This window comes from Hyla sarda, chromosome 4 (assembly GCF_029499605.1).
Source record: "Hyla sarda isolate aHylSar1 chromosome 4, aHylSar1.hap1, whole genome shotgun sequence".
NCBI classification, from domain to species: Eukaryota; Metazoa; Chordata; class Amphibia; order Anura; family Hylidae; genus Hyla; species Hyla sarda.
In genome coordinates this window covers 343,897,739-344,127,077 of record NC_079192.1, presented here as the reverse complement: position 1 = coordinate 344,127,077, position 229,339 = coordinate 343,897,739, and the positions used below count along the sequence as shown (strand labels likewise).

The following is a 229,339-nucleotide window of genomic DNA, read 5'->3' as shown; positions in this document are numbered from 1 at the left end:
GTCTATGTCCATAAACACATTAGGTAAACATTGGCTAAACCCGCTAATTTCAACAGGACTGGCTGACCTAATATGTATGAATGTGTTCTGTCTCCCCCGTGATGGTAATATTCATATATTATTATTTTTTAAATAGAACCCTTTTTAGGTATGTATAACCTATTGATTGAAGGACATCTGTAGTGCAATATAACTTACAGATCGCGGGGGAGGGGGGGCTGCATCCGAGTGCTGGGGCCACCCGGGATCTCCTGGATGGAGCCACGGCAGTATGCTGGAAAGGGGGCGTTCTGTCCCCGCATGACGCGGCAGACGAGACGCCCCCTCTATGTACCCCATAGAGATACATGGAGGGGGCGTGTCTGCTGCGGCTTTCTGCTGGGGATGAAACTGCACTTCCTGCAGACTGCCGCAGCCCCGTCCAGAAGATCCCGGGGGGCCCCAGCGATCGGCCATCCCGCGATCTATAACTTATCCCCTATCCTTTGGATAGGGGATAAGCTATATTGCACTGGAGTACTCCTTTAAAAGGGTATTCCTGAGAAAAAAAAATCTACTTCAAATTGGTGACAAAATGTTATACAGATTAAAAAAGTACTTCTATTTAAAACTCATAACCCGTTCAGTAGTATGCCATGGAGGAAGTCATGTAGTCTTTCCAGTCACACTGTTCTCCCTGATACCACCTTTGTCTGTTTCAGGAACTGTCAAGAGCTAGAGATATGCTGTTGGGATTTGCTTATGCTCTGGAAAAAAAAAGATAAAAATAGCCAGCACAACTAATACACAGGTGCACGCTGCTGTGGCAAATACAAAGTATGCAAAAAAGAAGGTTGCAGCAGCTCTCTTGGTCAAAAAATAGAGGCTCTTAGTGCACTTTTTGATCAAAACGTGTTCCCCATGAGGAATGAGAGTGTTAGGGTCCTATCCAAAGTGAGGACACCTCCGCATGGTGGGTGGGGGACACGTTTTAATCAAAAAGTGCGCTAAGAGCTAATTCACAGATTTTATGTGAATTTCTTTTTTTTTGTTCAACACTTTGTTTATTGAAAAAAGGCATATGATTATCATTCAAAACTGAGTAGACACACAGGTCCGCAGGAAAAAAGGAAAAGTTTTACAACACAAACACATACAGCGCAACAGGTGCCAAGTAATACAACATGCATAAGTATGTAGTTCGTAGTTCATAAATAAGTTCGTAGTAGCGCGCAAAGTCTCTCAGGTAATAACTGTAAAGTATAGAAATCGTAATAAGCATCAGGTAAGGGATTATACCACAGTGCTAAAGGGAGAAAACAAGAAACCATACATCATCATGGGAATACACATTTGTCTAATTTCCAGTGTCCGCCTCCCCTCCTCCCTGCAAGGTCTCCTTAAGTTCCGACCACACCAGGTACATAGCTACATTTGATCTAGTCATTTTCAGCCTATCGAGAACCATAATTTCCATGGTACAAGAATGTATTAGAAGGTTTTTGATCTCAGCCACAGAGGCTATATCCCTAGACTTCCAGTTTCTTGCTATTGATACCCTCGCAGTTGATAGGACATGGAAACTAATTAACAGGTTTGAGAACGATAGTGTTTCTGACTGGAGAGACAGGAGAGCTATCCCCGGGCCCCACGAGAAGGGTTCAGAAACCAGCGATTTGAAAAGGTCATGTATGTTGTCCCAAAACCTCCGTAACCCCGGACATGACCACCATATGTGTAATAAGGACCCCATTACTTCCCCACATCGCCAGCACAGAGGAGAGGAGTCTAGATACAGTTTCGCCAAGCGAGCGGGGACCATGTACCAGCGGTACAGCAATTTTCTCGCCGACTCTAGGTGGGTAACACTGGGAGATAACCTAGTCGGGAGAGTGAACAGCGATTCCCATTGTTCCTGGGTGATAGAGATGCCCAGGTCTCGCTCCCAAGCCACTTGATAGGACAGCTCCCCGTGACTTGACTTTGTTGATAATGCTACATAGGCTCTAGATACACCTCCGCTAGTAGAGGATTGTTTAAAGTAGTAAGTATTATATGGGGTAGAGATGGAGTTCGGGTTCCAATGGAGGCATCGTAACAGGTGTCTAATTTGCAAGAACTTGTAAAATTCTCTATTGGATAAGTGAAACTTAGCGGTAATTGTGCCAAACTCCGAGAGACCATTATTACCACTAACATCACCCAAGGTGTGTATTCCAGCTTCCATCCAAGAAGAGAGGTCAGTGTTGGGCAGGAGAAACTGGATGGTCGTGAGAGGTGTAGCGTTGTAGGGACCCGGGGAGACAATATCATTAACAGCATAGAGCCAAACTGTGGGGCTCGCTCAGTATAGTGGCAGTATATTGTGACCGAATGTCCCTTTGTAAGTATATGGACCACAGTTAAGACCTTAAGGATGAGACTTGTAAAATGTGACGTTCAATGTTAACCCAGTGAGCTGTGACCTCCATGTCCCACCACTGCTTAGTTTGTGCTAGGATAGCGGCTCTATAATAGTTCACTAAATCAGGACATCCCAATCCTCCGTATCTGACTGGTTTGTACAGGATTCTCGCGGAGACTCTCTCTCTGGTATGATTCCATATGAAGCCCATAACCAGGGACTGCAGACGGCAAAGAACAGAAAGAGGAAAGGGGACAGGAAGGTTCCTGAACAAGTATAAGATCTTTGGTAGTAAGAACATCTTAGCTACTGTGACACATCCTATCCAGGACATGGGTACTCTAGCGTATCTAGTTATTTCTGATTTAATAAGTTTAGTGAGATGTTGCACGTTAGCGGGCACCAGGTCAGTAACCGGTGTTGTCAGTATAATACCCAGGTATGTGATACCATCGTCGGACCACACAAATGGGTGATTTTATGTGAATTTCATGTGGAATTCACATGGATTCAGAACAAAATTCAACTTTTGCATTAAATGAAGGCACACTTTTTTTTACGTGCGTAGTGCATTCATGCAGAAATTCTGCACCAGTTCCACAAATGATTGAAAGATGCAGAATTCCAAATTAATGCAGCCACAGAATTCACGAACCTATGCGGTATTTCTGCCGTGTGAACATAGCCTAAGACTGGGTTCACACTGGGGAATCTCCGGCTAAACAAATCCGTCCAGAGATTCTGAGTGCGGGCATTGGCTAGGAGCACGCAGACATGAGGAGCGGATTCCACAAGAACACTGAAATTAGTCCAATGTTCTAGCGGAATTTTTACAGGGGAGTTTTACAGTCCACCCAGAAAAATCCACTGTGCAGCGGAATCCCATTGCTGCACCGATATGTTCGAGTGGAATTTCAAAACTGAATTCCATTTGGAAATTCCGTATTGTGAACCAGACCTAAGAGTTCATGTACACTGCAGAATTTCCTCATTGGATTTCCTCTACTTCTTCATGCAAAAACCATGGCACACAAGTACTCTGTGTGGAAATTTGAATATAAGCTCCATTAAATGTCAATGGAAGTGCCTGATGAGGATTATTTTATGCTTTAAGGATCGATATGCCCACTTGATGTCAATAGGGCTTTGATTCCAGGCAGAATTTTCACATGGAAATTCTGCTTTAAATTACTTCTAGTTACGGGTTCAATTATCATAAAATTGTTTCCATGGCTTTTGGGAACCTTCGTTCTTATACTGCATTTCCAACATAAATGAGCTAATGTCCGTATTCAAAGTACTGTGTAGTCCTGACAATACAGAATTGTCATGCCTGTATATTTGTATATTATCTAACAACAGAATGACCGTGGCATGCCTAAAACAGCAGGGGAGCACCAGGTCAGAGAACTTAAAGGAGTACTCCAGTGGAAAACCATTTTCTTTTTAAATCAACTGGTTCCAGAAAGTTAAACAGATTTGTAAATTACTTTTATTAAAAAAATATTAATCCTTCCAGTACTTATCAGCTGCTGTATGCTCCAGAGGAAGTTGAGTTTTTTTTTTTTTTTTTCAGTCTGACCACTGTGCGCTCTGCTGCCCCCACTGTTTGTGTCAGGAACTGTCCAGAGTAGGAACAAATCCATATAGCAAACCTCTCCTCCGGAAGTTCCTGACATGGACAGAGGTGTCAGCAGAGAGCACTGTGGTCCGACAGAAAAGGACAACTCGCCTTCCTCTGTAGTATACAGCAGCTGTTAATTACAGAAATAATTATGATTATTAGATAGACGTAATTTCCAAATTTGTTTAACTTTCTGGAATCAGTTGATTTGAAGAAGAAAAAAAAAAGTGTGCCACTGGAGTACCCCTTTAATGTCTGTAACCCAGTGTTTCCCAACCTGTGTGCCTCCAGCTTTTGAAGAAATACAACTTCAAGCATGCTTACACAGCCATAGGCATCTAAAAGGGTCAGAACATCTCTAAGCAGACTACTTCAGTCAAGAAAGGATCTATCATGGAGTATAATGCTTAAAATGAGTGAATTTCATAAAATAACTAAATTATAAGATAGGCTGTTGACCTGTTTGCATAAAAAAAAGAGAGAAAGCTAAAAAGATTATATACCGGAAACCGAGAGGTCTCCTGGGGCTGGGATTCATTCTGTATATGGAAAAGTGGAGATTTTTGGGCAAAAAGAAGCCGGATTGCCTGGTTTTTATTTTAAAGGGGTAATCCGGGATTGTTTTTATTTGACTATGCTAAAGGGGCAGTAAAGTTAGAGTAGTTTATAATATGGTGCCTGTACCTGTGTTTCATGGTGGTCTCGCAATTCTTCTGATTTTTAACAGCATAAAAAATGTGTTGTCTCTTTCCCAGGTTGCAGATATGACATCACTAGTCAGGTGAACTAGTCAGGTGATCAGAATTTAAGCCTGTCTTTGCTTAAATGGGTGGAGCGACCGCGGGGTGGGAGGAAGATCATTCTGTTTTTGCAACAGCTGGAGGCACCCTAGTCAAAAAACACAGGTCTATTGCATTGAAGGGATCACATGTGTGTTTCAATGGGTGGGGTGGCTGATGTGTGGGAGAAAAGTGACCTTACATTTACAAACAAGAAACTCCAACAGCCAATAGCCAGTTCACAAAAAGATATTTTCAGCTTTATGGTAATCTCACAACATAGCCATTTAGCCCCAAGACAAGCACAGATTCTTCCTAAGCATGTCCATTACTGTCTGCCAGGTATGTCCAAAAATCATCTTATAGTGGATAACCCCTTTAATGTCAGTAACACATCCACAGAAACATAGTGAAAAATTAATATTCTGGAGAAAGGAAATGATATTCTAATAAATTCTATTTTCATAAAAAGAAAGAAAGTGAGCCATAGTACTCTCAAAGTGCAGATTCCTGCTTTATTTGGCCATTATTAGATTTGTGAGAGCAGTAGCTAGGTCTAATTTTTTGTCTCCTCTAGGATTCCTCCATGGGACCCAAAACTATTTCTCAACACTGTAGTGTCTCCCTCCCCCTTTGAGCCTGTTGTTTCTATATTCATCAAAATCTTAAAACTAATAATTTTATTTTTTTGTTAGTAACAAGGAGTAGGGAGTAGTAGGCACTTTTAGTACTTTACAGTGTTGCAAGAAAGGATCTTTATAAAACTCGGTCACACCTTTTTCTGTAAGGCGGTCTTTACAGTTGACAGATCTCAACATATTGTACGTTCATCTTTATGTGCTAACCTTAGGTCAGAAAAGGAATATTTTATAGTTGTCAAACAATGGGGGAGATTTATTAAAACCTGTTCAGAAAATAAAATTGCTGAGTTGCCCGTAGCAACAGATCTGATTGCTTGTTTCATTTTTCAAAAAGACAATATCATCTGAATCTTTCTTCTTCTTCTGATCTGTGGGTGGAAAGCATTGCAGGCTTAGGGATAAATACTCTGTGTAGTCTCTCCTGGGCGCTTTCGTGTGTAATGGAAATAATTATTGCGTTCACCAGTAGTTTGACTTTCCACCTCTTGCATTCCCTCCCTTGTTTTTCTTTGGTGATTGGTTCACAGGATGTGCACTAAAAAAACGAATGTATTTCTTGTGTATGTATTTGTAACTAGCCACATTAAAGCAACCTCTTTAACTAATTAAGGACCACGGGCATATGGGCACGCCCTGACGTCCTGGTACTTGAGGACCAAGGGCATACCTCTTCACTTGTGGGAATTCCGGTCCCCGCCGCTTGCTGGGTGGGGACCGGACCGGGATTCCTACTGAAATGATTCAGCAGGCGCCCCGTGCAAAGCCCTGCTGGGCAAGAGTGATTGGTGCCGACTCTGACTGCACCAATCACGCTTTTTTTCCAGGTCACTGGTGACCCAATTGACCCGGAATCGCCCGAAATTCGCCGATCTGAACTGATCGTCGATTTGCGTCTCAGGACCCCCCGTCCTGAGACGCAAATCGACGATCAGTTCAGATCGGTGAATTTCGGGCGATTCCGGGTCAATTGGGTCACCAGTGACCTGGAAAAAAAGGGTGATTGGTGCAGTCAGAGTCGGCACCAATCACTCTTGCCCAGCAGGAGTGAGGTGGCACCAGTGCAACAGCTGGAGGTTTGCGCCCCCCCATGTGAATGTACAGAGGTACAGGGTACATTCAAACGGGCCAGGGTTTACAGCGAGTTTCTCGCTGCAAGTTTGAGATGCAGCAAATTTTCCGCTGAAGCTCAAACTCCTTGCGGAAAACTCGCTGTAAACCCCCGCCTGTGTGAATGTACCCTAAAAACACCACTGTATTATACCTATGTCTGTAAATGTTACACTGACAGGCATAATAGTCCAGATCAGACTCTACTTTAGGCAGATGCTGATTGGCTTCCATAGCCATGACAATGGCCACCATGGCAACCATCAGTGCTCCACTATCAGTTTACAGAGTGCCAATCCGGAACAGGGGGAGCTCCCTCTCTGTAACCCTATTAGATGCTGCTGTCACACTGATGGTAGCATCTATAGGGTTAAGCTAGGATAGTGCTGCAGCTGTCCTCCGATGGGGCCCCTCCTCTCCTGAAATCGCTTCACTGTCTGAAGCAAAGGAGGAGACCCCGCAAATGTCACTCCTATTGGTCTGTCAGTACTGAAGGACCAAAAAGAGTGATCGCCGGCTGAGGACAACTGCGATTGGTCCATGGTTAGCTTCAGAGAAGCTCTGCTGTGTAGCACAGCCGAGCTTACTAAACTGTCACAGTACCAAGTGGCACTGTGACAGTTTAAAATCATCAGATACATGTAAGTGGTGATGCGGCAAGTACTTAACTCCTTAAGGACTCAGCGTTTTTCAGTTTTAGCATTTTCGTTTTTTCCTCCTTACCTATTAAAAATCATAACCCTTTAAATTTTCCACCTAAAAAATCCATATTATGGCTTATCTTTTGCGCCACCAATTCGACTTTGCAGTGACATTAGTCATTTTACCCAAAAATCCACGGCGAAACGGGAAAAAAAAATCATTGTGCGTCAAAATTGAAGAAAACATGCCATTTTGTAGCTTCCGTTTCTACACAGTGCATTTTTTTATTTATACATTTAAAAAATGTCCTCTTCTGACCCCTATAATATTTTTCCGCGTACGGGGCGGTTTGAGGGCTCATTTTTTGCTCCGTGATCTGAAGTTTTTATCGGTACCATTTTTATTTTGATCTGACTTTTTGATCGCTTTTTATTCTGTTTTTAATGGTATAAAAAGTGACCAAAAATACGCAATTTTGGAATTTGGAATTTTTTTACGTGTATGCCATTGACCGTACGGTTTAATTAACTATATATTTTTATTGTTCGGACATTTACGCATGCGGTGATACCACATATGTTTATTTTTAAACAGGGGGCTATAACACTGCACACACTGATCTTTTTACACTTATCACTGGCATGTATTAACATGCCATTGATCAGTGTTATCGGCGCTTGACTGCTCCTGCCTGGATCTCAGGCACGGAGCAGTCATTCGCCGATGAGACACAGAGGAGGCAGGTAGGGATCCTCCAGGTGTCCTGTAACCTGTTCGGGACGACGCGATTTCATTTCGGCGGTCATGAACAGCCCGATTGAGCTGCCGGGATACTTTCAGTTTCACTTAAGACGCGGTGGTCAACTTTGATCGCACCGTCTGAAGGGTTAATACAAGGCATCACCGCGATCAGTGATGTCCTGTATTAGCCGCGGGTCTCGGCCTTTGATGGCCGCTGGGACCGACCTGATATGATGCGGGGTCACCGCACGGGTGACCCTGTGTCAAATTGCGGGAGCCGGCGTAGGACGTAAATATACGTCCTGCGTCGTTAAAGGGGTTCACCGGTGGAATTTTTTACATTTTTTTTAATCAACTGATGCCAGAAAGGTAAACAGATTTGTAAATTACTTCTATTAAAAAATCTTAATCCTTCCAGTACATATTAGCGGCTATATACTACAGAGGAAATTATTATTATTATTGAAAGGGGGTAAATACTTTTGTGCACTAGTGGCATTAGGGATGTCACAATGTGCAACTAAACTAGAAAGTCAAAATCATGTCACTAAGGCTAGTTGATCACTGAGAACTTTTTATACTCTACTGTTTGAAGGATAAAAATGTATACATTAAATAGAGGACTTACATTATTTCACACATCGCAATGTATGCTTTTTTTTTGCGGTATACAATAGTGTTGTTGACTACTTTTGTACACAGCTATTTTTTTTTCTCAATATAGCTTGAGGTATCTCAAAGCAAATGGCACTACATACAGTAGAAACTGCAAAACCATACAAAGGACATAAATCAGAAATTGTAAGGAATCTGCAGAATAATACAGTCATGTTTTCATAAAGAAAAAAAAAGTTCATTTTTTACAAAAGAATAAATGCAATGCAAAGCTTCTCTGGATAGCCATTTTAAGGCAAACATTTAGTAGGGCCCACACTGAGGAAAGGACAGAGAAAAACAACAAACAAAACAGAAAATGGGAGGGAGAAGAGAAGAGAAGAAAAGAGAGGGAGTGGATGGTAGATTATGTGAGCCAAGTAGCAAGATCAGGACCGTTTAAGAACTCTAGCTAGCCGGACCAGAAACCTGTCCACCATGCCCATATCACCAGACCATAAGTCCTCCATATGGGAGGGGTAATTTACCTCAGTTACCCATTACTTCACAGAAGGAGCAATGGAAGATCGCCCGTGCCTAGGAATGACAGCATAAACCGCAATGAAATTAACCCCTTAAGGATGCAGCCCATTTGGGCCTTAAGGACGCAGACAATTTTATTTTTACGTTTTCGTTTTTTCCTCCTCGCCTTCAAAAAATCATAACTCTTTTATATTTTCATCCACAGCCTAGTATGAGGGCTTGTTTTTTGTGCGACTAGTTGTCAGTTGTAATGCCATCACTCACTTTACCATAAAATGTATGGCGCAACCAATAAAATACTATTTGTGTGGTGAAATTAAAAAGAAAACCGCAATTTAGCTAATTTTGGAAGGTTCGTCTTCACGCCGTACAATTTACGGTAAAAATGACATGTTATTTATTCTTTGGGTCAATACGATTAAAATGATACCCATGATAACATACTTTTCTATTACTGTTGTGCTTAAAAAAAATCGCAAACTTTTTAACCAAATTAGTAGGTTTAAAATCCCCCTATTTTGACGACCTATAACTTTAAAATTTTTCCGTATAAGCGGTGGTATGAGGGCTCATTTTTTGCGCCGTGATCTGTACTTTTTATTGATACCATATTTGCTTATATAGAACTTTTAATCAATTTTTTATAAAAAAATTTTGGGAATAAATTAAAGCAGCTATTTTGGATTTTTTTTTTACGTTGACGCCTTTCAACGTACGGTATCATTAACATATTGTTTTAATAGTTCAGATATTTACGCACGCGGTGATACCAAATATGTATATAAAATATTTTTTTAACACTTTTTGGGGGTCAAATAGGGAAAATGGGACAATTTACGTTTTTATTGGGGGAGGGGGTTTTTCACATTATTTTACTTTATTTTTAACTTTTTTTTACTTTTATTTTTACACTTTAATAGTCCCCATAGGGGACTATTTATAGCAATCACTCGATTGCTAATACTGTTCAGTGCTTATGTATAGGACATAGCACTGATCAGTGTTATCGGTCATCTTCTGCTCTGGTCTGTGGGAAGGCAGATCAGAGCAGAAGACGTCGGGAAGGCAGCGGCCGAGGCGGGACATCGCTGCAGCCGGTGATAGGCTGAAATGCCATGTGTGGTACGGGGCTAAAGAAAGTAGGAAGTAAACAGCCTGGCCGACCGATCAGCTGTTTTGGAGCTCCGGGGCAACATATGGAGGTAAGTGAAAGTTTGTTTTGTCTTTTTTGCAGCCCGGGCAGGGCGGAATAGAAAAAGTCTGCGCTGGACATCTCCTTTAAACAGTAAAACAGAAACACAAAACATAGTTTAAATGTAGCCTAAAAGTTATAAGAGCCATATTACTTGGCCACATCTTTAACAGACTTTTCCCTATAATATCTAGTGTGGTTCAGCATAACTAGTCATATGACATTGGCTAGAAAAAAAATGAACAATATTAAGCTGTGCTCACACCACATTTTTGCAATACAGTTCCCGTATACGTTTTCAATTTGAAAACCGTACGGAACCGTATTGAAAACCGTATGCATTGACTCTCCATTGAAAACCGTATGCCAAAAGATGCATCCGATTGTGTCCGTTTTGCATCCTGTACAGTTTTCATTTTTTTTTGCCGTACCCAAAACCCTAGCCTACCACTGTTTTTGGTCCGGGTGAAAAACCGTATTGAAAAGGTATACATTTTTTTTTTTTTTTTTTAACATGGGAGTCAATGGGAACCTTACAGAACCGTATGTGTGTACAGCTCCATTCGGTTTTCACCATACGGTTTTTGAATTTTTTCAAACAAGTGTAACTTTATTCATAATGGAGTGAAAAGTTAAAAACATATACGTTTTTTTTCCTTATAAAACGGATGCAACCGGACATCAGTTTTCAAACCGTATACAGTTTTCAACCTTATATGGGTTAAAATTTGTACACCTGTTTTGATGCAGTTTAGTCAGGTTTTGAGGAAAATGTATTTATTTATTTTTTATCAAAAACCAGATACGGGAACTGTATTGCAAAAATGTGGTGTGAACCCAACCTAATCCCTGCTTAAATAAAAAGTAAGAGACACAATTGACAACAAAAACATAGCTAAAAAAAATCTCCCAAGTCACACCCCACAAGAATTCACACAGGATGACACACAGATGTTTTGTGGTAGAGAATTAATCAAAGATCAGTGGCTTAACTAGTCATATGGGCCCCAGGGATAATTTTGGACAAGCCAAAACTAGTCTCAGCAGATTGCTGGACAACTCTATCAGGCTTCTTACCTCTATACAAACTCTCTATTTATATCGGGGAGGTAAGTATAGCTTTATTTTTATGCCACCCTGAGCCATATATAATTTATTTTATGCTTGGACAACCCTTTTAATTACATAGGTCTCATTTAGTAGGTAGGTAAACAAATTATTGCAAACTTGTGTATCTGCCTCACGTATCATTAAAGGGGTACTGCGGTGGAAAACAATTTTTTTTTTTAAATCAGGTGCCAAAAAGTTAAACCTATTTGTAAATGTCTTCTATTTAAAAATCTTAATCTTTCCAGTACTTATCAGCTGTTGTATACTACAGAGGAAGTTGAGTAGTTATTTTATGTCTGACCAAAGTGCTCTCTGAGGACTACACCTCTGTAGGAACTGTCTAGAGCAGGAGAAAATCCCCATAGCAAATCTCTCCTGCTCTGGACAGTTTCTGAAATGGACAGAGGTGTCAGCAGATGGCACTGACAGAGAAGAACACCTCAACTTCTTCTGGAGCATACAGCAGCTCATAAGTACTGGAAAGATTAAGATTTTTAAATAGAAGTAATTTACAAATCTGTTTAACCTCTTCAGGGCGTACTTGTACACCCTGAATCCTGGGTCCTTAACCCCTTGCCGCATATGGACATTTATAAACATCCATAAGCGGCTCCCGTGGTATGACTGTGACTCATACCCGGTGGGTCCCGATCTATCTGATGTCCGGCATTAACTCAAAGTTGATCGCTGCGTCTAGAGTGAAAGCAAAAGCTTCCCAGCAGCTCAGACAGGCTGATCGGGACCGTTGCGGTAAAATCGCAAATCCCGATCATCTAGAACGCAACAAGAGGATACCTTACCTGCCTCCTGCGCGTCCGATCGGCCATAGATTGCTCCAGGCCTGAAATCCAGGCTTGAGCAATCAATCGCTGATAACACTGATCAATGCATTGCAATGCAATGACAGTGATCAGTGTATTGAATCAATGTACTGCATGTTATAGTGCCCTATGGGGGCTATAACATTGCAAAAAGAAAGTGAAAAAAAAGTTAAGATGATTTAACCCCTTTCCTGATAAAAGTCTGAATCGCCCCCCTTTTCCCATAAAAAAAAAACCTGTGTAAATAAAAAGAAATATAAACATATGTGGTATCGCCGCGTGCGAAAATGTCCGAACTATAAAATCATATGGTTAATTAAACCGCACAGTCAATGGCGTACGCGCAAAAAAATTCCAAAGTCCAAAATAGCGTATTTTTGGTTATTTTTTATACCATAAAAAATTTATAGAAAGCAATCAAAAAGTCAAATCAAAACAAATAAAAACTTGAGATCACGGCGTAAAAAATTAGCTCTCATGCCGCCCCATACATGGAAAAAAAACATAAATTTTCATGCATGAAGTTATGATTTTTTCCAGAAGTACGACAAAATCAAACCTACATAAGTAGGGTATCATTTTAATCATATGGAACTACAGAGTAAAGATAATGTGTCATTTTTACCGGAAAAATTGACTGTGTAGAAAGGGAAGCCCCCAAAAGTTACAAAATGGCGTTTTTTCTTCCATTTTCGAATCGGTGTCGCAAAAAAGAAGCCATCATATGGATTTTTAGGTGCAAAATTTAAAGGGTTATGATTTTTAAAAGGTAAGGAGGAAAAAACAAAAGTGCACAAATGAAGAATCGCCAAAGAGGGAAGGGGTTAAGGACCTGGGGCTTACAGGTACGTTCGTGGGAATTTCGGTCCCCGCTGCTAACTGGTCGGGGACCAGATCGGTATGCCTGCTGAAATCATTCAGCATGTATCCCGGCTCATCACCGGGGGAAGTTCGGTTTCCCCGTTCTGCCCACCCACAGTAGTACGGGGGAACCGACGCCGGAGATCATCGGTGGAGGGCGGCGATCCTACGACAGTGGTCTCTAAACTGTAGCCCTCCAGATGTTGCAAAACTACAACTCCTAGCATGCACAGAAAGCTGTTTGCTGTTTGGGCATGCTGGGATTTGCAGTTTTGCAACAGCTGGAGGGCTACAGTTTGGAGATCACTGTGCAGTGGTCTCTAAACTGTGGCCCTCTAGATCTTGCAAAACTACAACTCTCAGCATGTCCACACAGCAGTTTGCTGTCTGGGCATGCTGTGATTTGTAGTTTTGCAAAATTTGCAGGGCCAGTTTGGAGATCACTGTTCAGTGGTTTCTAAACTGTGGCCCTTCAGGTCTTGCAAAGCTACAACTCCCAGCATGCCCAAAGAGCAAACAGCTGTCTCGGCATGCTGGGAGTTGTAGTTGCGTACCTCCAGCTGTTGCATAACTACATCTCCCAGCATGCCCTTTGGCGACCAGTACATGCTGGGAGTTGTAGTTTTGCAACAGCTGGAGACACACTGGTTGGAAAATACTGAGTAACTGAAGGTTTTCCAACCAGTGTGCCTCCAGCTGTTGCAAAAGTACAACTCCCAGCATGCACAGTCTGTCAGTATATGCTGGGAGTTGTAGTTTTGCAACAGCTGGAGGTTTGCCCCCTTCCCCCATGTGAATGTGCAGGGTACATTCACACATGCGGGTTTACAGTGAGTTTCCTGCTTCAAGTTTGAGCTGCGGCAAATTTTCCGCCGCAGCGCAAACTCCTAGCGGGAAACTCAACGTAAACCCCCCACCAGTGCGAATGTACCCTAAAAACACTACACTAACAGAAAATAAAGGGTAAAACACCAAATATACATTGCCTTACACTGTCCCCCCCCCCCCCCGCCCCCAATAAAAATGAAAACGTATCGTACGGCAGGGTTTCCAAAACGGAGCCTCCAGCTGTTGCAAAACAACAACTCCCAGCATTTCCGGACAGCCACTGACTGTCCAGGCATGTTGGGAGTTTAGCAACAGCTGGAGGCACCATGTTTGGGGTATTATAATGTCCACCCCTATGCAACCCCTAATTTAGTCCTCAAATGCGCATGGCACTCTCTCTCTTCGGAGCCCTGTAGTATTTCAAGGAAACAGTTTAGGGCCACATATGGAGTATTTCCGCAATTGCACTACAAATTTAATTTTTTTCTCCTTTTACCCCTTATGAAAAGGAAGAGTTGGGGGCTGCACCAGCATGTTAGTGTAAAGCTATAAAAAATTTTGCACTAACATGCTGGTGTTGACCCATACTTTTTATTTTCACAGGAAGGTAAAAGGAAAAAAAAAAAAGACCCCCAAAATTTGTAACGCAATTTTTCCTGAGTACAGAAAAACCCCATATGTGGGCGTAAAATGCTCTGTGAGAGCGCACTATGTACATTTGAGGCCTAAATTGGTGATTTGCACAGAAGTGGCTGATTTTACAGCGGTTCTGACATAAATGCAAAAAAATAAATACCGATGTGTGACCCCATTTTGGAAACTACACCCATCACAGAACATAACAAGGGGTATAGTGAGCCTGAACACTCCACAGGTGTTTGACGAATTTTCGTTAAAGTTGGATGGGAAAATGAAAACAAAATATTTGTTTTGACTAAAATGCTGGTGTTACCCAAAATTTTTTATTTTCACAAGGGAAAATAGGAAAAAAGCCCCCCAAAATGTGTAACCCCATTTCTTCTTAGTAAGAAAATACCCCATATGTGGATGAAAAGTGCTCTGTGGGCGCACTACAATGCTCAGAAGAGAAGGAGTGCCCATTGGGCTTCTGGAGAGAAAAGTTGTCCGGAATTGAAGGCCACGTGTGTTTATAAAGCCCCCATAGTGCCAGAACAATGGGACCCCCCCCCCCAACATGTGACCCCTTTTTGGAAACTATACCCCTCACATCATGTAATAAGGGGTGCAGTGAGCATTTACGCCCCACAGGTGTCTGGCAGATTTTTGGAACAGTGGTCCGTGAAAATGAAAAATGTAATTTTTCATTTGCACAGCCAACTGTTCCACATGTTCCAAAGAGCTGTCAAACGCCAGTGGGGTGTAAATACTCACTGTACCCCTTATTAAATTCTGTGAGGGGTTTAGTTTCTAAAATGGTTGTCACATGTGGGGGGTGTTGCACTGTTCTGGCACCATGGGGGCTTTGTAAACGCACATGGCCCTGCCTCCCATTCCAAACAAATTCTTTCTCCAAAAGCTCAATGGCGTTCCTCCTCTTCCGAGCATTGTAGTGCGCTAGCAGAGCACTTTACATCCACATTTTCTCCTGTTACCGCTTAAAATTTGGGGAAAAGCCAGCATCTTAGTGAAAAAAATATTTTTCATTTACACATCTGACTTTAACAAAAAGTCGTCAAACACCTGTGGGGTGTTAAGGCTCACTGTACCCCTGGTTACATTCCTTGAGGGGTGTAGTTTTCAAAATAGTAGGTCATGTTGTTTTTTTTTTTTTTTGCTTGCTGTTCTGGCACCACTAAATGCTACATGCCCCACAAAAACCATTTCAGCAAAATTTGCTTTCCAAAAACCAAATGTGACTCCTTCTCTTCTGAGCATTGTAGTTCACCCGCAGAGCATTTTACATCCTAACATGGGGTATTTCCATATGCAAAAGAAATGGGGTTACAAATTTTGGGGGGCATTTTCTCCCATTACCTTTTGTAAAAAATTGTAAATTTGGGAAAATAGACTGCACTTAAGTGAAAAATAATTTTTTTCATTTACACATCCAACTTTAACGAAAAGTCGTCAGACACCTGTGGGGTGTTAAGGCTCATTGGACCCCTTGTTACGTGCCTTGAGGGGTGTAGTTTCCAAAATAGTATGCCATGTCGGCTTTTTCTTTTTGCTGTTCTGGCACCATAGGGGCTTCCTAAATGTGACATTCCCCCCAAAAAAACATTTCAGCAAAATTCACTCTACAAAATCCCATTGTTGCTCCTTCCGTTCTGAGCCCTCTCCTGCGCTTGCCGAACACTTCACATACACATATAAGGTATTTCCTTACTGTAGAAAAATTGGGTTACAAATTTTGGGGGGCTTTTTCTCCTATTACCCCTTGAAAAAATAAAAAAACTGGGTCTACAAGACTTTCTAAATGTCATTTTTTATAATGGGGTCAATTATGGGCTATTTCTAATATGAAGGCCCTTCAAATCCACTTGTATACTGAACTGGGCCCTGAAAAAATTCAGATTTTGAAAATATTGTGAAAAATTGGAAAATTGTTGCTGAACTTTGAAGCCCTCTGTTGTCTTCCAAAAGTAAAAACAATTCAACTTTTGGAAGTAGACACATTGTATACCGTATATACTCGAGTATAAGCCGAGTTTTTCAGCACGATTTTTCGTGCTGAAAACACCCCCCTCGGCTTATACTCGAGTGAACTCTCCACCCGCAGTGGTCTTCAACCTGCGGACCTCCAGAGGTTTCAAAACTACAACTCCCAGCAAGCCCGGGCAGCCATCGGCTGTCCGGGCTTGCTGGGAGTTGTAGTTTTGAAACCTCCGGAGGTCCGCAGGTTGAAGACCACTGCGACCTTCAACATCATCCAGCCCCCTCTCACCCCCTTTAGTTCTGTACAGTACTCGCCTCCGCTCGGCGCTGGTCCGGTGCTGCAGGGCTGTCCGGAGAGGAGGTCGTCCGGTGGGATAGTGGTTCCGGGCTGCTATCTTCACTGGGGGCGCCTCTTCTCCGCGCTGCGGGCCCGGAATAGAGGCGTTGCCGGGACGATGACGCACAAGTACGTTGGTAATGAACGTACCTCTGCGTCGTCGTCAAGGTAACGTGACTATTCTGGGGCCGGGCCCGAAGCGCTTAGAAGAGGCCTCCCCGGTGAAGATAGCAGCCCGGAACCACTATCCCACTGGACGACCTCCTCTCCGGACAGCCCTGCAGCACCGGACCAGCGCCGAGCGGAGGCGAGTACTGTACAGAACTAAAGGGGGTGAGAGGGGGCTGGATGATGTCGAAGGCCGCAGTGGTCTTCAACCTGCGGACCTCCGGAGGTTTCAAAACTACAACTCCCAGCAAGCCCGGACAGCCGATGGCTGCCCGGGCTTGCTGGGAGTTGTAGTTTTGAAACCTCTGGAGGTCCGCAGGTTGAAAACCACTGAGGGCGGATGATGATGAAGGGGGGTGTGGGATGATGACAAGGGGATGATGAAGGGGGGTGGGGATGATGACAAGGGGATGATGAAGGGGGGGGTGTGGGATGATGACAAGGGGATGATGACAGGTGATGATGATGAGGGTCTGGATGATGACAGGCGGTGATGAGGATGTTAATGACGGGGGTCTGGATGATGACAGGGGGATGATGTATTTCCCACCCTAGGCTTATACTCGAGTCAATAACTTTTCCTGGGATTTTGGGTTGAAATTAGGGGCCTCGGCTTATACTCGGGTCGGCTTATACTCGAGTATATACGGTATGTGAATCAATATATAATTTATTTGGAATGTCTATTTTCCTTACAAGAAGAAAGCTTCAAAGTCAGAAAAATGCATAATTTTTGAGGTAACAGAATAGGGACACCCACACAGATTACATTCCCAGAATGATGATTCAGAGCATAGGGTTTGGGGCGGGCATCATTTTTACTTTTGACTACACTCTGGGTCATCATTCTGGGAAAATAATTGGCATATCAGTAATAAAATTGCAATTTTTATTCCCCCCCCCCCAATAGTACACTTCCGTTCCTGGAAAATACATTTAGGGAACACCTGTCTGTTCCAAATCTCCACTTCCCCCCTATACAGTGGGGATCAAAAATTTGAGCACCCCAGGTAAAAATTTGTATTAATGTGCATAAAGAAGCCAAGGAAAGATGGAAAAAAAATCTCCAAAAGGCATCAAATTACAGATTAGAATATTCCTATAATATGTCAACAAAAGTTAGATTTTATTTCCATCATTTACACTTTCAAAATAACTGAAAACAAAAAAATGGCGTCTGCAAAAGTTTGGGCACCCTGCAGAATTTATAGCATGCACTGCCCCCTTTGCAAAGCTGAGACCTGCCAGTGTCATGGATTGTTCTCAATCATCATCTGGGAAGATCAGGTGATGTCAATCTCAAAGGTTTTAAATGCCCAGACTCATCTGACCTTGCCCCAACAATCAGCACCATGGGTTCTTCTAAGCAGTTGTCTAGAAATCTGAAACTGAAAATAGTTGATGCTCATAAAGCTGGAGAAGGCTATAAGAAGATAGAAAAACATTTTCAGATTTCAATATCCTCTGTTTGGAATGTAATTAAGAAATGGCAGTCATCAGGAACAGTGGAAGTTAAAGAAAGATCTGGAAGACTAAGAAAAATATCAGACAGAACAGCTTGCAGGATTGTGAGAAAAACTATTCAAAACCCACGTTTGACTGCACAATCCCTCGAGAAAGTTCTGGCAGACACTGGAGTTGTGGTACACTATTCCACTATAAAGAGATGCTTGTACAAATATTGTCTTCATGGAAGAGTCATCAGAAGAAAACCTCTTCTATGTCCTCACCACAAAAATCAGCGTTTTAACTTTGCAAATGAACATATAGACAAGCCTGATGCATTTTGGAAATAAGTTCTGTTGACCGATGAGGTTAAAATTTAACTTTTTGGCCGGAATGAGCAAAGGTACGTTTGGAGAAGAAGGAGAACAGAATTTAATGAAAAGAACCTCTGTCCAACTGTTAAGCATGGGGGGTGGATCAATCATGCTTTGGGATTGTATTGCAGCCAGTGGCACAGGGAACATCTCACGATGGAAAAATGGATTCAATAAAATTTCAGCAAATTTTGGATGCTAACTTGATGACATCAGTGAAAAAGCTGAAGTTAAAGAGAGGATGGCTTTTACAAATGGATAATGATCCTAAACACACCTTGAAATCCACGGGGGATTACACCAAGAGGCGTAAACTGAAGGCTTTGCCATGGTCTTCACAATCTCCTGACCTCAACATAATTGAAAATCTATGGATAGACCTTAAAGAGCAGTGCGTGACAGACAGACCAGAAATCTCAAAGAACTGGAAGACTTTTGTAAGGAAGAATGGGCAAAGATACCTCAAACAAGAATTGAAAGACTCTTGGCTGGCTACAAAAAGCGTTTACAAGCCGTGATACTTGCCCAAGGGGGCAGTACAAGATATTAACTCTGCAGATTGCCCAAACTTTTGCAGATGCCATTTTTTTGATTTCTGTTATTTTGAAAGTGTAAATGATGGAAATAAAATCTAACTTTTGTTGACATATTAGAAGAATGTCTAATCTGTAATTTGATGCCTTTTGGAGATTTTTCAATCTTTCCTTGGCTTCTTTATGCACATTAATACAAATTTTCACCTGGGGTGCCCAAACTTTTGATCCCCACTGTACACATTCCTGTTTGTAATAGGCTCACATGTGGGTGTTCCTTTCTTGTATTTTCCTCTGAATGTATGTAACTGTTAGGTCCGTAACAAACATCGGCCACAAATGCAAAGAGTTCTCCCTCATGAGCACTGTCGTATTTCCAGGCGACAATTATTATTATTATTTTTTTTATATAACTGTTTATTTTCATTTTTTCTAAGAAATAGAACATCAATATAAGAGATATACAAAAGTGTTTGAGATATAAAGTACATATCCGTCACTATTAACAACTCAATGACTTATTAAACATATCACATAGATATTCTATTATGGAGACATTAATGATTGTCAACTCAAAGATGTCTGTAACAGATTCTAACTATCACAGGTAATTAGACCCTAGACAGTTGAAGATTATAATATAGTAACTGGATTTTCGTGAAAGAAAAAGTTATATCTAAACAAAATGAGACGTATCACATCAAAATAACATCTGATTTTCCCTTATAATGATGGGTATATACGAAATCAAGTGATACTTCAAGCAAACTTATAATCATTGATGTAAAGTAAGTAGGACTAGACATGTAGAAAAGAAGAGAATAATAAGAAAGGAAAAAAAGAGTAAGTAGGGAAGGGGAAATTTAAAGAAAAGAAGTCTGCAAGGTTCCGGAGTGGGGGAGGTTGCGTTTTTTGCCATCAATGTGCTAATAGGCACTTAGCAGCCGTTAGTATATGCAGAGTCAATTTTAACTGATGTTTGGAGAGACCTTCCGGGAGTACGTTTAAAAGATAGACACTGGGCTCCAGAGGCATTCGCAGGTGTGTAACCCTACGAAGAATACGACTGACTTCCAGCCAGTAATGCCTTATTTGGGAGCAATCCCAAAAAATATGTGGTTAAGTCCCTGTGGAATTCTTGCAGCGCCAACAGGTATCAGGAACCATAGGTAAAATTTGGGCAAGATGTCCGGGGTATGGTACCAATAAAGCAATATTTTATATTGATTTTCCCTCAAAGAGATGCAGGAGGAGGATTTTTTGTAAATATAACTCCCATTTTGACATGTAGGAATGTAAGCTTACTGATATATCCAACAGTGTGGATAGTATATTATATATGGTAGAAATAAGCCCTTTCGATGAGGTAGTTCCCCTACATAACCTCTCAAACAAAGATGGAGGAAACGTAGAGGGGATTTGAGAAGGAAAAAATGTTCCACTATCTGTCTGTACAGAGGGCCAGAAGATTCAGGGAGCTCATATTTGGCTTTAAGATCTTAGAGCGACAATAAGGTATGTCTTAATGGATCGATTAAAGTATGTAGATAAAACAATCCCACATCTTTCCAAGGAGAAATTATAATAGCAACACTACTGAGTCACATGTTAGTTGTTCCCAGAAAGATGAAGCAGAGCATAGGTTGAAAATTGCAATTTTCAAAAGCTACCTTTCATCAATTCCTGGAAAATAAATTTAGGAAACACCCTTGCGTTCAAACTGTCCTCTTTAGCTCTATACCTGTTCCTTAGGGTGGGTACTTTCTGTAATGGTGTCACATGTGGGTGTTTCATTTTTGTATTTTCCTCTTAACGTATGTAACCGTCAGCTACTGATGTGCCATAGGCCTCAAATGCAAAAAGACCTCTATGACTTCTGAGCCTTGTTGTGCTGCTGCCCAGCATGTTACCCCATATGTGGATGTATTTCCATAGTCAGGGGGGAAAAGCCCTCCAAAATATGTAACCCAATTTCTCCCATTATCCCTTGTAAAAAAGGTTTACAATTGGGTAACCCCAGCATTTTAGTGTAAAAAAAAAAATTCAAATTTTTCAATTTATGGCCCACTTAAAAAAAAAAAAAAAAAAAAAAAAACTGACTTGTAAGTACTCACGGTACCCCTTGTTACCTTCCTTGAGGTGTGTAATTTCAAAATTGTGGTCACTTGCCAGGGTTTTTTATTTGGATTTTATGTCAGAACCTCAACCATTGCAGTGCAAATCACCACTTTAGGCCTCAAATCTCATCGGTGCTGTCTCACTCCTAAGCCCTGTTTTGCACCCACATAGTGCTTTACCGCAATATATGGGGTATTTCCTTATTTTGTGGAGCTTTTTTTCTCTTCCTACTTGTGAAACTAAAAAAAATTTGGTTAATACCAGCAATTCAGTGTTAAAAATCTATTCTTTAACTTTTACGGCCCACTGTTCAAAAAACATGTGAGGTGTAAGTAGTCACTATAACCCTTGTTACGTTCCTTGAGGGGTGTAGTTTCTAATATGGTGTCACATGTGGGGGGTTTCTGCTGTTCCTGCACAATGGGGGGTTTGTAAACTCACATGGCCCCTGACTTCAATTCCAACAAACTTTTCACTCCAAAGGCCGAATGATGCTTCTTCTATTCTTAGCATTGCAGTGCGCCCGCAGAGCCTTTTACATCCACATATGGGGTATTTTCTTTCTCAGGCAAAATTGCACTACAAATTTTGGGGGCCTTTTCCCGTATTACCCCATGTGAAAATGAAACATTTGGGGTAACACTCAATATAGTGCGAAAAATCGCATTTTTCACTTTTACGGACCACTGTTGAAAAAACCTCTGAGGTCTAAGTACTCACTGTAACCCTTGTTACGTTCCTAGAGGGGTGTAGTTTCAAAAATGGTGTCACATGTGGGGGGTTTCTGCTGTTCTGGCACCATGGGAGGTTTGTAAATGCACATGGCCCAGACTTCAATTTCAGCAAAAATCTCTCTCTCCAAAAGTCCAATGGCGCTCCTTCTGTTCTGAGACCTGCAGTGCGCCAGCAGAGCACTTAGCGTCCACATATGGGGCGTTTTCCTAATTTGGAGAAATTGGGTTTCAAATTTTGGGGTCCATTTTCTCCTATTACACCATGTATATGAAATTTGGAGCAACACCATAATTTTAGTGTTAAAAATAAATTTTTTCATTTTTTTCGTCCAAATTCAACACAAACCCCTCAAACACCTCTGGGGTGTTAAGGCTCACTGTACCCCTTGTTACGTTCCTTGATGGGTGTAGTTTCCAAAATTGTGTGCCATGTGTAGGTTTTTTTTGCTGTTCTGACACCCTGGGGACTTGCTAAATTCAACATGCTCCCCAAAAACCATTTCAGCAAAATTATCTTTCAAAAAGTTTTGTTCCCTCCCTTCTGAGCATTGTAGTGCGCCAGCGTCCAAATGGGGTATTTCCATACTCAGAAGAAATGGGGTTTTAAATTTTGGGGGGCATTTTCTCCTATTACCCCTTGTGAAAAAGAAAAAATTGGGGTAACACCATCATTTTAGTGTTAAAAAACAAATTTTCCATTTTCACTTCCAACTTCAACGCAAAGTTGTCAAATACCTGTGAGGTGTTAAGGCTCACTATTCCCCTTGTTACATTCCTTTGGCGGCGTAGTTTCAAAAAAATAGTGTGCCATGTTGTGTTTTTTTTTTTTTTTTTATTTGCTGGGGGCTTCCTAAATGCCACATGGCCCCCAAAAACCATGACAGCAAAATTTGTTTAAAAAAAATCACAGATGCTCTTTTCCTCTTGAGCCATGTTGTGAGCCCGCAGAGCAGTTTATGTCAACATATGAGGTATTTCCATACCTTTTGGGCTACAAATTTTGGGGACTTTTTCTCCTTATACCACTTTTAACCTGTTAAGGACCCAGGGCGTACCTGTACACCGAGTCAGCTTCCCATCTATAACACGGGACCCGTGGCTAATAGCGCGCGCGGCATTGATCGCGGTACCGCACGTTATTAACCCTTTAGACGCGTCTAAAATGAAAGTGAAACCATGCCGGTTAGCTCGGGGAGCTGTTCGGGATAGCCGCGGCGAAATCGCGGCATCTCGAACAGCTTACAAGACAGCTGGAGGGTCCCTACCTGCCTCCTCGCTGTCCGATCGCCGAATGACTGCTCAGTGCCTGAGATCCAGGCATGAGCAGTCAAGCGGCTGAATCATCGATCACTGGTTTCTTATGAGAAACCAGTGATCAATGTAAAAGATCAGTGTGTGCAGTGTAATAGCCCCCTATGGGAGCTATAACACTGCAAAAAAAGTGGAAAAAAAGTGAATAAAGATCATTTAACCCCTCCCCTAATAAAAGTTAGAATCACCCCCCCTTTTCCCATAAAAAAAAAAACAGTGGAAATAAAAATATACATATGTGGTATCGCCGCGTGCGGAAATGTCCGAATTATAAAAATATATTGTTAATTAAACCGCACGGTCAATGGCGTACGTGCAAAAAAATTCCAAAGTCCAAAATAGTGTATTTTTGGTCACTTTTTTTATATCATGAAAAAATGAATAAAAACCGATCAATAAGTCCTATCAATGCAAAAATGGTACCGCTAAAAACTTCAGATCACGGCTCAAAAAATTAGCCCTCATACCGCCCCATACACAGAAAAATAAAAAAAGTTATTGGGGTCAGAAGATGACAATTTTAAACGTATACATTTTCCTGCATGTAGTTTAGATTTTTTCCAGAAATACGACAAAATCAAACCTACATAAGTAGGGTATCATTTTAATCGTATGGACCTACAGAATAAAGGGAAGGTGTCATTTTTACCGAAAAATGTACTGTGTAGAAACGGAAGCCCCCAAAAGTTACAAAATGGCGTTTGTTTTTTGTTTTTTTTCAATTTTGTCTCACATTGATTTTTTTTTCCATTTTGCCGTAGATTTTTAGGTAAAATGACTGACGTCATTACAAAGTAGAATTAGTGGCACAAAAAATATGCCATCATATGGATTTTTAGGTGAAAATTTAAAGAGTTATGATTTTTTAAAGGTAAGGAGGAAAAAACGAAAATGCAAAAACGGAAAAACCCTGGGTCCTTAAGGGGTTAAAAATGAAAAAAGAAAATGGGGCTACAAGAACATGTTAGTGTAAAAAAATGCAGATTTTGATTTTTCTCCTCCACTTTGCTGCTATTATTGTGAAACACCTAAAGGGTTAACAAACTTTCTGAATGTAATTTTGAATACTTTGAGGGGTTCAGCCCTCTAATGTCTTCAAAAAGTAAAAACGTCAAATTCATGCTGCCAACATAAAGTAGACATATTGGCCCAGATTTATCAAAGTTTGTAGAGCTTATTTTCCCATATATTTGGCACAACTTTGGCGCAACTCCGCTTATTTGCGACATCTTGCTCACGTAGACATTTTTTCACTTTTCACTTTCCAGTGCACCCTGATTTATCAACTGTGACTGTTGCAGATCTAGGCGCATCTGATTAAAAAGCTCCAAGAATCTACACCAGCTTGAACCTTGCTTATGTTTCTGATTTTCTGACTACTTGATCACGGATCACACTGATTTACATCCCCACCTTGTCTCCCATCCGCCCGCACCGCACATCTCCCATCTGTCTGCTACCTGTTACAAGACTACAACTCTTACAGTGAGGACATGCTGGGAGTTGTAGTCTTGCACATTTCCCGGCCCTGCTGCGGGAGTCTCTGGCGACTGTGCTACGGCACAGCAGAGTTTTCTGTCATTTCAAATTTCTCGCCAGGTCACGGGACCTGGCGGGAAATATGAAATTACAGTTATTTTCTGATCACCTCCGGCCAGGGAGCAGAGCACATTACCGCCCGCTTTCGTGGCTTGCACGACTACAACTACAGCCCCCCGTACTGCATTGCTGCTCCCCACCACCCCGGCCAGAGACCGCTGCTGCCCCATTGCCTCCTCCATCCCCGGTTTTATAATTACCTGTTCCTGGGGTCCGCGCTACTTCTGGCTTCTGCGACGTCCAGCGATATTGCTGTGTGCTGCGCAATGACGAATGACGTCCTCAACGCGATGTCACAGTCAGTGCACAGTGACAGCTCAGGACGCCGCTAGAGCCAGAAGTAAAGCGGACCCGGGAACAGGTAATTATAAAACCAGGGATGGGGGAGGCAATGGGGCAGCGGCGGTGGTTGGACTAGGGAGGACCCCAGGACAGGCAGGGGGAGAGTAGCGGGCAGCGGTGGAAGTTTCTGGCCCCGTAAAAGCCACTGCAGTTCATTGATTTAAAGCGCCTGCTTTAAATAATTGTTCTGCAGCGGCCTCTGTGGGGACGGGGGGGAAAAGCCGATAACTTATACCGGAATATCGGTATAAGTTATCGGCTATCGGCCTGAAAGGCCACAGATTATCGGTATCGGCCCTAAAAAAAATCGAAATCGGTCAATCCCTACTTGAAGCGTTCTCACACTGCCACTCAGCCTATCGCCGGCCGAGTCGTGACTTCGCTGCGGCCGGTCATTGGCTGAGTGCAGTATGACTCGCCGACCCCCGGCAACCAGGAATGGGATCGCAGCGGAGACCGGAGACAGTTACCGGGGGCGGGGGAGCGAAGAAAGGTATGTATCTATTTATTTTTTTACTGCCGGCAGTATGGGGGACAATTTTTGTATTCTGGAGTTCTCCTTTAACACCCCACAGATGTTTGACGACTTTTCGTTAAATCGGATGTGTAAATGTAAAAAAAAAAAAAAATTTCACAAATTCTTTTTTTCCCCCAAATTTACTATTTTTACAAGAGGTTATCAGAGAAAATACCTCCCAAAATTTGTAACCCCATTTCTTCTGAGTATGTAAATACCCCATGTGTGGATGTAAAGTGTGTGTGCAAACTACAATGCTCAGAAGAAAAGGAGCTTATGGAGAAAGAATTAGTTTGGAATGGAAGTCAGGGGCCATGTGTGTGTACAAAGACCCCATGCTACCAGAACAGTGCCCCCCCCCCCCAACATGTGACCCCATTTTGGAACTACACCCCTCACAGAGTGTAATAAGGGGTGCAGTGAGCATTTACACCCCACTGGTGTTTGACAGACTTTTGGAACAGTGGGCTGTGCAAATGAAAAATTATATGGCCTTCAATTCCAGACAAATTCTCTCTCCAAAAGCCCAATGGTGCTCCTTCTCTTCTGAGCCCTGTAGTTCGCCCGCAGAGCACTTTACATCCAAATATGGGGTATTTATATACTCAGAAGAAATGGTGTTACAAATTTTGGGGGACTTTTTTCCTATTACCCCTTGTGAAAATGAAAAATTTGGGATAACACCAGCATTTTAGTGAAAAAATAAAATGTTTTCATTTTCAATGAAAATTCTTCAAACACCTGTGGGTAGTTAAGGCTCACTATACTTCTTTTTTTTTTCGTTCCTTAACCCCTTAAGGACCAGGCCATTTTACACCTTAAGGACCGGAGTGTTTTTTGCAATTCTGACCACTGTCACTTTAAACATTAATAACTCTGGAATGCTTTTAGTTATCATTCTGATTCCGAGATTGTTTTTTCGTGACATATTCTACTTTAACTTAGTGGTAAAATTTTATGGTAACTTGCATCCTTTCTTGGTGAAAAATCCCAAAATTTGATGAAAAAAATAAAAATTTTGCATTTTTCTAACTTTGAAGCTCTCTGCTTGTAAGGAAAATGGATATTCAAAATATATTTTTTTGGGGTTCACATATACAATATGTCTACTTTATGTTTGCATCATAAAAATCGCTATTTTTCAGGGACCAGTTCAGGTTTGAAGTGGATTTGAAGGGTCTTCATATTAGAAATACCCCATAAAAGACCCCATTATAAAAACTACACCCCCCAAAGTATTCAAAATGACATTCAGTAAGTGTATTAACCCTTTAGGTGTTTCACAGGAATAGCAGCAAAGTGAAGGAGAAAATTCAAAATCTTCATTTTTTACACTCTCATGTTCTTGTAGACCCAATTTTTGATTTTTTGCAAGGGGTAAAAAGGAGAAAATTTTTACTTGTATTTGAAACCCAATTTCTCTCGAGTAAGCACATACCTCATATGTCTATGTTAATTTTTCAGCGGGCGCAGTAGAGGGCTCAGAAGGGAAGGAGCGACAAATGGTTTTTGGGGGGCATGCCGCATTTAGGAAGCCCCTATGGTGCCAGGACAGCAAAAAAAAAAACACATGGCATACCATTTTGGAAACTAGACCCCTCAGGGAAAGTAACAAGGGGTAAAGTGAACCTTAATACCCTACAGGTGTTTCACGACTTTTGCATATGTAAAAAAATATATATTTTTACCTAAAATGCTTGTTTTCCCAAAAATTTTAAATTTTTAAAAAGGGTAATAGCAGAAAATACCCCCCAAAATTTGTTAGGCAATTTCTCCCGAGTACGGCGATACCCCATATGTGACCCTAAACTGTTGCCTTGAAATATGACAGGGCTCCGAAGTGAGAAAGCGCCATGCGCATTTGAGGCCTAAATTAGGGATTGCATAGGGGTGGACATAGGGGTATTCTACGCCAGTGATTCCCAAACAGGGTGCCTCCAGCTGTTGTAAAACTCCCAGCATGCCTAGACAGTCAACGGCTATCTGGCAATACTGGGAGTAGTTGTTTTGCAACAGCTGGAGGCTCCGTTTTGGAAACAGTGGCGTACCAGACGTTTTTCATTTTTATTGGGGAGGGGGGCTGTGTAGGGGTATGTGTATATGTAGTGTTTTTTACTTTTTATTTTATTGTGTGTTAGTGTAGTGTTTTTAGGGTACAGTCGCACGGGCGGGGGTTCACAGTAGTTTCTCGCTGGCAGTTTGAGCTGCGGCAGAAATTTTGCCGCACCTCAAACTTGCAGCCGGATACTTACTGTAATCCTCCGCCCATGTGAGTGTACCCTGTACATTCACATTGGGGGGGGGGGGGGGGGGGTGGACATCCAGCTGTTGCAAAACTACAACTCCCAGCATGTACGGTCTATCAGTGCATGCTGGGAGTTGTAGTTTTGCAACAGCTGGAGGCACACTGGTTGTGAAACACCGAGTTTGGTAACAAACTCAGTGTTTTGCAACCAGTGTGCCTTCAGCTGTTGCAAAAGCTACAACCCCCAGCATGTACGGACAGCGGAAGGGCATGCTGGGTCTTGTAGTTATGCAACAGCTGGAGGCATACTACTTTGGCTGGGGATGCTGGGGATTGTAGTTATGCAACAGCTGGAGACACACTGGTTTGCTACTTAACTCAGTGTGCCTTCAGCTGTTGCAAAACTACAACTCTCAGCAGTCACCGACAGCCAACGGGCATGCTGGGAGTTGTAGTTATGCAACCACCAGATGCACCACTACAACTCCCAGCATGCACTTTAGCTGATTGTGCAAGCTGGGAGTTGTAGTTACACAACAGCTGAAGGTACACTTTTCCATAGAAAGAATGTGCCTCCAGCTGTTGCAAAACTACAAGTCCCAGCATGCCCATAAGGGAATGCTGGGAGTTGTGGTGGTCTGCCTCCTGCTGTTGCATAACTACAGCTCCCAGCATGCCCTTTTTGCATGCTGGGAGCTGTTGCTAAGCAACAGCAGGAGGCTGTCACTCACCTCCAACGATCCAGCCGCACAGGTCAGTCCCTCGTCGTCTCCGCCGCTGCTCCTGGGGCCCCGGGGATCGGGGTCCCCAGCACCCGGGGTGCACGTCCCGCACCCGCTCACGTCCTCCGGAAGAGGGGCGGAGCGGGTTGCGGGAGTGACACCTGCAGCAGGCGCCCTGATTGGTCGGCCGGTAATCCGGCCGACGAATCAGGGCGATCGTGAGGTGGCACCAGTGCCACCTCACCCCTGCTGGCTCTGGCTGTTCGGGGCCGTCTCTGACGGCCCCGATCAGCCAGTAATTCCGGGTCACCGGGTCACTGGAGACCCGATTGACCCGAAATCCGCCGCTGATTGCTGGACTGAATTGTCCAGCGATCTGCGGCCATCGCCGACATGGGGGGTCATCATGACCCCCCTGGGCGATATGCCCCGATGCCTGCTGAACGATTTCAGCAGGCATCGGGCACCGGCTCCGCTCCAGATGGTTGCGGGGGGCCGGTAAAACACATGACGTTCTCATACGTCATGTGTCCTTAAGGACTCGGAAATGGAGACGTATGAGAACGTCATGTGTCCTTAAGGGGTTAAGGGGTGTTTTTTTTTTGTGTGTTTATGTCAGAACCGCTGTAACAATCAGCCACCCGTGTGCAAATCACTTCAAATGTACATGGCGCTCTCACTCCTGAGCCTTGTTGTGCGCCCGCAGAGCATTTTACGTCCACATATGGGGTATTTCCCTACTCAGGAGAAATTGCGTTACAAATTTTGGGGGTCTTTTTTTCCTTATACCTTTTTGTGAAAGTAAAAAGTATGGGGCAACACCTACAAGTTAGTGTAAAAAATGTAATTTTTTTTACAATAACATGCTGGAATAGGCCCCAACTTTACCTTTTCATAAGGGGTAAAAGGAGAAAAAAATGTGTTAGCCAATTTCTCCCGAGTACGGAAATACCCCATATGTGGCCCTAAACAGTTTCCTTGAAATATAACAGAGCTCCGAAGTGAGAGAGCTGCCTAAATTAGGGATTTGCATAGGGGTGGACATTGGGAGTCACTGGCGTAGAATACCCCTAACAGGGTGCCTCCAGCTGTTGCAAAACTACAGCTCCCACCATTTGGCTGTCCGTGCATCCTGGGGGTTGTAGTTATGCAACAGCTGGAGGCACACTCATTGCAAAACACTGAGAGTTTGTTACTTAACTCAGTGTTTCCCAACCTGTGTGCCTCCAGCTGTTGCAAAACTACAACTCCCAGCATCTATGGTCTTTCAGTGCATGCTGGGAGTTATTATTTTGCAACAGCTGGAGGCACACGGGTTGGGAAACATTGAGTTAGGAAACAGACAATGTTTCCCAACTAGTGTGCCTACAGTTGTTTCAAAACTACAACTCCCAGCATGTACAGACAGGGCATGCTGGGAGTTGTAGTTTTGCAACAACTGGAGGAGAACAATTTGAAAACCTCTGTGTCGTGGTGTCCAAACTGTAGCCCTCCAGATGTTGCAAAACTACAACTCCCCGCTTGCCTGGACAGCCAAAGGCTGTCTGGGCATGCTGGGAGTTGTAGTTTTGAAACTCCTAGAAGCAGCAGTAAAGATCAATTTACAGCGATCTTCTCTGATGCCAACGCCGACTCTTACACTTGTGCCTGCCGCCGTTCGCCGGTCCCCACTGCCGCGCTGGACCCAGGTATGTGCCGCGATCCTCTTCCCCCGCTCTGCCCGACTTCTAGGGGTGGGCAGAGCAGGTGAAATTAACTTTAACCCCCCCAGTCAGCTGAGACACTATGATTGGTCCACAGGGACCAATCACAGTGATCATTGACCAGGACCATCCACAGATGGTCCTGGGGGGGCTTGCAGAAGTTGTCTCCCGCTGGTAACAGCGGGACTTCAGCCAGTTAACCCGTGCAATGCTGCGCATCGCCGGGTTAACTGAATGACTTATATAAACGTCATGATGCGTGAACTACCAGCATAACATGACGTTTCTATAAGTCATTCTGCAGGAAGGGGTTAAAGTAGAATATGACATGAAAAAACAATCTTGAAATCAGAATGAAAGGTGAAAGCATCCCAGAGTTAATATATAAAGTGACAGTGGTCAGATTTGCAAAAAAGGGCTGCGTCCTTAAGGGTTAACTTTCTGGCACCAGTTTATAAAAAAAAAAAAAAAAATGTTTTCCACTGTAGTACCCCTTTAACTCTAAGTATGCCCTGCGGTGGCTCCCCTGCTATGATGCGGGCTCACTAGCTGATCCCGTGTTATAGCTGGGTGGTCCAGGCGGCTATCGCTGGCTGGGACCCGTGTCTAATGCCGGACATCACTGATCGCAGTGATGCCTGGCATTAACCCATTAGTCCAAAATTTTTAAAAAGCATTCCTGGCAGCTCAGTGGAGCTGATTGGGACCACTGTGGTGAAACCCCGGTGTCCTGATCAGCTGAGAGGATGGCGGGAGGGCCCTTACCTGCCTCCTCGCCATCCAATCTGTCCCTCGATGCTCCAGGCAGCCTCAACAACCTGGAGTAATCAAGCACAGATAACACTGATCAATGTTATTCTATGACATAGCATTGAACAGTGTATGCAATCAAAGGATTGCATGTAATAGTCCTCTATGGGGACTGAAAAAAAGGTGTAAAAAAATTAAGAATAATAATAAATGTGAATTAACCCCTTCCATAAAAAAAAGTTTGAATCGCCCCCCATTTCCCATAAAAAAAAATGTAAACAAAAATAAACATATGTGGTATCAAATGTCCAAACTATAAAAATATAATTCCAAATAATCAAGAAGAAAGTACAGGCAACTCACCACGTTGTAGTAACTTCGTGTTTATTACTGGGACATGCAGGTAAAGCGGCTCCACGCCACACCGGGATGCCGAACACTAGTGCGTTAACCGATGACAGCTGTTTCTTTCCTTTCAGGAACTTCAACAGATCGTCTCCATTCACCTGTGCACGTGACCATATATCTCCTCCCTTACCTGTGACGTTGTGCCGAGGTGAGCGGAGCTTCAATCTTACAAATAGATTTACCAATATTAGATTTATAGAAAAATTACTTATAAACCATAACATAATTGTGTATAAGTGAAAATAGCATTACTGCTGTGGTAAAAAACTGTTTAAAACCAGGCTAGTAAAAACAGAACCATTTGTAACCAAACCGATGTTCAGAGAAAGACTCCCATATCTATTCTATCATTTAACCCCCTCATGTCTTGAGCTCCCGTCCTCAATATCCAACGGGCTTCTATTTCTCTTAATTTTTTCACATTATCTTGATCTGGTTTTATTTTGACTTTTTCTATGCCTAAGAATTTTATATTTTTGATGTTTCCTGCATGTTCAGAGACCACGTGTTCTATCAGTCGCGGTGAACCTTTTTTTGTCACTATAGAGTGCATGTGTTCTCTGAATCTGATATTCATGGGTCTGATTGTACTGCCTATGTAAAATCTCATACATTCACATATGATTGCATATATTACATTTTTGGATCTGCAGCACATAAAATCTGTTATTTCTCTGGTAATGCCACCTATGTTAATACTGTTGCCAGTTATAAAATGGTGGCACCAGTTGCAATTTCCACATTTTTTATTTCCTCTGATTATTGATTTATTTAACCAGTTTTCTTCTGTTGTTCTTTTTTCAGTTATTTTACTTTTTACTAATTCGTCTTTTAAATTTTTTGTTCGCTTAAACGCTATCATGGGTTTTTCTATTTTTATTTTTCCAAGAATCTGGTCTCTTTCTATTAAATGCCAGTTTGTGTGTATAGATCTTTTAATTACTTCATGCATGGGACTATATTTGAATGTAAATGTAAACCTCTCTTTCTTTATGTCCTCATCTTTTATTTTAGTGTGTTTTCTGTGTCTCCTATTTTTTAATAGTGTGCTCCTGTCAATTTTTTTTAACTCTTTCTAGTGTGTTTTTAACATTTGAGGTGGATATCCCCTATCTTCTAACCGTTGTATCAATTCATCGGCCTGAGTATTAAACGCCTCTTCTGTGCTATTTATTCGTCTCAATCTGAGTAGTTGTCCATATGGTATTGCTTCTTTTGTGTGGGAGGGATGGTAGCTTTTATAATGTAGTAGGGTATTGCTTGCGGTTTGTTTTCTGTACCCTATTGTAGCGAGTGTGTTGTTTTGTTTTTTTATAAGAACGTCCAGAAATTCTAGTTCTGTATTACTATATTTGGAGGTAAAAGCCATATTCATTTGGTTAGAATTAAGATATTCAATGAAACTCTCAAAGTCTTTAGGAGAACCTTTCCAGAGCATGAACACGTCGTCTACAAAACGTGAATAGTGTCCTATATGCTCTAGGAAGGGATTTTCAACTGTAAAGACATATTTTTCTTCAAAAACCGCAAGGTACAGGTTAGCTAGTGTGCACGAGACCGGGGTCCCCATTGCGGTCCCACCCCTTTGGGCGTACCATTGTTCCCCAAATTGGAAGACATTATTTTTCAGAATAAACTCTATTGATTCACAGACGAAATTTACAAAATCTTCAGATTTTCCTGTCCGTATTAGGATTTCTCTAATGCAGTCGACGGCTAACCCCTGTGGTATTCGAGTGTATAAGCTTTCCACGTCTATTGACGTTAAAAGGTAGCCTTCCACACTGGGGATGCCGTCGAGTGCACCTAGGAAATCATCCGTATCTTTCACCAAAGATGGTACGTCAGCCAGTAATGGCCGTAACAACCAATCGGTATATGCAGAGAGGGATTCTGTCAATGAACCTACCTCGGAGACTATTGGTCTCCCTGGAGGGGAGTCCATAGTCTTATGTATTTTCGGTACAATGTACCATGTTGCATTTTTGGGGTTCAGTGGAAATAGCTTCTCTGCCATTTTATTTGACAGGATTCCTCTCTCTACCTGTTTTCTTAGTAAAGTTTGTAGCTGTGATTTAAGTTTTTTCATGGGGCTAGCTTTTAATTTCTCATATGTCCTCGTGTCATCCAATTGGCGATGCGCTTCCTTTAAGTAATCTGCTGTATTCATGATTACAGTGTTTCCACCCTTATCTGCCCTTTTTATCGTTATTTTATCCTTTTGTTTTTTTAACCACGTTAATGCTTTTTGTTCTCCTATTGTTAGATTAACAGTATCTTTAGGATATATTTGTGCTTTCAAATCGTCGAGTACTTTTTGTTGGAATAGCTCCAGGTTTCCTCCCGGTTGTAAGGGAGGAGAGAACGTGGAGCTATTCCCTCCTCTAAAATTCTTTACTTCGACCTCTGTGGGTGTGTTATCTGGTTCCCCGGTGTTCTCCCCTAGCAACGCTGTTAAAGCAAACAGACACTCCCTTTCGCTACCTACTGAATCTCTAAGAATGTTGAAACCTAGGGGTCCTACTGTTACTGGGATCTCTCCTTCTTTTTGACTACCTTCCTTTTCTCCATTTGTTTTATTAGCAAAAAATCTTTTTAAATTTAATTTTCTTATGGCTCTAAAAAGATCTATTTCAAAATCTTCCATGTTAAAGTCTTCAACTAAGCAGAAATTCAGTCCTCTTGAGAGGAGTTTTATAGTGTCCTCTTTAAGTATCAGACTGGACAAGTTAACTACTGCTGGTGTATTTTTATTTATCGGAACAAAGTCCTTTTGTGTTAATCTTCTTTCTTCATTTACTCTGTCCATTGTTACTGCTGATGTAACTTCTCCTTTGTTTTCTTTTTTTTCCTCTCTATTTATGACTGCCAAGTTACTCTCTTCCGTTTCGTTAGTTTTTTGGGATTTCTTTCCTCCTCCTCTTCCTCTTCTGATTTTTTTCTTACTTTCTTGTTTTTTTCCTTCTCGTTTTTTGACAGCTCGTTACTATTGTTCACACTATCTTCTGATGAACTGGTGTCTCCATCTGTTGTCCAAAAGTCTGAGGTTTTTTTATTTTTATTTTTTTCTTGGTTTTTATTTGTCAAATAAAATGGCAGAGAAGCTATTTCCACTGAACCCCAAAAATGCAACATGGTACATTGTACCGAAAATACATAAGACTATGGACTCCCCTCCAGGGAGACCAATAGTCTCCGGGGTAGGTTCATTGACAGAATCCCTCTCTGCATATACCGATTGGTTGTTACGGCCATTACTGGCTGACGTACCATCTTTGGTGAAAGATACGGATGATTTCCTAGGTGCACTCGACGGCATCCCCAGTGTGGAAGGCTACCTTTTAACGTCAATAGACGTGGAAAGCTTATACACTCGAATACCACAGGGGTTAGCCGTCGACTGCATTAGAGAAATCCTAATACAGACAGGAAAATCTGAAGATTTTGTAAATTTCGTCTGTGAATCAATAGAGTTTATTCTGAAAAATAATGTCTTCCAATTTGGGGAACAATGGTACGCCCAAAGGGGTGGGACCGCAATGGGGACCCCGGTCTCGTGCACACTAGCTAACCTGTACCTTGCGGTTTTTGAAGAAAAATATGTCTTTACAGTTGAAAATCCCTTCCTAGAGCATATAGGACACTATTCACGTTTTGTAGACGACGTGTTCATGCTCTGGAAAGGTTCTCCTAAAGACTTTGAGAGTTTCATTGAATATCTTAATTCTAACCAAATGAATATGGCTTTTACCTCCAAATATAGTAATACAGAACTAGAATTTCTGGACGTTCTTATAAAAAAACAAAACAACACACTCGCTACAATAGGGTACAGAAAACAAACCGCAAGCAATACCCTACTACATTATAAAAGCTACCATCCCTCCCACACAAAAGAAGCAATACCATATGGACAACTACTCAGATTGAGACGAATAAATAGCACAGAAGAGGCGTTTAATACTCAGGCCGATGAATTGATACAACGGTTAGAAGATAGGGGATATCCACCTCAAATGTTAAAAAACACACTAGAAAGAGTTAAAAAAATTGACAGGAGCACACTATTAAAAAATAGGAGACACAGAAAACACACTAAAATAAAAGATGAGGACATAAAGAAAGAGAGGTTTACATTTACATTCAAATATAGTCCCATGCATGAAGTAATTAAAAGATCTATACACACAAACTGGCATTTAATAGAAAGAGACCAGATTCTTGGAAAAATAAAAATAGAAAAACCCATGATAGCGTTTAAGCGAACAAAAAATTTAAAAGACGAATTAGTAAAAAGTAAAATAACTGAAAAAAGAACAACAGAAGAAAACTGGTTAAATAAATCAATAATCAGAGGAAATAAAAAATGTGGAAATTGCAACTGGTGCCACCATTTTATAACTGGCAACAGTATTAACATAGGTGGCATTACCAGAGAAATAACAGATTTTATGTGCTGCAGATCCAAAAATGTAATATATGCAATCATATGTGAATGTATGAGATTTTACATAGGCAGTACAATCAGACCCATGAATATCAGATTCAGAGAACACATGCACTCTATAGTGACAAAAAAAGGTTCACCGCGACTGATAGAACACGTGGTCTCTGAACATGCAGGAAACATCAAAAATATAAAATTCTTAGGCATAGAAAAAGTCAAAATAAAACCAGATCAAGATAATGTGAAAAAATTAAGAGAAATAGAAGCCCGTTGGATATTGAGGACGGGAGCTCAAGACATGAGGGGGTTAAATGATAGAATAGATATGGGAGTCTTTCTCTGAACATCGGTTTGGTTACAAATGGTTCTGTTTTTACTAGCCTGGTTTTAAACAGTTTTTTACCACAGCAGTAATGCTATTTTCACTTATACACAATTATGTTATGGTTTATAAGTAATTTTTCTATAAATCTAATATTGGTAAATCTATTTGTAAGATTGAAGCTCCGCTCACCTCGGCACGACGTCACAGGTAAGGGAGGAGATATATGGTCACGTGCACAGGTGAATGGAGACGATCTGTTGAAGTTCCTGAAAGGAAAGAAACAGCTGTCATCGGTTAACGCACTAGTGTTCGGCATCCCGGTGTGGCGTGGAGCCGCTTTACCTGCATGTCCCAGTAATAAACACGAAGTTACTACAACGTGGTGAGTTGCCTGTACTTTCTTCTTGATTATTTGGATTTGCATTCATCCTATCACTATCGCAGTACATGAGCACCACCGCATGAAGATACGCTGCTAGAGTACGCACACAGACTGTTTAAGGGAGAATATATAGAGGGAGAGCAGTGCCAGCACTTCAATCTCTGTTGTGAAGTCTTATAAAAATATAATGTTCATTAAACTGCACGGTCAATGGCGTATACGTAAAACAAAAATTCCCAAATTGCGTATTTTTGGGCATTTTGTATACCCTAAAAAAATTTATAAAAAGTGTTTAAGTCCTTACCAATGCAGGACGTATATGTACGTCCTGCGCGGACTCCTGCAATATAACGCGGGGTCACGCAGTCATATCGGGTCGGTCCAGGCAGCCATCAATGGCCTGCACCCGCGGCTAATACCGGACATCCCCGATCTGAAGTGAAACTGAAACCTTCCCGGCAGCTCAGCGGTGCTGTTAGGGACCGCCGCGGTGAAATCCCGGCATCCCGAACAGCTTGCAGGACGAGCTTGTGAGGAGGATCCCTACCTACCTCCTGCGCGTCCGATTGCCGAATGACTGCCCCCGTGCCTGAGATCCAGGCAGGAGCAGTCGAGCAGTGATAACACTGATCAATGCCATGCTATTGCATGGCAGTTGTAAGAAATCAGTGTGTGCAATGTTATAGTCCCCTATGGGGCTATAACATTGCAAAAAAAAAAAAGTGAAAATAAAGTGTTAATAAATGTGATTCAACCCCTTCCCTAATAAAAGTCTAAATCACCCCCCTTTTCCCATAAAAAAAAATGTAAATATAAATAAATATAAACATGTGGTATCGCCGCATGTGTAAATGTCGGAGCTATAAAAATATATTGTTAATTAAACCGCACAGTAAATGGCGTACACGTAAAAAAAAATTCCAAAGTCCAAAAATAGCGTATTTTTGGTCACTTTTTATACTATAAAATAATGAATAAAAAGTGATCAAAAAGTCTGATCAAAACAAAAATGGTACCAATAAAAACTTTAGATCATGGTGCAAAAAAATTAGCCCTCATACATCCCCGTATAGAGAAAAAAAAAGTTATAGGGGGTCAGAAGGTTAGATTTTTAAATGTATTCATTCAACGTGCATGTAGTAATGATTTTTTCCAGAAGCACGACAAATTCAAACCTATTTAAGTAGGGTATCATTTTAATCGTAAGGACCTACAGAATAAAGAGAAGGTGTCATTTTTACCGAAAAATGCACTGCATAGAAACGAAAGCCTCAAAAATTTCAAAATTTTGTTTCACCGTAAATTTTTGGGTAAAATTACTGATGTCATTACAAAGTAGAATTGGTGGCGCAAAAAAGAAGCCTTCATATGGATTTTTAGGTGGAAAATTGAAAGGGTTATGATTTTTAAAAGGTAAGGAGGAAAAAACGAAAATGCAAAAACTGAAAAATGCTGAGTCCTTAAGGGTTAAAAAAAGTCCCATCAAAACAAAAATGGTACCAATAAAAACTACAGACTACGGTGCAAAAGATGAGCCTCATATAATCCAATACGCAGAAAAATAAACGTTTATAGGAGTCAGAAGATGACAATTTTAGGCATACAAATTTTGGTGCATGTAGTTATAATTTTAAGTAATAAAATAAACTCTACATAAATTAGGTATCCTTGTGACCGTATGGCCCTACAGAATAAATATAAGATGTCATTTTTACCAAAAAGTGCACTGCATAGCAGTGGTGTGGAAATTTAATAATAAACTACTTGTCCACGGGACTAAAACGGAGCAAAATTTACTTGTCCCTCTTGTCGATCCACTTGTCCGGGCCAATTTTTGCTTTTACAATCTAATTTTTTCCTCCTTGCCCTATAATAGCCATAACTAACTACTATAATGATACCTTCTAATTTTTCCATAACACATAATACGAAACAAAAAAAAATATTGGTGAAGTGAAATTGAAATAGTAAAAAGATAATTTAGCTAATTTGGTGGTTTTCTTTTCTACGCCATTTACCTTGTGGTTGAGATAACATGTTATTTTGATACTTTAGGTCGGCCTGATTACAGCCATACCAGATTTGTATAGTTTACCAGGCTTTATGAGGGCTAATTCTTGTTACATAATCTGTTTTTTGTATCAGTACCATTTTGGTATTAAACTGACTTTTTAATCGGTTTTAACGTTTTTCTGGGATATTATAATAATTGCAATTCTGTGGTTTGGTATTTTTTTTACATTTACGTCATTTACTGTATGGGATACATAATGTTATATTTTAATAGTTCGTACAATTACGCACAAAGCGATACCAAATATGTTTATTACATTTATTATATTTATATTAAAGGAGTACTCTGATTTAAAAAATGTATACCCCCCAAATGTTCCCCTTGGCTGTACCTCTCTGAGCATGTACTTATTTATGAAATCGGTCCAGCCATTCTTCTGCAGCAGGGCCACGTATTTTCTGCCACTTCCTGGTTATGGTGGTGTGGAGGATGACGTAAAAATCGTCATCTCCCATGCTGCCTTGCTACAATTTCCTGTCCCTCCGTGCCTCCCTCCTCCTCAACCGCTCCCCTCTCTCTTACCTAATCATTTTAATAAAAACGCCCATACTCCTAAACACACCCCTTTCATCTTTGTCTCCCTCCCCCTCCACTCCCCTGCACCAATGAAAGGGAGCTCCGCCGCTGCACTCGGCTCCCAGCGTAGATATAGCAATGCGCGCGCACGCATGCGCTCTGAATTGAGGATACGCTAAAAAAAGTTACTAAGTCGTTTGTAGAATATCACGGTTAGTTATGCCAGCGTAACTATCAGGGATATCATTGGCCTACAATTATCACATGTCCGGTCCCGGCGAGATTGTATGTGCACACGCGCGGCTGGATCGCGCTGATAGGCGTGGGTATCCTACAGCTATCCCATGTCCGGTCCCAAGGAGATGGTATGTGCGCACGCTCAGCCGGATCACGCTGATTGGCGGAGGATAATCTGACGCGTTTGCACAGCCCAGCCAATGACGGCTGTGCAAACGAAGACTATATGAATAGGCAAAGGATGGGAGTGACTGGATCGCGGCGAGGGGGGCAGGCTTAGAGAGGAGAAGACTAAGAACGGTGACGTTTCGTTACCAAGATGGCCGGGGAACGAAATTCATAATTCTGGCAGACAGGCTGAACTTCCGGATATCGGAAAAGTCAAGGATGCGTGCAAGTGAGACTATTGAGGTAATTGACTTTATTATATAACTTCGTGCTAGTTGCGCAATGCCATAAAATAACTTTGCTCCAGAGTACTCCTTTAAGGGGATGATTTAAACTTTTAATATGAAAGGGGTCAATGTGTGTCTTTTAAACTTTTATTAAAAATGTTTCTTACACTTTAATAGTCCCTTAGGGGACCTTTAGGAGGAATTACTAGGATTCCTCATACAGATCAATAGTTCTATTGAACTCCATTGATCTGTGTGCTCTGCGATCCATTGATAGAGCCTAGTCCAGCCAATGACAGAGCCACGGACACCAGGGAACAGAGGTAAGGCCTCCGGCTACCTCTATAGTGGATCGCCCCCGCCCCCCGATAGCGCTGCATCAACCCCACTAGCCCACAAGGGACCATTCACATATCCCTTTAGGCGCCGCTTCGACAGCGGTGATCTAAAGGGTTAATAGCCAGCTGCGGCGATCGTCGCATGCTGGCTATTAGCGGCGGCCCCCAGCTACTGAAAACAGCCAGGGGGCTGCAGAGTATGGAGTGGGCACGAGTCCGGAGCCAGTTCCATACACCCCTCTGAGCGCCGCCATGCTTGTCTGTGACTTTTAGGTCCAGCGCTGCCGTCACCACTGCTTTCTAGTGAATAGCTAGGCTGTATTCTATGTGACGTCACCACGGCTCTCTAGTGAATAGCTAGGCTATATTCTATATGATGTCACCACTGCTCTCTAGTGAATAGCTAGGCTATATTCTATGTGATGTCACCACTGTTCTCTAGTGAATACCTAGGCTATATTCTATGTGATGTCACCACTGTTCTCTAGTGAATAGCTAGGCTATATTCTCTGATGTCACCACTGCTCTCTAGTGAATAAATAGGCTATATTCTCTGTGATGACACCACTGCTCTCTACTGAATAGCTAGGCTATATTCTCTGTGACGTCACCACGGCTCTCTAGTGAATAGCTAGGCTATATTCTATATGATGTCACCACTGCTCTCTAGTGAATAGCTAGGCTATATTCTATGTGATGTCACCACTGTTCTCTAGTGAATAGCTAGGCTATATTCTCTGATGTCACCACTGCTCTCTAGTGAATAAATAGGCTATATTCTCTGTGATGACACCACTGCTCTCTACTGAATAGCTAGGCTATATTCTCTGTGATGACACCACTGCTCTCTAGTGAATAGCTAGGCTATATTCTATGTGATGTCTCCACTGCTCTCTAGTGAATAGCTAGGCTATATTCTCTGATGTCTCCACTGCTCTCTAGTGAATAGCTAGGCTATATTCTATATGATGTCCCCACTGCTCTCTAGTGAATAGCTAGGCTATATTCTATGTGATGTCACCACTGCTCTCTAGTGAATAGCTAGGCTATATTCTCTGATGTTACCACTGCTTTCTAGTGAATAACTAGGCTATATTCTCTGTGATGACACCACTGCCCTCTACTGAATAGCTAGGCTATATTCTATGTGACGTCACCACTGCTCTCTAGTGAATAGCTAGACTATATTCTCTTTGATGACACCACTGCTCTCTAGTCAATAGCTAGGCTATATTCTATGTGACGTCACCACTGCTTTCTAGTGAATAGCTAGGCTATATTTTATGTGACGTCCCCACTTCTCTCTAGCGAATAGCTAGGCTATATTCTATGTGACGTCCCCACTTCTCTCTAGCGAATAGCTAGGCTATATTCTATGTGATGTCACCACTGCTCTCTACTGAATAGCTAGGCTATATTCTATGTGATGACACCACTGCTCTCTACTGAATAGCTAGGCTATATTCTCTGTGATGACACCACTGCTCTCTACTGAATAGCTAGGCTATATTCTCTGTGATGACACCACTGCTCTCTAGTGAATAGCTAGGCTATATTCTATATGATGTCCCCACTGCTCTCTAGTGAATAGCTAGGCTATATTCTATGTGATGTTACCACTGCTCTCTAGTGAATAGCTAGGCTATATTCTATGTGATGTCTCCACTGCTCTCTAGTGAATAAATAGGCTATATTCTATGTGATGTCTCCACTGCTCTCTAGTGAATAGCTAGGCTATATTCTCTGATGTCACCACTGCTCTCTAGTGAATAGCTAGGCTATATTCTCTGTGATGACACCACTGCTCTCTACTGAATAGCTAGGCTATATTCTATGTGATGTCACCACTGCTCTCTAGTGAATAGCTAGGCTATGTTCTCTGATGTCACCACTGCTCTCTACTGAATAGCTAGGCTATTTTATATGTGACGTCACCACTGCTCTCTAGTGAATAGCTAGGCTATATTCTATGTGACGTCACCACTGCTCTCTAGTGAATAGCTAGGCTATATTCTCTGTGACGTCTCAACTGCTCTGTAGTGAATAGCTAGGCTATATTCTATGTGATTTCACCACTGCTCTCTACTGAATAGCTAGGCTATATTCTATGTGATGTCACCACTGCTTTCTAGTGAATAGCTAGGCTATATTCTTTGTGATGTCACCACTGCTCTCCAGTGAATAGCTAGGCCATATTCTATATGACGTCACCACTGCTCTCTAGTGAATAGCTAGGCTATATTCTATGTGATGTCACCACTGCTCTCCAGTGAATAGCTAGGCCATATTCTATATGACGTCACCACTGCTCTCTAGTGAATAGCTAGGCTATATTCTATATGACGTCACCACTGCTCTCTAGTGAATAGCTAGGCTATATTCTCTGTGATGTCACCACTGCTCTCTAGTGAATAGCTAGGCTATATTCTATGTGATGTCACCACTGCTCTCTAGTGAATAGCTAGGTTATATTCTATGTGACGTCACCACTGCTCTCTAGTGAATAGCTAGGCTATATTCTCTGTGATGTCTCCACTGCTCTCTAGTGAATAGGCAACATTCTTAGTATGTCACTGCTGTTGTACATAGGGGTGCCGGATCCGGCGGGGGGGGGGGGGGGGAGGGGCAAACCGGGCGCTCCCGTACCCGGGCCGGATCAGCCCGTGACTCCATTTACTTTAATGACCCGACCGGAGTCTAACAATGACTCCGGTCGGCTCAGTTTTGACCCGTATGCGGTTTCCTGACCGGACCTTTTTAGGTTTTAGGTCCGGTCCAAAACCACATATGGGTCAAAACTGAGCCGACCGGAGCCACCGTTAGACTCCGGTCGGGTCATTAAAGTAAATGGAGTCACGGGCTGATCCGGCCGGGGTACGGGAGCGCCCATTTTGCCCCTCCCCCCGCCGGATCCGGCACCCGTATGTACAAAACATGGTGTGAATGCACCCGAAGACTACATTCTCATGTACTGTAAGAAATGGATGCTCTTTACACAGGTGTACATTATTTCAGGAGGAATAATCGCTGAGTCCGCACCTGCTAAGCATTGCTTAAGTGCTCAGTCCACAGGTAATGAAAAACTTCATAGAAAGAATGTAAAGATGACGGCACTCACCATACAGTAGAAAAGTCTTTATTCTAGGTGCATGTAAGACATCCACAGGCAGAGACAGTAAGGACAGAGGTGTTCAGATGGTACAGACTATTTCACATGACATATGCGCTTCCTCTAGCCGAGACACAGCAACCATTCACGCAAACGTACAGTATATGCAGGAGAAGCCGGAAGTGTTGTCATTGCAAAACGTCCATATGAAACATATTGTGTTACAAAGTGTCAAAACATATCAAAAAACATATACTTAACCATGTTATAAAGAAACATCAGCACAATCAATTTGCAATAAAATACAAAGACTGGTTCACAAAAAGGAGCTAAACTCATTATGATCATCGAGCCCCTAAGGCTACGGTAGCATCCAGTCTAGCTATCCACATAGCTTTTCTCTGTAAGAGCAAAGTGCTGCGATCCGCTCCGTGGGGAGGGAGTTTAACCCTCTCCAGGCTGACAAATCTTAGTTCTGTACAATTTCCTCCATGTGGGCTATGATTCGGAGCGCACCGCTGCCCGTTCTCACTGATCTGAGATGTTCACGGATACGGATATGCAGCTGCCTGATAGTTTTCCCAATATAGAAGAAACCACGTGGACAAATGAGAGCATAGACAGGAGGAGGTTACAATCACATAGTAAACCAGCTAATAACTTGCCGCACAGACTTACTTGTTCATTTGTCCTTGTGGCTTCTTTATACGGTATTAGGAAAACTATCGGGCAGCTGCATGTCCGTGAACACCTCAGATCAGTGAGAACAGGCAGTGGTGCGCCCCGATTCATAGCCCACATGAAGGAATCATATGGAGGAAATTGTTCAAAACTAAGATTTTTCCGGCCTGAAGAGGGTTAATCTCGCTCCCCACGATCACAGCACTTAGCTCTTACAGAGAGGATAGCTAGACTTGATGCTTCCAGAGCCTTAGGGCTCAATGATAGCAACGAGTTTAGCTCCTTTTTGTGAACCAGTCTTTGTATTTTATTGCAAATTGATTGTGCTGATGTTTTTTATAATATGTGGTTAAGTATATATGTATATATATATATTTTTTTTATATGTTTTGACACTTTGTATCACAATATGTTTCATATGGACGTTTTGCAATGACAACAACACTTCTTGCTTCTCCCGCATATACTGTACGTTTGAGTGGATGGACGCCGTGTCTCGGCTAGAGGAAGCGCACGTGTCGTGTGAAACAGTCAGTCCCGTCTGAACACCTCTGTCCTTACTGTCTCTGCCTGTGGACGTCTTACATGCACAGTCACTAGAATAAAAACTTTGCTCCTGTATGGTGAGTGCTGTCATCTTTACATTCTTTCTATGAAGACTGTATTCTCAGTAATGTCATCACTGCTCTCTAGTGATTGGCTAGGCTGGATTCTCATTGATGTCACTGATCTCTTGTGAATGTATAGGCTGCACTCTGTGATCTCACCTCTGATCTCTAGTCAATGGATAGGCTGCATTCTTAGTAATGTCAGCACTGTTCTCTAGTAAATAAGAGGGGTACTGCAGTTTAAGACAACTTATCCCCTATCGGCTGGGACCCCAGCGATCTCCTGCACGGCTCTGGCTCACTCATGCTCTCTCCATGCATCTCCATGGGAGCATTCGTGTATCTCAGGCTCACCCATGGAGATACATAGAGGGGGCGTGTCGACCACAGCTTTGTGGGGGGATCGCTCTGAGCGCGAAGAGAGCTGGGTGCAGGCAGGTGAATGCAGGGTCCTCGTGGTCCTGTGGATAGGAGATAAGTTGTCTTACACTGCAGTACTCCTTTAATATGTTACTTTCTCAAAACTGTGTCCCTGTAGTGTAATGTGACCCTCTGCACTGGACACAGTTTTCTGCTTTAGAGTATGTTCGCACTACGGATTTGTAGCTGAATATTCGCTTGCGGAATTCAGTGAGCGGAGATTCAGCCTGGCAGCCAGCAGCGGTGGTAGGACCACGTGGCACTGCGCCGTCACCATTGATGGCTATGCAGTGCTCGCGGACTTCCGCGCAAAGATGTTCTTTCTTTGTGTGGAACAATTCCACCGCTGAAATTCCGCAGTGTGAACGGGTCTTGCGGAAGACCCATTCACACAGATGCTAACGTTCACTGTGCAAAATTTCACTCGCAGGATTCCGCACACAGAATTCCGCAGTGTGAACGGGTCTCGCACACGGAATTCCGCAGTGTGAACATACCCTTACAGCCCACTTGCTGCAGGCAATGGATTTTATGTACCACCATTCTGCAACATGGCACATAGGATGCCTTATGTAGTCAACAGCTTTTATAGTGGTGGCAGCTGAAAAGCAAAAGGTGTTGTTGAGGGGGTTCCGACTGGCTGCTTGGCATCACTCAGGCAAAGTGGCATAAGGAAGACCTCTGTGCATAAAGTTGGAGGGTGCCAGCAGTGCAGTTCTACAAATATAGGAAGAACAGCGCCATTGCCCAGAAGGACTTAACTGATGTTATTCACGCGTGCTGAATGTCTGCCCAGTGCCCACGTCCTGTGTGTGACTGGGGTCTTAGTCAAGAAGGGAGTGGCTAGTCATATTTAAGGCAACAGCCGCTGCCAGGCATTACTCCAGTGCCAGTGAGGCGCCGCGCTCGGTGGACATGCGGGCTGTACGGTGCGGGGCGCCGCTCATGACTTAGCGCTGCCGGACCCCTTCTCCCTGGAGCGACCATGAAGTTTGTGAAGTTGGCGCTCGTCATTGCGCTACAAGGTAACGCTGCGCTCCCGTGAAGTTTAGCGCTTCATGTCGCGTCCTGTCACTGTGCTCTATTCTCAGCTAACTGGGCTATAAATGGCGCTTTCGTACCTCATTGTGAAATGCAACTCGGGGTTATTTATATCCCGGCCAGCGCCGCGCTCCTCTTCCCAGTCTGTGAGGTAAATGCTGCACATTCTCTTCCAGGCTTGATAGCTGTCACTTGCTCACACGGAGCGGCCATTGATCACAATGAAGTTCTCCACAAGCCGACCAATGAGCTGGCCGAGCAGGCTGAGCGAGCCGGGGGTAAAGAGAAGCCGCTGGTCGCAGGCGGAAATCACATCATAGCGTCCTCCAGAGGTAGGTGAGGGGGGGTGCGTGCCAGCTGAGGGGTGCACGGTTCAACCAGACATATTTGGGGGTCACTATGTTTCTAAACATCAACAGGTGTAGAAAACAGAAGTGGAGACAGTTGAGGACCCCTGGCAGGGCTATGTTTGCCATTAAATACCATAGACCAGTGTTTCCCAACCAGGGTGCCTCCAGCTGTTGCAAAACTACAACTCCCAGCATGCCTGGACAGCCGAAGGCTGTCCAGGCATGCTGTGAGTTGTAGTTTTGCAACAGCTGGAGGCACCCTGGTTGAGAAACAGTGCCCTAGACCTATGCCGGCAGTGTTGAGAGTGCCAGCACTTAACCCCTTGAGGACCAGGTCAGTATTATTTTTGTTTTTGTTTTTTTTTTCCTCCTCGCCTTCTAAAATCCATAACTTGTATTTATTTCCATCCACAGACTAGTATGAGGGCTTGTTTTTTGTGCGACCAATTGTCCCTTGTAATGACATCACTCATTTTATCATAAAATGTACGGCGAACCCTAAAAAAATTATAATTTGTGCTCGTGTCATGCAGAGGACGTAAAAGTACATCCTGGTGTATTAGGTACCACCGCATCAGGATGCACATATACGTCCATTGTTCTTAAGGGGTTAAGTGGGCATAAAAAAATAAACCTTTGTGTGAATCCACTTAGGTCAGAACAGCATAATTTATATCAGCATATTTGCAGCAGCTTAGTATGTTGTGTATTTGTGATTGATTTTCGTTCTGTGGTGAATCTGCCACAAAACTGCATGTAATGTACATTTTTTGGCTGCATATTTTTGATCGATCTGCATGAAAAAATTTAGACACACATGAAATTCCCTTAAAGGGGTACTCCGGCCCTCCTGAGATATCTTATTGACAACTTATAAGATGTCTGATCACGGGGGTCCTGCCGTTGGGGACCCCCCCTGCAATCTTATGCAGACATCAACCTGTGGCAGCTGCACAGGGCGATGTTCGCTCCGTGTCTAAAGGGTTACAACTACAGGGCTGGAGATTCGTGACGTCACAACTCTGCCCCCTTGTGACATCACGCCCCACCCCCTCAATGCAAGTCTATGGGGGAGGGTGTGTGACGGCTGGAGTACCCCTTTAATGCAGGGATGGCTAACCTGAAGCCCTCCAGCTGTTTTCAAAACTATAAACTGGGCATGCTGGTAGTTGTAGTTTTGCAACAGCTGAAGAGCAGCAAATTGGACACCACAGCCCTAATGGGATATGTTCATTCCGAATGCCTAGGGCAGCACCAGAAGTAAATACAGCCCTGGTACAAACAAACAGCTTAGGGCCTATTCCACAGCACACCTCCGACTTCCACACCTGCCAGACAGTAAGGGTACATTCCCACACAGCGTATTTGCTGCTGCGTATTTTATTTTCTCTGTTGAAATCAATGGGTAGGAAAATACGCAGCAAAATACGCCATGTGGGAACGTACCCTAATAGCCATGCTTAGGAAGGATCTGCGCTTTTCTTCGGGCTAAATGGTTGTGAGATTACCATAAGGCTGCTTTCACACTATAAAATACCTCCGTTGTAAACGCCCATTATAAAAACCCTGGAAATTGCCCGTTAAACGGCCGTTATAGTCTATGGTATTTTTCCAATAGCCGTTTTAACCCGTTATCGCCTGTTATTAATAACGGCCGTTATTTTGTGATGGGCGATAGTAACGGGAGAAATAGTTCATGCACTATTTCTTCCGTTCATTCGCCCGTCACAAAATAACTCCATTATTAATAACGGGCAATAACCAGTTAAAACGGCTGTTGGGAAATTCCCATAGACTATAATGGGATTAACGGCTGATTTCCAGGGTTTTTATAACGGGCGTTTATAACGGAGGTATTTTTATAGTGTGAAAGCAGCCTAATGCTGAGGATATCTTTTTCTGAATTGGCTATTTCCTGTTGGAGTTTGTAAGTGTGAGGTCACTTTTCTCCCTCCCACACATCAGCTACTCCATCCATTAAAACACGCCTGGAAGATGCAATAGACCAGTGTTTTCTAACCAGGGTGCCTCCAGCTCTTGCAAAACTACAATTCCTCGAAGAATGTTCTCTCTCCCACTAAGCGGACGCTCCAACAATTGAAGCAAAGACACTTCTGAACACCTGATTAGTGATGTAATGTCTTGGGCTGAACTACAACCTGGGAAAACCTGAGACATCAGTCATTTTGTATGCTGTTAAAAATAAACATTGGGGCAAAAACCACAGAAGAATTGTGAGACCACTAGGAAACACAGGAACAGACACTATATAATGCCTTACACCAAAAATTGTGAATTTTACCCATATAAAAACTACAGCTCATGGCCTGAAAATATGCCCTTATACGTCCCGTTTTTGCGCCCCAGAATAGGGCAGTTTTCAACATGCCTATTTTGTAAAAAAAAAAAAAAATGTGACTGTTTTAAAAGTACAATAATAGACAAGCAAGTAAATATGGTCATTGTTTTAACCCCTAGAGGACGCAGTGTGTATTGGTACCTGTACGTCCCGAGTCCCGTTGCCTGCTATGAAGAAAGTGCAGGAGCTTTGCTCACATAGACCACGGGTTTTGGCTGCTATCAGCAGCTAGGGACTCGCTGGTAATGTCGGACCTCAGTGATCGCGCTGATGATCACCATTTACCCCTGAGATGCAATTTTGATCACGGCAATTTTGATCACTCTCTTCTCCTCCAGACCCTGTGGGCTCCGCTATCCCTCCAGAATGGGTCTTCCCTCTCTGTCTATCTCTGACTTAGCTCAAGTTTCCCGTTCTGTGGTGACTGCCTTAGAGGGGTCCTCCTTTAGCCGACCCTCTAGAGAAACCCGTTCTCCTTCTCCCTACACTAAACGCTCTCACAAGCGTACCAAGGGTATTTCCTCCGACACATCTCAGGAATCTACTAGCAGACATAGGCGTAGAAGTTTCCTTTCACCGTTCCTGGCCTGCACCTAAGGTTTTCAGCTCTCATGCTGAATTTGATACCTTGCTGGAGTCTGCCTGGAAGCTTCCTGACAAGAAGTTTCAAGAAACCAAGAAGGTTCAAGCGCAGTTTCCCTTCGCCAAGGACCTTATTGCTTGGTGGACCACTCCTCCTACAGTGGACCCTCCGGTCTCCCGCCTGTCAAAAGCAACTCCTCTGCCATTGACGGACGCAGCGTCCTTCAAAGATCCGGCGGACAAGAAGGTGGAGACTCTCGAAAATTTGCCTTGCTTCCTGCTTCTGCTTGGTGTCAAAAGCCCTTTCAGTCTGGGCTTCCCAACTCCGCCAGGGTATTCTTTCTGGTTCTCCCGCCGAGGAAGTATCTGATTTAGCTCTCCAACTATCCAGGGCTGGAGACTTTCTGTACTGCTGCTATGCAATCAGCCCGTTGTGCGGCCTTTGCCACAGGCAACTTGGTGGCCCTTCGTCGTTCTATGTGGCTTAAGGCCTGAAACACGGATGCCGCTTCTAAAGCTTCCTTTTACTGGTTTTCGTCTGTTTGGTAAACGCCTGGATGAGATTATCTTAGAGGCGACGGGTGGTAAAAGTTCCTTGTTACCCCAAAATAAAGCTTGCAGCACTACCTCTCGTCGAAAGTCTACCTCTTTTTGGTCCTTTTTTGCGTTTGGTTCCAGTGGGATGTCCAGACCGGTGCCCTCGCGGGACAAGAAGGCTCCCTCCTTCCAAACTCGTTCCTCCTGGAAATCAAATAACCGTTCCGGTTGTTTCTCGGCCAAAGCGGACAACTGTAAGCCTTCCTCTGCCTGCAGGGACACCCCCCACCCGTGTTTTTTTTCTTGGGTGGGAGGTCGTCTGCTTCTCTTCCGGGACACTTGGTCTGCACACGTGCAGGACTCCTGGGTCAGGGACGTGGTGTCTAACGGATACTGGATTGAATTTGCCTCCCTTCCAAGGGACCGCTTTTTTCATTCCAGGGCTCCCTGGTCCCTCTCTCTGGGGAGGGCCTTTCTGGGCAAACTCCAGTCCCTCCTCATTCAGGGAGTTATTGTCCTGGTTCCTCCATAAAAACATTTAAATTTTTTTTTTTTTTATTCCAACCTCCAAGAAAGGGGGATCCGTGTGCTCGATCCTAGATCTGAAGCACCTCAACCAATATCTTCTCCTCGCCATTTCCGCATGGAGTCTCTTTGTTCGGTCGTGGCGTCCATGGATCAAGGAGAGTTTCTTTCCTCAGTGGACATTTGGGATGCCTACCTCCATATTCCAATTTTTCCAGGACATCAGCGGTATCTCCACTTTGCAGTTCCGGAAGGCCATTTTCAGTTTGTGGCCCTTCCTTTCAGTCTGGCCACTGCTCTAAGGGTCTTCACCAAGGTTCTGGCGCCTGTGATTGCTCTCTTACGGTTGAGAGGTGTCTCAGTGATTCCGTACCCGGACACACTCCTGATCAAGGCCCCAACCAGAACCCAGAATCGGGAGAGCCTCCGTCTCACCCTTCAAACCTTGTCTCGTTTCGGTTGGATGGTCAATCAGGACAAGTCCAATCTAACTCCCACTCAGTCTCTAATTTTTCTGGGACGCCCGGATTCTGCTTCCGCCGGACAAACGGCTGGTCCTCTTGTCAGGTGTCCAGATGCTTCTGAACCCTGCTCCATTGTCCATTCGATTTTGCATGAAGGTACTGGGTCGGATGGTGGCGGCCATGGAGGCAGTTACACTTGCTCAGTTTCATTACCGTCCTCTCCAACTTGCTCTTCTATCCCGGTGGGACAGATCTCCATTGTCCCTCGATCGCAGGATCATTCTGCCTCGGAGGTGTCACCAATCCCTTCTGTGGTGGCTTCATTCCCCTCTAATTTTACAGGGGCACTCTTTTCTGCCCCTCTGTTGGCAAGTTGTCACGACGGATGCCAGTCTTTCGGGTTGGGGAGATATCTTCAGGGACCAGACAGTCCAAGGCCTTTGGTCGCGCTCCGGTTCCCTACTCTGTACCGGAGAGCTCGCTGCCCCGGCCCCCGTCTGTTTTGTCCCAGCGCTTCCTGGTCAGACATGCTGACCGAGAGCGCAGGGATTCCTCCAGCAGGGATGCGGTCAGCGTGGCGGCTGATTCCCCCCCCCCCCCCGCACATGCGCCGCATCCCGTGTCCCCATACCTGCAGCCCCGTCCTCCTGCGCTGCTTCTGTTTCCCGGCGCGCGGCACCCCTCCTTAGGGGGCGCGCGCCGACTTCATGTAATTTAAAGGGCCAGCACACCATTGATTGGTGCCTGGCCCATACGGCCCCTATAAATGTCTCCTGCCCCTTCCTGCCCTCGCCGGATCTTTAGTGCCTTGTGCCGAGTGAAAGCGTTTCCAGTGTTCTGTGTTGCCCTTGCCTGTTGCTGACCGTTGCCCATGACTACCGCTAGTGAACCCATACTGCCTGCCTTGACCTGTTGCCTGACTATCGCCTGTGAACCTGTTCCGCCTGCCCAGACCTCTGCTACGTCTGACTTCGCTTCTGCCTGCTCCTCCTGTACAGCGCCATTCTCGGGTACCAGAGGGGTCGAGTCGCTTTCGGGTGGAACGACCTGGGGGCTACCTGCCGCAGCAAGACCATCCCGCTTTGCGGCGGGCCCTGGTGAAGACCAGTAGTCCCTTAGATTCCATTCCCCTGGTACGGTCCGCGTCATCGCCCCTCTGGTTCAGTGGATCCACCTCCTGTCACCTGACTGGTATGTTACAACATATTAGAACTGAGGGCAATCTATCTTTGTCTCTACCATTGGGAGATCCTTCTTCGGGACTGTCCTGTTCGTGTCCAGCCGAACAACTCCACTGCTGTGGCGTATATCAATTGCCAGGGCGGCACTCGCCGCTCGATGGCGATGGCCGAGGTGTCCAAGATTCTTCTCTGGGCAGAACTAAGAGTGCCGGCCATCTCAGCAATACACATTCTGGGAGTAAACAATTGGGAAGCGGACTTTCTCAGCCGATCCTCCGCTGACCCAGGCAAGTGGTCTCTTCATCCGGAGGTGTTTGCAGAGATCTGCAACCTCTGGGGCTTTCAAGATGTGGATGCCCTGGTGATTCATTGGTTGGACTTTTCCCTACCTCCTCTTTTCCCTCCTCTTCCCCTCCCTCCCAGGATCCTACAGAAACTCTAAGCAGAGGGCCTTCCCGCCATTTCTGTGGCTCCGGACTGGCCCAGGAGGGCGTGGTCCGACTTCTGGACGACGTTCCGCTGCACCTTCCTCTACTCCCGGACCTTCTCTCTCAAGGTCCCCTTTGCCACCTCAATTTACTGTCGCTGCATTTGACGGCGTGGTGATTGAGACGGTTTTGAGGGTTCGAGGTTTCTCTCCCCAGGTTATTCGCACTATGCTCAGGGCGCGCAAGCCCTCCTCTGCAAAAATTTACTACCGTACTTGGCGGTCTTATTTTCGTTGGTGTGAATCTCACTCCTTTTCTCCTGTTACGTTCTCTCTCCCTCAACTCCTTTCTTTATTGCAGTCAGGGCTGGAACAACAGTAAGCTCTCAGTTCCATTAAGGGTCAGGTTTCGGCCCTTTCCATTCTTTTTCAGCGTCCTCTAGCATCCGCTCCCCATATCCGGAGTGGCCCACGCGGTCCCTCCTTACAGGTCCCCTACACCACCTTGGGACTTGAACTTATTTCTTTGTGCTCTTCAGGGTACTCCCTTCGAACCCCTTAGGGACATTCCTCTTCGCCTCCTTTCCTGGAAGGTGGCGTTCCTGGTAACTCCTTTTTTGTTCTTACGGAAGGTCGCCGTAAGGGACAACCTGCTTCTAAGGCCACCATTTCTCGGTGTATCCGATCTGCTATTTCAGGGTTTCGGCTTGGTCGTCTTTGTACACCTTCACAAAGTTCTACCAGGTTCAAACTTTTGTATCTGCTGATGCTAGTCTGGGACGCAAAGTGTTGCAGGCTTCTGTGGTCCAGCCTTCCGCCTTACTGTTTTTACTTTGCCCACCCTTTACTTTGGTACGTCCCATGGTCTGTGTCCCCCAATGGAGCCGATAGAGAAAAGGAGATTTTTGGACTCACCGTAAAATCTCTTTCTCGAAGGATCCATTGGGGGACACAGAACCCGCCCTTATTTTCTCTGGCGTTCCTGGTTCAGTTACCTGTCTGAGGATATGTTCAGTTAATTTTTATTCTGTGGTTTCCTCGGAGGCTTAATGGTTTTTTTCTGACCTGTCTGTCCTCTCCTACTGCTCTGGGACTAAAACTACCCTCATATGGGTAGGTGGAAAAGTAACAGAGCTATGGCTCTTAAAAGGAGAGGAGGAAAAAACCCTGAATTTGCTAAATGTGATATTTCCCTCCTGAAAATTATATTTATATATATATATATATATATATATATATATATATATTTATTTTTTATTTTTATTCTTTTTATTTTTTTGCTTCGCTTCACCGTACACTTTATGGTAAAATAAAAGATGTCTTTGCAAAATAAAATGCCTCATGTGTCCTCATAGGGCAAAAAACAAGCCCTCATTTGTGTCTGTAGATGAAAAAATAAGATTTTTGTCTGTTATAAGAAGACAAGGAAAAAATTAAAAAGCAAAAATGAAAATTGGCCCATTTTGGCCTTAATGACACAGCCAATTAAAATTTTTTCTTTTCCTCCCCATCTTTTAAAAGCTTGTTTTATGCGGGGCCAATTTGTTTTTTTTTTCACATTGACACCTTTCATTGTAAACTAAAGAGCTAATTTAAACTAACATGTTATCTTTTTTCTGTGGGTTATTGTAATTAACTCTTTAACCTCTTGGGGACGCAGAGCATAGTATACGCCCTGCATCCCCGATCCCTAAGGACTCAGGGCGTACCTGTACGTCCTGAGTATTTCCGGTCCCCACCTCTTGCCGGGCGGGGACCAGACCGGGATATCTGCTGAAATCATTCAACAGGCATCCTGTGACAACAGGGGGGGGGGTCTCAGGACGGCGATTTGTGGCAATTCCGGGTCAATCTGGTCCCCGGTGACCCGGAAAAAAGGATGATAGGTGCCGCCTGAGACAGCGCCTATCACCCTTTAGCAGCAGGAGGGAGGTGGCACTGGTGCCACATCACAGTCGTCCTGATTCGTCGGCCGTTACCGGCCAACGAATCAGGTCTCCTGCTCTGGGGTTGTCCGGTAATGGCACCCGCTCCACCCCTATTCAGGAGGGCAAGAGCAGGTGCTGGGAGTCGTTACCTGGCGTGGGGCCTCCGATCCCAGGCATCAGCGGTGGGATTGGGGCCCCAGGAGCCGAGACAGCCGCGACGGCAGGAGGATCCTCGGAGTGCAGCAGCAGGAAGTAGGGCTGGCCTGCTGCTGTTGCTTAGCAACAACCCCCGGCATGCACAAAAGGGCATGCTGGGAGTTGTTGTTAAGCAACATCAGAAGGCACAACTCCCAGGATGCCCTTTGGCTGTCCGTGCATGCTGGAGGTTGTAGTTATGCAACAGCTGGAGGCACATTTTTTCCAGCTGTTGCATAACTACAACCCCCAGCATGCACGGGCAGCCAAATGGCATGCTGGGAGTTGTAGTTTGCAACAGCTGGAGGGTTGCGATGCAGCAAATCTTATGCTACAGCTCAAACTCCCAACGGGAAACTTGCTGTGAACCCGCCCGTGTGAATGTACCCTAAAAACACTACACTACACAAAATAAAATAAAAAGTAAAACACTACATGTACACATGCCCATACACATTTATCCCCCCCCCCCCATAAAAGTGAGAAACATATGGTACGGCACTGTTTCTAAAACGGAGCCTCCAGCTGTTGTAAAATAACAACTCCTAGGGTTGCCGGACAGCCATTGACTGTCCAGGCATGCTGGGAGTTTTGCAACAGCTAGAGGCACCCTGTTTGGGAAACACTGCCATAGGGTAATTTTGGTATTGGAGGCAAGTGTAATTCTTGGGCGTACGCAAATCCCTAATTTAGGCCTCAAATTCGCATGGCGGTCTCTCACTTTTAAGCCCTGTCGTATTTCAAGTACACAGTTTAGGGCCACAAATGGGGTATTTCCGTACTCGGGAGAAATTGCCTAACAAATCTTGGGGGGCTTTTTCTCCTTTTACCCCTTATGAAAAGGTAAAGTTGGGGTCTACTCCAGCATGTTAGTGTAAAAATTGTTTACACTAACATGCTGGTGTTGCCACAAGCTTTTCATTTTCACAAGAGGTAAAAGGGGGGGAAAAGGCCCCCAAAATTTGTAACTCAAACGAAATACTCATTATGTGGGCTTAAAATGCTCTGTGGGCACACTACAAGGCTCAGGAGTGAGAGCGCAGTATGTACAGTTGAGGCTTAAATTGGTGGTTTGCACAGGGGTGGCTGATTTTACAGCGGTTCTGATAAAAAACACAAAAAAATAAATGCGCACATGTGACCCCATAATGGAAACTACACCACTCACAGAATGGAACAAGGGGTATAATGAGCCTTAACACCCCAGAGGTGTTTGACGAATTTTCATTAAAGTTGGATGGGAAAAAAATGTTTCACTAAAATGCTGGTGTTACCTTTTAATTTTTCCTTTTCACAAGGGAAAATAGGAAAAAGCCCCCCAAAATGCATAACCCCATTTCTTCTGAGTAAGAACATACCCCATATGTGGATGTCAAGTGCTCTGCGGGCGCACTACAATGCTCAGAAGAGAAGGAGCTCCATTGGGCTTTTGGAGAGAAAATTTGGCCAGAATTGAAGGCCACGTGTGTTTACAAAGGCCCTATGGTGCCAGGACAATGGACCACCCCCAAAATGTGTAAAAAGAAAAATATTTTTCATTTGCACAGCCCACTGTTCCAAAGATCTGTCAAACACCAGTAAATGCTCACTGCACCCCTTATTAAATTATGTGATGGGTGTAGTTTCCAAAATGGGGTCACATGTGGGGGGGACCACTGTTCTGGCACCACGGGGGGCTTTGTAAACGCACATGGCCCCCAAATTCCATTCCAAACAAATTCTCTCTCCAAAAGATCAATGTGACTCCTCCTCTTCCGAGCATTGTAGTTCGCCCGCAGAGCACTTGATATCCACACATGGGGTATTTCCACACTCAGAAGAAATTGTTACAAATTTTGGGGGGCATTTTCGCCTATTACCGCTTGTAAAAATGTAAAATTTGGGGGAAAAACAGCATTTTAGTGAAATAAAAAAATATATATATAATTTACACATCTGACTTTAACGAAAAGTCGTCAAACACCTGTGGGGTCTTAAGGCTCACTATACCCCTTATTACGTTCCTTGAGGAATGTAGTTTCCAAAACAGTGTGCCATGTGGTGTGTTTTTTTGTTTTTGTTTTTTTCACTCCAATTTCCTTATAAGCAGAAAGTGGAGGAACATCAAACAATATCTTGGTGGAGGAACATTTCAAATCCTACTTTTATGTCAACGTGGCTCAAGGGTGTCTGCAGTGAATCCCATACATATCCAGGGTTCACTGCTTACACCGGGTGAGACCTTACCATTTTTATAATATAATAATAATTTTTTCCTTTCGCTTCCTATTCCTTTTCCCTTCCCTATCCCTTTTCCCCTCTCCTCCTTTCCCTTCTAAGTGTTTTTGCCCAGATAACAGCGCTCCCTAATTTTTTATTATTTTACTATCTTCATTTATGGGACCCCTTAGTATCATACTGCTTGTGGTCCAATGAATGTCCTCAAAGCCCTGCAACAGCTTTAGGTGCCATGATCAGCATTGATTTCTGCATCAAAAGGGTTAGTGATGGACATCAGTGTAATCGCTGATAGCAGCCGGTGCCCGCCATGTTTGAAGTGAGCGCAGCTCCTTTGCTTGCTTCATTTGCAATACATAAATATACGTCATGGTGCTCTAAATACCAAAGCACCATGACTTACATTTATATCCCATGTTCTCTAGGGGTTAAAAATCTTTGTATGAATATTTGTATATTCATGATCTAGGCCTGGGGAATCTACTGACAGTAAGCTAGGGGATGCATAAAGTATCCCTACTGACACTAAAACGAAGTAATCACTGAAAAATAGCGCACACCACTATGAAATATATGCATATGTACAGAAAATTTATTAGGATACATATGTAAATAGCATATCAAACGACATGTACTCAGGGACATTTAAAAACAGTTAAAACCGCTCAAACAGAGCATAGCACAACCCTGGAGAAGGGCCATGAACCCCCTCCCACAGGTAAGTGACCCTGTCCAAAATAAGCAAACTGTAATGGAATTACCACAGAATATAGAAAATAACAATGTCTCACAATCACCTAACTTTCACCACAATAGTCGAATATAAAAAAATAGAAGGAATGCTAAATGATACTTAGCCAAGAGACAAGGATGGACATCCAGTAAGCAAGGACGAGGTCACGCCAGAGCCCACGCATTCCGTCGCAATGCGACTTCTTCAGGGGTGTTGTGCTAAAGTTGTCCCCACATTCAGTATGTATATACATACTAATTTAAGTAATACCAGGCAAGTGAGCTCCCTCCACGCCTCCTGGTCTCAAACAGCGTGCATCATACAATTTGGTGTCGTGTCAAAAGGTCCCGATCACGTGTCACCTGTATAAAGATATCGCGAGATGACTCCATAAGCAGCGCATGCGTGCCGTAATAGTAAAGTTTGCAGTGGTAACAGATGAAAGAAGTTGGCGCATGCACGTATTTGCCGTGTGGGACTGAAGTCCCGCTCACGTGATGCATACTCGGTTCATCTCGCGAGAGGTTCACCATCAAGGACGCAAAAGTGCATCCTCCTGTTACCAATGGGAGGGCATCTGGACTCCCAGAAGAAGGACATTTGGTTCGAAACGGTCGTAGGGGTGGATGTCTCCTGGACACGCTGCTTACTTATTTTTGTTTTTGGTATGACTGTAGCTTGTATTACATGCACTTATGCACCTCATGTGAATATCTTCATTATTTACCATTTCTGTCTGTATTATTGGTATAGCTTTATTGCTTTCTTCATGCTTTTCACTTCTTTTTATTACCTTGTGCTATTTGTATGTATACATTGCTCCAGTGACTAGCATAATAGCATATGGCACTAGCCACTTTGCATATACCTTTTAATATTTAAGGTATTTTCAGCACAAGCTTGCACTTTACCCAGTGATGTCCTATTTATCAGTCGCCATTCCTCTTTTGTTATATGTGAATTTTTAATAATAAAGTGAATTTTGATTATATGGTCTGCTACAGCTTTTTTCTGTTAGCTTGCTGGGCTAGCAGTATATACCAGGCCCATTACGTATACCCTGGGAGTACATAGGGGCAAATTTACAGTAGTCCCCCTCCCTACAGCTAGGGTGTTTTTGTCTGTGTTTTGTTTATTCCCTATATAGGGGATAGACAGTTAAAGCTGTCAAACAATACCCCCAATATTAGGAAATTTAACCATAACCCCTTCCATAGTTACCACCTATAATGGCAAATAATATTAAATAGTCATCTGTTAGCGTGGTATTTGAGTGAGCTCAACCTGCCAGGCCAACTCAACCCACAAAAAGATATACTTAACATAATTTATTAATTTGTTCATAAATAAATAACAAATAGTATAATATAGTGCATTTTCTGTTCCAACTTCTTTGTGCTCCTAATAGCTGATAAAGTGGTGGTTCAACATCCTCCATGTGGGAAGGTGACATCCTTCAATAGCATTCCTCAATATCCGGTGAGCATTCAGGTCCATAATGAGTTTTATGGTTCAAAAAGACCCTTGAAAAAGTCCTCAATGATAAAATCCAACCTGAGCCCAGGTCCTCCAATGAGGATTCTGTGTGGCATTATCAAGTCTACTCTTGTTAAGCTCCCTTTGCCTGTTCCGATTTTGTGATGCACTCTTCTTGGTCCGTCTTGAACTTGTCCGTCATGACATCTATCGTGGCCAAGAACTTCCTACTGGTATTTCCTATGATAGCTATGGTATCTCCTATGAGGGCTCTGGCGTGACCCCGTCCTTGCTTACTGGATGTCAATCTTTGTCTCTTGCCTAAGTATCATTTAGTATAGCTTCTATTTTTGTATATTTATTTGACTATTGTGGTGCAAGTTAGGTGATTGTGAGACATTGTTATTTTCTATATTCTGTGGTAATTCCATTACAGTTTGCTTATTTTGGACAGGGTCACTTACCTGTGGGACAGGGTCACTTACCCTGAGTACATGTTTTTTGATATGCTATTTACATATGTGTCCTAATAAAGTTTCTGTACTTATGCATATATTTCATAGTGGTGTGTGCTTTTTTTCAGTGATTACTTTGTTTTAGTTCTTTTTTTTTTTTTTTCCACTGTAGCAGCAATATATATATATATATATATATATATATATATATATGTAGTTGAGCCCCCCCCCCCCCCTTATCAATCTGTTGCATAAAGTATCCCTGGCTTATTGTCCCTGCTGTAGGTGCCATGGAAACTATGCAAAGCATGTGGAAACCTGCTTCCCCTGGCAAACTGTGTAACCTACTCAGAGAGCTTCACTCTCTCTGGGGAAACTCGCATTAGCTAGCTTTTCACTGTGGCTCAACCAGGAACTGACCAGGAGATCCAGGCACGGTAGGGGTTTTCCTCAAAGTTCTCCTGGTGCCACAATTGCACGACAGTTAATGGGAATAACATCACCCTCTGCAGCTCCCAAACTTTAACCACTTAAGGACCAAGGACGTACCGGTATGTCCTGAGTCCTTTCCCTTTCTATAATGCGGGGCCACGACAGGGCCTCTAACAACGGCCGGGACCCGTGGCTAATATCGCGCGGCAATGATCGCGGTGCCGCGTACTATTAAACCTTTAGACGCGGCGTTCAAAGTTGAACGCCACATCAAAAGTTAAAGCAAATCACTGCTGGTTAGCTCAGGGGGCTGTTCGGGATGTCCGCGGCAAAATCGCGGCATCCCGAACAGCTCTGGGACACGAGGAGGGTCTCCTACCTTGCCTCCTGGTGTCCGATCGCCGAATGACTGCTCAGTGCCTGAGATCCGGGCATGAGCAGTCAAGCGGCAGAATCATTGATCAATGGTTTCCTATAAGAAACCATTGATCAATGTAAAAGCTCAGTGTGTGCAGTGATATAGCCCCCTGTGCGAGCTATAACATTGCAAAAAAAAAAAAGTGAATAAAGATCATTTAACCCCTCCCCTAATAAAAGTTTGAATCACCCCCCTTTTCCCATTTAAAAAAAACCAGTGTAAATAAAAATAAACATGGTATCGCAGGGTGCGGAAATGTCCGAATTATAAAGATATATCGTTTAATTAAACCGCACAATCAATGGCGTACGCGCAAAAAATTCCAGAGTCCAAAATAGTGTATTTTTGGTCACTTTTTACGTCATGAAAAAATGAATAAAAAGTGATCAACAAGTCCGATCAATACAAAAAGGGTACCGCTAAAATCTTCAGATCACGGCGCAAAAAAATTAGCCCTCATACTGCCCCATATGCGGAAAAATAAAAAAAGTTATAGGGGTCAGAAAATGACAATTTTAACCCCTTAAGGACTCCGTTTTTGCACTTTTGTTTTTTCCTCCTTACCTTTTAAAAATCATAACCCTTTCAATTTTCCACCTAAAAATCCATATTATGGCTTATTTTTTTCGTCGCCAATTCTACTTTGCAGTGACATTAGTCATTTTACCCAAAAATGCACGGCGAAACGGAAAAAAAAATCATTGTGCTACAAAATCGAAGAAAAAATGCCATTTTGTAACTTTTGGGGGCTTCCGTTTCTACGCAGTGCATATTTCGGTAAAAATTACACCTTATCATTATTCTGTAGGTCCATACGGTTAAAATTATACCCTACTTATATATATAGGTTTGATTTTGTCGCACTTCTGGAAAAAATCATAACTACATGCAGGAAAATTTATACGTTTAAAAATGTCATATTCTGACCCATATAACTTTTTTATTTTCCACGTACAGGGCGGTATGAGGACTAATTTTTTGCGCCGTGATCTGAAGTTTTTATCGGTATGATTTTTGTTTTGATCAGACTTTTTGATCACTTTTTATTCATTTTTTAATGGTATAAAAAGTGACCAAAAATGCACTTTTTTTACTTTGGAAGTTTTTTTGCGCGTACGCCATTGACCGTACAGTTTAATTAATGATATATTTTTATAGTTCTGACATTTACGCACGCAGCGATACCACATATGTTTGTTTTTATTTTTTTTTACACTTTTATTTTTTTTATGGGAAAAGGGGGGTGATTCAAACTTTTATTAAGGAAGGGGTTAAATGACCTTTATTAACACTTTAAAAAATTTTTTTTTTTAGTGTTATAGGTCCCATAGGGACCTATAACACTGCACACACTGATCTTTTACACAGATCACAGGCGTGTATTAACACGCCTGTGATCAGTGTTATCGGCGCTTGACTGCTCCTGCCTGGATCTCAGGCACGGAGCAGTCATTCGCCGATCGGACACCGAGGAGGCAGGTAAGGGCCCTCCCGGTGTCCTGTCAGATGTTCGGGACGCCGCGATTTCACCGCGGCGGTCCCGAACAGCCCGACTGAGCAGCCGGGTCACTTTCGCTTTAGAAGCGTCGGTCAGCTTTGACCGCCACTTCTAAAGGGTTAATACCGCACATCGCCGCGATCGGCGATGTGTGGTATTAGCCGCGGGTCCCGGCCGTTGATGAGCGCCGGGACCAACGCGATATGATGCGGGATCGCGGCGCGATCCCGCTTCATATCGCGGGAGCCGGCGCAGGACGTAAATATACGTCCTGCGTCGTTAAGGGGTTAAACGTATACATTTTCCTGCATGTAGTTATGATTTTTTTTCAGAAGTACAATAAAATCAAACCTATATAAGTAGGGTATCATTTTAATCGTACAGAATAAAGAGATTGTGTCATTTTTACCGAAAAATGTATGGTGTAGAAACAGAAGCCCCCAAAAGTGACAAAATGGCGTTTTTTTTTTTTTTTCAATTTTGTCTCACAATGAGTTTTTTTTTCCGTTTCGCCATAGATTTTTGTGTAAAATGACTGATGTCAATTTTTTAAAGTTATGATTTTTTAAAGGTAAGGAGGAAAAAATTAAAGTGCAAAAAACGGAAAAACCCCTGGTCCTTAACCTGTTGGGGACGAAGGGCGTATGCATACGCCCCTGGGAATTTCGGTCCCCGCTGCGTGCCGGGCGGGGACTGGACCGGGGTGACTGCTGATATTGATCAGCAGGCACCCCGCGCAAATGCCCAGGGGGGTCGTCGATTGGCACAAATCTCAAGTGAGTTCACACATGCGATTTGCGGCTATTCCAAGTCATACGAGTCTATGATGACCCGGAAAATAGGGGGTATCACGGTTGTCCAAGACACCTACGATCCCCATGAAGGGATAGGAGTGAGGTGGCAGGGGTGCCACCCCTCCTATCCCTGCTATTGGGTGTCTAGAAGCGATGTCCAATAGCATATCGGGGGCGGGAGGGTTAACTTTCGTTTTCCCCGTTCTGCCCACCCACAATGGGCGGGGCAGAACGGGGAAACCTAAGGGGACCGGCGACGAAGTCCACTTACCCTGCGGGTGAGGCTGCGGGCGACGATCGGTGTCGGAGATCACTGGGCGGCATGTCGTGCGGCTGGGTCCCTGGATCCGAGTTGCCTAGCAACATCTAGAGGGCTACAGTTCTAGACCACTATGCAGTGGTCTCTACACTGTTGCCCTCCAGATGTTGCAAAACTACAACTCCCAGCATGCCCATACAAGCTGTCATGCTGGGATTTGTAGTTTTGCTACAAATGGAGGGCTACAGTTTGGATATCACTGTGCAGTGAACTGTGGCCCTCTAGATCTTGCAAAACTACAACTCCCAGCATGCCCACATAGCAGTTTCCTGTCTGGGCATGCTGGGATTTGTAGTTTTGCAACATCTGGAGGTCCACAGTTTGGAGATTACTGTGCAGTGGTCTCTAAACTGTAGCCCTCCAGATGTTGCAAAACTGCAAGTCCCAGCATGCCCAAACAGCTGTCTCAGCATGCTGGAAGTTGTAGTTGCTTACCTCCAGCTGTTGCATAACTACATCTCCCAGCATGCACTTCGGCGATCAGTACATGCTGGGAGTTGTATTTTTGCATTAGCTGGAGGGACACTGGTTGGAAAATACTGAGTTAGGTAACAAAACCTAACTGAAGGTTTTCCAACCAGTGTGCCTCCAGCTGTTGCAAAAGTACAACTCCCAGCATGCACGGTCTGTCAGTGCATGCTGGGAGTTGTAGTTTTGAAACAGCTGGAACTTGTAGCGGTAAGCGCACTGTAAACTTCCGCCAGTGCAACTGTACCCTAAAAACACTACACTACACTAACACATAATTAAGGGTAAAACACTACATATACACCCCTTACACTGTCCCCCCCCCCCCACCAATAAAAATGAAAAACGTATTGTACAGCAATGTTTGCAAAACAACAACTCCCAGCATTTCCGGACAGCCACTGACTGTCCAGGCATGCTGGGAGCTTAGCAACAGCTGGAGACACCCTGTTTGGGAATCACTGGTGTAGAATACACCTATGTCCACCCCTATGCAATCCCTAATTTAGTTCTCAAATGCGCATGGCACTCTCTCACTTCGGAGTCCTGTCGGATTTCAAGGAAACAGTTTAGGGCCACATATGGGGTATTTCCGTACTCGGGAGAAAATGCACTACAAATTTTGGGGGTCTTTTTCTCCTTTTACCTCTTATGAAAAGGAAAAGTTGGGGTTTACACCAGCCTGTTAGTGTAAAAACATTTTTTTTTACACTAACATGCTGGTGTTCACAAGAGGTAAAAGGAAAAAAAGACCCCCAAAATTTGTAACACAATTTCTCCTGAATACGGAAATACTCCATATGTGGGCGTAAAATGCTCTGCAGGCGCATAACAAGGTTCAGGAGTGAGAGCACCATGTACATTTGGGGCCTAAATTGGTGATTTGCACAGGGGTGGCTGATTTTACAGCGGTTCTGACATAAACAAAAAACAAAAAAAATAAATACCCACATGTGACCCCATTTTGGAAACTACACCCCTCCACGGAATGTAACAAGGGGTATAGTGAACTTTAACACCGCACAGGTGTTTGATGAATTTTCATTAAAGTTGAATGGGAAAATTAAAAAAAATTTCACTAAAATGCTGGTGTTACCCTAAATTTTTCATTTTCACAAGGGGAAAATAGTAAAAAAGCCCCACAAAATTTGTAACCCCATTTCTTCTGAGTATATAAATACCCCATATGTGGATGTAAAGTACTCTGAGGGCGCACTACAATGCTCAGAAGAGAAGGAGCGCCATTGGGCTTTTGGAGAGAAAATTTGTCCGGAATTGAAGGCCACGTGTGTTTACAAAGCCTCCATAGTGCCAGAACAATGGACCCCCCTTCCTCACATATGACCCCATTTTGGAAACTACACCCCTCATGGAATGTAATAAGGGGTACAGTGAGCATTTATGCCCCACAGGTGTCTGACATATTTTTGGAACAGTGGTCCGTGAAAATGAAAAATTTAATTTTTCGTTTGCACAGCCCACTGTTCCAAAGATCTGTCAAACGCCAGTAGGGTGTAAATGCTCACTGTACCACTTATTACATTCCGGGAGGTGTGTAGTTTCCAAAATGGGGTCACATGTGTGGGGGGGGGGTCCACTATTCTGGCACCACGGGGGCTTTGTAAATGCACATGAACCCTGACTTCCATTCCAAACTAATTCTCTCTCTAAAAGCTCAATGGCGCTCCTTCTCTTCTGAGCATTGTAGTGTGCTCGCAGTGCACTTGACATCCACACGTGGGGTATTTCCATACTCAGGAGAAAATGCCCCCAAAATTTGTAACCCCATTTCTTCTATTACCCTAAAAAAAAGTAAAATTTGAGGGAAAACCAGCATTTTAGTAAAAAAAAAATGTTTTTTTTCATTTACACATCCAACTTTAACAAAAAGTCGTCAAACACTTGTGGGGTGTTAAGGCTTATTGTACTCCTTGTTACGTTCCTTGAGGGGTGTAGTCTAAAATAGTATGCCATGTTTTTTGTTTTTTTTTGTGTCCTGGCACCATAGGGGCTTCCTAAATGTGACATGCCCCCCAAAAACCATTTCAGAAAAACTCACTCTCCAAAATCCCATTGTTGCTCCTTTCCTTCTGAGCCCTCTACTGCACCCGCCTAACACTTGACCATACACATATGAGGTATTTCCTTACTCGAGAGAAATTGGGTTACACATTTTGAGAGTTTTTTTTCTCCTTTTACCCCTTGTAAAAATTCAAAAACTGGGTCTACAAGAACATGGCAGTGTAAAAAAATGAAGATTTTGAATTTTCTCCTTCACCTTGCTGCTATTCCTGTGAAACACCTAAATGGTTAACACACTTACTGTCATTTTGAATACTTTGAGGGGTGCAGTTTTTATAATGGGGTCATTTATGGGGTATTTCTAATATGAAGACCCTTCAAATCCACTTCAAACCTGAACTGGTCCCTGGAAAATTCCGATTTTGGAAATTTTGTGAAAAATTGGAAAATTGCTGCTGAATTTTGAAGCCTTCTGATGTCTTCCAAAAGTAAAAAAAAACATGGCAACTTTATGATGAAAACATAAAGTAGACATATTGTATATGTGAATCAATATATCATTTATTTGGAATGTCTATTTTCCTTATAAGCAGAGAGCTTCAAAGTTATAAAAAATGTGAAATTCTCCAATTTTTCATCAAATTTTAGAATTTTTCACCAAGAAATGATGCAAGTATCGACGAAAATTTACCACTACCATACAGTAGAATATGTCATGAAAAAACAATCTCTGAATCAAATATATAAGTAAAAGCATCCCAGAGTTATTAATGCTTAAAGTGACAGTGCTCAGATTTGCAAAACAATGCTCCCATCCTTAGGGTCATAATGGGCTCCGTCCCCAAGGGGTTAAGGGGTTAAAAATAGAAAACTGTTGACCACCAATAGTTTCCTGTTATACCACATCATATAGGGCAGGGGTGCTTAACTATTTTTAGTAGGGGTCCACTTATCCAGATCTGCCATTTGATAAAGGGCTCACCTGAATGCTAATTGTGCAGGCAGGGGTAAGATGCCTCCTCTAGCCAGTTCCCTGAAAAGGCTGGGGGTCTGGTTGATTGGCAGCCAAGGTCCAGAGATAAACCCTGGTCTGCCAGTTGAGTACCGCTGATATAGGGTCTGGACTTAGATACCAGCTCCTTTTCTTGCCTTGTAAGTGCACTGGAGGACCCTGCAAAGTATCAAATCGTGATCCTGGTCATCAAATCTGGATTCTAATTATCTCTTACACCTTTTATATTATTTATGGTCTGTGTGCATATTCCACAAATATATGTGCACTGTCTGCTAATTGCCACTGTAGGGCACCAGAGCTCTATGTATTCTTTGATTGGTCATTGCTACTTTATAACTGGGAGTCCTAAATGAACGTTTAGATTCCCTATTGTAGCATCTCTGTCTATATAGACAGAGGTGTGGTTGATTGCTCTTGTTCTAGTTTTTCTGTAAGCCCTCCAGACTTATCTCTATAGTGCACTCCATTCCAGGTTTTATTTGTAACTGTTTTTACTGTGATGATGTCATTTAACACGTGACCATGTATTTTTCTATTTAAACCTGCTTTTTTGCAATGTTAGCATGCCATGACTAAGGGTCCTGTCTGACCCGAAACGCGTTGGTTTTATGTGCTGACCATTTGTCCTAATAAAGTATCCTGTTTTGCATCCTACCTCGCTGGACATTTCCTGCTTTTTGCTCCAAGTCTTAGGCCGGTGGCACTGCCGGCCAGTCCGTGCGGGGTGTGAGAGACGCAGCAGAGGTGAGCCGTCCCATCATTCTCTATCCCTGTTGTTCCACGTGTGAAGACGCGCACCCTCGGCGATACAGGACATAACGCTATGGACACTAATATGGAAACAGCAGCACAGTTTACAGGTACGGATGGGGTGCAAGAAGGAAGCTTAACACAACCACTGCTCGATATGAATCGCAAAGAAAAAGCCAGGTTGGTGTTTCATAATGTTTCCACTGCCAATACCCCAGTACCTGCACCGGAATTAACTGCACTTATGAGACGTCTGGAGAACGCTCAGATCAAAGAGCTTCACACCTGGTGGGACTTACCAGTGAAATGATTCCCAGAGGACTATCTTACCAGTGAAATGATTCCCAGAGGACTGCGTCTCAAAAAACGACCGGTTAAAGTTTACTCCCCTCGGTTTGAGGAAAAATGGGATAAAGCGTTGTCAGAATGTTCCAACAAGCTAATATCCTACATTATCGAAGAGGAAGAAATGGAGCTATCCTCTTTGAATAAGGAAATTAAAGAAATTGAAATGGAACTAAAAACCTTTGAACAGCAATCGGATTATGCGGTTCTCAAAACTAAAATTATGCAACATATCAACGCCATGGAAAATACCATAATGGAAAATAAAAAAGGTAAATTCCAGAGAGATTCTATGGATTATAAAAGTGATATGGTGTATACATGGGCGACACGAAACCGCACACCCTCTGGAGCTACTCTTAAAACAGATAAAAAATCCTATAATAAGAGCTACAATAAGAAACGCAGACCGGTTAACAGGAGAGTGTCCTTTTCGGAGGGTGAGAACATGGCCCAAGAACATTGACAGGGCTCACTGCAATCAGAGTATCCAGCTGTGTCAAGAGTTAACTCAGACAACCCACGGTACCCAAATGACGGAGGAGACGAACAGGGAGAAAGCACAGAAGAAAAATGCTACAATCTGAGATCATAACTTCTGACCAAGTAAGTTCATCAGTTGTAAATCTTTCCAGCTACATCATCTCTCCTGCTCAAACATCTCTACTTAGCCGTGGCCTCGGGTTTGTGCCCACCTGTGACTTAAACCTTTTTTCTACTATCTTGGATATCAACAAGTGGGCTCGTGATTTAACAGTCAAGAGACATTTTTCTCTTTGTGAGATCTCAGAATGGGACATTGCTAATGGGGATATTTCGTGTAACACTGGGGATTTAAAATGTACGGATTTTCTAGATCAATATAATTCATTACTGTTGCATTCATTGAGTGTGGATTCTGGTAATTGTGTTAGTTGCATTCCCTCCTTCCGAACATCTAATAGCAGGTTTTATCCACTTACATCTCGCACACCAGCTTTAGATAGATATCAGGAACTTGTAGAGAGGGATTTGGTTCAATTACACTCCTCACTTAAACTACAACATTCTCACAGTAACCTGAGCTCAGCAGAACAAACCGCCCTAAAAGAAATCATGAACAACAAGGATTTAATAGTTAAAAATGCTGATAAAGGGGGTGCGGTGGTTCTGCTGAACTCAGGACTATATTTGAAATTAAACATGGATCTCCTCAGTGACATGTCCACGTACAGAAGACTATCAGGTAATCCCACGAAGCCATGTCAGATTGCTCAGAAAAAATTATTAGAGGAAGGTCTGACTATGGGGGTGATTAACACACATGTAAAGGAATATCTGTACGTGGGGACCCCAGTCACGCCAGTCTTCCATTCCCTCCCCAAGCTACACAAGGTTTTTTTTCCCTCCGCCCCTCCGCCCTATTGTGGCTGGCATAGGGTCGCTTGGGGAGAGACTGGCTTGACTCATATTTACAACCCCTAACACGAGTCACCCCCACATTCTTAAGAGATATCAAACACATTCTAGAAGTAGTTGACCAAGTTGCATGGTCTGAACAATATTCATGGGCTACCTGTGATGTTACCGCGTTATATCCCTCCATCCCAAGACAACAGGGTCTATTGGCGTTATCCCATCATCTTTATACACATAGCAGTTACTCCTCTGATCTGAAGGAGTTTATTATTTTGGTCACAGATTTTCTATTATCCAATAATTTTTTTATTTTTAATGGAGAATATTTCCTTCAGGGGAGCTCCGATGGGGGCGAAATTTTCACCCTCGTTCGCCAATATCTATATGACATATTGGGAGGAACATTACATCTTTAACATAAGTAATCCGTTTTTTTCATCCATTAAGTATTTGGGACGCTATATAGATGACCTTGTCTTGGTGTGGAGGGATAGTGAAACCAGATTTCAAGAATTTATGCTATACATAAATGATAACGATCTAAATCTGCGGTTTACATCACAATTTTCTGCAACTTCTATCCCATTCTTGGACATCATGCTTTGCGCTCCTCAGGATCAGTCAGAGAATAAAATGATTGTTAAACCGTATAGAAAGGAGTCTGCAGGCAATACCATCCTGCAGGCAACTTCATGCCATCCCCGACACGTAACCCGCAACATACCCTATGGGGAATGGGTACGTTTAAGAAGAAATTGCCTGCAGGATGAAGTTTTTGAACAAGAGTCTGTTCTGCTTCATAACAGACTTAGAGCTAGAGGCTATGACGATACCACCCTCAAAAATGCATATGAAAAAGCTAAAGAATTGAACCGGGTGGATCTTATAGCCTCTGGTTCTAAGAAAAGCAGTAAAAGGAATGCACAAACTAAAAACAAACTGCCTGTGTGTGTCACTAGTTACAGTAAACAATTTCGAACTATCAGTAATATTTTACAAAAATACCTACCCATCCTAGAAAATGACAATGCTTTATTTAATTATGATAAGTCTAGGATTAGGGTGGTATCTAGGAGGGGCCCCTTCTTAGGTTCCAAGTTGTCTCCCAGTCTTTTTCTTACTTCAGACAAGGGTCCGAGTACCTCTACCTGGCTTACATATCCAGGTACGTGGAAATGTGGCAACACTCAGTGTATCACATGCTCACACATAGCGGTTTCTGACTCCTTCATTTCTTTTTCTACTGGACAACAATTTTCAAACAAAACATATGCTAACTGTAACACTACTTCTGTAGTATATTTAGCGTCATGCTGTAGCTGCCAATGCCAGTATGTGGGCTGTATGTCTAATGCCCTCAAGGTCAGAATACGGCGGTATATAGCTGATGCTAAAAATAATCAATTCAATATATCACCTTTTATCTAAACATTTCAGAGATAAGCATGATGGGGATGTGTCTTCATTGAAAGTAAATGTGATTGAAAAGGTTAAGATCAATGTCAGAGGATGAGATCTTAGGAGGAGACTGCTAAATAGGGAGTCTTATTGGATTTTCATGCTGAATACTAGAGAACCGTCTGGGATGAATCTCAGACATGATCTGATTCTTACATACTGAACGTTTAGATTCCCTATAGTAGCATCTCTGTCTGAATAGACGCAGGTGTGGTTGATTGCTCTTGTTCTAGTTTTTCTGTAAGCCCTCCAGACTTATCTCTATAGTGCACTCCATTCCAGGTTTTATTTGTAACTGTTTTTACTGTGATGATGTCATTTAACACGTGACCATGTATTTTTCTATTTAAACCTGCTTTTTTGTAATGTTAGTATGCCATGACTAAGGGTCCTGTCTGACCCGAAACGCGTTGGTTTTATGTGCTGACCATTTGTCCTAATAAAGTATCCTGTTTTGCATCCTACCTTGCTGGACATTTCCTGCTTTTTGCTCCAAGTCTTAGGCCGGTGGCACTGCCGGCCAGTCCATGCGGGGTGTGAGAGACGCAGTGGAGGTGAGCCGTCCCATCTACTCTATCCCTAAATGCACATTATTGGTTTCCACCTAACTACAACTTATTAGTGCCCATGTCATTACTGTTGAGTGCTTATGTGTCTACCTGAAGTATGACAACCTATCCCCGTGATTCAATCGCTATCAATGTTAAAGGGGTTATATTTGGATAATAGAGCTGATTTTTTTTATTTATTTTTATTCAAAACCAGCACTACACCTGTCCTCAAGTTGTAGTACTGCAGCTCAGTTTCATCGCAGCTTCATTCCATTAAAGGGGTGCTCCGGTGGAAAACATATATAAACAGATTTGAAAATTACTTCTATTCGTAAAATCTTTACCCTTCCAGTACTCTTTAGCAGCTGTATGCTACAGCGGAAATTCTTTTCTTTTTGAATTTCTTTTTTATCTTGTCCACAGTGCTCTCTGCTGACACCTGATGCCCATATCAGGAACTGTCCAGAGCAACATAGGTTTGCAATGGGGATTTTCTCTTGCTCTGGACAATTCCTGATACGGGCATCAGGTGTCAGCAGAGAGCACTATGGACAAAAAAGAAATAAATAAAACATATAAAAAATTTCCTCTGTAGCATACAGCTGCTTAAAATTACTGGAAGGGTAAAGATTTATTAATAGAAGTCATTTACAAATCTATTTATCTCTCTGGAACCAGTTGATTTAACAAAAAATGTTTTCCACTTGAGTACCCCTTTAAAGTAAATGAAGCGAACATAGCTCTATGCAGCTGTTACAGGTGGGTGTCTGCAGGAGAAATTGTGGGGTACCTGCGGGGGACCCCCGCGATCATACATCTTATCCCCTATCCTTTGGATAGGGAATAAGATGTCTTAGGGCCATAGTACCCCTTTAACCTCTTAAGGACCCAGGACGTACCGGGACGTCCCCGCACCCTGGGCTTTAAGGACCCAGGACGTCCTGGCGTTTTCCGGTCCCTGCCGCTCGCTGGGCAGAGATCGGAAGCGGATGCCTGCTGAAATGCTTCAGCAGGCATCCAGGGCAAACGCCAAGGGGGGCCATGTAGGCCCCCCCATGTCGGCGATCGCCGCAAATCGCGAGGGAAATCGCCCTTGTGATCTGCGGCGATACCGGGCTGATCAGGTCTCTGGGACCCGACCGCCCGATAATTTTGCATGATCCCAGTTGTCACAGACAGCCAGGACCATGCTAAAGTATAGGAGCGAGGTGGCAAGCCTGCCACCTCCTCCTATCCCGTGCAATCCGTCGGTTAGCTAACCGACCAATCGCAGGGTGGGGGGCGGTTACTTCCTCCAGCCCTGCCCGGCCCCTTGAAGTCTGGAGAGGACGGGAGGAAGACCGGAGGACGCGACGGGGGACGGGGAAGTGCTGGGGATCGGCCCCGGTACTTACCTCGTCCCTGAAGACCCGGATCCCGGCAATGAAGACGGCGGCGACAGGTGAGTTCCTTTTCAGCCGCGGTCGGGCCCTTTACAGCAATGCACGTCGCCGTAAAGCGACTTGCATTGCTGTATTGGGACCCTGTATACTACAATTCCCAGCATGCATGCCCAGACAGCCCTTGGCATCTGGGCATGCTGGGAGTTGCAGTTTTGCAACTTCTGGAGGTCCACAGTTTTGGGACCACTTTGCCCTTCCAGATGTTGCAAAACTACACATCCTCAGCATGCCCTTACTGTCCAGGCATGCTGGGAGTTGTAGTGCTGTAACATCTGGCCCTTCAGATGTTGCAGAACTACAACTCCCAGCATGCCTGGACAGTTTTGGCATACTGGGAGTTGTATTTTTGCAACATCTGGAAGGGCACAGATTGGAAACCACTGTATAAGTGGTCTTCAAACTGTAGTCCTCCAGATGTTGCAAAACTACAACTCCAAGCATGCTGGGAGTTGTAGTTCGGCAACATCTGGCTCTAAAGATGTTGCCGAACTACTACTTCCAGCATGCCTGAGAATGTTTGGGAGTTGTGGTTTTGCAACAACTGGAGGCACACTGGTTGGGAAACATTGTCTGTTTCCTAACTCAGTGTTTCCCAACCCGTGTGCCTCCAGCTGTTGCAAAACTATAACTACCAGCATGCACTGATAGACTGTGCATGCTGGGAGTTGTAGTTTTGCAACAGCTGGAGGTTTCCCCCCCCCCCCCTGTGAATGTACAGGGTACATTCACATGGGCAGGGGGCTTACAGTGAGTATCAGGCAGCAAGTTTGCAATGCAGCAAATTTTGCGCGGCAGCGGGAAACTCGCTGTAATCCCCCGCCCGTGTGACTGTACCCTAAAAACACTACACTACCACAAAATAAAATAAAAAGTTAAAAACACTACATATACACATACCCCTACACAGCCCCCCTCCCCAATAAAAATGAAAAATGTCTGGTACGCCACTCTTTCCAAAATGGATCCTCCAGCTGTTGCAAAACAACAACTCCCAGTATTGCCAGACAGCCGTTGACTGTCCAGGCATGCTGGGAGTTTTGCAACAGCTGGAGGCACCCTGTTTGGGAATCACTGGCGTAGAATACCCCTATGTCCACCCCTATGCAAATCCCTAATTCAGGCCTCAAATGCGCATGGCGCTCTCACTTCGGAGCCCTGTTGTATTTCAAGGCAACAGTTTAGGGCCATGTGGTATCGCCGTACTCGGGAGAAATTGCCTAACAAATTTTGGGGGGCTTTTTCTCCTTTCACCCCTTATGAAAAGGTGAAGTTGGGGTCTACACCAGCATGTTAGTGTAAAAAAATAGTGTAAAAAATTTAACATGCTGGTGTTGCCCTATACTTTTCATTTTGACAACAGGTAAAAGGGGAAAAAGCCCCCCAAAATTTGAAATGCAATTTCTCCCGACTACGGAGATACCCCATATGTGGGCGCAAAGTGCTCTGGCGGTGCACAAGGCCCAGAAGGGAGAGTGCACCATATACATTTGAGGTGATTTGCACAGGGGTGGCTGATTGTTACAGCGGTTTTGACAAAAGGAAAAAAAACCACATGTGACCCCATTTCGGAAACTACACCCCTCACGGAATGTAATGAGGGGTGCAGTGAGAATTTACACCCCACTGGTGTCTGACAGATCTTTGGAACAGTGGGCTGCGCAAATTAAAAATGTTGTACAGCCAACTGTTCCAAAGATCTGACAGACACCACTGGGGGGTAAATACTCACTTTATTCCTTGTTACGTTCCTCAAGGGGTCTAGTTTCCAAAATGGTATGCCATGTGTTTTTTTTTTGCTTTCCTGGCACCATAGGGGCTTCCTAAATGCGACATGCCCCCGAGCAAAATTTGCTCTCAAAAAGCCAAATATGACTCCTTCTCTTCTGAGCATTGTAGTTCGCCCGTAGTGCGCTTCAGGTCAACTTATGGGGTACCTCCATACTCAGAAGAGATGGGGTTACAAATTTTGGCGGGAAGTTTCTGCTATTAACCCTTGCAAAAATGTGAAATTTGGGGGGGGAAACACATTTTAGTGAAATTTTTCTTTTACGTATGCAAAAGTCGTGAAACCCCTGTGGGGTATTAAGGCTCACTTTATTTCTTGTTACGTTCCTCAAGGAGTCTAGTTTCCAAAATGGTATGCCATGTGTTTTTTTTTTTTGCTTTCCTGGCACCATAGGGGCTTCCTAAAAGCGACATGCCCCCGAGCAGAATTTGCTCTCAAAAAGCCAAATATGACTACTTCTCTTCTGAGCATTGTTGTTTGCCCGTAGTACACTTCAGGTCAACTTATGGGGTACCTTCATACTCAGAAGAGATGGAGTTACAAATTTTGGGGCGTATTTTCTGCTATTAACCCTTGCAAAAATGTGAAATTTGGGGGGAAACACATTTTAGTGAAATTTTATTTTTATTTTTTTACATATGCAGAAGTCGTGAAACACCTATGGGGTATTAAGGCTCACTTTATGTCTTGTTACGTACCTCAAGGGGTCTAGTTTCCAAAATGGTTTGCCATGTGTTTTTTTTTTTTTTGCTGTTCTGGCACCATAGGGGCTTCCTAAATGCAACATGCCCCCCAAAAACCATTTCAGAAAAACGTTCTCTCCAAAATCCCCTTGTCGCTCCTTCGCTTCTGAGCCCTCTACTGCGCCCACCGAACACTTTACATAGACATATGAGGTATGTGCTTACTCGAGAGAAATTGGGCTACAAATATAAGTATACATTTTCTCCTTTTACCCCTTGTAAAAATTCAAAAATTGGGTCTACAAAAACATGCGAGTGTAAAAAATGGAGATTGTGAATTTTCTCCTTCACTTTGCTGCTATTCCTGTGAAACACCTAAAGGGTTAAAATGCTGACTGAATGTCATTTTGAATACTTTGGGGGGTGCAGTTTTTATAATGGGGTCATTTGTGGGGTATTTCTAATATGAAGACCCTTCAAATCCACTTCAAATCTGAACTGGTCCCTGAAAAATTGTGAGTTTGGAAATTTTGTGAAAAATTGGAAAATTGCTGCTGAACTTTGAAGCCCTCTGATGTCTTCCAAAAGTAAAAACACTTAAATGTTATGATGCAAACATAAAGTGGACATATTGTGTATGTGAATTAAAAAAAAAAAATATTTGGAGAGAGCTTCACAGTTAGAAAAATGCAAAATGTAGAAAATTTTCATACAATTTTGGGATTTTTCACCAAGAAAGGATGCAAGATACCACAAAATTTTACCACTATGTTAAAGTAGAATGTGTCACGAAAAAACAGTCTCGAAATCAGAATGATAACTAAAAGTATTCCAGAGTTATTAATGTTTAAAGTGACAGTGGTCAGATGTGCAAAAAATGGCCGGGTCCTAAGGTGTAAAATGGCTGGGTCCTTAAGAGATTAATTAAAGAAAAGTGCATGATCCAGCAGAAGAGTGACAAGTAAAAATATGTCCTGTATTGTAAACTTTTAGGCTAGGTTCACATGATGAATTTAGTTTAGAAATTCTGCTTCATAATTTCGGTGCAGCAGAGTCCCATTGCTGGAAATGGGATTCCACTGCACAATGGAATTAAGAAAATTAAGAATGACCTGCGGGTCTAGTCTGGCCTTAGGGAGTTGTCCCAGCTCCTTACTTCCAGCTCCAGGAGAAACATAATGCAGCCAAAACTGGCAAGTTATGCAATTTGTGTAACTCCTATTGACTTTAATGGGAGTTGTACAAATGTCATAGCCCCACAAGCCACATTGTTTACATAACTCCGGTAGTTATGTAAACAGTAGCCTAGTGGGGCTAAGCCATTTGCAAACAGTTCGGAGGAGCTGGTAAAGCCAGAAGTAAGGGAACAACCCCTTTAAAGAAGAACACGGTTTATAAAAACGTATCTCCTATTTTAAGGATAGGGAAGAAGTATCAGATCTCAGGATGTCCAACTGCTGGTATCTCTGCAATCTCCCACACTGTGCCCCTGCTCTCTGCATTAAGAGTACGAAGCTGCGGCTAACACGCCCCCTCCATGCAGCTCTATGGCAGAGCCGGAGATTGCCAAGTGCTGCACTCCGGCTCTCCCATAGAGCTGCATGAAAGGCAATGCCCCATAGGTCAACATGCCTTATTCCGGAGGAAAGCTGAGGTGCCGTTCGGGGGGATGCCAGCGGTTGAGGAGCAAACCTCTCCTGCTCTGGACAGTTCCTGACATGGACAGAGGTGGCAGCAGAGAGCACTGTGGTCAGACTGGAAAAAACTACACAACTCCCTCTGGAGGGATTAAGATTTTAAATAGAATTAATTTACATATCTGTGTAACTTTCTGGAACCATTTGATTTCAAAAGATTTTTCCACCGGAGTACCCCTTTAAGAACCTAGGCCCTTTTTTTAAATCTGACTTGTCTCACTTTATGTTGTGATAACGTCAGGATGCTTTACCTTATCCAAGTGATTCTGAGGTGTTTCACAGAAAATAAAGCAAACTGAAAGTAGAATTCAATTGAATATTTCTTCCCCTTAGTTCTGATGTTTTTAAAATATCTCATATGTCCTAGATTTCTACATGACTCACACATGTAGGCCTCAGACATGATAAAGCTTATAGTGGTATTTGGGTCTTCCTTTTATTCAGGATATTTTGTAGGCATCATATTATGCTCTGTTACATGTGTGCAGAGGCCTTGGGGTCCCAAAATATTTTTGCAAGACATATTGATGATGGTTTTTGTACCATTTTGGAGTACATGTGAATTTCTATAAAAAAATTTTATAAGGTGGTACAAATAGAAAAAAATGTTCTGCAATTGTTCTGTATTTATTTTCTTACTTCTACTTTTATTTATTGTTTATCACATTTATATCACAAAAATTATTCTTTTGTTAAACATTCAGACCCCGACCAATCAAAACTTTTGACAGGTCTCTGAGACATGTCAAAAGTTTTTCCAAGCGACAGTGCTTTAAGGATTTGGCCAGTTTTTTATACATTTTTTTTATCTGCATTACCAAATCTGTCCCATATGAATAGGGCCAACAACCGCTATATGCTTAAAGTTCGGACTGGGATCATATTTTAAATCTTAAAAGGCTTACGCATGACAAGATGTTGGCACTAAATATACTCCTGCATGGAATGGTCTTAGGACAGTTTGGATCCAGACTGGATGGGATTAATCCTGTTCTGGAGAGAACAGGAAAGTCTTTACCAAAGTATTAATTTTGGTAACTGATGTGATCTTTACTTTAAAAGGCAATGTACCACTACATTTTCCAAATTAAAGCCAGATGCTGATATATTTTTCTCATCTATTTTTATTTTCAGATTGCAGAAGTTTATTTAGTTTAAATCTGTTCATGATTATAGGGGCAGCCATCTTGTCTGAGCTGCTTTCAACTGCATTTAGAGGTATGCTTTACCACAGCCACATAAATCATAGGAACATGTAGTCACTCTGGCGCCCACACATTTTCAAGGCATGCTCTTACCTGTGTTGAAACCATTGTGCAAGATGGGGAAGAGTTGATGGTGTTCATCACTTGTTATCAATGGTAGATCCCGTGTGTATATATAGGTATCAACTTTCATTGTAATGCTGCTTGTCAGTCTGTTATTATGGGTTTGTTCCCATCTCAGATATTTAGGGCATATCTACAGGATATGTAACAAATGTTTGGTAGTTGTGGGTCCCAGAGCTAGGACCTAACTCTATTTGTAGAGTAGGGTCCCCTATCTCCATCTGGTCAGGTTGTGGCAGCTGGAAGTGGCCCGGATTGAAAAAACTGTAAAAAAAACAAAACAAAAAAAAAAAATATTGAAAAATAAGGGGTACTCCACCCCTTGATATCTTTTCTCCTATCCAAAGGATAGAGGATAAAATGTTTAATCGCGGGGCTCTGGCTGCTGGATCCCCCCCCCCCCCCCCCCCCGATCTCCGTGCAGTGATCCTGCGTAATGAACATTATGTTCAGAACGATGGGTTTTGGCAGCTGTGAGAGAGGGGTTTGATGCATAGTTCTTGTCATTGCAGTCTTAAAGGAGTACTCCAGAATAGAAAAATTGTACTCCATACTGCCAGCAGTAAAAAAATTAGAGGTACATACATTCCTTCGCTCCCCCGGTGCCTCCGGTAACCCGGTTCGGTCTCCGTTGCGATCCTCTTCCTGGTTGCCGGTGGTCGGCGATTCATACTGCGCTCAGCCAATCACCGGCTGCAGCGAAGTCCCGACTCGGCCGGCGATAGGCTGAGCGGCAGTGTGAAGTTTTCCTCCCCGTCACCTGCTGCCGGGCCGAAAATTTACAATTGCTATGGAGATTAGAGCTGAAGTCATCAATCCCATCCATCTTCCAAACCATCCCTTAAGTCATTTGTTGAATGGGTCACTTATTCCTGGCCAGCTCATTTGATAATACAGTCATTCCTTCAAATGTTCTGGTCACGATTCTTCCTGGGGCTGTATTGTTGGGAATAAAGGTACACATACTGCCAAACGTCCTGCAGACCCCTCCTCTTTCTGATAGTACCATATCTAGGGCCATCCTATTTTGCCAGGCCATTGAATAGGTGGGGGCCAATTATACTGCTAAGCCTTTGACTGCATCCCTTGTATAATTTGCAAACCTCTGTTAGTTATAGTAGATGTAATTTATCCAGTCAACATTTTTGCTTACTGTACTCCACCAAAAGAACAGAGACTCAAACCCTTCTCAAACTCCACGTGGAACCCCTATCTCACCATTGTACACCTGAGAATCTAAAGACCCTTTAGGAGAGGTGTCCCTTCGGCTTCGTGGGTGGCCTCCTTTCCAGGGTGACTCTGATAGGATATGGAGGGGCATAGCCAGTTGAAACACAGCACAATCCCCTCGGGCATTGGCTGGGATCCTAGCTCTTAGCCGTTTATCTCTGCAGAACCACCAGACGTCTGCCATTTGGGTATCATGCTAAACCCATCCACCATCTTTCCCTATTTTGTTAATCATCTCCATACAGTAGTCATCGGGCAATGATCCCAGGTTTGTACCGCTCTCATTCCCTGGGAGTGCAAAGAGAGTAAAATTGCCAGGAAATGCCGTGAGCACTGGGGGATATTTGAGATCTCTGGACCTGAGAGGAAACAATAAACTCAATGTATGACAGGTTGTGTTAGTATCAGGTTTGTATGCTTTTTGGAACCGTTTCATCATACAATTTAAACCTTCTGGATCTGTGCTATTGTTTAAAGGAACGGGTGCTGTAGCTAATTGGGGTCTGGTACCCGCAATGTTTTGGCTTTATAGATTAGCTATTCTAGTCACTCATTTTTATCTTGATACCCTGTCTCTAGGGCTATGGCATACTCTATGGTGAGGTTGGTGAACCTTATAGTTTTATTTTAATATTTCAACTGTGGTCTAAGGCACTTCACTTTTCTAGGATATCACTTTTAGGTACTTCCTTTCCTCTAGGTCTGACTTCTAAGAAAAACCCTCTTATAGGATCTTTTCCTGATACTTCTATTCTCCTATAGGGCAATGTCTCTGATCTGTCTTTTAGGCATCCTTTAGAGTGATTTATAATAGGTTACATTTCCTAATCTCAGTACATTGGGATTTACTGGCTCATACTACAGATAACCTTTGTTATGGCCCAGTTAACCCTTGCATGTCATGTCCCTAACTGGGTTGCTGTCGTCCACAAGGCTTGTTGCCATAGGTTACATTCTTTCCCAAATAGAGCATAACATATATACACATACAATGTACACATACATTACTACTTTCTTATCGCTTTTGCCTGTCTTAAATCCCCACACTCACTCAACTGGCACAGGTCTAATAGTATTGTACTGCTGGTTTCCTTCGGGAATGTCAAATTGAGAGGTCTACCTACAGTCACCCAGTCTGTTAGTTGTGTTTGATCATGGTGTCTATGACCAACTACTACAAAGAACGGCCTGTAGCACATTTGTAGAGATATACTCAACAGAAACAACAATTTAACCCAAAGGGGTTAACTAAATCTCTATAATTCAAATGTGCTCTAATAAAACTTAACTTTTATTGGGTTCAAATAATAGGTGAGGAAACTGATTAAAATCACAACCCCATTGTGTGTCTACTTCCAGACATTGATCTCTATCCATATGTGACCTGCTGTGCACCACAGGTGCATATATATTGTTTTGGTATATACCACTATGCTTTAGTGTTTGTGGCATAGACACACACTAGAGTTGCTGATTAAAATATGGTGCTGTCACACCCCGACATGTTTCGCCACTAGATGTGGCTTTATCAAGGAGACTACTGACAGCATTGAGTGTCAGTCTCCAAATGGCTCCTTTTATGTGTGCAGGGATGGTCTTAACCCTCCTGCTCCCAATCCAATTCGCAGTCTAATTAGCCAATAGTAAAATACTGTTTTCAGCTCTCAGTCCCAATCAGATCAGTCGTTTGGTAACAACATTGACCTCTATCCAATCATTCGTCATGTTTATTGGTGATGTCACACGCCATTATGCGCACTTACCTACAAGAAGATCAACCATTTATACTTGAAACTCTCCAATCCGCGCTCTCACCTGACTCACGGTCAGTCCGCGCACGCGTGTGAACTTCGGCAGTAGCTCCGTATGTGCTTGTCAACGCCCCCACGTGGGGGACGTAAACAAACCCTGCCCCTGCACATTCAGGCAATCGCAACCCTGTTCTTCCCGGCCGCGGTGTATTGCACTCGTCAGGCTTCTATTCTGCGCATGCGTATGCGTTCCACATGCGTTCGACTTGTCACTGTATGTACATTCTCGCTTATCTGGCTCTAAAAATGCATTCAAACTCTTTAGGTCTGCACACAGACCGCATTATATGTAACCATATGTGGTAAGTATATGCCTGATTAGCGATGTTCCTATTTTAAATTAGTAATTTAAGCATAAATGTAGGGCAGAGGGACCTTAAATCAATAAATAAAAATAAAATATAGAGAACCCAGGTATATTTAATGTTACCAAAACTCAAATTGAATTTAAATGTGTCAATACATGCTACCATTTGTGCCTTACATCTCCATAAAGGGAATTTAAAAAACTATAAATCATGTGTATGTGACCATTCCTAAGGGAAATATATAAATCATATATAGTGCCATACAGAATTAGAAATAACGTGTAAAGACAGATAGATAAATCATACATAATTAATTGAAAATTAGGTCTTGTGTGGTGTTAAGATACAATATAAAGTGTAAAATATAATACCCGTTCCACTGTATTTATCCATAATCCCGCACTTTTGCATTGATTATCTCCCCTATTCCACACCAACATTACATAGATCTATATTTGTATTTCCGTAAAAGTACGCTCTCTCGCCCGTAGAATAGATACTACAGAATTACACCAAATTACGGGCCAGATATAGGGAATTCTGTATATTAATGAATCTACAGTGTTTTATATAGCTCATATCAAATCATAAATATACAAATTATGCGTCTATCCAGTTGTGAAAACACACAAATTATGTGTCCTACCAAACCGTGAAAGGTATATAAATGATTCTTCTCTCACTGCAATCAGTCCTATCTACATATATGCATTAGTAAACCCTACCAGCGCAAATAAAACGCAGACCTGCATCTGTGTACAAATGTCTACTTCCTGTAGCAAATATGGATATAGAGTTCCACTCGTTTATAGGTAGGTATTTCCATTCTCTACCAGATGGATATCCACCTACGGGTAAGTGTTGTATCATAGGCTCATACTGATCCTTATGGGGCACACAATATTCTCGAGCCTGAGACTGACCTCAATCTCCTCTACCTCTTTATTCCGTGTTCAATCCTCATTAACATGATCAAGTTACCGGTATAGGATGGTTTTAATGCGACCTTTCAAATAAATGCTGTATAGTTAAATCCTTCATTTAATCCTCTCGGGCTTAGCGTTCCCAGCCGGAATATCCATTTAGATTCCTCTTTAAGAAGGATATTATCTAGGTTGCCACCTCTTGGACCAAGTTTAATCTGTCTTAATCCCCAGAATTTCAAATTGTTCACGTCATTACCATGTACCTCTCTAATGTGTCGGGCTATAGGTGTATCAGCACCTGTTCTAATTCCGCTGAGATGTTTAGATATCCGCCGTCTAAACTCTTGTAGCGTTTTCCCCACATAGAGTTTAGGGCATGTACATATGTAAACAATTCCAGAGCTTTTACAATTGACAAAGTCAAAAAGTTTATAGACTCTGCCATCGCCGGGATTAGTGAACTCCTTCCGCCTAGGTACATAAGTACAGAATGTGCATTGTCCACATGGACATGTCACTACAATGGGATTCTTTAACCACGTTGATTCCTTAGTGCCTTCAAAGTGGCTATGGACCACCAGATCTTTCAAGTTGGACCCCCTACGGTAAGTTATATTTGGATGTCTATATATTACTTCCTTGAGATCTTCATCTGCATTTAGTATGGGCCAATATCTATGTAGAACATTCATTACTTGGTCCGTTTTATCATCGAATGTCCCGATGCAACGAATAACCTTTTTGGGTTCGTTATCATCCCTAGATCCTCCTACTTTCCTACATAGGAGGTCCGTCCTAGGTGTCTGTCTAACTCTGTTAAGAGCTCTCTTAAGGTGTTTCTTTGGGTATCCCCTATCCTGGAACCTCTTAGTAAGTTTAGAGGCCTCTGTTTCAAATGTTTCGACCTGAGAGCAATTGCGTTTTGCCCTCAGGAACTGGCCGATGGGTATCCCTCGTTTTAGGGGGCGGTGGGGTGCCAACTATCCCACAAAAAGAAAACTGTTAACCACTGTGTCTTTCCGATACATAGATGTTTGAATGCAGCCATCAATATCGATCTTAATAGTAAGATCCAAGAAATTAATAGAATTTGATCCGAATTCGGAGGTGAAAAGCATTCCAATCTGATTGTGATTTAAAACCTTAACAAAATCGTGAAATAATTCCCTGCCACCATCCCACAAAATCAAAATGTCGTCGATGAAACGACCCCAGAACAGAATGTGCTCAGTGAATCTGAAATTGTCCTCCGTGAATACAATAGTGTCCTCCCACCACCCAAGAAATAAATTAGCATAAGTGGGTGCGCAAACTGTGCCCATGGCCGATCCTTTGATCTGGTGATATTTGCCATTAAAGATAAAATAATTGTGGGTGATCATGGTGTCTATAACCCCTTAAGGACTGAGCCCTTTTTCACATTAAGGACGCAGCCCTTTTTTGCAATTCTGACCACGATCATTTTATGTATTAATAACTCTGGGATGCTTTTACCGATTATTCTGATTCCGAGATTGTTTTTTCGTGGCATATTCTACTTTAACACAGTGGTAAATTTTCGTCATTACTTGCATCCTTTCTTGGTGAAAAATCCCCAAATTTCATGAAAATGTTGAAAATGTTGCATTTTTCTAACTTTGAAACTCTCAAAATCTTCATTTTTTACACTCGCATGTTCTTGTAGACCCAGTTTTTGAAATTTTACAAGGGGTAAAAGGAGAAAAAGCCCCCCCCCCCCCCCCAATTTTTAACCCGATTTCTCTCGAGTAGGGAAATACCTCATGTGTATGTCAAGTGTTCAGCGGGCGCAGTAGAGGGCTCAGAAGGTAAGGAGCGACAATGGGATTTTGGAGAGTAAGTTTTTCTGAAATGGTTTTTAGGGGGCATGTCACATTTAGGAAGCCCATATGGTGCCAGAACAGCAAAAAAAAAACCTCCAACATGGCATACTATTTTGGAAACTACACCCCCCAAGGAACTTAACAAGGGGTCCAGTGAGCCTTAACACCCCACAGGTGTCTGACGACTTTTCGCTAAAGTCGGATGTGTAAAAGAAAATTTTCTCTTTACTAAAATGCTGGTTTTCCCCCAAATTTAACATTTTTTGCAAGGGGTTAAAGGAGAAAATGCCATCCAAAATTTGTAACCCCCATCTCTTCTGAGTATGGAAATACCCCATGTGTGGATCAAGTGCTCTGCTGGCGCACTACAGTGCTCAGAAGAGAAGAAGTCACATTTGGCTTTTGGAAAGCAAATTTTGCTGAAATGGTTTTTGGGGGGCATGTCGCATTTAGGAAGCCCCTATGGTGCCAGAACAGCAAAAAAAAAAACGCATGGCATGCTATTTTGGAAACTACACCCCTCAAGGAACGTAACAAGGGGTGCAATGAGCCTTAACACCCCACAGGTGTTTGACAAATTTCAGCTAAATTTGGACAGGAAAATTAAAAATTAGATTTTTTTCACTGAAATACTGATGTTACCCGTAATTTTTCATTTTCACAAGGGGTAATACGAGAAAAAGCCTCCCAAAATGTGTAACCCCATTTCTTCTGAGTATGGAAATACCCCATATGTGGATGTAAAGTGCTCTGCGGGCAAACTACATTGCTCAGAAGAGAAAGAGTGCCATTGAGCATTTGGTGAGAGAATTTGGTTGGAATAGAAGTCGGGGGCCATGTGCGTTTACAAACTGACTGACGATTTGCTGTGATCGCCGACATGGGGGGGTCCCGTGACCCCCCTGAAGATATGCCGGGATGGCTGCTGATAGATATCAGCAGTCATCCCGTTCCGATCACCGTGTCCGGAGACTCGGTGATCCAGGAAAGCTGTGCCGTAAATGTACGGCGCTGTGCTCTAAGAACTTCTTAGCAGTGCCGTACATTTACGGTGCTTGTCCTTAAGGAGTTAATAAAGGTTTGAGAATGTCCCTCCTAGGATTCCTGGACTTCCCTCCAGACCCATGATAAGTATTATTCCTATCATTCTATCCAGCTGAAGAGCTCCAAGGGGTAGGATATTGGAGGCTTCACCGGTTTGCGCCTTATGCAGAATCTCCCTTTGTAGCCGGACTTATTGGAGGCTTCTCTCCCTGCTCTGCCTGCAGAACCTTTTTACAGTGAGACTGATGGATCTAGCTATTCCTCTCAGCTGTCCTTATTGCTGCAGGGGTGGTTAGTAGGACTTGGTAGGGTCCCTTCTACTTAGGTGAATGTCAGTGTTTCTTCTTGATCACTCTTGAGGACCCAGTCTACAATTTAAACGTTTTCTTTTTCTATGGGCCCTTCTGGAATGTAGCAGACTTGGTTAATTTGTTTCTGCTCCAACAGCCTGGACATATATTCTGTTAAGGTTTTCTCTGCCTCCTCTATGTGTCTCATTTGGTAACAAAGGTATGCTATATGGTCTACCATACATCATCTCAAAAGGACTTAATCCATCTTTAGTAGGTGTAATATGCATACTCGGAACAGCTCATGGTAATCAGTACATCCAACTTTTCCCTATCTCTTCCATAGCTTCTCTCAGTTTGCTTTTCAGTATACCATTATGTCTTTCTACAAGCCCTGCTGACAGGTGTGGTGTGCACAGTGATTTATTACTTTTAATAGGTGTTTTATAGTTTGGTTTACAAAATGTCGACAGTTATCACTATAGATGTTTTCTGGAATCCCAAATTGTGGAATGATGTCTTTTAGTAAAGCTTTAGATACTGTTAGGGCATCAGCACTTCCTGTGGGAAATGCTTCTACCTATTTGGTCAATGCATCAGTTATCACAATTATGAAGTTCAATAAAATCTATACAGATGTGCTGGAATGGGCATTTTGGGGTTGGAAATTTGCCTCTCATTGGTCTAATGCCTCCTTGTGGATTGTGTCTTGCACATATCAGACATCAGCAACAAAAGTTTTTAGTAGTTTGAGAAGTCGTATGCCAGGCATACAGTTCTATTAGTGCCCCATACCTCCCCCCTCTTGAAACATGGGTCACCCCATGTATCAATACTGCTGCATAATTGAAAGAGGGACTTGGGCTAGATTGGTTTGGTGTCAGGTGATCGGCCGATGCCATTAATTATACTGCATCCTTTGTTCTTTGTTTGTCTAAAATCCCTCACCCCCTCCTTCCTCTAGAAGCTAGGGAGATTCTGCATTCAAGGATGTGTTTTCTAAGAATAACATAAGGGGTATAGGCAGGGAGGGGGACAGTGGTGTGCTGATTTTGGAATTCCTTAAAGCACCAACGATGCTACATGTCAGTGAATGGATTCTACAGGGTGACTGCGTAACAAACAAAATAAGATACATTACTGGAAATCTCGGGGACAGAATTTTAATGGGACAACAATGTTTTAAAAGCACTTTTAGACTGACAAAAACAGTACAAAAAAAAAAAAAAAAACTATGGCGCTCTCACACAGAACTTCTGAGAAAAAGACTGGGAAGTGGGGGTGGGAGCCCCCCTCTGCAGCATAAGGCATATCATACACCAGGTTGAGCACTCTTGCAGCTCTGTCATGGAGTAAAATTATGCAAATATATTCACATAAAATTCAATTAATACCACGTGGATTTTCTTTATCTTTTTGCTAGTTTGAAATGATTCATTATGACACTTTTTATTTATACTAATAGTTTTGAAAAGGAAAGTTTTCACTTCTATTATTATTACGCTATTCATTGGTTCCAGGTGACCCCTGTAGTCCTCCCTGACACCTTCAGTACATTCTTGAACAAAGTATTAACACTTTTTTACAGTTCCAACAAACTTTTTGGTCTCTACTACATTCTTCTTAACCCTTCCTGATCTACATTCTTGTACCATAATATCACTTACATAAACACTCTGGGGGAGATTTATCAAAACCTGTGCAGAGGAAAACTTGCCCAGTTGCCCATAGCAACCAATCAGATCGCTTCTTTCATTTTTCACAGGCCTTCATAAAAATGAAAGAAGCAAGCTGATTGGTTGCCATGGGAAACTGGGCAAGTTTTCTTCTGCACAGGTTTTGATAAATCTCCCCCTCTATCCTTTTCTAATCCTACCTTCCTCTGCGCCTTTTGTGACATACTGTTTCTCATCCTCTTAAACATACAGTCACCTGTACATTTTTCTTAGCCTTTTAGCTTATAACTGTATTGTGATCCATTTTTTGCATTTACAAATACATTGGGGCCCAATTTATTATTTATTTAGTTTTACACTTTTTTAAAGTCTTTTTTTTGTCTAAAAGTCTGGGGATAACCCGTAGGCCCTTGGCCACTGTTTCTATCACAGTGTGGTTCATACATCATCCGATAATTCGGACTCAGAGTCACTACAGATTGGGGGTGGTGGAACACCCTCTCTCAGGTAGGATGTTTCTGCCTCCCTTAGTGTGGTGTTGACTGGTGCCACAGAAGTAGAAGTTACTGGGTTTTGTTCAGTGGGAGGGTCTACTCTGGCAGGATGGACTCGGGAAACAGTGGGAGTAACTATGGCCTGCCGGGTTTGGGGAGGCCGCATCTCCACATAGGGTGGGGCTGACTATTGGAGTGGATGTTCAACAAAAACAATGTTTCCATCTCCATTATCCACTAGGGACATTTTTTTTTTCTCTTGTTAGATCTGACTTGGTTGTGGTTCTTTCCCTGCACCAGTCAGTGCCCCATACCCAAGTTTCTTTTGTTCTGTTAGTCTCAATTCCTTAATCCTACCACATTAAGCGTGCCATAATTTTACAGTCTATTATTAAACCCAAATTACTTCTCCCACTTATTACAGTAGTTAACATTTTTTGGATCTTTGCTATGCAGAAATTTCCTATCTCCGCCTAAAGGAGCAGGTGGAATGCAGCAGCAACACAGACAAGTGTAGGCAGATCCCTATACAACCTATTCTCCATCTTTAACAACCCGTGGATTTCTCAGTGATCTATAAAACATCAGAGGAACAGTTTTAGGATTACAGAGACCGAAATGATAGATAAACAGGATCATGAGCAATGCCCAAACAAGTGGCAGAAACAGAAAATAATTAAACCCTCCACCAGCAATAGCAGTGTTAGTCATAGATTAAGTAAAATTGGTATCAAAACCAGACATGAGAGTAAAAGGAAATCAGCCTTGCAATCACTCCTGATCACTCAGCTGTTCCAACGTTTACACCAGGCAACACTCCTCTGGTGTTCAGTATACCTTTTTGCGAATCTTTTATCTGTCCTGGACAGCAGGTAGTATTTATTTATATTGGGCTACACCCCAAGAAAGCCTCTTCGGCCCCTTGTCACCTGGATTGTACACAATTGACAACAGTGCCTGTCTTCGACTACTAAAACCTTAGATTTAATACAAGCGTTTCAGTATTGGTACTCTGTTAGGGGTCAGGTCTGTGCCCGCTCACACTCCCTGCCCTCTTCAGCCTACAGCCCCTTATGACTGCAGCGTCTTTAATAATATTTTAACACAAGAAAGGAGTTTGAAACAATATCAACTACAAATAGGAAAGACAAAGGGCAGTGAAAGATAAGAATTTCCTTTACCTTATCTGACATCGGGAGGACTGGATCTCACTGGTTCGGAACCGGATGCTGGGCAGGGAGGTCTGACTCCAACTGACCTCTTTTTCACGGTATGGGGATTTTCTATATGCTCATCCGGAGGATTTTTGGAGTGGAGAGACTTCGCTGGTTACTCAATACATTTTACAGTCGGCATCGTCCGTCCCTGAACCCAATGGATCGGTTAAGGTATCGTATGATCTTCAATGTCAGGAAAACTCTTCACCAGAGATCAGTCAACTCCTGATATCGTCAAGGCAATAGGTTTATTACATACATCAATGTATGGGTGATCCTTACTTGGAGAAAGTCAAGTAAAGAATCCCCCGAGCTAAGGCATTCAGCAACTTTTATTGAAGTAAGCAGTTACATCATAACTGATAAGTTGGTAATGCTGTCAGCTCATTGGTCAAGAACTTTATTGTCTGCTCGGCAAACCAGTACATTGCGCGCGTGGTACCTTAGTTGGGAGGTACCACTTTACCACATGCAATCCTTAGCACAAGGACGCCACCACTCCCCGCTGCACCCACCACCAATCACAGCTACTACAGCCACTTCTATCACGGCTGGACGCACGTCCGTGCCATCCTGCAGCAAGATCAGATCGCAACAAGCAGTACTCTATGGAGCTGCAGACTAACATTTCAGGCCGGACGCATGTCCGTGCCAGTCTGCAAGCATAAGGAAGAATGGGGTCTTTAAATCGCCATACTGCTACCCAGATCGCATATCTCCTCTGAAAGCTGCCGGAACCTCGCTCTATTTGCCGGCTGTTGGGTGGTGAGTGGTACAGGGCACCAACTGTGTCATATGTTTAACCCCTTAAGGACAACGGGTTTTTCCATTTTTGCACTTTCGTTTTTTCCTCATCACCTTCTAAAAATCATAATGTTTTCAAATTTGCACCTACAGACTCATATGAGGGCTTATTTTGTGCACCACCATTTGTACGTTGTAATGATATCATTTCACCACACCGATTCTACGCACTGCACTTTTCAGTAAAAATGACACCATATATTTATTCTGTAGGTCCATACGGTTACAATGATACCAAATTTATATAGGTTTTTCTTTATTTCACTATTTAAAAATTATATTATAATTATAACTGCATGCACCAAAATTAGTAGGTTTAAAATTGTCCTCTTCTGACCCCTATAACTTAATTTTTTCCGTATATGGGGTGGTATGAGGGATCATTTTTTGCGCTATGATCTGAAGTTTTCATCGGTACCATTTTTGTTTTGATTGGACTTTTTGATCGTTTTTTTATAATAAAAAAAAATTTTTTGTATACAAAATGACCAAAAATAAGCAATTTTGGAATTTGGTATTTTTTTTTACTATACACCATTGACCGTGCAGTTTAATTAACATCATATATTTATAGTTCGGACATTTACGCATGTGGCGATACCACATATGTTTATTTTTATTATGTTTTAAAAAAGATTTATATGGGAAAAGGCGGGTGATTTGAACTTTTAATAAGGAAGGGGTTAATGTATTTTTTTTTTTATTAGTCCCGCTTAGGGGACTTTTAGGAGGAATCATTAGATTCCTCGTACAGATCAATGTGGTTCATAGAACCACATTGATCTGTGTGATCTGCGCTCCATTGATAAAGCCTGGTCCTGCCAGGCTTTATCAATGGGAGAGCCGCAGCAGCAGAGGTAAGCCCCCCTGCGATCGTGCTGCTGGGGGGCGATCCACCCCACTGGACCACCAGGGAGTGTTCACAGTTTCCTTTAGACGCAGCTGTCAACTTTGACAGCGGCGATCCAAAGGGTTAATAGCTGCCCGCATGTCGGCAATTGAGGCTGGCCTCCAGCTACAAGAATCGGCTGGGGGCCGATATGATGCGGGCTCGGTTGAAGTTGGGAGCCCTCGTCATACAACGGTTAACTGCACATGGACGAGTATACACGTCCATGGTTGTTAATCAGTTAACCTATGTGATTCCATCATAGACTGTATACAGTGAGTGACCATACATTTTTATGAAGGCGGTCTTTCATTGGACTTATTACAGATTTTTATCATCTTTTTACTCTTATCATTTATTGCTAATTCATATGTATGTATCTCGTCTGTGGCAAGGACCCTTCTATAGACGTGACTTTCAATTAATAGTTTTAATAAAATATTTTAAGTAAAACTAGCCATATCAGTTATTTATTTTTATTTTAGAGGGCTGTATCCAGTCGTGTAAACTCTGTTTTTTGGCACGAAGGGTATCATGCAACACAGCGACCTCAGTATACATTGTATTTTATAGTGTGAGCCACCCACAACCCTTTGTATTATTTACCAAAAGGAAATATCCATTTGATGATGACAGTCATAGGTTCTTAGGATTGGCCACCTAAAAAATAAATGTGGCGATTGCAAGGAACCCTGGCTTGAGACTCTTGTACTTTGCAGGTACTTTGTTGGCAAGGTCAAGGTTACTTTGGATAGACCTGGTGACCACAGCTGTGGTCATGGGACATTAGTTTAAAAAAATAAGCTTTGCATTATCTTGGACTGAAACAACTAATCGACAATGAAGATAGTTGTCAACTATTTTAATAATTTATTAATCGATTGGTCGATTAGTTGGTCTGCCAATTTATGAAGTTCACATACACTTATCGATTATGACTATGCATATATGCAACTGTGGTCCTCGGCATCTTGTTAAGTGAAGTGAGGGCTAAACACACATGAACTTCTGCTTCCTGCCATTCCTTTTTGCAGCTATTGTGAATTGTCAGGCTCTGTGCTAAAGATCAGACTAGCAAGAGTTGCAGAGAGTAGGTGCAGGAAGTGGAAGATTGGGTGCTGGTCCCTCTTCACTAAGTAGGCTGCTGGGGGTAAGTAGGATGGACAACCAGGGAATGTGCTGCCCCTCCTATCTGGCCACAGGTAAGAAACAGGGAGGGGGTATAGTCCTTACAAAGAAAAGAAAAAAAGAAATTTATATTTAAAAGAATTATTATACGGATTTAAATATAATAAAAAGCTTCTCCTCTCAGCTCCACGAAACTTAGCATCTAGCCAACCACACAAACTTTTTTTTAACATTTAATGCATTTGTCACGATGCCGGCTGGCAGGTAGTGGATCCCCTGTGCCAGAGAGGGATGGCGAGGACCGCGCTAGTGGACCGGTTCTAAGCCACTACAGGTTTTCACCAGAGCCCGCCGCAAAGCGGGATGGTCTTGCTGCGGCGGTAGTGACCAGGTCGTATCCACTAGCAACGGCTTACCTCTCTGGCTGCTGAAGATGCTGAAGATAGGCGCGGTACAATGGAGTAGGCAGAAGCAAGGTCGGACGTAGCAGAAGGTCGGGGGCAGGCGGCAAGGATCGTAGTCAGGGGCAACGGCAGGAGGTCAGGAACACGGACTAGGAACAGACAAGGGAATGCTTTCACTAGGCACAAGTGCAACAAGATCCGGCAAGGGAGTGCAGGGGAAGTGAGGTAATATAGGGAAGTGCACAGGTGATTACCAATTAAGCTAATTGGGAAGATTGGGCCAGGCACCATCATTGGTGCACTGGCCCTTTAAATCGCAGAGACCCGGCGCGCGCGCGCCCTAGGGAGCGGGGCCGCGCGCGCCGGGACAGGACCGAGGGAGAGCGAGTCAGGTACGGGGACCGGGGCGCGCATCGCGAGCGGGCGCTACCCGCATCGCGAATCGCACCCCGGCTGAAGGCGGGACCGCAGCGCACCCGGTCAGTGGATCTGACCGGGGCGCTGCAACAACGAAGATGAGGCGAGCGCTCCGGGGAGGAACGGGGACCCGGAGCGCTCGGCGTAACAGTACCCCCCCCCTTGGGTCTCCCCCTCTTCTTGGGGCCAAAGAACCTGAGAAAAAAAAACTCAATTTTTCCGTGAAGAGGTCCGATGCAAATTAGGAGGGGTTCAGTGTGGAAACGTACGAGACAGTCCAATCTTTTATTGTAAAAACAATAGATGTAGAGGGGTCTGGCGAGACTGGTCACAGGAACGTAGAACCTGTTGATGAGAGAGGCCAAAAAAAATTTTCCTGCAGATCCGGAATCCAAGAAGAGCATAGTAGAGAAGGAGAAGGTAGAGGCAGATATCCGCACAGGCACAGTAAGGCGTGGAGAAGCAGAGTTGACATCAAGAACTGTGTCACCTTCGTGCGGAGTCAGCGTGCGTCTTTCCAGGCGGGGAGGACGGATAGGACAATCCTTCAGGAAGTGTTCGGTACCGGCATAGTACAGGCAAAGATTCTCCATGCGGCGTCGTGTCCTCTCTTGAGGTGTCAAGCAAGACCGGTCAACATGCATAGCCTCCGCGGCGGGAAGCACAGGAACAGATTGCAGAGGACCAGAGGAGAGAGGAGCCGGAGAGAAAAAACGCTTCGTGCGAACAAAGTCCATATCCAGGCGGAGCTCCAGACGCCATCCGGAAGAACGCATGTCAATGCGAGTGGCTAGATGAATGAGTTCATGTAGGTCAGCAGGAGTCTCTCGTGCGGCCAGAACATCTTTAATGTTGCTGGATAGGCCTTTTTTAAAGGTCGCGCAGAGAGTCTCACTATTCCAGGACAACTCGTAAGCAAGAGCACGGAACTGAATGGCGTACTCGCCAACGGAAGAAACACCCTGGGCCAGGTTCAGCAGGGCAATCTCGGCTGAAGAAGCTCGGGCAGGTTCCTCAAAGACACTTCGAATTTCCGAGAAGAAGGAGTGTACAGAGGCAGTGACGGGGTCATTGCGGTCCCAGAGCGGTGCGGCCCATGACAGGGCTTTTCCAGACAGAAGGCAGAACACGAAAGCCACCTTAGACCTTTCAGTAGGAAACTGGTCCGACATCATCTCCAAGTGCTGGGAACATTGCGAAAGAAAGCCACGGCAATACTTAGAGTCCCCATTAAATTTGTCCGGCAAGGACAGGCAGAGGCTAGGAGTGGCCACTCGCTGCGGAGGAGGTGCAGGAGCTGGCGGAGGAGATGATTGCTGAAGAAGTTGGTGCAAAATGGTGGACACTTCCGACAGCTGGTGGGTTAGATGGGCGATCTGTCGGGCGATATCAGAGACAACTGGCAGGGGAACCTCAGCGGGATCCATGGCCGGATCTACTGTCACGATGCCGGCTGGCAGGTAGTGGATCCCCTGTGCCAGAGAGGGATGGCGAGGACCGCGCTAGTGGACCGGTTCTAAGCCACTACAGGTTTTCACCAGAGCCCGCCGCAAAGCGGGATGGTCTTGCTGCGGCGGTAGTGACCAGGTCGTATCCACTAGCAACGGCTTACCTCTCTGGCTGCTGAAGATGCTGAAGATAGGCGCGGTACAATGGAGTAGGCAGAAGCAAGGTCGGACGTAGCAGAAGGTCGGGGGCAGGCGGCAAGGATCGTAGTCAGGGGCAACGGCAGGAGGTCAGGAACACGGACTAGGAACAGACAAGGGAATGCTTTCACTAGGCACAAGTGCAACAAGATCCGGCAAGGGAGTGCAGGGGAAGTGAGGTAATATAGGGAAGTGCACAGGTGATTACCAATTAAGCTAATTGGGAAGATTGGGCCAGGCACCATCATTGGTGCACTGGCCCTTTAAATCGCAGAGACCCGGCGCGCGCGCGCCCTAGGGAGCGGGGCCGCGCGCGCCGGGACAGGACCGAGGGAGAGCGAGTCAGGTACGGGGACCGGGGCGCGCATCGCGAGCGGGCGCTACCCGCATCGCGAATCGCACCCCGGCTGAAGGCGGGACCGCAGCGCACCCGGTCAGTGGATCTGACCGGGGCGCTGCAACAACGAAGATGAGGCGAGCGCTCCGGGGAGGAACGGGGACCCGGAGCGCTCGGCGTAACAGCATTGCTTACCTAAAACACACAGAAGACCTTCAGTCCCATCCCTTCCCTTCATTATTTATCCCTCCCTAATTGAACTCACAAATGATCTTCTCCATTATGGTTATTTTGATCTGATTAATCAAAACAATCCCAGGCCAACTAATCTGTTATGAAAATAATCGTTAGTCACAGCCCTAGCTTTCTCCCTGAGGGAGAATTCTTGTTTGGGTCGATCCTCTCAGACCTTCCAGAGGAAGCAGACAACAAAAAGAGAGGGTTCCTAATACCCCAGGGTGCTAGATAGGACAGGCCCTTATCATTTTTAGGGGAGAAGAGGCAGCTAGAACACAGGCAGTGGCAGGAGACCAGTCAGGCAGGTAGAAGTTTTCTTGTAAGAGCAGCGGACTTTGTTTAATTAGCCCCAGTCCACATCCAGAAAAAATGTATTGTCCAGAGTAGGTGGCAGGCTAAAAGAAACCTTTTCCAGAGTGACAAAATCCCTTCAGTCCAGCGGGCCAATCATCCCTGGAGGAGATTCTCTTGTTTTTTCAGAGGCGCAGAATACTGTATGTGTGAATAGACCCTAAATCTTCTGACCAAAGATTGGTTAATTGGGAATAATCCTCTCCTTTCTGCCCAACACAACAGAAATTGTTTTTAGGTATCATATTAGATTCTATGTTGCAAAAATCTTTCCTCAGCAAAAGATGGACAAGATTAGATTCCTGGTAAAAGTGGTTTCTCATTTTCCTATTTAAGGATTAGAAACGGTATGTCCGTTCCTGGACTTTTCACTTCAGCCATACCTGCAGTACCTTGAGCTCAGTTACATTCTAGGAAATTGCAAATGGAATTTTTAGGAGCTTTGGATGGTTCTCAATCAGACTTTAGACAGGAAGATCAATCCCCAGATCCCTCTGTTCACGCACACTAAACCAGATATACTGGGTCATAGTGCAGGTGAACAACTTTAAAAATTGTGTTTACTTACTTCAATCGGTGAAGTACTTGCCATTTAAGCATTGGTATTGCGCTGCTGTGCACAATGAAGGCGGGCTCGCTGAGCTTCCCTGCCCGGCCTGCCCCATGATATGCAATTTTCTTCACTCTTAAAGGAAAACTGTCAGCACAATCGACCACACTAAACCTTATACACTGGCTTATAGTGTGGGTGAACAGTCCAACGAGGGGTCACTTACATAAAGGGGTATTTCCGACCCTAAGACTTCTTATCCCCTTATCCCGCCGCTGGGGACCCCCGCAATCTTTCATGCAGCACCCAGTTATCATCAGCCTCTGGAGCAAACCTCACAGTCACACCCCCTCCCATAGGCTTGCATTGTGACATCACATGGGGGTGGAGCCGTGACGTCACGATACTCCAGCCCCGAGATTGTGATTCAGTAGACCCGGAGAGACCCTGCAGCGGGATGCTGCATGAAAGATTGCGGGGGTCCCCAACAGCAGGACCCCCTCGATCAGGCATCATATCCCCTATCCTTTGGATAGGGGATAAGATGTCTTAGGGCCGGAGTACCCCTTTAATTATGTCAAGTAGGTCCTGAGATATGTCCCCCAGAGGATCCACTGCTGAATTCAGTGAAGGTTTAGTGTAGGTGAACAGGCTGACAGTTTTCCTTCGAGGAGAGGGAGGGGGTAGATGAGTGTTCTGCTCTCTGAGCACAGCACAGGCGCCAAGCTGCAGAGGAGCCATTACCTTGGGCACGTAAGTTAATACCTCGACTTCATTATACACAATTTTTCTGACTAAAACACAATGGCCCTTATTTACAATTGTTTTGTCGGGTCGTGCGCTAGATTCTGGCGTATTGCGCCAGAAATTCTGTCTGCGCCAGAATTTGCGCCAGAATTTGTGCCAGAATTGAAAAAAAACAGGCTAACTCTCCATTTTACTGAGAGAACCCGAAAAAGGAGTATGGTCATCGGGGAAAGTGGGTGTGGCCGCCGAAAAGAGGCCATTTTCACAAAAAAACATATTTACTTACGTTTCCACAGAAAATACTGATTATGGTACCTGAAGCATTAGATGGATGTTTTAAGACTTATCAGACCACCCACACAGCGAGTTCTGCTCACTTGTTTCAGGGCCACTCCGGTAATTATTCTGGCAGATTATTCAAGTAGATCGCCAATATCACTGATCGGTGCTATGCCAATGCATAGCACTGAACAGTATTATCAGTAAATAGATTGCTACAAATAGTCCCCTTGGAGGACTGTAATGTAAATGTTAAGTGAAAAAAAGTTTTAATAAATCTGAATAAACCCTCTTCCCCAATAAATAATGAATTCACCCCCGTTTTACAAAGAAATAAAATTAATAAAGCATATTTGGAATGGTCACGTTTAAAAAAGGTCCATATGAAAAAACATATAATGTCAATGATCCCGTACAGTGAATGGCGTTAAGATTTAAAAAAAAAAATCAAAGTCTAAAATTGCAGATTTTTTTGGTCACATCACATCTTAGAAAAAAGGAATAAAAAGTGATGAAAAAGTCACATATATGCAACAGTGATCCTGATAAATATTCCAGTTCACAGCACATAAAATGAACTCTGTATATGTAAAATTAATAAAGTTAAAAGGGGATCAGAATGGAGAAATTTTAATTAAAATTTATTTTATTAAAAAAAACTTTCTTAAAATCAGTACAATAGTTGAAACACATGTAAACATTGGGATCATCTTAATAGTATTGATCCACAAAATGAAGTGAACATATCAGTTTTACCATAAAGTGCACTGCGTAAAAAACCAAAAGCTTCCAAAAGTTGGTTTTCTTTTTAATTTCCCACCACAAATAATGTTTGTAAAGAAGTGAGAAAACCACCGGTGTTTTTTTCACTTCTTTACAAACAAGATTTCTGATTGATTGGGAGGTTACTCATCTCGATAAATCCGGACAGCTGCACCATTATCAAGTATTAAATATCGAGACTGAAAAGGCTTATAAGGTTGCTGTGTGCCAAACATCTGCAGCAAAAACACAGGATAGGGGATAAGTGTTTGATTGCGGGGGTCCAAATGCTGGGACACCCAGTGATCTCCCTCGGGGCCATGTCTTTTCCACGGCTCTCCCGTGTAGGAGGCGTGACGTCACGGCCGACATGCCTCCTCCATGTAGTTCTATGGGAGAGTCGGGGGAGGCAGCGTTCATGCCTCCCCGCCTCTCCCATAGAACTGTATGGGGAGGGGCGTACCGTCGACCTACGCGCATTAGCCTCCATCATAGAGCGGCAGTGCGGGGCCCCATTTGGGAGATCACGGGGGGGGGTCCCAGCGGTCAGACCCCACGCAATCAAACACTTATCCCTTATCCTGTGAATAGTTTTTTACTGCAAATGTCCTTTGATCTATTGCTCAGCCTGCTTTTTTCAAGTTTAAGACATACTGTCCAATGGGAAGCTCTGCTTTTTATTTTCTCTACTTTATAGTATAACCACCACAAATAATCATTTTTTTTGTAAGCGCCATATATTTTATGGTAAAATTAAAGGTGTCACTACAAAGTACAATTGGTAATGCAAAAAAAAAAAAAAAAAGCCCTCATGTGACCCTGTGGATGGAAAAATAAGAGTTATTCAAATAAGAGTTATTCAAAAAAACGAGGAGGAAAATATGAAAACGGAAAAATAAAAATTGTCCTCTAGGCTAAAATAGACTGTGTCCTTTAGAGGAGTAGTCCTATAAAAAAATAAATAAAAAATAATCCCCTATATACAGGGGATAAGTTTAAGATTGTGGGGTGTCAGATGTGGGGGACAAACAATGACACCCCTGACTTGTTTTTGTTTTTTATACTGGATAATTCCTTTTAACCCCTTTAAGGACCACAGGTTCGCACTTTCGTATTTTTCACCTCACCTTCTAAAAATCATAACTCTTTAAATTTTCCACCTACAGACCCATATGGGGGCTTGTTTTATATGCCACCAATTGTACTTTGTAGTGACATCAATAATTTCACCACAACATCTACGATGAAACAAAAAAAAAATGTGGGGCAAAATAAAAATAAAAAAAAGGCGATTTTGTAACTTTTGGGTCTTCTGATTCTACGTAGTACATTTTTCGGTAAAAATGACACCTGATATTTATTCTGTAGGTCCATACAATTAAAATTATACCCTACTTATATAGGTTTGATTTTGTCGGACTTCTGGAAAAAATCATAACTACATGCAGGAAAATTAATACGTTTAAAATTGTCATCTTCTGACCCCTATAACTTTTTTTATTTTTCCGTGTATGGGGCGGTATGAGGGCTCATTTTTTGCGCCGTGATCTGAAGTTTTTAACGGTACCATTTTTGCATTGATAGGACTTATTATTCATTTTTAAATGATATAAAAAGTGACCAAAAATGCACTATTTTGGACTTTGGAATTTTTTTGCGCGCACGCCATTGACCGAGCGGTTTAATTAATGATATATTTTTATAATTCGGACATTTCCGCACGCGGTGATACCATATATGTTTATTTTTATTTACACTGTGTTTTTTTTTTTATTGGAAAAGGGGGGTGATTCAAACTTTTAATAGGGGAGGAGTTAAATGATCTTTATTCACTTTTTTTTTTCACTTTTTTTTTTGCAGTGTTATAGGTCCCATAGGGACCTATAACACTGCACACACTGATCTTCTATGTTGATCACTGGTTTCTCATAAGAAACCAGTGATCAACGATTCTGCCGCATGACTGCTCATGCCTGGATCTCAGGCACTGAGCAGTCATTCGGCGATCGGACAGCGAGGAGGCAGGAAGGAGCCCTCCCGCTGTCCTGTCAGCTGTTCGGGATGCCGCGATTAGCCGCGGCGATCCCGAACAGCCCGACTGAGCTAGCCGGGAACTTTCACTTTTAGCGCGCGGCTAAAGGGTTAATAGCGCGCGGCGCCGCCGCGATCGGCGCTGCGCGCTATTAGAGGCGGGTCCCGGCTTCACTATGACGCCAGGCCCGCCGTGATATGACGCGGGGTTACTGTGTAACCCCGCATTATATCAGAAGAGCAGGACCAAGGACGTACCGGTACGTCCTTGGTCCTTAAGGGGTTAAAAAAAACATAAAAACAGGCCAAGATTTTACCATAATCTTTTCTAGCTCCATTAAAGTCAGGAGGTTTGGGGGTAACCAGATCTGTTGCAGCATCATGACTTCTGTTATAAATGGGAACTGAGACACTTAGGTACAGTAAACAGAGCCAAAGAAGTAAATTTATGTGATAAATTTGCTTGGTATAAGTTGCACCGAAAGGTTTTGTTCACATCTGCCTTGGTGTTTCCATTCCTCCGTCATATATACCATCACAGTTGAGGCAGCATGTAGTGCTGTCTTCTTCTGGTAAAATGATGGAGGCCATTTTAAGTCTATCAAAACCTGTGTAGAGGAAAAGTTGCTGAGTTGCCCATGGCAACCAATCAGATCACTTCTTTCATTTTTCACAGGCCTCTTTAAAAATGAAAGCAGCGATCTGATTGGTTGCTATTGGCAACTGCACCACTCTTCCTCTACACTGGTTTTGATAAATCTCTCCCTATGTGATTCTGACCATTCTTTGGATCCCATGCTCTGTCAAGTTCCTATGACAGAACAAAAGAACTGGAATCTCGCAGGTGAATGAAGCCTAACAGTGGAGGACTTCTATACAATTAATGCTTCAAAAACTCGAACGTGATGTAGGGATAGGTGTTCTCAGATTATAGTAAATTAAAGGGTACCTCTCATCAAATAAACATTTGATATATTTTAGATTAATGAATGTTGAATAACTTTCCAATAGCATGTTAATGAAAAATATGCTTCTTTCTATTGTATTTTTCCAGATCAGTCCTGTCAGCAAGCATTTCTGGCTCATGCTGGAGTCCTCAACACCCAGAGCTGCCAGCCTGCTTTGTTCACAGCCAAACAGGCTGTGAACAAAGCAGGCTGGCAGCTCTGAGTGTTCTCCTTTGTGAACAAAGCAGACTGGCAGCTCGTAGTGTTTAGGACTCCAGCATGAGTCTGAAATGCTTGCTGCCAGGACTGGTAGGGAAAATGGACCGGTTGACCACAGTTTTAGGTCCGGTTGTAAAAGCGCATACGGCGCAAAAATGAGCCGACCGGACCGAACGTTTCACTCCGGCCGGCTCATTGAAATGAATGACATACGGGAGCGCATACGGTAACATACGGGAGCGCGAGCTTTTAGCTCCCCCCTGCCGTATGCGCTCCCGTATGGGACAAAACGTAGTGTGGACCCAGCCTTATTCTGCATACATTAATCTATAATATATCAAAAGTTTTTTTGATGAGAGGTACCCTTTAAAGAAATCAATGTTGTAGATGTCTACGTTTTTTCAATAAATATGCGCAGTTTCTTTTAATTAATATTCAGAGAATTTACACTCTTTGTCCTAGTGTTAAATTTGCTATACAGAGACAAAGAGTGTACTGATAGTTTTCTGTGTGGGAAGAAAACCCACTTGCAAATTTCCTGCCATAACTATATGAATATTGTACACATCACATTCTTTCCTATGCAGTGCATTTGCCCTTTGTTAAAGTACTTACATTTATTTGAAGATAAATGTATTGTATTGTGCAAGATAAAGTAGATCTGTAAAACAATATTTGTAATATCAGTATACAGAATTACACTGAAAGTCTGAGACTTGCAGCAAGTCCATATACTGCTTGGTTTGGTTTCCTGTGGTGCACATGCAGCCTAGTGCTTCTGCTTCAATATGGTAGAGATCAGTGGGGTCTCAGCCCCCTGACTCCTACCAATCAAAACTTATGACAGAAGTTTAAAGGAATTGTCCAGAAAAAGAACACAGGGCTGATTTCTGCCAAAATCCCCACCAACCCTGTCCTCAGGTTGTGTGTAATGTGGCAGCTTAGTTTCATTGAAGTGAGTGGAAACAATTCGTAATACCACATACAACCAGAAGACAGTGGTGATGCTGTTTTTGGAAGAAATTAGCTCTGGTTTTCTATTTCTGGACAACCCCTTTAAGAAATAATAGTTAGAGAATCAGTGTGAGAAATGTTTTCTCGTATGCCCCATTGCTAATGTACATCAGGTAAGTTTTAATAGCATTAATCTTCTTACCAATGGCTTTATTCTTAAATTATCCTCTTTCAGTGGATTTGATTATACCACATGACCCACATTTTGGTTCTGACAATAATGCAGCATCTGGGCCGAAAGTCAGTTTAGCTATGTATTTACTTGAGACTCACATTGAATTTCAGAGCTAATATTTAAGGAAAAATGTCATTAATTCAAAAATGAATGGCACATCTATCAATTTGATGTACATTAACAACAGAGTAGAACATTGCAATTTAAGTGGTTCTTTGCTTATTTAAAAAGACTTTGATTGTAGTTTTAATTGTTCTGTGTTAAGTTGTCCTATATTAATCGTTCTGCCTTCTTATGAATTGGCATGGGGGAAAAAAGTTTTGTATTTTGATATACTAGTTCTGTGTGTGGTACTTGATACTATGGACAGCCATGCCTGGTACTGCAACTTACCCTATTCCCCCTAAACCAGACACAGGCATTTGTATGGATGAGCAACATTAAGGGAGGAGACACAACATTTGACTTGCTAACTGCTGACCTTCACTGTTCAAATATTGAATAAGTCATTGACAAAAGAAAACCATGTCTGCTCTCCCCTCCCACGATGAATCTCCATAGTCTGAGATGTCCAGGTGCTTTAGTGCGTTAAGCCATCAGTGTCACAAAGAATTCTCTCAAAGGGAATCTGGCACCAGGTTTATGCTGCCCTATCCGAGATAATTTGAAGCAGATTCCTGCAGAATTTTCATGTGGATGCCTCATATTCTGCCTGGAATAAAGGACATTTATTTATTTATTTTTAAGCTAAAATACTGTAAAATTACCGGGTTACCAACAAACCCCATGCAAGTCAATGGGGGTCGTCGGGTCCCGGCAGTAGCGGTTTGCATCCGACCCATTTCAGGGTCCGATCAGCTCCAAAAAAAAGAGCCGATCAGACCCTTAACCCCTTAAGGACTCAGGGTTTTTGCGTTTTTGCACTTTCGTTTTTTCCTCCTTACCTTTTAAAAATCATAACCCTTTCAATTTTCCACCTAAAAATCCATATTATGGCTTATTTTTTGCGTCGCCAATTCTACTTTGCAGTGACATTAGTCATTTTACCCAAAAATGCACGGCGAAACGGGAAAAAAATCATTGTGCGACAAAATCGAAGAAAAAATGCCATTTTGTAACTTTTGGGGGCTTCCGTTTCTACGCAGTTCATATTTCGGTAAAAATTACCCCTAATCATTATTCTGTAGGTCCATACGGTTAAAATGATACCCATTGACCGTGCGGTTTAATTAATGATATATTTTTATAGTTCGGACATTTACGCACGCGGCGATACCACATGTTTATTTATTTATTTTTTTACACTGTTTTATTTTTTTATGGGAAAAGGGGGGTGATTCAAACTTTTATTAGGGAAGGGGTTAAATGACCTTTATTAACACTTTTTTTAAACATTTTTTTTGCAGTGTTATAGGTCCCATAGGGACCTATAACACTGCACACACTGATCTCCTATGCTGATCACTGGTGTGTATTAACACGCTTGTGATCAGCATTATCGGCGCTTGACTGCTCCTGCCTGGATCTCAGGCACGGAGCAGTCATTCGTCGATCGGACACCGAGGAGGCAGGTAAGGGCCCTCCCGGTGTCCGATCAGCTGTTCGGGACGCCGCGATTTCACCGCGGCGGTCCCAAACAGCCCGACTGAGCAGCCGGGATACTTTCAGTTTCACTTTAGAAGCGGCGGTCAGCTTTGACCGCCGCTTCTATAGGGTTAGTACCGCACATCGCCGCGATCGGCGATGAGTGGTATTAGCCGTGGGTCCCGGCCGTTGATGAGCGCCGGGACCGATGAGTGGTATTAGCCGTGGGTCCCGGCCGTTGATGAGCGCCGGGACCGAAGCGATATGATGCAGGATCGCGGCGCGATCCCGCTTCATATCGCGGGAGCCGGCGCAGGACGTAAATATACGTCCTGCGTCGTTAAGGGGTTAAAGAGGTGCTCCGGTGGAAAACTTTATTTTTTTTTTTTTAAATCAACTGGTGCCAGAAAGTTAAACAGATTTGTAAATTACTTCTATTAAAAAATATCAATCCTTCCAGTACTTATTAGCTGGTGAATACTAAAGAGGAAATAATTTTCTTTTTGGAACACAGAGCTCTCTGCTGATATCTCTGTCCATTTTAAGAACTGTCCGTGTTGCTCTGGACAGTTCCTAAAATGGACAGAGATGTCAGCAGAGAGCACTGTGCTCGTAATGTTGGCAGAGAGCTCTGTGTTCAAAAAAGAAAAGAATTTCCTCTGTAGTATTCAGCAGCTAATAAATACTGGAAGGATTAAAGGGGTACTCTGGCCCTGAGACATCTTATCCCACTGTTGGGGACCCCCGCAATTTTGTATTCGCCACCCACCTGTTTGAGCTGCATGCCGTGGTGCCAGCTCACAAACAGCAGGGTGACGACCACAGGGCCGGAGTATCGTGACGTCACGACGCCGCTCCCGTGTGAGGTCACATAGACCTGCATAGCGGGGGGGGGGTGACGTCACACGGGGGCGGAGTCGTGACATCACGATACTCCGGCCCCGTGGTCGCCACCTGGCTGTTTGTGGGCTGGCATTGCGGCGTGCAGTTCAAACAGGTGGGTGGCGAATACAAGATTGCGGGGGGTCCCCTTTGGATAGGGGATAAGATGTCTCAGGGCCGGAGTACCCCTGCAAGATTTTTTAATAGAAGTGATTTACAAATCTGTTTAACTTTCTGGCACCAGTTGATTTAAAATAAATAAATACGTTTTCCACCGGAGTACCATTTTAACGGGTTGGATGCAAACGGCCGTGTGAAATTAGCCTTATTTATTTATTATTTTTTTTATTGAAAGATTTAATAATAAACATAAAGTAGAAAAAACATAAAATAAATAAAAAATGCCATGTCATCAATAAAAACATCCAAAATGAGACTTCACTTTACATAGCACAATATACTATATACACACATTTGATCTACAAAGTGAAAATTAATAGGTATAATTTACACACGAACCATAAACTAAGCATATATAAAGAATAAAAAAATATATATAATGAGAACAGAGTCCCCAGGGAAGTTATATAAAAAGAAAATATTATATGAGCAGAAATGTAAACCCTATTTCAAAAGATTAGGGTGTATGCCACATCTGAAGAGGAAGGTATAAATGTTGAAGAGTGAGAAGCATGAATACTATGTTCCCAGGGGCACCAGGGTGGTGTAGGTGTTTTGTATCCTAGAAATTGCTTCTTCCAATTGTGTTATGGTTGATGATTTTGAGTGGTGAGTTAGAGCCAGTTCGATGAGGATGTATATTGGTATCGGGCCTTTTTGGTCACCAGAAAATGTTTGAAAAATATCCTTATGGAGACAGATATTAAGCATGGAATGTGAAGACAAAAAATTTGCAATCTGCAAATGTTTATAGAAATCACAATAATGTGGGAACAATTTCTCCCTAATAGTCTGAAATGAATATATATGAGCCCCTTTGAAATGCATATGAGCCCCCATTTTGTTTCCATAAATGTAATTAGGGCTGCAGCTAACGATTATTTTAAAAGTATTCTAGCATGTGATGTGACCAAACTACAGCAATTTTTCCCCCTTTTTTTTTTTTTAAAGTTTTTTTTTAAGTTTACGCCGGTTGCTGTACAGGGTCATTATTAATGATCCAGTACAGAAACCAAGCGTAAATTTGATACTGCTTCATGGGTAACTGTCTGAACTATTAAAATAAAATGTTAATGATTTACTAACATGTAATTTTAATAGTACAGACAATAAGCCATGCGGCAGTATCAGATATTGTATAGCAATAGGAAAAGGTGAAGCTAATTTTTATTGGGGGCGGTTTATTTACATTTAATTTGTTTTTACTTTACACTTTTTCTATAGCACTCCTATACACATGGGGGTATTTGCAGACTGCAGAGCATTTCACCCGACCCATGTCTGTAGTACAGATGCAATGCTCTGCACCCCCCCCCCCATGTGTATAGCAGTGTATATGTACTACATACACACTGTTTTCACCCATGTGGGTATGTGCACAGCATTGCACCCTTGTGTCTCTAATACAGACACAAGGGTGGAATGCTCTGCACAAACCCCACGGGTAAAGCGGTGTGCACTTCTTACCGATATACACATAGGGGTTTATGCAAAGCGCTGCATCCTTGTGTCTGTAGTACAGACACAAGGATGCAATGCTCCGCACATACCCCCTTGTGTATAGCAGTGTATATGTACTACATAGACACTGTTTTACCCATGTGGGTATGTGCAGAGCATTGCACCCTTGTGTCTCTAATACAGACACAAGGGTGGAATGCTCTGCACAAACCCCACGGGTAAAGCGGTGTGCACTTCTTACCGATATACACATAGGGGTATATGCAGAGCGTTGCACTCTTGTGTCTGTAGTACAGATATTAGGATGCAATGCTCTGTACATACTACCATGTGTATAGCAGTGTGCATGTAGTACACACTTACACTACTCAGGGGTGTGGAAATTTTATAAAAAACTACTTGTCCACGGGACTAAAATGGAGCAAAATCTACTTGTCCATCATGACGATCCACTTGTCCGGGCCAATTTTCGCTTTTACGCACTAATTTTTTCCTCCTCGCCCTATAATAGCCACAACTACCTGCTATAATGATACCTTTTAATTTTTCAATAATATTCTCTGAACCCAAAAATATATATATATATTTGGGGAAGTGAAATTGAAATAGTAAAAGATAATTTAGCAGATTTGGTGGTTTTCTTTTCTGCGCCATTTATCTTGTGGTCAGATAACATGTTAGTTTTATACTTTAGGCGCCTGATTACAGTAATACCAGATTTGTATCGTTTACGCCATGTTTTACTAATTCTGGACTTTTTCAAATTTTTTTAATTGCCATTTTTTAACCCCTGTAGCTTTATTTTTTTCCGCATACCAGGCTGTATGAGGGCTCATTTTTTGCGCCATAATCAGTTTTTTGTATCGGTACCATCTTGCTATTGATCTGACTTTTTAATCGCTTTTTAACTTTTTTTTCTGAGATATTATAAAAATTGCAAATCTGTGGTTTGGTATTTTTTTTACATTTACCGTACGGGATACATAATGTTATATTTTAATAGGTCGTACAATTACACACGCAGCGATACCAAATATGTTTATTTTTATTATGTTTACATGTTTTTATATAGGAAAAGGGGGTGATTTGAACTTTTAACATGGAAGGGGTTAATGCAGCGGTCTTCAAACTGTGGCCCTCCAGATGTTGCAAAACTACAACTCCCAGCATGCCCGGACAGCCAACGGCTGTCCTGGCATGCTGGGAATTGTAGTTTTGTAACATCTGGAGGGGCACAGTTTGAAGACCACTAGGTTAATGTGTGTCTTTCAAACTTTTATTAAAACTTTTTTATTTTATTTTATTTATTTATTTTTTTACACTTTATTAGACTTATAGGAGGAATCATTAGATTCCTCAGACAGATGAATAGATTCTATTGAACTCTATTAATCTGTGAGCTCTGTGATCCATTGATAGAGCCTGGTCCAGCCAGGATCTATCAATGACAGAGCGGGACTAGAGGAAGCAGAGGTAAGTCCTCCGGCTACCTCCATAGTGGATCGCCCCCCTGCGATCGCGCTGCGGGGGGGCGATCCACCCCACTAGCCCACCAGGGAGCGTTCACATCTCCCTTTAGACGCCGCTGTCAGCTTTGACAGCGGCGATCTAAAGGGTTAATAGCCAGCCGCGGCGATCGCCGCATGCTGGCTATTAGCGGCGGTGAACAGCCGGGGGCTGCAGAGTATGGAGCGGGCAGGAGTCCAGAGCCCGCTCCATACATACTGCAGAGCGCCGCAAGCATCTCCCCGTGCAGACGAGCGTCCGCTCCTCCCCTCAGCTCTCCGAAGCTACAGCTGGGGGGAGTGAAGGCAGAGGACGCAGGTCTGCACGGGGAGCAAGAAGCCACGCCCCCTCATCTCTCCCCGCCCCCCGCACATCTGCAGAGCAGGGGAGAGAAGACAAATACAGTACTGTACACAGCTTCTCATCTCCCCTGCTCTGCTTCGGAGGACACAGGCGGCAGAGTATGGAGCGGGCAGGAGTCGGCAGCCCGCTCCATACAGACTGCAGATCCGCCGCACTTGTCAGGTCCGGCCCTGCTTGCCCGAAGCCGGACTAAGGGCCGGACAAATTCACCTGCCCGGCGCCCAAAACTGCTAGTCCCGGGCTCGGGCGATAGAAATTCCACATCCCTGCTACTATACACATGGGGGTATGTGCAGAGCACTGCATCCTAGTGTCTGTATATGACACTAGGTTGCAATGCTCTGCAGATACCCCCCCGTGTGTAGCAGCCCCTCCAGTAGACGGCAGCCCCCACCCTTGTAGACAGCACTCACATGCGGTTGTCCTCTGCCCCATTCTCCCGTCCTCATCATGTCGTCCTATGGAGGAGCATGTGACATATACGTCGGGTACAGAGATGAGCAGCAGAGAATAGACATGTCCCAGTGCTGCGCTAATTGCACTAGAAGTAGAGCAGCAGCAGGGACATGTCAGGCAGCGGCGGTGAATGAATGAAGCCTACATGCGGGACATGTCGGCTTCATTCATTCATTCACTGCCGCCGCGGTCAACGACTTGGGCTTTTATTCGATAATGGGATTCGTCGACAATGAATTCCGTTATCGAATTTAATCGATTGTATCGATTTAATCGTTGCAGCCCTAAATGTAATGAGATTAAAAGAATAGCTATTACTAGTGCATCTATGGCAATATTAAAAATGTTTTCATACTATGTGACACAGAAGTTGCGATTGCTTAAAGGACATGTCCGGTGCTCACTTTTCTTATTGTATCCGTTCCGGGCTGCAAAAAAAAAAAAAAGAAAATAAGCTTTCTCTTGCCTGCCTACGCTCCCCCGGTGCTCCGGTACAGGTGTTCGGTCCCCGGGCTGTATTCTTCTTACTTCCTGTTAGCCCGACACGTCACACGGAGCTCGTCACACGGAGCTTCAGCCTATCACTGGCCGAGGCGGGACATCGCTGCGGCCGGTGATAGGTTGAAGCTCCGTGTGACATGCCGGGCTAACAGGAAGTAAGAAGAATACAGCCTGGGGACCGAACGCCTGTACCGGAGCGCCGGGGGAGCCTAGGCAGGTAAGAGAAAATTTTTTTCTTTTATTTTTCAGCCTGGAACGGATAAAATAAGAAAAGTGAGCACCGGTCATCTCCTTTATTAGACCAGTGAGGGACTGTTACTTACAGTAGCTGGGACCTCACCATTAATGCCGATCCGGCCTCAACAATTAACAATGCTCATAGCTTAGTGATGATTACATCGTGGAGGTCAGATGAGTTAAAATGGTGGCAGAGGGTCCCCTTAATTGTTTCTAGCTGCTGGATCGTCACTGCAGTGATGTCTTGTCCTCTTCTTCTGTGATTTCCCTCCAAAAGTTCAACTGTAGAGCCTGTAACTAACAAAGAAGTTGGCCCAGTTCTCTATTACCCACACACCTCCTTCCTACACCAGTTCTTTCGTCACTTGTTTACCTCCTTAATCTTCCGCGGCCTCTCTGGTGTGGTGCTGGTAATATTTAGGAAAATATTACCTTGGAGATCTTTTCCTTTAGCTTGCTCCCTAAGTCACTAAAATCATTTTTAAGGACACTCCACCCATCTCTTACTTTGTCATTCGTACCAATGTGCACCGTGAATACTGGGTCATTACCAGCCCCTCCCAGTAAGAATTTCCATGCAGAATACTGAGGAAAAAATCAGCTTGGAAATTCTGCTCCATGAAGTTTTGTGGTGAATGGAATTTCCACTGTCCACTTGGCTCTGGTATTGCAGCTAAGGCCTCACTCACATTGCCATCGGACTTTGCTATTCTGAGTTCCGGCGGCAATACGGCTAGATGGACGGCAGTTTAGCGGAGAGAAAAAAAATAGTGCAAGCTCTATTTCTTTTCTCCTCAAAAATCCTGTAAAATTACCGGGTCACCGATGGACCCCATGCAAGTAAATGGGGGGCCATCAGGACCAGACAGTAGCCATTTGCATCCAACCCCTTTCAGGGTCCGATCAGCTCAGGGGAAGAAAAAAAAAGAGCCGATCGCACCCTTAACTGGTCATCTGCAAACGGCCATGTGAACCTAGCCTAAGCTTTAATTTAAGTAAATGGAACGGAGGTTCAGTACTACTCACAATTTATCGATAGGAGTGGTGGTGTTTTTTTTTTTTTAGAGCAGTTTTTCTAATAATGGACATATGTCCCTGTTAGCAGACCCAAGGGTCTCTTGTGGCCCTGTCCTCATGCATATACTATCACCTGTCTGGCTTCTCCATCCAGTCTGGGACACTTGCTTCCTAAGCAATTTACATGACTGCAAGTATTACGGGATTGTGGCAATATTAGTTGGGAAGTAATAGTGATATTGTTTTCATTGCTGATATAATTGTTTATTATTTGGATACACAGTTACTATTTATTTTGTGTTGTCTTGATTGTTCATTGTATTTTATGTCATGCATATTTAGTGAATGGAGTGCAATATCAGCTAGTTTACATTGGACGGGTGCCAGGTTCTAGGTGAGGGGGTTCATGGCCCCTTACTAGGGTTGTGCTCAGAGCCTATTTTTAATCGATTTTACTGTTTTTCCCTTCCTAGCACTACAGCTGTAGTTTTTTTTTTGTAGGGGATTGTGTGTACTTAATAAAGAATTGTCTTAATTGCACCATATAGACTGGTGTGCTGATGTTTTTTCAGTGTTACACTTTTTCTTCTTTGTTTTTCAATGCTGTGCTATCGCACAACATTGTTCAGTGTCTGCAATTACAAGATTGCAAGTAATAGGGCTGGGCGGTATGACCAAATATATGTGTCACAGTATTTTTGTAACTTATGGTGGTTCATTGGTATATAACGGTATTTCCCCCCCCCCCCCCCCAAAAAAAAAAATTATCAGCCCAGCGCTGCGCTGTCCCCATCGGGGTAAATACTCACATATCACCCGCAAGTGCTGCCCTCCTTGTCCTCCTGTTTGTTGCGGCCACTGGTGCTGACACTCTATACTGTACGCTGTATCCCTATGCCCGGGCTGCAAAAGGTAAACAAAATACACTTTAACGCACGTTCCTACATCAGCCTTACGCTCTTCCTGGGGACGGGAACATTGGAGAGGTGTCAGCCTATCACCGGCCGCACCGATGTTCCGCCTCGGCCGGTGATAGGCTGAGCCCACTGTCATGTAAGAAGCCAGCCTGCTTCTTACATGACAGTGCGCTGAACCTATCACCGGCCGAGGCGGAACATCGCTGCGGCCGGTGATAGACTGACGGCTGTCCAACATTCCCGTCCCCAGGAAGCAGGTGAGGCCGGTACCGGACCAACGGGAGGTGAGTTAAAATTTATTTTATCTTTTGCAGCCCGGGCATAGGGATACAGCGTACAGTAAAGAGTGTCAGCGCCGGCGGCCACAACAAACAGGAGGACGAAGAGTGCAGTGCTTGCGGGTGATATGTGAGTATTTACCCTGATGGGGACAGCGCAGCGCTGGGCTGATAATTCATTCCCGAGGGGGAGGGGCCAAACCGGTATTGCGGTATGGGGAAAAATTCATATCGTGCAGGACAAAAATTTCGGTATTCGGTATGAACCGGTATACCGCCCAGCCCTAGCAAGTAGTAGTCCCCATGACAGTTTTTTTTCCTAACAGTGTCTCCAGCTGTTTCAAAACTAGAACTCCCAGCATGCCCAGACAGCCTTTGGTTGTCTGGGCATGTTGGGAGTTGTAGTATTGCAACAACTGGAGACACACTGTTTGGAAAAAAACTGCCCTATGGGAACTAAAAAAATTGTAAAAAGAAAAGAGGTAATACGTATGAATACTCTCATAAAAGTTTCAATTAACCCATTTTTACATAAAATAATGTAAACAAAAATAAACATAGACATAAATGGCGTTGCCAAGTGCGTAAGTGTCCAAACTATTAAAATATAACATTATTGAAACAGCACGGTCAATGGCGTAAACGTAAAAATAAAAACATATATACCATGATTGCAACTTTTTGGTCACTTCATATACCAGAAAAGTTTATATAAAGTGATCAAAAACAACCAATTAAAAAAATGGTCTCAAGAAAAACTACAGATCACTGCACAAAAAATAAGCCCTCATACGGCCTCGTATACGGGAAAATGATAATTTAAGCACACTAGTTTTTGGGTTTTTTTTAAACAAAAAGACGCTCTCCTGAGGCCCTTCTTGAAGGGCCGGTAGCCCCTAATATTTCCTCCTCTGAAAGGGGTGAAAGTTTCCCTAGTTTTACTGGGGCTCCGCCTGGGGACCCTCCGAAGCCACAGCGGAGAATGTCTGCACGGGGGCGCACTGGGGGATCCCCTGGGGTCCTGCCCCAGCCGGGCCCCTCTCCTGCTGTTGAGTCCCCTGGTTGCCTTGGTGTGCCCGCGGTTCTCGCTGTGTGGTATAGTAGCCCTTGACTGTTCCAGGGTACCCTCTCCATGGACTTCAGTCAATTACTCTCTCATTTCCCCTCTAGAGAAGATTTTAGAGCCCTCATTACAGAGGTTAAAGAGGCTTGCAGAGCGGAGATCTCGGCGATGCGTCAGGACCTCCAGCATATCTCCACCAGGGTTGATGACTTGGAAGGGGCCCACGATTCTACCAGGTCTTATATTGCCGAGTTACAGGGGACCCTTTCTGCCCAAACCGACTTCCTCACTGACCTACACTCTCTCATGTTGAGGACTTGGACAATAGGGGCAGACGAAACCACATCCGTGTGCGTGGCCTCCTGGAGGCGACTCAGGCAGAGGACTTACATGTTATGTGTACTCAAGTAGAAAACAGACATGGTGCACATCTACAATCTTGCACAATCATCCAATTGCTTCTCAGCATAATTTCCAAAACTAACAGGTTGTTAGTGTATACGTTTTGATCAAAAAGTACAAAGCCCACTCGCCACGTCAAGGCCACCTATTTAGAGTGGGTCCCTAACGTCCCTAGCATAAAATGGCGCAGCACTGGGCGGCGACCACCACCGCCGCGACACCAGCACGCACAGGGGGAACGACCCACCGGCAGAGCAGCCCCAACGCCACTCAAACCAGTCCATGGGTCGCACCTCCCCGCAGGCACGGTGCCACGGCAGCAACGGACGCTGCACAGCACCACACCAGTGCGAACAAGATGTTATAGCACACTTACCATGCTCTCCCAGTCAAACTGGGAGGCTGCCAAGAAAGAGAAGGCCCATGTGTAGCTAACTACTACTTATATGGGGTTGGGCTGAGGGGGTGGGGAAGAGTGCAGACAACATGTTAAAAAAAAAAAAAAAAAAGAGGGGATAGAAAATAGGGATCGACCGATTATCGGTATGGCCGATATTATCGGCCGATAATCACGATTTTGGGCATTATCGGTATCGGCAATTACCTTGCCAAAAAGCCGATAATGCCCCGACCCACCGCACCGCGTCGCACCCCCCACCATGATGCTGGGCGGTATACCGGTATGGATTTTTGCCCATACCGCTATACCGTTTGGGCCCCTCCCCCACCCTCCGAGTCAATACAAAAATTAAACTTACCCGTAATGGGGGTGGTCATCCATCCTTCCTGTAGTGTCCAGCGCCATTCCGGGTGGAGGGTGAACCGGTCCGGACTGTCCTTCTTCTCCGGCGGTCATCTTCTCCACTCGGGGCAGGCTCTGGCCTGGTTCACTGCATAGACGCCGCTACGCCGTGACGTCAGGTGCTTCGCTGCGCACGGGCTTCACTGCGCAGCGGCGTCTATGCAGCGTACTAGGCCGGAGCCTGCCCGGAGTGGAGAAGATGACCGCCGGAGAAGGACAGCCCGGACCGGTTCACTCTTCACCCGGAACGCCCCCGGACACTACAGGAAGGAAGGATGGATGGCCCAGACCACCCTGACAGGTAGGGGGAGAGAAGCGGGTGGCCCCACAAAAGCCACTGCAGATCATTGATTTAAAGCGCCTGCTTTAAATCAATTATCTGCAGCGGTGTCGCAGGGGGTTAAATAGCCGATAACTTATACCGGAATATCGGTATAAGTTATCGGCTATCGGCCCTAACCTGCACCGATTATCGGTATCGGCCCTAAAAAAACGATATCGGTCGATCCCTAATAGAAAACACAATGTGTACTCAAGTAGAAAACAGACATGGTGCACATCTACAATCTTGCACAAAAACGAACAGGTTGTTAGTATATACGTTTTGATCAAAAAGTACAAAGCCCACCCGCCACGTCAAGGCCACCTATTTAGAGTGGGTCCCTAACGTCCCTAGCATAAAATGGCGCAGCACTGGGCGGCGACCACTACCGCAGCAACACCAGCGCCCACAGGGGGAACAACCCACCGGCAGAGCGGCCCCAACGCCACTCAAACCAGTCCAGACTTACATGTTACATTGGAGGCGATTTTCAACCTGATACTGGGTGAGCCCCCGTCCCACAAAATCAAGCTGGATCGTACTCACCGTGCCCTCCGCTCTCGCCCCTCCAATGGCCCTCCCCAGGATGTAATTTGCTGTGTTGCGGACTTTCAGTTAAAGGAGCGCATTATGACAAAGTCCTGCTCCCTCAGGACCTTTGACTTTGATGGAGCCCCCATACAGCTATACCAAGACCTCTCCTGGATTACTCTTCGCAAGAGAAGGACACTGTGGCCCCACCTGTCGTGTCTGAGATCTGCCCAAATTCCCTACCGATGGTCTTTTCCGTTTGCCCTGAAGGCCAGATGGGATGGACGCTCTGCTGTCTTGAGATCCTTTGCTGACTTGCCAGAATTCTGCGCTGCCCTTGACCTCCCTACTTCTTCTCATCTTATTGATTGGAGCATGATTCCTCCTCCTCTGGCTCTTCCTCCGGTGTGGCAGCCTGTGCTGGGAAAACGTCATAGAGCTGGTCGTGCTGCCTCCGCAACTGGTTCCCCTAGAGCTGATCCTGAACCGCCTTGAATCCACCTCTGCAGACCCCTACCTGGGACTTGATGCTGGTTTTCGGGACGTTGGTGTTCCTACTCCTCTCCATTGTTTTTACTCATGTGTTTTTTGCATTCCAGTATATTTGTTTTCATGAGATGCATGTTGAGGGCTGACTCACATTTATTATTTCTATGGACTCTGGGTGGGACTCTGACCCTCATGGGCGGTCTCCTTTTCGTGCGTTCTTCCACTTTCCCCTATAAGGCCATGGTAAATGGTGAGCTACTCTTGCTGCCTGCTGTTCTATTATGTTCTAGAATCACTTTGGTCTCTTCACTGGCCAGTATACCAGTGGTTCATTTATGCTTCCCCTTGTTGTGTTCCCCTTCCCATTTGTTCCCATCCGTCTTCTCTTTTTGTCTTCTTTTGTTCCTTTTCTTGCTTCTTTTCCCTCAAGATGTGGTCTTCCTTTCTGCCTTTTCTTCTCTTAGGTTGGCCAGTATAACTTCGTAGACACTCCTCTCTGTTGGGTCTCCCCGGGAGGCCCCCACGCTACTGAGTGAGTACTTTACACAGCACACGACTTCCTCTTTGCTGTACCCTCGTGGCTAAGTGTGTCTCCTTGAATGTGAAGGGCCTTTATCCCTCGACTAAGCGGCGTTTACTACAGCGGGAGCTTGTGGCCCTTAAAGCTGACATAGTGTGCCTTCAGGAGACGCACTTTGACAAGACAGGTTCTTTTCCACTTTTTACAACATCTCTACCCACAGGCCTATCTAGCCTCGACTGATAGGAAGGTCGCGGGAGTGGCGATTCTGGTTTCCAGATCGTGTCCCCTGCAGGTCTCCTCCTCTTATGCTGACCCTTCAGGCAGGTTTCTCATATTGCAGGGCTTCATGGGGGACAAACAGTTGTTCCTATGTAATGTGTACACTCCTAATACTTCCCAGATCCCCTTCCTTTGTCAGGTTTAAATATGCCCCCTCGGCATGGCTTTTGGGTGGGGATTTTAATTATATATTTTTTCCCCTAGTATACATCGTCATTCGCTTTCGGGGTCTTTGCCGCCCACTGCGCAACTGCGCTTATCTACGCACTTTCGCCACCTGATCCGCTCAGCTGCACTTTTTGACTTATGGCGCATTGACCACCCCACAGACCGCGCCTTTACTTTTTATTCCCACCCCCACAAGCTTCACACCCGCATCGACTTTTTTCGGAAACCTCCCTATGGTGCGCATGCTCTCCTCTGCTTCTTTAGAACCTATCTCCTGGTCTGATCATAGTCCTGTCCTTGTCACTTTCTCCCCATTCTTCTCTTTTCTCCACCGATGTCACTGGCGTCTTAATGATTCTTTGCTTAAATCCCCTCCTTCCTGGGACTCGATCCTTCGGAGCATCACCGACTACTTTACCACCAATGATAAATCTGTCTCCTCTCAAGCCATGTTGTGCGAGGTCCATAAGGCTGTGATAAGAGGCCATTGCATAGCACTGGGTTCTAAGCTGAAACGTGATACTTTGGCTCGTTCCCGGGAACTTAGGGCCCTTATTTCTGACCTTGAGGCTCGTCTCCTCTTTGCTCCTTCTCTCCCTGTCCTCAGGCGTCTGGTGGCTGCAAGGTCTCACTTGAGTGACTTGGCTCTTTACAAAGTGGAGTGTCAAATGCTCTATGCCAAACAGCGCTTTTGTGAGAAAGGTAACTAGGCACACACGATGCTGGCTCTGCGCCTCTGGGACAGGGTGGTATCCCAGACCCCCTCTGCTCTGAAGGACCCTGCGGGGACTCTTCTCTACCACCCAGACTCTATTTCTTGCCTTTTTCAGGATTACTATAGTATGTTATACTCCCTTCCCTCTCAACTCCCCTCGGATCCTGGAGAGCGGGCAGCAGCTCTTGACTCCTTCCTCTCTAGGTGTAGCCTTTCGGCAGTCGACCGGGAGAAACTGAATGCTCCCGTTACTCTGGAGGAACTCTCAGACATCCTTAAGACCCTTCCTGTGGGTCCCGATGGCTTCACTTACCTATACTATAAAACTTTCTCTTCTGTTCTTCTTCCCAAGCTAGTGCTCTTGTTCAATTCCTTCCTGGGAGGGGAGACTGTCCTGCATTCTTTTTACATTCCTTAATTACGTTGGTCCCGAAACCTGGGAAGGATCCCCATGATTGCTCCAGTTACAGGCCTATAGCCCTCCTAAACTCAGATCTGAAGCTGTTTTCTAAAGTGCTGGTGTCCCGCCTGTGTACTTTTCTGCCTACCCTTATACATAAGGATCAAGTAGGTTTTGTCCCGGGCCGCCAGGGGGGTGATAATACGAGGAGGGTTGTTGACTTGATAGGCGTAGTCAATCGGGATCCAGTCAAGCTTTGCTGTTAAGCCTAGATGCTGAAAAGGCTTTCGATAGGCTGGGATGGCCGTTTGTTTGCCACCCTTCAGAAATTTGGGATCTCTGGTAGCTTTCTTACAGCCCTGCGGGGCCTCTACTCTCTCTGAACAGCTTCTCTTAAACTTCCCTATGGATCTTCTTTGACTTTCCCCCTCTATGATGGCACTATGCAGGGTTGTCCCTTGTCCCCCCTGATTATGTATTGAACCGCTTGCACCTTTGATCCGGGGGGACCCGGATGTCTCTGGGGTGTCTCTTCATGGTAGGGACTTCAAGATCTGCCTTTTTGCAGATGATGTCTTGCTCACTCTCACTAAGCTCCTGCTGTCTCTACCCTCCCTCTATAAACTCCTGCATGCCTATGGTCTGGTCTCCGGCTATAAGGTCAACCTCTCCAAGTCAGAGGCTATGCCCCTTAACCTTCCTCCCTCTGTGGTCTCCCTCCTGAGAGCTGACTACTCTTTTCGCTGGTCTCTCTCTGCTATCCCTTACTTGGGTGTCTCTCTTTCCCCTTCCTACTCATCCTTGTACTCGGATAACTTTGTCTCCCTTCTACGAGAGCTGCGTACCTTAATGGAGATATGGCGCTCCCAATATATTTCCTTTTTTGGGTGCATTGCGGCGGTCAAAATGACCATTCTTCCCAAACTGTTATACTTTTTTGAAACTCTGCCGGTGCGGGTCCCCCTGGCCGTATTGCGCTCTTTTCAATCGGCTATTTTCCGGTTTATATGGGATGCTAAGCGACATAGTCGTTATGTCGGTTATGCTGGCGTGTCGGGGTCAGGGGGGCTTTGGGGTCCCGGATGTAACAAAGTACTATTGGGCAGCCCATTTACGACACTTGGCAGCCTGGTCAACGTATCATGCCTACAGTAAGTGGATGGAACTGGAGAAATTGTGGCTAGCGCCGCACCACCCTAACTCCCTCTTATGGACCTGTCCTCTTCCTCACCCCCCTTGCCCTCTTCTTGGTCCTATGTCCCTTTCCCGCTATGTGTGGACTTATTGCTCTAGACGCTTTGGGCTTCTATCCTCCTCCTCCCCTCTACGGTCATTTCTTTATCATCCGGACTTCCCCCCCGGCAGTGACTTCAACTATGGTTAGGGAGTGGGGCTCCCGTAATCTTTTCTGTTGGGCTGATATGATGGATCCTCTAACTTGATCCCTTCTGCCTTTTGACCTCCCGCTGGAACCTTCCTTCCTCTGAACTGGCCCCTATACGCAGCTTCGTCATTATCTGTCTTCAACTCAGGGATCTCTGACTGTATCTCTGCCCACGGGCTTCGAGAGGCCATGTAGGAGCGGGCCGCAGACGAGGGGACTCCTTTTCAGTATCTATTGCCTTTTAATTTCCCCTCTGGATGGTGCTGCCCCGGCCCACCGTTACGTGGAGCGCTGGGAGTCGGCTCTCAGTACTACTATTACTATTCCTCAATGGGGGGTGATCTGGGAAAGGGCCTCTAGGGCTTCCATTTGTACGGCCTATACAGAAACTCAATTTAACCCCTTAAGGACGCAGCCCTTTTTCACCTTAAGGACTGAGCCCTTTTTCGCAATTCTGACCACCGTCGCTTTACGCATTAATAACTCTAAAACGCTTTTACCGAATATTCTGATTCTGAGATAGTTTTTTCGTGACATATTCTACTTTATTTTGGTGGTAAATTTTCATCATTACTTACATCCTTTTTTGGTGAAAAATCCCAAAATGTCATGAAATTTTTGAAAATTTAGCATTTTTCTAACTTTGAAGCTCTCTGCTTGTAAGGAAAATGGATATTCCAAATACATTTTATTTTTATTCACAAATACAATATGTCCACTTTATGTTGGCATCATAAAATGGACATATTTTTACTTTTTGAAAAATTAGAGGGCTTCAAAGTAGAGCAACAATTTTAAAAAATGTCATGAAAATTGCAAAATCTGAAGGGACAGATGTTGCAGAACTACAACTCCCAGCATGCCTGGGCAGTCTAGGCATGCTGAGAGTTGTAGTTTGGCAACATCTGGAGGGCTACCATTTGGGCACCACTGTAACAGTAGTCTCCAAACTGTGACCCTCCAGATGTTGCAAAACTACAACTTCCAGCATGCCCAGACAGCCTTTGGCAGCAGGCATCCCGGTCTGGTCCCCAACCGGCTAGTGTCGGGGACCGGAATTCCCACGAGAGTATGCATACGCCCGGCGTCCTGAAGAGGTTGAGATGGTGATGGGATGGCATCACACTCCGGTCCTTCTGAATAGACTAAATCCGGATATTCCACCCCAGTGCTGGAGGTTTGGGGTGGGCTTGGGCGACACCTTTCATATATTCTGGTCCTGTCTGCTCATAACGCAATTTTGGGTTAGGATTCAGAGTCTGGTTCAGGTGGTCCTGGGGGTGACTGTTCCGTTGGACTCCTTGATTTTCCTTTTACATTTATCTACTAATACTTTGGCTAAAAAAAAGTTTAAACTGTTCTTGAATATTGTCTTTGGCTGCAAAGATGTTGATTGCAAAGCATTGGAAGCATACCTTACCCCCATCCAAGAAAGATTTGTTAGCTAAGATTCAAGAGATTCGCTCTCTTGAATCACTCACAGCCTGCTTAAACAATACTATTCAGCTGTTTCTTTCTGTATGGGACCCGTGGGATAGATTCACGGACAGGCAACCTCCTTAACCTCTAGGCTCTCTCCTGGGTTTTTCGGCTATTCTTTTTCTCTATATCTCTCTTTATTGTTTCTTCTTCCTTCGTGTTTTGTAGTTTGTCCCCCTCCCTTCCTGTGGTCTGTTGGTGTTGTACTCCCCATTCCTTCTGTTCTTTCCCCTTCCCCCTCCCCTAGTTTTTTCTTGTTGTCCGTTGACAGTACAGTATTGGAATAGCTGGAATTGGTGCTTATATAGCTTTACCCGTGTTTTCTGTAAACACTTTGTTCCACCTTGGTGCATGTCTTTCATAATATGTTTTCTGCTGTTGTCTTGCGCTATGGGGACCTGTTCCCCCCAGACTTTGTCATTGTATGTTCTTATTTTGAAAAATTAATAAAAATTACAGTTTAAAAAAAAAAAGAAAACTGCAATTTTGCTAATTTTGGAAAGTTTTCTTTTCATGCTGTACACTTTACGGTAAAATAGAAATGTTTTCTTTATTCTGTGAGTCAATACGATTAAAATGACACCCATGATTACATACTTTTCTATTATTGTACCACTTTAAAAAAATCACAAACTTTTTAACCAAATTAGGGCTCATTTTTTGCGCCATGATCTGTACTTTTTTTTTTATACCACATTTGCATATATGAAACTTTTTTAATACATTTATCAATTTTTTTTTAAAATAAAATGTTATTAAAAAAAAGCAGCAATTTTGGATGCCGGTTACCGTACGGAATAATTAACATAATATTTTATTAGTTTGGATATTTGCGCATACGGCAATACCAAATATGTTTATTTAAAAAAAAAAGTTTTTACACTTTTTCGGGGTAAAATGGGGAAAAAGGAACAATTTACATTTTTCACTTTTTTCTTTTTTCTTTTTTTTTTACACTTTAATAGTACCCATAGGGGACTATTTATAGCAATCATTTGATTGCTAATACTGTTCAGTGCTATGCATAGGGCATAGCACTTATCAGTGTTATCGGCTATCTTCTGCTCTGGTCTGCTCGATCTCAGACCAGAGCAGAAGACGCCGGGAGATTGACGGAGGCAGGTGATGGGACCTCTGCCCGCCATTACAGATAATTGGATCGATCCGATCATGCATTTTTCTGACCGCACTCCCGCAGATGCAGTGATCTGTATTGATCACAGCATCTGAGGGGTTTATGGCAGACATGCGCGCAATCGCGGATGTCGTCCATTACCGGTGGGTCCCTGGCTGCTATCAGCAGCCGGGAACTGCCGCGCATGACCCAAGCTTCACTCCGATGCTCGCGGTCATGTACCGGATGTAAATGTACGTTCTGGTGCGTTAAGTACCACCGCACCAGGACGTACATTACATCCTGCATCATTATGGGGATAAAGGAATTCACTTACTCCCATTGCTCCCTCCCACATGGCTGCGCTGCACTATAGAGCCACGCAAGAGTACTGGAGAGTGTGCAGACATTACTATACCAGGCATGTAAAATGCAGAGGAGGAATTAAGCTTGTTTCTCCCCATTTCGTACCCTATCTATTTTATCTTCAGACAATGAACATGAAATGGTGTGGGGGGGGGGGGGGGCTATATAAAATAAGGGGATTGGACTTGAAATGGGGGAATTTCACCATTTGGTTATTCTATCGCAATCGCATATCGATATCACAATATTTACCTCCATAATTGCCATCGCACCTTTTTCCCAAATCGTGCAGCCCTAATATGTGCTGTTTAGAGATTTTTCTCTTTTATAAAATAATATATAAAATATTTACAGATAGGATAGAATATATTATAGTGACAATGCCATTTAAAAAAGAAAAAAAAAACTTACCTGTCACATAGACTTGCTAAAAGTTTTGATTGGCCTGGGGCCTCTGTGCAGAGTCCGTCACTGATTATTAGAATGATCCAGCTCACAGCAGCCCTGCTTCACTAGACATCCTAATGTTAAGTCTATTGGGTCATTCTGTGAAGCAGAATGGAAATCCTTGTGAGGCTTCATTCACATCACGATTTTGCCATACTGTTATGAACCAGTTTTTATTTTGCATAATAAAGAAATAAATAAATAAATAATAAAGAAGCCTTAAAAACTTCTGCTATAAAATTTTATTGCATGCAGTTTTAAACCTTATGCGTTTGGAATTGAGATGTCCGGTTGCATCAGTTTTTGCAAAAAAAAATATATTCGTTCGTATACGGTTTTTAAACACTACACAAAACCGTAGAAAATTGCAGTTTTGTGTACGGTTAAAAAATGCACATGACCATAAACGTACACAACTGGCTGCTACTTGTTGCATATGTTTTTGCATGGGAGGTCTATGTATACATATTTTTATATGGTTGTATACGGTTTTCCTGTACAAAATCGTATACGGGAACCATATAGCAAAATTGTGATGTGAATGCACCCTGAGCCACTACTGAGTGCTCAACACTGAAATCCCACTGATCAAAACTTTTGGCATGTCTGTACAGAAGTGTGGAAATTTAAAAGAAAAAAAATACTTGTCCAGGGGACTTAAAATGGTCTGAGTCCTTCAAGGGTTACACGGGAACAAAATACACTTGTCCTTCATGACAGTCCATGACACAAAATAATTTCAACTAAAATAGTATCTAAAGAGAGAGAGAACGAACTGCAACAGGAAATACCTCAGTTCACAAAAAGCTAGCCACAGTATTATGGTAATCTCACAACATAGCCATTTACCCCAAGACAAGCGCAGATCCTTCCTAAGCATGGCTATTACCGTCTGGCAGGTATGTACTAAAATCACCTTATGGTGGATAACCCCTTTTAAATGATATAAAAGAAAAGTATGCAGTGGTCCTGATTTATCAAAACATGTGAGAGAAAACCTGCAAAGATTTTGCCAAGAGAAACCAATCACAGCTTAGCTTTCACTTTACCAGGGATTGGTAATGGAGGCGGCTTGCTGTGCCTCCCGTTCCTTCTAAATATGACGCTAGCAGGCTCTCACATTCTAGCGATGTGAGAGTGAATTATTTTGCATATTCATTACAGGGTACAGGAAGAGATGGGATTATTGAGCAAAGGGAAGCACACCAAGCCGCCTCCCCGCCAATAGAACTAGAAAACTGAAGACTATACCAATAATTCAAGTAAGTAACCCCTCATTTTAATGCTGTTCACTCGGACTCTAACCCAGTATATTGGGTTTAGTGCAGTTAAACAGCATATCAGTTTCTTTTAACCCCTTAAGGACACAGGGCACTTCATACTCTGTATGCGCGTTTCATACTTGGTGTGTCCCACAGCTAATACCGGACATAGTGCTGGGCGGTATACCGTTTTTTTTTTCTCCCACGTTATGGATTTTTACCCATACCGCTATACCGGTTGGGCCCCTCCCCCCTCCTCTGGGTGAATTGTAGATCCCAGCGCGGCGCCCTCACTTGTCCCGGTGTACTTCTCTGGCCCGATTCCGAGAGCGGAATCGGGCCACAGAAGCTAATCCATTTACTGTGTCCCCCGTTGCGCCTGTCAGCCAGTGTCCCCACAGCTAGTGGGCAGATGGATCCCGCTAGCGGTGGGGACACTGGCTGACAGGTGCGCACAAGAATGCCTCCCGCGAGTGCTACCATCACCGCTAGCGGGGTCCCTGTGCCCACTAGCGGTGTCAAATGTGCCCCCCCCCCCCCGCGAGCGCGATCGCTACCATCACCGCTAGTGGGGTCCCTTGATACCGCGATAATAAAAAAAAAAAATACTGTGATATTAATTTTAGTCCATACCGCCGAGCACTAACCGGACATCACCAATTTTCTGGATTGAAAGTAACTTTTTTTTGCAATCATTCATCAATCTCATGTACAATAAATAATACATTCAGTATGATAGCACAATATACAGCACATGTTCCCTATCATACTACATACTACACTAACACTTCATATCTGCATTTTTAAAAACAGTATCTACTAGGGATTGACCGATTATCGGTATGGCCGATATTATCGGCCGATAATCACAATTTTTGGGCATTATCGGTATCGGCAATTATCTTGCCGATAAGCCGATAATGCCCACCACACCGCCACCCCCCCCCTCCCCCGCCGGACCCGCCGCACCGCGTCGCACCCCCCACCGTGATGCTGGGCGGTACACCGGTATGGATTTTTGCCCATACCGCTATACCAGTCGGGCCCCTCCCCCACCCTCCGAGTCAATAAAAAAATTAAACTTACCCGTAATGGGGGTGGTCCGAGCCATCCATCGTTCCTGTAGTGTCCGGGGGCATTCCGGGTGAAGAGTGAACCGGTCCGGGCTGTCCTTCTTCTCCGGCGGTCATCTTCTCCACTCCGGGCAGGCTCCGGCCTAGTACGCTGCATAGACGCCGTGACGTCAGGTGCGTCGCTGTGCACGGGCGTCACTGCGCAGCGGCGTCTATGCAGCGTACTAGTTTGGAGCCTGCCCGGAGTGGAGAAGATGACCGCCGGAGAAGAAGGACAGCCCAGACCGGTTCACCCTCCACCCGGAACGCCCCCGGACACTACAGGAACGATGGATGGAAGGCCCGGACCACCCTGACAGGTAGGGGGAGAGAAGCGGGTGGTGGCGGCGGTCTATGGCCCCGCAAAAGCCACTGCAGATCATTGATTCAAAGCGGGCGCTTTAAATCAATAATCTGCAGCGGTGTCGCAGGGGGTTAAATAGCCGATAATTTATACCGGAATATCGGTATATTTTATCGGCTATCAGCCCTAACCTGCACCGATTATCGGTATCGGCCCTGAAAAACCGATATCGGTCGATCCCTAGTATCTACAATATCAAACAGCAAAGCATAGGGAATCGCGATAGGGAAAGGGGGGAGCTTTACATTTTCCATAGACCTTCAATGTAAAACAAAATATATATTTATTTATTTATTACTTTTTAAAGAACCAAAAGAGTGGTAGTCTGATGTTTTTTTGCATCCTTTAATAAAATATACTGATGTGAAGCTAAAAAACATGTATGTTTGAGGCACTAAATACTAAATGGTATCTACTGATATACTGTACTGCATTTTTTGCACAGGCATAACCTGTTCTGTTCTCAGACTGGTCACTAACTTCATCTGTGTCTCACCTTTTGTGGGATATTACTGGCTCATCATTTGCTTCACTGTTGAAGTCTCTTGTGTCTAATTAAGAAAAAAAAATGTGCGCTATCAGTGGACGAATGACAGCAGGCTTCTAGCAATTAAGAGGCGGCTTACATATTTAAAAGGCTTTTTTTATCCCATATGAAAGAATCCCTATAGAGGCATTTAATTATGTCAACATATTTGCTTGTTTTGAATAGATTGTCCTTATACTTTGCCCTCTTAGGCTATCTTCACACGGCATATCTTCACACGGCATCTGTCCAGACATTCCATTCAGGCTGGTGCTGAATCATCAGTCATCGCCATCTTGCATTTCCAAACAGATGCCCCCAAAAGAATTGACATGTCAATTATTTTTGCGCAGGCCAGAATTTAAATTTCTGTGCCAAATGTTTCCTGTGCAGCAGAATTCCATTGAAAACAATAGGACTCTGCTGCAATGGAATTTCCAAGCGTAATTTCTCCGCACGATTTCCCTCAGAAATTCTGCTGTGTGGACTATGCCTTAAAGGAAAAACGTGAATACTGTATTGATGTGTTATGACCAAGTTATACATGAACTGTAACCTCATTCAGTGCACAACAGAGAATCTCTCTAGGTATAATTAGGTATGCTCTAACAACTGAAAATAGAAAATGATATTCAGTCAGACATGGCCAGTGTCCAAAGTCTGGTGCATGAACTCTGCTTGGACTGACTGGTAGCTTGCACAGAATGCAGATGTAGGCTATCATCACACAGTTTTAAGGGTTGTACTAAGAAGTGTCACCTTTTTAGGGGTTTTCTCTTGCATTTGAACTGTCTCTTAGCCTTTTTTTATTTTTATTAGGCTGCAGCCCAAATTAAATGGGAACTTCTGTTCTAGACGTCTTATAAAATGTCTAATCGCAGGAGGTCTGACTGCTGGGACCACCGTATTTTCCAGCCTGGCTACCAAATGTTCTGAACATTTATTTTAGAACGCCAGCTGTGTTAGGCTATGAAGTGGCTGTGATCAACACGCCACCTCCATTCATGTCTATTGGAGACATGGAGATACAACGCCCGTGTATCTCCAGATCTCCTATAGAGATATATGGAGGGGGCATGTTGACCTCAGCTTCGAGCAGTTGTCGACAATAATCTGGGAACGGAGTGAAGATTGCTCCGTTCATGCGGATTACCGGGGTGCCTGGCAGGAGATCGTGAGGGATCCCAGGGGCCGGACCCCTAGCGATCAGACACTTATCCCCTCCTGTGGATAGGGGATAAGATGTCTAGTACCAAAGCTCTTCTTAAAACCACCTTGGAACATAAATGACCAGAGACAAGTTCCTTGCACTTAATTTTACAGCCGATACAGCTGTAACATTAAATTACATATGGACTGATATGCTCTTCCATTGCTATCAATTCAGTGTGGGGGGGTTAAGGCATAAAACAGACATCTAAGCTTTAGAATAGGCTCACATGTAGTGTTTTGGTCAGTATTTTTAGCCAAAACCATGAGCGAGCCCAAACACAGAAAAAAAGGTGCATTTTTCTCTCTGTTGGTTTCACTCATGGTTTTGTTTTAAAATACTTACCAAATGAGTAAATGTGTAAATCCATCTTTAAAAAGTTGCCCAAAACACGTGTACTTGCATGTTTCTGTATTGTGAGTTAAAATTCCGTTTAGGCTACCTTTCCACTCAACTTTACTACTGGTGTTTTTTTAGACCTGAAAAAATGGCAAAAAAACTGCCACTGCTTTTTGCATGTGTGTGAAAATGCTATTGTTTGACCTTGTGGCAGTTTTTTACTACCTTCAGGGCACCACTCCGTAGGTTGGATGAAGGGCCCCAAGGCCACAGAGTGTAACTAGAGTCATGTCCATAAATGTTGGCGCCTCTGAAATTTTTCAAGAAAATGAAGTATTTCTCCCAGAAATGGGTTGCAGTAACACGTTTTGATATACACATGTTTATTCCCTTTGTGTGTATTGAAACTAAACCAAAAAGGGAGGAAAAAAAACAAATTAGACATAATGTCACACCAAATTTAAAAAATGGGCTGGACAAAATTATTGGCACCCTTTCAAAATTGTTGAAAAATAAGATGGTTTCAAGCATGTGATGCTCCTTTAAACTCACCTTGGGCAAGTAACAGGTGTGGGCGCTATAAAAATCACACCTTAAAGCAGATAAAAAGGAGAGAAGTTCACTTAGTCTTTGCATTGTGTTTGTCTGTGTGCCACACTAAGCATGGGCAACAGAAAGAGGAGAAGAGAACTGTCTGAGGACTTGAGAACCAAAATTGGGGGAAAATATCAACAATCTCAAGGTTACAAGTAATATCCAGAGATCTAGATTTGCCTTTGTCTACAGTGCACAACATTATCAAGAAGTTGGCAACCCATGGCACTGTAGCTAATCTCCCTGGCACCTTAGACTTCTCTCCCTGGTACGGTCCATGTCATCAGCCACACAGGTCCAGCGGATACACTACCACCGGTGTTCCTGCCTACTGAAACGTGAGTGTTACAGTAAGATCCGGCCATGGATCCTGCTGAGGTACCCCTGCCTGAAGTTGCGGATCTCCCCTCCGTTGTGGTGCGACAGTCTCAGCAGTTGGCCCGACAAGCGCAGCAGTTCACCCAATTGTCTACAATGATACAGAAACTTCTAGCTATGCAGCAGCAGCAGCAACCTACTCCAGCGTCACCACCTGTTCCAGCTGTGTCTTCTACATTTACCTCTACCCTCCAAGTATGACTGAGATCCAAAGCTGTGTAGAGGTTTCATTACACAATACTCCATGCATCTGGAGCTCATGTTTGATCAATTTCCTACGGTACGAGCTAAGGTGGCCTTTGTGGTCAATCTGCTATCCGGAAAATCCTTGGCCTGCGCTACTCCTCTTTGGGACCATGGGGATCTGGTTATCTCCTACTTAAAGGAGAACTCCAGACCATAAAAATTGTCCCCCATAGTGCCGGCAGTAAAAAAAAAAATAAAGATGTACATACCTTCCTCCGGTAACCGGCTCCGGTCTCCACTGCAATCCACTTCCTAGTTGCCGGTGGTCGGATGAATCAGCCAATCACCAGCCGCAGCGCAGTCCGACTCAGCCGGTGATAGGCTGAGCGGCAGTGTGACGTTTTCGGCCGCAGGTGCCGGTGTAGTGAAGAATTTTGTGTCCTGAAGCGTTTTCACACTGCTGCTCAGCCTATCGTCGGCCGAGGCCCCGGGGAAGCGGAGGAAGGAATGTACATCTTTTTTTCTTTACTGCCGGCAGTATGGGGGGCAATTTTTATGGTCTGGAGTTCTCCTTTAACGGCGTTTCTGGCCGAATTTTGCAGTGTTTTTGAGGAACCCACACATGCTTCTTCTGCCGAGGCAGCACTCTGGCCTCCGAGTTGGCATGGAACGATGAGGCCATGTGTGCCACTTTCAAAAAAGGATTGTCTTTTTTTAATATTTATTTTATATATATTTATAAATATGAATAAAAGACTCCCTCGCTGCCCGTGATCCTCAGTCTTCCTTGTGTTGCCGAAAGGCAGGGAGAGCTACATTTGGAGAGGGAATTTGCTCATACCTGGCGATTTCCTGGCTTTGCTCCTGTGTTCCAACGTCCATCTCTACAATCTCCTGTGCCTCCTGCTGAAGGGGCTATGCAAGTGGATCGATCTCGCTTGACACCGCTTGAGAGATCTCAACATCGCAGTGAGAATTTGTGCCTGTATTGTGCTAGCCCGGAGCACTTCCTCAGGGACTATACTGTTCACCCACAACGTCCGGGAAACGCTCAGGGTACTTGGGAGAGGCGTCTCTAGGTGTGAATACTTCCTCTCCTCGCTTAACCATTACTGTATAAGTCTTTGCTTCTACCAAGTCTTCCTTCTGCGCTACAGCTATTTCTGGATCGCAGGTGACTTTATTGATGCTCCTTTGATCCACAAATATCATCTTCCTGTTACTCGGCTTGCCAACCTTTGTTCATCTCCTAAGTTAATGGACAAAATCTGGACTGTATGGTGCACTTCCATACCAAATCTCTCCTCATGCAAGTGGGAGTGTTGCATAAAGAAGATTGAATTCCATGTGCTGCCACACTGTACTTCTGAGCTTCTTCTTCAACTTCCCTAGCTTCAACTTCATTCTCCACATCTGGATTGGAGAACAGGAGAAATTATTTGCTGGGGGCAATTCTGTCAAAATCATTATCTCCAACCAGTTCAGCCTAAAAGTTGTTTCTTGTCCTCCTCCTTTACTTGGCCTTCAGCTACCTTACCAAGCTTTTTCTGATGTTTTCTGCAAGAAGCAGGCTGAATCTCTGCCTCTACATCGTCCTTACGACTGCCCTGTAGATCTTCTGCCTGGTACCACTCCTCGTGGAAGGATTTACCCTTTATTGGTTCCGGAGACCAAAGCCATGGCCGAGTATATCCAGGAGAATCTCCAAAAAGGGTTTATCCGCAAGTCCTCTTCTCCTGCCGGAGCAGGATTCTTCTTTGTAGGAAAGAAGGATGGCTCACTCCGTCCATGCATTGACTACAGGGGGCTTAACAAAATCACGGTCAAGAATCGTTACCCACTACCTCTGATCTCTGAACTTTTTGACTGTCTCTGTGGTGCCAAGTTCTTCTCCAAGTTGGACTTAAGAGGAGCATATAACCTAATTCATATTCGCAAGGGAGATGAATGGAAAACAGCCTTTAATACTCATGATGGACATTTTGAGTATCTCGTAATGCCTTTTGGTCTCTGCAATGCTCCAGACGTTTTTCAAGAGTATGTCAATATCTTCCGTGATCTACTCTACACTTGTGTAGTCGTATACCTAGATGACATTCTAATAGTCTCTTCCAACTTAGAGGAGCATCGAACTCACGTTCGTCTGGTTCGTCTGGAGAAATGCTTTTTCGATAAATCTAGTCTTCCGTTTCTTGGTTACATTGTCTCTCATCAAGGCCTGCAGATGGATCCAGATAAAGTGTCTGCAGTATTGGATTGGCCTCGTCCTTCTGGCCTACGTGCTTTACAACGCTTTCTGGGATTCGCTAACTATTATCGTCAATTTATCCCACATTTTCTTCCATGTACCCCGAAGTCTTGGCCTCATGAGGCCGAATTGGCCTTCTCCCATTTAAAGTCTGCATTTGCCTCGGCTCCCGTGCTTACAAGACCTTATCCGGAGAAGCCCTTTGCTTTGGAAGTTGATGCCTCATCAGTTGGTGCCGGTGCCGTTCTTACTCAGAAAAACACCAAGGGTAAGACTGTTACTTGTGGGTTCTTCTCCAAGACCTTCTCTCCTGCTGAGAGGAGTTACTCCATTGGAGATTGTGAACTTCTCGCTATCAAGCTTGCTTTGGAGGAATGGTGACATTTATTGGAAGGATCTTCTCATCCGGTCAGCATCTACTCCGACCATAAGAAGCTTCTATACCTTCAGTCTGCTATGCGTTTGAACTCCTGCCAGGCCAGCTGGTCACTGTTGTTTTCTAGGTTAAACTTCTTCATTCACTTCCGTCCAGCAGACAAAAACATCAGGGCAGATGCTCTCTCCAGGTCCTCTGATGTCATAGGTTTGGATTCTACGCCTAGGCATATTATTCCACCTGACCATTTGATTCCTGCCGCTCCTTCTGTATTCAGAAAGTTCGTCCGGGAAAAACCTTTTTGCCCGCCAGACTGAGATGCAAGGTACTGAGATGGGGTCATTCTTCCTTGACTGAAGGTCATCCTGGAATACGTAAGACTCTACTTTTAATCTAGAAACTGTATGGGTGGGGGGCTCCACATAGTATTAAGACAAGTTGGGGTGCACACAGTGGGCAAAGCAACAACTGTACAAAGAAAGAAAAGAGGCCAAAACTGCAATAGAGATGCACACCCAAATAAATGAATAAATGTCTGAAATCCTGAAATGATGCCAACAAGTAAATTTTATTAAACGGCTATCACATACAAATAGACGATAAAATCACATAAAAAAATGCCCAAAACCGGGACACCATTACACACACTGGGGAGGGGGGGGGGGCAGAGGTACATGCATGCGGATAAGGATGTGTAAAAGTCCATGTTCCACCAGACCCATATCTACTTTTAATCTGTCGGCACCACTGGTGACCCCATCTTGAACGTGATGTTTCTGATTTTGTCCGTTCCTGTGATACTTGTGCCCGTGACAACTCCTCGGCAGAGACCTGCAGGACTCTTACAGCCTTTACCTATTCCAGAGACTCCCTGGTCCCATATCGTTATGGATTTTTATCACCGATCTGCCACCATCTCGTAATAATACTGTCATTTGGGTCGTTGTAGATCGATTTTCCAAGATGGCTCACTTTATTCCCCTACCTAGTCTTCCTTCTGCCCCACAGCTGGCAAAGTACTTCTTGCTGCACATCTTTCGCCAATTCGACAATTGGGTTGACCTTCTCCCCTTGACTGAATTCTCATATAATCATAAGGATTCCGAGTCCACAAGGTCATCTCCCTTCTTTGTTGTCTATAGACTCCATCTCCATTCTCCTCTTCCACTCCCAGTTTCCACTGGTGTGCCTGCTGTTGATGAGCTGGTCCGTTACTTCTCCACCATCTGGCAACAAACCCAACAGTCCTTATCTCAGGCTTCCTCACGCATGAAGGCGCAGGCTGACAAGAGTAGAAGACTTCCTCAGTCCTTCTCTCCTGGTGATATGGTGTGGCTTTCTTCCAAATACATTTTCTTCAAGATCCCCTGTTACAAGCTTGGTCCTCGCTACTCCTTCCAGGTTCTGCAAAAAATTAATCCTGTCTCATACAAACTCAGTCTGTCTGCTATGTTACGTATTCCCAATTCCTTCCACGTCTCTCTCCTCAAGCCTCTTGTCATAAACCGGTTTTCTCAAAAGAATCTTGTCCCCATGCCTGTCTCCGGCTCTTCTGATGTCTACAAGGTTAAAGAGATTCTTGCCACAAAAACCGTGAGAGGTAAACAATTTTCTCTGGTGGACTGGGAGGGTTACGGTCCCGAGGAGAGATCTTGGGAGCCAGAGGAGAATATCCTGGACCGTAACCTTCTCAGGAAGTTTCTCAACTGTAAAAGAAGGAGGAGACCAAAGGGGGGGAGTTACTGTTATATGTGCTCTGGACGCACGCCGGCCGTGACCACATGGCCCCGTTGTCCACTGCTGCTGGCGGGGCTGGGATTCACATCGCGGGACGCACCCGCATGCGATTCCCAGCCTGTCACTCACCCTACTGTTCCTTCCGCCCCCTCCTCGGTCTCTATGCTCCGGCGCGCGTGTCCCCGTCCCCTAGGGTGCGTGCCGGAGCTCTGAGATTTAACCCCTTAAGGATGGTGGGCGCCCCCGTTTTAAAGTCCTTAAGGACTGAGGGCGTATGGTTACGCTGGGGATGGCAGCAAATCGCCGGTCAATTCAGACCGGCGATCTGCGGCAATTCCAGGTCTCCGGTGACCCGTAAAATAAGGGGGATCGGGGGTGTCCAAAGCACCCACGATCCCCCTGAAGGAATAGAAGTGAGGTGGCAGGGGTGCAACCTCTCCTATCCCTGCTATTGGGACCAACCAATAGCAGATCGGGGTCTGGGGGTTAAAGTTCGGTTCCCCCGCTCTGCCCACCGACTGTTGTTTGGGCAGAATGGGGGAACTGTCCGGTCACCAGCGCCGGAGGTCACTTACCAGTGGCGGCGGCCAGCGATGGCGTGCGGCTGTCTGCCTGGTGCAGACTACGGAAGCCAGTGAGTTACCTAGCAACATCTGAAGGGCTACACTTTGGAGACCACTATACAGTGGTTTCTAAACTGTAGCCCTCCAGATGTTGCAAAACTACAACTCTCAGCATGCCCAGACAGCTGTTTGCAATTTGTAGTTTTGCAAGATTTAGGGGGGTACAGTTTAGAGATCACTGTGTGGTGGTTTCTAAACCGTGGCCCTCTAAATCTTCCAAAACTACAACTACCAGCATGCACGAACAGCAAACGGCTGTCTCGCCATGCTGGGAGTTGTAGTTGCATACCTCCAGCTGTTGTATAACTACATCTCCCAGCATGCCCTTCAGCTGGGAGTTGTAGTTTTGCAACAGCTGGAGGCAGATTGGTTGGAAAATACTGAGTTAGGTAACAGCCTAACTGAAGGTTTTCAAACCAGTGTGCCTCCAGCTGTTGTAAAAGTACAACTCTCAGCATGCACGGTCTGTCAGTGCATGCTGGGAGTTGTAGTTTTGAAACAGCTGAAGGTTTGCCCCCCCCCCCCCCCCCCCCCCATGTGAATGTGCAGGGTACATTCACACAGGCAGGTTTACAGTGAGTTTCCTGCTTCAGATAAAAAAAACACTACACTAACACATAATAAAGGGTAAAACCCTACATATACAACCCCTTACACTGTCGTCGTCCCCTGTTTGGGAATCTCTGGCGTAGCATACCCCTATGCAATCCCTAATTTTGTCCTCAAATGCGCATGGCGCTCTCTCACTTCGGAGCCCTGTCGTATTTCAAGGAAACAGTTTAGGGCCACATATGGGGTATTTCCGTACTCGGGAGAAATTGCTTTACAAATTTTTGGCCTTTTACCCCTTATGAAAAGAAAAAGTTGAGGTCTGCACCAGCCTGTTGGTGTAAAAAAATAAAAATTTTGACACTAACATGCTGGTGTTGCAGTGAAAGAAAAAAAAGACCCCCAAAATGTGTAATGCAATTTCTTCTGAGTACGGAAATACCCCATATGTGGCCCTAAACTGTGACACATGTGACCCCATTTTGCAAATTACATATCTCATGGATCGTGACAAGGGGTATATAGTGAGCCTTAACACCCCACAGGTGTTTGATGAATTTTTGGATGGGAAAATGAGAAAAAAACTTTTTTTTAACTAAAATGCTGGTGTTACCCAAAATTTTTCATTTTCACAAGGGAAAATAGGAAAAAAAGCCCCCCAAAATTCATAACCCCATTCCTTCTGAGTAAGTACATACCCCAAATGTGGATGTAAAGTGCTCTGTGGGTGAACTACAATGCTCAGAAGAGAAGGAGCGCCATTGAGCTTTTGGAGAGAGAATTTGGCTGAAATTGAAGGCCATGTGCATTTACAAAGCCCCCATGCTGCCTGAACAATGGACCCCCACCACCACATGTGACCCCATTTTGCAAACTGCACCCCTCACGTAATGTAATTTTTCATTTGCACAGCCCACTGTTCCAAAGATCTGTCAAAATGCCAGTGGAGTGTAAATGCTCACTGCACCCCTTATTAAATTCTGTGAGGGATGTAGTTTCCAAAATGGGGTCACGTGTGGGGGGGTCCACTGTTCTGGCACCACAGGGGGCTTCGTAAATGACTTCTATTCCAACCAAATTCTCTCTCCAAAAGCTCAATGGCGCTCCTTCCCTTCTGAGCATTGTAGTGCGCCAGCAGAGCCATTGACGTCCACACATGGGCTGTTTCCATACTCAGAAGAAATGGGGTTACACATTTTGGGGGGCATTTTCTTCTATTACCCCTTGTAAAAATGTAAAATTTTGGGGAAAAACTGCATTTTAGTGGAAAAAAATGTTTTCATTTACACATCCGATTTTAACGAAAATTCGTCAAACACCTGTGGGGTGTTAAGGCTCACTGTACCCCTTGTTATGTTCCTTGAGGGGTGTAGTTTCCAAAATAGTATGCCATGTGGGTTCTTTTTTTTTTGTTGTTGTTGTTTTTTGCTGTTCTGGCACCATAGGAGCTTCCTAAATATGACATGCCCCCCAAAAACCATTTCAACAAAATTTGCTTTCCAAAAGCCAAATGTGACTCATTCTTTTCTGAGCATTGTAGTGCACCCGCAGTGCACTTGACATCCACAAATGGGCTATTTCCATACGCAGAAGAAATGGGGTTACAAATTTTGGGGGGCATGACACTTCACATACACATATGAGATATTTCCTTACTCGGGAGAAATTGGGTCACACATTTTAGGAAGATTTCTCTCCTTTTACCCGTTGTAAAAATTCAAAAACTGGGTCTACAAGAACATGCGAGTTTAAAGAGTACTGAAGATTTTGAATTTTCTCCTTCACTTTGCTGCTATTCCTGTGAAACACCTAAAGGGTTAACACACTTACTGAATTTCATTTTGAATACTTTGAGGGGTGCCGTTTTGATAATGGGGTAATTTATGGGGTATTTCCAATATGAAGGCCCTTCAAATCCACTTCAAAACTGAACTGGTCCCTGAAAAATTACGATTTTGAAAATTTTGAGAAAAATTGGAAAATTGCTGCTGAACTTTGAAGCCATCTGATGTCTTCCAAAAGTAAAAACATGTCAACTTTATGATGGAAACATAAAGTAGACATATTGTATATGTGAATCAATATATAATTTATTTGGAATGTCCTTTTTCCTTTATAAGCAGAGAATTTCAAATTTTGAAAAAATGCTAAACTTTCACATTTTTCACCAGGAAATTATGCAAGTGTCGACGAAAATTTACCACTAACATACAGTAAAATGTCATGAAAAAAAAACAATCTCTGAATCAGAATGAAAAGTAAAAGCATCCCAGAGTTATTAATGCTTAAAGTGACAGTGGTCAGATGTGCACAAAATGCCCAGGTCCTTAAGGTGAAAATGATCTGGGTCCTTAGGGGTTAAAGACAGCATGAAGGGAACAAGTAGGACGGCAGAAAGGTGTTCCAGAGCCACGTACAGGAGATAAAAAGGTCACAGTAGAATAACAGATGCCAGATTAATGTCCTATGCTGATGTCCAAAATGGGCTATGTCCTTAAACCCCTTAATTAATTGTAAAAGTTGACCGGTTGCCCATAGCAACCAGATAGCTTATTTTATTTTTTTAAAAGCTTCTTTTATTTTTCAGAGGCATATCTGATTGGTTGCTATGGGCAACTGTGACAGGGAAAGTGGCAGTTCACTTGCTCTGTGAAAGATGAACCCCTGATTTTATGAAAAGTACTGCTGTGTTTTAGGGTACGTTCCCACATGGCGTATTTTGCTGCGTATTTGCTGCGTATTTGGTGCTGCGTATTTTCCTACCCATTGACTTCAACAGAGAAAATAAAATACGCAGCAGCAAATACGCAGCAAATACGCCATGTGGGAATGTACCCTTAAACTGTATTTAATTTGTTGCTGCTCATCAGATAATAGAAATCTAACATGTCCAATCCTCAATTCCCTAATCAACTGTTATGAAAATACAATCTTCAGGACCCCATGGGAGGTTGTCGACATGAATAAAGCAACTTTAAACCCATTCCTGTATGTCACGGGGTCGGGTGAGGAAGTATGGCGCAGGTTTAGAACCCGCAATCAAAGTTGATTGTGGCATCTGAAATGTAAAGAAATTGATCCTGGAAGCTCAGTGGAGCTGATTGGGACCATCGCGGGAAATGCAGGGGCCCCGTTTGGGAGATCACAGGGGGTCCCAGCGGTCGTACCCCCAGCAATGAGAAACGTATCCCCTATCCTATAGATGATAGGGGGTAAGCTATGTTCGCTGCAGATGTCCTTTAAAGGAAAACTGTCAGCCTGTTCACCCACACTAAACCCAATATACTGAGTTATAGAGTGGGTGAACAGGAGTCCAATGAGTGGTCAGTTTCTTAAATTAGTCCAGTAGGTCCTGAGGTATGTTTTCCAGAAGATCCTCTGCTGGATCGCACAGAATGTCGTGTGTGCAGCTCATCAGGTCATACTGTGCTGCAGTACAAATGTATTGCAGCATAGTATAACCTGTAAAAAGTGAAAAACTTTAATAAAAGGTTATTCAATGAAAGTATGAAGTGTAAAAAAAATTTAATAAATGCCCCTTTCCCGAAAAAAACAAAACAAAAATCATCAAAGTTTGTTACCACTGCAATCATACTCCTCTGTAAATCAAGTACCGTCTATAAAGTTATTGGCCCAGATTTATCAAACTGTGAGAGAAAAAGTGGTTTTCCCACAAAAACCAATCACAGCTCAGCTTTCACTTTACCAGAGCTCGTTAGCTGAGCTGTGATTGGTTACTGTGGGAAAATCACTCTATTTTTTTCTCCCACACAGTTTGATAATTTTTTTTCTGTTTTATTTTATAGTAAACTCACAAAATTGCACAATTTATATGGCAATATGATATGGTAAAATTAAGGATTCCAGTGAAAAGTACAACTTTTCCTGCAAAAATATAACTTGGGACTTAGAAGATAAGGACTAAGCTGCATACCTAAATTCGGGGGGGGGGGGGGGGGGGTCAGGAAGGGGTTCATGCATGCTGCCAACTGTTGATAATTTACTCTGTACCTTGATAATTTTATTTTTCATTTAGCTGCATATTCTTCAAACCCTAAAGATGTGCAAGGGGAAGTTCACAATAGAAGAAAGAAAGGCAAAGGACGAAAAAGGGATCCATGTCAAAGAAAATACAAGGACTATTGTATTCATGGAACATGCCGTATTCTTAAAGTAACAAAGGAGCCCTATTGTGTGTATGTAGTGACTTTAAGCTAATATAAACATCAAAACTAAATTTTTATAGTGCTTTTGAGTGTTTCTTCTTTAATATACTGTAGATTATTGCATGTGGAATGGAAGCTAAAATAGGTTTTATTGCTGCTTTTTAGGAGTGTTTTTATGCTTGCCTTGCTTATATAGAGTATTTTTAGAGGTTTTTGTTGGTGTTTTAGGCTAGGTTTTCACTAGTTTTTTCTTCTTCTTTTTTTTCCATCAGCAAAAACGCAGAAAAAACATGCCAGAAAAAACTACCACAACTTTTTCCTGCATTTTTGGTAGAATTCTATGATTTTTGCTAATGTGTGTTTTTTTCCCACTGCTTCCAGGGTACCACTCCATCGGTTGGATGCAGGGTGCCCGACCCACAGAATGTACTTACCTCCCCTAGCCATATAGTATTCAGCCAGCTTATAGATTATGCAAAACTCAGAACAGAGCCATACTTACCATCCTGTAGCACTGCCTCTAATAATGTCATCACTAGGTGAATAGCTACACAGACCAGGCTAGAGCCGAACCCAGGGTGGGGTAAGTTGACATCTGGCTACTGTATCCAGTATAAACAGCTATCTATATACCCCACAAAGAGTTGATTAGTGCTGCTCATCCAGCAAGGTTTTACAGTAATGCAGTGACATATACGCATTGCTGTTTTACTTCATATTATTGCTGAGCATATATCTACTGCTCAGCTGTGCTCGGGGCTGTATAGCCATGGACACAGCTCAGTCCCGATTTTCTACAGAAACCATATTCAGCGCTGTGCCATATACTGTATTGCTGGGTTGGGCTGAAGTGATGCTATGCATCACTACTTCCCTTTGATGCTGAAACTATGATGTTTTTGTTTTAAAAAAAAAAAAAGTTAAAATCCAGTCTCGGCATGCTGTGATTTGGCAAAACTGCAGAGGTCAGGGGAAGAAAGAAAATGTGAAACCCACTAAAGCAAAGTGGGTTTGTGATTTTGTGTTTCCCTGTTAACTTCTGGCCACATCGCTTTTTTTCTGTGGAAAAATGTTGCTGGGTAGTTTAGGTGTATTTTTATTTTTTTGGGCCATATTGGCTTTCAATTTTTAAATGTAAAAGGACCCAGTAAAAGTACCCCTAAATGGTAAACAATACATGTTTGTACAGTACATACCAAAAAAAAAAAAAAAGTTAAACAGAGTGATTATATAAGTACTTCAAAGTACACAACGTGAAGCAGGCAAACATAAAACATAGTAACATAGTTCATGAGGTTGAAAAAAGACCAGAGTCCATGAAGTTCAAACTATATCCCTACTGAGTCCCTACTGAGTTGATCCAGAGGAAGGCAAAAAACCCTCATACTAGAGGTAAAAATTTCTTCCCGACTCCAAATATGGCAGTCAGAATAAATCCCTGGATCAACGTTCTGTCCCTTTAAATCTAGTATACATAACCAGCAATGTTATTATTCTCCAAAAATGCATCCAGACCCGTTTTGAACTCTTTTACAGAGTTCACCATGACCACCTCCTCAGGCAGAGAATTCCACAGTCTCACTGCTCTTACAGTAAAGAACCCCCGTCTGTGCTGGTGTAGAAACCTTCTTTCCTCTAAACGTAGAGGATGCCCCCTTGTTACAGTAGATACAGTCCTGGGTATAAATAGATCATGTGAGAGATCCCTGATATATTTATACATAGTTATTAGGTCACCCCTAAGCCTTCTTTTTTTTAAACTAAATAACCCTAATTCTGATAATCTTTCTGGGTACTGTAGTCCTCCCATTCCCCGTATTACTCTGGTTGCCCGTCTTTGAACCCTCTCCAGCTCCACTATATCTTTCTTGTACACTGGTGCCCAGTACTGTACACAGTATTCCATGTGTGGTCTGACTAGTGATTTGTACAGCGGTAGAATTATTTCCTTGTCGTGGGCATCTATGCCCCTATTGATGCACCCCATGATTTTATTAGCCTTGGCAGCAGCTGCCCGACACTGGTCACTACATCTAAATTTACTGTTAACTAAGACTCCTAAGCCCTTTTCTATGTCAGTTGTCCCAAGTGTTCTCCCATTTAATACATACCCCCAGCCCGGATTTTTCCTCCCCATGTGCATTACCTTACATTTATCAGTGTTGAACCTCATTTGCCACTTCCCAGCCCAAACTTCTAACCTTTCCAGATCCAGTTGTAACAGTGCACTGTCCTCTATAGTGTTTACCGCTTTACAGAGTTTAGTATCATCTTCAAAGATTGTTACTTTACTATTCATCCCCTCTACAAGGTCATTAATAAATATATTAAACAGAACAGGACCCAAGACGGACCCCTGTGGTACCTCACTAGTAACAGTCACCCAATCAGAATAAGTACCATTAATAACCACCCTCTGTTTCCTATCACTGAGCCAGTTACTTACCCACTTACACACATTGTCCCCCAGCCCGATCCTTCTCAAAACATTGGGTCAAAGACAACTTAACTGTGAGGGAAGGGAGTTTGTGGCTAGAACCATCCCTATACCCTTTCAATTAATGTCGGCTCTTTGTGAACATTGTTCTGTAAAAGTGTACACAATTTCTTCAGGGTATCAAATGGTCTTCCTGCTGTTCTTTCCTCTTATTAGTGTGTTTGAGGCAGTACTATGCACCATGCACAGCTTATCCCAGAACAATTCATCAGGAAATCTTGATTGCTCATGTTTAGTTTTGGATAAAATTCCAATAAAGATTCATGGCCAGTGCAATGTGTGCAGATTATAGTTAATGCTATGTTTAGTGTAGACAAAGCAAGAAGAAAGCACTAGGACCGTCACTTCTGAATCTGTATGTATGGGATCTAGGTGTGCAGATGTATAGCTGGTAGTTGCATGTAGAGTGGCGGTGGTGCTCTGGCTGGGCACAGCAAAATACAGCAGAAATGTATAGAACAAAAGATAGTCGGCAACTCACCGCTGCTTCTCGAGTCTTCTTTATTGGTAGAAAATACTCACATAACAAGCAAGATGGGGAGGGACACAGTGGGGGGGGGGGGTATACTAGAGTATACTCTAGTATACCCCCCCCCCCCCACCGGGTCCCTCCCCATCTTGTATGTTTAGTGTCTCCAGTGCTTTTATGTTTTTGGTTCCTTGTGTTTCGAAGATGTTGAAGTTTTGATAAATTTTTTAATTGAATGTCTCTGTTTCAGGTTTTGTAATGCTAGTGTTTCTCCATATCCTAGTGCCTTCTTATTGTTTTTGCTAGGAACAGATTATCTAGGGCTGTCAAAGGAACATAGCACAGACAGCAAGGTTTAGTGTCTCTGTTAGGAAATAATAACTCACTCATCCCTTGTGAGTCCCAGGGCAATCAATGAATCATACCAACACCCTTTGGAAGGCGCATCCCCCTCGAGGACTAAAACCCTGTACTAGGGTCTCACTAAAAACAACCTTTATTATTATACATTAAAATATAAATGTGTACAGATGATAATGAAAAAAATGAAAATGTTAAATTATCAGAGAACTCTTCTTATTAGCTGGCTATTTTACATGTATCACTGGCCAATTTGACACACTCCCAGTCAAGTATTACGGCGTCACTATTTATTGCAGCCTCCAATATCCTTATGTATTAACGTACACTTTGGATGTCTCTCACACCTCTATATAGTGTTCTCTAGTAGCACTACAATATAATATGTAGGAGCACCATCAGGGATGTAAGCACTATAACGGATGTCATGTATTCTTTATATTTTATTTTACTTGCTCACACTTGCATACGGTGGGCATTAATAATGGGTCTCTCACACCCAATAAACTTTAATTGGGGGTCTCACACACCCTCCAATATACCCATAGGTGAGGCTCTTGCACACACTATTATGCTCCTCTAATGTTGAGTCCTACTGGGAGGTTCAATGCTACTCAGTTCATTAATAGATTGTTAGTATTACAAGCTGCTGCCAAGATTCCCTGTCTAAAATATCCACAGCCTCCCCAAAGTTTCGCCAGAGTACTGGCATTGTCAAGAGAAGTAGGCTAATGGCGAAAATTTCCCACGCTTCCTTATTTATAGACTTTTGTCCCTTCGCTTGAGTCATGAGATTTTGGCTCTCTGTTATAAAATCTCATTAAACATTTTTCAAATAGAGGGTATCCCAAAAAGTGGATGAGGAAAGCCTTTAATAGGGCTCAACATAGTGAACGGGACACTTTATTAGCAGATAGGGCTAGGAAACAAGAAGACTCAAAAATTATTAGATCCATCGGAACATACGATGCATATATCTCGCAAGTAATGAGAATTCTGAGATCACATTGGAACATTCTAAGGTCAGATTCTGACCTGAAGGAAGTACTAGATGAGAATCCCAATATCACATATAGGAGAGGAGCTAATTTGAGAGATCTATTGGTACACAGCTATTATGAACTAATGAAGGAAGGAGCAGTGACATGGTTTCCCACACCCTGGGAGGGGTCATACCCATGTGGGCACAACGCTGTATGTAAGGTGATGCCCACATTTTTTGAAAATCCTCAGGATAAACGTAAATATGCAATCAGGCAGTTTATCAACTGTAGCAGCCGCAATGTTATCTACATAGTGCAGTGCTCTTGTCCGAAATTATATGTGGGGAAAATGACTCAACAACTACGGAGAAGGATCGGGAAACATCTAAGCACAATACGAACAAGAGCAGATATGCCATTGGCCAGACATATCAATACTGTACATAGGAACAACATGGATGCTATAAAATTCTGGGGATTTTGTCAGTTAAATTTAGGCCAGAGGAAAGAGATATTGATAAGTCCCTACTAAAGGAAGAGGCAAAACTGATATTTAGACTGAATAGTAGATACCCAATGGGTTTGGATGAGACAGAAGATGAATTCTAAATAAGTAAAAGATAAAAGCCATAAATAATGGAAATGGAACAACTGCAAGACACACTATCCTGATAGTAAATTTCCGTAATATACTTACCCGAGAGATGAGGAATGGAGGATGTTGCTTGAGTCTGGTGGTCTGATGGGGTGGACTTTTGAAGATCTTTATGAGAAAAATAGGGAGATTGTTTAGATTAATGGCAAGAGACAACCGGACGACAGGATTATGACCATACTATTACTATTAGTATAATATGAATACATATTATATGAATACCTCACTATGAATATAAGAGATGGAACACCACATTGGGACATATTCCTATTGAATTGGATGGTCCAATAATAAGAAGTAACAAGTAACATATGATGACAACAAGTCAGTTTAATTCTAGATGAGGTGTAATAATCTACTGGTCCTCCCAGTTGAGGAATCCCCTGATGTCCAAGGGGGAGATTTATCAAAACCTGTGCAGAGGAAAAGTTGTCCAGTTGCCCATAGCAACCAATCAGATCGCTTCTTTCATTTTTCACAGGCCTTCATGAAAATGAAAGAAGCAAGCTGATTGGTTGCTATGGGCAACTGGGCAAGTTTCTCTCTGCACAGGTTTTGATAAATCTCCCCTCAAGTCTATTCATATATATTTAGGGCTAGGTTCAGACTACGGAATCTCCGGGCAGAAAATTTCCACCCGAGATTCCGAGTGCGGCCAGCGCTGACTGAATCAGTCGGCGCTAGGACCGCGCGGACACTGCAGTCTCCAATAGACTGCAATGTGTTCCGCGCGGATTTCCGCCTGAAGAAAGAGCAAATTTCCAAGCAGATTTTCCGTTCACAAATTCCACTTCACAAATTCCGAAGTCTGAATTTGTGAACGGAAGCCCATTCACTACACTATACATTTTAGCAAGCAGAATTTCCGCCTGCAATTTCAAAGAGGAATTGCAGGCGGAAATTCCGTAGTCTGAACCTAGCCTAAAGCTCATAGGGCATGAGATATACTTTATGCAATCTATTCAGGTTACTTATGTAATTTAACAATGAACAGAATAATATATGATTGATAGATAGGGCTGATACAAGAAGGATCCCCAGGTAGACATTTGATGATTTGTGTTATGAGACCTTGTCAAGACCCCAGCACATAATGGGCAACATACCATAATGTGAGAGACTGGAATATCGTCAATCTCAAAGCAATATGAAGAATGAATCGGTCACACATCATATAATATACTATACTAAGAAGAAACTTGTTTGAGGAAAATAATACCTTAGTAATAGCAAGGCTTACCTCATAATGTATAAATAGATTTATGGTCCGCAATACAACATAATATGATATATGTACAAATCTATCAATGACTGGGAATTCCGGGCATGCGCAGATTGAGGCGACTAGGAAGAAAAAGTTTAAGTGACAACTAGAGATGAGCGAACTTACAGTAAATTCGATTCGTCACGAACTTCTCGGCTCGGCAGTTGATCACTTTTCCTGCATAAATTAGTTCAGCTTTCCGGTGCTCAGGTGGGCTGGAAAAGGTGGATACAGTCCTAGGAGACTCTTTCCTAGGAATGTATCCACCTTTTCCAGCCCACCGGAGCAGCTGAAGGCTGAACTAATTTACGCAGGAAAAGTCATCAACTGCCGAGCCGAGAAGTTTGTGATGAATCGAATTTACTGTAAGTTCGCTCATCTCTAGTGACAACGCAAGAATGCACAAAGACAGGGATGCCAGCACCCTGTCACATGGTGCGGACGCACAGTCAGGTGACCGGATTATCACATGATCATAATAATAGAAAACGTGACGAATGATATGGCGTTCTATGATTGGTGTAAACTACGGGAAGTGACGCAAGCGAAGGAACGGAAGTGGTGTCACAAAAAAAGTATATAAATAAAGAAACGTGGGAAATTTTGCCATTAGCCTACTGCCCTTTACAAAGCCAGTACTCTGGCAAAACGTTGGGGAGGCTGTGGATATTTTAGACAGGGAATCTCGGCAGCAGCTTGTAATACTAACAATGTATTAATGAACTGAGCAGAAATCGAACCTCCCAGTAGAACTCAACACTAAGGGAGCATAATAGTGTGAGCAAGATCCATTATTAATGCTCACAATATGCGAGTGTGAGCAAGTAAAATAAAATATAAGGAATACATGACATCTGTTATAGTTCTTGCATCCCTGATGGTGCTCCTACATATTATATTGTAGTGCTACTAGAGAACACTATATAGAGGTGTAAAAGACACCCAAAGTGTACATTAATACATAAGGATATTAGGGACGCTGTAATACTTGACTGGAAGTGTGTCAAATTGGCCAGTAATACATGTAAAATAGCCAGCTCATAAGAAGAGTTCTCTGATCATTTTAAAACTGTTTTTTCGTTATCAATATCTTTGCACATTTTATATTTTTATGTATAATAATAAATTGTTTTTAGTGAGACCCTAGTACAGGGTTTTAGTACCCCGGGGGGGGGGGGGGGGGGGGGGCGCACTAACTGTCCACTGCCTCCCGTTCGGGCCACCCTCCTCTTTCTTCTTGATGAGCAAGTCTGAGGTCAGACACGGACATTGGACAAGTCAGTCAATGTCCTCTACACCAAACATTGCAACTATGCTTTCGTGGACCTTGCTTTGTGCACTGGAAGCATAATTGTCCAAAATGTCTTTGTATGCTGAAGCATTAAAATGCCTAAGCCAGTCCCTAAAAAACACTCAATAGCATCATCCCTCTTCCACAATGCAGTCAGGAAGGTAATGTCTTTCTGGCATTCAGCAATACCCAGTCTTGTCTATTAAATACAAAGTGTTATGTGTCACATCACAAAACACATTTTCACTGCTCCAGCATGCATTACACTACTTGATAAATGGCATTGTGTTTGGGGATTTAAGGCTTGCATGCAGCCATGCCATAAGGCTTCCAGCACACAGTTTTTTGCTCATTTTAATGCCAGATGAGGTTTGGCACTCTGAAAGTCACCAATGTTCTGCTGACTCAAAAACTGCAGGCACTATGGGGGGAGATGTATCAAAAAATGTTTAGTGGAAAAGTGGAGCAATAGGCTATAGCCATTGATTAGATTGGTTGCAATGGGCAACTGCTCCACTCTTCCTTTGAACTGGTTTTGATAGATCTCCCTGTATGTGTCTCAACACTTTTAAATGTTTCTATATTTCAACCACTCATAGTTCATTGTGAAAGATTTGGAGGAAAGCTATTTCTGGAACTGACTTCCAGCGGTGGCATCCTATTACAGTACCACACTGTTCAGTAAGCTCCACACTTGTCCAAGAGTAGTGAATGGTATTGCAACTGATTTTCATTGAAGTGAATGGGACTGGACTGCAACACACAACCTGTGGACAGTGGTGGCACTGTTTTTAGAAGAAAAAAAATCCATGTTTTTCTAATCCGGTGCATTCTATTGTACTGATGAAGTCTTATCACCAATAGAGTATAAGCTACTGCATTATTCGACCATTTTGAGTCTTTTTATACTAGAAATTGCTGCTGCTTTTCTTAGCCTAAGGTGGGAGGGGTCATCTAAATATATTACTGTGATGAGACAGCAAAACATATTCCAAAAGCCTGATTTTGTTTATTACTCCATCTCCCTCATTGCTTCTCCTCTCTTCCCCTTCACTCTCCTTTGACTTCTTTGAGCAGCTTGTAAACTGATCCCTCATTGATAAGCCCTGACGAGAAACTTTAGCAGTGAATTATCGGTAGTGGTGGAGGCAGGGACGTAACTATAGGGGGTGCATCTGCCCCATTACTGACCATTATTATAATTGGCACAAGGGGGCCTGTTGCAGATTTTGCATCCAGGCCCAAAAGCTACAAGTTTAGCCTCTGGGAGAAGGAGAAGTAACTAATTAGCGGAGATGGAAGCATGTTTCTCTTATAAGATATAATATACATTTTCTTACATCTGCTTGCACTATTGATTTATACAAAGTTTGTTGAAAGTCTGTTGCCCATTTTAATGGAATTTGTAAGTCTATCTGCATGCTTTGAGCTTCAGATATGTGCTGACAGCTAATGGGCCAATAAAATGAATCCTACATGTTCTGCAGCTAATGACGTTTTGTTCTGATAATACCACTTTTAAAAGTAAGGTACAAATTACTAACAAAATATAATTTATCTGTAGGCTGTAGTGCCGCCATATTCAGTATAAGTTAAATAGTTTTTGATTTCATATTTAAGAAATCATAATCTAATATCAGTGACTTATATTTTTTAGGTGCCAAGCAGGATATCATGGAGAAAGATGCCATGCACTTACTCTTCCTTTGGGGAATCCACTAAGTACATATGATCACACAACAGTGTTGGCCGTTGTTGCAGTTGTGCTCTCATCTTTTTGTTTAATTGTTATATCATCATTGTTAATATTAAGGTATGTCTAACACAAACCTTCTAACTAGACATTAGGCCTATATTCACATGTATATTGGCTGTGCTGTATATTCATAATGTAAAAAAAAAAAAAAAAAAGTGTGTCCCTCGATTAAACTAATCTCCATTCTTGCCCTGAGGCTTAGGCTATGTATACATATCGGAATTTCTGAGCAGAATTCCGGATTGGAATTCTGAACTGAGATTCCGCAACTGCAGTGTCCCATTGTATTCAATGGGATTCTGCTGTGCTGTGCACAAAACAGAATTTCTGTGCAAGATGTTTCTGGCACGGAAATTCAAATTCCGCTGTCCGCAGAAAGAATGAACATGTCCATTCCTTTTGCACACTCTGCACAGAATGCATTGCCATCTATGAGATGTGCATTCCCGTGCGGTCCTAGCGCAGGCATGTAATGCCGGCGCCCACAGTCTGCAGAATGTCCGCACAGAGATTTTTCGTGCTGACATTCCAACCTATGAACATAGCCTTACTATACCAATATGAAAAGCTGCTTGTTTCATTGAGCAGACTGTTTCTGTTTAAATATTAAAGGGGTACTCCGGCCCTAAGATATCTTATCCCCTATCCAAAGGATAGGGGACAAGATGCCTGATCGCGGGGGTCCCGCTGCTGGGGACCCTCGCGATCTTTCATGCAGCACCCTGCTATCATCAGCCTCCGAAGGGAACATCGCTCTGGCTCTGTTAAATTATGATCACGTGGCCAGAGTATCAGGACATCACGGCTCCGCCCCGTGTGACATCACGCTCCGCCCCCTCAATGCAAGCCTATGGGAGGGGGCAAAAGTACATAAATGGTACAAAAAATGTCCTTAATTTAAATAGTCATAAGGAGTAATTGGAAACTGGTTAATCACTTTATAAAAGTGACTCCCACTAGAGACAGCAGTATAAAAGTACCCTGCATGAATGGAGCAGAGGTCACAAAGGCGTTTTACCAATATACCACTGTTCTCTTGCTCCTTAAATGGCGCTTTAGTACACCTGCATAACCACTGCTCTGTTCACTTGACCATTGCTTTGTTCACTGCCAATAGCACTGAAGTTAAAAGCCGCGTACCAGCACGTGACTATAGCAAAGAGTCCCACAGACAGTGAATAGGGCAGTGGTTATGCAAGTGTACTACCACAGGGGTGGGTATTTGTATGGTGTGTGTATGTATGATGATGATGAGGGGGCGGCGGGTGTATGTATGATATGTGTATACATGATGTGTGTGTTATGTATGATGTGTGCATGTATGTATGCTGTGTGTTTGTAGGATGTGTGTATGATGTGTGTATGTACAGTATGTAATGCATGTGTGTATATGTTGTGTGTAAGCTAGATGTATGTATGATTGTATGATGTGTGCATGTATGTATTAGGTGTGTATGTATGATGTGTGTGTGTGTCTGTATGATAGATGTGTGTAAGCTCCCTAGTACAGGTGACCTGTCTAACCCAGGAAGAAGTACAGTGCCGCCTACGAAAAATCTAAATGGACAAATCACCATGTCCAGATGGCATTCACCCCCATGTTCTAAAGGAATTAAATAATGTAATAGACAGACCCCTATTTTTAATGTTCAGGGACTCTATAGTAACAGGGACTGTTCCCCAGGACTGGCACATGGCAAATGTGGTGCCAATATTTAAAAAGGGGACAAACGGTGACCCAGGGAATTATAGACCTGTTAGTTTAACCTCTGTTGTATGTAAATTGTTTGAGGGTTTTCTAAGAGATGCTATTTTGGAATATCTTGATAAAAATAAATGTATGACTCCATATCAGCATGGCTTTATGTGGGATCGGTCCTGTCAAACTAACTTGATCAGCTTTTATGAGCAGGTGAGCTCCAGACTGGACAAGGGGGAATCACTGGATGCTGCATATCTGGATTTTTCCAAAGCATTTGATAACGTGCAACATAAACGGTTGGTGCATAAAATGAGGGGGATGGGGCAGGGGGAGACTGTGTGTAAGTGGGTAAGTAACTGGCTCAGTGATAGGAAACAAAGGGGGGTTATTAATGTTACTTATTCTGATTGGGTGACTGTTACTAGTGGGGTACCACAGGGGTCAGTCTTGGGTCCTGTCCTATTTAATATATTCATTAATGACCTTGTAGAGGGGTTGAATAGTAAAGTAGCAATCTTTGCAGATGTTACTAAACTCTGTAATGCGGTAAACACTATAGAGGACAGTGCACTGTTACAAATGGATCTGGATAGGTTGGAGGTTTGTTCTGGAAAGTAGCAGATGAGGTTCAACACTGATAAATGTAAGGTAGTGCACATGGAGAGTAAAAATCAGGGCTGGGATTATGTATTAAATGGGAGCACACTTGGGACAAATGACGTGGAAAAGGACTTGGGAGTCTTAGTTAATAGTAAATTTAGCTGTAGTGACCAGTGTCGAGCAGCTGCTGCCAAGGCAAATAAAATCATAGGGTGCATCAATAGGCGCATAGATGCCCACGACAAGGAAATAATTCTACCGCTGTACAAATCACTAGTCAGACCACACATAGAATACTGTGTATAGTCCTGGACACCAGTGTACAAGAAAGATATAGTGGAGCTGGAGAGGATTCAAAGTTGGGCAACCAGGGTAATACGGGGAATGGGAGGACTACAGTACCCAGAAAGATTATCAGAATTAGGGTTATTTAGTTTAGAAAAAAGAAGGCTTAGGGGAAACCTAATAACTATGTATAAATATATCAGGGGACAGTACAGAGATCTTTCCCCATGATCTATTTATACCCAGGACTGTATCCCAGGACTGTATCTATAAGAAGGGGGCATACTCTACATTTAGAGGAAAGAAGGTTTCTACACCAGCACTTTACTGTAAGAGCAGTGAAACTGTGAAATTCTCTCCCGGAGGAGGTGGTCATGGTGAACTCTGTAAAAGAATTTAAAAGGGGTCTGGATGCATTTTGGGAGAATAATATCGCTGGTTATGTATATTAGATTTATAGGGACAGAAAGTTGATCCAGGGATTTATTCTGACTGCCATATTGGAGTCAGGAAGGAATTTTTACCTCTAGTGTGAGGGTTTTTTGCCTTCCTCTGTATCAACTCAGTAGGGACTCATCAGGGTTATAGGTTGAACTTGATGGCTTCTACTACTATATATGGGGGGCTGCAACTATATATTGGGGAATTCAACTTATTAAAGGGGGCTACCATCTGCAATGGGATCTATCTACAGGGAGTAACCCATACTTATAGGAGGCTGCTACAGCTTACAGGGAGTACAGTGAGGATCAAAAGTTTGGGCACCCCAGGTAAAAATTTGTATTAATGTGCATAAAGAAGCCAAGGAAAGATGGAAAAATCTCTAAAAGGCATCACATTACAGATTAGACATTCGTATGACAAAAGTTAGATTGTGTTTAGATCATTTACACTTTAGAAATAACAGAAAACAAAAAAATGGCGTCTGCAAAAGTTTGGACACCCTGCAGAATTGATAGCATGCACTGCCCCCTTTGCAAAGCTGAGACCTGCCAGTGTCATGGATTGTTCTCAATCATCATCTGGGAAGACCAGGTGATGTCAATCTCAAAGGTTTTAAATGCCCAGACTCATCTGACCTTGCCCCAACAATCAGCACCATGGGTTCTTCTAAGCAGTTGTCTAGAAACCTGAAACTGAAAATAGTTGATGCTCACAAAGCTGGAGAAGGCTATAAGAAGATGGCAAAACGTTTTCAGATGTCAGTATCCTCTGTTCGGAATGTAATTAAGAAATGGCAGTCATCAGGAACAGTGGAAGTTAAAGCAAGATCTGGAAGACCAAGAAAAAAATCAGACAGAACAGCTTGCAGGATTGTGAGAAAACCAATTCAAAACCCACGTTTGACTGCACAATCCCTCCAGAAAGATTTTACAGACACTGGAGTTGTGGTACACTATTCCACTATAAAGAGATACTTGGACAAATATGCTCTTCATGGAAGAGTCATCAGAAGAAAACCTCTTCTACGTCCTCACCACAAAAATCAGCGTTTGAACTTTGCAAATGAACATATAGACAAGCCTAATGCATTCTGGAAACAAGTTCTGTGGACCGATGAGATTAAAATTGAACTTTTTGGCCGAAATGAGCAAAGGTACATTTGGAGAAGAAGGGGAACAGAATTTAATGAAAAGAACCTCTGTCCAACTGTTAAGCATGGGGGTGGATCAAGCATGCTTTGGGATTGTATTGCAGCCAGTGGCACAGGGAACATTTCACGAGTAGAAGGAAAAATGGATTCAATAAAATTTCAGCAAATTTTGGATGCTAACTTGATGCCCTCTGAAAAAGCTGAAGTTAAAGAGAGGATGGCTTTTACAAATTGATAATGATCCTAAACACACCTCGAAATCCACAGGGGATTAGATCAAGAGGCGTAAACTGAAGGTTTTGCCATGGCCTTCACAATCTCCTGACCTCAACATAATTGAAAATCTATGAATAGACCTTAAAGGAGTAGTCCGGCGCAAACTTTTCCCATTTTATCCCATCCGGGTTGCAAAATAAAAGAAAACAAACTTTCTTTTACCTGCCAACGAGCCCCCGGAGCTCCGGTACACTCCGGTACAGGTGTTCAGTCCCCGTGCTGTATTCTTCTTACTTCCTGTTAGCCCGGCACGTCACACGGAGCTTCAGCCTATCACCGGCCGCAGCCATGTCCCGCCTCGGCTGGTGATAGGCTGAAGCACCGTGTGACGTGCCGGGCTAACAGGAAGTAAGAAGAATACAGCCCGGGGACCGGACACCTGTACCGGAGCTCCGGGGGCTCGTTGGCAGGTAAGAGAAAGTTTGTTTTCTTTTATTTTGCAGCCCGGACGGGATAAAATGAGAAAAATGCGCTCCGGACTACTCCTTTAAAAGAGCAGTGCGTGACAGACAGCCCAGAAATCTCAAAGAACTGGAAGACTTTTGTAAGGAAGAATGGGCAAAGATACCTCAAACAAAAAGTGAAAGACTATTGGCTGGCTACAAAAAGCGTTTACAAGCTGTGATACTTGCCAAAGGGGCAGTACAAGATATTAACTCTTCAGAGTGCCCAAACTTTTGCAGATGCCATTTTTTTGTTTTCTGTTATTTTGAAAGTGTAAATGATGGAAATAAAATCTAACTTTTCTTGACGTATTATAAGAATGTCTAATCTGTAATTTGATGCCTTTTGGAGATTTTTCCATCTTTCCTTGGCTTCTCTATGCACATTAATACAAATTTTTACCTGGGGTGCCCAAACTTTTGATCCCCACTGTAAATGCCAACAGGTATCTACGTAGGGACCTACCTACAGGCATTTACCTACTCAGGGGACCTTGGTAATGGGGGAAACAATGTGAAGGAATCTACTTTATAGAGGTACCTACCTACTCTATTATTATTACTGTATGGAGCGCTATAGGTGCTTAAAGAGTACAGATCCTAAAATGTTTGGCTGGCAGGTTCTGTGGAGATGAACTATGGATGGAAGAATCGGCATGAAGGTCTGGGCCGGATGAAGAAGAAATAGGAAAAGTGAACGACTCAGATCACAGACGACGTCACCTGGTGTAACTGTATATGTAATCACTTATATGGTCTGTAGAGCCAAGGTCACTACTATATGGTCACTGTAGGGGAGGATATTAGTCTGTGTACAGTGGTTTTATTCTGTATCAGTATGGTAATATTATCCTAACATTATATGGTGGTAGTGGTCATATTGTGGCAGTAATATTTGTCCCTTTGTATAGTGGTATTATTGGCGATAACTGTCTGTGTATAGATTCTGGCCTGTGTACAGTGGTTATAATCAGTATCTGTATGTTAGTACAGTGACCCCCCCGACCTACGATGGCCCCGACATACTATAATTTCAACATGCAATTGCCTCTCAGAGGCCATCGTATGTTGAAGGCAGCATCAACATACAATGCTTTTGTATGTCGGGGCCATCGCATAAACGGCTATCTGGCAGCGCTGACTGCTTCAGCTGCTGCTGGATAGCCCTTTACGGTGCCCCGTGTGCTCCAGTGATGGTCTCCTACTACAGATGAGCGAACTTACAGTAAATTTGATTCGTCACGAACTTCTCGGCTCGGCAGTTGATGACTTATCCTGCATAAATTAGTTCAGCTTTCAAGTGCTCCCGTGGGCTGGAAAAGGTTCATACAGTCCTAGGAGACTCTTTCCTAGGACTGTATCCACCTTTTCCAGCCCACGGGAGCACTTGAAAGCTGACCTAATTTAGGCAGGATAAGTCATCAACTGCCGAGCCGAGAAGTTCGTGATGAATCGAATTTACTGTATGTTCGCTCATCTCTATCTCCTACCTGTCCTCGCGGCTCCGGAGCGTCATCTTCGGGATCCCCTCCATTGCCGGCGCTCCCCATTGTCGTCATCCCGTCGCTGCGCACGCCATCCCGTCATCCAATAGGAGCGTCGTGCGTGGTGACGTGATGACGGCAACGTACCCGGGCAGCAGAGACGTTCCAGAGCGGCGGGGACGCGGCGACAGCGATGGAGGGCGACATTTAGGGCAGCGGTGGCGGTCCGGAGCGGCGGGGACAGGTGAGTACAACTTCCTATTCTTTACATTGCACGGATCCCTCAAGATACGATGGTTTCAACAAACGATGGTTCATTTGGAACGGATTATCATCGTATGTTAAGGGGCCACTGTACTATCTTGTCACTATATTGTGGTAATGATAGTGGTTATGGTGTGGTGAAATTATTTGTCCCTTGTATAGTGGGGATAATGGTCTCTATATAGTGCTTTTTATTCAGTATCAGTCTGGTAATATTATCCCATCATTATATGATAAAAGGGTAAACCAGGGAAGTTGTATCCGCTGCTGGCAGGTTGGTCAGGATCAGCAAAAGATCAGGAACCAAGATTAGTAAAGGATGTACTTTATCATGTTCACACAACGCGTTTCTGGGGGTAAACTCTTTCATCAGGCGTGATACAATTGAAATGGAAGACAGTGGTTATATACATACAGACAAGGACAAATTAACATCAGGACCGTAAGTGATGTATCGGAACAGGTGAAAAAGCATCATATTACTAGATTGTAAAGTGCAAAAAAGTGTGTGTTAAAAGAAATAGTGTGTATATTAATATTTAGTGTGCAAATGACAAAAAGATAAAAAGGAAAAAATTGTAAAAGATAAATTAAAAAGCCATATAAAACCAGTATATCATGGAAATTCAAGTGTCGGTTCTTTCAATACATTCATTGAGGCCCTCCGGCCAGAGTGTGTTAAAATGGAAAATCCAGAACTACTCTCTGTTTCTGATTTGGTGTATCGGTGTCAGTTGATTCTATAACAGAGATCGTAATGCAGTCAGTGTTGCCAGTGTGCTTTCATGCAATATGTCGGGAAACATTGTGCTGCATGAAATTGGTATTAATGTTATGCCATTGTTTATTCATTCTCATCCGCAAGGATTGTATGGTCCTACCTATATACTGGATGCCACACAAGATAAAAGGCAGATCACATAAGAGGAGCAGTTATAGTGCTCTTTGCAGTTATTGTTTCACCATTAGAATGGATATAGTAGAAATGCCGTCCGCAGGTATCCGTTTACAACATAGGCATCTGTGTGTGCCACAACGGAAAATTCCATTCTGGAAAGTTTTAGAGACGATAGTAGTGGGTGTCTCTCTCGCAGTTTACTCAGCCTGCTAGGTGCTAGATGGTTGCGGAGAGTTTCAGCTTTTCTGTATGTAATTGCTGGTTTTGCTGGTAGTATTTTTTTTAGGATAGGATCCTATAAAAGTGTGGGCCAATGTTTCTTAAGAATTATGCATATTTTGTTAGGTGCATTGTTAAAAGTGGTTATAAAATTATATATTTTCTTGTAAAAAAAATTTCTTGTTAAATCTTCTTATTTTTTCCAAGAAAATATAATTTTATAACCACTTTTAACTAGGGATCGACCGATATCGTTTTTTTAGGACTTATACCGATAATCGGTGCAGGTTAGGGCCGATAGTCGATAACTTATACCGATATTTCGGTATAAGTTATCGGCTATTTAACCCCCTGCGACACCGCTGCAGATCATTGATTTAAAGCGGGCTTTTTAAATCAATGATCTGCAGTGGCTTTTGCGGGGCCATAGGCCGCCGCCGCCACCACCCGCTTCTCTCCCCTACCTGCCAGGGTGCTCCGGGCCATCCATCCATCGTTCCTGTAGTGTCCGGGGGCGTTCCGGGTGGAGGGTGGTCCGGTCCGGGCTGTCCTTCTTCTCCGGCGGGCCTCTTCTCCACTCCGGGCAGGCTCCGGCCTAGTACGCTGCATAGACGTCGCTGCGCAGTGACGCCCGTGCGCAGCAATGCACCTGACGTCACGGCGTAGCGGCGTCTATGCAGCATACTAGGCCGGAGCCTGCCCGGAGTGGAGAAGAGGCCTGCCGGAGAAGAAGGACAGCCCGGACCGGACCACCCTCCACCCGGAACGCCCCCGGACACTACATGAAGGAAGGATGGCCTGGACCACCCCCATTACGGGTAAGTTTAATTTTTTTATTCACTCGGAGGGTGGGGGAGGGGCCCGACCGGTATAGCGGTATGGGAAAAAATCCATACCGCTATACCGCCTAGCATCACGGTTGGGGGTGCGACGCGGTGCAGTGGGTCGGAGGTGCGGTGCGGCGGGTCGAGGGGGTGGCGGTGGCGGTGCGGGGGGGCGGGGCATTATCGGCTTATCGGCAAGATAATTGCCGATACCGATAATGCCCAAAATCGTGATTATCGGCCGATAATATCGGCCATACCGATAATCGGTCGATCCCTACTTTTAACAATGCACCTAACAAAATATGCAGAATTTTTAAGAAACATTGGCCCACACTTTTATCTGATCCTATCCTAAAAAAAATACCACCAGCAAAACCAGCAATTACATACAGAAAAGCTAAAACTCTCCGCAACCCGTGCGCAGCGACGCACCTGACGTCACGGCGTAGCGGCGTCTATGCAGCATACTAGGCCGGAGCCTGCCCGGAGTGGAGAAGAGGCCTGCCGGAGAAGAAGGACAGCCCGGACCGGACCACCCTCCACCCGGAACGCCCCCGGACACTACATGAAGGAAGGATGGCCTGGACCACCCCCATTACGGGTAAGTTAAATTTTTTTATTCACTCGGAGGGTGGGGGAGGGGCCCGACCGGTATAGCGGTATGGGAAAAAATCCATACCGCTATACCGCCTAGCATCACGGTTGGGAGTGCGACGCGGTGCAGTGGGTCGGAGGTGCGGTGCGGCGGGTCGAGGGGGTGGCGGTCGCGGTGCGGTGGGGGCGGTGCGGGGGGGCGGGGCATTATCGGCTTATCGGCAAGATAATTGCCGATACCGATAATGCCCAAAATCGTGATTATCGGCCGATAATATCGGCCATACCGATAATCGGTCGATCCCTACTTTTAACAATGCACCTAACAAAATATGCGGAATTTTTAAGAAACATTGGCCCACACTTTTATCTGATCCTATCCTAAAAAAAATACCACCAGCAAAACCAGCAATTACATACAGAAAAGCTAAAACTCTCCGCAACCATCTAGCACCTAGCAGGCTGAATAAACTGAGAGGCATTTCTAATATATCGTCTTATTGCACTGGGGAAACAATAACTGCAAAGAGCACTATAACTGCTCCTCTTATGTGATCTACCTTATATGTTGTAAATGTGGCATCCAGTATATAGGTAGGACCATACAATCCTTGCGGATGAGAATGAATAACATTAAAGGGGTTATCCAGGAAAAAAACTTTTTTTTTTTATATATCAACTGGCTCCAGAAAGTTAAACAGATTTGTAAATTACTTCTATAAAAAAATCTTAATCCTTTCAGTACTTATGAGCTTCTGAAGTTAAGATTGTTCGAGGTTTGCTATGGGGATTGGCCTCTAAGCTGAGCGATTCCCGAGACAGGTGTCATCAGAGAGCACTTAGACAGAAAAGAACAACCTTAACTTCAGAAGCTCATAAGTACTGAAAGGATTAAGATTTTTTAATAGAAGTAATTTACAAATCTGTTTAACATTCTGGAGCCAGTTGATATATAAAAAAAAGTTTTTTCCTGGATAACCCCTTTAATACCAATTTCATGCAGAACAGTGTTTCCCAACATATTGCATTAAATCATACTGGCGACACTGACTGCATTACGATCTCTGTTATAGAATCAACTGACACCGATACACCAAATCAGAAACAGAGAGTAGTTCTGGATTTTCCGTTTTAACACACTCGCCGGAGGGCCTCAATGAATGTATTGAAAGAACCGACACTTGAATTTCCATGATATACTGGTTTTATATGGATTTTTTATTTATCTTTTACAATTTTTTTCCTTTTTATCATTTGCACACTAAATATTAATATTAATAGACACACAGCTTTTAACATATACTTTTTTGCACTTTACAATCTGTATGAGTAATATGATTCTTTTTTACCTGTTCCGTTCCATCACTTCCAGTCCTGTTTGTCCTTGTCTGTATGTATATAACCGTTGTATCTAGGGCTGCAGCTAACGATTAGTTGTCGATTATTTCATCGATTAACCCCTTAAGGACATAGGGCGTATCCATACGCCCCCGTTTCCAAGTCCTTAAGGACCGAGGGCGTATGGATACGCCCTGAGCATTTCCGGCCCCCGCCGCTAGCCAGAGGGGAGCCGGGCCGGATGCCTGCTGAAATTGTTCAGCAGGCATCCCGGCATATCGCCCAGGGGGGTCATTATGCCCCCCCATGTCAGCGATTGCCGCAGATCGTTGGACAATTCAGTCCAGCGATCTGCGGCGGATTCCGGGTCATCGGGTCTCCAGTGACCCGATGACCCGGAATTACTGGCTGATCGGGGCCGTCAGAGACGGCCCCGAACAGCCAGAGCCAGCAGGGGTGAGGTGGCACTGGTGCCACCTCACGATCGCCCTGATTCGTCGGCCGGTTTCCCGGCCGACCAATCAGGGCGCCTGCTGCGGGTGTCACTCCCGCAACCCGCTCCGCCCCTCTTCCGGAGGTCGTGAGCGGGTGCGGGCAGAAGACCCCGGGTGCTGGGGACCCCGATCCCCGGCATCCCTGTTGGTATCGGGGCCCCAGGAGCGACGGCGGCGGCGAGGGACTGACCTGTGCGACGGCATCATGGAGCAGCAGCAGGAGGTGAGTGACAGTCTCCTGCTGTTGCTTAGCAACAGCTCCCAGCATGCAAAAAGGGCATGCTGGGAGCTGTAGTTATGCAACAGCAGGAGGCAGACCACCACAACTCCCAGCATGCCCTTATGGGCATGCTGGGACTTGTAGTTTTGCAACAGCTGGAGGCACATTTTTCTATGGAAAAGTGTACCTTCAGCTGTTGTATAACTACAACTCCCAGCTTGCACAATCAGCTAAAGTGCATGCTGGGAGTTGTAGTGGTGCATCTGGTGGTTGCATAACTACAACTCCCAGCATGCCCGTTGGCTGTCGGTGACTGCTGACAGTTGTAGTTTTGCAACAGCTGAAGGCACACTGAGTTAAGTATGTGTCTCCAGCTGTTGCATAAATACAATCCCCAGCATCCCCAGCCAATGTAGTATGCCTCCGGCTGTTGCATAACTACAAGACCCAGCATTCCCTTCCGCTGTGCGTACATGCTGGGGGTTGTAGCTTTTGCAACAGCTGAAGGCACACTGGTTGCAAAACACTGAGTTTGTTACCAAACTCGGTGTTTCACAACCTGTGTGTCTCCAGCTGTTGCAAAACTACAACTCCCAGCATGCACTGATAGACCGTACATGCTGGGAGTTGTAGTTTTGCAACAGCTGGATGTACGTACAGGGTACACTCACATGGGCGGAGGATTACAGTAAGTATCCAGCTGCAAGTTTGAGCTGCGGCAAATTTTCTGCTGCAGCTCAAGCTGCCAGCGAGAAACTACTATGAACCCCCGCCCGTGCGACTGTACCCTAAAAACACTACACTACACTAACACAAAATAAAATAAAAAGTAAAAAACACTACATATACACATACCCCTACACAGCCCCCCTCCCCTCCCCAATAAAAATGAAAAACGTCTGGTACGCCACTGTTTCCAGAACGGAGCCTCCAGCTGTTGCAAAACAACTACTCCCAGTATTGCCAGATAGCCACTGACTGTCTAGGCATGCTGGGAGTTTTACAACAGCTGGAGGCCCCCTGTTTGGGAATCACTGGCATAGAATACCCCTATGTCCACCCCTATGCAAGTCCCTAATTTAGGCCTCAAATGCGCATGGCGCTCTCACTTTGGAGCCCTGTCGTATTTCAAGGCAACAGTTTAGGGCCACATATGGGGTATCGCCATACTTGGGAGAAATTGGGCTTCAATTTTTGGGGGGTGTTTTCTGCTATTACCCTTTTTAAAAATGTAAAATTTTTGGGAAAACAAGCATTTTAGGTAAAAAAAAATAATTTTTTTTTACATATACAAAAGTCATGAAACACCTGTGGGGTATAAAGGTTCACTTAACCCCTTGTTACGTTCCCCGAGGGGTCTAGTTTCCAAAATGGTATGCCATGTGTTTTTTTTTTTTTGCTGTCCTGGCACCATAGGGGCTTCCTAAATGCGGCATGCCCCCAGACCAAAATTTGCTTTCAAAAAGCCAAATGTGACTCCTTCTCTTCCGAGACCTGTAGTGCGCCAGCAGAGCACTTTTCACCCCCATATGGGGTGTTTTCTGAATCGGGAGAAATTGGGTTTCAAATTTTGGGAGGTATTTTCTGCTATTACCCTTTTTAAAAATGTAAAATTTTTGGGAAACCAAGCATTTTAGGTAAAAAAAATTTTTTTTTTTTTTACATATGCAAAAGTCGTGAAACACCGGTATTAAGGTTCACTTTACCCCTTGTTACGTTCCCTGAGGGGTCTAGTTTCCAAAATGGTATGCCATGTGTTTTTTTTTTTTTTGCTGTCCTGGCACCATAGGGGCTTCCTAAAGGTGACATGCCCCCCAAAAACCATTTGTCACTCCTTCCCTTCTGAGCCCTCTACTGCGCCCACTGAACAATTAACATAGACATATGAGGTATATGCTTACTCGAGAGAAATTGGGTTTCAAATACAAGTAAAAATTTTCTCCTTTTTACCCCTTGCAAAAATTCAAAAATTGGGTCTACAAGAACATGCGAGTGTAAAAAATGAAGATTTTGAATTTTCTCCTTCACTTTGCTGCTATTCCTGTGAAACACCTAAAGGGTTAATACACTTACTGAATGTCATTTTGAATACTTTGGGGGGGTGTAGTTTTTATAATGGGGTCTTTTATGGGGTATTTCTAAGATGAAGACCCTTCAAATCCACTTCAAAACTGAACTGGCCCCTGAAAAATAGTGAGTTTGAAAATTTTGTGAAAAATTTCAAAATTGCTGCTGAACTTTGAAGCCCTCTGGTGTCTTCCAAAAGTAAAAACTCATAAATTTTATGATGCAAACATAAAGTAGACATATTGTATATGTGAACCCCCAAAAAAATTATTTTGAATATCCATTTTCCTTACAAGCAGAGAGCTTCAAAGTTAGAAAAATGCAAAATTTTCATTTTTTTCGTCAAATTTGGGGATTTTTCACCAAGAAAGGATGCAAGTTACCATACAATTTTACCACTAAGTTAAAGTAGAATATGTCACGAAAAAATAATCTCGGAATCACAACGATAACTAAAAGCATTCCAGAGTTATTAATGTTTAAAGTGACAGTGGTCAGATGTTCAAAAAATGCTCTGGTCCTTAAGGTGAAAAAGGGCTTGGTCCTTAAGGGGTTAATCAGAAAAACGTCAAAATTCCAAAAAAAGGGTTTCAGCTGATTCTAGTTGAAAAATGATGTACAATGGCCATATTAAAAGTTTCTAGCATGTGATGTGACCAAACAGCAGCAATTCTGGAGTCTTTTTTTTTTTTTTTAACATTTATGCCGGTTGCTGTTCAAGATCATTATTAATGATCCTGACCAGAAACAAGTGTAAATTTGATATTGCCGCATGGGTAACTATCTGAACTATTAAAACAAAATGTTAATGATTTACTAACATTTAATTTTAATAGTTCAGACAGTTAGCCATGCGGCAGTATCAAATTTGTAAAAAAAAAATTTCCTTTTTTTTTTGTATAGTAATAGGAAAAGGGGGAGCTAATTTTTATTGGGGGAGCTGTTTATATAAAAAAAAATTATTTTTACTTTTTTTTTTTATATAGCACTTCTATACACATAGTGGTATGTGAAGACTGCAGAACATTGCACCTGACCCATGTCTGTAGTACAGACTTTGTAGTACTACAAACACTAGGATGCAATGCTCTACACATACTACCATGTGTATAGCCATGTATATGTACTACATACACACTGCTTTACCCATGGGGGTATGTGCTGAGCATTACACCCTTGTGTCTGTACTACAATGCTCTGCACATACCCCCATGGGTAAAGCGGTGTGCACTGCACACACTTTATTAAGTAGGTCCATTATATAACCCCCCCTGACGCCCCCTGTGCCATTATATTCCCCCCCCCCCCCCCCCGCCGATGCTCCCTGTGCCCTTATACCCCCTCTAATGACTCCTGTGTCATTATATCCCCCCCTTCCCCTCTGATGCCTGTGTCATTATACCCCTCCTCTGATGCCCCCTGTCATGATATTTCAGCCCAACCCACACCCCTCTCTTGTACCACATTATTACCAAATCTCCCCTCCTCTCTGATCCCCTACTACCTGTACTCCACCCCCCATGTGTGCTCCGGTAGGCTCAGGGGCTCAGCGATCATTGTTGGTACTGGACCGCATCCTCTTTCAGGACGGAGGTGTGCACGATGAGTAACGTCATCGCACGCGCCAATGCCGGGACGCTGTCGTCCTGCGCGGCTCGCTATAGGCTGCAGCGCACAGCTGCACCCTATAGGAGTTTAGTTACAGGGCAATAAATTCTCCAATCCCCTTCTGGGAGGGAACCCTCCCTTCCGGGGAACAATACCCTACCTGTAACCCAATTAAAATTTAACTTTTATTCTTATTCTTTAAAAAATGTCTGTGACAACGTGAAACTTATATATGATTAAAACTGTCAGGAAATACAGAGTGCCTTCTAGTATAAGCCCACTAGGTGGTGCTGCAACACTGGTGTAGGAGTTATCCTATTTCTCACTGTGCATGGTCAGTATCTCCACTCTACCATTGCACAGTAAACTCCACACTTTTTACACGTACTGTATTCCTGTCTAAAAACTTAATGGATTGAAGAAGTTTGTTTTCAAACGAAACGTTAGGGCAGAGAGCTGCCTAATATGGCGTTCAGCGTGCGGCACTGCCTTTTATAACCCTGTATCGGCGCATCATTTCCAATGCGCCAGCGAAGGGTTGGGATCCAATCAGGACGTGGTTGGCATTCCGTGTGTTCCGGCCACCATTCTCGAGCATGCCCAGTAGTACCGTGGTCCCGGGTATCTACTTTTCACCACTGCGCACGCGCCTCCTCTCGCGCGTGCGCAGTACTTTCTGTTCTGTTCTCTGTGGAACGCGAGCTCCGTCTAATGACACGCAAGTTCTATCTATAGTCTGTGCGCGCATGCGTCCCTAGTTGATCCCTTCTATCAGTAGGTATATTCTATCCTTCTTTATTTTTGCCTTCTATGACTGTTCCTTGTGTTCTTATTCTCTCTGTTTATAGGTACTAGTTGGTCTGAGTTTTTTAGGGTCTTTTTTTCTTTTTCTTTTCTTTTAATTATAAGGTTATTTTATACCATTTGGCCATTCTCCTGGATATTGTTACAGTGATTTTATAGATTTATTATATCTCATTTAGTCATTTGTTACAATGATTTTATAAGTTTATTGTGTCTCATCTAGTCACTCTTTTGGATGTTGTTAGATTAATTTAAATTTTTATAAGTTTATTATATTATATCTCATATGGCCATTCTCTTAGTTAATGTTATATAAATTTTTATCTTATTGATTGTGAATCTATACTGTACTTTATTAAATAACATTATTTATATCCTATTGATTGTCAGACCACGATGTCATTCTCTCAGTCGACACTCCAGATCCATAGGTCCGTGGCCTCTCTTCAAGTAATCATTATTTTGTTATTTGGTTTTATATTTAAATTTTAATTTTTCTTCAAGCTCCCCAGGATCGGTTTTTGATGTTATTGATTTTTTCTCCAGGTTTCCCAGTATCTGGGTATCTGGGTTCTCCTACATCCCTCATATTTTCTCATCCAAATACTGATTTAGGCATATTCAACAAGAGGTCACGTCTCCGCAGTCAGGATTTGTCGTCCCCCCATATATATCAATTCATGGTCATGACCTATTTTTTCTCACATTATTATTCTCTCAGACCATACTAGTATACGTTCATCTCCAGATGTTATCCTCTTCTTCTTCCAGTCATATCGGCTATAATAAAACGGCAGTTGCCAGCACGTAGAAAAGTTTTCACAGATTCACAGTAATCTCTATATTATTTCTCACAATGTTTATATGTATACACAGGCGCCTTCCTTTTTATTCAAAGAAGGGTGTGAAGGAAAAGCCTTCATTCAGTGCTCCAGGATTTTTACTGTTGAGGCGATAAATCCATTTTGTCTCCTCTTTGAGCAATATTTGATTTATATCTCCTTTTCTTGGGCCAATCTCATATTTCTCTAGGCCCCAGAATTTTATCTCGTCCAGCCTGTTGCCATGTTTTGTTCTCATGTGCCTCGCTATAGGGGTATCTATCCCTGTTTTAATTGTGCTAATGTGCTTGCTGATGCGTTTTCTTAGATCCTGTATAGTTTTTCCCACATATAGTTTGGGGCATGTGCACCTTGCTACATAGATCACATTTCGGCTACTACAATTTATAAACTTCCTAACATCCTATTTCCTTCCATCTTGTGGGTTAATAAGGTTACAGGGCAAAACCGGTTTCCCCTTTAAATGTGAATTCCTCAGGCTTTTGGCCCTGCTTGCCCGAAGCAGGGCTAAATGCCTAAGGAACTTACCTGCCCGGCACCCAGAACTGCATGTCCCGGCCGTCGGGCGATACAATTTCCACAGTGACTCAATGAGGCTGCTGTGGGATTTTCGGGACTCGCGCCTGACCGCACCAGCCTCCTGGCTGTGGAAACGACTCGGGTGATTATTCGATAATGGGATTCGTCGACAACGAATCCCGTTATTGAATTTAATCATTGCAGCTCTACTTGTATCCCATTTCAATTGTATCACGCCTGATGAAAGGGTTTACCCCCAGAAACGCGTTGTGTGAACATTATATAGTACATCCATTACTATTCTTGGTTCCCGATCTTTTGCTGAACCTGACCAACCTGCCAGCGCAGACCTACAACTTCCCTGTTTCACCTTCTTCTTCTACCTATGATGATTATATGGTGGTAATAGTAGTGGTCATAGTGTGGTGGTATTATCTGTCCCTTGTATAGTGGTGTAATTGGGGATAGGGGTCTGTGTACAGTGGTGTTAATGGTGAAATTGGTCTAACATCTTATCCCCTATCCTTTGGATAAGGGATAATATGTGTGCAGTGGAGTACCCCTATAAAAAGGCAGGGATTTTTCATTTTGTACTTTGTGATGACTTCACTTGGTTTAGCACAAATTGTTAAAAATAACATTTTGTAGGGTCAAATAAAATAAAAAATGCCACTTTTAGGGGCTTATGTTTCTACACAAAAAATAAACATAGACCCCAGAGGCTTAAAGGACACACTGTCTTAACCCCTTAAGGACTCAGGGTTTTTCCGTTTTTGCACTTTCGTTTTTTCCTCCTTACCTTTTAAAAATCATAACCCTTTCAATATTCCACCTAAAAATCCATATTATGGCTTATTTTTTGCGTCGCCAATTCTACTTTGCAGTGACATTAGTCATTTTACCCAAAAATGCACGGCGAAACGAAAAAAAAAATCATTGTGCGACAAAATCGAAGAAAAAATGCCATTTTGTAACTTTTGGGGGCTTACGTTTCTACACAGTGCATATTTTGGTAAAAATTACGCCTTATCATTATTCTGTAGGTCCATATGGTTAAAATGATACCCTACTTATATAGGTTTGATTTTGTCGCACTTCTGGAAAAAATCATAACCACATGCAGGAAAATTTATACGTTTAAAAATGTCATCTTCTGACCCCTATAACTTTTTTATTTTTCCACATACAGGTCGGTATGAGGACTCATTTTTTGCGCCGTCATCTAAAGTTTTTATCGGTATGATTTTTGTTTTGATCAGACTTTTTGATCACTTTTTATTCATTTTTTAATGGTATAAAAAATGACCAAAATACGCTTTTTTGGACTTTGGAATTTTTTTGCGCGCACGCCATTGATCGTGCGGTTTAATTAATTATATATTTTTATAGTTCGGACATTTACGCACGCGGCGATACCACATATGTTTATTTTTATTTTTTTTTTACACTGTTTTATTTTTTTTATGGGAAAAGGGGGGTGATTCAAACTTTTATTAGGGAAGGGGTTAAACAACCTTTATTAACACTTTTTTGTAACATTTTTTTTGCAGTGTTATAGGTCCCATAGGGACCTATAACACTGCACACACTGATCTCTCATGCTGATCACTGGCGTGTATTAACACGCCTGTGATCAGTGTTATCGGCGCTTGACTGCTCCTGCCTGGATCTCAGGCACGGAGCAGTCATTTGCCGATCGGACACCGAGGAGGCAGGTAAGGGCCCTCCCGGTGTCCGGTCAGCTGTTCGGGACGCCGTGATTTCACCTCGGCGGTCCCGAACAGCCCGACTGAGCAGCCGGGTCACTTTCAGTTTTGCTTTAGAAGCGGCGGTCAGCTTTGACCGCCGCTTCTAAAGGGTTAATACCACACATCACCGCGATCGGCGATGTGTGGTATTAGCCGCGGGTCCCGGCCGTTGATGAGCACCGGGACCGACGCGATATGATGCGGGATCGTGGCGCGATCCCGCTTCATATCGCGGGAGCCGGCGCAGGACGTAAATATACGTCCTGCGTCGTTAAGGGGTTAAAGGGTTACTCCGGAGGAAAACTATTTTATTTATTTTTTTCATATCAACTGGCTCCAGAAAGTAAAACAGATTTGAAAATTACTCCTATTAAAAAATCCTAATCCTTCCAGTACTTATCATCTGCTGTATACTACAGAGGAAGTTGTGTAGTTATTTTCTGTCTGACCCAGTGCTCTCTGCTGACACCTCTGTTCATGTCAGAAACTGTTCATAACAGGATAGGTTTGCTATAGGGATTTGCTCCTACTCTGGACAGTTCCTGACATGGACAGAGGTGTCAGCAGAGAGCACTGTGGTCAGACTGGAAAGACCTGCACAACTTCCTCTGGAGCATAAAGCAGCTAATAAGTACTGGATTAAGAAAAAAAAAAGTTTTCCACTGGAGTACACCTTTAACCCCTTAGGAATCAGTCCTTTTTCACCTTAGAAAGCAAAAAAAGAAACTCCAAAATTGGCGCTGTTCCAATGAGGGCAATGTTCAGTTCTTATTCAAGTTAAACCATATTTATTAATCAAGAACAGTTTTACAGGCACATCAGAGGCAAGACGCATTTCGGGTCACTGCGTACCCTTTCTCAATTGCAGATGTAACATGTTATAACAATAGCGGTCATTTTATACCTGAAAAAAACCGCCAAATGAGGGGGGCGGGACTATCCCCTTTCTGTGCGAGTAAGTTTAAAATATCATAAAACTGCAGTACATAGAAAGCGAAGTTCAAATACACAATTTAAAAACACAAAAAGGGTTAAAAGTAATGAAAATATATTAAACATCTGCCATAAGAGTATTATTGCCCTTTTGACCCGGATGTGAAAGGTTCATTAACCTAAGCTCCGTAATCAGAATGCAACAAATTACCAAACTTAACAAAATACACAGTTTTTCTTATGCACAACATAATAAACATATATTCGCAATCTAAAGAATCTATTTCTTTTAAAGAAACAGTAAGTTCAATATAGATGAACAATATAGTGAAAGTATCACCTGACTCAGTTTTATGAATGAACACACCATGTAAATAAACAGAGTAGCGTATCTGAGGTGCCCAGCGTCATCTACACACTGAGATACCACAACTTTATGAATGAATGAACGGCTGCACTTGTATTCGACAGGTAAGTTGTGGGCAGAAATGTTAATGGATTACATTATTATAAATACTGTTTGGGGGTTTTTATATATAACTAAAAGTGTTTAAAAATAACAATAATTATGAAAGTAACTGATAATTTCCCTCAAAAAGAGAACAACCAGCGGTAACAGATTAGTTTTGAATCCAGGTTATTCATAGCCTGTATAAATAAATTTATTATGACTAAAATCTATTGATACTCATAAATAGTATTTCAATGGATATTCTCAATAGATTCGTTCAGACCAAGCGGAACTAAAGTTTTTAGACGGAATATCCAATAATTCTCACGATTCTTAAGGGAATTAAAACGCTGGTTGGTTCCCTTTGGAATATGTTCAATAGCGAATAATTTAAAACCAGTAAAATCGCACTTATGAAATTGTAAGGCGTGCCTAGATACGCTATGCAGGATGTACCCATTGTTAACATTATTGCGATGTTTGTTGATCCGACATCTAAAGGATTGAATCGTGCGGCCGATAAACTGAAGTCCACACTTGCACTCTAGTAGATAAATAACATTCTGTGCCACAATTCATGTGGGATTTTATTTGAAAACACTCCCCTGTAACCATCGACTTAAACTCCTTGGTGCCATGAACCATATTAGAGCAGCATTTACAGGCTTTGGAGTTACATCTATAAATACCAAAAATAGTCGGCAAAATGCTGTTTTTACTGCATTGTTTGGCAATTTGTTTTAATTTACTAGGAGCTAATATGTTAGGAGTTTAAGTCGATGGTTACAGGGGAGTGTTTTCAAATAAAATCCCACATGAATTGTGGCACAGAATATGTTATTTATCTACTAGAGTGCAAGTGTGGACTTCAGTATATCGGCCGCACGATTAAATTTTTAGATGTCGGATCAACAAACATCGCAATAATGTTAACAATGGGTACATCCTGCATAGCGTATCTAGGCACGCCTTACAATTTCATAAGTGTGATTTTACTGGTTTTAAATTATTCCCTATTGAACATATTCCAAAGGGAACCAACCAGCGTTTTAATTCCCTTAAGAATCGTGAGAATTATTGGATATTCCGTCTAAAAACTTTAGTTCCGCTTGGTCTGAACGAATCTATTGAGAATATCCATTGAAATACTATTTATGAGTATCAATAGATTTTAGTCATAATAAATTTATTTATACAGGCTATGAATAACCTGGATTCAAAACGAATCTGTTACCGCTGGTTGTTCTCTTTTTGAGGGAAATTATCAGTTACCCATAATTGTTACTTTCATAATTATTGTTATTTTTAAAAACTTTTAGTTATATATAAAAACAAACAAACAGTATTTATAATAATGTAATCCATTAACATTTCTGCCCACAACTTACCTGTCGAATACAAGTGCAGCCGTTCATTCATTCATAAAGTTGTGGTACCTCAGTGTGTAGATGACGTTGGGCACCTCAGATACGCTACTCTGTTTATTTACATGGTGTGTTCATTCATAAAACTGAGTCAGGTGATACTTTCACTATATTGTTCATCTATATTGAACTTACTGTTTCTTTAAAAGAAATAGATTCTTTAGTTTGCGAATATATGTTTATTATGTTGTGCATAAGAAAAACTGTGTATTTTGTTAAGTTTGGTAATTTGTTGCATTCTGATTACGGAGCTTAGGTTAATGAACCTTTCACATCCGGGTCAAAAGTGCAATAATACTCTTATGGCAGATGTCTAATATATTTTCATTACTTTTAACCCTTTTTGTGTTTTTAAATTGTGTATTTGAACTTTGCTTTCTATGTACAGCATCTTTATGATATTTTAAACTTACTCGCACAGAAAGGGGATAGTCCCGCCCCCCTCGTTTGGCGGTCTTTTTTCAGGTATAAAATGACCGCTATTGTTATAACATGTTACATCTGCAATTGAGAAAGGGTACGCAGTGACCCGAAACGCGTCTTGCCTCTGATGTGCCTGTAAAACTGTCTTTGATTAATAAATATGGTTTTACTTGAATAAGAACTGAACATTGCCCTCATTGGAACAGCGCCAATTTTGGAGTTTCTTTTTTTGCTTTCTGAATTTGCCTAGCTCTGGATCCGTTTCCTGGTATCCAGCATTCACTCCTTCGGCCTGCAGTTCCTTGGTACCCCGTGAATTGGGGCGATATGCATTAAATCAAGAGGTGCCACAGGTGAGAGTCCACTTACTAGACTGTCACCCTCCCTCTATATCCGCAGGATTACACGAGGCGCTGTACTCTCGTTTTTCTTCATTTTTCACCTTAGGGACTCAGCCCTTTTTTGCAATTCTGACCACTGTCCCTTTATGCATTAATAACTCTGGGATGTTTTTACGGATTATTCTGATTCCGGGATAGTTTTTTCGTGACATATTCTACTTTAACGTAGTGGTAAATTTTTGTCGTTACTTGCATCCTTTCTTGGTGAAAAATCCCAAAATTTTCATGAAAATTTAAAAATCGGAATTTTTCAGGGACCAGTTAAGTTTGAAGTGGATTCTAGGGGCCTTTCTGTGAAAAATACCCCATAAATGACTCCATTATAGAAACTACACCCCTCAAAGCATTCAAAAGAATTCAGAAAGTTTGTTAACCCTTTAGGTGTTTCACAAGAATAGCAGCAAAGTGGAGGAGAAAAATCTAAATCTGCATTTTTTACACTAACATGTTGTTGTAGCCCCATTTTTTTTTCATTTTTAAAAGTGGTATTAGTTGAAAAAAATAAAAATTTGTAGCCCAATTTCTCTCGAGTATGGAAATACCTCATATGTTGACATGAAGTGCTCTGCGGGCTCACAACATGACTCAAGAGGGAAAGAGCAACTGTGGGATTTTTTAAAACAAATTTTGATGTAATCGTTTTTGAGGACCATGTTGCATTTAGGAAGGCCCCATGGTGCCAGAACAGCAAAAAAAAAAAACACATGGCATACTATTTTGGAAAGTACACCCCTCAAGGAATGTAACAAGGGGTATAGTGAGCCTTAACACCTCACAGGTGTTTGACGACTTTGCGTTGAAGTTAGACGTGAAAATGGAAAATTAGATTTTTATCACTAAAATGATGGTGTTACCCCAAATTTTTCATTTTCACAAGGGGTAATAGGAGAAAATGGACCCTAAGATTTGAAGCCCAATTTCTCCCGATTAAGAAAACACCCCATATGTGGATGTTAAGTGCTCTGCTGGTGCACTACAATGCTCAGAAGAGAAGGGGCAAAATTTGACTTTTGGAAAGAGAATTTTGCTGAAATGGTTTTTGGGACGTATGTTGCATTTAGAAAGTCCCCAGGGTGCCAGAACAGCAAACCCCCTCCCCCCACACACACATGGCATACTATTTCGGAAACTAGATCCCTCAAGGAACGCAACAAGGGGTATAGTGAGCGTTAACACCTCACAGGTGTTTGACGACTTTGCTTTGAAGTTAGACGTGAAAATGGAAAATTTTATTTAATACTAAATTGATGGTGTTACCCCAAATTTTTCTTTTTCACAAGGGGTAATTGGAGAAAATGGACCACAAAATTTGAAGCCCAATTTCTCCCGATTAAGAAAATACCCCATATGTGGATGTTTAGTGCTCTGCTGGTGCACTACAGGTCTCAGAACAGAAGGAGCGCCATTGGTCTTTTAAAGAGAGAATTTTGCTGAAATTGAAGTCAGGTTTTTTGAACAGTGGGCTGTAAAAGTGAAAAATTTGATTTTTAACACTAAATTGCTGGCATTAACCAAATTTTTTTTAGTTTCACAAGTAGTAAGAGAAAAAAAGCGCCACAATTTGTAGCCCAATTTCTCCAGAATAAGGATATACCCCATGTATGGGCAGTAAAGCACTATGCGGGTGCAAAACAAGGCTTAGGAGTGAGACAGCACTGATGAGATTTGAGGCTTAAAGTGGTGCTTTGCACTGCAATGGTTGAGGTTCTGATGTAAAATAAAAATAAAAATCCCCAGCAAGTGACCACAACTACACCCCTCAAGAAAGGTAACAAGGGGTACAGTGATTACTTATACCTCACAGGTTTTTTGAACAGTGGGCCGTAAATTTAAAAATTTGATTTTTTTACACTAAAATGCTTAGATTACCCAATTTTTAACATTTTGACAAGGGGTAATTGCAGAAATTGGGTTACAAATTTTGGAGGGCTTTTTCTCCTGACTATGGAAACACATCCACATATGCAGATATGGGGTAACTTGTTGGGGGGTGCACAACAAGGCTCAGAAGTCATAGAGGTCTGTTTGCATTTGTAGCCTATGGCATATCAGTAGCTGATGGTTACATACATTCAGAGGAAAATACAAAAATGAAACGTGACCCTATTACAGAGAGTACCCACCCTGAGGAATGGGTATAAGGCTAAAGAGGACATTTTGAACGCACAGGTGTTTCCTAAATTTATTTTCCAGGAATGGATGAAGGGTAGCTTTTGAAAATTGCAATTTTCAACCTATGCTCTGCTTCATCTTTCTGGGAACAACTAACATGACTCCAAATTGTCGCCTGGAAATATGACAGAGCTCGTGACCGAGAACTCTTTGCATTTGAGGCCGATGTTTGTTACGGACCTAACAGTACATACATTCAGAGGAAAATACATGAAAGGAACACCCACATGCCAGCTTATTACAAACAGTACACCCCCTAGTGAAGGTGTATAGGGGTGAAGTGGAGATTTGGAACAGACTGGTGTTCCCTACATTTATTTTCCAGCAGTAGATGAAATGTACTATGGGGGGGGGGGGGGGCAATTTTAATACTGATATGCCAATTCCCAGAATGATGACCCAGAGTATAGCCGAAAGTAAAAAATGATGCCCGCCCCAAACCCTATGCTCTGAACCCTCATCATTCTGGGAATGTGATGTGTGTGGCTGTCCCTAACCTATTACCTCAAATGCGCACCCCGCTCAGGTGGGGAGAGAGTGGTGCGCATTTGAGGCAACTGCAAACCCACAATGCTGTTGACTCTGTGTCCCAAGGGGGGGGGGAGATATCAGGAGTATTGGGAAAGAGGTCCGGATGATCGGGGCAAGTGTCGCACTGAGTGGTGGTGTCCTTACGAATCCCCCTTTTGCGACACACACTGCATTTTTTTCTGGGATCGTCCCTTCTTTCCAGTGTGGGGGACCTCACCTGGAAAGTGTTGGCCGGGGACGATCCGGGGCCCACAGTTCCAGAGGTGCTCTGACCCGCTCTTTGGCGGTCACCAAAGATGAGGGTCTTTAGAACGTCCTCTTGAAACTGCAGGTATGTCCCTGTGTTGCCAGCGTACTGGGACAGTACAAAAGAGTTGCACATGGCAACCTGTACCATGTAGACCGCAACTTTTTTGTACCATACCTTTGTTTTCCGCATTATATGGCTCGAGGACTTGATCAGAAAGATCAACTCCCCCCATATACCAATTGTAGTCCAGAATACAATCGGGCTTGAGGTACCTCGCACAGGGACCGTTCCCATGAATTGTGGTGAGCATAAGGACATCCCTCTTGTCCTTATACCTGACCAGCAACAGGTTTTCATGGAAAAAGGCACGGGACTCACCCTGGGGGATAGGAGTCTGCAGGGGATAGGAAGGAAGGCCTCTTTGATTCTTCCGGACTGTCCCACAAGTGAGCGTGGATCTGGCAACGAGGGATGTGAAGAGAGGGATACTAGTATAAAAGTTATCCACGTAAAGATGGTAATCTTTATCTAGCAATGGGTGCAAAAGGCCCCAAACGATTTTCCCGCTAACACCCAGAGTGGGGGGGACATTCTGAGGGTTCAATACAGGAATTTCATCCCTCATACACCATAAACTTGCAAGTGTACCCTGAGGTACTCTCGCAAAGTTTATACATCTTCACGCCATACTGTGCTCGCTTGGCAGGGATGTATTGCCGGAAGCTGAGTCTCCCCTTAAAGCTGATGAGAGACTCATCAATATTGACCTCCCTTCCAGGGACATAGGCCTCCCAAAATTTGGCCCCGAAGTGATTGATGACCGGCCTGATTTTATACAGGCGGTCATACTCGGGATCAGTTCAGGGGGGACATACAGCATTATCAGCATAATGCAAACATTTCCGAATGGCCTCGAACCTTGGACGTGTCATGGCCATATTGTAGAGCGGGGTCTGGTAAAGGACATCCCCACTCCAATATTGCCGGACACTGGGTTTCTTGACCAGGCCCATATGTAGCACGAGGCCCCAAAATGTCCTAATTTCGGCTGCATCGACTCGGAACCAGCCACCAGGCCTAGCCAAGAATGAGACCGGGTTTGCGGCGATGAACTGTTGGGCGTACAGGTTCGTCTGCTCAACCATCAGATTGACAAAGTCGTCACTGAAAAAAAAACTGAAATAGTCCATTTCAGTGAACCCGACAATGTCAATCTTGATTCCTGAGTCGCCAACAAACTCAGAAATCACGGGCTTGTGGTCCAGACAAGTTCTCCGGTACGGGGCACCAGTGAACTTGGCTGGGGGCTTGACTAGTATGAGCGCCAGGGGGACTCATACTAGCATGGGGCACAGGGTCAGGAGCAGAGAAGGTTTGTGGACCCGGTGGCTAATCATCAGAACTAGATGATGAGGAGGACAAGGAAATAAGGAAGGTGGGGTCTTCCTCATCCTCCGAGACGCTTTCAGTGTATAGCATATGCCTCCTCTGCTGAAAACGCCCTGTGGGCCATTTCCCTATTCTAATGGGGGGGGTGAAGTGTAAATATGTGGGGGGGGGAACTTAATTTGTGTATGTGCTGTGTGTGGTGTGGTGCGTTAATACCTTCCTAACCCGCCCTAACCTAACTAACTAAATCCGCCCTAACAGAAAAGGGGGGGGGGGGGGGAATAAACTTTTTTTTAAATAAAATAAAAAAAAGGACTTCTAGGGCAAAAAAAGCCCTGTGCCCAAAAAAAAGCATGTACCTAATCAGTGGTGTGCGCACTGATTAGCACATGGTGGCGGCAGGGAGCGCAGAAGTTAGTGGGGGGTCTGGCCACTCAGCCCAGAATCGTGGCTGGTGGCACGTACACAGACCCCCACACAAAATACCCAAAAAAAAAAATAATAAAACGCTTAACCCTGAAAAAATGCACCCGCCTGAACCCAAAAAAAACAGCTGATCAGTGATAAATCACTGACAGCGGTGGGGCAGGCCGCACACAGAGGTACGGTCCGTCCACACAGCAAAGACCTGCTACTGGTGGCACGAACCAACTATAGGTGCAAAAAATAAAAGAGCCGCTATGACCCGAAAAAGTGCTTGCACCACAAAAAAAAAATCAGTACGACAGGACCGATCAGCGGCGGGTGGGCTTTAGCTAACGGTGGCGGACCGCTCTTTTACAGCTAAGAGGTTCCGGCCACACATTAAGCAAAAAAATAAAAAAGGTCTGCGCCCCAATAAAATGCTGGCGGCAGACCGCAGCGACCCAGTAGGGCCGGGGTCACGCAGCTAAAGGTGCTACGGACCCGCGGACACCTACGGATAGTACGCTGCAAAAACAAAATATTTATCTTTTTTTTTTAACTCCTAACCAGGGCTCTGGAGTCGGTAGATAAATGTTCCGACTCCACAGTTTTTTTGTACCTCCGACTCAGACTCCCCGACTTTGACTCCTCTGTATTAATATGTGAATGTATTTATAAACACTTACAGTTGAATCCAAGAAGCTGTTCCACCAAGTTCTTCTAAGCTCTTCTAGCAGAGAGAGGTAGTTGGGCAGAAGCTGCTGCCTTCTCCTTTTTGTGTGCTGATCTGCTGCTGAAGATAGGGCAGTGGGAGGATCCAGGAAGGGGCATTTATTATAAAACATGATTTCCCAAGTAGAATCCCATAGTCATGTTTAAAGTTTAAGTTAACAATCAGAGTTTACAAGTTTTTATAGCCTTAGCTGAATGGCAGCAGTTTTTCCAATGGTTTACAGCTTCAGTCTTGAACTATTGACCCTCCATTCCCATCACTTATACAAGTGTCTCTAGTCCTGCAAAAAACATGTTTACTTAAAGGGGTACTTGGCCCCTAGATTTCTTATCCCCTATAGACTTGAATTGAGGGGGCGGGGCGTGACGTCACACGGGGGCAGAGTCGTGACGTCACGATCCTCTTTCCCTGTGGTCAGGAGGAATTAGCCTGAGAGCCTCCAGCGCTTCCGGAAGCTGTTACAGGTGGGTGCTGCTTGCTATATTGCGGGGGTCCCCAGCGGCGGGACCCCGGCGATCTGACATCTTAGAAGAATTCTAGGGGTGGAGTACCCCTTTAATCCCTTATCAGTGAGAGGCTAGGTTACCCATGGGTACCCTGTAACAGCAGAACACAACACTATGGAAAGTATAAGTATTGCTGCTCCTAATTGCGCATTGCGTGCCATATAGTGAAGCACATGAAAAGCATGCTTCTTCACGGTCACTTAACGTGTTCGTTTTGCAGTTACGTGAGTCACTGCATGCATTGGTCTTTATTCTTACAGTAGAGAAGTCATTAATTATAACTTTTTGTGAATTGGTACATTTAAACTTGCTTTTTTTATTCCAATCTAATTTTAGTAGGAGTCAGAGTCGGTGCATTGTTTGCCGACTCCAGGTACCCAAAATTTCATCCGACTCCACAGCACTGCTCCTAACTGTCCCTACCTAATCTAAAAGCTTACCCTTACTGCTTTCAGTGCCAAGGGGCCAAAGAAAGGGGGCAAGGGGATACTCTTTTACACTTTTTGCACTGTGAGGGGGGAGATGGCGGCACGGGGCTCCGTCCTGCAGACCAGCTCTGAGGAAAATGGTGGGGAGAGCAGAGCAGCGTGCTCCTGATCCCACCTCCGCATACTGCAGTGACTGGTGCAGTCACTAAGGCCACCCAATCACTGCTGTACTGGGGGATGGCAACAGTGCCGCCTCCCAGTACTGTACGGATGATGATTGGTGGTGTCTGTTACACCAGCTATCATCATCCTTATCCGGGTGCTGGGGTCACATGTGACCCAGAAGCGCCGCAGACCGCCGGTGTACTGCGGCAATCGCCGATATGAGGGGATCTCAGGATTCCCTCTGGCGATGAGAGGGGATGCCTGCTGAATGATTTCAGCAGGCATCCCGGTCCGGTCCCCGAGCGGCGGGAACCGGAATTGACGAAAATCACTGGTCTGAATTGACCAGCGATTTCCAGCGATCGCCGACATGGGGGGGTCTCAGGACCCCCCCTGGGCGCTATTCCAGGATGCCTGCTGAATGATTTCAGCAGGCATTCCGGTCCAGGCCTCGACCGGCTAGCGGCGGGGACCGGAATTCCCACGGGCGTACCCATACGCCCTGGGTCCTGAAGAGGTTGAGGTGCCTACACAGGCTGTAGAGAACCCCCCTACCACCACACACACATCCTGCCTCCCACAGTCTTGATAGATCCCTGTCTCCTAGGGCTGGGCGGTATACCATTTCATCCCGAATACCGAAATTTTTGGGCTGCGCGATATGAATTTTTCCCATGCCGCAATACCGGGCTGGCCCCTCCCCCTTGGGAATGAATTATCAGCCCAGCGCAGCGTTGTCCCCACAACGGGGAACTAATCATACATGACCTGCGAGTGCTGTTCTGCTCCCCCCCCCCCCCCCCCAAATTAATTATCAGCCCAGTGGGGTACTACTCACATGTCACCCTTAAACACTGCCCTTCTCCTCTTTGTTGGGGGCCCCCGGCGCTGGAACTCACTGTACGCCAGTGGTCTCCAACCTGCGGACCTCCAGATGTTGCAAAACTACAACTCCCAGCATGCCCGGACAGCCGTTGGCTGTCCGTTCATGCTGGGAGTTGTAGTTTTGCAACAGCTGGAGGTCCGCAGGTTGGAGACCACTGCTGTATGCTGCATCCCTATGCCCGGGCTGCAAAAGATAAAGAAAATAAACTTTAACTTACCTACGTCGGCCTTACACTGGGGATGGGAACGTCGGACAGCCGTCAGCCTATCACCAGCTGGAGCGATATCCCGCCCCGGCCAGTGACAGGCTGAGCCTATTATATACCGTTAAATACAGTGGAAATACCGTTATATACCGTGGAACCGCCATAAGTTACAAAAATACCGTGATACACATATTTGGTCATACCGCCCAGCTCTACTGTTTCCTGAATTCACTGCTCCCTGAAGGAACCTGTGCTGCAGAGCCTAAAGCACCATTTTGTCATGCAACATTGACTGGTTCTGCCCGATGTATGTATTTTTCATTTGCACAGCCCACTGTCCCAAAGATCTGTCAAATGCCAGTGAGGTGTAAATGCTCACTTCACCCCTTGTTACATTCCATAAAGGGTGTAGTTTCCAAAATGGGGTCACATGTGGGGGGCGTCCACTGTTCTGATAGCGCAAGCTTTGTAAACGCACATGGCCCCTCGACTTCCATTCCAACCAAATTCTCTCTCCAAAAGCCCAATGGCGCTCCTTCTCTTCTGAGCCCTGTAGTGCGCCCGCAGAGCAATTTACATCCACATATGGGGTATTTCCATACTTAGTAGGAAAAGCCACCTTAAATTTCTAACACCATTTCTTCTATTACCCCTTGTGAAAATGAAAAATATGGGGTAACGCAAGCATTTTTGTGAAAAAAATCTAATCTAATCTTTTTTTTTTTTTTTTTTTTTTTTTTTTTTTTTTGCTGCTCTGGCACCATGGGGGGCTTCCTAAATGTGACATGCCCCAAAAAACCATTTCACCAAAATCCCATTGTCGCTCCTTTCATTTACTTGAAAACTGAACTGGTCCCTAAAAAATTCTAATTTAGAATTTTTTGTGAAAAATTTTAAAATTGTTGCTAAACTTTGAAGCCCAATGTCTTTAAAAAGTAAAAACATGTAAACTTTACGATGCAAACATAAAGTAGACATATTGTATATGTGTATCAATATATAATTTATATGGCATGTCCATTTTTCTTACAAACAGAGTGTTTCAAAGTTAGAAAATGCATATTTTCATATTTTTCATGAAAATTTAGAATTTTTCACCAAGAAATTATGCAAGTATCGACAAAAATGTACCACTAACATAAAATAGAATATATCATGAAAAAACTGTCTCAGAATCAAATTAATAAGTTAAAGCATCCAGAGTTATTAATGCTTAAGTGACAGTGGTCAGATTTGCAAAAAATGCTCTGGTCCTTAATGTCAAAATGGGCTTGGTCCATTGAGTGGTCCACTCAAGAGTGAACTACGTATAAGCAGAACCCTCCAAATGCTACAAAATATAGGGTTTTTTATTTAATTCTTCCCCCAAACCCCCCATTTGGGTATGTGGATAGAACAATAAAAGAGTTATGTCTCTTTAAAGGAGATGATGGAAAACAAAAATGCAAAAATGAAACCTAGCTGTGTCCTTAACGAGTTAAAGGGGTACTCCGGTGGAACCCTTTTTTTATTTTTTATTTTTCTAATCAACTGGTGCCAAAATGTTACAGATTTGTTTCCGTAATTACTTCTATTAAAAAATATTAATCCTTCCAATACTTATCAGCTGCTGTATGCTCCACAGGAAGTGCTTTTCTTTTTGAATTTCTTTTCTGTCTGATCACGGTGCTCTCTGCTGACATCTCTGTCCATGTCAGGAACTGTCCAGAGCAGGAGAGGTTTGCTATGGAGATTTGCTTCTTCTCAGGACAGTTCCTGACATGAACAGAGGTGTCAGCAGAGAGCATTGTGGTCAAACAGAAAAGAAATTCAAAAAGAAAAGAACTTCCTCTTCAGCAGCTGATAAGTAGTGGAAGGATTAAAAAAAAAATTTTTCATTGGTAAATAAACAAACATAAATAATACAGAAACATACCAGTCAGATTGCAGCAAAACAATGGTGATATGGTCAAATACAACAAATACACTGAGGACAAGCGGGGCCCTTTACACTGAGGACAAGCGGGGCCCTTTACACTGAGGACAAGCGGGGCCCTTTACACTGAGGACAAGCTGGGTTCTGTACCTGAGGACAAGCAGGGCCTTGTACAAGAGAGAGAGCAGGGTGGCGGGCGGACTGATCAGTGGCACAGTGACTCAGACATGGTGCTACTGCTCTTAAACGTGAGGTCACGTGACCTCACGTCTAAGCGCAGCAGCGCCACGCCGGAGTTCAAAGCGCCTCTCCCAGGCAGCCACTGCGGTTCTCTTACAGGGCTGCCGTGGCTGTGTGGGAGATGCAAAACAGCAGCCAGCAGCACCGTTCTCGCGGGCAAGCATTATCGGCAAGGTTAGATGCCGATACCGATAACGTACAAAATCGTGAATATTGGCCGATAATATCAGCCACTCCGATAATCGGTCGATCCCTAGAAGTAATTTACAAATCTGTTTAACTTTCTGGCATCAGTTGATTTTAACCCCTTAAGGACTCAGGGTTTTTCCGTTTTTGCACTTTCGTTTTTTCCTCCTTACCTTTTAAAAATCATAACCCTTTCAATTTTCCACCTAAAAATCCATATTATGGCTTTTTTTTTTTGCGTCACCAATTCTACTTTGCAGTGACATCAGTCATTTTACCAAAAAATTCACGACGAAACGGAAAAAAAAATCATTGTGCGACAAAATCGAAGAAAAAAACGCCATTTTGTAACTTATGGGGGCTTCCGTTTCTAGGCAGTGCATATTTCGGTAAAAATGGCACCTTATCATTATTCTGTAGGTCCATACGGTTAAAATGATACCCTACTTATATAGGTTTGATTTTGTCGTACTTCTGGAACAAAATCATAACTACATGCAGGAAAATGTATACGTTTAAAAATGTCCTCTTCTGACCCCTATAACTTTTTTATTTTTTGCGCTGTGATCTGAAGTTTTGATCTGACTTTTTGATCACTTTTTATTCATTTTTTAATGGTATAAAAAGTGACCAAAATACGCTTTTTTGGACTTTGGAATTTTTTTGCGCGTACGCCATTGACCGTGCAGTTTAATTAATGATATATTTTTATAGTTCGGACATTTACGCACGCGGCGATACCACATATGTTTATTTTTATTTACACGGTTTTATTTTTTTTATGGGAAAAGGGGGGTGATTCAAACTTTTATTAGGGAAGGGGTTAAATGACCTTTATTAACCCTTTTTTTAAACTTTTTTTTAGCAGTGTTATAGGTCCCATAGGGACCTATAACACTGCTCACACTGATCTCCTATGCTGAGCACTGGTGTGTATTAACACACCTGTGATCAGCGTTATTGGCGCTTCACTGCTCCTGCCTGGATCTCAGGCACGGAGCAGTCATTCGCCGATCGGACACCGAGGAGGCAGGTAGGGGCCTCCCGGTGTCCTGCAAGCTGTTCGGGACGCTGCGGCGAACAGCCCGACTGACTAGCCGGGATACTTTCACTTTCGCTTTAGAAGCGGCGGTCAGCTTTGACCGCCGCTTCTAAAGGGTTAATACTGCACATCGCCGCAATCGGCGATGTGTGGTATTAGCCCCGGGTCCCGGCCGTTGATGAGCGCCGGGACCAACGCGATGTGATGCGGGGTCGCAGCGCGACCCCGCTTCATATAGCGGGAGCCGGCGCAGGACGTAAATATATGTCCCGCGTCGTTAAAGGGTTAAATGTGTTTTCCAGCAGAGAACCCTTAACCTCTAAAGGACACAGCCCATTTTGGCCTTAAGGACCAGGCCAACTTTATTTTTGCGTTTTTGTTTTTTCTCCTTGCCTTCTAAAATCCATAACTCTTTTATATTTCCATTCACAGACCCATATGAGGGCTTGTTTTTTGTGCAACCATTTGTACTTTGTAATGACACCTCTCATTTTACCATAAAATATACGGCAAACCCAAAAAAATTTATATTTGTGTGAGGAAATTTAAATGAAAACCACAACTTAGCAAATTGTGAAGGGTTTAGTTTTCACGCTGTACAATTTACTGTAAAAATGACATTTTTTTTATTCTGTGAGTCAATACGATTAAAATGATACCCATGATTATATACTTTTTTATTAATGTACTGCTTTAAAAAACAAAAAAATCAAAACATTTTTTTTTACAAAATCAGTGTGGTTAACCTCTTCAGGACGCTGGGCGTATGCATACGCCCTGCATCCTGAGTCCTTAAGGACGTGGGGCGTATGCATACGCCCGTGGGAATTCCGGTCCCCGCTGCTAGCCGGTTGGGGATCAGACCGGGATGCCTGCTGAAATCATTCAGCAGGCATCCCGGCACATCGCTGAGGGGGGTCCAAGTCGGCGATCGCAGAAAATCGCATGTCAATTCAGACATGCGATTTTCTGCTATTTCGGGCTGATCGAGTCTCTGGTGACCCGATCACCCGGAAAATAGGGATGATCGGAGCTGTCAGTGAGAGCCCCGATCATCCTGAGGGATAGGAGCGAGGTCGCAGTGCTGCGATCTCCTCCTATCCCCTGCCATTGGTCAGAACTGATTCTAACCAATGGCAGCGCAGAACAGTGGGTTGCGATGGCGACCCCCCATTCTGCCCACCCCTGGATGTCGGGCAGAACGGGGGGAGAAGATGGAGACCGGTACCTTACCTGAATATGGCGTGGGGACCGAAGATCGTCGTGGAGACTGCAGAGATCCCGGCTCAGGTAGGGAAACGACGGTGGGGGGGGGGGGGGGGGAATGAAAGTGAAAGAAAAGCGATCTTTACTGTGGCGACCACTAGCGGAAGGCTGTCTGGGCATTCTGGGAGTTGCAGTTTTGAAACATCGGGAGGGTCACAGTTTGGAGACCACTGTTACAGTGGTGCCCAAACGGTAGCCCTTCATATGTTGCCAAACTACAACTCTCAGCATGCCTAGACTGCCCAGGCATGCTGGTAGTTGTAGTTCTGTAACATCTGTCCCTTAAGATTTTGCAATTTTCATGACATTTTTGATAATTGCTGCTCTACTTTGAAGCCCTCTAACTTTTTCAAAAAGTAAAAATATGTCCATTTTATGATGCCAACATAAAGTGGACATATTGTATTTGTGAATAAAAAAAAAAAATTTGGGAATATCCATTTTCCTTACAAGCAGCTTCAAAGTTAGAAAAATGCAAAATTTTCATGAAATTTGGGGATTTTTCACCAAAAAAGGATGAAAGTAACGACGAAAATTTACCACCAAAATAAAGTAGAATATGTCACGAAAAAACAATCTCAGAATCAGAATATTCGGTAAAAGCGTTTTAGAGTTATTAATGGGTAACGCGACGGTGGTCAGAATTGCAAAAAAGGGCTCAGTCCTTTAGGTGAAAAAGGGCTGCGTCCTTAAGGGGTTAAAATAGACTATTTTGACCACCTATAACTTTTTCACTTTCCGTATACGGGGATGTGTGAGGGCTCATTTTTTGCGCCATGACCCGTAGTTTTTTTAGTACCACTTTTGTGTATATGTGACTATTTGATCACTTTTTTTTTTTTTTTTGTGAATGTGACTTTGGCAGCAATTTTGGACTTTTTTTTTTAGATTTACGCCGTTCAACATACATTATATTTTGATAGTTCGGGCATTTATGCACACAGCGATACCAAATATGTTCGATAATTTTTTTACACTTTTTTTTTGTAAAATGGGGAAACGGGTGATTAAAATTTTTATTGGGAGAGGGGATTTTTCAAAAAAAAAATTTTTTTACTTATTTTTTTAACTCATACGGGACTATTTATAGCAATCATTATATTGCTAATACTGTTCAGTGCTATGCATAGGCATATCACTGATCAGGATTATCGATTATCTTCTGCTCTGGTCTGCTGGAAGGCAGATCAGAGGAAAAGACCCCGGGAGAGCAGCGGAGGCAGGTGAGGGGACCTCCGGCCGCCATCTTAGCTGATCTGATCCCTGCGGGCGATCAGATTAGCCATTTCAGTAGCCGTACTGCCGCAGATGCCATAATCTGTATTGAACACGGCATCTTAGGGGTTAATGGTAGACATCAGAGCGATCGCAGCTGGGACCTGCCACAGTATTCGCGGTCACATACAGGATGTAACTGTACGTCCTGATGCGCTAAGTCCTATCAGGATGTACATTTACGTCCGTTGTCGTTAAGGACCAAGCCCATTCTCGTTTTTGCACTTTAGTTTTTTCCTCCTTCCCTTCTAAAAATTAGGACACTTTTTTTAATTTTGCATTTACTGACCCATATAGGGCTTGTTTTTTGCATCACTTTGTAATTACATCTGCTTTGTAATGACACCACTGCTGAAAAAAGACATTATTGGGGGCTTCCATTTCTGCGAATTGCACTTTTGGTAAAAATGAGACCTTATCTTTATTCTGTAGGTCCATACGATTACAAGGATACCCAATTTATGTAGGTTTTACTATTTTACTATTTTATTTAAAAATGATAACTACATGCACCAAAATTAGTATCTTTAACATTTTCACTTTCTATAACTTCTTTAGTTTTCCACATACAGAGCTATATGCGCAGTGATCTGTAGTTTTTATCAGTACCATTTTTATTTTCATGGAACTCTGATCACTTTTTATTATCTTTTTATGGTATAGGAAGTGACCAGAATTTAGCGATTTGGGACTTTGGTATTTTTTTTACAAATACGTCGACCGTACAGTTTAGCTAACCTTATATTTTAATAGTTCGGACATTTAAGCACGCGGTTGTACACATATGATTATTTTTATTTCATTATTTTATTTTAAAATGGGAAGGGGGATTAAAATTTTTATTAGGAAGGGGTTAATTCACTTTTATTAACTTTTTTTTTATTTTTAGCTCCCATAGTGGGCTATACCATGCAATCTTTCGATTGCATAGACTGTTAAATGCTGAGCATTTCACCGCAATGGTCCCGATCAGCTCCACTGAGCTGCCGGGATCGTTAACTCTGCATTTTAGACACCGGCATTAACCGTGGGTCCTGGCTGCTGATGGCAGTCGGGACCCATTGGGTTTGAAGCATGCTCTGCTCGTGAGCACTCTTCAAACACTTAACGGGAGCAGGGCAGACAGGTACGCTCTTTTACCTTAAGCACCAAAGACCAAGGGCATACCAGTACACCCTTGGTCCTTTAGGTGTTAAGGCGTAGCTCTTGCTGGGCCACTCAAGGACATTCACAGAGTTTTCTCTAAGCCAACTGAAAGCTAAGGGCTTTTATTTATTGTCCGTAAATGGATCCCATTGATGTCAGTGGGATTGAGTTACAATCCTTTATCAGTTTGCATCCATTTGGTTTCTATTCCGTGTTTTTTTCTTTTCTTTTTTTTTTTTTACAGGAAAAAAGACTGCATGCTGTATGGTTTTCCTCATCAAAAAAAAAAAAAAAAAGGAAGAGAGGCGGATATAATAAATTTTAATGGGAAACGGATGAGCCTTTAATGTCATCCGTTTGCATCCTTTTTTTCCAATCCGTATTTGATCCGTTTTAAATACTGAGCATGCTTAGAAAAGGTGTTAACAACCAGGAAGTAGCCAGACAAAAATAAAAACGGAGAATAAAGGATACAAACAGATGTAAAACTGATGCAAAAGGATGCCACTTAAATGGCATCCCTTTGCATTAGTTTGCATCCTTTTGTTAGCTTGGTCCGTTTAGCAGCAATGCTGGGAGAATAGTGGGACGGAAGAGAAAGGCCATGTGAACCTAGCCTAAGCTGTGACTGTTTGCTATGAGCAAACTGGACTGCTTTTGTCTCAGATAGACATATAAAAAATATTAATAACTGTTAATTGTGGTTTTAAAGATAAGTGATGTTTCCCCCCCCCCCCCCCCATAATCCCCTTATAATATACTGTATATACAAGCTACTCTGTTGCATTTTCTACATTGTATTGTTTGAGTAAAAAAATTTTTTTTTTTTTCAAGGTATCACAGGACGGGAGCTTATAATGTGGACAATGAAAAAAAAATTAAATTTGCAAGCCCTACATGAGGACATTTCTGGTTACTTAAGGCTGACAAGTTATAAATAACTGATGGACATGAATGTTTGGCTCATGTAATGAAAAAATGTTGTACTGGTAAAATTTCGAACATGATTATCCTTATAAAATAGTGTTGTGTTGACCTTAAACCAGTGAGAGGAGGGGTGTTTTAAAAGTAAAGTTTACATTCTTATTAAAACATAGGTAACACTGTTGTTCTGCTTTTTTTTTTTTACTTCTCCTCCACTCTGGGGCATCAATAGGATGATACATAATAGTAGCAGAAAGGTGTATTGGATAAAACCGTAATATTTGTATCCACATGTTTTGTCTGCCTTCAGAGATTATCGACTTGGCTTCTTTTGCCAAAATGCCCAAGGTGCTATTATTATAAGCTAACTGCATTACATCCTTCAGTTTTGAATTTGTGTTTTTCATTTTATCATACACAATGTCATGGCTGTCTAACTGGTAACTTTTTTTTTCAAATACATCTTCCCAAGCGCAGTGTGTTTATGGCCTTTAAATGAAGAACCTTAATTCAGTTTTCCATAGAAGCTGTCCTAGGAACATGTTTATATTTAAAATGGGGTTTTATTCATGCGGTAGTAGGGTGGCTATTGCCCGCTATCCGTATAATATAAGATTAGATTTAAGTAGTTAATCTGTTTTCCCTTGACAGCAGCACAATAATGGGGTAACATATCCCCTGTGTAATTCTCATTAAAATTCCAAGGTCCTGGAAGCAAAGAAAAAACACCCTAAGGTATATAAGGGTTCCTCCCCCGAGGGAACAGTGAGTAAATGATAAAGTAACAATCATAGAAACCATACACAACAAAATTCAAATAAGGGCGGTAATGTTGTGCTGCTTTCAAGACTAAGGGAAAACAGATTAACTACTTAAATCTAATCTTCCCTAGTGTCTTGCCAGCAGCACAATAATGGGATTTAAGTAGCAGTATCCCTGGGTGGGCTGATTACATTAACAGAATCTAAGACAGATTTAACAAACTGTGTTTTGTCTGATAATAATAAGTCAATTTTATAATGCTTGAAGAAAGTGTTTGGAGTAGTCCATGATGCACTCTGGCAGATGTGTTCCAGAGGCAGCCCAAGAGGCCGCCGTTGCTCTAGTTCTTGGGTGTTAAACATGCGGCCCGTGGGCTGAATGCGGCTCACAATGAATATATTTGCGGCCCGGACATCCCTGTGTTCCCGAAAGATGTTTTAGGGACACAGGGATGCCCCCGTCAACTCTCAGCGGCCCTGCATTAAGTTTAAAAACACAGGGGCCGCCGGGAGATGGCGCACGTGGGGGAACTGTACTGGGCACCTAATGTGGGGGAACTGTACTGGGCACTTAATGTGGGGGCCTCTTATTGACATTCGCTCACGTCACGCTCCCAGAATTCAAGGGCCGGCGTTACTACATCCTTTTTTGGATGCGCACCACATAAACTTAAACCTTGTTTTTTTCGGCCCATGTTAGCCTTTGAGTTTGACATGCTTGCTCTAGTTGAATGAGCTTTAGTGAAACTTGGAGGCTCTAGATCTTGGATGGAGTAAGATATCTTGATACAGTCGGAGATCCATCTAGAAATACTCGCCTTAGAGGAAGTCCTTCCTTATTTATTACCCTGGAATAGTACAAATAAATTATTTTCTTAACGAAATGATTTTGTTCTGTTGACATATATTTGTAGACATCAAACATCATCCAGTGTGGTATAGTCAAATTGAGATATCTCCTGAGAGGAAGGAAAATAACGTGGTAAACATACTACTTGATTAGTATTGGTAATGGATGGACACTTGGGAAGAAAAGAAGGAAGAAATCTTAAGAGAACTCTATCCAAGCGAAAAAGAAAGCTAGCGTTCCTCAGCTGAAAAAGCTTGGAACTCTCCTACTCTTTTGGCAGATATTATAGCCAAAAGAAAAATAGTCTTAAGGGTAACGTGTTTTAAGGATACCGCCTCTAGAGGTTCAAAAGGCTGCAGACTTAGTTGTTTTAGTACAATTAAAAGATCCCAAGAAGCTATAGGCTGAACTATTTTCGGCCTAAGCCTACCTAGAGCTTTAACAAAGTCCTTGACTTCCTGATGTTGTAATCATTTTACCTGGAGGAAGGCTGAAAGAGCAGCTACCTGTACTTGGATAGTACTAGGAGATAGGCCCTTATAGAACCCATCCTGTAAGAAGTCAAGAATTTGGGGTCTGGATGGGTTTGAAGGGTTTAGATTGTACTTTGTGCACCAGGTACAAAATACTTTCTTAATTCTTAGGTTAGGTTTTGTTTGTAGAAACACTCCTGGAGTGTGCCAGCGTATCTAGGACTCTGTCTGAAAATCTCACTGTTCAGAGGGGGATGAACCCTTATATACCTTAGGGTGTTTTTTCTTTAATTCTCATAAAAATTCCAAGGTCCTGCAAGCACACAGGGGGATACATTAACCCATTATTGTGCTGCTGGCAAGACGCTAGGGAATGTTACATTGACTACCTATAGAAAAAGGTTAAAGGAAATCTGAAAGCAGCCCCCCCCCCACACACACACACACACTAACCTGAATATACAGGGCAATAGTTCAGTTGATGCCGATTCAAACACAGTTTACCTGTGCAGCCGCTCTGTTGTAATCCATTGAAAAAGAAAATATGCAAATCAGCCTTTCTGCACAATGGAGGGGTTTAGGGATGTCCTGATACCATTTTTTTTAAGACCGAGTACAAGTACCGATACTTTAATTCTAGTACTCGGCGATACCAAGTACGAGTGCTTATATTTTAAAGGGAATCTGACACCAGGGTGAAGCAGTTTCTGGCGTTGTTTACCGTATATGTGGGTTCCTTGTTTTGTACAATGGAGGCGGCTGCTGTAGTATGAGCCAAGATTTCTCTCTTCTCCATTGGATAGAACAGGGAATTTGCTTTGGCGGTGAGCAGCAGTAGAAACCAGGTCACCTGCATCTACATATATATTCAAGTTAGTGCAGCTGACTCTGCTGTAAGATTGCCTCAAATAGTAGGTAGTATCCCCTTGTAGGTAGTATAGATAGTTGCAGACATTAGAAGCAGCCCCCCCCTGTAGACCGCAACCCTCCCTTGTAGACAGCACCCCTCTCTTGTCCCCCATGTAGACAGCGTCTCCCACCCAGCGTCCCCCTTGTAGACAACAGAACCTCCCTTGTAGACAGTGCTCCCTCTTGTCCCCCTTACAGACAGCAGTCCCCCCTTGTAGACAGCAGCCCCCCCCCCCTTGTATACAGCACTCCCTCTTGTCCCCCTTGTAGACAGCAGCCCCCCCCCCTTGTAGACAGCAGCCGTCCCCCTTGTAGACAGCAGGTCCCCGCTTGTTGATAGCAGTCCCTCTTGTAGACAGCTCACCTGCGACTGTCCTCTGTCAGGTGCTGCTGCTCCGCTGTCCCTTTCTCCCGATCGCATCATTGCGTCCTATGGAGGAGCATGTGACATACACGTCACTCTGCTTCCTCCGTAGCGTTACGCTGGGGGAAGGGGAGTGACGTGTGTCACCTGCTCCTCCATGGAACGCCATGATGCGGTCGGGAGAACTGGACACCGGAGCCGGGCCGCATAGCAGCAGGTATCGGACATGGTATTGGGGACATTAAAAGAGTCCCCGATACCATGCAAATGCTGAGTATCGGCCCCGATACCGATACTAGTATCGGTATCGGGACATCCCTAGAGGGGTTCTTTATGCTGTACTAGCAGTTTTTATGCCCGCTGCTCTGGTCGGTAATGCTCTTCTTCTGTATTCATCCCCTCTTCATCAGTAGGTCCATGAATGGGCAGAATTATCGACCGGGGTGGGTGGGGGAAGCATTGCTAGTGCAGTATAAAGAAAGCCTTTATTGTGTTTGCACATTTTCATTTCTAACAACCAAATGGCTGGACAGATTTTTATAAGGTAAACTGAGGGAAATGTATTAAAACCTTTGTAGAGGAAGAGTGGTGCTGTTTCCCTTAGCAGCCAAATTACTTCTTTCTTTTATAAAAGCCTAAAAATGAACCAAGTATTTTAATTGGTTGCCATGGGCAACTGCACCACTCATCCTGTACACAGGATTTAATAAATCTCTCCCACTGTGTTTGAATCACCATCACCTGCACTATTAACCTGTATATTCTGGTTATTGCGGGTAATGCTGCTGTCAGATTTCCTTTATATTAGGGTGCATAAACAAGGGTTGTGCCACATGTGAATATGACATTGGTATGATGGCAGACTAGGTATTATGCCAAGATTTAATAATGAAAGCTGCCATTAAAAATAGGGATAAATTAGTAGACTGTCTAGTCTTCTTTCATTGTCAAGTTTGTTTCTACTAACTATTGCAAAGATGATGGGCCTCATTTACTAAGACCGGAGAGGTTTTTTTTTTTGGAGTGTTTTTGCTTTTCCTCCATTTTTCTCACCTTATTTACTATTGTGTCGCAAGTGTCGGGTATTTTCTGTCTCACGGAATATTGTTTCGTCGCACAAACTAGGCGGGTAAAACCCCGGTTACAAAAAAAAAATGCAGACTTTGAGACCCTATTGAGAAGAGAGGACGTTTGTAGAAAATGACTATGTTCAAAGCTATAACAATCAAAATATCAAATCACAAATTAATTTTAAAGTTTACAAAAATAGCACATGTAAAGAAAGGCTGACTAAAGGGCACAAAATCAACCACCAGCTTGTTCTAGCCTGAGAGATGCAAATAACATCTCTAATGGCTGTTGTTGTGAACATCATTGAACATCCGTTTTTTATGAACTTTCCGACTGCTGCTGGTAGTCGGATTATCATTTTAACAATCTCACACTTTTTCCGTGTGTTTCACATTATACTCCGAGAGTTTTTTCTAATTTACTTGGGAACACGCCCCATTTTAGTTGAAAACACGCCCATTTGGTGTGTTTTACTAAACACTTGGAGAGTTTTCAAAAAGATGTTTTTTTTTGGTCGAAAACATTGTCGCATACATCGTGCGACAGAATATTAGGCGCTAAACCCGACAAAAACACTCGGGTTCACATTAGTAAATCAGGGCCAATGTGCCAAGATTTTGGTGCTTTTTTTGACACATGGAATCACATTGTAGACAACCCCCATACACCCCCCCCCCCACCCTATTGGACAAAATAAATGTTACTGTTCTTTTTGGTGCACTATGCATGATAAATGTTTCTGAAATAGGCCATACTTTTAGACCATTTGCCTCATTCATGGCACAACAGCCATCGTAAATGTGGGCCAATGTATGTGTGAAACCACAATATCTTAGCCTTTCTATAATGGGTTGTCTGATTGAAGAGGGCTAGTGACATATGGGTATTGAAAGGTATAACAGGAAGTGACCTAATTAAGAAAACAAGCAAAGAAAAGGTGAAGACGAAACCTAGTATAAATATAAAGAGAGTTGAAAAAAGATACTGAGGCATAGTTTAGCAACTGTTTAAAAGAATAGCTTTCATTTCTTTTTTTTGTGTGAGTTCTGCACTGAGATCAGTTGCTTTTTCTTTTCTGGAATGCTCACACGGAGCGCATCCGCAGCATATTTCACGCAGCGCATGAGCTGACAGCAGTCACAAGTGCGAGCACCCTGCTGTGGCCGGGTAGCTCTGTGTGCCTGGTCAAAGAGGCGGATTTTCCACTGTACTTCTGTTATGAGCAGGCATTGTGTCTACACCGGGAAATCTGCTGAGCCACAGAAGGAAGCTCACTCTTGTGACTGACGACTGCGCATCCGCTGTATGCAGCGGATGCACTCCGCGTGACCCTACCTGTTTTGAGAAATCTGCATAGTAGCTGTGTTGATGTTATTTTAGATGTGGAGATATTCCAGATGGCAAAATATATGGTTCAATAAAAAAAGGACAATTTAAAGTCTTAAAAACTGGGCAACTCCCGTGAAGGTCCCCAGTGATGAGCTGGCCAGCTATTTTTGCAGTTGGAAACAACTTTCACTTTTATCATTTCCTGTTGCATAAAGGGGTAGTTGAATTGTTTTTCATTGTTTTTTCTTACATGCACAGCATGGGGTAAACCATATATAAAAAACATGTACTTTCGTACTTCCGCCATCACTACTGTACTCTCAGAACTGTTCTCATTGCACAGCAAACATGCACTGCCCACTTAGCAAGTCAACAGCTGCAGCAGGAAGGGAGGAAGGCAAGTATATATTCCCCCCCCCCCCCCCCCCCCCCAGGCTGAGCAAATTAAAAAAATTTAATACATCTTGGAATATCACTTTAAATGGTGTAAAACATACTCTGCAGTCATATACACATTGTCATTCACATTAGTCTCTGTCCACAATAGGGCTCGCAATCTGATTTATTTCTAACACACAAGGGCCACTTATACCAGTTTATAATGAAATATATATCAGAATATTTCTAGAGTGTGGGAGAGAACACAGTACCAAGAGGAAACCCTGGCAAAATTTCAAAAAATATACTGATGCTTTTCTTAGTCACTGAAAACAAACCATCCATGCTACACAAAAATAAGCCAGGTATGTGGAGAATGTATTGTGGAGAATAAAACATATACTGTGTATTGGATTATTTTTCTATAACATCCATAAACTATAATATACAAAGGGGTTAACCTTTAAAGATTTTTACACTTTGACCCCTATACAGTCATTTTCCCTTGGGTGCAGGGGACCACTAGGTCACTATTTTTAGGAGTGATCCCATTACAAGTGACAACTGGCAAAGGCCATACACACTGGTGTGAATCAACAGGGGTTAAAGCAAGAAAAGAGTCTGGGTACAGGCTGAGGTCAAGGCTGACAGTTTGTACACAGTCATCTGGCAGTAGTCCCAGCTGTAGCAAGTGCATGGCAGCAAAGGAGAGCATAGATCGTACAGTCAAGGTAACCTGGCAGCTATGCCCACCTGTATGAGTAGTATACCTGCAGGAGCAGACCTCCAGTGTGACCTATGTATATTTAAAGTATTGGCTTTCATTTTACCAGAGCAATTTAAGAAGTTAAAGCTAAGCTGTGCTTGGTTGTTATCGGCAAGTAAGAGTTTTTTGTTTTAGTAACTCTTGGCCAATGTTTGTTTAAAATCCAAACATGGTGGCTTTGTGAAACATACCTCAAACAAATCCCAATATATTTTTTTTATTATGGCATGTGTTTTTACTGATCAGATAATCAGATAGAGGGAAAAATTCTAAAATGATTAAGAAAAACACAGTCCTTTTTGTAGCTACACATTAAGTGACAATCTATTCCCACATGAGCTCTCTACAAAGGGCTAACATGGGCATGGACTCTCAAGTCATCAGGAGGTGAAAGTGAAGATTTATGCATACTCAACAGATGGGCGGGCATATGAGAACATGGATTAAGAAGATCGGGAAAGCTTGGAAAGTTGGCTTCTGCCTCCATAATGCAAAGCACTAGATTAGTTTACTAGCAACAGAGGCTATAACTGCAACTGCCGAAGCTATTTATGTAAGTAATTTTTCTGAGGTCCATCTGCACTATAACCCTGTATATTTGGTATAGTGCAGGTGAGCTGTAAGTTTCTGTTTAGGGATGTGGAGCGGTCTTGTGTACCTAACAGCTGTAAGCTGATTTTAATGGCTCAGCTGACGGCCGATGTCAATAGCTGGCATGGAGCGATCTCCAGTGCCAGCCATATACCACTGTCAAAACTGACCGCAGCATTTAAACAATTAAACGTGTTCGATTGGCTCCCCTGGACACTTTAAGTAGGCCTTCTTGGCTGCCATCAGGTTTCTGCTATTACTGTGGCAGGCTGTACTAACAAAATGCGTATCAGTTAATTCAACGCAGTGGATAAGCATTGCATTATATCGTATAAGCAACAGAATTATTGTTTGTAAATCTCTGTGTTGGGATTAAATCCCTGTGTTGGGATTAAAAAGTGTAAGAAAAAAGTAAATTTAAAATTAAAAAAACATAAGTATATAAAAACATTCCTAATAAAAATTCAAATCACTCCCTTTCCTATTTTTCACATAAAAAAGTAAACATAATAAACTATTACCCCACGTAAAAATGTGGTTAGTAAAAACCGCACAATGAACAGTATAAACAGGAAAAATACCAAATGTCAGAATTAGGGGGAAGTGGTTGGTGTTTGGTCACATCAAATAAAAAAATCTAAGATTTGAAACTACACAAATAGGTGTTTGTGCTTATTGCAACTTGTCTTTTGTTTATCCTATTTCTTTTGGCTGATAAAAACCACAGATGGCAGCATAAAAAATTAGCCCTCCACACACAACTTCTTGGAGAGAAAAGTGAAAAAGTTATAGGGGTCAAAATAGGGCACTTTAAAGGGATACTCCGGAGGAAAACTTTTTTTTAAATCAACTGGTGCCAGGAAGTTAAAACAGATGTGTTCAGTACTTTTATAAAAAAAAATCTTAATCCTTCCAGTACTTATTAGCGTCTGTACTAGAGAGGAAATTCTTTTCTGTCGCGAATACAGTGCTCTCTGCTGACACCTCTGTCCAGAGCAGTATAGGTTTGCTATGGAGATTTTCTCCTGCTCTGGATAGTTGCTGAAATGGACAGAGGTGTCAGCAGAGAGCACTGTGGACAGACAGAAAAGAAATCCAAAAAGAAAAGAATTTCCTCTGTAGTATACAGATGCTAATAAGTACTGGAAGGATTAAGATTCTTTAATAGAAGTAATTTACAAATCTGTTTAACTTTCTGGCATCAGTTGATGTAAGAAAAAAAAATTTAATCGGAGTAGCCCTTTAAAACACCATACTATCCTGAGAAATACAGATAACATCAATTTTACAGCATACTAATTCTTTGGTTTGCCCTGTTGCCCTTGGTAAAGACCACCTTAGCATCCATTAAGATGATCAAGCATGCTCAGTTCAACTGCATATTTCTTTTTAGTCTCTATATTGTATCTAATTATGGGGGATTGTGGAAATGTATGTGTGTATGGTAGCAGCAGGGTCACATTTCAGAGTGTAACCAGAAAGTGATCAGATCAGAGGAGGAGAAGAACAATAATCTAGGTAATTTTTACTAAAGAAAAAAAAAACATCAGATTTGTACTTCTTTACATATACAATATGTATGTTGTACACATTTTACCAATTTTGCTTTATGGGAAAAATCCTTTTAGGTCGGCTTCACAGAGTAAATCAGAAATAGTCAACCTATTTATTTTTGTCCGTAATCATCTAATAAAAGGCTTCTCTAAAATAACAACATAAGTCACAAATTTTTCTACTGTTTAAGTGCAGCCTAAAGGGTTTGAGATGTTAAATGAAGCCAGAATATTTAGCTAAACACAATTGTTTGGTTCATGCCATTGTCATATTTGGGATGTGTGTACATTTGCTAAAAAGTAAAAAAAAAGCTGTGTGAACATCCTTTAATTGTGATTACATAATTTCTCCCGGGGGTTTAGGAAAGGTAACTTAAACCTGTAACATTGTACGTGTCCAGGTTAAACTGGAACTATGAGCATTTTGAAGTTTGTATGACTGCAGTTAGTCTGAGCACCATATTTGCAATATACTCTTTAAATGAAAATAGAAGAAAAATGTCTTCACTAGCTAGATTATTGATTACATATCAGATGTCTATGGAGAAATAATGTTATTGCACAAAGAATTATTGAGTACTATAGCATAAGCTTCAAGTTGTCTCTGTGAAAGGGGTTTTACCCAATCTTCTGCACAAAGAAGTGTCTGTCAATAAAAAGCTTGAAAAGGGGACAACATGTAGGGGGGACCCTGCTGAACGATATTGGCTTTTTTGTTCTTTTTTTTTAATGACTAAAGAAGTAGAACAAGAGTAAATCCTAAATGATCAGTCATAATATATAAAACTGTAAGGCAACATAGACAACTTATCAAATACATTAAAAAAATAAATACCACATGCAGTGTTGCTTATATTGTAATTGTAATACTTTAAGGCTCCCTGAAGAAGATACCAATGCAGTCTCATAAGGCAAAATGATTTACAATTAAACCTTTCACTAGCTTTCTGTGGTTCCGAGCCTTCTAGGTTTACTGACCTACAGCCAAAGCCTTCCTCTTTTATGTATGCCTGGCTTTAGTTTGAAAACTGAATTGACACTTCACTAAAATTTTATGTGCGAGTCACACCTAACTCTTGTTTTTCATATAAACTCTGCACTTATTTTGTAGCTTCAACTGATTGTAAAATTCATTATATCACCTAATTTATTAATAGATAGATAGATAGATCTAAATATGTTCTGTTCTATATTTCAGTCATGCATGCTTATTAACGTGCTGTGGGCCTTGTTCATCTAATGTAATAAATTTTTATGTATTGTATTCATTTTGTAAAGGAATATTTTAGTTACCAGAAATAAAGAATCGTAACTTAAAATGAATTTTTTTTTATATAATTTGATATCCTTTTTTAAGATTCTTAGTATTTCTTCTAATATTTTGTTTCCTTTCAAAACATAGGAATTGGCCTGGAAAAGTTTCTTGGTTCATTAAAAAAAAGAGAGTTGTGATAATTGTATATGATCATCACATGACAACAATAAGTATATTAAAATATGGTACAATGTATGATACTACAATTGTCTCTTAATTTATAATAATTTGTCTCTGGATGACCACTTTAAATTTTTGTAAGGGTGGGTTCACACTACGTTTTCTCCCATACGGGAGCGCATATGGCAGGGGGGAGCTAAAACTCGCGCTCCCGTATGCCTTCGTATGCGCTCCCGTGTGTCATTCATTTCAATGAGCCGGTCGGAGTGAAACGTTCGGTCCGGTCGGCTCATTTTTGCACCGTATGCGCTTTTCCCCCGGACCTAAAACTGTGGTCAACCACGGTTTGAGGTCCGGTCGTAAAAGCGCATATGGCGCAAAAATTAGCCGACCGGACCGAAAGTTTCACTCCGGCCGGCTCATTGAAATGAATGACACACGGGAGCGCATACGAAGGCATACGGGAGCGCGAGGTTTTAGCTCCCCCCTGCCGTATGCGCTCCCGTATGGGAGAAAACGTAGTGTGAACCCAGCCTAACTTGGAACCAGAAAACTATGAAACAAAGGTAAGGGACTGTTGCCAGTTTTTGAAATACCTTTAAATTCCAGTGGAGTGGGGTACTCCACTGGCCAGCGTTCGGAACTTAATGTTCCAAATGCTGTTTTTGTGCTGCGGGGTCGGACACGCCAACCCCCCCCCCCCCCCCCCCCGCAGCAGTCACGCCCCCTCCCATTGACTTACATATAGGTGCGTGGCAATGATGTAATGAAGGGCATGGCTGACCGCCGCAGCGGAGTACCCAGTGGCCAGTGGAGTACCCCTTTAACATCTGCACTAAAATCCTTCTGGCACATATACCAAATGTTTTAATAGTCATATTAACCCAACATGTCTAAAATGAATGTTATTATTCTATTACAAAAAAAAAACTATGCAAGAAAGGCTAGCAGACTCTGCACATACAACAATGACTAATCTGTTCCATACAGACAAATATAGTAAAATGTGTGAGGTAGTATGTTTTTTGCATTATATTTATTTATTTTATTTATTTATTTTTTATTTAAACAATGAGAACATACTGGTGTTGTGTGCCTTGCTGTAGCTATACTGTGGCACATATTATAGCCTTCTGTCAGAGGCATTAATTGGAAAATCCTGTGAACATTATACCTGAAACTCTCAAAAAGATACAAAATGAAGAAAAAATAAGCAAGTACAACTAAAATATATGCATTAACAGTCCTTACAAGATTTGAAATGAGCTGCTGGAATCTAGTCAGTCAGTTTGGCAGTGCAGGGAGAACAGTATTAGACATGTAGGACTGTACAGTATTGCCTTGAAGTGCTACAAAACAGCCAATCCGTGCATGCATTTGGCACTTCTTGTCCTTTATTGCAGATTGGCTGGATCTTTCCATCAAACCACTGTTCTTTTCGGCACTGTAAGTTGACTGGTTCTAAGTTGTAATGGCCCAGGAAAGGCCATTGAAAGCTGAGAAAGATTGTAATCTGTGGCTTTTGTACCTTAAAGGACTACTGAACAATGAATATGCTTTATTTGCTGAATCAAAAATACCCTTCCATTGCTGTGTATAGCTTATTTAATAAATTTCTTTTGTGGTTAATTGTGTTTTGTTTTTTCTCAGTTTTTATTTCATATTTTCAGCTTATTATAAGTAGAATGGTTACAAATAAAGTGCACACAATCCCAAATTTTCAGTTTCGTGTATATTAGATATGGCTTTTTTTATTTATGACTAACAGAAAATTAATTTCATTGATGACTTTTAAATGCTTTGTAAAATTTGATGACCAGTATGAAGCAATAATTTCATTAAATATGCTACAAGCAGATTCTAAAATATATACAGGAGCGCTTCCAACTGTCATGTGTAAGGGGCATTATTTAACCTCTTCAGGACACCGGGCGTATGCATACGCCCTGCATCCTGAGTCCTTAAAGGGGTACTCCACTGGAAAACATTTTCTTTTAAATCAACTGGTGGCAGAAAGTTAAATAGATTTGTAAATTACTTCTATTTAAAAATCTTAATCCTTACAGTACTTATCAGCTGCTATATGCTCCACAGGAAGTTCTTTTCTTTTTGTATTTCCTTTCTGCCTGACCACAGTGCTCTCTGCTGACATCTCTGCTCTCTGTCTATTTTGGGAACTGTCCAGACTAGGAGCTAATCCCCATAGCAAACCTATCCTGCTGTGGACAGTTCCTAAAAATGGACAGAGGTGTCAGCAGAGAGAACTGTGGTCAGACAGAAAGATTTTTTAATAGAGGTCATTTACAAATCTTTTCAACTTTCTGGCACCAGTTGATTTAAAAGAAAATGTTTCCCAGTGGAGTACCCCTTTATGCACGTGGGGCGTATGCATACGCCCGTGGGAATTCCGTTCCCAGTCGCTAGCCGGTTGGGGACCGGGATGCCTGCTGAAATCATTCAGCAGGCATCCCGGCACCTCATCGAGGGGGGTTCTGAGACCCCCCCATGTTGGCAATCGCAGAAAATCGCATGTCAATTCAGACATGTGATTTTCTGCTATTCCGGGCTGATTGGGTCTCTGGTGACCCAATCACCTTGAAAATAGGGATGATCGGAGCTGTCAGTGACAGCCCTGATCATCCTGAGGGATAGGAGCGAGGTCGCAGTGCTGCGATCTCCTATCCCCTGCCATTGGTCAGTACTGATTCTGACCAATGGCAGCGCAGGACAGTGGGTTGCCATGGCCGTTCTGCCCACCCCTGGATGTCGGGCAGAACGGGGGAGAAGATGGAGACTGGTACCTTACCTGAAGATGGCGTGGGGACCGAAGATCATCGTGGAGACTGCAAAGATCCTGGCACAGGTAGGGAAACGACGGGGGGGGGGGGGGGGGGGATGAAAGTGAAAGTAAGCAATCTTTACTGTGGCAACCACTAGGAAGGCAGAACTGCAACACCCAGCTGTCTGGGCATGCTGGGAGTTGTAGTTTTGCAACATCTGGAGGGTCACAGTTTGGAGAACACTGTTACAGTGGTGCCCAAACAGTAGCCCTCCAGATGTTGCCAAACTAAAACTCTCAGCATGCCTAGACTGCCCAGGCATCCTGGGAGTTGTAGTTCTGTAACATCTATCCCTTCAGATTTAGCAATTTTCATGACATTTTTGAAAATTGCTGCTCTACTTTGAAGCCCTATAATTTTTTCAAAAAGTAAAAATATGTCCAATTTATGATGCCAACATAAAGTGGACATATTGTATTTGTGAATAAAAATAAAACATTTTTGGAATATCCATTTTCCTTACAAGCAGAGAGCTTCAAAGTTAGAAAAATGCTAAATTTTCAAAAATTTGGGGATTTTTCACCAAAAAAGAATGCAAGTAACAACGAAAATTTACCACCAAAATAAAGTAGAATATGTCACGAAAAAACTATCTCAGAATCAGAATATTCGGTAAAAGCGTTTTAGAGTTATTAATGCGTAAAGCGACGGTGGTCAGAATTGCGAAAAAGGGCTCAGTCCTTAAGGTGAAAAAGGGCTTAAGGGGTTAAAGCTATGAATAGTCCCAGGCATCCTATTCCCTTTCAAAAAGAGTCAAATATCTACTCTTAGATACAGCGGGTGAAATAAAGATTGAACATGTCTCCATTTATTTCACTCAATATATTTCCAAAGGGGATATTGACATAATTTTCGCTAGATGTTGGTAACAACCCGAATCATCCATACATACAAAGACATCAAAACCCGTTGGCTGTCCTGGCATGCTGAGATTTGTAGTTTTGCAACAACTGGAGGTCCGCAGGTTGGAGACCACTGGCGTACAGTGAGTTTCAGCGCCAGCGTCCCCCCAACAAAGAGGAGGAGGGCAGTGCTTGAACGTGACATCTGTGAGTAGTGCCCTGCTGGGCTGATCATCAATTGGGGGGGGGAACGCTGAACACTGCGCGCGGGTCACATGATTGAGGGGGGGGGTGAAAATACAGTTATATACCGTGGAACCGCCGTAAGTTAAAAAAAATACAGTGATACACATATTTGGCCCAGCCCTAATACAGGTGGCTGCCAACTGTTATACACACCATGGGGTAGATATTTCAAAACTTGTCCATAGGAAAAGTTGCTGAGTTGAAAAGGCCTCTGAAAAATGAAAGAAGTGATCTGAATGATTGCTATGGGCAACTCAGCAATTTTTCCTCTAGACAGGTTTTGATAAATGTCCCCACGTTTGGAAGAGAAATGGCACTGCACATCACCATGAGGGACACTTATCAATGTTTGCTTATGTATTCTTTTTTTTTTGTAATTTTTTCCTTACTTTTTTTTTGCTTATATGTGACTTATTTATCAACTGGTTTCAGCCTGTTGATAATTTTCTTTCACGTAAGCAATTTTTCCTTTTTTACTTTGGTAGTAGCTTTTTCTGCTCCATGTTTGAGCTGTAGTAAATTTAGTAAATTTTTAACCCTGCTGCTTTTTGCGCAGTTGTGACTGTCGCAGGTAATAAATACCTGACTACCCGTAGTCCATTTTAAAATTATTACTACGTAGGTAATTTTTGGAAAACTTGCTTTTCTCGCTTTCCAGTCAAAATGTCGCACGAAAAATCACGTAGTCGCAGTTGCGACAATTTTGCAACAATTATAGTAAAGAAAACCTGACTAAACCCGCTGATAAATGTCCATACATATCAACAGTAAAGTTTGGAGGTGGGAACATCATGGTGTGGGAAACACGTACTCCTCTCCAAATGTACTCTGCCTACTATGCAGGGAAATACACAGCTCTGTATCACTAGACTTAAATGTCTATAGAACAACATGGTGGCTCAGTGGTTAGCACAATTGCCTTGCGGTTCTGGGTTTGAATCTCTCTATTGTCGCGCTTCGGCCGCACGCACCAGCAGCGAGCACATTGTCCCCGGCTGCCGGCAGGGCTGGGATTTGTATCGCGGGACGCTCCCGCATGCTAATCCCAGCCTGTCACTCCCCACGCTCTGCTGCCACCTCCTCCACTGTGTCTCAGCTCAGCGCGTGTCCCCGTCTCCTAGGACGCACATACTGGAGCTCGGAAATTTAAAGGGCCAGTACGCCCATAATTAGTTGTACACCTGACACTACTCTATAAAATCCCTGCACCTCTCACACTTCTATGCTGAATCTCCAGTGCCCCTAGCCTTAGATTAAGCGCTCCCTATAGCCTGTTTGCCTTACTTGTGTATCCAGACCTTCACGCTATGTTATTTGACTTCGCCCCTTTGCCGCCTGCCTTGACCTTCTGCTACATTTGACTGTACTACTGCCTTATCCTTCGGTACCTTGCCTTGCCCAGCTACCTGTGTGGTTGAGCCGTGTCGGGGGGTAGCGACCTGGGTGTCACCTGCCGCAGCAAGCCCATCCTGCCTTGCGGTGGACTCTGGTGAAGACCTGCGGCACCTTAGACTCTGCTCACCGATACAGTCCGAGTCATCAGCCACACAGGTTAGAGGATCCACATCCAGCTCCGTAACATCAATTTTGCCTGTTAAACATATTAGCAAAATATAGGATGCTGTTAATCTTAAAGGGGTTCTCCCTTGTTTATACTGTTTTTTGTTATTATGTTTGTGTGTTATGTGTGTATAAGTATGTGTTTTTTTATGTGTGTTGTGATTATGTATATATGTATTTTCTTACCTTTTGTGAAGATCCGGAAGCTGGCCCCTTTTTCTTCCAGTGGCTTGCTGTGTACCTCGGCCTCCGCCATGTTGTGTTCAGTAAGTGGGATGTCGGGGGGGGGGTGTTCTTGCTTCCGTCCTTCCTATCTTCTGACGTCCGAGGCAAATCTTTTCTTCCTGTTTCTTCTGTGGCTCAGCGACGAATCTGCGGCCTCTTCCGGCGCATGCGCAGGTAGTTTGTTAGTTCTTTTTTACCAATAATTTTTTTTTTGTCTAATTGACAAACTGTCTGCGCATGCACGAGTACGCAAGTGCTACGCTAACAGCATAGCGTACGTTAGGTCTACGCTAATAGCGTAGCTTCGCGCAAGCACAGACAGTTTGTCAATTAGACAAAAAAAACTTTATTGGTAAAAAAAAAATACCTGCGCATGCGCCGGAAGAGGCCGCAGATTAGTCGCTGAGCCACGGAAGAAACAGGAAGAAAATATTCGCCTCGGACGTCAGAAGATAGGAAGGACAGAAGCACGAACACACCCCCCGACATCCCACTTACCGAACACAACATGGCGGAGGCCGAGGTACACAGCAAGCCACTGGAAGAAAAAGGGGCCAGCTTCCGGATCTTCACAAAAGGTAAGAAAATACATATATACATAATCACAACACACATAAAAAAACACATACACACATAACACAAACATAATAACAAAAAAACAGTATAAACAAGGGAGAACCCCTTTAATGTTAAGCACTATGGGGGAGATTCATCAAAACCAGTGTAGAGGAAGAGTGGTGCAGTTGCCCATAGCAACCAATCAGATTGCTTCTTTCTTTTTTAAGAAGGCCTTTGAAAAATGAAAGAAGCAATCTGATTGGTTGCTATGGGCAACCTTTACTCTGCACAGGTATTGATGAATATCCATTTATTGCCTTACAGTCAGGGTAGGCCTTTGGGGTGTGCGAGCTGTGCGGCCGCAGAGGGAGCCATAGCAACAGGGGCGCCGGGCGGCCAACACAGCTCGCAGTGTAACAGGTCAGTGTGAGGTGAGATTTTCAAACCCATGCAATAGTCGGACTGCGAGGAGCGAGGGCAGAGACCGAGGTTGCACGTCTGTAAGCCACACCCCCTTACCTCCTGGAGGATGGAGGACGCAGCTCTGCATTAGATTAGAAGACAGAGCAGGGGGAGAGAGTGGATGTACACAGCTCCCTCCCCTGCCCTGACGTACACAGCTCCCTCCTCTGTACACAGAGCAGGGGGAGGGGAGAGAGGATGTACGTGCACAGCTCCTCACCTCCCTAATGACTTCTATGTGTGAAGGAGGACATACTGCACTGCATGGGCTGGGGATAAGGGGGGGGGGGGGGACATTGCAGCATTAAAGCTGGGGATGATGCTGGGAGACATATTACACGGGCTGGGAATGTATAGACTGCAGGGAAATAAATATCATACTGGGGATGATTTCTATGTGTGAGGGGGGGACTCCTGAATGACACATGCTGGGAGTTGTAGTCCCTGTTATGTGTGTGTGTATGCCAGTGTTTCCCAACCAGGGAATGCTAGTAGCAGTAGTTTTGCAACATCTGTAGGCACCCTGGTTGGGAAACACTGGTGTATGAACTACAACTCCCAGTGTTTGTTGTTACAAAGATTTTTTTCCTCTTTGTGTACCACAAGGTTAGCACGCACAGGGCGCCTGAACACCTAAGGCAGGCCCTGTTTACAGTGTTGAAGTTGTGGGTACAAATCTCTCGATTTTATATATTAGGGAAAGATAGGGCTCTTTATTACTACAAGTAACTGTTGGCAGCGTGGTGGCTCAGTAGTTAACCCTATTGCCTTTCAGTGCTGGGGTTCTGGGTTGAAAACGTTTTGTTTTATATGTTAAGGAAACATAAGAGTCTATGGACACTATGCTGCTAATATGCGGGGTGCAAACATACCACATTTACCACATAGCAAGCTGTTAGCTAGAAATCAATTGGCAAATATGAAATGCCAAACCCACTTGGTGTTTCTTGGTATTTTATGGGGCAAAAAATAAAAAATTGCAGCATGCTTAGACTATGGTGTTTTTTCTTGAAAAATGCAATGTGAGTTGAGCATTGGTGTTTTTGTTCTGGTGTTTTATCCACCAATTCTTTAATAGAAATCCTTGAGTCACATAATGAATGAATCACATGACTTGTATTGATAAAAATGCTGAAGAAAAACTGCCAAGACTAAAAACCCACAAATAGGTTGTGTTGAAACATAGCCTTAGCTGATGTTTACACTGGCAGATATCGTAGCGAGTTTCCCACAGCTCAAGCAGATTTTCTGCAGTAGAATTTTCACAGTGGAAATTCGTTGCACACCCTATTGGAATCAATGGCCCAGACTTATCAAACTATGTGAAAGTAAAAGTGGAGAGATTTTCCTACAGCAACCAATCACAGCTCAGTTTTCACATTAGCTGAGCTGTGATTGGTTGCTGTGGGAAAATCTCTCTACTTTTAAAGGGGTTCTCCACCATAAGGTGATTTTAGTACGTACCTGGCAGGCAGTAATGGACATGCTTAGGAAGGATTTGCGCTTGTCTTGGGGCTAAATGGTTATGTTGTGAGATTACCATAATACTGTGGCTAGCTTTTTGTGAACTGGTATTTCCTGTTTGAGCTTTCTTCTTTGCCAACAAATCCAATAATTCCATTTTCCACCCTCCCACACATCAGCCACCTTACCCATTTGAAACATAAATGAGCTGCATCCATTCAAAAGACCTGTGGTTTTCGATCAGGGTGTCTACTGCTGTTGCATTAGTTGCAGATTGATCTCTCTCCCACCCAGCAGTCGATCCACCTATTGAAGCAGACAGGCTCCCTGTCATCAGCTGACTAGTGAGTCAAGTCTCGGCCGCATTGCAACCTGGGAAAAATCTGAGACAACAGTCATTTTGTATGCTGTTAAAAATAAATATTGAGGTGAAAATCACATAAGAATTGGGAGAAAACTGTCACACACAGGTACAGACACTATATTATGAACTACACTAACTTTACAGCCCCTGTAGCATAGTCAAATAAAAGAAATTCCTGGAATACCCCTTTAATTTCACATAGTTTGATAAATCTGGGTCAATGTATTCTGCTGTGGCTCAAACTCATAGCAGGAATCTGCAAACTCACTACTAAATCCAGCCATGTAAACATACCCTAAGGCTAAGTTTCCACTGCAGTTTTTGAGCCAAAGTCAGAAGTGGATCTATAAGGAAGGAGAAGTGTAAGTCCTTCCTTTATATCTCCTATTCCTTTTGAATACATTTCTGGCCTTGGGTCAAAAACTACAGTGGCAGTATTCCAAAAACTGCCAGAAAAAAAAAACAAGTGGAAACTTAGGTGCCTAAGGGTGCGTTCACGTGCGTTTTCTTGCTGCAGATTTTGCTGCCTATTGACTTCAATAGGCTGCAAAATCTGCTAAAGCAAATCTGCAGCAAAAAATACGATATTCACAGGAACAGTGTTGTGTGCATATGTGATGCAGCAGATTATAATGTAAACGAAACTATTGAACACAGCAGTAAATATGCAGCAGATATACGTGTAAATGTACCTGAGTACGTTAACACATGCATTTTTTGCTGAAGATTTTCGGCTGCTGATTTTCCTGCCCATTTACTTTAATGGGTAGGAAAATCAGCAGCATAATATCTGCAGCACAATATAATACGCACGTGTGATAAGAATAATTATAACATCGTTTTTTTATATAAATAAAATAATAATATTTTTTTATACTATAATTGGCCAACTGTGATTAACCTCTTCAGGACACAGGGCGTATGCATACGCCCTGCATTCCAAGTCCTTAAGGACCGAGGGCGTATCCATACGCCCGTGGGAAATCCGGTCCCCACCGCTAGCCGGTTGGGGACCGGAGCCGGATGCCTGCTGAAATCATACAGCAGGCACCCTGGCACATCGCCCAGGGGGGTCCTGAGACCCCCCCCCCCCATGTCGGCGATCGGAGAAAATCACATGTCAATTCAGACATGCGATTTTCTCCAATTCCGGGCTGATCGGGTCTCTGGTGACCCGATCACCCGGAAAATAGGGCTGATCGGAGTTGTCAGCAACAGCCCCGATCAGCCTAAAGGATTGGAGTGAGATCGCAAAGCTGCGATCTACTCCTATCCCCTGCCATTACTCAGAACGGAGTTCTGACCAATGGCAGCGCAGGACAGGGGGTTGCCATGGCAACCCCCCGTTCTGCCCGCCCCTGGATGTCGAGGGGCTCTGGGAAGAAGATGGAGGCCGTACCTGCAGGAGAAGATGTCTGGGGACCTGGGATCTTCGCTGGAGCCTGCAGGATCCTGATCAGGTAGGGAATCGACAGTGGGGGGGGGGGGGGGGGAATTGAAAGTAAATCGATCTTTACTGTGGCAACCACTAGGGGGGCCAAACTGCAACTCCCAGCATGCCCAGAGAGCCAAAGGCTGTCTGGGCATGCTGGGAGTTGTAGTTTTGCAACATCTGGAGGGTCACAGTTTGGAGACCACTGTTACAGTGGTGCCCAAACAGTAGCCCTCCAGATTTTGCCAAACTACAACTCTCAGCATGCCTCGACTGCCCAGGCATGCTGGGAGTTGTAGTTCTGTAACATCTGTCCCTTCAGATTTAGCAATTTTCATGACATTTTTGAAAATTGCTGCTCTACTTTGAAGCCCTCTAATTTTTTCAAAAAGCAAAAATAAGTCCATTTTATGATGCCAACATAAAGTGGACATATTGTGTTTGTGAAGAAAAATAAAATGTATTTGGAATATCCATTTTCCTTACAATTAGAGAGCTTCAAAGTTAGAAAAATGCAAAATTTTCTAAATTTTCATGAAATTTGGGGATTTTTCACCAAAAAAGGATGCAATTAACGCCGAAAATTTACCACCAAAATAAAGTAGAATATGTCACGAAAAAACAATCTCAGAATGAGAATATTCGGTAAAAGCGTTTTCGCGTTATTAATTTGTAAAGTGACGGTGGTCATAATTGAGAAAAAGGGCTCAGTCCTTAAGGGGTTAATACCCAGAAGGGACCCACACGCAGTAGGGGGTGTAGAGATGATTTACATACAGATGTTGCCAGAACTAACATGATCACGCTGGCAACATCTGTATGCCGATAATCTATATACCCCCTACGGTAAATATACTATATAATACACTACACAGCATGAATGGTGCGGTCAAGGAGAGATTGCACTGTGCATGCTCCAGTTCCAGCTTGTACTTCCTTTGCCGACAGAAGTAAGAAGAATGGGGTGTCATCATAAAAAGAAGAATCTTGGTTGGCAAGGGACACGTGACCAGTTCTTCAATTAAGATAAAGAAGCTATTTACATGGGACTGGCAGGGATCGAGGTAGGTTAGTATAAGTTGTATATTATTGTTGCAGCCCTGCACAAAAATATGACAGTAAAATAGGTATAAAAAGCTCCATCAATCTAGTATGTTCTCTATTAAAGTCTATAAAAAAAGGGTCTGGCAGAGAACACATTGTATGCACTTTTTTATGTAATAATAATGTTTATTTAGATAATGCCAACAGATTCTGCAGACCTATAACAAAATGGTACAGTCCTTAGTGGATCTAGAGGAAAAGTTTGGAATGGTAAAGAATAAGTATGTGTGCTGTGAGAGTGAAGGTAAATTTATTATCTCTTTTAGATTGTAGAAATAATAAGACCTTGTAGGGGCTGTGTGTATATTGTTTTTTTAAGGGTTCATGCTTATCCCTAATTCCTGCCCTCCTCCAATCCCTGCCAGGCATCGCCTATATAACCCAGTTCCACCCATTCTCTAGTACATGAGTAGACAACCTTTTGGTAGTGCTGTGCACAATTTTTTTCCGAAGTCGATTGGTGTGTCAGCAATGTGGGTGTGGCTTGCAGTGGGTGGGGTTTGTGGGGGTGTGGCTTGTCACAGGGTATTTTTTTTCAGAATTGTCCCTACATATTGTTCTCGCTGTAAGGACCTTTGAGAACAACCATTTTAACTCAGACCTGTATAATACAGTCCCCAAAATCAGTTCACACCATAATACAGACCCCATAATCACCACCCACCACAATACATACTCCAGACTCAGTCTCCACCATAATGCAGACTCAGTCTCCATCATAATACAGACTCCAGACTATGTCTCCACCATAATACAGACCCCAGAATCAGACTCCACCATAATACAGACCCCAGAAATAGACCCCACCATAATACAGACCCCAGAATCAGACCCCACCATAATACAGACCTCAGAATCACCACCCACAATAATACAGACCCCAGGGCGTGGCCTAGATGCTGGAGTGAGCGGGCGTGCACTCTAGGAGCTCCCGCTGCCCTGCTATTATATACGCCTGAAATCATACCCTGTCGCTGCCAGTCTTCGGGTGCAGGAGAACGGGGTGCTGCTAGTGATCTGGCTCTGGTGGCTCTGCGTGGCACATGTGGCTTCCGGTGACAGTGGCATGCAGCACTGGACGGAGGAGTGAGGCGGAGGTACGGAGCCGGTACAGGCTGGAGCGGGTGATCCTCTGTGGCTGGGTGGTGAGGTGGTGAGCTGTGGGGGCCCTCCCCTGGATCTTCTACCCTTCTGTACCCTCGGCCATCCTGAAGACAGGGCACCATCATAGGCCTTCAAGGACGGGGCCTTCTTTCCTGGTGGCCATAGCAGCTCCCACCGGAGGGAGAGTGCAGCTGCTGATGTCATGCTGTGAGACCGGGCTGGAGCCTGATACCCTTTTCTGCTCCTGGCTGCTATCTGTTGCTGAGTGAGTACATTTGGGTCCTTGCTGAGTGTTGCTGGGACTTGTGGTGCCTGCACTGGATTCTCGGGTCTGCCTACTCCCCTCCCTACAATACCCCTCATTGCCTGCAATATCGCCTAGTGACTTTCTACCTGCTCTCTGTGGGCCCTGGTTTGCTGAGACTTGTGGTGCTCTTTCTGCTTTATGTATCTGTAGAGAAAAGAAAAGAAAGGACCGACGGACGGCGCCTCGTGTATTTACCCTCAATAGATCGGGTGGTGGGTGGGGGGGGAACCCCACGGGGCTTATAGATGGCCGCTCACCTTGAGATCTATGCAAAAAAGCATATCACCCACGATATAATCTGGGTACTGTAGTACGAGTCGCTGCTATGCCGATGGGTTGCAGGAGGAAACAAGTCGTCCTGGGAGTCAATATTAGAAGTAGAGCATAAAAAAACCCTCAGGTATGGCGCTGCAGACTCTTGTAGACAGATGAGGCGGATGCCAAAGGTAATAGGAAAGTCCTCAGCAGGACATTTTATTAAAAAAACTATAAAATGGACAAGATTACGCGTTTCGGGAGGATCCCTCCCTTCCTCAGATCAGGATAAGGACAGTACAACAATAGCAGGTTTATATAGCCCAAAAATGGGCGCCAAAAACACATGGGAGGAGTAACAATCCAAACTTGAAAATCAAAGTACAGGAACAGAAACAGCACTTACATATAATATACAGTATGAATATACATTAGGAAGCAATACAATTACAAATTGTGGTAATATAAGGTCAGGTTATGTGTTGGACCAAGACTAGCAACTGCTGGAGAATCGCAGTGGGCCGGAAGCTGTCAGCCGCAGCATGTGAACAGTGTAAACAAGGCACTTCCTGTGTGAGAAGCACGTCAATAGCAGTGAGCTCTGAAGCCGGGCTGGTTGCCCTGGACGCGTTGCTATGCTAGGAGGTCAGCTCTCTACCAATCAGCTCTGAATGTGGTTTCTCCTTACTTGTGAAGGCTGTGAGGATCGTACTGGCAGAGGACACTGACAGGCTCCTATTCAGTGTAAGCTGTGCGATTATTATCTATATGCAAATAGTGCTGTCAGGGGATACTAGCTGCCTGGTCAGTGTGGGCTGAGAGCACTGTGTATATAAGGATCGTGCTGTCAGGGGATACTAGCTGCCTGGTCAGTGTGGGCTGAGAGCACTGTGTATATAAGGATCGTGCTGTCAGGGGATACTGACAGTCTCTTAGACACTTCAGGCTATGTGAATCCTGTGAGGATCGCACTGTTAGGGGATAAGCAGGCATGAGAGGGAGACAAGATAGAGAACTATACAGGGATATTAGTCTGTTAATCAGTGCAGAGAAGAAGTAAGCACTGCCTGTATAGTGATCACATTGTAAGGGGGAGACTCACATTGTCATAGGTAAAGATGAAGGTGATATGTAAAAGAGGACATGCTGGTGTGGTATTATGATGTGTAACAGCATGGTATAGTATAACCAGGTATTAACTGATAACAAGATTACTATTTTAGTCATCATCGGACCATGTTAGGTATGTGGTATTGATAGGAACTTGTGTAGTGATAACATATGGAGTGATATGCTGTGTCTTAAGGGCCATAATAGGTATATAACCCTATATCAACCATTGGTGTATAATGGATCAGAACACCCTATATAAACAGTACACTCTTTGTAACCTAGTAAAAATATAAATATGTGCATAGCATTAAGAAATATAAATATGTGCATGGCGTTAAGAAATATGAATATGTGCATGGCGTAAAAAATATATGTATATAAATGGGTCTAGGTACTATAAAAACATGTAGTAATGAAAACACATGTACAAATACATATGCACACATGCACATATATACACATATGCATATATACACATATACACATACACATACACCCATCTACACACATGCGTAAACATATACAAAACCATATAGGGAATAATGGTTTCAACTGCATATGCATGGGGAAGTTGTAAAACAGAAGAATAAAGTAAGAGCAGGAGTGAATTATCTGATGACAAGGTGATGGCCTTATTTATAGGGAGCATTCTATCATCTCATTAAGACCTGTGGGCACCAATGTTTGGAGTTTGTATATCCAGTAATTTTCTCGTTTACGTAAGGTATTAAACCTATGTGGAATGTCCCTGGATATACTTTCTATTGGGGTAATTGAAATAACATTGAAGTTTTGACCATGCTGTTCAGTTATATGCCGGGAGACACTATGGAGGAGAAAACCATTGGTGGCAATGTGAGTCTCCCCCTTACAATGTGATCACTATACAGGCAGTGCTTACTTCTTCTCTGCACTGATTAACAGACTAATATCCCTGTATAGTTCTCTATCTTGTCTCCCTCTCATGCCTGCTTATCCCCTAACAGTGCGATCCTCACAGGATTCACATAGCCTGAAGTGTCTAAGAGACTGTCAGTATCCCCTGACAGCACGATCCTTATATACACAGTGCTCTCAGCCCACACTGACCAGGCAGCTAGTATCCCCTGACAGCACTATTTGCATATAGATAATAATCGCACAGCTTACACTGAATAGGAGCCTGTCAGTGTCCTCTGCCAGTACGATCCTCACAGCCTTCACAAGTAAGGAGAAACCACATTCAGAGCTGATTGGTAGAGAGCTGACCATGTGACCTCCTAGCATAGCAACGCGTCCAGGGCAACAAGCCCGGCTTCAGAGCTCACTGCTATTGACGTGCTTCTCACACAGGAAGTGCCTTGTTTACACTGTTCACATGCTGCGGCTGACAGCTTCCGGCCCACTGCGATTCTCCAGCAGTTGCTAGTCTTGGTCCAACACATAACCTGACCTTATATTACCACAATTTGTAATTGTATTGCTTCCTAATGTATATTCATACTGTATATTATATGTAAGTGCTGTTTCTGTTCCTGTACTTTGATTTTCAAGTTTGGATTGTTACTCCTCCCATGTGTTTTTGGCGCCCATTTTTGGGCTATATAAACCTGCTATTGTTGTACTGTCCTTATCCTGATCTGAGGAAGGGAGGGATCCTCCCGAAACGCATAATCTTGTCCATTTTATTGTTTTTTTAATAAAATGTCCTGCTGAGGACTTTCCTATTACCTTTGGCATCCGCCTCATCTGTCTACAAGAGTCTGCAGCGCCATACCTGAGGGTTTTTTTCTGCTCTACTTCTAATTCTGCTTTATGTGGACTGCCTGGTCCCTACTGTTGGACATATACACCTAGAGCCTCTCTGCCTGCTCTCTATGAGGCCCTGGCCTGCTGGGACTTGTGGTTCTTCTGCGATCTCCTGTGGACTGCCTCTTCTGCTGGGGTCCCCCTCCAGCCTGATCTATCTACCTAGTGCCTTTCTACCTGCTCTCTGTGTGGCCCTGGACTGCTGGGACTTGTGGTGCTTCCAGACCTGACATCTTTATAGAGGTGATCTGCACTCATTTGACTGTGTTTCTGGTGCCTTTCTGCCTGCTCTATTTGTTGCCCTGTCAATCATGGGTGGCCCCCGTGGTAGTCACTGGAGTAAGAAATCCAATCAATATGCTGAAGCCTTGCGGCCGACCGCTGATGAGGAAGCCTCCTCTGATGATGGGTCCACCCGTTCATGTGGCCCGTCTCATCAAGATCCTGGTGTTCAGACCCTGTGTGCTACCAAAGTATCTGTGCAGGTGGCGATGGCACTGAGCCAGTTCTCCAGACCTCAGGACCATAATGGGGGTGATTCTCTTGATCCGCCATTGTCACTGTTTGAAGGGTCTCAGACTCCCCAGCAGCAACAGTGCCCTGAATGGCCTGTCTAGGATGCTACAGCTATGGACCATCGGTTCTCGGTGCTCTTGGCTGCCTTTACTTCCTGTCAATCTGTTATGGTGACTAAAGTTGATCAACTGCGGCAGGAATTTGTTATTTTGCGACGTGAGACCCAAAAGATACGTGAGCGCACTGAGGAAGTGGAGCGTATGGTATCTGCGGTCGAAGATACTCTACACCCTCTGCAAGAGCGGGTTGATTCCCTGCAGCGAGTACCCTGCAGTTTATGGGAGTTCTGAATCACATGGATGACATGGAGAACCGACTGAGGTGCAACAACGTACGCTTAGTGGCCTCCCTGAAAAGGTAGAAGGGAATGACTCTGTGCTGTTCCTGTAAACATGGCTGAAGGAGATTCCTTATTTCTCCGTAGAGTGGGCCCACCGAGTTCCAGCTCGGCCTCCCCCTCCTGGTGGCCCTCCACGTCCCTTCTTGGCCAAACTTCTCCACTTCAGGGACAGAGATGCTATTCTACAGGCAGTGCAGATCAAGGGTGAGGTCGTTTGTGATGGAAGCAGAGTGTCCTTTTATCCTATTTTTCTGTGGAGCTACGCAAGCAGCGGGTGCAATTCACGGAGGTCCAGGCAAAGTTGCGTGCCAAGGGCTACCACTACTCAATGTTGTATCCTGCTCGCCTGAGAGTGTTGGATGGGGCCTCTACTAAGTTTTTTACTTCTCCGACTGACGCTCTTCACTGGGTGGATGCAGCCCCCGTCAGACTTCCGGAATTAACTGTCCGGGACTACCTTGCTTAAGACTGCTCTCCGTGAATGTCTTTAGATGGTGGTTAGGGAGCTAGATTTTGTTCTCCATAGGTTCCAGACTCCCTAGGTTCTCTCGGGGTAGTTTTAATTAGGTACCCGCCACTTAAGTTTATGGTGGGGTGGTGGGAGGGAGTTTTCTGTACTAGTAGTTTAGACTTACCTGGTGTTCTTTTAATGCCCCGTAGTAGTTGTATTTAGAGTCTAGGTCTACACTGTGCTAGGGACTAGATGTTTACTATGTTAGGGTGTTTTTGGGAATGTTTTGGTTCTGCTTTGTTGCCTTTGTCTATATGTTTTGTGTCTGTGCCCTGTTTGTCTTTATGTTGGTGGTGTGTGTGGTCCCGGTGCTCTGCCCTCCTCTGTACTAGTCCTCCTGTGGGTTTCCCTTTGCATATGCAGTGTTATATTTCATGATGGAGACCCTGAAGGTGTTTAGTTGGAATGTTCGGGGGCTTAATTCTAAGTTTAAATGGGCCTTATGTCTAGATTTTGTGAAACGCCAGTCTCTTCACATTATTTGTCTACAGGAGACTCATATCATGGGTCAGAAAGTTCTTGTCCTGAAAAGGGCTTGTATAGCGAAGGGCTACCATGCATCATACTTCAATTATGCTAGAGGTGTTTCTGTGTTAATCACCAAGTCCCTGCCATTAGCAGTTTCACAGGCAGCCTGTGACAACTTTGGGAGATTTGTGATTTTACATTGTTCCTTTGTTCTTGTCTCTGTTTATGTGCCTTCTCCTTTTCAGGTCTCTGTGCTGGAGCTCATTACTAACAAACTGTTGTCTTTTCCCTCTGATACTGTCCTCTTCATAGGTGATTTCAATGTGGATCCTGAACCGATGCTCGACCGCACCACTGCAGCTGACCCTGGCTCCTCCTTATTTAATACCTGGCGCTTGGCGTTTGGCCTGACTGACCTCTGGAGGGGGAAGTACCCAACTGCTTCTTCCTTTTATTCTGCAGCCCATAGGTCATTCTCTCAAATTGATCGTGTTTTGGCGTCCGAGGACCTCCTTCAGGCGGTAAGAGATATTTCCTAGACCTCTATGGGGATCGCAGACCACTCTGCTGTACTGGTGGTCCTACACTTAGGCCCTAGTCCCCCTTCCTGTATCTCGCGCATGCACCCTGGCTGGCTGCAGGCTGAGGCAGTTGAGGAGGCCCTGGGGGTTGCCCATGCTGAGTATTGGGATAATAATGCTTCTCATCCTGACCCCTTAATTCAATGGAATGCATATAAAACCACAGTTAGAGATGCCTTTATAGCGGGTGTTGCGGGCCAGAGGAAAGTTAGGTTGGCTATGGAAGGCAGGCTGTCGCAGGAGGTGAGTGTTATGGAGGCAGAGTATGTTAGAGTATTCTCATATCCCCTGAGAATAAGAGGGCGTGGGCTAAAGCTCAGAGATCTCTGTTGGGTTTTCAGAAATATAGGGTCCAGTTGCGGTTAGCGGATAGGGAGGCTGCCTTGTTTGAATTCTGAGATAAGAATGGTAAACTGTTGGCGTATTTAATGAGGGCTAGTCGCCCTGCTACCTCTATACCTTGTATTAAGGGCAGTGATGGTGCAGAGGTGGTTGACCCCCAGTTAATTAACTCTGTCTTTAGTGAATTTTACTCCTCTTTGTATGCTGCCCCTTCTATGCACTGTCAAGGGGAAATTTTGTTCTTTTTACATGACTTATCCCTTCCCACGCTTAGTCGCGCTCAGGCGGAGGTGTTAGACGGTGTTGAAGAGGTGGAACAGGCCATTCGTGATCTTCCTCATGGGAAGACCCCTGCTTTAGATGTGATGATAGGCGATTGGTATGGAATGAACGAGGAGCGACTGGCCCCTATACTCCTTAAATTGTTTCACTCGATAGCCGCTGATGATGCTCTTCCCGACTCTATGAGGAAGGCGTTGATTGTAGTGTTCCCTAAGCCTGGAAAGGATCCAGTGCTGCCTGATTCTAATAGACCTGTTTCCCTTTTGAATGTTGATATTAAGATCTTGGCTAGGGTACTGGCTACTCGCCTATATGGGGTAATTAATGCTGATCATTCATTCATCCTAACCAAACTGGGTTTATGCCGGGTAGGGCCACTGATGTAAACGTGAAGCCTCTGCAACTCAATATAGCAGCGGTAGGGAAGGGCTTTCCTACTGGTGTGGGGGTTAGTCTGGATATTTACAAAGCCTTTGATTCAGTGTTGTGGCCTTATCTGAGGGAGGTGCTAGTTGCGTTTGGGTTTTGTCCCAGAATCTGTGCTTGGGTTTGCTTGCTATATGATAGTCCTAGGGCTAATATTCAAACTAACTTGGAGGTTTCTGTTCCCTCTATCCTGGGTCGTGGGAAGAGGCAGGGGTGCCCGCTACCTCCCTTCCTTTTTGCGCTGAAAATTGAGCCATTGGCAGCAGCCATACGCAGGGACCCTACTATCTGTGGCATTCCCAGGGGGTCTATTGTAGAGAAGGTTTCCATATATGCAGATGACACTCTGGTATATTTGGCGGATGTTGGAAGTTCTCTCCTGTCCCTTATTGATCTACTTGACCGGTTTAATTCGATTTCAGGCTTGCGTATCAACGGGGCTAAGTCCCCCCAAATGGCACTTTCATCCGGAGCTCCCCTCCTCTCTTCCAGCAGGGGTGCAATTGGTGACTGCGTCTCTGACAGACTCTCTCTCCCTGAACTTTGGGCCGCTTTTACGCTCCACTGTGGAGCGGCTGTCTGCCTGGTCCTCACTCCGTCTCTCTTTAGCTGATAGGATCAATATTTTAAAATGATTTATCTCCCTAAATTTCTTTATCTTTTCCATTTAGCTCCCATGATCCCACCTAGGAAATATTTTAGTACACTATGTTGTGCTCTTGAATCCTTCTACTGGCAGGGAAAACCTCCCAGACTTGGTCGGGCTCTCCTCCAGGCCCCCAAGTGGTATGGTGGCTTAGCTGCCCCTGATGTCTATAACTATTTTCTTGCCTCCCAAGTGGTCTATGCAGCATGGTGGATCGATCTGGATTTGTTCAACTCGGCGACGGACTTGGCTGGAGCAATTATGGGTTCCTATGAAGCTCTTACTAACACACTCTACAGGTATCACTCTCACTCTTCCTTTCCTATTCCCCTTCAAACTATAGCTAAAGTATGGTCTGTGGTGTTGAGGGAATTTCCGCAGCCTCTGGTATCTCCTAGAGCACCCTTGTGGGGGAATGTACATTTACCTCACCTACATGGATTACAGGAGGCCAGTTTCTGGGGTTCTCATGGTGTCAAACTTGTGATCCACTTGCTTGGGGAGGATCAGGTTTTCTTATCCTTCTCGAACATGAAGTAACATTATAGCATCCCTGGAAATGCCTTTTATAGGTATCTTCAGCTCAGGCATGCGGTTCAGGCGCAGTTCGGCTCCCTGATGTTTACTCCTGTGTTTTCTGAGGTGGAGTTTCTCCTGGGCACTACGGATCTTTTTAAACCCCTAACTAAGGCCTATGCTCTCCTCCAGACACTGGGGCCTAGTCCTTTCTCACTAGTGGTTTCTAGTTTGCATAGACGCCTTCTGATTTGCTTCCTGCTGTTCTGTGCCCTTAAAGTCGTCGTAATGATCTGGAAGGACACTTCTTCTCCCCCGTTGTCTCCTTGGTTACTTTGGTTAACAAATATGTCCTGTTATACCAGGCTCTATATTTGAGTCGTAATTGCCCTAAGAAATTTGACAAGATATGGACCCACCTGGCTCCTGCTGGATGTGTCGGCAGACCCCCGGTTTAGACTATCCCAATAGGTTTTCTAAGTGTGCTGCTGTTCTTTAAAGGATGGGGTTGGGTTGGTGGGGGGGGGGGGGGGGTTTACCGGGATGTGTGCTTGAGTGTGTGTGTCTGTATGTGTTGGGCTTCCTCTTTTTGGGTCTCAGATGTGCCCTTCTGTTTTACTGGCATACTTTTATTAATACTCTTTATTTCTGTCACTGTGCTGGAGCCGGTCTCTTAGACCTATGGAGTCTGTTGTATATGTTCTATCTTTTTCCACCATGGGTGACGTTTGTTATTTAAATTGCAAAGCTTAAATAAATACTTTAAAAAAACAATACAGACCCAAGAATCAGATCCCACCATAAAACAAACCCCATAATCACCACCCATATAATACAGACCCCACAATCAGTCGCCACCATAATACAGACCCCAGAATCACCACCCACCATAATACAGACCCCAGAATCACCACCCACAATACAGACCCCAGAATCACCACCCACCATAATACAGACCCCAGAATCAGTCCCAACCATAATACAGACCCAGAATCAGTCCTCACCATAATACAGACCCCAGAATCAGTGCCCACCGTAATACAGACCCCAGAATCAGTCCCCACCATAATACAGACCCCAGAATTAGTTCTCACCATAATACAGGCCCTAATAATCACCACTCACCATAATACAGGCCCTAATAATCACCACTCACCATAATACAGGCCCCCAGAATCACCACTCACCATAATACAGACCCCAGAATCACCACCCACCATAATACAGACCCCAGAATCCATCCCCACCATAATACAGACCCCAGAATCCGTCCCCACCATAATACAGACCCCAGTATCCGTCCCCACCATAATACCGACCCCGGAATCCGTCCCCGCCATAATACAGACCCCAGAATTCGTCCCCACCATAATACCGATCCCGAAATCAGACCCCACCATAATACAGACCCCAGAATCACCACTCACCATAATACGGACCCCAGAATCAGACCCCACCATAATACAGACCCCAGAATCAGTCCCAACCATAATACAGACCCAGAATCAGTCCTCACCATAATACAGACCCCAGAATCAGTCCCCACCATAATACAGACCCCAGAATCAGTCCCCACCATAATACAGACCCCAGAATTAGTTCTCACCATAATACAGGCACCAATAATCACCACTCACCTTAATACAGGCCCCTTGAATCACCACTCACCATATTACAGACCCCAAAATCACCACCCACGATAATTCAGACCCCAGAATCACCCCCCCCCCCCCATAATACAGACCCCGGAATCCGTCCCCACCATAATACAGACCCCGGAATCCGTCCCCGCCATAATACAGACCCTGGAATCTGTCCCCGCCATAATACAGACCCCGGAATCCGTCCCTGCCATAATACAGACCCCAGAATGTGTCCCCACCATAATTCAGACTGCAGAATCCGTCCCCACCATAATACAGACCCCAGAATGCGTCCCCACCATAATACAGACCCCAGAATCCGTCCCCGCCATAATACAGACCCCAGAATCAGTCCCCACCATAATACAGACCCCAGAATCAGTCCTCACCACAATACAGACCACAGAATCACCACCCACCATAATACAGACCCCAGAATCATCACCCACCATAATACAGACCCCAGAATCACCACCCACCATAATACATATTCCAGAATCAGTCCCCACCATTTCAACATGACCATTAGATTGGGGATGATAGGCAGAGGAGAAATCCAACTTAACTTGAAGATGTGAACAGAGTGCCCTCCCCGGTCAGAGACAATATGTGTTGCTAATCCATGGAGACGGAACATATGGGAAAGGAACAGTTTAGCTAGTTGAGGTGCAGATGGTAAACCAGGCAAGGGCACAAAATCAGCCATTTTAGAAATTCGATCCACAGCAACCCAGTATTGCCGCTAGAAGAAGGAAGGTCAGAAATGAAGTCCATTGCAATGTTAGTTCAGGGCAGGTCAGGGACAGGCAAAGGATGTAGAAGACCGGCAGGCTTGGCATGTGGCGTTGTGTCCCTGGCACAGACTGAGCAGGAATGAACAAAGTCAATGACATCTCGTTTCAGAGTGGGCCACCAATACTGTCTGGAAATTAGTTGCAAGGATTTACGGATACCGGCATGACCAGCCAACAGAGAGGAATGACCCCATCTTAAGATGAGGAGATACATAAGTCTTCCCAGGGGGCAGATGCTGAAGACTTGCGGGTGCAGTGGAAATAAGACAATCAGGAGGAACAATATGTTGAAGATGTGATTCCAGGTCTTGTACCTCAGAAGACCTAGATAGAGTGTCAGCCCAAAAATTCTTCTCCGCTGGCCGGAAAGGAATGAAAAAGTTAAACCTGGAGAAGAACAGGGACCAGCGAGCATGTCGAGGGTTGAGACGGTGGGCAGACTGAAGATAGAGCAAGTGATCTTGTGATCTGTATAGATGGTTATCGGATGCACAGAGCCCTCTAAGAGATGTCATCATTCTTTCAAGGCCAACTTAATAGCCAGGAGCTCACTATCTCCTATAGTATAATTTCTCTCCACTGGAGAGAAGATCTTAGAGAAAAGTCTGCAAGTCACAGTCCTTCCCTTGGAAGATCTTTGTGTCAAGACTGTTCCTGCACCAACTGAAGATGCATCCACCTCTAAAGTAAATGGCTTGTCCGGATCAGGTCTTGACAAAACCAGAGCAGAAGCAAAGGCAGACTTTAAGTGTTTGAATGCTTCTTCGGCCTCTGGAGTCCAGACTTTCGGATTGGCAGTCTTTTTGTTAAGAGATACAATGGGGCAACCAAGGTGGAATAGAGAGGAATAAACTGCCGAAGCCAAGGAATCGCTTTCGGACCAGAAGGTTAAGGCTACTCCAGTACAGCAGATAATTTGTTAGGATCCTTTTGTAGTCCTTGACTGGTAACAATATACCCCAAAAATGGAAGACTTTTTTTCAAAGGTACACTTTTCAAGTTTTGCATAGAGTTGGTTGTCTCGGACATGCTATAAAACTTGATGGAGATGGAGACGATGAGTGTGGAGATTGGGTCAATAGATGAGAATGTCATCCAAATAGACAACGACACAGGAGTAGAGAAGGTCCCGAAAAATGTCATTGACGAACTCCTGGAACACTGCTGGAGCATGACATAGACCGAACGGCATTACAAGGTACTCAAAATGTCTGTCTTGAGTATTAAATGCAGTCTTCCACTCCCCTTCTCTTATACGAATCAAGTTATAGGCACCACGAAGATCCAGTTTGGAGAAAATCCTGGCACCTCGCAGACGATCAAACAACTCCGGGATTAAAGCAAGGGGGATAACTTTTTTTTACTGTAATTTTATTCAGTCCTCGGTAGTCGATGCAAGGACGCAACAACCCATCTTTTTTTTTCTTCCACGAAGAAGAACCCGGCTCTGGCAGGAGAAGAGGATTTCCTGATAAATCCCTTCTGAAGGTTCTCCTGGATGTAGGTTGACATGGCCTGGGTTTCAGGAACAGACAAGGAGTAGATTCGGCCCCTGGGGGAGGTGTGGTGCCAGGCAGTAAATCAATGGGACAATCGTATGGACGATGTGGAGCCAAAACTTCAGCTTGCTTTTCACTAAAGACATCAGCAAAGTCCTGGAGGAACGAAGGTAAACAGGGCAGAGGACTAGACAATGATTTTAACTTGGACACATGTATGTGAATACAGTGGTTGTTGCAGTATGGACCCCAGCGAAGAACTTCTCCAGTTTTCCAATCCAGCTGTGGGGCATGAAGCTGCAACCAAGGTAGGCCAAGAAAAAGAGAAGTACAGTGTGGGAGTACGTAGAAGGACACATTCTCCTTATGCAGGAACCAGATCTGCATCGACAGGGGTTCTGTGCGATATAGCACGGTACAATCCAGTCTTTCTCCATTGACCATAGAGATGTATAGTGCTTTTAAGAGGCGAGACACTGGCAGATGATACATATGCACTAGGGAGGCATCAATAAATTTACCTGCTGAGCCAGAGTCCAGGAAAGCCAGAACGGAGATGATCTCTTTAGAGGGAAGATGAAGCTGGACCGTCAAATTTAAGTGTGTAGAGGTGGAATTCACACCTAGGGAGGCCTCTCCCACGAACCCTAGGTGCGAGCGTTTCCCTGTGGCTGTGGATGCAGAGGACAATCTTTAAGGAAGTGGTCTCTACTGGCGCAGTATAGGCATAGATTTTCAGTTCGTCGGTGAGTTCTTTCCTGCAGGGTCAGGCGAGATCGATCCACTTGCATAGTCTCCACTGCGGGAAGTAACATAGAAGGTTGCGGTGGTTGCTGGAAGACTGGTGCCAGACGAGGAAAGTGCAGAGGTCATGCAGATTCCCTTTCTTGTCATAGTTCCTCTTGTCGCTCAGAGAAATGGATATCAATCCGGGATGCCAATTGTAATTCAATTGAAGTTCCTTCAAGTTAGATGGCAATTCCCGGGCAGCGAGGACATCCTTAATTTGGCTTTATAATCCTCTCTTGAAAGTATAGCAGAGAGCTTTATTATTCCAAGACAACTCCAACGCCAGGGTCCGGAACCAGACGGCGTACTTGCCCACAGTGGAGTTTCCCTGAGAATGACTCAGCAAAGCTGTCTTAGCGGAGGAAACTTGAGCAGGTCCTTCGAAGACACTGCGAAATTCCGTCAGGAACGCCTGGAGATTGGTAGTGATAGCATCACTGCTATCCCACAGTGGTGTTGCCCAGGCCAAGGCCCTTCCAAATAGTAGACTGATGACAAAGGCAACCTTTGCTTATCCCGTGGAGAACTGGTCCGCCATGAGTTAAATGTGCATGGAGCGCTGCGTCACGAAACCACGACAGGACTTGGGATCCCCCTGGAGCTGGAGGAGGCTGTGTACTGGAGCTGGAGGAGGCTATGGCTGTGGTGGTTGCTGCTGAGCAGATAGCAACTGCTGCATCATTTTTTTAAAGTATTTATTTAAGTTTTGCATATAAAGATAACAAACATCGCCACTTGGTGAAATAACATAAACAGAAATAACATCACCTCCCTAAGGTCCCAGCGCGCCCCAGCAACCAACAATAAGGAGAAAAGGTATACCAAAGGGAGTCACAAGGCACACAGGAGGCTATTCCGAGGCCCCGGGAGGGATCCAACATAAACAAACAATCAGACACACATCCATACATACTTCCCGGCACCCTCCGCCCCCCAGCTCGGAAACCGACAAAGCAGTGAACTCCCCTAGCAACCTACTGAGACAGACCAACCGGCCGATCAGCTGACTCTGCTAACAACAACCAAGGGGTCCAGACCATATTGAACTTCTTAGGGCACTTACGATTAACATAAAGGGCCTGATAAAACGGGACATATTTGTTCACCAAGGCTATCCAACGAGATAGCGGAGGGGTGGACGTATCTTTCCAAGTCATAACTACCACCTTGCAGGCACAAAACAGCAAGAAACGAAACAACAACCGTCTATGAACGCTAAAAATTAAGTCATTAATAACCCCAATAGACACACCGTAGGGCTAAATACATAGGGGAAGTCCAAATAATCACCCAGGAAACTCATCACCTCCCTCCAGAAGGCTGCAATAACCGGACAATCCCATACAGCATGCAGAAAGGTGCCAACTTCCAAGGAACATCGAAAACAAAGGTCAGAGGGAGACCATCCAAAATGCTTAAGCTTAGCAGGGGTATAGTACAGCCTCAGTACATATCTAGATTGGATCAACATATCCCTGCTACTGACAACCGTAGCAAAGTAGGAGCCCTCCACTTCCTTCCACTGACTCTCCGACAAGTCCGGGATATCAGCCACATGTTTAGAAAAGGCCAAGGAAAAGGGACAGGGCCCCAAAGACTGAAGAAGGGCATAGGACTGTGTGAGAGGTTTAGAGAGATCCGTGGTGTCCAGGAGAAGCTCCACCTCCGAAAAGGCAGGGGTAAATATCAGAGAGCCAAACTGCTTCTGGACCGTGTGACGAAGCTGAAGCAACTGCTGCATCATGGTGGATAGCTGGTTCAGCTGCTGTTCCAACTGCTGTGACTGGAGGGCCACGATAGAAGCAAGATCCATGTTGTCAGGCAGAGGAACCCCAGTGGGATCCATGGCCGGATCTTACTGTAATGGAGCTGGATGTGGATCCTCTACCTGTGTGGCTGATGACTCGGATGGTATTGGGGAGCGGAGTCTAAGGTGCCGCTGGTCTTCACCAGAGCCTGCCACAAGGCAGGATGGGCTTGCTGGGGCAGGTGACACCCAGGTCGCTACCCCCGACATGGCTCGACCACACAGGTAACTGGGCAAGGCGAGGTACCGAAGGAAGAAGCAGTAGCGTAGTCAATGTAGCAGAAGGTCAAGGCAGGCGGCAAAGGTTCGTAGTCAAAAAACTTAGCAGGAAGGTCTGGATACATGGGTATGGCAAACAGGCAAAAGGAACGCTTTCTCTCAGGCAATAGGCAATGAAGTTCCGGCAGGGAAGTGTGGGAGGTGCAAACACCTTATAATGTGGTTTCAGGTGTATTCACTAATTATGGGCCCTTTAAATCTCAAAGCTCTGGTGCGCTCACCCTAAGGGACAGAGACGCGCGCGCCAGAGCTGAGAGACAGAAGGAGCTGCAGGAGAGAAGCGTGGTAAGAGACGGGCCAGGATTCGCATGCGGGTGCCACCCGCGATGCGAATCCTGGCCCCACTGGTGGTCAGGGACACAGGGACACTGTGCTCACCGCCGGTGCTTGCGGCCGGAGCGCAGTTTGTAACACGGTCCCCATTGCTGTACCTTTAATCTGTCGATAAAAGGTACCACCAAAAAGAAAAAAAATGTGAGTAAGTACAAATTTGAATAAAGTGATCACGAATAGTTTTTGATGAGGATTTTAGTCAGTACACACAACACATTTTGGACTGGGTTAGATATATAGATGACATTTAGATTTTTTGGGACAGAGGGAGCACTTTACAGTGGGGGTCAAAAGTTTGGGCACCCCAGGTAAAAATTTGTATTAATGTGCATATAGAATCCAAGGAAAGATGGGAAAAATCTCCAAAAAGTATCACATTACAGATTAGGCATTCTTATTATATGTCAACAAAAGTTAGATTTTATTTCCATCATGTACACTTTCAAAATAACCGAAAACCAAAAAATGGTGTCTGCAAAAGTTTGGGCACCCTGCAGAGTTTTATCTTGTACTGCCCCCTTTGGCAAGTATCACAGCTTGTAAACGCTTTTTGTAGCCAGCCAAGAGTCTTTCAATTCTTGTTTGAGGTATCTTTGCCCATTCTTCCTTACAAAAGTCGCACTGCTCTTTTAAAGGAGTACTCCGGTGCACACTTTTTTCATGTTATCCCGTCCGGGCTGCAAAATAAAAGAAAACGCACTTTATCTTACCTGCCAACGAGCCCCCGGTGCTCCGGTACAGGTGTTCGGTCCCCGGGCTGTATTCTTCTTAGTTCCGGTTAGCCCGGCACGTCACACGGAGCTTCAGCCTATCACCGGCCGAGGCGGGACATCGCTGCGGCCAGTGATAGGCTGAAGCTCCGTGTGACGTGCCGGGCTAACCGGAAGTAAGAAGAATACAGCCCGGAGACCGAACACCTATACCGGAGCTCCAGGGGCTCGTTGGCAGGTAAGATAAAGTGCGTTTTCTTTTATTTTGCAGCCCGGACGGGATAACATGAAAAAAGTGTGCACCGGAGTACTCCTTTAACCCCTTAAGGACTCAGCCCATTTTGGCCTTAAGGACTCAGACAATTTAATTTTTACGTTTTCATTTTTTCCTCCTCGCCTTCTAAAAATCATAACTCTTTTATATTTTCATCCACAGACTAGTATGAGGGCTTGTTTTTTGCGCGACCAGTTGTCCTTTGTAATAACATAACTCATTATATCATAAAATGTATGGCGCAACCAAAAAACACTATTTTTGTGGGGAAATTAAAAAGAAAAACGCAATTTTGCTAATTTTGGAAGGTTTCGTTTTCACGCCGTACAATTTATGGTAAAAATGGCGTGTGTTCTTTATTCTGAGGGTCAATACGATTAAAATGATACCCATTATTACATACTTTTATATTATTGTTGTGCTTAAAAAAAAATCACAAACTTTTTAACCAAATTAGTACGTTGATAATCCCTTTATTTTGATGACCTCTAACTTTTTTATTTTTTCGTATAAGCGGCGGTATGGGGGCTAATTTTTTGCGCCATGATCTGTACTTTTTTTTGATACCACATTTGCATATAAAAAACTTTTAATACATTTTTTATATATTTTTTTTATAAAATGTATTAAAAAAGTAGCAATTTTGGACTTTTTTTTCGTTCACGCCGTTCACCGTACGGGATCATTAACATTTTATTTTAATAGTTCGGACATTTACGCACGCGGTGATACCAAATATGTCTATAAAATTAATTTTTTACGCTTTTTGGGGGTAAAATAGGAAAAAACGGACGTTTTACTTTTTTATTGGGGGAGGGGATTTTTCATTTTTTTTTACTTTTACATTTTTTTTAAAATTTTTTTTTACACTTGAATAGTCCCCATAGGGGACTATTCATAGCAACACCATGATTGCTAATACTGATCTGTTCTATGTATAGGACATAGAACAGATCAGTGTTATCGGCGATCTTCTGCTCTGGTCTGCTCGATCTCAGACCAGAGCAGGAGACGCCGGGAGCCGTACAGAGGCAGGTGAGGGGACCTCCGTGCGGCGTTCTGAATGATCGGATCAGATCATTCGAGATCGCGGGCGTCGGCCATTGCCGGCGGGTCCCTGGCTGCGATCAGCAGCCGGGATCAGCCGTGCATGACACGGGCATCGCTCCGATGCCCGCGGTTATGCACAGGACGTAAATTTATTTCCTGGTGCGTTAAGCACCACCGCACCAGGACGTACATTTATGTCCTGCATCCTTAAGGGGTTAAGGTCTATCCATAGATTTTCAATTATGTTGAGGTTAGGAGATTGTGAAGGCCATGGCAAAACCTTCAGTTTACGCCTCTTGATGTAATCCCCCGTGGATTTCGAGGTGTGTTTAGGTTCATTATCCATTTGTAGAAGCCATCCTCTCTTTAACTTCAGCTTTTTCACAGATGGCATCAAGTTAGCATCCTAAATTTGCTGAAATTTTATTGAATCCATTTTTCCTTCTACTCGTGAGATGTTCCCTGTGCCACTGGCTGCAATACAACCCCAAAGCATGATTGATCCACCCCCATGCTTAACAGTTGGACAGAGGTTCTTTTCAGTAAATTTTTTTTTACTTTTTATTTTTACATTTTTCAACTTTTTATTTTTTTACACTTTTTATGTCCCCATAGGGGACTATCTATAGCAATCATTTGATTGCTAATACTTTGCAGTGCTATGCATAGGACACATCACTGCTCAGTACCGTGTTTCCCCGAAACTAGTACCTACCCCGAAAATAGGCCCTAGCCGGATTATCGGGGTGGGCTGCAATATAAGCCCTACCCCGATAATAAGACCTAGAACAGTGGTCGCCAACCTGCGGACCTCCAGATGTTGCAAATGTTTGCAACATCTGGAGGTCCGCAGGTTGAAGACCACTGACCTAGACAATGCCCGGGCTGCAAATATTAAAAAGCAATCTTTAACTTACCTTCGTCCTCCATTCCCCCGTTGCTAAGGAACCTGCCTCGCTGTCCTCCGCTGTTCTCGCTCGCCGGTCGGCTTCTTACATGACAGTCGGCTCAGCCTATCATCGGCCGAGGCGGAACATCGCTGCGGCCGGGGATAGGCTGAAGGCTCCGAGACGTCACAACACCAGGAAGCAGCAAGAACAGCGGAGGGACCATGAGGCCGGTGCCTTAGCAACGGGGGAACGGAGGACCAAGGTAATGTAAAGATTGCTTTTTAATATTTGCAGCCCGGGCACAGGAATAGATACAGCGCAGCGGCTGATGATTATTTGGTAGGGGGGGAGAGAAGCTGCGCTCGCGGGTGACAAATGATCAGTACCCCGATGTGGGGATTGTGGGGTGCAGCAGGGGTGGGGGGGAAAGGGACGTTGGGGGGCATTTACACCCTCCCCATTATCATCATGTGATATGCGCAGCTCACGCATATCACATGATGATAATGGGGGGGGGGTTAAATACCGTGGAACCGCCATGTTCTTCAATGTGCATACCTTACCATAAAATCAACTGGTGTCAGAAAGTTAAACAGATTTGTAAATCACTTCTATTAAAAAAATCTTAATCCTTCCAGTACTTTTTAGGGGCTGTATACTAAAGAGAAATCCAAAAAAAATACATTTCCTCTGATGTCATGACCACAGTACTCTCTGCTGACCTCTGCTGTCCATTTTAGGAACTTTCCAGAGCAGCATATGTTTGCATATGTTTTCTCCTGCTCTGGACAGTTCCTGAAATGGACAGCAGAGGTCAGCAGAGAGCACTGTGGTCATGGCATCAGAGGAAATGCATTTCTTTTTTGGATTTCTCTTTAGTATACAGCCCCTAAAAAGTACTGGAAGGATTAAGATTTTTTTTATAGAAGTGATTTACAAATCTAATGTATATAAAGACAAGAAAGGGGAGAGCACTCTAAGGGCATATATCACCTGGACTGGAGTGCCGCCAAACCCCATTACTCAGAAAGAGTATTGCGAAAAATAGTATTTTACATTTTAAGTTCACATCCGGAACGTACTAAATGTGGCATTCCCTTAAGCCAGTTTATCAGGCTGAAGCGCTTGAACAGCGATCCTGACATTTACTTATGCCAAGCAGACGATTTGAAGAATAGACTTTTAAATAGAGGTTATCCGCTGTCATATCTTGAGAGTGCACAAGAAAAAGTTGCTAAAATGAATAGACAAGACCTCCTCTCCTACATAAGTACTACAAAGAGTGTGACGAAACAAGATGATAAACGCTTTACCCTTTTATTTAAAAACTCTCCGGCTAACCTCATTACCAACACCACTATACGAAAAATACTGGCACTTTCTGGAAAATGATAAGGACATCTGCAAAATAGCCAAGAAACCTCCATTGATAACGTATAGGAAGAACACCACAATCTCAGACAATCTTAAATATTTCATTAAGAGAAATCAGAATTCTGGCCAAGTGTAAAAAAAAACAAAAAAAAAAACCACCTTTGCCAAGTAGTGCCCATCTCCTTTATAAGCACCCTATGTTCTTTCCCTGCCACTGCCGCCTGTTCTGTCCCTGCGTTGCGATCCGGCAGCCATGCAGAATAAATCAGTGCAAGTCACTGAACATACAAATCTGTGCCACTCACTAAACATACAAATCTGTGCCAGTCACTGATAATAACAGTGACTGGTGAATAAAAAGTGTAAAATAAATAAATAAAACAACTTTGCCAAGTAGTGCCCATCTTCTTTATAGGTACCCTCTGTTCTTGAATAAATCAGTGCAAGTCACAGAGTATAAGTGACTGAAGAAAAAGCAAGTGCCTTTTTTTTTTACTGTGCCCAGCAGTGCCCTGTCACTAATAACAGTCACAGTAAAGTTCCCCCATATACCACGTATCGCACACCACCTCAAATACCGCCGTTCCACAGTTTTTTCCCATGAATTGAGTGACAGTTTTCCACTGTTAGTTCCCAGTGGTACAGTTTATCATTTGATAAAATTTTTTCCATAAAAAAAAAAATGTAAACTATAAATTTTTTATTTTTTTTTACATTTTATCCTAAACCATCACTGAATTGAGTGACAGTTTGCCACTGTTTGTTCCCAGTGGTGGCACGGTTTGTTAATTGCTACCGTTCATTCCTAGTGGTACAGTTGTAATTTTAGTTTATTTTTTCCATTAAAAAAAAAAAAAACTATAAAAAAAAAAAATAAAAAAAATAAAAAATTTTCTCCTTAACAGTTACTAATTTTTGTGACAGTTTATTTTTTCAGTAACATGGGTATGGTGTATGCGCAGCTTTACTTCATTCTATGCAAAGAAGATTCACTTACTACTTCGTAGCTTCAAAGCATGTTTCTTTATTGTTTGCAAGTTTTTTTTCCTCTGACTTCGCACGGCTTTGATGTTACAAGCTTACCGGCTGGAAGAGATCTTACACACCACTGATCGGAACAACAAAGAAAAAAACAAAGAAACATGCTTTGAAGCTATGAAGTAGTAAGTGAATCTTCTTTGCATTGAATGAAGTAAAGCTGTGCATACACCATACCCATATTACTGAAAAAATTGTCTGTTATAAGGAGAAAGGTGGAGTCTCCGAAAATGGGTGGAATTATTCACACATACTGCTTTGAATTGAGTTGAGTGACAGTTTGTCACTGCTTGAACCCAGTGGTGGTACGGTTTGTCATTTTACAATATTTTTTCCTGAAAAATAAAAACAAACAAATGTCAAGCTGTCGCACTTTCAGCATTGAGGAGGCATATGCCTTCTTGGCATCTTCATCAGATTCTGATAGTGGTGAAGAACTACTATATTTGCCCTCTTCTTCTGCCTCCTCCTCTTCCTCTGATGAGGAACCGCCTCACAGACATTCTAGATTTAGTGTAGAGACAGGTCCTAGTGTCACCACAGAACCAGGTACTAAAACCTACTCAGAGTGGGCTCCAGCTTCTAATTTTTCACCCCCGGTGCCTGACTTTGTGGCCACTCCAGGCATTCACATAAATACAATGGGGTTCAATGAAGCAGATTTTTTCCAAATTTTCTTCACAGAAGAATTGGTTAAGATGATAGTGGAGGAGAGTAATCATGATGATGATAATTTATAGCTGCCCACCCACAGACATACCACGCCAGGATTCATCAGTGGACACCCACTAATTCCCAGGAAATTAAAAAAATCTTTTGCCCTCTCTCTAAACTTGAGCCTCACAAAAAAAATGACAATACGGTCATATTGGAGTAAGGACATGCTCTACCTTACTTCATTATACCGTACGATCATAAAGAGGCCTCTGTTTGAAGCCATCCTAAAATTTTTACATTATACAAATAACGCAAATTCCCAGTGATTCCAATTTCGACCGTATAAATAAAATTCAGCGACTTATCAGCTATCTAAATCAAAATGTTCAGAGGTATGAACCCCCAAAAAGAGATCGCCGTGGACGAGTCCCTTGTTTATTTCAAGGGCAAACTGCAATTTCGGCAATA

At 43.4% G+C, this 229,339-nt stretch overlaps 1 protein-coding gene across 3 annotated transcripts; it reads left to right on the top strand.

The window, feature by feature from the left end:
* Nucleotides 1-46,089: 46,089 nt before the first annotated feature.
* On the top strand, nt 46,090-188,182 carry HBEGF (heparin binding EGF like growth factor). Of its 3 annotated transcripts, XM_056516541.1 has the most exons (5): nt 46,090-46,346; nt 46,539-46,694; nt 137,376-137,535; nt 146,682-146,837; nt 184,813-188,182. In XM_056516541.1, the coding sequence occupies exons 1-5, from the start codon at nt 46,307-46,309 to the stop codon at nt 184,877-184,879; spliced, it is 579 nt and encodes a 192-aa protein (XP_056372516.1). In that variant the 5' UTR covers nt 46,090-46,306; the 3' UTR covers nt 184,880-188,182. The 3 variants fall into 3 exon arrangements, with proteins under 3 accessions (XP_056372516.1, XP_056372514.1, XP_056372515.1); XM_056516539.1 differs by lacking the exons at nt 46,090-46,346; nt 137,376-137,535; nt 146,682-146,837; nt 184,813-188,182 and adding an exon at nt 67,445-71,172 and having other exon boundaries at nt 46,562-46,694; XM_056516540.1 differs by lacking the exons at nt 46,090-46,346; nt 46,539-46,694; nt 137,376-137,535; nt 146,682-146,837; nt 184,813-188,182 and adding exons at nt 46,981-47,046; nt 67,445-71,172.
* The last annotated feature ends 41,157 nt before the right edge of the window (nt 188,183-229,339 follow it).

Excerpts from the sequence above, each read along its gene's own strand:
- HBEGF (XM_056516539.1), top strand. The coding sequence starts at position 69,566 with ATGGAGAATATTTCCTTCAGGGGAGCTCCGATGGGGGCGAAATTTTCA.